The 286805-nt window shown below is 45.7% G+C and overlaps 6 protein-coding genes and 1 long non-coding RNA gene across 16 annotated transcripts in view; 4 read left to right on the forward strand and 3 right to left on the reverse strand.

Annotated features, from left to right (window-relative positions):
• The first annotated feature begins 13349 nt into the window (after positions 1–13349).
• Positions 13350–51872, forward strand: PISD (phosphatidylserine decarboxylase). Of its 2 annotated transcripts, XM_065889791.1 has the most exons (8): positions 13350–13417; positions 19732–19811; positions 23530–23705; positions 49337–49573; positions 49747–49885; positions 50118–50264; positions 50530–50690; positions 51289–51872. In XM_065889791.1, the coding sequence occupies exons 1-8, from the start codon at positions 13353–13355 to the stop codon at positions 51511–51513; spliced, it is 1230 nt and encodes a 409-aa protein (XP_065745863.1). In that variant the 5' UTR covers positions 13350–13352; the 3' UTR covers positions 51514–51872. The 2 variants fall into 2 exon arrangements, with proteins under 2 accessions (XP_065745863.1, XP_065745862.1); XM_065889790.1 differs by lacking the exons at positions 13350–13417; positions 19732–19811 and adding an exon at positions 47719–47884 and having other exon boundaries at positions 51289–51513.
• A 737-nt stretch (positions 51873–52609) lies between these two features.
• On the reverse strand, positions 52610–123641 carry SFI1 (SFI1 centrin binding protein). Of its 5 annotated transcripts, XM_065889376.1 has the most exons (32): positions 123544–123641; positions 115058–115228; positions 113287–113358; positions 105362–105472; positions 100636–100730; positions 97137–97254; positions 96013–96115; positions 87169–87325; positions 85294–85455; positions 83468–83538; positions 82349–82441; positions 80547–80644; positions 79033–79099; positions 75647–75777; positions 64876–64957; positions 64380–64558; positions 63612–63687; positions 63013–63108; positions 62525–62601; positions 61591–61693; positions 60275–60371; positions 57655–57815; positions 57143–57217; positions 56512–56586; positions 56244–56420; positions 55908–56170; positions 55206–55286; positions 54867–55080; positions 53594–53726; positions 53389–53488; positions 52800–52911; positions 52610–52714 (listed from the first exon to the last, which is right to left on the reverse strand). In XM_065889376.1, exons 1-32 carry the CDS (start codon positions 123639–123641, stop codon positions 52610–52612), a joined length of 3753 nt encoding a protein of 1250 aa, XP_065745448.1. The 5 variants fall into 5 exon arrangements, with proteins under 5 accessions (XP_065745448.1, XP_065745449.1, XP_065745452.1 ...); XM_065889377.1 differs by lacking the exon at positions 82349–82441; XM_065889380.1 differs by lacking the exons at positions 113287–113358; positions 115058–115228 and having other exon boundaries at positions 61627–61693.
• Positions 123642–137167: 13526 nt separating this feature from the next.
• On the forward strand, positions 137168–178308 carry EIF4ENIF1 (eukaryotic translation initiation factor 4E nuclear import factor 1). 2 transcript variants are annotated; one of them, XM_065889817.1, is made up of 18 exons: positions 137168–137260; positions 149534–149607; positions 151862–151989; positions 155105–155391; positions 155647–155845; positions 159384–159559; positions 164859–164994; positions 165202–165381; positions 166019–166251; positions 169368–169439; positions 169879–170062; positions 170998–171077; positions 171417–171556; positions 174076–174160; positions 175429–175561; positions 176723–177067; positions 177320–177484; positions 178070–178308. In XM_065889817.1, the coding sequence occupies exons 1-18, from the start codon at positions 137168–137170 to the stop codon at positions 178306–178308; spliced, it is 2949 nt and encodes a 982-aa protein (XP_065745889.1). The 2 variants fall into 2 exon arrangements, with proteins under 2 accessions (XP_065745889.1, XP_065745890.1); XM_065889818.1 differs by lacking the exons at positions 155105–155391; positions 155647–155845 and having other exon boundaries at positions 166019–166215; positions 171414–171556.
• Positions 178309–183277: 4969 nt separating this feature from the next.
• On the reverse strand, positions 183278–203686 carry DRG1 (developmentally regulated GTP binding protein 1). Its single transcript, XM_065889805.1, has 9 exons — positions 203502–203686; positions 202600–202723; positions 201097–201272; positions 195310–195379; positions 192577–192746; positions 190121–190251; positions 188538–188705; positions 188150–188272; positions 183278–183591 (listed from the first exon to the last, which is right to left on the reverse strand). Exons 1-9 carry the CDS (start codon positions 203541–203543, stop codon positions 183492–183494), a joined length of 1104 nt encoding a protein of 367 aa, XP_065745877.1. The 5' UTR covers positions 203544–203686; the 3' UTR covers positions 183278–183491.
• A 30912-nt stretch (positions 203687–234598) lies between these two features.
• Positions 234599–252724, forward strand: PATZ1 (POZ/BTB and AT hook containing zinc finger 1). Of its 4 annotated transcripts, none has more exons than XM_065889806.1 (5): positions 234599–235869; positions 237251–237314; positions 243709–243880; positions 249668–249805; positions 251234–252724. In XM_065889806.1, exons 1-5 carry the CDS (start codon positions 234599–234601, stop codon positions 251650–251652), a joined length of 2064 nt encoding a protein of 687 aa, XP_065745878.1. In that variant the 3' UTR covers positions 251653–252724. The 4 variants fall into 4 exon arrangements, with proteins under 4 accessions (XP_065745878.1, XP_065745880.1, XP_065745879.1 ...); XM_065889808.1 differs by having other exon boundaries at positions 249733–249805; positions 251234–251267; XM_065889807.1 differs by lacking the exon at positions 249668–249805 and having other exon boundaries at positions 251234–251652.
• Positions 249050–250225, reverse strand: LOC136132816 (uncharacterized). Its single transcript, XR_010656481.1, has 2 exons — positions 249433–250225; positions 249050–249401 (listed from the first exon to the last, which is right to left on the reverse strand). It is a non-coding gene; the product is annotated as an uncharacterized lncRNA (long non-coding RNA).
• A 24883-nt stretch (positions 252725–277607) lies between the features above and the next one.
• The window catches only part of PIK3IP1 (phosphoinositide-3-kinase interacting protein 1), a 9261-nt gene continuing 63 nt past the window's right edge, over positions 277608–286805 (forward strand). The window contains exons 1-6 of the mRNA XM_065890105.1: positions 277608–277686; positions 278631–278747; positions 278838–278957; positions 279858–280058; positions 280159–280237; positions 286664–286805. The exon at positions 286664–286805 is cut by the window's right edge and continues 63 nt beyond it. Coding sequence (XP_065746177.1) covers positions 277614–277686; positions 278631–278747; positions 278838–278957; positions 279858–280058; positions 280159–280237; positions 286664–286805 — 732 coding nt within the window. The 5' untranslated portion in view covers positions 277608–277613. The remainder of the gene's footprint in view (positions 277687–278630; positions 278748–278837; positions 278958–279857; positions 280059–280158; positions 280238–286663) is intronic.

A 286805-nucleotide genomic window follows, 5' to 3' on the forward strand; every position in this document is an offset into this window, starting at 1 on the left:
AGGACCAGAAGCGAGCTGTGTGAGGCCACAAGCCCGGAGGTTTCATTCCTTTCCCACTTAAGGCCTGTGTGCCCTTGCCTTGCTTCCCCTCCTCCCCTTCCCTTGTGTTTTATCTTTTCTCTCTCTCTCTCTCTCTCTCTCTCTCTCTCAAAACAAGAGTGCAGAGAATTAACATTCCTTGGCTGGTGAGTGGGATGCTAAGCCCAGCCTCAGGACACTGGTCACCTCTCCCATCCTCCCAGGAGCCACTGCCGTGGAGCAGCGCCAATGGGAACTGTCAAAGCTCCAGAGACATTTTCGAGTCAGTCTGTGAGAGGAGTGAGTGGTGCCGTCCTGGATCATGTCTCCTGGGTCCCTTTGGTTTCCCTATCTGTCAGGGGATGGGAGGATGGGGTGGGGGTGGGGGTTTCTATGTGCCTTTCCTTTGCAGGTTGACAGTCTGTGCCACACTGGAGCAGAAAAACTGACAGTGCGAGAAAAACGAAGTGCCACGTCTGTCTTGTAGGTCCAATGCCTCAGACAGAGCATTTAGTAAGTGAAATACACACCTGGTGATCCATGGAGGCTTCTAAGGCCACAGCCACGTAGCATTAGAGGGGAGCCTGGCTTCCGCACCAGCTCTGAACAGTGCAAACCAGATGCTGCCATCGTGCATTCGCTTTGCCCAGACTGTGTAGACACGACCTGTGTTTCCCCTCGGTACCTCTCCCTTCCTGGGACAGGGTCCTTAGACACAAATGCTTCTCTCTGTCTTTTTGCTTAAGGGAGTGAGATGAGTTTGTGCCCTTGTACAAACGTTTTTAGGAATCTCCTGCTGCACAGCTTGCAAACTCCCAGCAAATCTACAGAGCCCTGTTTGCCAGCTCCATTGCCAGTGTAGATGGGTCTGCAACGTGGCAAGCGTGGCAGACTGAAGTTGACGTGGGTGCAGTTGTGGCATCACCAACATTACGGAGATACAATTTCAAGTTTGCCCGTTGCAGGAGTGGCACTTGTCAGGGCCAGGAGCAATTATTTGGAACATTGGCATTTGGAATGGGGGCTTGGAGGAAGTGGAGACCTGGGTTCCTTCCTTGTCCTGGGAACATAGGAAAAAGCTCCGCTGAGGCCAACCCTCTCCTTGTAATTCTTGGCGTGCATTTGGCCAAGGCCCTTCCTCATTCCAAAGTTAAGAAGGGGCCCCCACTGCAAACTTGAAATTGCTTACCTGGGCCACATCGGGTTCTCGCCGTGCTCAGCCATATCTGTCTTAACATCCATTTTTACCATTGGCCTAGCCAGCTGCAGTGCTGTCTATGGTCCTCAGAGCCAGCCACCTGCCCATAGCTACAGGAGGTCTGGTTCTGGGGTGGGACTTGGTACAGTTTCTGAGTATGGGGACTTACCACCCAAAGACACTTAGTGTTTTTAATATGGGAAAGAGAGGAGAAATCTCAGGTCCAATCAGGGTTCTGCACGTCAGCTTTTCACTGAAACTTTCAACTATAGTGTTTTCCATCTGTCAGTTTATAGCTATATTTGCCCCCCCACCTTCCCCCTCCTCTTTTCTTTTGGTTTCATTTCTCTATTAATTTAAATGTACCTCATCACCTGTTCAAGCAGATTATATCCACTTTTTTTTACTGACCTTATTCTAAGAGCTACAGCTGAGGGAGGTACAGTGGAGAGACATACAGCGTTTGCCTTACTCGGAGCCTGAAGAGCTCAGAAACTCATGCTGTGAATCCTGAAACAGCGCTCCTCCAAGAGCTGTGAAAAACATGACGCTTTGTCACAATTTTGCCTGAAAGGGTCTTTTGCGCGAGTGCCAGAGCCAACCTGAGGTAGATTCCAGGTCCCACCCTCTGGGCATGATCCTACCCCTGTGGCTGGTTCCCTGTCTGCCAGGCTAAGGGCTGCACAGAGTGCAGGACTGGGGCTGCCGGTCCAAGGCTTGGTGCGGCCTGATGGAATGCAGAGCCAGTGCTCCGTCTCCAGGCTGGGATTTCATCTCATAATCAATGTACATCAAGATCCGCGAAAGACGAACTTATAGACGGTGATACTTTCCTCCCATTCCCTGGGGGCAGAGTATGCAGTTGGTGCTTTCTTTAATTCCCTTGTTTTTTGTTTCTGTAAGCTTCCCCCACCCCGGTATCATGGAAAGGACTTCTGAAACACCACATCGTGGGTGGCTGTATCCAAAGTCTTTAAGTAGTTGGCCAGAGGTGCGGAGTATCCTTTCCTGGATTCATGAGAGGGAAGGGCTCCTTGCCACGACTGAACTTCCTGTATAAAAAGCTGGCCGGGAAGAAGGCTTAATTTACTGAAATCAAAGTTTAGTACTATTATCTAGCCACAAATTGATCAGCAAAGGCTATTTATTTTTATTGTGAAGTGAGGGCCCCCACATAGCCTGTCATCTAGCACAGCACTCTCTCAGATTGGATGCTTGTTCATTGTGTATCTCCACGAGCCCCTCTCTGGTGCTGAATCGGATTTTAATTCTTGGCAAGAGGCCTCAGCATCATCTCCTTGGGCTGGTCTAGGCCAGTAAATAGCTGCCTGAAGTGTTTGTATATTATCATGGTCAATAGTTCAGTGAAATTTGTACATTTTTGGTAACATTGGCATACATGATGCCCTTGCAGTTCCTTTTCTGTTTGGTAGTTTGTGACTCTAAAATTCCCACTGTTATGTGTGTTAATTTATGAAAATAAAAAGGAATTTTTTTTGGAAAACCTTTCAGATAACTCTCAAGGCTGTTATTTTATTCTTACGGCTTCATAATAAGTTAAAATTCTACCTGTAATATCATGAGGTTGCTGTTGTTGGTTTTTAATAAAACATTCCAAAGTTATATATATCCCACAAGCATTTTCTCTTCCAAAGTGGTCACCATTTTCTGAGGACGGTGCTGTGCTCAGAACATGTGTAGAGCTCCACCTCTGTGTGGCCTTCCAAGACTGTCGTGGAGCTTTTAAAATTTACTCAGGTGGCAGATCATCTCTTGTGAGGGACTTGGGTATTTGGAAATGCCAAGACTCACTCAAATGAGTCACACCCAATTAAGTTGGGTAGGGATGCCGAGCCAGTATTCTAGGTGTGATTTTTGAATAGTGTTTATTTTCTCACATGGCTGAGAAATGAAAAAGCAATAAGAAATTCAGGTCAATGGGGCTTCCCTGGTGGCGCAGTGGTTAAGAATCCACCTGCCAATGCAGGGGACACGGGTTCGAGCCCTGGTCCGGGAAGATCCCACATGCCGTGGAGCAACTGGGCCCGTGTGCCACAACTACTGAACCTGCGCTCTAGAGCCCGTGAGCCACAGCTACTGAAGCCCACACTCCTAGAGCCTGTGCTCCACAACAAGAGAAGCCACCGCAGTGAGAAGCCCGCGCACTGAAACAGTAGCCCCTGCTCACCGCAACTAGAGAAAGCCTGTGTTCAGCAACAGACCCAACGCAGCCAAAAATAAATAAGAAAAATTCAGGTCAAAATGTCAAATATTAACAACATATCTGGAATAAGAGCTTAGCTTGCTAAGGAGGCTACTTGGGAGAGTATAGATATGGTGGAGTACATACTTTTTTTTTTTTTTTTTTTTTGCGGTACGCGGGCCTCTCACTGTTGTGGCCTCTTCCGTTGTGGAGCACAGGCTCCGGACGCACAGGCTCAGCGGCCATGGCTCACGGGCCCAGCCACTCTGCGGCATGTGGGATCTTCCTGGACCAGGGCACGAACACGTGTCCCCTGCATCGGCAGGCGGACTCTCAACCACTGCGCCACCAGGGAAGCCCCATTCGTTTACTTTTTAAAAGGTCTTAAAAAAAATAAAAAGGTCTTGCCTTTTAGCTCATATCCTTCCCAGCTGTACATGAGGTTAGGTTGTGAGTCCTCTGATTCTCAACTCTTTGTTTAACCAGTGGAAACTGGTGAAAGAATGACTGAAAATAAGGCTGTTTAACACCATGCCTACGTGTTCCAGAAAGAAGCGAGATTCCTGAGGATGTTCTTCCTCTGTCCAGAGGGGAAAGCAGTGCCCAATGTGCCTTCCTGGCCTTCTTCCAATTCTTGGATTTCTACAGTCAAGACCTCTCTCTGTCCTCCTGCCTGGCGGCTGTGTTTCTGTTACTTAGGTTTCACAATTACCTGGAGAAGAATCCTCTCTGCAATTTTTCTTGCTTTAGAAGGAAGAGGCCAGTGATCACCTATGGCCCTGTCATTCCTTTAGCACCCCCATCACAGAATCTTAGCCTTGGTAGGGCCTCCTGAGAGTAAGAGGTCCAAACCGATGGGAGAATCCTCCACTATGTCCTGCCCTCTTCACATGATGGAGACCTCATTTCTTCAGTTCCTTCTGTGACTTCTCTTGAGAAGTGTTCTAGAAAACTCCCAATACTTCAGGCAACTTTCAGGGTCACCGGTGAGTCTTTCTAACATCCTTCTCAAACTTACAGCGTCTTCTCCCTCCTTGCTGTCAGCTGGTGCTTCTGCTTCCGCGTTTTTCTGAGGTGGAAGCCGTTTGTATAGGACTTCCATGCGGACCCGTTTTGCAGTTCTTTGGCCAGCGCCGGCATGGTCCTCCCTATGATATGTTCACCCAGCGCTCTCTGTGCCCGGAGGGCTCTTCTCCCACACGGCCACATGGTTCCCGCAGGCACTGTTCAGATCTCTGCCTTCCCAGATCACTCTTCCTAAAAGTGTATCTCCCCCCACCCCACATCCTCCTCCTGATGCTTTTTCTTTTTCCTTTTTTTTCAGGCCGCCCCTGCAGCCTCCGGGATCTTAGTTCCCCGACCAGGGGTCAAACCCGTGCGCCCTGCATTGGGAGCATGGAGTCTTAACCAATGGACCACCAGGGAACTCCCCGACGCTTTATTTTTGAGGCTCCCCTCTGGTCCCTCCTGTGACCCCTCAGGCACCTAAAACAGTGCCTGGTATAAATCGTAGGGGCTCGGTAAACACTTGATGGGTGAATGAATGGCCGCCTTCATTAACAGACCCTGTTGCTTGACAGAACGGCCGAGGTCCTCTTCCTCCAGCCGATTCTGAGTATTTGAAGACCTCGTAATTCCCCTCCCTTCAATTACTCTTCAAAGGACCAGTCGCAGGTGAACCGGGAGCTTTTCTGGTGCAGCCACACCCACTGCTGACCTCGCGCCGTCTGATTGGCTGTAGCTCACAGGCGGGGCGGGGCCAGTCGAGGAGTTACCACCTCCTGTGAGATCTACCTGGAAGGTAGGTTCACGCGGCCCAACCTGGAGCCTGCATCCCTGCCTCTGGGCACGGGCATGCTGGGATGCTGAGGGTGGAGGCTCATGTGGATAAGAATCGGCTTGAGAATCTTTCTACCTTTTGCATTTTCATTTCAGATTTTGGGAGAGGGTAAAACGGTCTGGAAGAATACAAACGCGGCGGCAAATAACCCAGGTGCTGCAGCAGCCGATGAGTTTTTCCCCTACTGCTGCCAGCCTAAGTGATCTTTGTAAAATACAACTTCGCACTTGTCAGAACCACTCACCTAAAATCCTTCTGCGGGTTCCCCTCGCCCCCACATAAGGATAGTAACACGGCGTTTGTTGAGCTCTGACCAAGTGCCAAGCATTCTGTGTTTATTACCTTCTTGAATCCTCACAACAACTTGATGAGGTAGATGTTTTTAATCCCCACTTTGTAGATGAGGAAACTGAGGCTTAAAGACATTAGGCCGCGCCTGTGTGGTAAGTGTTAGAGCCCAGGTCTATTCCTGCCCCCAGGATCTGCTCTTGCAAACCAGACACCTCCCCCAGACACCTGCCTCTCCAGCTCGGCTTCCCACAGGCGCTCCACACTCTGAATTTCCTCTAGTTCCTCAAATCCTCCATGCTGTCTCTTGCTTCGAAGCTTTTGCACAAAAGCTGTACCATCAGCTGCAAATATTCTTTCTCCCACCCCTTCACTTGACTGCCTCCATGTCTTCAGATCTCTGGAGGTTTCCCCCACCTGTTCCTTCTCCCGCTCCCTTCCCTGTCAGGCAGGCTTCTTAGCTGCTCCCTCAGCCCACACCCCCCCACCCTCTGAACTGCCTGCTCTAACTTCTGCACCCCACACCACCCTGTGAGCTTCCGGAGAAGCCCCACCAGCTACATTTATCTGCGTACAGGTCACGCACCACAGTTAGGTCTACAACACAGCTTTGGAACAACTTTCACAATGTTCTCTAAGAGGCCGGGTGCTGGAGGTGAGGCCCCCCCCCCCCGTGAACCCGCCGCCTTCCTTACAGTCTCCTTTTCCTATCTGCAGCTCCTTATGGGTGTGTTTGTTTCCATTGCTGCTTCTTCCTTTTCTCCCAACTTCTCTCCCTCCCTCTCTCTTTGTCCAATACCTCTCCCTTCTCCTCATTAGACACAATCAAGAACTGATTTATTATTTTAAAAATTTATAGAACAGAATCCCAAATCAGGCACATATTGCCTTAAAATCATAGAACTTTATAGCTGGAAAGAGGCCTTAAAGCTTTGATATATAAATAATTTACATACACACAGACACATATATGTATATATTCTTAAAATTTAAGAGGGTTGGAACACGTCCATGTGTATACATATATATGCATATATATATACACACGTCCACGCTTATATATATACTTAAAATGTAAGAGGTTGTATCTTGATGTCTTTTAATTTGTTTTGTTGTTGTTCACTGTTGAAAAGTGTTGATGACCTTCCCCTGCAGAATTGTGCTAGGGATTTCTATAGGAAGTTTCTGTGCCCACAACCTATGTGGAGCCTCAGATATGAGATGAGGTGCTGAAAGTCATGACCTCCACTCCTCTGGACTGGCTGGGTACTTGCTTGTCCCTTTACCACCTCTGAACTCGTCAGCAAGCCTTCCCTGGCCTTTTCCACAAAGATTTCTAGTTCTCCAAAGCCGTCTGTGTCTTTCTCCACCAGGACAGTTAACCTAATCCAGGTTCCTCTGATTCAAATCTGAATTCTTGGTAGTAACTGAAGGTCAAAGAGCATAAATCATCCTATGGAGATACTTTTCCCTTTTGGTAAACTATATCCAAACCCTATCCTTTATGTTTTTTTGTGAGGCTGTGGCCGGCCCCTATCTCTGATGCCAGGACAGAGGCCCCCCAGGGAGGGTGCTCTAGACCACAGTTGAGCCAGCTTTCTCTATGAAGGGTCAGATAGTAAATATTTCAGGCTTTGCAAGCCATATGATCTTTCTTGCAGCTACTCAGCTCTGTGGTTGTAGCAGGAAATCAGTTGTAGGTGATATATGAACAAATGAGTGTGGCTGTGTTCCAATAAAACTTTATTTACAAAACAGGCAGTGGCACCTGGTTTGCCAACCTTCACTCTGGAGGATAAGCATCTCTACTTGTACTCAGGAAACTCCTTCCCCTAGGATTTTACCAGGGGACTCGCCAATCTAATGCGTTTCTACATGAGATGACTTAAAGGAAAAATGAGATGAAACAAAATCTGTCAGCACATGAAATCCATATACTTACCCTGACCAAAGAAGACCATTGTCAACACAGAAGTAGCTGGAAGCCTCTAGTCCAGTGCATGTCAAAGGGCTGCTGGGAGGTAGCCAGGGGAGTCTGGAGCAGAGGGTTCCATCTGACCATGGCAAATTCCCTGGAATCTATCTCAAGCAGCTGCACTGTTTCCTCCTCCTTTTAATACAACTAGGACCTGGTGTGACAGTAGGTGGGCTGGAAAGAAAAGGGTCATGTCCCTCACTGTACATCGAGCCTGGGCTTTAAAATGATCATTCCAGAAATGGTCTCTGGAAAACAAAAGTAGAAAACTGTTTTTTCAAAACTTGCTTGGCTGCAGTACAAGTCAGAGAGAAAATGGAAAAGTTTTCATGGAACAAACTAATAAAAAAAAAAAAAGGAAAAAAAAAGTAAATCAGTAGTTTTTGGTTTTGGTTTTCCCAGATATTTTCTTTTTCTTGTGTATAATTTACCCACTGGAGAATGCACAGAACTAACATTTATTATTTGATGAGGTCTGACAAATGTATACCCATGTAACCACCACCCAGATATTTCCATTGCCCCAGAAAGTTCCCTCAGGCACCTTCCAGTTAATCACCCTGCCTTGAGGAAGGCAACTATTCAGAATTCTATCCCTCTAATATTATAGTTTTGCCCGCTCTTAAATTTCATAGCACTGCAACCAGACAATGTTACTCTATGGATGTCTGACTTATTTTGCTCAATGTAATGTTTTTGAGATTCATCCTCCTTGTTGCAAGTCCTGTGAGTTTGTTCATTTTGTTGCACAGTCACATTCCATTGTATGAACACACCATGATTCGTTCATCCATAGTCTCGCCCGCTGATGGACATTTGTGTTGTTTCCAGTTTGGGCATCTTACGAATACAGCTGCTATGGACATCCTCATGAAAACAAAATCTAATAGAATGAAGTATAACAATGTCATCACAAAAGGCTGGAAGAGAATAGATGGAATTTAAATGTTCTAAGGTGCTTGCTTTGACCAGGAATGAATACAAGTATAGGCAAACCTCAGAGATATTGGGCATTGGGTTCCAGACCACCACAATAAAGCTAATATTGCAATAAAGTGAGTTGCACATGTTTTTTTGTTTCCCAGTGCATATAAAGTTATGTTTATGCTATACGTTAGTCTATTAAGTGTGCAATATCATTACATCTAAAAATATACACACCTTAATTAAAATTTTATTGCTAAAAAATGCTAACCATCATCTGAGTCCTCAGCGAGTCATAATCTTTTTGCAATAGTCACGTCACAGGACACTGATCACAGATCACCATAACAAATATAATAATAATGAAAAAGTTAGAAACAGTGTGAGAATTACCAGAATATGACACAGAGGCACAAAGTGAGCAAATGCTTTTGGGAAAATGGTGCCAGTAGATTTGCTAGACAGAGGGTTGCCACAAACCTTCAATTTGTGAAAAACCACAATATCTGTGAAGCACAATAAAGCAAAGTGCAATAAAATGAGTATGCCAGTACTAATTTACATACCATATTTTTGGTTGTAAACAGTCAAAGATGGAGAGATTTATCAGGTCCATGGATTGGGAGGCTCAATATTGTTAAAATGTCAGTTCTCCTCAAATTGATCTCTCGTTTCAACACAGTCCCAATCAAAATCCCACCAGGCATTTTGCTAAAATTGACCAACTGATTCTAAATTTTTTATGGAAATGCAAAGGACTTATAAAAGCCAAAATAATCTTGAAAGAGAAGAACAAAGTTGAAGAATCCATGCTACCTGATTTCAAGACTTATAAGTAAAGCAACCATAATTAAGATAGATCAGTGGAACAAATGGAAATCTTTGGAACCCAGAAATAGACCCATGCATGGATGTTCAGTTGATTTTGACAAAGACACCATGCAATTCAATGGGGAAAGGAAAGTCTTTTCAGCAATAGTAGTGGAATAACTGGATAAGTGTATGGTGAAATGAACCTAACTTCATACACCTGAATCAGTTTGAGATGAAAGTAACAGTCCAATTCTCTCTCATAATGTAGATACAAAAATCCTAAACAGAATATTAGCAAATTCAATCCAGTGATAGATAAAAAGGATAATACACAATAACCAGCAATGTCAGGTTGATTTAACAAACGAAAATCAATCAGTGGACAACTGGATAGCCACAGGCAAAAGATGAAGTTGGATCTTTACCTCACACCATATACAAAACTTTTTTAAACTTTAAAACTCTTAGATGAAAACGTGGTATAATCTTCATGACCTTGGATTTGGCAAAGGATTCTTAGATATGACACCAAAAGCACAATCAACAAAGGAAAAAATAAATGAGATTTCATCAAAATTAAAAACTTTTTTTGCTTCAAAGGACACCATCAAGAAATGAAAAGACAACCTAAAGGATGGGAGAAAATACTTGCAAATCATATATATGATAAGGGAATTGTATCTAGAATATATAAAGAACACAACTCAATAATTAAAAGATAAATAACCCAATTTAAAAACAGGCAATGTGGGCTTCCCTGGTGGCGCAGTGGTTGAGAGTCCGCCTGCCGATGCAGGGGACACGGGTTCATGCCCCGGTCCGGGAAGATCCCACGTGCCGCGGAGCAGCTGGGCCCGTGAGCCATGCATGGCTGCTGAGCCTGCGCGTCCGGAGCCTGTGCTCTGCAATGGGAGAGGCCACAACAGTGAGAGGCCTGCATACCGCAAAAAAAAAAAACAAAAAAAACCAAAAAAAAAACCAGGCAATGAATCTGAATAGATATTTCTACAAGGAAGATATGCAAATGACCAATAAGCACATGAAAAATTTCTCAACAGCATTAGTTATCAGAGAAATACAAATCAAAACCACAATGAAACAGCACTTCATACCCATTAGATTGGATATAATGATAATAGTAATTTTGAAAAGAGAGAAAATAACAAGTGTTGGTGAGGATGTGGAGAAATTGGAACCTTCATACACTACTGGTGGGAATGTAAAATGGGGCAGCCACTTTGGAAGACCATCTGTCAGCTCCTCAAACAATTAAACTATACAACCCAGCAATTCCACTCCTAGGTATACACAGAAGAGAAATGAAATTATATGTCTATACAATAAACTGTATATGAATGTTTATAGCAGCATTTTTCATAATTGCTAAAAGGCGGAAATGACTCAAATGTCCATAGCTATGACTGGATAAAGGAATGTGGTCTATCCATATAATGGAATACTATTCAATCATGAAAAGGAATGAAGTACTGATACATGTTACAACATGGACAAACCCTGAAAATATTATGCTAAGGGAAAGAAGCCAGTTACAGAAGTCCACATATTATATGATTCCATTCATATGAAAATGCAGAATAGGGAAATCTATAGGGACAGAAAGATTATTCTGATTTCTCCACATCCTCATCAACACTTGTTATTAACTGCTTTGTGTGTGTGTGTGTGTTGAAATATAATAAAATTTACCATTTTAACCTTTTAATTCATTTTTAACTTAATGTATAATTCAGTGTCATTCAGTACATTCACATGTTAAACAACCATCACACTATCCATTTCCAGAACTTAATCATCATCTCAAACAGAGACTCTGAACCCATCCCCCTTCCCTGTCCTCTCAGCCTCTGGTAACCTTTATTCTAATTTTTGTGTTTATCAATATGCCTATTCTAAGCACTTCATATAAGTGGAATTAAACAATATGTGTCCTTTTGTGTCTGGCTAATTTTACTTACCATAATGTTTTCAAAGTTTATTCCTGTTGTAGCATGTAACAGTACTTCATGCATGCTTTTATAGCTGAATAATATTCTATTATATGGATATATCACATTTTATTTATTCATCTATTGAACCACTTTCTGGCTATTGTGAATAATGTTGCTATGAACATTGGTGTATAAGTCTCTATTTGAGTCCCCGCTTTCATTCTTTTAGATTATACCTAGGTGCTGGATCATATGATAATTCTATGTTTAACTTTTTGAGGAACGACCGAATTGTTTTGCACAGCCATTTTACATTGTTACCAGCAATGCAAAAGTGCTCCAATTTTTCCACATCTTTGCCAACACTTGTCACTTGTTTTTTTCCTTTTTCTTTTTTGATAATAGCCATCCTAATGGGTGTGAAGTTGATATCTCATTGTGCTTTTGATGTGCATTTCCCTAATGATTAGTGATGTTGAGCATCTTTTATTGGTCATTTGTATATTATTTTTTGAGAAATGTCTGTTCAAGTCCTTTGCCTATTTTTGAATTCGGTTATTTTTTTTGTTGAATTTTAGGAATTATTTATATATTCTGGATACCAGACCCTTATCAGATATATTGTTTGTGACTATTTTCTGCCATTCTCAGGGTTGTCTTTTCACTTTGTTGACAGTGTCCTTTGATGCACAAAACTTTTTAACTTTGATGAAATACAATTTATCTTATTTTGTTGTTGCCTGTGCTTTTGGCGTAATATCCAAGAAATCATTGCTGAATTCAATGTCATGAAAATTTCCCTTATGTTTTAAGAGTTTTATAGTTGTAGTTCTTAGCTTTAGGTCTTTGATCCATTTTGAGTTAATTTTTGTATATGGTGTAGAGTAAGGGTCCACTTCATTCTTTTGCATGTGAATATCCAGTTTCCCCAAATGCATTTCATTTTGAAATAATCTCCCCCTCCCATTTTTTTCTTCCCCCTGGTTTTGAGTTACTACTCTCAATTGAATAGTAAAACCAATTCTATACTTTTTTTTTTCCCTCCTCTTCAGACTTTTGAAAACCATAGAGGGAAGTGTCTCCTCTCCAATAGGAAATCTGCTCCCTGTTAGGCTCCCTGTAGGGCCCGGTTATGCCCTAGTTGAGCTTAAATAACCATGTAGAAATAATTGCAGGTACCAGGCAACATACCCCTCCTCCTGTGTCAAACGCCTGGTGAAGACAAGTGCTATTAGCAGCTTAGGGGAGAAAAAACAGGAGCTGTATTCCTTCAGTTTGGGGACCCGTACTCAGCCAGATTCTAGGCAAAGGGCTTAAAAGGAAGGATGTTAGATCATGGGTTTTAGAATCAGAGATGTATGTTCAAATTCTAGCTTTTCTCCTTTATAGCTGTGTGCCCTTGAGCATTCTAATGGTTAACTTTCCTGAGCTCTGTTTTCTCTATCTTTAAAATGAGAATAATTCTCAGGGCTGGCTGGCGGTCTCTAGTCTCTGCCCACTAAAAAAAAAAAAAAAAAAAGCTTATACTACTGAAAAGTCTATTTTCCCTTAAATCTGAAGATCAGGAATCTTTGCAGGAGCACGCGCTATCACACCTGGCACCTCGTTCGACGACTAATTGCACTTCTAGGTGATCCAAGACCTCTGGTCTCTGGACTCCCAGATAGTACAGGGATGGGAGGTAAGAATGAGACACGATGCATGCTAAGTCATCAGCACAGAGCCTGGCACTTAGGAAGCGCTAAGTCAATGGTAGCTGAGTTGTGGACGCTCTCAGTTTCCCCATCCGTAAAATGAACGATTTAGCTCAGGTGATCCATTCTCGGACCTTGAGTAAATCAGATTTTCCAGGCAGATGCGGAAACGCACGTCAGAAGGAAATAGGAGAACTGGCAACGCTGTGCCCAGGTCCAGGTTTAGCACTGTAAGCACCGCCACCGGCTGCACCTATCCGACCTAGACCATTAGCTGCCGGAAGTGTCAGGCGGAGGGTACCCGGAGCAGCCGGGGGAGGAGCTTAGACAGCTCTGCCCTCACACACTCCGCGTTCTTCATTGGCGCTGTGAGTTCGAGGCTCGTGACGTCACGCGCGTGCGACCAGCGTGTAAAAGGGGGGCGTGTCCCGCCGAGAAGCTGGGGACAAGATGGCGGCGTCCGTGGGGCTGAGTTGTTTGAGGTTGCTGCGCGGGGTCGCGCCGTGGCGGAGCAGGTACAGCTGCTTGGGGACCTGCCGGGGGGTGGCCCGGGCCAAACTGGGGTCTGGAGAGAAGAATCGTTTCTCTGTTGCGGGCTCGCCCTGAGCAGAGCTCGAGTGGAGACGTAGGCACTCACCTTAACCTGGAGCTCTCGAGCAGGTGCGACTGCCGCCGGGTAGGGCGTTCCGCGTCTATCCTAAGCGCTCTCTCCTTGCCCTTTTCACAAGGGACAAAAAACAAAGATATAAACAAAAAGACCCAACCAGTGAAATAGGCTGTGTGCCCGCCACTTACAGCCGAGGCAGGGCTGGACGCCTCTTTCTCAGGGATTCGTGTTGCTGGGAGGGGTGGCGTGATGTGGGAAGAGCACTGGACTGGGAGTCGGGCGGCTTTCACATCGGATTTTTGGTCTTTGAAGCGAGAGGGTTGGACTCGGTTATCTCAAAATCGTCCATGATGGAAATGGGGTCTTAGTTACTCTGGTGACTCCCAACTCTTAGGTTGTTAGAGGGATCATCTAAATCAGGCTCTTTTTGGAGTTAGCAAAATTGAGGCCATGAGAGAGGAAGGGACTTGCTCAGTTTCACCCGGCCAGTTAGTAGCAGAGCCGGGACCCCTACCCGGATACCTCTCTCTCTTTCAGGCAAGGACCTTTCCCTCAGGCTGCCCACCGTGAGGACATTCATTATTCGAAATAGCTTATGTAAGAACCAGCTTGGGAACATTTGGACTCTCAGAAAATGGATTAAAATGTTGGTAGCTATGACTCAGTCTGCTGTTCCGTGTCATTTCAAAGAGCTAAGGTTTGAGAGACACACGGTACTTTTGTGTTTCAGGCAACCTTCATTTTGTCAGCGTTGACCAAAGCTTGCGCTGTAATTTTGGGAAGTAAGGACACTGGTTTCGGACTGAAAGGGAACAGAAACTGTCATTGCCCTGAACAGGAAGCTTCACTCTATTATTAACTAAGAAATGGTGTAACTTTCTCAGGAGGGGGCTCTGCAATGTGATGGTAACTGTTAGGACTTGGACAGGAGAGTCTGTGGTTTTAATATTGTTACCAGGTGTGCTGTTTATGAGTCAGTAGTGAAATCATCTAAAATGTGTCATAAGTTGGAAAGACTAAAAAATGATCCTCCTAAAATTTTTTCTTTTTTTTTTTTTTTTTTTTGTTTAACGATGGTGAGGAGGATGTACTTCACTCATTATCATTTAAAAAGGGAAAGGGAAAAAGAGTCATGACTTTAGTACCAGTGTAGGTAGATAAGACTGGATTTAGGTGCAATTTAAGGAGGGTGAGGATTTGGGTACAATAAGAATTCAGTTTTCAAAGGTATTACATATCCAGATGGGAACTATAGATGCAAAAAAACCCCAAAAGAGAACATTTCCATGATTTTTAAGTAAAGCAGTGTCTGTGAGACATATGTTTGAAAACCTCATATTGCAGGGAAGTTTTTCAGTACCTGGGTGATAGGTGACAGGTGAGAGAACCAAAAGAAGGCAATTATGGGTGATAATTTAGGGCCATGTTTCCCAAATTTGTTTGATGAAAAAATGGGGTGGGTGTTTATCAGAAAAAGAGAGTCCCAGGTATATCCCCCAATACTGCCAAATTCAGGTTCAGTAGATATAGGTTGGGGCTCTGGCAGCTGTGTTCTTTACACGTGTCCTGGATGATTCTTAGGTTCAGGCAAGTATGGACATAGTGCCCAAGGAGTGGTTGCTTGTGCAAGACTTTCCTTCAGGAATACTTATGACATTCTTACCACTGCCAACTGCAGTGCCAGGGATCGGGAGGGGGAGGGAGAGCAGGGGAAGAGAGAGGAATTAAAAGATATAGGCCTCATGTTTAAAGAACTTCACAGTTTAGTAGCAGAGCAAGAAAACATTACTAAATAATATGAGATAGAACGTGGAATGAGGCCTTCAAGAGGCCTGCCAGTTCATTTTCAGAACTTTCACAGCTCTAAAAAGCAGGAGAGACACAAGGACTATAGTTAGTGTTACCACCAGGGGTGATGTTAAAAATAATTTAAAACTATGACAGTGTGGACACAAACCATTCAGAGTGGTCACAGACAGTTAATATGGCCATCCCAGTGTGTGCCAGCTGAATATCAACTCTGTTACTTTTAATAATAGTAATATGTAACTAGGTGCCAGGGCCTGGGCTTAAGGTTTTATGTGATTGTCTCATTTATTCCTAATGAGGTAGGTCCTGTTTTTACAGGTGGAGAAACTGAGGCTTAAGATTAGTTAAGAAATGCCTTAAGGTCATACAGCTAATTAGTAAGTGGCAGGATGGAGATTTGAGCCCCACAATCAGACTTGAGTGCTTAATCCTGGGCTTTAATTGCCCTCTTGCAGGAGGCCCACGTGAGTTCACCATGTAGAAGGTACATGTGATTGAACCTAGCCAGCCATTCATTTCTCTGAAGCTTAATCTCACTGCTGAGATTGAGGTCCAGGGGGAAGACAGACAAACCCCTGCATTTGAGGGGTACAGACAGTAAACAAATGAGTGAATATATATAAAATCTGTTCATTTCGGGTAGTGAGAAGTGTTACGAAGAAAAATAAAGGCAGGTAATTAAGGGGTTAGAGAACGCTCCAGAGGGACAACTTTTGGGCTTGTGGTGAGGAGAAACCAACCAGGAGGAAGCATTTGAGCAGAGAACTGAATGAGGAGGGACTGAGCCAGCTGGAGGAGTATGCCCAGCAGAGCAAACAGCAAATGCAGAGGCATGAGTGTGCAAGGAATCGGGGCAGGTGAGTGAGGAGAAGGGAAGCAGCAGGAGGTCTGAGGGTTCAGTGAGGACCACTTACATAGGGTCTCATCTTATTTTCTGTTTTGAAAAGGTCACTCTGGCTGTTCTGTGGTGAATGGGACACAGAAGCCAAGCAGGGAGAACAGGCTAGTGCAGTCCTTCAGTGACAGATCTGGTGGCTCAGGCCAGAGTGAGAGTGGTGTCAGAGAAGTAGGCAGATATGGGCATATTTTGAAGGTAGAGGCTTCATGCCTTGTCACTGGATTGAATGTGGATAGTGAGAAAGAAAGGACTTACAAAAGGAGTCCCTAGGGTTTTGACTTGTGAAGTTGGGTGAATGGTGGTGCCTTTTTTCTGAGATGGTATATTAATTATAGCAGTGTTGCTGTGGTAACAGGTAAACTCCAGCATCTCAGTGATTTAACACAGTAAAAGTGTTGGTCTCAATCATGTAAAGTCCCAGTGGGTGCTCCTGATCTGCAGGACAGCAGTGATTTGAGGACCCATCTCCTGACATCTTTAACACATGGCTTCCAAAGGTCTGCATGTTTGCATCAAACAGGCTGAAACGGGACAGCTTGGGAAGCCTGAATGGTTCTTACAGTGGTTAGAACTCAGTTATGTGGCCACACCCTATTGCAAGGGAGGCTGGGAAATGTAGTCTGTTGGGTAGAGGAAGTGGATTTAATAACCATCTGGCTAGTCTCTGCCACAGATGGACAGCTCTGGGGGTGGAGCAGGTTGAACTGGAGTGAGGGAGTGTCAAGAATTCTGTTCTGGACAAACTCAGTTTGAGGTGATTCAGAGTGGGGATATTGGGTAGCCAGGTGGAAATATGGTCCAGAGGTCTTTGAAGGAGCAGTGAGGGAGTCCTCAGTATCTGGCTATTTAAAGCTGCGGGACTGGGTGAACATGTCTCAGGGAGAGCACAGACAGAGATGAGGTCTGAACCCTGGGCACGGCAGCTGTTTGAAGTTAGGGAGAGACTGGAGAGGTAGGAAGATCAGGGTCCCAAAGGCTAAATGTGTTTCAAGAAGGAGAGAGTGAATGAAGTCAAAAGATACAACTTATAAAATACCTAAGTCCTGGGGATGTAATGTGCAGCATGGTGACTACCGTTAACAATACTGTATTGTATATTTAAAAGTTGCTAAGAGAGTAGATCTTTTTCATCACAAGAAAAAAGTTTTTGTAAATATGTATGGTGAGGGATGTTAACTAGACTTATTGTGATCCTTTCACAATATATACAAATAGGGAATAATGTTGTACATCTGAAACTAATACAATGTTACATGTCAATTATACATCAGTGGGGAAAAAAAAAGGAGGAAGGGCTCACCAGTGGCAGATGCTGCTGAGAAGTCACATAACACGAGGTCCAAGAAATATGTGTTGGGGTTGACAATGTGGAAGTTGGTGACCTTGACAAGAGATGACGTGGTGGGAACAAAAGCCTGGTTGAGTGGGATGAAGACGGGGGGGGGGGGGGGGGGGGGGGGGGGTAGGAAGTGATGACAGGGAACATTGCTCTTTTAAAGAGCCTGCAGTGGGGTGGACAGTGTTTCTGTAAGATTGGAGAAAGTACAACATTTATATGAGGATAGGAATGATCCAGGAATGAAAGACAAGCTGATGCAACTGGGGCGTTTGCCAGGCACTTGTTCCAGGAGCTGGGGCTACAGCAGTGGACAAGAGACTAAGACTCTGTTCTCAGGAAGATCTGTATGCAAACCAGCCACCTGAGTGCCGTGCATTGGGTTACAGTGGATAAATGATTATCTCCCACTTGTACTTCCCCCAGCCCACACCCCGTTCCCCACAAAAAAAGCCTTTTTCAACAGTCTGCAAACGTTCTTTCAGTTAGGGGGTTCAGCAGCAATTCTGGAACACACAATATAGCAGTGTGCACAACACAACAATACAGCCTTTAGTCAGATTTTACACTTCTTGTTCTTATTCCATTTGGAAAGCAGGGTTTTAGGCGCTTAGCTTTTGCAGTGGGAGTGCCCAGTCTAAGAGGTGAGCATTGTTCACTGCTGAAAGAACATTCAGGTACTGCAACACACCCTCCTTTGTGTTAATAACTGTCCATCCACCTGGCCTCTGAGGGGGTGGTGATTGTCATGGTCCCAGGCTTGTTCTCCATACAGACCTTGCTTGCCTGTAGGAGAATCAGAGTGGTCATGTTACCACCATGCTGTGAGAGTGTTGTTAAGTCAAGGAAATTTCATGTGAAAAAACGAAGTTGTTTAAATCTGATAAAATCTACAGGATGTCTGTGTGAGACATAACTACTGACTATCCATGAATGTCAATATCATTGTATGAAAGTCATAAATGCAGTTCTGTTCTCCACAAAAATAGCAGTTTAGACATTCATAGAGTAAATTTCTGCTTCTCTCATAAAGGGCTTCAAGGGAAAAAAAAAACACTGACAAGGACATAGTTTCTTTACTTTAGATTTCAGGCCAATATTTGGGGGAACTTAAGTGCTATCTGAATTGAAGGTGGGGTGTTTGCTTTTTGATTAAGGAGAGAGCCAGTTCACTAAAAATTCATTCATGCTTTCCTTGCTGGTCAAGTCACTTATTGCCACTGGGTATATGTCCAGTTTCCCTGGGTGAAGAGGAAACAAAGAAGAGAAAGAATCGGAAATAATATTTTCTTAGAGCTTGAAGCCATGAAAGTAGTCATTTTTTTCTCAGAATGCCTGAAAACCCTATTCACTCTTTGAAAGTAGCTTTTGTGGCAAAGTAGCCACAAATATTAATTTAAAAATTCCAAACCAGTTGAGCCTTCCAAACTCAAAGTAGATTAGAATAGTTCAGCCTGGTTTGTGTCATTTCTTTTCCAGGGCAAACATTTAAAGTTTAAAATTTTAGGGAATTCACTGGTGGTCCAGTGGTTAGTAGGACTCCACACTTCCCGCTGCAGGTGCCATGGGTTCGATCCTGCAAGCTGCGGCGCAGCCAAAAAAAAAAAAAAAAAAAAAAAAAAACAGTTTAAAATTTCAACCACTTTATTAGGTTCTTTAATGAGTAGGGGTTAGAGGCTACAAGGCTGTGTATAGCTCTTTGTTTGTGGTGAAGAAACGTATGGCTTTGTGTAAGTGCCGGGTTTACTTCTTATTGTGCTCTTATACTTAATTAAGAAAAGAGCAGCTTTGTGTGTGAAAAAATTTTAGACTTACAGAGAAGTTATAAAAATAGTACAGAGTATTCCCAAATACATTGTCCTCTGATTCCCCAAATACCAACTATATTTGCTTTATCATTCTCTCTCCCTTCCTCTCCCTTTTTTTCTCTTTGTGAGTGTGTGTTTGTATATATTTTTTTCTGAAACACTTGATGCCCCTTTACCTTTAAATATTTGAGCCCTTTTTGTATAAGGACGTTTTCTTACGAAAACCACAGTACGATGGTCAAAGCCAGGAAATTAACACAGACACAATACTGTTATTGAATCTATAGACTATATTCAAATTTTAGAAGTTGATCCACTAATTTATTTTTAATTAAAAAAATATTTAATGCTTCATTTTTGCTTGATTGTAGGCGCCATCACTGTGAAGACATTGCCCTGAGCCATTTCCTTCAGTCCTTAAGGAAGCTGCCTCTCAGAACCTTTTCCACAAGTAAGTAGCAATTAGAACCAATGCTGGCCTCTCTGCTTCAGTTTGTCAGTAAATTGGGGTAAACACAGCAGGTATTTCATAGGGTTGTTGTTAGAATCAGATGGAATTGTGCCTGCAAAGTGCTTAGAGTACCTGGCATGTAGGTACCACTGAAGCATTAGCTGCTGTTATCTGATTGTTTTTACTGGCTGTGTAGTATTCCGTCGCATGACTGTACTGTTTGGTGTTGGACATTTAAGTTGCTCCTAGTCTTTTCCTATTACAGACAGTTCTGTACTAACATATTTTTGTGCATCCTCAGGATAAATTTGTAGACTTAGAATTACTGGATCAAAAGGTTTATGTATTTTATAATTTGGTATTTAAGCCAAATTACTCTTCAGAGAAGGTTGTCCCAGTTTACACTCCTCTGAGCAGGATGTGCTCATGAGTACATCAGTTCCCCACACCCTCATCAGCACTGGATTATGAACTTTTTGGATCTTGTAAGCAGCTATTTGAACCTGTACAAAAATGTATATTGTCTTTGTTAACTAAAAATCCTTTTTATTCTATCATACTGGAGGCTATTTTTGACTGTCCAGTACTCATACCTTGGGAATAAAATGAGATGGTTAATGAGAATAAAAACAAAAGGCTTATTAAGGTAGTTAATAGGGGCACATCTGGGTGTTACTTATTTAATTAGGACTTGCAGGCTGGAACACATAGGAATCACTTGAAGGGTTCAGGGGAAGCCTCAGAAATCAAGCCAGAATCTTGGATCTGCAGAAAAGCTGTGCTTTTTTAAAGTGACAAATGCAGCAGAGAGGCGGTCAGGAGTGGAGGGCACCCTCTGCTTACTACTTCCTGTTGGAGGAGTAAAGTAAGCCTGTGGAAGGTAAGAGAAAGACCTATAGTTGAAGAAAGGTCCAGTGTAGCAGAAGCATGCAGGAGAGTGTGACCAGTCAGCCTAGGGTGCTGGTTCAGTGCAGGTAGGGAGTGTACAACAGTTCTCTCATCACCAAATATTTCAGAAAGAGGAAAAAAAAAATGTTTCTTGCTTTTTGACAAGATTTTCTGGTCAGAGGTAGAATATTTAGTTGTTAAGTAGTAAGGGTTCATTAGGAGTAATCAGAAAATGGAGGAGATTAATGACATCTATACTTGTTCATTTAAAAAAAAGAAACAGGGCTTCCCTGGTGGCACAGTGGTTGAGAGTCCGCCTGCCAATGCAGGGGACACGGGTTCGTGCCCTGGTCCGGGAAGATCCCACATGCCGCGGAGTGGCTGGGCCCGTGAGCCCTGGCTGCTGAGCCTGCGCGTCCGGAGCCTGTGCTCCGCAACGGGAGAGGCCACAACAGTGAGAGGCCCGTGTACTGCAAAAAAAAATTAAAAAATAAAAAATAAAAAAATAAAAATAAAAAAAGAAACAGCAGGAAATTCCCTGACGGTCCAGTGGTCAGGACTCCACGCTCTCACTGCTGAGGACCCAGGTTCAATCCCTGGTTGGGGAACTAAAATCCCACAAGCCTCTTGGCACGGCCAAAAAAAAGAAAGAAAAAGAAACAGCAACAACCAAAAGGTGGTGGAGGGACAGGGACAAATGGGCAGGATGATTTCCTTCCATTGGAAGCCAAGGACAGGATGAAGGTTTTGTGCAGGCTACTGAGAAGTCAGCTCTTGAGATTTTGTTTTAACAATAACTTTATTGAGATACAGTTTTCATACCGTAAAGTTCACCCTTTTAAGTACGCAATTCAGTGGGTTTTTTTTATACTTACAGAGTTGTACAACCATTAGCACTACCTAATTTTAGAATATTTTCATTCCCTCCTCACCCCCCCACAGTAGTAGCACTTGATCCATTAAACTGTCACTCCCCATTTCTCCCTACTCCTAGTCCCTGGCACCCACTAACCTACTTTATGTCTCTCTAGTATGTTTCCTATACCAGACACTTCATATAAGTGGAATCATACAATATGCAGCCTTTTGTGGCTGACTTCTTTTACATAATGTATTCAAGGTTCATGTGTAGTATGTGTCAATACTTCATTCCTTTTTTCCTTTTTTATTAATATTCCATTGTATTGATATACCACTTTTTTATTCGTCAGTTGATAGACATTTAGGTTATTTTCACTTTTTGGCTATTATGAATAATGCTGCTGTGGAGCATGCATGACAAATTTTTGTGTAGATGTATGTTTCACTTCCCTAAGAGCTGAATTGCTAGGTCATGTGGTAATTTTATGTTTAACATTTTGAAGAACTGAAGCCCCATTTTACAATCCCATCAGCAGTGTATGCGTGTTCCAGTTTCTCCACATCCTTACCAACAATTATCTGTCTTTTTGATAAAACCATCCTAGTGGGTGTGAAGTTGTATCTCACCGTGGTTTTGATTTGCATTTCCCTGATTACTAATGATGTATTGGTTTGCTAGGGCTACTGGAACAGAGTACCACAAACTGAGTGGCTTAAACGGTAGAAATTTATTCTCCCATAGTTCTGGAGACTAGAGGTCCAAGATCAAGGTGTCATAGGGCTGCTTCCTTCTGAGGGGTGTGAGGGAGAGCCTCTTGTCTAGCTTCTGAAGGATTGCTGGCAATATTTGGCTTTTTTGGCTTGTATTATAGAAGCATCACCCCGATCCCTGCCTTCGTCTTCAGATAGCATTCTCCCTGTGTGTGTGTCTGTCTCCAAATTTTCTCTTTTTATTTTTTAATTTATTTTTTAAAAATTTATTTACTTGTTTTCTGGCTGCATCGGGTCTTAGTTGCAGCATGCAGGATCCTTCATTGCGGCGCATGGGCTCTTCGCTTTGTTGCTGTGCGTGCACAGGCTCCTCTCTAGTTGTGGCGCGCGGGCTCAGTAGTTGTGATGCGTGGGCTTAGTTGCCCTGTGGCATGTGGGATCTTAGTTCCCCAACCAGGGATCAAACTGGTGTCCCCTGCATTGTAAGACAGATTCTTATCCACTGGACTACCAGGGAAGTCCCAAAATTTTCTCTTTTTATAAGCACACTAGTCATATTGGATTAGGGCCCACTGTGCTGACCTTATTTTAACTTGATTACCTCTGTAGAGGCCTTTTATCTAAGTAAGGTCACATTCTGAGGTGCTAAGGGTTAGGACTTAAGCATATGAATTTTAGGGGGACATAATTCAACCATAACAGATGTTGAGCATCTTTACATGTGCTTACTGGCCACTCATATATCTTCTTTGGAGAAATATCTATTCAAATTCTTAGTACGTTTTAAAATTGGACTATTTATCTTTTATCGTTGAACTGTAAGAGCTTACGAGATTTTGCATTTGGGAGAATACTACTGTCCAGTCAGAACTGGGCCTGGATCGTAAAAGTAAAATCAGAGAGCCTGCGTGAGAAATGGTACCTGTCCCAGTCCTGGCCCTGTTGGTATCCAGCGGGGCAACCTGGATTCATTTCTTGACCTCTTTGCAATTCAATGCTTTCATCTTAAATTCTGTAATTATGGTGGCATTTGGGGTGCACTGTAGTGTCACAGGAAAGAAGTTTGTACCTTACTAGATAGAATTTGGAGGCAGCAGCGTCTTTGCAGTGACCCAGGGCTGCACCTCCCTGTCAGATCCCTTCCGGGTCCAGTCAGCTTTGCTGAGGGCTTTTCCCAGCCCTCCTGTTGGTGCTGTGTTTGCGTGACTCATACCCGTCCCTTTTCCCAGGCTCAAAATTTTCCTGCTTTTTGTTACAGATGCCAGAAAAGTCCACACTGCCCCTGCCCGAACCTTGTCCCTGCTGCGCCCCCTGCTCTTTTTGGTCGTGACGGGTGGCGGGTATGCAGGTTACCGGCAGTATGAGAAGTACCAGGAGCGAGAATGGGAGAAGCTGGGCTTGGAGATCCCGCGCAAACTTGCTGGTCACTGGGAGGTAGGAACAGGATGGAACCACCTTGGGTTCTCATGGAGCACAACTGCCTGTCACTTTGTAAATTGCTCCAAAGTTAAACTGTTTGAAAAAGTGAAATGTGCTTTCTTGGAGCTCACATCTCCAGTGGTTTTGGGGCTATTACAGAAGTTATACCTTGGGCATCATGTCCGGCTTCCCTCTGTCTCCAGATCCACCCCTGGTCTCCCCAAGGCCTCAGAGTGGAAATTTCCTGCTGTTGAAATATTCAGAGCTTGTGCCTTATACTCAGGCTGGCATCCTGACAGTTCATGCCTTCACAAGTCTGAGGATGAGCTGGAAGGGTTGGACTTTTGTGATGTGGATAAGTTCTCACCAGAGACCAGACTGAAATCATCAAATTCCTTTATCATTACTGCTCAAAATGCTCTCCTCGCAATTGGGCCATACAGTTGGGGCGGGCTTTGGTGTCGTTGTACCTTGTGTGATACGTAATGAACTGTCTTACTCATCTGTGCTTCCTGAGGCCCAGGATATCTGACTCAGAGCAGACATTCAGTAAATACTGAAATTGAATATAAAGGTGTAAGTTTAAAAATTGCTTTCTTTTTACCCATAATTTAACAAGTGAAATATCTGAAATATCAGTAGACCCTGATAGCTTGGGCAACAGAGGGGGTGAAAGCAGAGACGATGGTATTTGGGACGATGCATTTGGATTTCCCCACGAGCTGCGCCATATCAGTAATCCAGCTCAGCTGCCCCCAGAAGCCAGGGTCCCAGTCCTGAAGGCAGGTTCTAACCATGCTCCTAGTAGCTGTGTGGACTTGGACATGTCACTTTCCGAGTTTTCTGTTTTTTGGTTATATATTACAGAGTCCTTTTTTACAGAATTGTATAGTATGTGAGTCATACTTTTTAAGTATGCTGGACACTGTTTCCCATAACATTGGTTGTTTCCTCTGTAAACATATCCTTCTCCTTCAAACTAGTAAAGTACTTGTTAAGACTGATTCACGACCCCACTCCAGTGTTAAACCCACGCTGGCTTCGCTCTGACCCCAGGCATCTGTCAGGCTGGCCCACCTGGTGACATGCCCACCTGCTTTCAGGAAATTCCCACTCATTTCAAAGGTATCCCAAGAGAATCTACATTTGGAAGAAATTTGCTACTTCCTCATTCATAAAAGACTAATGTCAGTAGTTTTCCATAGCATCCACTGTTTGTATAATTGGGATTACTGCCATATATGAGTCAATACCTGAAAAACGATTATTTGTAAAGAGGACAGAGTTGATTAGCTTCTAAGTTCTAGGCTCTGGACAGTGACAGGACACAGGAGCAGAGTGGCCTAGTACAGTGAGAGGTCTGAAGCCCCTGTTGGTAAAGAACTGGGCTTAAGTTAGGTCCTGTTCTTTCGGTGGAATAAGATGGCTCCTGGGTTTGCAAGTTGGGGAACATTTCATTTATGAAGGGGAAATGGTCTGGGCTCAGAGTAGATGCTGTAAGATTTCAGGAGAGGCAGCAGGTTTGGGGGGAGGGCGGGGGGAAGTTCTTGAATGGGCAGATGGGGGCTGGATCTTAGTCCCACCCCCGGCTCTACCTAACCACTGACACCTCCTATGAAAAATGACAGAGTACCCCAGTCTGGCTGATCCTCAGAATTGTTTGGGGAGCTTTAATGATATGGACTCTTTGGTCTCAGCTTGCTCTAGAGATTTAGAAACTTTGGGCAAGGCTCAAGATCTTTGTTCTTACAAGGCCCTGCGGGTGATTCTCATGACAAGTCAGATTTAGGAATCATGGGCAGATGAGCTGTAAGGGTCCCTTCAGGGCTCCATTAGTATGTGGCAGGTGAAAATTTCTGGTGGTGATTTTGCTGGAATATAATCCCTTCCTATCCCTGAAGTCAAGTCTGGCATCTCCAGAGCTAAGAAAGAAGACAGATTGGAAGTTACTGCTGAGATGGCCTCTGGGGTCAGTGGCACAGTTGAGGTGACTGGGTGATTTTTTCTTACCGAATAGTGTTTTCTGGGTTTCCAGGAGACAGACATGGGCTGTATAGCCATCCCCACACACGAAGCCTTCCTATTAGCCCCTCTTGGTCAGAGTGCCAGCAGGAAGCCTTTGTCCTTTCCTAGCTTGTGAATTTCTCTTGTTGCAGAGAACCCTTTGGTCTTCCCTCTGTATCAAAACTCTCAAGAGCATGGTTGTAGTACCTTACGTTGAACAGCACCTCGCAGTTTTTCTGAACCCTTTTAGTTACAACAGCTCACTGAGGTAGGAAGGGCAGGTGTTAGAGCCATTTTACAAATGGAAAGACTAGTTGGTGGCAGGATAGGTTCCAGAACAGAGGTCTGTCGATGCCAAATGCCGTACTCTTGGAACAATAAATACCGTGTTGCTCATAGAAGGTGCTCTTAGTATAGGAGCTCGACGGTGGAAGTGAGAGATGGAGGGAGGGCTTGCTGTGTATTTGAGGTACCTCCATTCTCTGGGGCTGACTGTTTAAAATGGGAGGTGAATTTGAGTGGCCTGACTTGAACAGTTGTTGTCTGCGATAATGTGATGAGCATTCACATTATCCACTGCCCCCCCGCCCAGCCCCCAGCACAGCACTCCTGAAGAATTCATGCTCACATCTTTCCTTCATGTAAATAGAATTTCCTCTTTTTGGTAACAGTTTAGAGGAAACCATAACTCCAAAATCTATGCTGCCTCACTCCCTGCAGGCTGTCCTCTGGGCTGAGGTGGGTGCAGCGCTCACATAGGAGCAGTAAGGAGGGAGGGATAGGGTGTCAGGAGACTTGAGATCTGGGCACCAGCAGCTGCGAGGCCTTGGGTGAGTTGTGTCACCTTGGGGCTTCTGTTTTTACACATTTAAGAAAATGTTTCTAAGATTTTTGCCTGATCTAAGATTCATGTTGTTTTTATGGTAGAAAAGAAGAAAAAAAAAGTTCATGCAGGGACTTCCCTGGTGGCAAAGTGGTTAAGAATCCGCCTGCCAATGCAGGGGACACGGGTTTGAGCCCTGGTCCGGGAAAATCCCACATGCCGCGGAGCAACTAAGCCCGTGCGCCACAGCTACTGAGCCTGCACTCTAGAGCCCGCAAGCCACAACTACTGAGCCCGCGTGCCACAACTACTGAAGCCTGTGCGCCTAGAGCCTGTGCTCTACAACAAGAGAAGCCACTGCAATGAGAAGCCCGTGCTCCGCAGCAAGAGAAGCCACCACAATGAGAAGCCTGCGCACCGCGACGAAGAGTAGCCCCTGCTCGCCACAACTAGAGAAAGCTTGCGTGCTGCAAAGAAGACCCAATGCAGCAATCAATCAATCAATAAATTTATAAAATTAAAAAAAAAAGTTCATGCAATCTGCTGACTAGAAATGAAACCTATGTGTTTGCTGCTGTGGGATTAAAGGGAATTCTGTAACTAGCAACAAAGTAACCTGTTAAGGAGAGTGGAGTCTCTGGAAGCTTTCAGGAGCATCCAGGTTCTAGTAGCTCCACTCTTTCTCTCTCTATATATATGGCATCACTTTCCCCAATGTGGAAATAGCTTTGTCCTTTATCTACTTATAAAGATGTGTTCATCTACAAAAAATAAGGAAGTGTTGCAAAATATGAAGATGAAAAGAGTTGATGACCTGTAATCCTACAACCCACAGGAAACCAGTTAACATTTTGGTGAACATCACCCTTCTAAGCTTTTGGCTCTGTTCAGGAGTATGTATTGTTAAATTAATTTTTATTTTTAATAAGATAGTTTAAAAATTTAAAATATGATCATGTGAAAATTCAAATAGTAAAGAAGGGATTACATAAAAATGAGCCTTCCACTCTCCACCCCGTCTGCTAATCCCATTCCTGCTCTCCAGAAGCAAGCAAGAGTTCTTCATGTTTTTTTTTTAATTTATTTGTTTATTTTATTTTTGGCTGCGTTGTGTTTTCATTGCTGTGGGCGGTCTTTCTCTAGTTGCAGCAAGCGGGGGCTACTCTTCGTTGTGGTGTGCAGACTTCTCATTGCGGTGGCTTCTCTTGTTGCAGAGCATGGGCTCTAGGCATGTGGGCTTCAGTAGTTACAGCACACAGGCTCGGTAGTTGTGGTTCACGGGCTCTAGAGCGCAGGCTCAGTAGTTGGGGCACATGGGCTTAGTTGCTCCGCAGCATGTGGGATCTTCCCAGACCAGGGCTCGAACGCGTGTCCCCTGCATTGGCAGGCGGATTCTTTTTTTTTTTTTTTTTAACATCTTTATTGGGGTATAATTGCTTTACAATGGTGTGTTAGTTTCTGCTTTATAACAAAGTGAATCAGCTATACATATACATATGCTCCCATGTGTCTTCCCTCTTGCGTCTCCCTCCCTCCCACTCTCCCCATCCCACCCCTCCAGGCTGTCCCAAAGCCCCGAGCTAATATCCCTGTGCCTTGCGGCTGCTTCCCCCTAGCTATCTACCTTACTACATTTGTTAGTGTGTATATGTCCATGACTCTCTCTCGCCCTGTCAAAACTCACCCTTCCCCCTCCCCATATCCTCAAGTCCGTTCTCCAGTAGGTCTGCGCCTCTATTCCTGTCTTATCCCTAGGTTCTTCATGACATTTTTTTCCCTTAAATTCCATATATATGTGTTAGCATACGGTATTTGTCTTTTTCTTTCTGACTTACTTCACTCTGTATGACAGACTCTAGGTCTATCCATCTCATTACAAAGAACTCAATTTCATTTCTTTTTAAGGCTGAGTAATATTCCATTGTGTATATGTGCCACATCTTCTTTATCCATTCGTCCGATGATGGGCGCTTAGGTTCTTTCCATCTCCGGGCTATTGTAAATAGAGCTGCAATGAACATTTTGGTACATGACTCTTTTTGAATTTTGGTTTTCTCAGGGTATATGCCCAGTAGTGGGATTGCTGGGTCATATGGTAATTCTATTTGTAGTTTTTTAAGGAACCTCCATACTGTTCTCCATAGTGGCTGAACCAATTCACATTCCCACCAGCAGTGCAAGAGTGTCCCCTTTTCTCCACACCCTCTCCAGCATTTATTGTTTCTAGATTTTTTGATGATGGCCATTCTGACTGGTGTGAGATGATATCTCATTGTAGTTTTGATTTGCATTTCTCTAATGATTAATGATGTTGAGCATTCTTTCATGTGTTTGTTGGCATTCTGTATATCTTCTTTGGAGAAATGTCTGTTTAGGTCTTCTGCCCATTTTTGGATGGGGTTTTGTTTTTTTGTTATTGAGCTGCATGAGCTGCTTGTAAATTTTGGAGATTAATCCTTTGTCAGTTGCTTCATTTGCAAATGTTTTCTCCCATTCTGAGGGTTGTCTTTTGGTCTTGATTATGGTTTCCTTTGCTGTGCAAAAGCTTTGAAGTTTCATTAGGTCCCATTTGTTTATTTTTGTTTTTATTTCCATTACTCTAGGAGGTGGGTCAGAAAGGATCTTGCTGTGATTTATGTCATAGAGTGTTCTTCCTATGTTTTCCTCTAAGAGTTTGATAGTTTCTGGCCTTACATTTAGGTCTTTAATCCATTTTGAGCTTATTTTTGTGTATGGTGTTAGGGAGTGATCTAATCTCATACTTTTACATGTACCTGTCCAGTTTTCCCAGCACCATTTATTGAAGAGGCTGTCCTTTCTCCACTGTACATTCCTGCCTCCTTTATCAAAGATAAGGTGTCCATATATGCGTGGGTTTATCTCTGGGCTTTCTATCCTGTTCCACTGATCTATCTTTCTGTTTTTGTGCCAGTACCATACTGTTTTGATTACTGTTGCTTTGTAGTATAGTCTGAAGTCAGGGAGCCTGATTCCTCCAGCTCCTTTTTTCGTTCTCAAGATTGCTTTGGCTATTCGGGGTCTTTTGTGTTTCCATACAAATTGTGAAATTTTTTGTTCTAGTTCTGTGAAAAATGCCAGTGGTAGTTTGATAGAGATTGCATTGAATCTGTAGATTGCTTTGGGTAGTAGAGTCATTTTCTCAATGTTGATTCTTCCCATCCAAGAACATGGTATATCTCTCCATCTATTTGTATCATCTTTAATTTCTTTCATCAGTGTCTTATAATTTTCTGGCAGGCGGATTCTTAACCACTGCGCCACCAGGGAAGACCCAAGCAAGAATTTTTAACATTTCTTGTGTATCTTCCAGAAAGTCTCTTCATACTTACATATTTATTGAAAGTTGATTTAATTTTTTTCCAATTTCATTGAGAAACAGTTGATATATATCACTGTATATATGTTTAAGGTGTACAGCATGATAGCTTGATACATTGTGAAATGATTATCACAGTAGGTTCAGCTAATATCCATCATCTCATATAGATACAATAAAAAGAAAATGAAGAAAAGAAAAAAGGAAAAAAAAAGTTTCTCCTTGTGATGAGAACTCTTAGGACTAACTCTCTTAATTTTCCTGTATGTTAATACAGCAGTGGTAACTATAGTCATCATATTGTACATTACATCCCTAGTACTTATTTCTCTTATATCTGGAAGTTTGTACCTTTTGGCCACCTTCCTCTGATTCCCCGCTCCCCCTCCTCCTCAGTCTGATCTGTTTTTCTGAGTTTGGTGGGATTTTTTGTTCTTTTTTGTTTTGTTCCACATATAAGTGAGATCATATGGTATTTGTCTTTTTCTGTCTGAGTCATTCCACTTAGCATAATGCCTTTAAGGTCCATCCATGTTGTCGCAAATGGTAGAATTTCCTTATTTTTTTATGGCTGAATAATACTCCATTGTAAATATATACACCATAACTTCTTTATTCATTCATCACTTGATGGACACTTAAGTTGTTTCCATGTCTTGGCTACTGTAAATAATGCTACTGTGGTGATTTAATTTCTTTTTTTTAAAAAAAATTATTTATTTTTTGCTGCATTGGGTCTTTGTTGCTGAGCGTGGGCTTTCTCTAGTTGCAGAGAGCAGGGACTACTCTTTGTTCTGGTGTGCCGGCTTCTCATTGTGGTGACTTCTCTTGTTGCAGAACACAGGCTTTAGGCACGGGCTTCAGTAGTTGTGGCTCGCGGAGTCTAGAGCACAGACTCAGTAGCTGTGGCGCACAGGATTAGTTGCTCTGCGGCATGTGGGATCTTCCCTGACCAGGGCTCAAACCCATGTCCCCTGCATTGGCAGGTGGATTCTTAACCGTTGTGCCACCAGGGAAGCCCTGATTCAATTTCTAAGTCGACTTTACTGAGGTATTGTTTACATGCAATAAAACCCTTTTTAAGCATATAATTCATTGGTTTTAATAAATATATAGACTTGTGTAATCACGACCACACTGGAGATATAAAATATGTATCCCTTTGCAGTCAGTATCCACCCATGGTTCCAGGCAATCACTGATCTGCTTCCTATCACTATAGATGAGATTTTTCTTTTAAGAAATTTTATTTAAATGGAATGTACTCTGTTTTGTGTGGTTTATTTCGCTGACCATAATGTTGAAATTCATTCCTCTTTATTGCTGAATAGTACTTCATTGGATGGATATGCCACAGTTTTTTTTTTTAATTTTACTTATTTTTGGTTGTGTTGGGTGTTCGTTGATGTGCACGGGCTTTCTCTAGTTGCGTGAGCGGGGGCTTCTCTTCGTTGTGGTGCGCGGGCTTCTCGTTGCAGTGTTTTCTCTTCTTGTGGAGCACGGGCTGTAGGCACGTGGGCTTCAGTAGTTATGGCATGAGGGCTCAGTAGTTGTGGCTCTCGGGCTCTAGAGCGCAGGCTCAGTAGTTGTGGTGCACGGGCTTAGTTGTTCTGCAGCATGTGGGATCTTCCCGGACCAGGGCTCGAACCCGTGTCCCCTGCGTTGGCAGGAGGATTTTTAACCACTGTGCCACCAAGGAAGCCCCACATATTATTTTTAACCCTTCATCTGTTGGTGGACATTTGGGTTGTTTGCATCTTTTGACTATTATGTATAAAGTCTATATGAATATTTGTGTTTAAGTCTTTGTGTAGACATTTGTTTTCATTTCTTTTGTGTAAATACCTAAAAGTTCAATTACTATTCATAGGTAACTGTGTATTTATAAGAAACCACCAAACTGTTTTGAAAGTATTAATAGTTGTTTTACCATTTTGTATTCCCATTAGCAATATATGAAAATTTCTGCAATCTTATTAAATTCACTTATTCAGGTAGCTTTTTGTAGAAATTTTCATTGAAGACATTCTGGTTTTCATTTTGGAAGTTTCAAGTTGTTCTTTTTTATGTCTTCCATTTCTCTCATTAAGATCATATTTTCCCATAAATCTTTGAGCATATTGTGCTTGTTTATTTAGCTGTCTCAAAGTCCTTTTCTCCTTTTCATCATCTTCTGTCATTTTGGGGTCTATTTCTTTTTCTTTTTTTTCAAAAAATAAATTTATTTATTTATTTTTGGCTGCATTGGGTCTTCATTGCTGTGCGCGGGCTTTCTCTAGTTGCGGTGAGTGGGGGCTACTCTTCGTTGCAATGCGTGGGCTTCTCATTGCGGTGGCTTCTTTTGTTGGGGAGCAAAGGCTCTAGGTGCGCAGGCTTCAGTAGTTGTGGCGCACGGGCTCAGTAGTTGTGGCTCGTGTGCTCTAGAGCTTAGGCTCAGTAGCTGTGGCGTACGGGCTTAGTTGCTCCACGGCATGTGGGATCTTCCCGGACCAGTGATGGAACCCATGTTCCCTGCATTGTATTTTTGGCTGCGTTGGGTCTTCATTGCTGCACGTGGACTTTCTCTAGTTGCGGCAGCAGGGGTACTCTTTTGTTGTGGTGCGCAGGCTTCTTGTTGAGGTGGCTTCTCTTGTTGCAGAGCACGGGCTCTAGGTGCACGGGCTTCATTAGTTGTGGCACATGGGCTCAGCAGTTGTGGCTCATGAGCTCTAGAACACAGGCTCAGTAGTTGTGGCATATGGTCTTAGTTGCTCTGCGGCATGTGGGATCTTCCCGGACCAGGGCTCGAACCCGTGTTGCCTGCATTGGCAGGCAGATTCTTAACCACTACGCCACCAGTGAAGCCCCATCATACTGTTTTGCAACCATTACCACTATCCGTTCCTAGAACTTTTTCATCATCTCAAACAGAAGCTTTGTACCTTTTAAATAATATTCCCTAGTCTACCTCCTACCCAACCCCCTTAAGAACTGTTCTACTCTGTCTCTGGGAAGACTGTTCTAGGTACTTCATATTAGTGGAATCATACATTTGTCTCTTGGTGTCTGGCTTATTATTTCACTTACCAGATTTTCAAGATTCATCCATGTTTATAGCATGTTTCAGAGTTTCTTTCCTTTTTAAGGCCGAATAGTATTCCATTTTATGGATGGAACATGTTTTGTTTATCATCTATTGATAGACAGTGGTTTGTTTCCACTTTGGCTGTTGGAATAGTGCTTCTGTGAGCATTGGTGTACAAGTATCTGCTTGAGTCTTTGCTTTCAGTTCTTTTGGGTGTATAACTAGGAGTGGAGTTTCTGGATCATATGGTCAATCTATGTTTAACTTTTTGAGGAACTGCCAAACTTTTCCACAGTGGCTGTACCATTTTATATTCCAATTCGCATTGTATGAGGATTCCACTTTCTCCACATCCTCACCAACACCTTTTTAAAAAAAATTTTTTGAATTTTATTTATTTTTTTATATAGCAGGTTCTTATTAGTCATCAATTTTATACACATCAGTGTATACATGTCAATCCCAATCGCCCAATTCATCACACCACCATCCCCACCCCCACCCCCACCCCACCGCTTTCCCCCGTTGGTGTCCATATGTTTGTTCTCTACATCTGTGTCTCAACTTTTGCTCTGCAAACCGGTTCATCTGTACCATTTTTCTAGGTTCCACATACATGCATTAATATACGATATTTGTTTTTCTCTTTCTGACTTACTTCACTCTGTACGACAGTCTCTAGATCCATCCACATCTCAACAAATGACCCAATTTCATTCCTTTTTATGGCTGAGTAATATTCCATTGTATGTATGTACCACATCTTCTTTATCCATTCGTCTGTCAATGGGCATTTAGGTTGCTTTCATGACCTAGCTGTTGTAAATAGTGTTGCAATGAACATTGGGGTGCATGTGTCTTTTTGAATTATGGTTTTCTCTGGGTATATGCCCAAGAGTGGGATTGCTGGGTCATATGGTAATTCTATTTTTAGTTTTTTAAGGAACCTCCATACTGTTCTCCATAGTGGCTGTATCAATTTACATTCCCACCAACAGTGCAAGAGGGTTCCCTTTTCTCCACACCCTCTCCAGCATTTGTTGTTTGTAGATTTTCTGATGATGCCCATTCTAACTTGTGTGAAGTGATACCTTATTGTAATTTTTTTTTTTTTTTTTTTTGCGATATGCGGGCCTCTCACTGTTGTGGCCTCTCCCGTTGCGGAGCACAGGCTCCGGACGCACAGGCTCAGCGGCCATGGCTCACGGGCCCAGCCGCTCCACGGCATGTGGGATCCTCCTGGACCAGGGCACGAACCCGTGTCCCCTGCATTGGCAGGCGGACTCCCAACCACTGCGCCACCAGGGAAGCCCCTCATTGTAATTTTTGATTTTCATTTCTCTGATAATTAGTGATGTTGAGCAGGTTTTCATGTGCTTCTTGGCCATCTGTATATCTTCTTTGGAGAAATGTCTATTTAGGTCTTCTGCCCATTTTGGGGTTGGGTTGTTTGTTTTTTTAATATTGAGCTGCATGAGCTGTTTATATATTTTGGAGATTAATCCTTTGTCCGTTGATTCGTTTGCAAATATTTCTCCCATTCTGAGGGTTGTCTTTTCGTCTTGTTTATAGTTTCCTTTGCTGTGCAAAAGCTTTTAAGTTTCATTAGGTCCCACTTGTTTATTTTTGTTTTTATTTCCATTACTCTAGGAGGTGGATCAAAAAAGATCTTGCTGTGATTTATGTCAGAGTGTTCTTCCTATGTTTTCCTCTAAGAGTTTTATAGTGTCTGGTCTTACATTTAGGTCTCTAATCCACCTTTTAATTTTTTTATAATAGCCATCCTAATGGGTGTGAAATTGTATCTCATTGAGGTTTGGATTTTCATTTCCTAATGACTAGTGATGTTGAGCATCCTTTCACTTGCTTATTGGCTATTTATATATCTTTGGAGAAACGTCTATTCAAGCCCTTTGTCCATTTAAAAATATATATATATATTTATTTATTTATTTATGGCTGCGTTGGGTCTTCGTTGCTGCACGCGGGCTTTCTCTAGTTGTGGCACGCGGGGGCTATTCTTTGTTGTGGTGCGCGAGCTTCTCATACAGTGGCTTCTCTTGCTGCAGAGCATGGGCTCAAGAGCGCAGGTTCAGTAGTTGTGGTGCATGGGCTTTGTTGCTCTGTGGTACGTGAGATCTTCCCAGACCAGGGCTTGAACCCATGTCCCCTGTATTGGCAGGTGGATTCTTAACCACTGCACCACCAGGGAAGTCCCCCTTTGTCCATTTTTGAATTGTGTGGTTTTTCGTTGCTGAGTTGCAGGAGTTCTTTATTTTTCTGGATACTAGACCCTTATCTGGTATATGTATTTGCAAACATTTTTCTCCTATTCTGTGGCTTATCTTTTTTTTTTTTTTTTTTTTGCGGTACGCGGGCCTCTCACTGCTGCGGCCTTGCGGAGCACAGGCTCCAGACGCGCAGGCTCAGCGGCCATGGCTCATGGGCCCAGCCGCTCCGCGGCATGTGGGATCTTCCCGGACTGGGGCAGGAACCCGCGTCCCCTGCATCGGCAGGCGGACTCCCAACCACTGCGCCACCAGGGAAACCCTATGGCTTATCTTTTTACTCTCTTGATCATATCTTTTGATGAGGTCCAATTTATCTATTTATACTTTTATTTCCTGTGTTTCTGGTGTCATATCTAAGAAATCATTTCTGAATCCAGTGTCATGAAGATTTTCTCCTGTTTTCCTCTAAGAATTTTATAGTTTTAAGTCTTATGTTTAGGTCTTTGATCCATTTTGAGTTGTTTTTTTATATCGTGTAAGGTTAAGTATCTGACTTCATTCATGGGGATGTGCAGTTTTCCCAGCACATTCCCATTGAATGGTCTTGGCCCCCTTCTGGAAGTCAGTCTCATTCTCTTGTAAATGACAGAGGTGATGTAACGCTCTGACAGAATGTTGGAGAACTGGGAGGACAGTCATGATTCCCATCCCTTCTCACCTGACGACTTGTTGCATAATCACGGGCTTTATTTTTCACTTGATGTCTGTCTGTTTTTTTAAATGGATATACAGTTGACCCTTGAACAATGCGGGTGTTAGCGGCACTGACTCCCCTCCCCCCAGCGACTGAAAATACGCATATAACTTTACAGGCCACTCTCGGTATGCGTGGCTTCACATCCTCCAATTACGTAGTACTGTAGTACGTATTGAAAAAAGTCTGCTTATAAGTGGACCTGCGCATTCAAACCTGTGTTGTTCAGGGATCAACTACTCCTGTTTTGTATCTTGCCTTTTTTACCTTATACATATTGCTACATATGATGATTTTGCAAGACTTCATGTAACTACATACGTTAAGTGGCTCTGCTACCATAGTGGATTCTGGTGCCCTGGTGGTTTTTACCATCGTGATTAACGTTGTAGAGCACATCTTTGCACGTAGGCCTTTTCCTCAGGCTGAATGCCTCAGTGTAGAATTGCTGTCTGAAGGGGTCTGGGCACCTGCACGATTTTTGCTACATGTTTGTCGTCTAAAACTATTGTACCCGTTTGTAATAGGCATTGCTGGGTATATGAACCACACTGGGTGTTACTGAAACAGTTGTCATAGATGAACACCATTCCTCTCTTCTTGAATTTGCTGCTTCATTCAACAGATCTTTGAGCTCCTTCCATATGCCAGGCCCTGTTGAGATGCTGGGGATCCACTGGTAGAGCTAGAGCTCCCGTCCTCAGAGAGCTTCCCTTATTAGGGGCTGAGATAGCTGAGAAACAGATGGACACATGGACATGTCTAGTGGTTGAAAGGCCGTGGAGAGAACATAGGTAAAGGGCACAGTGTCTCAGGCTGGGGCAGAGCTGGGCTGGGACCTAGGCAGTCAGGGAAGGAAGGAAGGCCGCGCTTAGTGCCATGTGGGCTGAGGGGGCATCTGAGGGGCCGGGAGAGTGGTCCAGGTAGAGGCTTGAGATGGATAGAGAACACTTGTCTCTGTTTAGGGAGAACAAAGAGCCCCTGTGGCTGGAGGCACAGAAGGCAGGAAGGTAGGAGGGCAGGAGGACCCGTGGCGCCAGCTCAGCCTGTCCTCTGAGTGAGTGCTGAGTAATCTGGGTTCTGATCCAGTCGTCCTGGCTGCTATGGAGACAGATTAGGGGACCTGTTGGGAGGCTCTGACAGGATCCCAGCAAGAGAAGGTGGTGGCCTGGATCAGAGTGGGGAGCAGTGGAGTTGGGGTAGGGGGAGGCACTCGATTCTGGTATTTTTTTTATTGATGTATAGTTGATGTAAGTTACAGGTGTGCAATATAGAGATTCATAATTTTTAAAGGTTAAACTCCTTTTAAGGTTATTATAAACCAGTGGCTGTATTCCCTATGTTGTACAGTATATTCTTGCAACTTATTTAATTCATTAATTTATTTATTTTTGGCTGCGTTCGGTCTTCGTTGCTGTGTGCGGGCTTTCTCTAGTTGCGGCGAGCGGGGACTACTCTTCATTGCCCTGCGCGGGCTTCTCATTCTTCTCATTGCGGTGGCTTCTCTTGTGGCGGAGCATGGTCTCTAGGCATGTGGGCTTCAGTAGTTGTGGCACGCAGGCTTAGTAGTTGTGGCTCTTGGGCTCTAGAGTGCAGGTTCAGTAGTTGTGGCACACAGGCTTAGTTGCTCCGTGGCATGTGGGATCTTCCCGGACCGGGGCTCGAACCCGTGTCTCCTGCATTGGGCAGGCAGATTCATAACCATTGCGCCACCAGGGAAGTCCTTGTAACTTATTTTATACCTAATAGTTTGTACCTCTTACTCTCCTATCCCAATATTCCTCCCCACCCCCACCCCCCTGCCACTGGTAACCACTAGTTCTCTATATCTGTGAGTTTGCTGCTTTTTTGTTATATTCACTAGTTTTCTGTATTTTTTAGATTCCACATTCGATTCTGGGTATGTTTTGAGGGGAGAATGGACAGGATGCACTAATGGATTGCATGCGGGGGGAGAGAGAAATTGAAAATGACTCGTGAGTTTTGACTTGTGTGGATGGAGGGGTAGAGTAGCTCTTTACTGAGAGCAGTGGAGGAAATAGGGAACATCAAGAATCATACCTTAATACAGGGCTTCCCTGGTGGCGCAGTGGTTGAGAGTCCGCCTGCCGATGCAGGGGACATGGGTTCATGCCCCAGTCCGGGAAGATCCCACATGCCGCGGAGCGGCTGGGCCCGTGAGCCATGGCCGCTGAGCCTGCGCGTCCGGAGCCTGTGCTCCGCAAGGGGAGAGGCCACAACGGTGAGAGGCCCGCGTACCGCAAAAAAAAAAAAAAAAAAAAAAAAAAGAATCATACCTTAATACAGTTTGTAATTTGCTTTTCTTTAAATGTGAGTCCACTTCAACATTTTCATGTGTTTATTCTCTGTCTATACTGGCTCAGAGTATTTGTAAGTTTAACGTTTAGTCTGAATAGCACGGAACAAGGAATCCACCACATTCCTCTGGCTCTGGTCAGACCAGGAGAACGCCCTGCCCTTAGAACTGGAGCCTCGAGCAGGCCGAGTGCCGCGTATGAAGGAGGGGACGCTTCCACGAGTTTCTTTTCAGGAACTCATGGTGTCCTTCCTGAAAAAGGTCAGGGTTTGGGGTCAAAGAGCCCGGCTACCTTATTTGGGCTACCTGGGCCTGGCGTTTGGCCTCAGTGGGGAGGGTGGTCGCCACCAGGCCTCTCTGGAGAACTGGCTTCAAGGGAGCAACACTGACCGGAGCTGGAAGGCCACCGCCTGTGCCCGAGCATCGCAGTCTGCGTTTGTGCGGCAGCTGTGATGTCAGATATGCTGTCCTTTTTGTCCCTATAAGTCAAAGGGGGGAACAGACCTTCATAAGTGCTTCTTACCAAGAGGGGTGGAAGGTGTGTAGCGTCTGTAAGCCCAGGTCACCAGGTGACCTGGATGGCAGGTGTGTATGGGGGGAGTGCCCAGGTGTGCCGCCCCCCTCCCGCCGGGGTTTCCTGTTCCATGAAGGGTGGCATCTGGTGGCAGATTTCTCTTGGTCTCTGGTGCTTCTGAGGAGTCCTTTTTGCCTTCACGGGTCTTGAGGACAGAGGTGCAGGCGGTGGGGAAGCTGGCCTGATAGAAAGGGGGGCCCTTTGGGGAAGAAGCCATCCATGTGTCCCTCCTCCTGCAAACCAAGGAGCTGACTCTGCAGAGATGGGGCCCTAGGCTGCAGAGTGGGCTGTGGTCATCGGAGGGCTGCTGCCTGGACAGGAGGGAGGGGTTCAGCTCGGAACTGCCCCACCCGCCTCATGAAGCAGCAGTGGTGGGCATGATGCCGCCTCAGGGCCAGAGAGGCGCTGTGTGCTGAGTGTGGTCTTGAGTTTTTCTCCCTAGTAGTAGAATTTAGAGGTTTTTCTGTGGCTTAAAGCAAAGTCTTCCAGTATTTTATTGTGAACACTTTTGAACAGAGTAGAAAAGTTGAGAGAATTGTTACCCACACACACTGCTTGAGTGACCAGTTATTAATGTTTCCTCGTATCTGCTTTGTCTCTGTGCATATGTACAGACTCTCCTCTGAGCCACTGAAAGTACATAGCAGACATTATGAAACTTCACCCCTAAACACTTCAGTCCACATCTGAGCACATCTGGTTTGTTGTCATCTCGTCTGGCCATGGGGTGCGTTAGCACTGCTTCCTTGTTTCTGCCCTCAGTTTAGTATTTTTAAAATGTGAGGTGTGACGTTCCAGTTCTGAAAAGGAATAAAGCCAGATCAGCCTGTCAGGTCTCCCACGTCGCTCACCGCTACCCCGTCGATCTGCACTTGGCATTTCCTTCGCTCCACGAGTCCATGACCCTGGACAGTGTAGAACATGTTTTGCATGTTTTTAAACTTCCTGTAATTGTTATAGCTTTATTGTTCCCCCCTGTGAACAGGCTGCTGTTAAATGAGAATGACGTAGGTGTAAATAAATACCTGGTCCTATGCTGGCAGGGGGTGGAGATTCAGTAAGTACTATTTTATCTCTTACCTAATAGGTGTTGAGAAGACAGTTCTGGATGTTAAAATGGGCAGACAGTCAAGTTGGTGGGAAGTAGACCCTGCTGCCTGCCCAGCTCTGACCTCAGAGAATCCTGGCCTCATTCCAGGGCAGGAGGACATCTCAAGGCCTCAGGGACCTCCTTCGTGGTATGTGCCAGGAGCTGTGGCAGCCACTCCAGCCTTTCCTCTCCCTTGCCTCCCCCAGCCCAAGGGGGTGCTCTGTGCCTGCACCACTAAGGGGAAAGGGAATGGACAAGGCTGGGCTCCTGCCTGGAGGGAGCTTTCTGCTGGGCTTCCTTACCCTGCTGCACCCTCCTCGCTACCTGGGTGGCAGAGAAGTCATCTGGGCTGGTGGGATTGCTAGGAAACATTTGAGAACATGAAGGGAGAATTTGGCAGGGCTGTGAGAAGCCTTCAGATGAAGGAATCACCTGAGGGTAGTCCGTGCTTGTCTGGGCTCCTGCCCAGGCTTCTGTGAGGCTGATAACCTGCCCCTGGCTCCTCGTGCCAGCCTTGGGACACCGACTATCACCTCTCTTCTTCGAGGGGCCTCCATCGGCCCCCAGGGAATGAGAATTAACAGAGAGCACCTGCCACCCCTGCCCCGCCACTCCCTTCTGTCCCCTGGCACAGCAGGGCACGGAGTTCACTCTGCAAGGAACGGGGGACTGGCAGTGGGTTGCCTGAGGAGGTTGGCCTGTCCACGGGTGCTGCGGCCAAGTGGCCTGGGGACTGCAGAGCCTCGCAGTGGCACTAGGTGGCACTCCCGCCCAGGGGAGTCCAAAGAAGGTGGGAGGACTAGAAATTAAGGACCAAGTGTGGGTGGCCGGAAGGGACCTCATTTGGGCTGGGAGAGTAAACCTTCCAAGGGGTTTTTTTCTTACTTCCAGAAATCATGTTGAGTATTGTCTGGAATATTGTCCAGAAGGCATTTCCCTCCTGAGATATACGTGGTGGAGGGCAGGTTAGAAGACTGGGCGGGCTAATCTCAGGGCAGACCTGTGGGCTGGTTTATGAGTTTCCTAGACACCAGTCAGCCTGAGAGGCTTTGAATGATTACAGAGGAGTTCTGGTCCATGTGGAACGGCCTAGCATCAGTGCTCCACAGGCCGCTCAGCGAATAAGAATCTGGGCTTTTGATCCAGACTTGTTTTTCCCCCTTAGGTCTAACTTCGGTCCTGCTGGATGCACTGCAGGCTTTGGGGAAGTCAGGACGGTCTTCCTGGATTTCTGGTTCTGGAATTTAGTGTTGCTAAGATTGTGTATCCCATCTTCCTGTGCTTTAACTCCTTTTTATTCCATCTCAAGTGGTGGTTGGTTGGAGCTCTGAGGTGAGCAGGGGTCTAAAGTCTCGCTGGGGCTCCGAGAATGCTGTGAGCCCAGGCTAGGAGGCTGAGGTGGGCTGTGCACCTCCCTGCCTCCCAGTTCCTACTGGCGTCCCAAGGATCCCTCCAGCTTGTTATGGAGCACTTGGTTGGGCTGGATCCAGATGAGGGGGCAGGTGTGTGGGGCTGTGTCTGCATGTTGCTGTGTCCTCTTCCAGGCTGCCTTGGCTGAGCTGCCCATCTCTTCACAAGCCCTGTCAGCTCTCTTCCTGGTCTAAATGTTGCTTTAGAAACTAAATTCCCAGTGGTCAAAAGAAGCTGGGGTTGTTCAGCTAATCAGGCTCCTGAATTCCACATGCTTTTTGTGGTTGAGTAGTGGTGGTGGTCCCCGCTGGACCCCCCCTCCCCTAAAAAGTATTAAGCTGGTTCATTCCATCCCACGTTGACTGCTTTCAGTGGGCATGGGGGTAGGGTGCTGACCCTGCAGTGGGGTACCATCTAGTGGGGTAGAAAGATAAGGTGAGAATCACCCCACAGGTCTTGATCCCCGCTAGGAAGCCTACGTGCTAGGCGGGGGTGGACCTTGCCCACTGGGTCTTGTTTGCTGGTCTGCACCGGGGGATTTTGTGTGTCAGGGTATGTCTGCCTGGAGGAGAGGGGGTGGGGTGAGGAGCAGCCTTTGTCTTCAGGGTCGGGTGTATGAAGGAGCGAGGGCTTTGAGGGCTTTGAGGGCTAGAAAAGGTGTCTGGAGGTGGCTTTGTGTTCAGTCTAGAGAAGCCGGCCCTCGGGTGAGGTCCGCAGCACGTGGAGGCCCTGGCGGCCCGGAGGGGTGTGTGGGAGGCGCTCACGGCCCAGGGAGCCCAGCCCCGCCCTCAGGAGGCACCCGCGAAGTCCTGTGGCCATCGGCCGGTCGCCTGTTCCCGCCGCTCCCCTGGCCCCGCCCCTTCCCTTAAAGGAACCCCAGGCTGGGGGGCGGGGCGCGGCTGACTAGCGAGCCTGGTGTCCGGTCTCCTGCCGCTGCCCCTGACTGGGTGGAGCCGAGCACCCGCACGCAGTCAGGCTTCCGAAGAGCGAGGAGCGGCGCCTCCCTGCGAGTTCAGCCGGAGCTCGGCGCCGCGGAAGCCAGCGGAGCGGACCACCTGCTGGTGAGTGAGCGGCCGCGGCCGAGCCGCCCCGCGCAAGCGGAAGGCCTGCTCGCGTAGCTGGGAGGCCGGTCGCCCCTCACCGCTTGGGGCCTGAGGGAGCCCACCCCCCAACCCCGATCGAGTGTGGCTTCCCTGGCCCCGCACGGTGGGTCACGGGGCCGGGCAGGATGAGCTCACTTCCTTCGCGTCGTGTAGCATCTCCTTGCCTCCCGGCCCGGAAAAGGGAAATGTGGGCGTTGCGGGCGGCTCGATGTCCTCCTGCGCCCATTTCCTCAGTTCTGCCCGAAGGGTCTGGGACGGGCGCCAGAGGGGGAGGGGAGCAGCAGTGTTCCTCGGTGGGACCCGGACATGCTGCAGTTGTCACCATGTACCAGCCAAGGGGCAGGAGGAGGTGACACCCCGCCCTTCCCAGGACCCCGTTCCCCGCTAGTGCCAAGGATTGCCCCAGAGAAGGTTCCTTTCCTTCAGGGGATTTAAGAAAGAGTCCTGCCGAGTCCTGTCCCCATCTCTACCGCCCTTGAAAGAGGTGCCTCTGGACTCTTCTCTCTGCTTCCTCTTCTCTCGCCCAAGGCTTCCCCAAGATGGCTCACCCATTTCACCTGGGAGAATCCATTTTCCTGGTTCCCTACTTCTGACATTTTGTCAGCTTCTAGCCTTGGAACTCAGGGGAGGAATGGTTGGTGGCCCCACCTGGACACAGCTACCCAGCTGGGAGTGTGCACAGCAAGTCAGGCTGGGGACACATGTTTTGGGGGGCACTGGGGGTTTCTGCTGAGGCTTCAGGCCAGGTAACTGGCACCCGGTGAGCTTTCCACTCAGGGAGCAGGAGCACGTCCTTGGGCTCTCGGGCTGGACACGTGCAGGGTTGCAAGGCCTTCGTCTAGGGCGGTGAGGGGTGGGTGGGGATGTTGCAGCACCTCTGGGGTGTGAACCCCCAGAACAGCATGTCCTGGCAAAGGTGAGCTCCCCCCAGCATGGTCCTGTTGAGCCATCCCTTCCTACTCACGTCATCGCTGCCCCTGTGTTTGGGCTCCTCTGTCAGAACTGCCTCCTCTGCCCTGTTCCTTCCATCTTCCCAGTGGTAGCAAACTTCTGTCCTCCCAGAGCGTGGGTTTGGAAAGGGAGGGGAGGCATTGGGAGCCAGGTCTGGGGGGTGAGGCTGCACTAAGCTCTTGGATGGAAGAGAGGCGTGGGGTTTCTAAGCAGAGTTGTTATTGGCCTTGGTCACAGCTTTGATCTGAGACTCAGGATGGGTGAGCGGAGGAAGGACCCCTCCCATTTCCAGATGAGGAAACTGAGACTCAGAGAGCACGTGTGACTTGCAAGGCCTTTCCCAGCTCTCAGGGCGAGAGTGGGGGGAGGGCATCCAGGATCACAGTAACCAGATTGTCCTTGCCCCCCACCAAAGCCTCTGTGTTCTCATGTTCCATATGGCCATGTAATGACTTTAAAGTCCTACTGGTCATAGCCCCAAACTCACCTCCACAGAGTGTCCTTGAGACTCTCAGGAGAGAGGGAAGGGGTCTGTTCTTCTCTACTTCAGGGCGCTCTCCTTGCAGGCTCCTCCTTCAGGCCTGAACTCCCCAAGTTGCTCTCAGGGAACCAGAAAGGGAGAAAGCTCTAGCTTGGCCTCCAAAGGCCACTGTAGGCGCAGAGGGCAAGTGGGGCTCTGAGATGGGGATGCTGGGAGCACTGTTGGTTGAGGAAGTGGCTCTGCTCCTGGGAAGTGAGAAGGGGTGACCACTAGGGAACCCCTTCCCTCCGTCCTGCGGCTCTGAGCTAGTCAGAGGGTGTTGGCCTGTTTCCTGGTGGACAGCTGAATTCATGTCAGCTTGCTGGGGGCCTTTTGGGGAACACTGGTGATTTAAAAGAAACCTGACCCTGGTCTCAGTGTCCCATTTTAGAAGAGGAAGTAGAGTAGTGACGGAGACAGGACTGAGGCTTGAAGACCTCCTGCCCAACTTCTCAGGGCAGTTCCTGGAGTCTCTCCAGGATAGCAGCTCCTTGGGCTGGTCCCCCAGAGTCCCCTCCACTGCCCTGGTGGGCTGTGTGGCCCGGTCATGCCCCTGGACTGGAGGCCTTGGGGGAGAATGCAATGCAAAGGCACACACGGGGGATCTGCTTTGAGGTCCTGAGGTCTTGGGCCAAGCTGGGTTTGTCTGTGGCTTCCTGAATGTACCTTTCTGACAACATCCTGCAGCGGTCAAGGTCCCACTGTGGAAAACTGGCAGGAGGAGGCCTGGCTCCCATCCCCGCCCACAAGGCGTCGCCAGCCCCCACTGTGAATCCTGGGTGTGCGAGCAGCCCAAGCTTTCTAGAGTTTCTAGAGTCGGGGAGAGAGCCTTGTCCTGGAGCCTAGCTTCAGGCGCAAACCTGACTGCCCATCACCCCGCTGGGCCTGTTTCCTGGGGAGCCACCAGGAGGCGAGTTTGGGGCCCCGAGGCTGGGAGGGTGGGGCAGGGCTGTGCTCGGCAGGTGGGTGGGGCTGTGCTCGGCAGGTGGGCTGTAGGAAGGGAGATAGTGGGACCTCAGCTCGAGCCTGGCCAGGCAAAAGCCAGAGTGTCCATGGGGCCTTGGGCAGGAGGCGGCCTGTGCGGGCACCCTCCTGCCATTCAACGGCCATTCAGCGAGGCGGGTAGCCTGGGGAGATGAGCTTGCCGAGGGGTCCTGGTCTGAGGTGGGGTGGGCCTTGGCAGGGGTGGAAATCCATGCTAACGTCCAAACCTTAGTCAGCCTCATCCAGCCCCACGGCCACTCACACCTAGAGATCTGGCAGGTGTCAGGCTGGCGGTTTTCACCTCCTTGGCTGAGGTGGGTTTGCCCAGGACCTCAGAAGTTCAGCCTGTGAGGGTCGAGCTATGTCCGAGTTGGGGCTTCCTGTTCGGTCTTGACGCGGGGGCCTGGGCCGGGTCAGTTCTCTGCCTTCGGAGCAGCCCTGGGACCCCGCATGTCTTCATCTAAAGACGACGTGGGGCGCGTGGGTTGGGGGCTGCGCTGGGCAGGGCTGTGACTCCCAGGCTGCAGAATGTTTGCTCTCCCCCTGCCTGTGATCTGCAGAGGCTGGGCGTCCTCTCAGGGAGCTGGGCGGTCGCGGACCAAAGTGCTGTTCCTCCCGAGAGAGATGGGAAGGCGGGGTGGCCGGTTTCCCTGAGGTCGCCCTGGTGCCCCTCTTCAGAGGAGGCAGGTATGGGGGACCCTGAGACGGGGGCTGGGGACGACGACGAGGACAGAGCCGGAGCAGGCCAGATGCTGGGGTCTCACCGCCGCGCCTCTCCCGCCTTCCTGCGCCCTCATCCCTCAGATGCTACTTTGTCATCTGAAAGGAAAATGGGTCAGGTCCCAGCGAGGGAGGGGCCGCCGGGGCCGCAGACAGGCCGACGCTGGGCGCCCGCCTGGAGCGCGGGGCTCAGATTCCCGCTTGTGCTCCTGGGTTCAGAGGCGCCGGGTCCCCTCCCTGCTGGGAGCAGGCAGGCAGCCAGGCCAGGGACAGAACGGGCCGAGGGCGGGGCCAGTGCGCAGGCCGAGCAGGTGTGTGATCGGTGCCTGTCTCTGCAACAGCCCTGATCCGTTGGACTGGACCTAGCCAGGGAGCGGTCCCCCAGCCGCAGCCGCCGGGGCGAGGAGCGGTGACAGCGCAGGAGCTCGGGGGGGAAGGGAGGAACGAGGAGAGACAAAGGGAGCGAGCCTGGCACTGCCTCCCTGCGCCGCCCACCATGTGTCAGTCAGAGGCACGGCGAGGACCGGAGCTCCGCCCGGCAAAATGGTGAGATGCTGCGGGTCACGGCTGCGTCCTAACCTGGCCTCGCCCTGCCTTGACCTCCGAAAGGTCAGAGTTCACGTCCAGCGGCCCTGTGGTGGAGGTGGAGGTGGTGGCGGCGGCAGGGGGCCGGGGTACCAGCCCCCGCGGCTGGAGGGGCCCGGCCTGGGGGACCTGAGTCGGAGAGCCCGTTTCAGGTACTGGGGGGCCAGCAGGCTGGTGGGCCAGTGTCTGCGCTGTGCCCCCACCCCGCTGCAGCGCAGCTCCTCCGAGATTGGTCCCTGTACTTCTGCAGAGAGCAAGGTGGATGGGGGGAGCCCAGGGGAGAGCAGTGATGTGTCAGGCTTTGCTTGGCCCCTACCCACTTGCCAGACCTTTTTAAAGCTGGAGGGGGTGGGATGGGAGAGACAGTGGACACAGGGGGTCTGGTGAGCAGTGGAGAAGCAGCGCCTCCCAGGGCCACCATTGAGCTGCAGGGCCTGGCCTTCGGCTCAGTTCTCCATTTTTTTCTGCTTTTCATATCAGCTGAGGTGCCTCTTTGTTCCTTGGTTTGTTGAGCAATTGGGGGCAGAGGACAGAGCTGCTCTGAGAGCACACAGGCACAGATGGAGCCTTATTCTCCAGTTGAACGCAGTGTTTCTGTAGATGAGGAAACCAAAGCCCCGGGACATTCTCAGAGTGGGTAGCAGTGTGGTCTTGTGATGGCCACACTGGGGCCTCAGGAGCACTTTCTAGGTCCTAGGCATGTGGCAAGGTGACTTGGGCCTCAGTGTCATGCCTCAGGAGGGCCAGGGTTCCGGTGGAAAGGCTCATCCCAGAGTCTGGCTCCCTCGAGGCTGAGCCTGGCTTAATGCGCTGAATTTGAGCTGGTGGGGTCTGGGGAAGGCCCACCTACCTTTATCGGAAGGAGGAGGGGCCTGGGTCAGGTGTATGTGGCCCCAGCAGACCTGGAAGGTGGCCTGAGGGTTGGCGGGGAGCTTATCCCCACCAACCTCTGGATCGTTTTGGAGAACCTGACCTGATACAGAAAGAGCACGGGGATGGATGGAGCAGTAGCGTGAGTGCGTGCGTGTGTGTGTGTCTCTGTGTGTGTGTGTGTGTGTACACGCGCACTAGTGCTTGTGCATGTTTGTGTGTTCCTTCGTGATCTTGTCAGGCCCCTCAAATGAGGAAATAAGATGCTTGGAGCCATGAAGAGATTTTCCCAGACCCTGCGCTGCCAGGGGCTAAGGGGGATCAGACTAGCTCTCCTTGGAGTCTGTGTGGGCAGAGCTGGCCCCAGGCCGGTAGGGGGCCGCAAGGCAGGTTCTGCACCATCTTCTTGGTGCACTCAGCCCCAAGGTCCTCTCCGGGGTCCCTGCCAGGTTCAGAAGCTACTCCATCTGAGAGGCGCCTCACCCTGTGTGTCTCAGCTGACAGGCAGGTGGGGAGACTGGGAAGTGAGTCTGCCGACCAGAGGCAGCCAAGCCCCCACCTCAGAGTGGGGTTGGGATGAAGGAGTTTGGCCGGTGCTGCCCGACTCCATCGAGAGGCGAACCTGCTGAGGGTGAGGTGGGGCCCCCAGTCCTCCACTGACCCTGGCTGTGTGCGGACATGTGCCCTGCAGGTTGTACTTCCCCCAGCTGGCCCTGAGGCGAAGGCTGGGACAGCTGAGCTGCATGTCCAAACCCGCCCTGAAACTGCGCTCCTGGCCCCTGACGGTCCTCTACTACCTCCTGCCCCTTGGCGCCCTCAGGCCACTCAGCCGGGTGGGATGGAGACCTGTGAGCAGGGTAAGTGTGCAGGGGCTGCTGGCCTGGCCTCCCCCCAGGCAGGCCTGAGGTTGGGGCCCAGGAGACCGAGGAGGAGAAGACATTTGTCAGATCAGAGGTGGTGCTGTGGGGCCTGAGCGCTCCAACAGGGTCACATTGGAAGGCGAGCCTGTGGAGAGGGTGGGCTACAGACAGGTGACTGTAATGGCCCACCGTCCACTGCCTGCTGTCTCTGCCTGCATTTCTGCCATGTGGGGACTCTGCTTCTGGAAAGAACCCACATTGGGCATTCAGAAAATGGTGCCTGAAAAGAGCTTAGGGGTGATTTTGAGAAGAATCCAAATTAATTTCTGGACGCCAGAGGGTGGTTCAGGGAGGCTGGAGCCTGTGTGGGCCCCTTTGGGTGAGGATGCCTTTGAGGACCCAGGAGCCCCAGGCAGGGCTGCGTGAGGGAACGGCCTGGCTGCGCCTGGCTCTCAGGCAAGCTGGCCCCAAGGAAGAAACCCTGCTCCCAGGCCCTTGGACAGCGCAGGTGGGCGTTGCCAGGGCTTGAAAGCTCAGGGGCACCTCTGGGCATTAGGCCTGGGGTCATAGGGCAGCCCTGGGCTGCCCCCGCAGATGGGCGTCAGCTGGGAGTGCTGGGAGCCGCTAACTTATTGCCTCTTTAAAGGTGTTTAAAGTTGGAGTGGCATTGCTTTTATGCTTTGGGGACTTGGTGTCTTGGTTGTGTTCAGCAAGCAGCAGCCACCAATTAGAAGCACGTCCCACTATGGCAGAGGCACTTGAGGTTTAAGAGGCTGCCCCTTCTGGGTCATCTGGCCCTGAGTTTGGCAGGAGGGTCTGACTGAGAGGCCGAGTCCCCTCTGCCTCCTGGAGGAGCACCAGGTGGGGACAGCTGTGTGGACAGGTGGGCTCAGCGGGCATGTCCAGGCCCTCGGAGCGCAGGTGTCAGTGGTCAACCCATCTGCATGAGAGTCCCCAACCTCAGGGTGGGGGGCGATGAGCACATGCGCTTTGGGCTGTGGACTTGCCCACGCACCAGAGGCCTCTGCTTTCTGTGCTGGTCTGGGACTCGGGCAGTAGTGCCCGCGCCACAGCCTGTGTGACTGTGTCAGATCTGTTTGCCCCTCCCCACCTCAAGAAGTGAGGCTGTGTTGGCCAGTCTCCCCGGGGACTGGGGAGGGAGTCGGGTAGCTGCTGTGGGAAGTCTGCAGGAAATGGCTGACAGCTGAGCTGTAAGTCACTGTGTCACAGGCCTGGCCAGTACTGTGTGTGAGAGATGAGAGATTTGGAAGCTCAGTCTGGTTCCTGGTGAGAGACAACCATGTCACAAAGCCCTCGTGGGGACAAGCTGCTCAGGCCTCGGGAGGTGGCCCCCATGGGGAGGGGAGAGGGTACCGGCTGATGGGGAGGAGGGGGTTGGGGGGTGAGCACACGGTGTGGCTGACTCACCCACCTGCCCGCGGCCTGCAGGTGGCCCTGTACAAGTCTGTGCCGACGCGCTTGCTATCGCGGGCTTGGGGCCGCCTCAACCAAGTGGAGCTGCCGCACTGGTTGCGCAGGCCCGTCTACAGCCTGTACATCTGGACTTTCGGGGTTAACATGAAGGAGGCCGCCGTGGAGGACCTGCACCACTACCGCAACCTCAGCGAGTTCTTCCGGCGCAAGCTGAAGCCACAGGCCCGGCCAGTGTGCGGCCTGCACAGCGTGGTGAGGCCCCAACCCCACCTTCTACTCCTGCCTCCGTACAGGCAGCTCTTGGCTGTGCCTTTAGGAAGAGGTGGCCTGGTGGGCACTCCTCCCAGGCCAAACCCCAAGAAGGAGGTGGCCCTGCCCTCTGCCCCCTCCCCTCCCCCACAGCGAGCCTCTCCTGGCCCTTCCAGATCAGTCCATCGGATGGGAAGATCCTCAACTTCGGGCAGGTGAAGAACTGCGAGGTGGAGCAGGTGAAGGGGGTCACCTACTCACTGGAGTCGTTCCTGGGCCCTCGAATCCCCACAGAGGACCTGCCCTTCCCACCAGGTGGGTTCCGGCCTGGTGGTGGCCAGGCAGCTGTGCTGTGGTGTGGCTGCGCTGGATGTCAGAGGGTAGAGGGTGGGGATGGGAGTGGGTCCGGGAGGGAGGCCTGTGGACCAGTAGTTACTCTGCCCGCAGCTTCAGGCCTCCCTGGAGCCAGTGTCCAGGCTGCACGCAGGCTCCGTGTTGGGTAGCATCAAGTGCTTGTCTGAGCACCTGGTTCGTGTCTGCCCCACAGCCACCTCCTGTGGCTCCTTCAGGAGCCAGCTGGTCACCCGAGAAGGGAACGAGCTCTACCACTGCGTCATCTACCTGGCCCCCGGGGACTACCACTGCTTCCATTCCCCCACTGACTGGACTGTCTCCCACCGGCGCCACTTCCCAGGTAGGCCTGGGCCAGCACATGGGTGGGACCTGCCCCTGGGGGACTCAGAGAGGTCCTCAGCTTCTTGGTATCAGGAGACGCAGGCTCCAAAGCTGTGAGGTGACTGCTGGGCATGGGTGGCAGGGGCAGGCTGGGAGCCAGCCTGCTCTGCATTTGGAATGACATGGGGGTACAGTGGGTCTTGGGCCCTCCCAGAGTAGACACACTGGGCTCTAGGAGGCTTGTCCTCCCGATGGGCAGGGAGTGGCAGTGTCTGTCCCCACAGGCTCCCTGATGTCCGTGAACCCCGGCATGGCCCGCTGGATCAAAGAGCTCTTCTGCCACAATGAGCGGGTAGTCCTGACTGGGGACTGGAAACACGGCTTCTTCTCACTGACGGCTGTTGGGGCCACCAACGTGGGCTCCATCCGCATCTACTTTGACCAGGTAAGCAGAGCCCAGACCCTGCCGAAGCCCAAGGGCTAGGCCACTTGCACCGTCTCCTGTGCAGCCAGATCCATCTGGACTGTAAGTTCTAGGAGGGCACATCCCCCACCAGGCCTGGCTGTGCAGAGCAGCTGCCCTGAGGAGGGGCTGGGCCCTGAGCTCCTGCTCTACTTATCCCCCACCCACCCCTGTCTCGAGGTGGCTGGTGAGGGAGGGAATTAACTTCCCTTCCTGGCACTTTGCTGCTGCAGAAACACAAGGGGAACTTGGGTGGGGTGGGGTGGGGCATGCTGATGGAGGCCAAGTGTGTGAGGGGTGCCGTAGTACCCATGCCTGCGGGGCTTCCCCTCTTGGTGTCAGTTTGCCCCTCAGCCCCCCGGGTGCTGGTGTTGTGGCACCGTTCGTACTAGTGAACAGTTGGGGGTCTGAATCCTCCATTTCCCTCCAGTTCAGAGCTGGTCAGGGGCTACCAGGTTAGGCCTAGTCCATGGCCTGAGCTGCTGTCCAGACCTCCCTTTTTGAGCAGGGTGGGGGACAGGTTCAGGACGGCAGCAGAGGTGTGTTCAAGGTCCACGTGCTCTGCCTCCATCTCCCACAGGACCTGCACACAAACAGCCCACGGTACAGCAAGGGCTCCTACAATGACTTCAGCTTCGTGACGCACATGAACAAGGAGGGCATCCCCATGCGCAAGGGCGAGCACCTGGGCGAGTTCAACCTGGGCTCCACCATTGTGCTCATCTTCGAGGCCCCCAAGGACTTCAACTTCAAGCTGAAAGCGGGACAGAAAATCCGATTCGGGGAGGCTCTGGGCTCTCTCTAGAGCCTCTTGCATGGCTACAGCTGCTGAGGGGTCTTTTCCACAGAAATGTGAGGTTTCAAGGGGGACCTCTGAGGCTGTCTAGGGAGGGGACCATCGGGTCTGACCAGGCAGGACCTGGGTGACTTCTGTCCCTGCTGTCCAGGGTGCAGACAAGGTTGTCAGAGCCCCTCTCATGTCCTAGACCTACATCTTCCCCCTACCCACCTGAAGAGAAAGTGCAGGCCAGGACGATTGATTCCCTCTTGGAGATTTTCTAACGTTTTGTATAAACTGGAGATTCTACATCTCCTGGCTGAGCATTCAGTTGTTCTGATTTCCGTTTTAAGATAAGTGGTAGTTAAAGTACCTTCTTGCTGCTCCTCCTATCACTGCTTTTTGGCCTCCCTTGCATGGGGCGAGGTGCCTCCTGGCACTGACTGTGGGTCCCAGACCAGGGCCTTTAATGCAACTGCTCCCAACCTGCTTGTTGGGAAAAGCTGTCTTCTCTCTTTGCACTTATGGCTGAATGCATCACCTCCGACTCTGCCATCAACTTCCGAGGGTGCTCACTAATGGTTCGGGGCGTTGCAGGCCCCAGTGAGTGACCTTCTGGAGCTGGCAGGTCCTCTTTCCAGTAGGCAGGACCCATAACCAAACCCCTCAGTGGTGTCCAAAGCAAAAGGGGCAGGCAGCTAGCTGGTGGTGGCCCAGCTGGGGCCAGGGGAGAGCTTCGGTCCCCTCCCTGTATCCAGACCTACAGAAAAGTTGCTGCTATTGATCAGGGGCTTATGTTGGAGGCAAAGGAACCTTGGTGGTGTATTTGATGTGTGGGGGAGGGGAGAATGTCAGTGCCTAGAAAACCCGTCCCCAGGCAACAGGTACGCAGTCCTTGGGGAGCCACTGATTGTGGGGACAGGGCCAGATTTCATGTTTCCTGGGGATGCTGTGAATTTCTCCTGCAGGAGAAGCCATTTGAACTTTTTCAACTGTATCAGTAGCACAGTATTTTTGTATGAAAAGTGGGAGACTTCTGAACAGTAATTCATTTAATTGCAACATTTTGAAATAAAAAAACTCGCTGCAGTTTTGCATTCTGTTCCTGGACGTGGGGTGGTGACTAGCACAGAGCCTGCCGCAGGGCATGGATGCGGGCGATACAGGTGCGGATGGGCTGGCGCTGGGCCTGCAACTTGGAGGCCAGCTGCTGGATCTGCGCTTCCACCTGGGGAGGTTGAGAGGGCAGGCTGAGAGGAAGCCCCGCCTGGGAGCCATCCCGGGAGGCGTCCCGGGGCTGCCCAAGGTCTCACCTCCTGCAATTCTTCCTGAACCTGCTGCTCTGCTTCCTGGTCCTCGGGCCTGGGCTCCTCCTGGCTCAGCTCCAGCCACTGCCGCAGGCTGCTTGCTTGCCGTTGGCAGGACCTGAGGGAGTAACACACCTGCTGCCTGGCTTGGCCCCAGGCAGAGGCCCAGCACACTTCTGGTGTGGGTGGAGGGAGAAGGGCTCCTGTTCCACCATCAGGCAGAAACGCCCTCTGTCCTCTTCCCTGTGCAGAGCTGGCCGTGTGGGACCTGCCCGCTTCCCTCTGATTAAGGTTGCTGCTCACACTGAGGGTCCCAGGCCTGGCCGTGGGGTACGTGGGCTGTGGACCCAGACAAAGCAGGGCAGGGCAGTTCACTGCATCATCCCATGTCAGTCACGCTCGCCCGGTAGACCACCGGCTTCCACAAGACACAGGTGTAAAGTTTTGCTCAGCTTTTCCTGAAGGTAAGGCCAACCTGGGCCTTCCTGAGCAGGACGGAAGGGGAGAGGTGCCGCCTGCATGCAGGGGCCATCACTGGGCAGACAGCTCCCCCTGTTCCCCATGGATGGGTGCCACGCGGGTTTCTGGGTCTCACCTGAGGTTCTGCTTCGTGGTCTGGTAGTCCTGCAGTTGCTGCTGGATGCCCTCAAGCTCGGCCTCCAGGTCCATGTGGCCAGTGGTAATAGGAGAATAAGCTTGATCTTGACCATCCTCCCGTCTGGGCCCGGGCTGAACCCAGGGATTCCAGGTGCCGGGAGTGACCTGAGCACTTGAGGCACTGACAGGCCCCAGGTACACACCTGCAGTGTCAGAGCCAGGCCCAGGCCTGATGCCTGTGAAGTCCCCAGGAAGGAGCAGTCGGGGGTTGGGGACACTGGCCAGGGATGAAGGGGCCTGGGACTTAAGCCCAGGTATCGTCGGCTGGGCTGATGCCTGTAAAGGAAGAATGAACACTGAGCAGGGAAGGAGAAAGGAGGGGAGCTGGGGCTCCCCACACCTGCACCTGCTGCGGCCAGCTCACCTGGTCCTGCCCCTTAATTCAGCACCAGACACCAATAGAGAGTCCCACGACCACCCAAGCAGCTGTTTCCAGCCTTACTGACCTTTCACACCCACTCCTGCAGGGACCGTGCATTTCAGTGGCAACTGTTCGTGTCCAACCACAGCTACAACCCTCCTCCCTTCCCTCTTGGTGACAATGTCCTCTGGTGGGAATGGACACTCTCCCATCCCCCACCCTCTCCCCACCCCTACTTAGGTCGCAGCTCTTCAGGCACCAGTGCCTTGGGGGGCCCAAGCCCAATGCACACTCGTGCTTCCTCACCTCCTTGCCCGAACTCCTTGACTCCTACGTCACAGGCCCCAGAGTCTCGGCCCCACTCCTCCCCATGACCCCATCAGTTCTTTACCTTCAACCTGTGCTGTGAGTAGTTAACTTTTGATCTCCAGCCCTGACCTTGTTCCTGAAGGCCAGGCTGAATCTGTTGCGTTACCTCAAATCTGACAGGTTCAAGACACACTTGTGATGCTTCAGCTGCTGGGTTCCCACCCTCCGTCTTCCCTCTCACAGTAAAGAATGCATCACTCCCTGAGCTTTTCAGGCCGGAAACCCAGGAGCCATCCGCAATTCCTTCTTTCCCTCTTATCAGACTCATCAGAGCAAGCCCTACCTAGTCTGCCTCCCACGACATCCACAGCCACCCGCCCAGTCCCAGCCACCAGCACCCTTTGCTGGACCCGAGCACAGCCGCCAACCGTCCTCCACAACTTCCTGTTCTTAAAGTCCAGACTTATCACCAGGGCCTGTATGACCCTCCATGATCCACAGTCTCTTCATTCGTCTGCATGCTGGGGTTTCTTCTGTCTCCACCACCATGTAAGTGTCACGAGCAGGGATGGGCCTTGGGGGCTGTTCCCTGCTGTGCCCCTAGGATGCTGGCCCCTGCACAGGCCTCCCTGCATCTTCCTGAAGCAATGAGTACTGCTGTGGCTACAGCACCAAGCGCACAAAGGAGAGCACTGGCACGAAGACCAGATCAAAGAACAGGACCCCAGGTAACCAGGGGGACTTACCCAGGTGTGTGCTTCCGCCCCACGCATCATGAAGGAAGAAGGGGGCAACAGCTCCGGGCCTGTACTCGCTGTGGGCGGTGGCTTCAGGCCAGGGGTGCTTGGCAGGGGGCTGCTTGGGTCCAGTGCTGTCTGGGCTTTTGCCAGGAAGGGTGTTGTCAGCGCAAGGCCTGTTGGCTGGACCTCGCCTAGGCCATGCTCCCACAGTGCCTCAGGCCTGAGCAGAGGGAAGACAGGAGCTGGTCAGGCGTGGTACCCTCCCGAGGAGGACAGAAGGGGGGCCACCGGCCCTGAAGTCCCCAGAATCACACCACCTACCCCTGCGCCCCGAGGGTGCCACACCCCAGGGGCGTCTGGCTCTCAATGGGCTCCAGCAGGAAGCTTGGGCGTCGCGGTTGCTTTCTTGCCCAGCGGGCAGCATTCCTGGGAAGAAACACAGGCTGTTCCTCCAGGCTGCCCAGGGGCTGCTTGGAGCCTGAGACTTCTGTGAGGCGGGGTAATCCAGTCCGACCCCTTCCATCTTACAGGGAGACTGAAGAGAGAAGGAAAGGCTCCGCCCCAGGCACCCTACTGAACTTCTAGTAATTCCAGTGAGCCTGCTGGCGACGGGTGCTCCACCCATGCTGTCTCACTTGACCCAGGCAACCAGGCTGGAGCAGGCTCAGAGATGGGGCCCTTGTCAGCTACAGCAGCAGAGCATGTGGGGATGGGGCGGGGCCAGGTCACAAAAAAGTGGGGTTTCCAAGAGGGTACCTGTTTCCTGGCTGTCACGGGAGATGTGGGGAGACTACCAGGTCTTGCGGGGGAGGGGGGCTGCCCAACGGCCCATTCCTTTGCTAAGGAACCGTACATTCTCTCCCACGCTCGGGAGGAACAGAGGCTATGGTCCCTTTGGTTAGGGACGAAGAATGGGGGCGCAGGATCCTGTACAGAGGGTTCCGAGTGGCTCGGCCATGACCCTCGGGGCCCAGTGTCATTCCTGTACCATCCAAGCTTTGCCGCAGGTGGAAGCAAGGAGGAAGAGGTGAGGGAAGGGCTACTCACAGCTCCAGGAGTTGGGTGTCCCCAGCGGCCGACGGCAGGCTGTCCAGAGCTCCCCGAAGCCCACGAGGAGCTGTTGTCCTCTTGGTCTCCAGGGAGGCATTGCCAGCCCCAGCAGCAAGGTGGCTGGGAAGGGGACCCTCAAACGTCACTCTCCTGCTGCACACAGTGGACGTAGGGGGCTGAGGCTCCCTGCCCAGGCCCAGCGCCTTCTGCTTCCAGAGCGTGGCACAGCGACGGACCACGCGGTGGAGACTGTGGGCCGCCTGCAACCAGCCTCTGGTCAGGTCGTGCTGTGCCTACCCGCTCCCCACAGAAGGGTGGGGGACCCCGGCCCACCTGCACCTGCTGCTGGGCGTGCAGCTGCTGCCGGAAGGCCTTCATGCCCGCTGCAAAGCACAGGAGGCGCGTGACGCCCTCCCGGAGGAGCTGCTGGTGGTAGGCCTGCACTGCCCGCTCCTGCCGCGCCTTCTTTCTCCTCATCTCCAGCACGAAGCCCAGCCATGCAGCCCACACCTCCAGGGAGAGGAGGAGGTGAGGCCCAGCCCTCCTGCTCAGGCTCCCTCCACCGGGGCACGGTCCGCTCCTAGGACAGGGAGCCCATTACCTTCGCCTGTAGTGAGAAGGCCCAGAACCACAGGGCCCGCGCCGTGTCCTGCTGCTCCCGCCTCCTGTTCGCCAGCTACGGGCCAGAAAGGAAATGTCTCCTTAGGGAGGCCACCCTGACCCCATGGCCCCGGTCACTCTCCGACCCTCTCTAGTCAGGCCTGCCCTGAGGTGGGGAGGGGGGGTGTCAAGGAAGCTCTTTTGGGAAGAACAAAGGCCAGGAGCTCTGGGGTTGGGAGCAGTGAGGCAGTGCGCCGGGCTCCAGTGAGAAAAGCTAGGACTGCCTGCACTGCGGGCCCGAGGGTGAGAGGGACCTGGCCCATGAAGGGCCACTAAGCAGGACGCAGCCCCACTGGGTGTTTTATCAAGGCCTTGGCAAAGACCTAAAATGCATTTCCTATTCATTTCTGGATATTACCCTGACAAGTTTTCAACATGACACTGTAGAAACATGGCCCTGAAGTGACTTGGCTTTAAACAGATTCCAAGTGAAGGAAGCTGGTGGTGCCAGGAGGTGGCTGGGGGTGGGGGAACCCTGGGAAGAGGGTGATATGAGAAATGATGAGCTAGAGGTGGGCTCAGGAGGCAGCAGGAGGAGGGGGAGTGAGAAGGGGCTTCTCCACGGCTCCCACCTGCTGTCTCCACTGGTGGAAGCAGGTCCGGCTGAGTGTCTGGGCCAGGAGTCGGGCAGCCTGTCTCTGCAGAAGCTGGGGAGAGAGTGCACACAGGGGGCTGTGTGCCCGGTGCAGCCAGGTGCCCACACCCGGAGCCCCTGTGGGCGGTGCAGGCTCCAGGCCCAAGTGAACCATCCTCCCACCACCAGGAGTCATCCTGGTTGAAGCCAAGGGCCTCCTGCCCCAGACAGGGGTGCCCAGATGCCTCAGTAGGTCACCCAGCTCTGACAGGCATGGTTCACACTGAACCAAGTTCTTTGCTGAGCCATCTTCCACCCAGAAGGCCGGCTTCCCCAGCCTTCACTGAACACCCAGAAGGGCAGCCTTGCGCCCGCAGGACTCCAACCACCCAGCATCCACAACAGAAGCAGTAAGTGCTTCTGGAAAGACCTTTCCTCCTCGCGATGCGGTCTCCTGGCCCAGACAGCCCCGCTGCACAGGGGAACTCGGAGGGTTGCCATCTGCCTCACCCTCTTCCTGATGCAGCTCAGATGGTGCACCTTCCACCGGGCCATGGCCTGCAGCAGCAGCTGCCGGCGGTAAAGCTGCATGACCCTCTCCATCTGGACCCTCTGCTGGGCTGTGCTCCAGCTGCGGTCCCTCCAGCGCCGAAACCAGATCCTGAGACAGCCTAAGGCGGGTCGGAGTCAGTTTGCTCTTTTGGAGGAAGTATCAATATATGGACGACTATGCAGTGGTGAAAGTTTAGAGGGTGGAGAAGGCTGTGTGGGGACAGAACTAGGGTGTCAGCCCACACTCGGTGAGACACCACGTGTGGACGGTAGCCACCCTGGGAGGAGAGCTCCGGCCACCCACCTTCAGTGACTATGCACTCCCTGACTGGAAGCAGATATGCTGCTTACCACTGGGCCCTCCAAGGGCCCCCCGCCCCCAGCCATAACCCTGTGCACAGCGACCACAGGTGTGCCAGGGCCCCAGCGGAACTGCCCACAAGATGCTGCTAGGCACATGAACGAGAAGACCCTGGGTCTGAGGGAGTGGGAGGCAGTGGCCCCATTTTCCAGAGAGGAAAACGAGGCTCAGAGGCCCAGGCAGCCTGAGACAGGCTGGGGAGAAGCAAGGTGCCTGCTGGCCGTGTCCTGCCCGGGCTCCACAGGCAGGCAGGGGCCACACCCTGCATTGCGTCTGTGTCACCAGATTCTCTCTTGAGGGAGCAAGCACTCTCTTCTGATTTTTTTCCTCTTCTTCAGCCCCAAGAGGAGTTTCTTTTAGAGAAAACAGAAGAGAGCTGACCCCAAGGCACAGAGGCCAAGATGGGGTTGTCCTCCAGGACCTGCCGGAGGTGGGCAGGGAAAGCCACGTTCACAAGCTTGGAGGCGTTAGCACTAAGTGCTGAAATTTCCCAGGTCCTGCTTTATGCGGGGATATCTTAGCCTCACTGGACCCTCATGATCAACTCCAGAGGCAGGTACTATCATCCCCATCCACAGACGGAGACACCAAGGCTGAGAGGAGGCCGTGCCCGAGGTCGTATAGCCAGCAGGCGGCCCTGCCTGCACCTCTCAAGCACCGATCAGCGTGAGTGTCCACGACTCTGTCCTCCTGCACCACCTAGCCCAGCCCTGGACCGCTAAGGTGTGCCTGAGACTCAGAGGCCTTAATTAAGCCAAGACATGGTCCCACAGGTACTGACTGCACATCTGTGTGCTGACAACACAGTGTCTTCTCACATGGTCTCCCCGGTCCTCTGTACCAGCCCTAATGGACACAGCGAGCCCAGGGCCAGCCACGTGCTGCCACCCCGTCTAAGGAAAGCTGCCGCCTGCAGGCCAGCGGAGGGAAGAAGCTTTAGATGTGTCCTGTGCCTGTCACCTCCCCACAGTGGCCGCCTGACCCAAACTGGAAGGCCCACGCAGTGCCGGTGCCAAAACTCTGGTCCAAGCAGAGGCCAGGGACGGGCTGAGCCCCTCGGCATCTTTCCTGGGAATGACTAGAAACATAGCCCTGGTTTCTGGGGCAAGGGGCAGCCTGAGGACACAGAGAAGCATGCTGAGGGCGGACCAGGTGTGGGATTCTGGACCCCAGGATTCCATTCAGGGGGAAGCAGGATCTGTGTTCATCAACACAAGAAAATAGTCAGAACCAAACCTAAGTGGATTGTCCTGGAACAAATGCTATTAAGCCAATTTAACAACTTGGTCCGTTTTCTCTCTGGTCTGATTTAAACCATTTCCATTTGTTTTCTCATTTATTCTAATAGGAGCTGCCTCTTTAGAGCATCAGACTCCCCGCAGCAGAGCCAAGGGCCTCTGTTTCCACGCGTCTCTTGAACAGAGGCTCCATGTGGACCGTTTCCCAGGCTGTTTGTACGGCAGGTCACGGGACTACCTGGTGCCAATCAGGCAAGTCCCTGCTCCCTAAACGGGCAAGGAAGCGGACTCTGACACGACGGGGCTGACTTGAAAAGCAGCCACCGCCTTCCCATGAAAGCGCCCCACCCCAGCAACCCCCAAGTCCCCCGTTCCAGCTCCGTGTCTGCATTTCTCTGTAGGTCTCAAGCCTTGGCCTTTCATTTTAATATAAATTGGTTGGCAATCAGTTGGGAAGAGAAAGTGAAGATGTACTGGACTGAATAGTTACTCCCTACCAAGTTCACGTCCATCCTGGAACCTCAGAGCTGATGTTATTTGGGCAGAGGGTCGGTGCAGTGCAGTAACTGACAGCTAAAGTGGGCTGGGGCTGGGCCCTTAATCCCGCATGACTGGTGTCCTTCTAAGGAGAGACACAGATACACAGGGAAGACAGCCATGTGACAACAGGGCCGAGGCTGGAGTGACCTGTCTACAACCTGAGGAACAGCAAGGATTGCCGGGAGCCACCAGAAGTTGGACAAGGCAGGAAAAGGGGCCTCCCCTAGAGCCTTCGGAGGGAGCACAGCCCTGCCGACACCCGAGTTTGGACTCAAGAGAACAATTGTCTGTTGTTTTAAAGTCTGTGGTCCTTGGTTACCTCAGCAACAGGAAGCTAATACACATGAGAAAGAGACAAGAGACTGAGGGGAAGCACCTTGGGAGAATAAAGAAAGCTGTGTCCTTCACAGGCCTCTCCTCAGCTTCTGGGCCCACTTACCCCTATTCAGTGCCACCTGGGCGTCCCTGACAGCCTGGCCCTCCTGCTGTCGGTAGTATATCTGCACTGACACTGCCTCCCGCCACGCGATCAGGACCTATGGGCAGAAGAAGAATAGAGGGGTGATCACGGCATGTCCCGACTCCCCGGGGTCACCCCAGCTCTGCAGGCAGCTCCTCGTGGAATGAGGCCAGGTGTACGGCACTCACACACGTTCCAGAAAGCGCCCGCCGTCCACGCAGATGGCAGGCAACCATGCCCAGCACCCTCGCTGGAAACCTTGTATCTCAGGCGACAGGACCAGAGGAGCTAAACTTCATACCATGTCATGAAGAAGTCAAGTCCTCACGTGGGCTTTCATTCTACTATTTGTTAAATGGAAGCCTTACGTTTCACGCACTTTCACATATGAGGTACATACGAAATCACAGTAGCAGAACACAGTAGCAGAACCAGAACACAGTAGCAGAACACAAATCACACGCCTGCTCCCCTAACAGTCACGAACTCCATCCCCCCACAAAGGCCTCCTCCCTTCTGAGCCATGAAGCCAAGCAGAGTCCTGACCATCCTTCCAGGAGGAGGGGACACACATGCTGGCCTCGGAGCATTCCTGAGAGCAGACTGCACCCTGACCATGTGTAATTAACACTCATCTGTGGAGGCTCCAAAGCTGTCAGCGCCAGTCCCGGCCTGCCAGTGCGGGGCTCCCAGCTAAGTGCTTTCTTCTAAAACACCCCAGAGTCCAGGGACCACCTCTGTCATGTCATTTGAGTCTCTTGTCTAGTGACACGTCTTCTTCTCATAGCCATGTCCCTCCCCCAGCACGTGGGCCCAGGCCACACCAAGTGGCATTTTGGGGGCCACTTCCCAGCGACAATGACCAATGACCTCACATTTCTGGATGCTCTACAGAAAGCCCACACAGTCACGAGTCCCGCGAGGCCGATGAGCAGGATGGGGGAAAGGGGGCAGCCAAGCATCCTATGCTGACACAAGGGACAGAGGTGTGGCGACTTACACGATTTGTCCCCGCGGAAAACTCCACATGTGTGGGAAATACTGGTTCTGGTAAGAGCTGGTTCATACTCACTACATGCCATGCTTTTGTTTTAAAGGATATTGGTCCGTACTTCAGTACAATAAACAAGTGAAGAAACCCACCTGCGGGCACAGCTGTGTGTGCTGGAGAAGGGAGCCATCTCGTTTTCTAGGCTCCTCATTCAGCTCAAACCTCCACAGCCACCCCCCACGCCACCCCCTCACAGGAACACGGCCCCCACCCCCCGGCGACCAGCTGGCTTGCCAGGGCTCACCTTGGAGCACAGGGTCCTTTTGTAGTGAGCTGCTGCTCGAGAGGCTTTCTTTGCTTCGTCCGCTTGGGCCACGGCATTCTCTCTCCAGCGACGTAATGCACCCCTGCGGGTACATGGGGGGACAGGGTGATATGGATGTGAACAGTGCGAGGCTCTTCAGCCTGGTCCTGAATTGAGGTCTCCCTGTGCCCAAGTGTATCTGTCGCGCTGACAGCCACGTTTACGTTGACTCCACACCCTGCACACGGCTGAGCTGCTCTGTGCAGGTGCCATGGGAGCACCACAGGCACTGCAGCCTCGTGCATACACTCACCACGGGGAACACTAAGCCATTTCCAGGTGACGATGACACAGGTGATGCATCCATGATAAGAGAGGTGGAGACGGGGAAAATGGAGGAAGGGCACAGGCAGCCTGGAACAGCATGTGCTGAACAAACACAGAGGCAGGAAAAGAGCGAGCGGAAATGAGGGAGGGAGTAGTTTAGAGATTGGCTCAGCAGGAGCTGCGGGACAGGCTTCGTAGGCAGTGGAGCTGAGAGGTGTAAGTGAGTCCACGGGTGTGAGAGACACAGATGGTCCCAGAGGCTGGGAGAAAGGCCTGGAGAGCCGGGGGTGGGGGGACTGACTGGGAGCTGAGAGGAGGTGAAAAGGCGAATCCTGCAGGTCTGAACTGGGCAAGGAGAGGCGCTCAGACGAGCAAGACACGCAGGAGATGGCGCAGCTGCTTCCCAGAGGCCCTGCTCTGCACACAGTGCGGGTGCAAGACGTGAGGGGCCCAGGAAACGGTGCTTGCTGTGGAAAAGCCAAAGCCACGCTCTGAGCAGCACGAGGCAGCCAGGCCCCATCGCCTGGCCCTCGTCGGGGCCCCAGCCCACCCGGGTCTGCAGTCTGCTCCCTGTTCCTCAGGCTGGGCTGGGGCCATGGAGACTCACCGCAGCAGCCGCCTCTCGTGCCGGCTCTCCCGGGCTGCCACCTCCTGAAGGACGCTCCGCACCCGGCTCTGGTAAACCTGCAGACGACCAGGAGGACTGGAGGCTACCCCAGGCCCACACCACTCCCCACTCTCAGGCAGCCGCAGAGGTACAGGAGCTGTGATGCCCAGAGCGCTCACCACAGAGGGCGGGGAGCGGGCAGGAGCCCACCCAACAACAGGGAGAGGACTTGCTAAGCTCTCACCTGGTGAGTCCAACCACTGGACCCCTGACAAGGAGTCCCCCTGGTAGTAAGGCTGGTACCCTGGGCAAGGATGGGAGAACTTAGCTCTGCAGTGTAAGACCCACGGCCAGGGCACTTGCCCTGAGTCTTGTGGAATTACTACTCTGTTTTGGGAGGGGCAGGAAGAACAAGGAAGGGAAACAAAGCCTCCAGAATCCCCCTCCCTACCAGGCAAGGAGATTTGGAGGAAAGCAGCATCTCCTACCCCCCAGGTCTGCAGCGCCCTGTACAGCAAGGTGTGCTGGCGATGCAGGTCGGCTCGCATCAGCTTCTGCTGCTCGGCACTGTGCAGGGCCAGGCGCTGTGGACACAGGGGACAGCTGGCTGCTGTGGGCCCAGGGCCAAGGAGGGCTCGGACGTGCCTCCGTTTCACACTTCGTTTGGGGGAGCTTGGGTAAGGTGCTTACTAACCTCCGAGCCCCAGCACCTGCCTCTATAAACGTGCTCCTCTTAGGGGTTTGTGAGGCTCACAGGGAGCAAGTGCCTGGCTGCGGGTAAACGCTGACCGATTTCAGCTTTAACATTTTTCATCCTGAAGGGGATGCCTGTGACCAGTTAGATCAGGAACTTTAAATTCAGAGCGTTACGGAAGAACAGCCTGGCAGCTAACAGAACACGGAACTGTGAGCCAATCATCTCATGAAACCAGGTTAGCACTGCACCTGCACCCTGGCCTCCTCCCCACGCTCGGAAGCAGGTGGTTTCCGAGGGACCGTGGAGGAGACCGTATGTTCGCCCTGAGCGTGACACATGGCTCCACCTGCCCATAACCCCACGCGGGCCGCACTTGTGCCAAAGCCTCACCTCCCTCCACCTGCTCCAGGCCCAACACAGGAGCTGTGCCGCGTGGAACCGTGCAGCCCGTGCCCTGCCCGTCCTCCTGTGGGGAGACAGTCAGTGCTCAACCCAGGTCCTCCAAGGGCCCTCTCGAGGGGCACCCCTTCTCAGCCCCTGGCCCCTGCTCAGTGGTTCTTCAACATGGACGGGAACCAAGACCCTTTCAGAAGAGCTGCCGAAGGATTTAGGTTCTCCACCCAGAAAAGCACACACGAAACCAAATTTTTGTGGACAACTTCACAGAGCTCTGTATTCGTGTGGTAATAGGTAACTGAAGAGGAGGTTAAATGTGGCCAGAGTTTGAAAGGTGAGAGACCCTCAGAGCATGAAGTAGATCTAGAGAGGAACCAAGGCAGGATGACGCCTGCAGGGAACACAGGGGCACCTGCCCTGGCCCCTAACCACATGGCAAGGTAAAAACTGCCACGACCTGCCCCTGGGCATGGTTGCTTCGAATGGGCCCCAATCAGTGAGCAGGATGTAGCTGATGGACAGGACCTAAGATCCACAGGCACATCTGACCAGCCGAGTTCCTGAGTCCAAGAGATCCATGTGGTGCCCCAGGAGCCTTTCCCTACAGGCCTGGTCTTGCTTAGACTGTTTCAAGTTGAATTTCCAGAACTTAAGACCAGAGTCTACGCTAACACGACCCCTCAGACTGATGCTCAGTGCTGCTACTACAGTCAAAGCTGCCCTGACCTGGGAAGGGCTTCAAAGGCAGAAGCGGCCACTCACTCTGTTCTGAGCCCTCGGGCACTCTCTCTCCAGACACAGAAAGCCTTCCTGAGCCACCTGAGGCGGTGGTGGGCACAGGCCACTGCTTGTCGCTGCCACTCCAGGCGATGTGCTACTGCCTGCTGGCACCACGTGGACCAGGACCTCCGCAGAAACTGCCGCTCTGCGTGGAGTACGGCCTGCGGCAGGGAGAGATCAGAATGGGTCAAGTAGGAGGCAATACAGAAGCCAGGGAGTCTGCAGGCCACAAAGGATGACCAAGGCAGAAGAACTGGATGTGCAGGAGCTGCTCTGGCCTAGAAGCCATCTGTAAACTCCACTGACAAAGGAAACAGATGCCCAGACCCTGCCCCTGCCTCATGAGTCCTGGTCACAGGCAGGTCGCCCTTCAGGGTGGGTCTGGGTCTGGATAGTGTCCTAGGAGGGGAGGCAGTGAGTGCAAAGGCTTGAAGCAGGTCCTCCCGGTCCCAGTACCTCCTAGGGGAGAACCACTTACCATTCTCTCTGCCAAGCGGTGTTCTCGATGGTGAGATACCTTCTGACACCAAAGTGCAAACAACTGCTTCTCTAACATCACCCTAAAAGAACCCAAATGAATAAGAGTAAACAACTCCAAAAGAATGAGAAGTTCCAAATAATTGGATTTTTTCTTTTATAAGCTTCCATTAAGAGCGAAATAAGCCTAGGTGGGGAGGAAGGAAAGCATACAATAGACAAAAACCCCACAAATGACCCAACACATTCCACATTATTTCTGGCCTCACCCAGACGGTACAAAAAAGACTCAGACTTTGAGACCCTATTTCTTCATCCACCCCACGTTGAATTACCAATGGTGCTCAATGCTCACAGTGAAAGTCCTTCCAGTCCATGCTGAGCAGTCAGGCTGCTGCTATACAAATTCTTGGGGGAAGTAGTTAAAAAAACAGATGCCAGGGCTTTCCTGGTGGCGCAGTGGTTGAGAGTCTGCCTGCCGATGCAGGGGACACGGGTTCGTGCCCCGGTCCGGGAGGATCCCACATGCCGCAGAGCGGCTGGGCCCATGAGCCATGGCCACTGGGCCTGTGCGTCCGGAGCCTGTGCTCTGCAACGGGAGAGGCCCCAACGGTGAGAGGCCCGCGTACCGCAAAAAAAACAAAACAAAACAAAACAAAAAAAACAGATACCAGACCCCCAAAGCTGAGCTGGGCCCTAGGAAATGGAATTTTAAACAAGTATTCCAGGTGAGGTGAAGAGAGAGACAGGTTTGTCACCTTTGCCTACTTGCACACCATAATGACATCAAAACCTGCAAAAGCAGCACTGGGATTACTGGTCAACAGACTGCAGGGAATGTGTCTCGGCAAAGCCATCAGGACTGACACTGTGGGACAGAAGAAGACGGCTCCCCTGGCATTTAACCCATCAGACACACCACTCAAAACACTGCCAACCACGACACAGCAACTGGTCCTAGGCCTGCCCTCCAGCCATGTGTATTACAAAATGGGACAAGCTATATGAAGCACCTGCTTCCAGGCACTGGGCAACAGGCAATGCAGACGTGATACTTAAGAGATGGGAAACATGCAAGGTTAGCCCCTTGGCTGCCCAGGCCCTCTCCTGGGGGCAGTTTCTGGGCACTGGGGGCAGGGGAGGGAGTCCAATGAGAGCACGACAGTCTCACTGAGCTGAGGCAGAGACTGGAGTTCGAGACCAGAGAGGAGGAACTGGGTGGACATGTGTGGCCTTCCCAGGCCTGGGCGGTAGTGACCCTACCCCACCCCCAGGCATGCTCATGGACACCTTGTGCTCTCCACAGATGAGGCTGCACGAGCAGACTCCACGAGCCCTAGCAGAGCAGCTGCTGCAGAGCTAAGAGATGAATGGAAATACCAGAGGTTGGACAGGGCTGGGAGAGGGAGTTCTGGCCTAGTCAGAGTGAAGAGACCTCGCCGGGAACCTCAGACTCAGAAAGGCTAGGCCCTAAGAATAAAAGTCATGCCCTAACCCTGAATACAAAGTCAAAAAAGACCCACACAAAGAAAGAATAAAACCACACTGGACAGGATCAACAGGAACCACCAGAATAAACATGAACCATCACCTGCCAGAACAAAATGCAACACATTGAAAAGAAGCTGAAAACAATGACCCAAATGTTGGAATTGGCAAACACTTAAAAAGAGCTATTATATGTAAGTTTTGTATTTTAATGAAAAGATGAACAAAATTAGTTACCAGACAGGGACTCTCATAAGAGAAACAAACTACAAAAAAAGAACTAAATGGTTTGGTGGTTCCTCAAGAAGTTAAACACAGAATTACCATATTGATCCAGTAATTCCACTCCTAGGTATATAGCCAAAGGATTAAAAGCAGGGACTCAAACAGGTGCTCACAGCAGCATTATTCACAATAGCCAAAAGGTGGAAACAACCTATCTATCAACCTGACCTATCAACACATGGATGGAAAAACAAATTGTGGTATGTCCATACAATGGAATATTATTAAGCCATAAAAAGGAATGAAATTCTTACATGTGCTACAATACGGATAAACCTTGAAAACGTCATGCTAAGTGGACTAAGTCAGGCACAAAATGACAAATATTTTATGGTTCCACTTACATGAGGTACATAGAATAGGCATTGCAGAGACAGAAAGTAGGTTAGAGGTTACCTGGACTGGGAGTAGATGAGAGTGAAAAGCTACTGTTTAATGGGTACAGAGTTTCTGTTTAGGATGATGAAAAAGTTCTAAAAGTGGATAGTGGTGATGACTGTATAATACTGTGAATGTACTTAATGCCACTGAATTGTGTACTTGAAAATGGTTAAAATGGTAAGTTTAAAAAAAATTATCTTAATGATTCAGTTTATTTCAGTGGAATATTAGAACTGAAAATAGATGCATATGTATATATACATGTTTTAATTTAAAAGTAAATGGAAAATAAAGCCAAACAAATTGAAGAGGAAAGATTTAAGGAGACTAATCAACTAAGCATCTTGAAAACGTAACTTCCCTTTGAAATAAGAAATATTATATCCTTTTGGCAAGTCTTTCCTTTCAGTATAATAATAGCTACTAAGACATATAACTTTTTAATTTTAGGTCCAAGAGGCATTCACGGATTAAGATTAAAAGATAAATTCTTTCCCATTCCTCTCTTCTCCACATTTTCCTTCCATTTTCTCAGCTTTTATTTTACTGTCTGCTGTGATGCTATGTGGATAACTCATTTTTTAAAAAATAATTTATTTATTTTTGGCTGCATTAGGTCTCTGTTGTGCACACAGGCTTTCTCTAGTTGCAGCGAACGGGGGCTACTCTTTGTTGCGGTGCATGGGCTTCAGTAGTTGTGGCTTGCGGGCTCTAGAGCGCAGGCTCAGTAGTTGTGGTGCACGGGCTTAGTTGCTCCGCATGTGGGATCTTCCCAGACCAGGGCTCGAACCCGTGTCCCCTGCATTGGCAGGCAGATTCTTAACCACTGAGCCAAGAAGGAAGTCCCCCACAACTCATTTTTGACTGAAATACTTCCAACTATCAAACGATACAGTAGACAGAAACACCAACTGACAAGACAATTAATTACCTTTACAGAAATCTTGCCACTTTATACTGAAATATTTAAAATCATGTTCTTCACACCAAAATGAAACTAATTTTATATTTTTAAAAAATTAATAATTACAATTCCTCTTTGGTTGTTTCTTTTGTGATTGTAATAAATACATAAAATACTGAGCAAACTTCATCTTTTAAAATATAAAATGGTAAGTTTTATGTTACATGTTTTACCACAATTTTAAAAATAAAAGGAAGCAAATGAAAATCCTAGAACTGATAAGTACCGTATCTGAAGTAGAAAAGTCAATGGATGGGCTACAAATTAGAAACTGCATAAGAAAGACCACTGAACTTGAAGACAGATCAAGAGAAAAGTATCCAATCCAAACACCAGAGAGAAAAAGGGAAGAAAAATATTGAACAGAGCCTCGGTGACCTGTGGGACAATATTAAGTGATCTAACACTCAAATTATGAGTCTCAGAAGGAGAGGAGAGCAGATATAGGGTAGATAAATTACTTGAAGAAATAAAAGACTTCCCAAATTTGGTTGGAGTGGGGGTGGGGTGACACCTCTGATCCAAGCAGCTCAGTGAACCCCAAGCAGGACAAACATAAGAAGACTACACCTAAATACATCACACCCTAAATGCTGAAAACCAAAGATTGGTAAGAACATCTTAAAAGGAAAGGAAGAGAGACAGGTTACATTCAGGGATACAATACAAATGACACGTGACTTTTCATCAGAAATAATGGAGGTGAGAAGACAACAGAACACTGTCTTAAAAACACTTGGACTGATTCACTTTGTTATAAACCAGAAACTAACACACCATTGTAAAGCAATTATACTCCAATAAAGATGTTAAAAAAAAAAAACACTTGCAAGTGAGGGGATGGAGAAAACAACTCATTGTTCCGTAGCCAGGGAAAAGTCCTTTAAATATGAGACAGTGAAATGAGCATAAAACAAAAGCTGAGATGGTTCATCTCCAGCTAACCTGTACTCTATAAAAATGTCAAAGGAGGGCTTCCCTGGTGGCACAGTGGTTCAGAGTCTGCCTGCCAATGCAGGGGACACGGGTTCATGCCCCAGTCCGGGAAGATCCCACGTGCTGCAGAGCAGCTGGGCCCGTAAGCCATGGCCGCTGAGCCTGTGCGTCCAGAGCCTGTGCTCCTCAACGGGAGAAGCCACAACAGTGAAAGGCCCGCATACCGCAAAAAAAAAAAAAAAAAAAAAAAATAGTGTTGAGAAAACTGGACAACCACATGTAAAAGAATAAAACTAGACCACTATTTTACAGCACACACAAAAATTAACTCAAAATGTATTAAACACTTGAATGTATGACCTGAAACCATAAAAATCCTAGAAGAAAATACAGGCAGTACAACCTCTGACATTGGTCTTAGCAATATCTTTCTGGATACACCTCATTCAGGCAAAAGAAACAAAAGCAAAAATAAACAAATGGACTACGTCAAACTAAAAATCTAGGTAGAAAGAACAAAATAGAGCTTACATCAATTAAAGAAAAATAAACAAGAAAATTAGCAAAAGTTGGCTTTTTAAAAGAACAAATTCTTAGCAAGACTGATGAAGAAAAAAAGAGAAACACAAATTAGCAAAATCAGGAATGAAAGTGGTGGTATCATTCCAGATTCTACAGACAATAAAGGGCACCTTTTTAAATTAAAAAAAAAAAAGAAAAGAAAAAACAGAAACTCTAGGCCCAGATAATTTCACTAGGAAATTCCATCAAAAATTTAAAGAAATAATACCAACCTTAAAAAGCCTTTCAGAAAATAAAGGCAAAACATTACAAGAGAACTATAGACCAATATCCCTTGTGAAAGTATATGTAAAAAAATTTAACAAAACATTAACAGACCAAAATCAATATGTAAAACGGATAATACATCACGACCAAGTTGGGTTTGTCTCAGGAATACAAGGTTGATTTAACATTTGAAAACCAGGAAAACTATATGATCATCTCAGTAAATGTGGAAAGAGCATTTGGCAAAATTTATCCACCATTCATAATAAAAACAGTCAGAAAACTAAGAATAGAAGGGAACATTCTCAGTCTAATAAAGGGCATCTATAAAAAGCTAATGCCTCAACAGTGAAATACTAACTGCTTTTGTTTTCCCCCTAAGATTGGGAAAAAGACAAGTATGTACCCTCTTATCACTTCTATTCAATACCTTATTGGAGATCTTAGCCAGTGCAATAAGAGGGAAAAAAAAGCATACAGACTGAGAAGTATAATTAAGTTGCCTTTGTTTACACATGACATGATTATTTATGCAGAAACCCTATGCAATTTTAAAAGGAAGAAAGGATGAACTAAAACTAGTAAGTGAATTTAGAAATTTAGAATGGTCATGGAACTCAAGGTATCGACTGTACTTCTATATATTAGGACAAACAATTAGAAAATGAATTTTAAAAGTAATTCCATTTACAACAGCATCAAAAAAATTAGATATTTAGGAATAAATTTAACAAAATGTATACATAACTTCAATGCAAAGTTACAAAACACTGCTGACAAAAATTAAAGAAAACCTATATAAATGGAGGATGTACCAAGTTCTTTTTATGGGAAGTCTCAATATGGTTAAGATATCGAATCTCGGGCTTCCCTGGTGGCGCAGTGGTTGAGAGTCCGCCTGCCAATGCAGGGGACACGGGTTCCTACCCCGGTCCGGGAAGATCCTACATGCCGCGGAGCAGCTGGGCCCGTGAGCCATGGCCGCTGAGCCTGCGCGTCCGGAGCCTGTGCTCCACAACGGGAGAGGCCACGACAGTGAGAGGCCCGTGTACCACAAAAAAAACAAAAAAAAAAACCAAAAAAAAAAACGATATCGAATCTCCCCTAAATTAATCTATACAGATTCAGTGTTATTCCAAACAAAATCCCAGGAAGAATAAACTGATTTCAAAACCTGCTATAAAGATACAGTAATCAAAATAGTATCTTAATGGCATAAGAATAAACACAATAAACACATAGATAAATGAAACAGAAAAGAAAGTCCAGAAATAGATACAAACATATATGGCCGGGCTTCCCTGGCGGCGCAGTGGTTGAGAGTCTGCCTGCCGATGCAGAGGACACGGGTTCGTGCCCTGGTCCGGGAAGATCCCACGTGCCGTGGAGCGGCTGGGCCCGTGAGCCATGGCCGTTGAGCCTGCGTGTCCGGAGCCTGTGCTCCGCAACGGGAGAGGCCACAACAGTGAGAGGCCCACACACCACACAAAAAAAAACATATACGGCCAATTGATTTTCAACAAAGGTGCCAAGGCAATTTAATGGGGGAATGCAAATCTTCTCAAGAAATGGTGCTGGACTGCATGTTGCAACTAAGAGCCCACAAGCTGCAACTAAGAAGTCCTCATGCCGCAACTAAGAAGTCCACGTGCCGCAACTAAGAAGTACGCATGCCACAACAAAGATCCTGTGTGCCACAGCTAAGACCTGGCGCAGCATGCATACATGAATGAATAATTAAATAAATATTAAAAAAAAAAAGAAATGGTGCTGGAAAAAACTGAAGAACAGAAAAAAAAAAAATCCTTGACTCCTACCTCATACCACATACAGAAAAAATGTCAAGATGATCACAGACCTAAATGTAAATGCTAAAACTAGAAAGCTTCTGGAGAAAATGTAGGAAGATATCTTTTGAGATCTTGGAGTAGGCAAATTATTTTAGAGAGAACCCCCAAATCACTGATTATAAAAGAAAAAAACTGAGGAAATGGACTGTATTAAAATTTTTTTTTAACCACCACAATATAATTTTTCTACTTTTAATTTTTATTATTATTATTTTTAATTTCTTTTTTTTGGCCGCACTGTGCAGCATGTGGGATCTTAGTTCCCTGACCAGGGATTGAACCCGGGCCCCCTGCACTGGAAGCACAGAGTCTTAACCACTGGACCACCAGGAAAGTTCCCCTGGACTATATCGAAATTAAACACTTCCACTCATCAAAAAAACATATATATATATTAATTCATTTCAGTACATATATAACCACCTACTTAGCTCTCAAGTAAAAAGAAAATACTGTTAAAAAATGGAAAAGCAAGCCACACACTGGAAGAAAATATTTTTAATACCTAGTCCAATAAAAGAAATAATACGAACCAGAATATATTTTTTAAAAACTTCTACAAATCAATAAGAATTTTAAAAAGACATATGACCCAATTTTTTAAAAAGCGAGGAAAAAGACTTGAACAGACACTTCACAAAAGATATAAAATGGTCAATAAGCACATGATAAAGGCTGAAAGAGTCAAAACCTGTCTGGTATTCAAAGAATGAAAATCAGCTCAGATTGAAAAGAAAGAACAGCTCTACCATTCATCAGTCACACAGAAAGCCAACTGCAAAGAAACACTGTTTCTCTCAACGTCATGCAAGATGCCACAAGGACCCCTCTTTGGATGGTTATTGCTTCCTCACCAGTGATGCCCCAGACAAGCTCTGCTATGTCCATTCACTCCTGAGGATACTCATGACAGCTCTCCCTAGTGAGTCCCTCCTCAACTTGCCTCAGAAACAGCAATAAATCCAAAACAGATCCCTGTTTCTCTTAGAGTCTCCTCAGTTCCTTCAGTGGGAGCCCAAATATTACAAATTCCCTTCCCTCAGGTACAGCAGCAATCCAGAGTTCCTCTGGAATTCCCTCCTTCCTGGCAATCAATCTGACTTGGTCAAATTACAGAGGCTTCTGTTCCTGGCTCATTAGGCTTTAAAGAAATGCTGGACAATCATTAGTCGTCAGGAAAATGAGACAGCACTCCACACCCACCGTAACGGCTAAGTTAAAAAGACTGTCAAAAACAAAGTTGGTGAGGATGTGGAGCAAGCAGAATTCTCAGATTTGCTGGTGGGAGCATAAAATGATGCAACCACCTGTAAGATTAAGCATAAACCCACCCCTGATCCAGAAGTCTACTTCTTGGTATCTACGCAAGAGAAATGAAAACATATTCCACTAAAACAAACGTTCACGGCAGTCTTACGCATAATGGCCTCAAACTGGAAACAACTCCTCTGTTAAAATGGATCAAAATACTGTCTTAGATTCATACAATAGAATACTACTCGGCAAATAAAAAACAGCTACAGATACATGCTACAACCTGGCACAATCTCAAAAACATTACGCTGAACTTTAAAAGACTTGCAGGCACAATAGAGTACGTACTGCATGATCTCACTGTACAAAGTTCAAAAACATGCAAAATTAACCTAGAATGTCAGAAATCAGAACAGTGGTTATTTATGCAGGATAGGAACTGGCTGGAAAAGGGCTTGAAGGAGCTTTCTGGGGTGATGGAAATGTTCCGTATCTTGACTGGGGTGTTGATTATCCAGAGATGTAATTTGTAAAAACTCATCAATCTCTTTACTTAACATCTGTACCTTTCACTGTATGTAAATTTTAGCTCAATTTAAAAAAAAAAAAGGCAAACCAGTCTTGTCTCATTCTCAGTATAATATTTCACTGGCAGGTTAATAAACTACCATTTTTATTCATAATTCGAGATTCCACCATAAATTCCATCCGTATTCCTAAAATATTTTTTTAACTACCCTAAGAATTATGGAAAGATAGAACATACACATTTATTTAGAACTTTGATTTGCTAAACTCCAAACCAAACCTATGTATATTAACTTACCCTAAGAGTCACAAATCAATTCTAGGGGTCAGGGGACAGTTAATATTTTATGCTGGGCACTCTGCTTGTATTTTACATGGATTATCCCACTTAGTTTTCATGACAACCCTGTGAGATAAGGACTATTATCAAATCATCTCCATTTTAAACTTGAGGAAACTGGGGCTCAGAGAGACTGAGTGACTTGTCCAGGGTCACAGAGCTGGCAAGCATGGAGCAAGGGTCGGAATTCGGGCAGGGCTGTCGGCTTCTAGGCCAGGTTCTCAATCACTCTGCCTTCCTGTGAACCAGGATGGGGGGAACCTGAAAAACTAACTTTTCTAAAAAGATCTCACTAAACCTGAAAAAAATAACGCCTAGATCCTCTTCACCATCCTTCAAGCCTCTGTGCTACTTCCTTCCTCTGATTCACCTTCCACGCTTTTGTCTCAAGTGATGGTTCTAAACTCACCCATGCCTGCCCCCCAGCAAAAGCCCTTTTAGGAGCTCCTCTTGGCTGCTTTGAAGGTACCCTCAATTTCTGGTCCCCACAACATGCCAAAATACAAAAAAGCAATAGAACCAAACATGACTCATTTGTAAAGAAAACAAAGGGGTGTGTATGTGTGTGTTTTCGTAGTGAAGCCATTTTTTGAATGAATCTTACACTAGACCTCAACACAGGAACTAAGGAAAGGCGCAGCTGCTCTCTGCAGGGGAGGGGGCAGAGGTAAGTGCTAGACCACGTCAGCCACTTTTCCTTGTGGCCACCCCCTTGAAACATCTTGAACTTTGTGTAAGGAGCCCGGGGTTCTGGCTGATCCTCTCAAACCAGCATTCAGAGTCCTCCAAAGCCAAGTTCACTGCAACTTCTCCCAACGCATGTCCCTCCCCCTTGTTTCACTGTCCTAAGTTGATGCACACTGTCCTCAGGGCAAACTCCCAAACTGTCAACGTACTAGTTCCATGCACCTGCTCAAACACCTGTCCATCATCTACCTGTAGGAGCAGGCAGCCCCTCAGTCTGACCCTCCTCATCCCGTCAGCCATCCTCACCCCCAGCTCACAGAGAGCCTCCCCAGGGCACTTCCCTCAGCACCAGCTCTGAGCTCTGGAAGAACTTGTGCTGACACCATTGAGGACACATGGGTCTATTCTCTTGGACTGTTCTTCAATTGTCCCTTGTATATCAGTCTCTCCTCCTCACCAAGATTTAAAGTTCCTACCCAGTCATCAGAAAGATATTCCTCTTGATCCAGTAGCAAGTACTTGGACTTTGGAATCAGGGAGACTGAATGTAAACCCTAGCTCTGCCACTTAATGGTTGTTTCATGGGTGAGTCATTTATCACTTTGAACCTGTTCTCTCAGGACTGCTGTGAGAAGGAAATTATTAGTGAAGATGATGATGTCACAGGCAAATGAGCTTCTATATTTTCCTTTTTCCCATCACACCGCACCCACCACAGTGGCCAACAGTTAGTCATTAATAATCTCTTCATGACATTCCACCAATAGGTAGCACGGACCTGGCTCTGGGCCAGTTTGCCCCTGTGAGAGCTAAAAGGATGGAGCTCTGCTCCTTGCCTGTTCTAATTTTGTTGACAACGATAATTTCAAGACTTCAAAAAGCCAGGTCTAGCCGAACACAGGAACCAAGCGTTTCAGGGAAATCATGCTCAAGAAAGCCTGCCAAGGCGATGCAAGGTCCAACCACACTCTGATCCAGAAAGCTAATGGGCAGCTTTAACGCGGCTCACGGCAGCTTGTAACGAGGGAACGGGCATAAAACCAGGGCTGTTCTGAAAGCACTTGCTACACAGATAGACACAAGTTTTCCCAGAGAAACACTGACTGTCTTTTTCTGCTAGATGAGCTCAAAGAGCCCACATTATTGAAAATCAAGGAAGAACCAGGGTGTAGGGGACTGGCAGGCTAAGAAACAAAGCAAATGGCTATGTGGGTGGCAGAACTGGACCTGAGACACCTGGCCCAGGGCAGACAGGAGCCGCATGGTGTACCTGTGAAAGCGTGCTGCTCTGGCATAGAGGACTCTCTCCTGCTGGTGCCACTGCCAGAGCCTTCTCCATGCCTGGAAGGCCCCAGGGAGGGCTCGCCGCTGAAAGTGACTGTCTGCTCTGGCCTGCAACAGCTAAAGTAAAACAATGAATGACCTTTATTTGTACTTTACATTAAAAAGAAAAAGACGTTTCAGGGTCACACTCTCGAGGAAGGGATGCTTCCTACACAAACATTTTTTAAAATGAAAATCATTATTTCTAATCTTTGCCAACATGACAGGTGAAAAATGAAATATGATAGGTGAAAATGCTTCCCTTTAAAAGTGAGTTAAGCATCTCTTTATACATTTGTCTATGTATGTGTGTGTATAGATATATATTTATCTAAACTTTTTTCCTATGGCCTAAGTGTTCATCCTCATTGCCCATTTTACTGATTGTCAGAATTTTAACTCTGATATATATGGGCTTTTTCAACCTTAAATTTATTAGTCCTTTGTCTCATTGTTATCAATTTTGTTCCTACCCTGTAAAATATCTTTTGATTTTGTTTATAATGTTTATTTGTAGTACAGATTCTTTAAATTTGTATGTAATTATAAATTTCACTGATACATTAGTAAGACAGACAACTGACATAAGACTATATATGCCTCCATGATCCAAAATTTGGGAGGAAAAGCATATACACGTGTGGCGGCTTTTAAAACAGGACTGCAAATTCTTTCATCCTCCTTCCCTTGAATCTGGGTGGACAGTGACTACTTTGACCAGTAGAGTATAGCGAAAGTGACACTAAGTGACTTCCTAGGCTAGGTCTTAAATGCCCACACAGCTTTTGTCTTGTTCACTGGAAAACTCACTTTTGTTGCCCTGAGCTGCGACACAGGAAGTCTGGCTACCCAGGGGCCACCATGCTGTAAGGAAGCCCAAGCCTCTTGGAGAAGTCATATGCAGGCACTCTGGTTAATAGTCCCAGTAGAGCCCCATCTTCAAGTCATTCCAGCCCAGGAACCAGACTTGTAAGTGAAGAAACTTCTAGATGACTCTAACCCCCTGCCGCTAGATCTTCCCAGTGGAGGTCCCAGTAATCACAGAGCAGAGACCAGCCATTCTTGCTATGTCCTGTCTCAATTTTTGACCCACAAAATCCTTAAGCATAATAAAATGGTAGTTGTTTTAAGCCACTGAGCTTGGGGTGAGTTTTTACAGAGCAACAGAAAACTAAACAGCATTCCTATGTGTGTGTTTGTGAATACATGGGTACACACATTCCTACCCACACAGAGGAAAAAAATACCAGGTTTACTCATCAAATGTCATCTTAAGAGGCAAGATTATGGGTGTTTTAATTTTTTCTTCTTTATGTCTTCTTATACTTCCCAAATTTTCTGTGATGTCTACATACTGCTTATGGGCATTTTCAAATGTAAACAAGAGTAGAAGCAATAGTATAATGAATCCCCTCAAACTTATTGCCCAGCTTCAACAATTAACAAACATTCTTGCCATTCTTTATATATTACTTTTTAAATAGAAAGAAACCCATAATAAATAATATTTTTATCTTTTCCTAAAATAGAAGGAACTGATGAGCTCCTTGGATATCTAAACCAAGAGATAACATTCAGATTGTTAGCTAAAGATTTTTTAAAAAACAACAGCTGAAAAAAAAACAAAACAACAGCTGAGCAGGGCTCTTACTATTTTTCAGACCTTCCACTGTGCAGGCCGTGCTGGAGCCCTGTAAGAGATAAGGACTCTGACCCTCGACCTTCTACCAGTGCTGGGCGCCAGGGTCGAGGAGATCCCTTTTTTCAGGGAGAAACTAAATGAGACCCTTTGCTTCTTTTCCACCTTGAATAAACATAACCTTTCAACTCTGGGGCTCATTTTCTTTTTCAAAAAGGGCTCTTTCTTCACATTCTGTTGTGCTTGCATTCAATGAGCTTAAGAGACCCAGTGGCAATGTCCTTTCCGAAACAGCCACATAATCCAAAGGGACGTGAAAGAATGTACCAATTCTAAACATCTTCTAGGTGTGGAAGGCAAAGGTGACACAAAAACAAACCATACCCTGGGTTAGCCCCATCGAAACACCAAGAACTGAGGTGATCCTTGGGGAAAACTCTGAAGCAATCACCGGCAGCTCATCTGTTTGTTCACTCGTGTGTTCATTCACTCATCCCAATACTAGTCAGCAGCTACCCTTTGTCAACAGTTCAGGAGAAGAATGAGGCAGGACAGGCTGTACCCTCAAGGAGGCCCCAGCCTGGCAGGGAGGGAGGCCAGCCAACAACATGCTATAAGAAAGCTGCACAAGGGGTGGAGCAGGGGGAAGACGTGACACCTGAGCTAAAAGGGCAGCAGGCAGATTGGGAAGCAGGAGCTAGCAGAGAATATTCAGGGAAGGACCGGCAGCTTGACTGAGTGCAGCTGTGAAGGGGCAGAGCGGTAACAGGAATAGGGAGAGAAGTAGATAGAACCAGCTCCCAAAGGAGTCTGTATGCCTCCCATAACTGAGGAACCAGCCAAACTCTTTAGATTCACTGTTAGACTCGAACAGCAGATAGAGGAGGGGGTGGAGAGGACAGCACAAAAATAACCAGGAGGAGCTTCGTTTGTGTCCTCCCGTTTCACCGCAGGGATGGCCAAACAGAGGCCTGCCTGCGTAGTCTACCTCCCACTGCAAGGCCTGTGCAGACATCATCAGTTGAACACACACTCCCCTGAGCCTGAACGTGGCCTGGAAAATCCTTCTCGGTTCAGCGCTCCAGACGGCTACCTACTATCATTAGAGCCACCCTGGGGCTAAACTACAAGCCCCCCGAGAGCAGGAACTTTGTCTGCTTTGCATCACAGCTGTATCCTCAGTTCTTGGCCTGGCATCTAAGGCATAGCAGCTGCTCAGTAAGTCTTTCTTAAATGGAACTGAATCCGTCTTTTTCTACCTGCCTTCATTAATCACTCAGCCTGACCCCCACCTCCTCCCACCACTGTGGGCACCTGTGTCTCACATCGTTTAGCTCTGGGATATGGCACTCAGGCTCTGCACCTTCCCCAACATCTCCTGAAGGTCTCAGGAGGGGCTAGCTGAGTAATATAATCAACAATTTGGGTCAAGATGTGAATGGAATGGCTGATAACGCTCACCACCTTCAGAGAGCAGCTGCATTTTCAAAGCAGATGAAGGGACAGGAGTTATGCAGACTTTCTGACATCCCTGGGGGGGTCTGGGGCAGATACCTTTGAGCTTTTCACAGTACCCTCTCTTCCAAATCAGAACACCAGACCTCTTGGTACAGGTCTTTCCCGAGAATCTTTCCAAAGCAAACGCATTCAAGAATGTAAGCCAACAGAGCTCCCTGCTCTGAGGAACTCCATACCTGCTGGGATCGCCTCTTCTGAGTATACTGTAACCACAATTTGAAACACTTGCGTAGCAATGTTATTCTGAAATGAAACACATAACACCAAGGTAACTGCCCTCCCACTTTCAGGTTTCAGGTTTTCAGAATTTTGTTTTGATTTTAAGGAAGGTAAATCTGGGCATAGGTACATCTTGAGCGGTAAAGGCACCCCAGGGGTTTCATTCTAAGGGAAATAAGAACCTGTTTTCTGTCATGAAATCTGCCAACCCCCCACCCCGACTTTGGACTGTGGCTTGCCCCCAAAATTTGACAACTTTCTTGTAAAGGTAATTAGACCACCAAGCACAGTGTCTCTGGAACTCAGGTAATATGTATGAAATCCCCCAAATATTCTGAATTTTCTGATTTTACGGCCAAACTCTGGGGCCTGTTTAGGACCACCTGGGTCTGTGACATGCTTTCACACAGTGATACTGAGAGTGAGAACCACATTCAGCTTTGTAAACCAGGATTTAGAATAATGATACATCCTGACAACTCCAAACTGACTCAGTTAAATATTGTGATTCTCACTGACTCATTAAAAAGTGCCCCAAAATCATACCTATAACTATGCAAAATAAGTTAATTATACTCTTGGGAGAGGGTTTATCGAACATTTCTTTTCTTTCTTTCTTTCTTTTTTTTAATTTTATTTTTGGCTGCATTGTGTCCCCGTTGCTATGTGCGGGCTTTCTCTAGTTACTGCGAGCAGGGGCCTCTCTTCATTGTGGTGCTCTGGCTTCTCATTGCGGTGGCTTCTCTTGTTGTGGAGCTCAGGCTCTAGGCGCATGGGCTTCAGTAGCTGTGGCCCGCGGGATCAGTAGCTGTGGCTCGCGGGCTCTAGACCGCAGGCTCAGCAGTTGTGGCTCACAGGCCCATGCTCTGAGGCATGTGGGATCTTCCCAGACCAGGGCCTGAACTCGTGACCCCTGCATTGGCAGGCAGATTCCCAACCACTGCGCCACCAGGGAAGCACTATCGAACATTTCTTGCAGCAAGAAAGTGAATAGTGGTTCCCTCTGAATAGTAAGACTAATGGGTCAAAGGAAGGGGTCCAGGCATTATTTTTAACTTTCTACTTCTTTCCTATACATTCTGAGTTTTTCTTGTGGACATGTGGTGCTTTTATTTATTTTAACTGAATGATTAACTCTAAAAAATTGAGGACACACTCTACACCCTCCAAGACCAAGCCACAAACACCCACTTGCCTGGGCCGTCTCTGTAACACTATCAATGCCTACATTCCAAGATGGAACGTCACTAACACCTGAAAACTGAGGCAGTGGCAGCCGAGCACCAGCACAAACATCCTCATTCTACCTCCCATCCCATCAACCAAAAGGAAAAGGCAAGCTCAAGAACAATGGTTTACAGCAGGGCCTTTCTCAATCTGCCACAGTAACACTGAGGGTGATGATGACTCCTGGAGACCAGCCAGTCAGTCACAACGGGCCCCTGGGGAGCCTGAAGGCCACAGTCCCTACCTGTAGTGGTCCCAGGCAGCACACAGGAAGGGGAGCTGCTCACTTTCCTCCCTCTGTTCAATCTGAGACTGCCAGAGGTTCCAGAACCTGTGCAGTAGCTGCAGCAAAACAGGAAGGAAACAGAAGTTGATTAAGGCAAAAGGTAAAATGATCTCTCTTGACCCATTAGTTAGCAAATCTGTAACTCCAGAAGACTGTAAGCTCCCCCAAAGCAGTAATTACCTCAATTTGGAGCACCCAACATATAAAAGATTTGCAAAATAATTATGGCCAAGCAATATGGAATTATTCTGGGCCAACATAAAAGGCAAAAAGCTGGATCTACCAAATCTATGTAAATCAGAATGAAGAAGGTATTCCTAATCTGGGCCTCATGGAAGACAAAGCCATTTTAGAAGTTAAAACTGATCTTATCACCTACTACTGCCTATAAAGTAGTCTTGCCAAAAAGTGTTTAACTTCAATCTAATCAAGCCCTTAGATCTAACTTCTAGTTTATAAGAGCTACACAGGAAAAAGGAAAATCAAATGACGTCAGAATGAAACAGAAAATTGGAGAATATGGAATTCCTTTTCAAAAGGAATTGAAAAGGAATTGGCATTCCTTGGCATTCCTTTTCAAAAGGTTAATGTTATTAAGAAAGATAGTGTACGTTATGCTAAGTGAAATAAGCCAATCACAAAAGGGCAAATACTGTAAATATGAGGTACCTAGAACAGTCAAATTCAAAGAGACAGAAAGGAGAATGGTGGTTGCCAGGGGCTGGGGGAGGAGAAGGAGAATGGGAGTTATTGTTTAATTCACAGAGTTTCAGTTTTGCAAGATGAAAGAGGTTCTGGACATGGATAATGGTGATGGTTGCACAATAATGTGAATGTACTTAACGCCACTGAACTGTACACTTAAAAACGGTTAAGATGATAAATTCTGTGTATTTTACAATTAAAAACTAAACATGAAAAAAAAAACTAAACATGTTAAACAAAAGAAGTGGGGGTGGGGGGACTGTTATTGATTAAGAGTCTTAAGAGACATAACCAAATGTAGAGTGAGCCATCAATCCTTAATTGAATCCTGGTTTTAATAAAACAGCTATAAAGACATTTTGGGGGCAACTGGGGAAATTTGAATATGGGTTGGGTATTAGTTAATATTAGAGCATTACTGTTCATTTTGTTAGGGATGATAATGATACTGTGGTTATGCAGGAAAATGTTCTTACTTTTGGGCAATACATACTGAAATGTTTAGGTGTAAAAGTGTCATAATGTCTGTAATTTACTTTGAAATGATTTGGGGAAAAAAAGCAAATATTAACAATTGTTGAATTTAGATGGTAAAATAGAGGTTTATTACACTATTCTTTATATTTTTCTGTATGCTTGAACATTTTCACAATTAGAATGCCCCTTTCTCCTACACTCAGAAACACAATCTACAGGTGGAGATAGAATGTTTGTTGCCCTCAGGTAAATTTAACCACTAAAGACAACAGACTCACAGTGCAAACATAACCAAAGCCTCCTGGAATGCAAGACTTAAAGTGTATTCCCTAGGTCAAGGTTGGAATCCACAGTCCCTGACCTCTGATTCAACTATCAATTTTTTTAGCAAACAGATAAAAAAATGGGATTAAACAAGAGAAGAATAAGAGTTTCTCTAGCCTCTGGCATAGATTACTAAAGAAAATGGACACTAAGGATTTGGCGTCTAAAGGTCTGAACAAACCTCTAAGCACAAAGGTTAAAAGAAAAAGAGAATGGCCATCAGAAGAGGTGCCTTGATACAGAAGAGGACTCACCGTGACATCATGTTGCTGGTGAGCAAGATTCTTTCTTATTCGTTGGAGATGGGCATGGGCCACATTGTCTTTTAGGGCTCTAAAGCAAAAATGCTGTGAAAAGAAGAATGGACACAAATCAGTGGTGTGTCTGTAACAATAAGAGCAATGCCCAAGAGGGTGGCAAGAAGCTCAGTAGTAGCTGTTCACAGCTGCTCCCGTGTCCCAGAGAGTGTTTCTGTTCTGAGATTCAATTGAGAGCCTGATACAAGCCAGCCTGCACAGTAGACACTTAATAAATAGCTGTGGGACCACTCCCTGCAGTCCACAGATACTGCACAGGAACAAACACACCCGCACCTCTGACCAGGAGAGGTCCCTGTGACCCAGATGGAAACACCAGACAAAGGTCAAAACATCAACTCTGCCTCTCAGAAAAGAGACAGACTTCCAGCCTATGGTGGGTTTTTTGTTTTTTTTTTTTTTGCCATGTGGGGTCAATGTGTATGCTTACACAATTATAAATGCAGTTTTGTAAGAGTAAAATAGAAGGGAGAGAAGGAATTTTGAGAGAAGGTGACTGGCGGTGGGGGTGGGGGTGGGGTAGAGGCAGGGCATGCTGGCCTGGCTCCAGCTCTGTCAAAAATGCCTCATGTGTGACTAAACAAAGCACATTCCCCCACAGCCTGGCTTCAGTTTTCTGAGACAGAAGTGAAGCAACTAGGGCTTTTCATATCGTGCTCTGTGGACCCCCAGAGGCTCCTGCAAGTGTTCGGATGCCACCTCATGTGGTGAGGGTGGGGAAGAGCAGCCGGTAGAACAGACACTACTCCCCAGACCTAGCTTTGTCCACAGCATCTCTACTTTGATTGATTTCGAAGACTAGGTTTCCACCACTTAAAAAGGGGGTCTGCCATGTAGAACACCCCAGGACTAGATCACTTCTAAGGCTCCTTTGCAGCCCCAAAACCCTCTGATCCCTCACCATCACCATCTCTGATCCAAAATGAAAATAGGGACATGACAATGAAGGGAGGCTTCATGATGGAAGCCATCCACACAACCAGATGCACTTAAGGAGCATGACGTGGGCCAGGTCCCCCAGGAATGGCTGCCTGAGCGAGGCTGTAGCGCCCTTACCAGCAAGCCTCGCCTGTAGTGCTCTTCTGCCACCTTCTGCCGCACAGCTGTCTCTGCGCACATCAGCACGTCTACCAGAGTTAAGGCTTCTTGTCTCAACAAGGTCCCACCCAGCCCAGAGTGATCCTAGTGACCCATCTGAAGGGTCCCGGCTGCAGGAGATGATGGGCATGCCAGGTGGGCTGGTGTCCGCCTCTGTCTCCCCCTGACAACCCAGGGAAGAAAGAACTAAGGGGAACCACGTGAGTTACTTATCTGCCTTTCTCCCCTCTCATGCCCATTTCATGAGAGGCAAAAATAGTTAAGATAAACTGCCACCAGTTTGAGTAAACATTTCAAAATCTAAGCAGAACCTGCTCCAAGTTCTCCTGCATTGTTTTGGCATCACAAGCCAGTCAGAAGTTTGTGCTAAAAACCTTGGAGTTATTTTAAAACCTTTTCTCCTCCCACCCCTTCCATCTTCTCAACTGCCAAGTCCATCTGCTGCCCCCCTAGGTCTCCCCGGTTCTGTCCCCACCCCCAGCACCGTGCAGTACACTTGACTTGGTCCCCTTGTGCCAGCTTTGCTGCTACCATCGAGCTTTAGCCTTTCTAAAGTACAGATCTGCTGCATCACTACTCTTCTCAAAAACCTGCAGAGGATCCCCAGCACCACTGGGATTAAGCCCAAATTCCTGACCACCGCACACAAGGGCCCTACAATCCGGTCCCCAGCCTGCATCTACCTGCCCTCCATACCCCACAACTCACTGCAGATCCCAGTCATCACCCCTGGCTGCTCTTCCTCACCTACACCTGCGTAAATGCCACTCCTTACACCTGAACCACCCTTCCCAACCTCCCTGTTGGGAGAACGTGTCATCCCCCAAGGCTTAAATTCAGCTCAAACATCACCTCCTCGGCTACATCTCCACAGTAGCCCTAGCAGGACTTGATACAAACTTTTATGATAGCACTTATCACGCCACATTACAAAGACTGGTTTTCATGTCTACTTTCTCCACTAGACAATGAGCTACTGTTAGTCTCTAAGTTTCCCTGTATTCCAGAATTTAGGCAGGAGTTTAAAACAAAGCAAGAGTTCAGTGAACAAATAAAAGTGTGGGTGAACACCCAAGGCGGTCCAAATCCCACACCTGGCACGTATTGCAGCAGGGGCAGTGATTAAGAAGGTGCACTGGAGTCAAAAGCCTGGCTCTGCCAATGAGTTTGAAAATCACTTAGCACCCCCCAACCTGTTTCCTCATCTGTAAAATGGAGATGGTGAGACCTACTCCACAGGGTTGCTATGAGGATTAATGAGATAATGCAAAATGTCTGCACACAGTAAACAGCTCAATGAATGGAAGCTAGGATCATAATGACAGGGCCACCAAGGACAGATGGCTTTCTGAAAAAGCAATGAAATGAAACAAATCTGAAACAGAAATGAAATGAAGCAGAAATGGCTGTGGCTATTTCTACCATCTAATGGGTAGAAAAAAGCAATGAAATGATAACAAAATCAGGGCAGTGGCAATGCCTCTGAGGGGGAGGAAAGGGAATGTAGTCAGGGAGGAGCAGACTGGGGTGTTAGCAATGTTCTAATTTTTTGAGTTGTGCTCATTTTACCATTATTCTTTAGACTATAAATGTTTGTTATATGCACTCTTTTGTATGAATATTCCCAAAATGAAACAAAATATTTTAAAAAGAAGTCAACAGAGATCCGAACTGTCTTAAACTGCTGGGTAACTACTTCCTATGTATCTCCTGACTTGTCTTATAGGCTGGTGAGCTCTTGCTGTTCTTGCTGTACAGACAGGGCTGGGTGGTGCAAAGGATACAGTGTTTCCAGTGAATAAAGGCCCTCCGCAGCATCATCCTCCTGGCCAGCCCCTCTACCCGCTCGTGATGGATGTACAAGCTCTCCCTCCGCTTCCAGGCCCACCGCCAATCACAGAAGTGTGTCTGGAGCACAATGACACAGTGGAATCCCTCAGCCATCTCTGCAACAGAGAAAATAGCATAAGTGCTGCCCCCTCAAGGTTGGGCGATGAGCTGGAAGCACCTTTAAGACAGGATGAAACCCACTACTGGCAGGCATCAGGGCTTCAAGGCTGCTTGAAGAACGTTAGAATAAAAGGTGTTTTCTTGTTTTTTTTTGGCCGTGCCATGCAGCATGTGGGATCTTAGTTCCCCCACCAGGGATCAAACCCATGCCCCCTGCACCGGAAGCGTGAGTCTTAACCACTGGACTGCCAGAGAAGTCCCAGAATAAAAGGTTTTTAAACACGGGAGGAATCCCTTAGCTATCAGTATATCTCTTCTCTCCCAGGAAAGAGAAAAGGGTTCTATCAAAGGGCTGAGGCTCCTAGTTAGCTACTGAGGAGCAGTAATGGTGACTGTTGCTTTCAAAGAAGACTCCATTTCACTTTTGCCTCTTTATCAGTGTTTCCCGGATGGGATTTCAGGGTCTGAGTCAATGACACACAACTTGGTCAACATGCTGTCAAAGGCTTTTGTGAGCTTTCAGCCAGGCTGCTACAGGCTGCCAGCTCCATCTCCTTTTAAGACTAATTAACAACTGGCCTGATGAGCATAAGTCCAGCAAGTGGAAGGGAACTGGTCCTGGAATGAGAATGCCGTAACTGGAGGCATGTTAGTCGGCAGCTCATCATTAAATAGCTTCATGCCTTCAACTTCCAGGCTTGGGCAACCAGACAGGTGGTCCCCCGTCACTATTTTCACACGGACACATTCCCTCTCCCAAGAGACAGTGTAGGCAGCCTAGGAGGTCCCACAGGGAGGCCTAGGGTAAGCAGGAGAGCCTAACCCTGCGGCCAGCACAGTGTTCAACTCACTTCTCTGTGGGCTCAAGAAACTGAAGTACAAAAAGTACCTACGATCATGACCTATTTATCATTACTTCTGACCTCTCTTGGGGAAACAAAACCATCAGAATAGTGTTCAGAAGCTCAACATCATAAATCACATGCATCTGCATAACTGAGGACAAACAACCCAAATATCTATTAATACAAGAATGGCTAGGGACTTCCCTGGCGATCCAGTGGTTAGGATTCTGCGCTTCCACTGCATGGGGCATGGGTTCGATCCCTGGTCGGGGAACTAAGATCCTGCAAGATGCACAGTGAGGCCAAAAAAAAAAAAAAAAAAAATTGCTAAGTAGATTAAGATAAGCCCCTCTCCTGTAAAATACAATCATTTAAAAACTAACATTTATTAAGAACACTTAAAGACACAGGAAAGTATTGATTAGTTGTGTGAAAAAAAAAAAGCAAGATACAGCCTAGATGGGAGAGGAGTCTAGGGGAGAATGGATGCATACATGTTTATGTATCGCTGAGTCTCTTTGCTGTGCACCTGAAACTATCACAACATTATTAATCGGATATACTCCAATATAAAATAAAAAGTTAAAAAAAAGATACAAAACTGTATGTATCACACTAATCACAGTATTTATAGCATAACTAAAATCCTATTGAATTAAATATTGATTAAAAACAGCAGGAAATATATTAACTGTGAATTGAGGACGATTTATCTTCCTCCTCAATCTCCTTTTTGAAAATCTGTGGTGTAACACGGTTATATCTCCCCTTAATAAGTTACCACCCTATTGGCGGTAACAGGCAACAGGAGAGTGGGCACTCTGACCAACCCTCTGTCCCTGGAGCCCAGGACTTCCTGCTTACCTTTCCGCTGCCTCTTCTCTCTGCGCACCTGCAGGTATTCCAGCCAGGCCCTCAGGGCTCTCCACTGTTGCCAGTGCTGATGGTGTTTCACTGCGGAGACCATCTTCTGCCTCTCCCTCCAGACATGCAGAAGCTGTTCCTGCCACTGTGACCAAGCCTGAAAACCAGAGAAAAGACAACAGTCAATGGAGGCAGGAAAACAGAGGTGAAGTACTGGTGAGGGAAAAGAGAAACACACACACTGGAAAGGCTAAAATTAGATACACACACAGGAAAGGCTAAAAAGGAGGGGAAATTCCCAAGGAGAATCGTAAGTGATGGGAGTCTGGGGTGAAAAGATCTTTAAGAAGGGCATTCTCTGCTTCCAAAAAGTAATTTTTTTTTTGGATTAAGAAGGGGAAAAAAAAAGGACTAATAAAATCAATGCATATACAAGAAGCAGGGACAATCCAAGGGGTGATATAATTAATTCAGACTGGGGATAGGAGAGGAGGGTCTGCCTTTTCTTTCAAAGTGGGAGGAAGCCTACGGTCAAGAGGCCCTTTCTCAGGGACATTAGTCTCCAAGACGTGGACCTACAGAAACTGAGGGTCTACAGAAGGATTCCCTTAAGATTATCCATAAATGCACACCCTTGGGAAAGCCTTCGTGCACTCAACAAAACGCATGCCCTACTTTGAAGGTGACTGTCATAGATGACTTGATACCTTCTCTTATACCTCTTTTTTGGTTTTTTTTTTTTTTGCGGTATGCGGGCCTCTCACTGCTGTGGCCTCTCCCGTTGCGGAGCACAGGCTCCTGACGCGCAGGCTCAGCAGCCATGGCTCACGGGCCCAGCTGCTCCGTGGCATGTGGGATCTTCCCAGACCGGGGCATGAACCCGTGTCCCCTGCATCGGCAGGCGAACTCTCAACCACTGCGCCACCAGGGAAGCACCCCGCCATACCTTTTTAAACCTATAACACCTCTTCCCCTTTCCTTCCTCTCAGCTGAATACCATTTTTCCTATTTCACCAAGAAAATAAAAGCAATCAAAAGACAATTTTCTCAAGCTCCCACACGTCCCCCACCTGCCAACAGGCTCTGCCTTCTCTCCTGTTGCTCTGGATAAATTGTCCACTCTCCCATCACAGGTTACCCCTGCCATGCATACAGCCCATCTTCTCAAGTTTATCACTCTGGCAATTCCCCCCACTCCCTTCTGCATCATCAGTTTCCACTCTCTACTAGATTTTTAAAATCAGCATTCGAGTGTGTTGTTATTTCTCCCTTAGGGGATGTGACAACCAAAAGCAATGGGTGACCTTTGATTGTACCCTGCACCTGACACTAAAAGAGCAAAAATATACAGCTGCAATACGAACTGTATTCTAGACATTACTATATCAACATTACATTTCTTAGATATGACAGTGATATTGTGGTTATATAGAAGAACATCCTTATTTTTAGGAGATATGAGCTTAAGTATTTAGGGTAAACTTTATGTCTGCAACTTTAAAGCAACTCAGAAAATGTAAAAAATATACTGATACACTTGAGAGAAAGCAAATGTGGAAAGATGTTAAGGATGGGTTAAACTAGTGAAGAGAACCCAGAATCCACCTTTTCTGTGATTTGGTATTTGTCAAAATTAAAAAGTTGGGGATGAAAGATTATTGTCACACAAATACTTCCTGAAGGGAATAAATCAGTGATCCTCAAACCAACCACCGAACACCCCTCTCTAGACCACTATGCCACCCAGCTAACACCCAAGTGCTTTCCTTTCCAAACTCTTCAAAAGGGCTCTCTTCTCTACCTTTCTCATTTCTCGTCTAAGCTGGTTTTCTTGAATCCTCTCCCCATCAGCTTCACTGAAACTGCTCTTATCAAGGGCATCAATGACCTCCACGTGGCTCAATCTGAAGGCCAAATCTCAGTCCTCACCTGCCCTGGCCTGCCAGAAGCATGTGACACAGCTCATCACACCCGTCTCCACCCGGCTTCCAGTATACCTTGGCCTCTCCTCTGTTCCTGCCGCTGATTCCCATCACTTCACCGGACAGGCTCAGTTCCACTGGCTATACCCATTCCCTTTGTGCTTTCACCTAGTCTCATGGCTCTAAATGTCATCTGCATGCTGAGGACTCCCAACTTTACATCTCAGGTCTGGACTCATCCTCAAGACTCCACACATATATCCAGCTGCCTCCCTGACACCCCCTCGTGGACATTTGGAAGGCCCATCAGGCTGAAGATACGGAGTTCAGAATGGAGCTCCTCCTAATCTTTCCCTACAAATCTGCCTCTCCCTCCAACACCCCCATTTCAGTAAATAGCAACTCCATTGTTCCAATTACTTAGGCCAAAAACCTGGGAGTCCTCTTAGACTTTTTCTCTAACACTTCACATCTTAACTATCCACTAGCAAATCCTGTCGGCAATACCTTCAAAACATACGCAGAATCCAAAACCATCTTCCTATCATCCTTGTCCAGAATCTCTCCTGGAACTTTGTAATCGCTTCCTAACTGTCCTCCCTGCTTTTATCCTTGATTTTCTGAGGTCTGTTCTTAACACAACAGCCAGAATTGTACTTTCTCATTTGTTGTGGTTATGTCACTTAAATCTCTCCATCTTATATGACAATTTCCCTCCCTGCCTTTTTTCTCTTCACGCTACCAATTTGTTAGAGAAACCAGGTCATGTACGCTATAAACTGTCCCATGTTTTAGATTTGTCCGATTGTCTGCTCCAGATGTCTCTAACTTGTCCCTCTGATCCCTGTATTTCCCATGAACTGATAGATTCATGTTTGGCTTGGTGGGAGTCATGTTCAAATTTTAGGCAAGAACATGTCTCAAGTGCTGCTGGGTACTTCCTGTTACATCACATTGTGGTTGGCTGCCACAGTTTTAGCAATGCCAAGACTGTTCCAGTGGCTTCAGATGGCATTAATCTGATTCCTCCCTTATATTTCCCTGTTGTCTTTCCTCTGGGTGATTGCTGCCTAGATCCATTTTCTCACTGGGGTGGCAATTTTATAATTCTAATACTCCTGCGTTTATTAACTGAAATTCTATAAAGAAGCCTTACTCTCTCATTAACCCTCTCGTTTTTCAAAGATTAGTTTGTATAGGAAAGGCAGGATAAATGATTGACTTTGACCTTCATTAATTTCCAAAGAGTTGAATTAATGCTCTAACAACCCAAAATTGTGACCAATGAGTTTTTTCTCATTATGAATGCAGGAATTTTTACATATTTGATGTTTTCAATCCACGGCAGTCATTATTCTTTTTGATGCTCAAATTGTTCTATCTTAAGCCTATGGGAGTCCTTCTGACACAACCCCATTAACCTCTGTTAATTTCCTCATACTCCTGCACACTATCTCCTAGGCTTATGATGTCTATTTCCTGCTCTATAACTGGAATCAGCCATTTCTCCAAAAAGCCTCAGTTCCCTTTAGTGGGAAACAGAAGAGACCACAACTTGGGCACTGGGGATGCTAGAAGCAGTGCCAGTAACAAAGCATTTAAGTCTTTTCAGTAAATAGAGTTAGAAATTCACTATTTTAGGGGAAAAAAACCATGTGTCCATACTGATATTGACATTTCCAATTTCAGATAACAGGGCTTTTAATTTCTGATTTTGTACCTGTAATCTTTCCTTTTACACTGAAAATCATGCTTCCTAATGACACAGCCATAGTTATTTGCTTTATCTTACAATGTAGCTGTAACAGATTCAACCCAACAATCCAAACCTGTTACTTACAATAAGACCACTGAATGCAATTTTAGATCTCTTAGTAGTTCTCTGTGTCCTTAGAACACATCCCACTCGGGATGAACAGCCAAAATATTGTATTTTAAAGTAATTCTTTTCTCTTTGTAGTCATTGCTACAAACTTGGTATATTTGTTTCAGCGTGTTCTAAAATCCTAGGGATTGGTTCTTTTCCTTTTTGATTAATTTTTTGTTTTTAATTATATCAAATACTTACATGGTTCCAAAGTTAAACCTATGTGACAAGGTAAATTCACAGAAGTACTTTGTTCCCTCCCTTCCCCCATAGGTAACCACTTTTCCTTAGTTTTTGGTTTATTTTTCCATTGTTTCTTCTTGAAAACAGAACACACACACACACACACTCTCCCTTTCTCTCATATCGCTCTCTCCCTTCCTTCCTCAAGAGGCAGCACATGATGAACCAGAGGGAGCCTGTTAAGAGGTGGGGTGTGACCACATCACTCCTCCTCTCAAAGCCAGTAGCTTCCCCCTCCCCTGGAAAAAGAGCCAAAGCCTTTATGGGCACAGCCTGCAGAGCCTTACTATTACACCTGCCTCCTTGTCACCTCATGGCCTAATCTTTCCTACTCTCCCTCTCACGCCCATCAATATATCACAAGCTACATCAAGCTCAAGGGTGGGGTGACTCAATATTACAAACATGACAATTTTCTCCAATCTAATGTAAAAAGTCAGTGTACTATAATAAAAAATCCTAGTAGGCTTTGTTGTGGAACTTGACGAGTTGATCCTAAAATTAATAAGAGTAAAGAACAACTGCCAAGACAATTTTTAAAAAGAACAAGAATAAAGAAGATCTCTTTCCACATATGAAAACTTAAGAGCTATACAGTAAGATCAGTAAGATCAGTATACAGTAATGAACAGTTAGCATTTACTGAGGATTTCCATACTCAAAGCATTGCTCTAAGCATATTACATGTATCACTACACTTAATCCTCAACGATCCTATGAGGTAGGTACCATTATTATTTACTTACAGATAAGAAATATAAGGTGGGGTGGTGGTGGGATGAATTGGGAGACTGGGATTGACATATATATACTAATATGTATAACCTGCTGTATAAAAAAATAAAATTAAAAAATAAAATGCAATAAAACCCAAAATGCAATATTAAAAAAAAAAAGAAGTCTAAGGTACAGGGAGATTAGGTAACTCATTAAAAAAGGCACAAAGCTAATAGGTAATGGCAGCAGAATTTCCACCTGGGCAGTCTGGCTAGAGAACCTTTGTTCTTTCCTACCTGCTTCATTAAATCATAATCAAAACAGTGTGTACTGGCTCAGAGATAGACAAATAGACCAATGGAATACAGAGCCCAGAATAGACCCATGAACAAATGGGACCCTGCTCTATAATGGAGGTGGACTAATAGTCAGTATAAAAAAGATAAAGGATGAACTAACCAGTAAACAGTGCTGCAGAAATTATCCATAAGGAAAATGACAAACTAAGACCCTGTTACACACAATTTATAAAATTAAACCCAAGATGGATTAAAGACCAAACCATAAGATACAAGAATTAGGTACACTGAAAATAATAACACTTGTATGAAAAAAACCCCACCATAAACAAAGCAAAAAAACAACCTATGGACTAGAAGAAAATACTTGCAATGTACCTAATAGTCAAAAGATTAGTAAGCAGAATGTATGACAATGTCCACAGAGCAGAAAAAGCCAAATAACCCAACAGAAAAAAAGGAGTGAGGGATAGTAACAAGCTGAAAAACAGAAACTCAAATGGCAAACAAGCGTCTGAAAAGATGCTGGGCTTCATTAGGAATCAGCGAAATGTAAATTAAAGCAACAAGGAATTACCACTTCAGACCTATCAAACTGGTGAAAATAACCAAGCCTGACAATGCAAAGCGCTGATGAGGCCAAAAGAAATGGGAACCGAAATTTTAGCACATAAACTGGCACAGCACTGGAGCAAATAGGTGATGCTTGATAAGGATGACGAGATGATACCCAAAGAAGTTTCACTTCCAGGAACAAGAGAAACTCAGACTCTTGCACAGGGATCTGTGTTTAAGAGTGCTGTCTGCCATGTTGTTTGTAATTGTAAAAAACATAATCAGAAGGAATCAACAGTTCAGCAGCACTGAGCAGGTAAACTGAGCCTTATTCAGTACAAAGGCATATTATAGGTAGTTAACAGATCTCTATGTATCAACATGATAAACCTCAAAAATACACTGTTGCGTTAAAAAAAAGCAAGCTGCAAAGTAAATGTACAGTATGACACTATTCATAAGTTTCCTAACAACACAAAGTCAGAACACTTATTCTTTTTAAAAAATTATTTCTTTATTTATGGCTGTGTTGGGTCTTCGTTTCTGTGCGAGGGCTTTCTCCAGTTGTGGCAAGCGGGGGCCACTCTTCATCGCGGTGCGTGGGCCTCTCACTATCGTGGCCTCTCCTGCTGCGGAGCACAGGCTCCAGACGCGCAGGCTCAGTAGTTGTGGCTCACGGGCCTAGCTGCTCCGCGGCATGTGGGATCCTCCCAGACCAGGGCTCGAACCTGTGTCCCCTGCATTGGCAGGCAGACTCCCAACCACTACACCACCAGGGAAGCCCAGAACACTTATTCTTTATGTATATGTATGCACACATTTTTACAAGTGCAAAAGAACACAAGAAAACGGGGACTTCAGTATCAGGGTACAGGTTATTGCTAAGGAGAAAAGGTGGCAGAAGGAAGGAAGTGGGGGGCTTGAACTGTGAATTTAATTACATTAAATTCTGGGGCAAGTATGGAAAATGCTAACACCTTTTAAACCTGTATGTTGGGAACTTGGATATCTTAATATTTTTAATAAACGTTTTATATTTAATGTTTTTATTTTTGAAGTACATAATTTAATTTTTTAAAATTTCACATATCTCATGACGTCTGCCCTGCTTAGTTCAGAGACGCTGTGAGGATTAAGAGAATGACTTAAATTTAAGTTCTTGGTAAATCATATGGTACTTATCAGACACAAGGATTTTATCTATAATCTGCACTATAAAATTTGCCTTAGAGTCTCATATAGTGTGGTCCATATCAGTGTTATCTTGATTGCTCACATTTTTCATTGGATTTGATTCTGAATGACTCTCAGCTGTCTTCTAAGTTAAATCCAACCTCAAACGACGAAAACCTGCTATCACTAAAAATATTCATTCAAATCTGTTGTTGCAAGCTTTGAAGGCAACAGTAAAAAAGGAATTCTAAAAGTGTTCTGAGCAACAGCAGCACCAGCAGAACGAGTTTATAGGCTCTCAAAGTGACTATCTGAAAGGGACGATAGCTGAAGTCCATCAGCGACAGAAAACCATCCTCAATATGTTCCTATGCTTCTGGCATTTTCAGATTCATAGTTCCCTCTCCCTCCTGAGAGCACAAGTCTACTGAGGACAAGGCAGCATGATAGTTAAAAGAACAGCTCTGCACTTTTCAGGCTGCCTCAGTTCAAATACTGGCTCTGACCTTTGCTAGGTGCATGACCCTCATTTGAGTTATTTAACCTATAATAATACAGGATTTAAATAGTAATTTTGAAAATTGAGATAACACATATAAAGCACTTAGTCCAGCACCTAGGACAGTAAGACCACAATAAATACTATTACTGCTCCTGCTGTTCTTGTTACCGTTACTATCACTGGCAAGAACTATGTCTATTTCCTTGCTGCTGCTTCAGAAGACCTTATGAGTTCAGAGGTCAGCAAATTTTTTTCTTAAAGGGTCAAATAATACTTTTTTTAGGCTTTGCAGGCCACATGGTCTCTGTTGCAACTACTCAACTTTACCGTTGTAGCCTGAAAGCAGCTTAGACAATACATAAATGAACAGGTGTAACTGTGTCCCAATAAAACTTTATTTACAACAACAATCAGCTGGCCAAATCTGATCCATGGGCAAGTTTGCTGACCCCAATCTATGCTGTCTGCATATGATCTCCATATACTGCATATTCTTCCATGGATGATACAAAATGTTGTCAGATTAAAAAGCTATTACTCCTACAGGGACTTCCCTGGTGGTGCAGTGGTTAAGAATCCGCCTGCCAATGCAGGGGACACAGGTTCAAGCCCTGGTCCGGGAAGATCCCACATGCCATGGAGCAACTAAGCACATGTGCCACAGCTACCGAGCCTGAGCTCTAGAGCCCACGAGCCACAACTACTGAGCCCATGTGCCACACTACTGAAGCCTGCATGCCTACAGCCTGTGCTCTGCAACAAGAGAAGCCACCACAATGAGAAGCCCGCTTACTGCAACGAAGAGTAGCCCCTGCTCGCTGCAACTAGAGAAAGCCTGTGCACAAAAACAAAGACCCAATGCAGCCAAAAATAAATCAATAAATAAATGGAAAAAAGAAGTTATTACTCCTACAATATAGTAACACGCACTTCTTTTTCTCCTCCTCCCTGTTCTATTCTCTATGACTGACTTGGCCTATAAGTACCCAGGAGACACTAAAAAGTGACTGAAGTTCAGAAAGCTTATCAAAGGTCATAAAAAAGCTTCACCACAGCATACGTTTGGTACAGATGTTAAGCCTTTATAACTGACCAAAAGCTAGTGGCTTTTCCAAAAGGAGCTCTAAGAAATAAGCAAAATTATATGAAAAAGCCAGGTTTTCTTTTCAGTCTTAGTTTCTTTTCTGCCCTCGTTTTCTAATTTGCTGTAGGAAAAGAGTAATGAGGAAATAAAGAATATACTGCTGTTTCTTTAAACATATTTATAATTAATTCATAAATCCCGTTCCGGCTCCACAATTAACAGGAGCTCTCTAAAGATCACTGGAAATCACATCTAGCATATTCCTTCCAGCGGCCTCTGTCTTTTGAAGAGTCCAGCCTTCCAAGTTGCCTCGCACCCCACTTCCATCCCTTGAGCTGCAGGGAGGGCCCAGCAGAGAGGCAGCAGCATGACGGTCAGCTTTCTGTTTGGGAGTCCGACCCCACCTGCCCAAGCTCCCATTGTGGGTATGGTGCCTGATGACGTGGACAGAGGACACCAAAGCCCGAGTCTGCTGGACTCACCTGCAGCTGGAGGCTCCGGGCCCTGTGCTTCACAGCTGAGGCATGGAGGGCACGGCCCAGGTGAACCTGTCCCAGTTGCCGTCTCCACGTGCTCCACCACACCCTGTCAGAGAGCAAATCAAAGATGGGACCAGTCAGAGCAAGGCCAGCCAGAAAAGAGAAGGGCAGTGAGGGCTGGGCCTCAGACCCTGAGCTCAAGTCCCTCTCCCTAAACAGCCAAGAAACAGTCCTAGAGCTGCCAGTTAAGGGTTGGAAACGGATGGTTCCTAAGGTCAGATCCAGCCTTAGACACTACAGACACGCTGGAACTGAGCTTTTAAGACACTGCCATTTGGGACACCAGAGGACCACTGGGAACAATGCACAGTGCAATCAGTCCCATTATAAAGCAGCTCATTGCTACACACACCTGGCTTTCAGAGTGGACTAACTCACCCTCCAATGTGTGGACAATGCTGCTGAGATGCAGTACAAGGCAGCAGTTAAGAGCATGAGCTTTGGCATCAGAGAGATGGGTGGGTGAGCCCTAGTTCTGCTAATTACAACTTATACAGTAAGTCTCAGAAAGGTTGAGTAACTTGCCTGAGCTCATATATCTTAATCTGTGCAATAACAGTATTTCATAGTTTATGGTAAGGATTAAATGAGACACTTTACATTAAAAAATTAACACACACAGAAACTTAACACGGGGTTTTCTAGTAAGTACTCAATTAGTGTTACTTACGATTTGGTGAAAACCTGATCTCAATGTTGAACAAGTTATCAATAAATATTTATTAGGTATCAATTATGTTCAAAACATTGTTTTTGGGTTTTTAAAAAAATATTTATTTGGCTGATTGGGTCTTAGTTGTGGCGCGCGAGCTTCTGTCTAGTTGTGGCGCGCAGGCTCCAGAGCATGTGGTTTTAGTTGCCCCGCGGAATGTGGGATCTTAGTTCCCCAACCAGGGATCAAACCCACGTCCCCTGCATTGGAAGACAGATTCTTAACCACTGGACTACCAGGGAAATCCCCAAAACATTGTTTTAAGGTGGGTTTTTATGCTGGTTTTCCAGTAGCATAAAGCAAAGCTGAGGTAAAGTGAACGCTGCTCATCTGTAGGGCAATGGAGCACACTCACCACAAAGTACTCCGCTGTCTAAACTCCAGGGCAGTGGTCTGCATCCGAATTTTGGTCCTACGAAAAACCACGTAGATCAACCAGGACTTCCAGGCCTGTCGCATCTTTTGTTTTGCATCTAGATGGCACCAAAGAGATTTTCAAAATGGGGCTGGGGGAGATGGATCACTCTGGGTTAAGACAAAAGTTCAAAAGCTCTGACACCCCTCCTTTGAATATCTAAATTCCTCCAGTCTTCTAGTGCCCTCTGCTGGAAAACTTGTGAAGCTCTACAAAATTAATAAGGATGCAGGATGTGAAGAATGGTTATATAAGTGATAACATTTACAAAACTTTTAAAGGAAAATCAGTGTACTGCACTGTTCAGAAATCTTTTATTTTAAAAGTCCTTTTTTTAAAAGTTATATTCTGCAATATTTACACATGAAATAACAGAGGAAGCAGAGAAGTGAATGTGGATATGGATATATGTGAGTCGATAATTATTGGAAGCTGGATGATGGGTACACGGAAGTTCATTATTCTACCTTTCCATTTTGTAGATATTTTTAAATTTCCATAATATAAAGTTAAAGAAGTCATGTTATAAAATTTGCTGTTTGAAACAATAATTGTAAAGTAGAATAAGCAAGACAAAAGGAAAGGATACTATCTGTATCTGTTTGAGAAACAGAATAAGAAGGACCAGTAATGATCCTGGAGGAAAGAGAATTTACTAAATATGGGAGACACAAAAGTCCATAGGTCTCCTTTTGTGGTAAATTCCATTTTCATTATGAAAGTCATCACTGACGACATAAGTTTCTTTTCTTTTTAGAACACAAAGGAGAAAATAAAATTATGTAAAACATTTTGAGGACATTCTCCAAAATGTGGTCAGGATGACTAGAGCTATACTTTATATTTCATAGTTGTTGACAAGTCAAGTCAAAATATGAAAAAGAATTTAACATGCAGCTTCTCTGGGCCCACCTCAGACCCCATGAATCAGCACATCTCGGGCAACAAGGACTAGTATGGTGCTGTAGCTTAGAGTTTAGGCTCCTGAGTAAGATAAGCTGGGCCTGAGTACTGACCTTGTCACTGAGCTAAGTAACCTCACACCAGTTCCTCATCTGCAAAATGGTGCTTCCCTTCAAGGTATGTTTGCAAAGAGTAAACGAGATTATCTATAAAAAGAAGAAAATGAATCCAAGGAGATAAAAGAAGAGGTACTTATAATATTCTGGGGAGAGAGATGAGGCTTAATCTCAGGCATTGGCAAAGAAAAGATGAGTGCAAGGGACACCTCAGGGAGGCATGTTTTAAGAGAAGATAACTAAATGCTGTTACGACGAAGCCATTCGTAAGTAAGGTTTCTTGCTTAGCTAGGAAAAGTAGGAAGAGCAGGTCTAAACGGGGAGCAGTGGACAAGCTGTACTGGGGACTTGCTGAGTTTGAGGTGCCTATAGGGCATTCATGTGAAATGGCTATGAGAAACAGCAGGCTGCATTATCATTTTGAAAGTTAGTGCCTTTTTCCCCTTAGGCTCCCCACATGGGTTTCTGGGTTCAACTCGAGGAATCAGACACTGACCAGAGCTAAACTGTCCACAAGATCACTAAGGGACAACCTGGACAAAGAAGACCAGAAGTAAGCACTGCAATGTGACACATGGCAGCAAGACAGACAACAGTCCCAAGTGCTGCGAGAGAAACAGAGCCGCAACACTGCACCAGCAGGGCAGGAACAGCCAGTTCACACAAATCATGCTTAAGTGAGTGGTAGGTGCCCAAACCACGCCATATAGAGAAAACCATAGGGATATGATCACACAGGAGTTCCTGCTCAGAGATCACACATCCTAGAAAACAGGAAAGGGAATCGAACAAGTCTTCCCTTTGACTTGGAGTTATTCTCTCTCAGAGACAATGTACTCATCCTTCACAACAGCTTCTGAGCTTAATGGGGAGAAACTCAAAAGCTTTTCCACTAATCAAGTATAAGGCAAGGAAGACCCCTCTCACTCCCTTTCAACATCATATTAGAAGTTCTAGCTAATGCAACTAGACAAAAGCAATAAAAGGTATACAGATTGGGAAGGAAGAAATAAAACTGTCTTTGTTTGCAAATGACATGACTGTCTATGTAAAGAAGCCAAAAAGAATTGACAAAAAACTCCTGGAACTAATAAGCAATTCATAGCAAGGCTGCAGGATGCAAGGTTAATATACAAAAGTCAACTGATTTCCTATATACCAGCAATGAACAAGTGGAATTTGAAATTAAAAATACACCACCATTCACAGTAGCACTCAAAAAAATGAAATATTTAGGTATAAATCTAACAAAACATATGTGAAATCTGTGTGAGGAAACTACAAAACTGTGATGAAAGACATAAAAGAAGAACTAAATAAATGGGGAGAGTCCATGTTCAGGATAGGAAGACTCAATATTGTCAAGATGTCAGTTCTTTCCAACCTGATTTATAGAGTCAATGCAACCCCAACCAAAATCCCAGCAAGTTATCCTGTGGATATCACAAAATGATTATAACATTTATATGGAGGCAAAAGACCTGGAATACCCAACACAATATTAAAGAAAGAGGCTGGAGGACTGACACGACCTGAGTTGAAGAATTACTATAAAGCTACAGTAACCAAAACAGTGTGATATTGACAAAAGAAGTGACAGATAGATCAGTGGAACACAGCAGAGAGCCTGGCAACAGACCCACATAAATATAGTCAACTTATCTTTGACAAAGGAGCAAAGGAATACAATGGAGCAAAGATAGTCTTTTTAACAAATGGTATAGGAACAACTGGACATCCACATGCAAAAAAGACACAGACCTTACACCCTTCATAAAAATTAACTCAAAATGGATCACAGACCTAAATGTAAAACACAAAACTATAAAACTTCTAGATGATAAAGTAAGAGAAAACCTAGATGACCCTGGATATGATGATGACTTTTTAGATACAACACCAAAGGCACCATCCATGAAAGAAAAGATTGATAAGCTGGACTTCATTAAAATTAAAAACTTCTGCTCTGCAGAAGACAATGTCAAGAGAATGAGAAGACAAGCCACAGAGTGGAAGAAAATATTTGCAAAAGACACATCTGACAAAGGATTATTACCCAAAATATACAAAGAACTCTTAAAACTCAACAAGAAAACAAACGATCCAATTAAAAATGGGCAAAAGAACTTAATCGACACCTCACCAAAGAAAATACACCCTAATGTAAACTATGGACTTTGAGTGATTATGATGTGTCAGTATAAGTTCACCAGCTGTAACAAATGTACCACACTGATGCGGGATGCTGATAATGGGAGAGGCTATGTATGTGTTGGGGAGTGGGTGTATGGGCAATTACTACCTTCCCCTCAACTTTGCTGTGAACCTAAAACTGCTCTTAAAAAATAAAATCTTAATAAAGGAAAAACAAGACAAATAAACGGAGGGATTTTCTTTAGACGTGTACTTCCTTTTCTCACCATGATCCTCGGCTCTCAGGTACCTGTTCCTCATCTCCCGCTGCTGATGCACGTAGGTCTTCCAGGTTTGGAACATCAGGTTATACAAGTAATATCTGAGGAGCCAAAAAAGCAAATAGCGTTTCTTTAAAACAAAACAACTCCTAATCCGACATACCCAGTCCGTTCTGTACTTAGGAGAAATTAACAGGAACACTTCTGACACAAAAAAGCCAATCTATATCCTAAGCTAAAATTGGAGTGTCGTTCTCCACACCTTATATTATTACCAAGGAAGAAAGGTGTGAATTATCCTAGAATAACTTCACCTTCAGCACCCACAAAGCTGTGGCATTTGGAATGACAGTCATATCTCAATCATCCACACCATGTAAAACATAACCTCTCCTTTGCACTAAAACACAGTCAATGTTCTCCTTTGTCTTTTCTGTCTCAATACATACATTATATACATTAAGTCTGTCAGTCCCAGGGTTTCCCTGGTGGCGCAATGGTTAAGAATCCACCTGCCAATGCAGGGAACACAAGTTCGAGCCCTGGTCCAGGAAGATCCCACATGCCACAGAGCAACTAAGCCTGTGCGCCACAACTACTGAGCCTGTGCTCCAGAGCCCGCAAGCCACAACTACTGAAGCCCACGCTCTGCAACAAGAGAATCCACTGCAATGAGAAGCCTGCACCGCAAGGAAGAGTAGCCCCTCCTCGCTGCAACTAGAGAAAGCCGCGCATAGCAAAGAACCAAAAAGCACCCCAAAAAAAAAAAAAGACTGTCAGTCCCTCCATATCTTCACTATCCCATTTCCTAAAACTTGATTTCATACTCTGTCAGCTTCTTAGAACGATTCAGCGATGTCTGTATTTATGGATATCTGAAATATCCATAAATCAGAAACCCTGCCCCAAAGAGCTTAAAGACATGATTATAATGAGTGAATACCATTTGAAAAAGACACAATGTATAAGACATACTAAGTTTTTACTTTAAAAAAGGTATAGGGCTTCCCTGGTAGCACAGTGGTTGAGAGTCCGCCTGCTGATGCAGGGGACACGGTGTCATGCCCCAGTCCGGGAAGATCCCACATGCCGCGGAGCGGCTAGGCCCATGAGCCATGGCCGCTGAGCCTGCGCGTCCGGAGCCTGTGCTCCGCAACGGGAGAGGCCACAACAGTGAGAGGCCCGTGTACCGCAAAATAAGATGTATAAAAATATGTATGTGATGTAATTCCCAATTTTTACTTTTTCTTCCACTTATCTTTGGGAATACAAATGTCAAAGATTAAGAGTTTCTTCTCTCTACTGCTAAAAAAATAAATTTTTAAAGTTTTTTCTGTTTTCTTAATGTTCTATATTGGGCATATATTTTCTCCCAATCAATACAAATTAAAACAACTTTATTATTTTAAAACACAGAATTAGAAATTGTACAGAAGTGAGAGTCAGTGAGAAAAACATATTCAAATCATTAGCATGATCATTACATAATGATTACTTGAATTAGAGGGGTATCTCTGTGTATATGTGCTCACATGAACACAGTATTGTGTGCTTGGGCTTAATTTAGGACTTTGATCTTGCTTACTCTAAAAAGAATTTGAAAAAATACAGAAAATAATCCAAAACTCTTCTCGTTGCAAGGATGGTCCAACCTCCACAAACTCAATCAATGTGATACCTCACATAACAGAATGAAAGAAAAGAATCGTATGATGATCAGTATCTCAATATAATAAAGGCCACATATGATAAGCCCACAGGTAACATCATGCTCAATGGAGAAAGGCTGAAAGCTTTTTCTCTAAAATCAGGAACAGGACAAAGGTGCCCACTCTCACCACTCCTACTTAACATAGTACTGGGAGTCCTAGCCAGAGCAATTGGGCAAAAAAAAAAAAAAAAAAGAAAAAGAAAAAGAAAGAAAAGGCATTGGAATTGGAAAGGAAGAAGTAAAACTGTCTTTATTTGCAGACACCATGATTTTACATACAGAAACTCCTAGAGATTCAACCAAAAATTGTTAGATCTAATCAATGAACTCAGTAAAATCATAGGATATAAAATTAACGTAAAAAGCTAAGTAGCAATTCTATACAGTAACAACAAATTATCTGAAAAAGCAATAAATCAATCTCATTTACAATAGCATCAAAAATAACAAAATGCTTAGGAATAAATTTAACCAAGGAGGTGAAAGGTCTCTACTCTGAGAACTACAAGACATTAATGAAAGAAATCAAAGAAGACAAATAAATGGAAAGGTATTCCATGTTCATGAACTGGAAAAATACTGTTAAAATGTTAGTACTACCAAAAGCCAACTATAGACTCAATGCAATCCCTATCAAGATTCCAATGGCATGTTTACAAAAGTAGAAAAAACAATCCTAAAATTTATGTGGAACCACAAAAGACCCCAAACAGTCAAAGCAATCCAGAGAAAGAACAAAGCAGGAGGCATCACACTTCCTGTTTTCAAGCTATAGTATATTATGGCACTGGAATAAAAACAGACAAAGAGACTAATGGAATAGAGTTGAGAGCCCCAAAATTAACCCAAGTATATACCGTCACCTAATATTTGGCAAGGGAGCCAAGAATATTCAATGGAAAAAAGACAGTCTCTTCAATAAATGGTGCTGGGAAAACTGGATATTCACATGTAAAACAATGAAACTAGATTCATATCTAACACCACTCATTAACTAGAAATGGATTAAAGACTTAAATGCAAGACCTGAAACCATGAAATTCCTAGAAGAAAATATAGGAAAAAAGCTCCTTCACATAAGTCTTAGCAATGATTTTTTTGGATATGACACCTAAAGCACAAGCAACAAAATAAAAAATAAACAAGTGGGACTACAGCAAACCAAAAGACTTATGCACAGCAAAAGACGCAGCCAACAAAGTGACAATGACAACCTACAAAATGGGAAAAAAATATTTGCAACCCATATAACTGATAAGGAATTAATATCCAAAATATATGAAGAACTCATATTACCCAATAGCAAAAAAAACCAAATAATCCAATTTAGAAGTGGGCAAAGGACCTAAACAGACATTTTTCCAAAGGAGATATACAAATGGCCAACAGGTACATGAAAAGATGCTCAACACTACTAGTCATTAGGAAAATATAAATCAAAATCACAATGAGATCAAAATCACCGCACACCTGTTAAAATGGCCATCGTCAAAAAGACAAAATAGAATTATAATGTGCACCTAAATTTATATAATGTTATAAACCAATTTTACCTCAATTAAAAAAAGGAAAAGTAGGAAATTAGGTCTCCAAAAAATAAGACATAAAAAAGAAAAAAAAAAGACAAGAGAGAACAAACGCTGGTGAGGATATGGAGAAAAGGGAACCTTGTGGACTGTTGGTAGGATTGTAAAATTGGTATAGCCACCAAGGAAAACAGTATGCAGGATCTTTAAAAAATTAAAAATAGAACTACCAGACAATCCAGCAATCCCACTTCTGGGAATATATCCAAAGGAAACAAAAACACTAACTTGAAAAGATATCTGCACCACCATGTTCACAGCAGCACTATTTACAATAGCCACGACAGGGAAACAACCTAAGTGTCCAAAGGTGGATGAATGGGTAAAGTTGTGGTATCTATATACAATGGAATTTACTCAGTCATTAAAAAATGAGGAAACCCCATAAAAACATATACATTAAAAAAAAAGAGGGGGCTTCCCTGGTGGCGCAGTGGTTGAGAGTCCGCCTGCCGATGCAGGGGACACGAGTTCGTGCCCGGGTTTGGAAGGATCCCACATGCCGCGGAGTGGCTGGGCCCGTGAGCCATGGCCGCTGAGCCTGTGCGTCCAAAGCCTGTGCTCCAGAACGGGAGAGGCCACAACAGTGAGAGGCCCACGTACCGCAAAAAAAAAAAAAGAGGAAACCCTGCCATTTGCGACAACATGGATGGGCCTTGAGGGCATTAGGCTAAGTGAAATATATCAGACAGAGAAAGACAAATACTATATGATCTTACTTATATGTGGAATCTTAAAAAAAAAAAAAAAAAAAACTCAGAAAAAGATCAGATTTGTGGTTACCAGAGGCCGGGTGGGTTGGGGGAGGCAGTCAAAAGGTACAAACTTCCAGTTATGAGACAAAGAGGTTCTAGGGATGTAATGTACAACATGATGACTATAGTTACCACTGCTGTATGATATATATGAAAGTTGTTAAGACAGTAAATCCTAGAAGTTCTCATTACAAGGAGAAAATTTTTTTCTTTTTTTTCCCCTTTTCTTTTTTTTTTGCGGTACGCGGGCCCCTCACCGTTGCGGCCTCTCCCGCTGCGGAGCACAGGCTCCGGATGCGCAGGCTCAGCAGCCGTGGCTCACGGGCCCAGCCACTCCGCGGCATGTGGGATCCTCCCGGACCGGGGCACAAACCCGTGTCCCCTGCATCGGCAGGCGGACTCCCAACCACTGTGCCACCAGGGAAGCCCTCCCCTTTTCTTTTTACTGTATCTATATGAGATGATAAACATTAGCTAAACTTATTGTGGTAATCATTTCATAATATGTAAGTCAAACCTTTATTCTGTACACCTGAAACTCACAGTAATTAATATATGTCAATTATATCTCAATAAAACCAGAAAAAAAATTTCTATCCTTCTGACCAGAAACATGCCAACAAGTAATTATTTGATAACGTGTATCAGTAAAATTAAAGTAATGTAACATGAAATCCTACCTATAGTGACAGTCAGCTCGAACACGGAGTTTCCACTCTCGATGGGAAACCCACCACTCTTCTTTCCATTCTTCAAAGACCTTCTGCAGAATTCTTTGCTCATAGTAAAACCTAGGGCAATGAAAAAAAAAACCAGAGACATAACTGACAATGTTGGAGCTGATATCTATTCCCAAATCACCGTTTCATATGGCCATTGTTTTCTCATAGAAAAGTGTGGTTCATTATTTGATAACACCAAAATAGATTAAAAATAGACATATTCAACTTTTTCAGATCAAAACATTAGAACTACTTAAACTAGAAATGAGGCTAAAAAATTTTATACTCTAGATCTTACCAATTAAAGAGGTGAAAGTAAAAAAAATCTGATTTTTCAAATACCATAAGTGAGTTGAGAATTAACATTCTCAATTTTTTTCATTCACCAGACTAAAAAATATATTTGATTAGTAAAAGATAGTAGCTACACTTCTCATTTACATACCCAGGAGATTAAAAGTTATAAAATAAGCAAATGCCTAATGGTATTCCTAGGACTTAACAGAATATATTAGTTTAACTGAAATCTGACTAGGGGAGTTATAACAAGAGCAAAAGAGAAGAGAGAATAAGAAGGGAAAAAGCTATTAAGAAAGAAAGCAGCAGGGCAGTGAGACTGTGCTGATGCTAACAGGCATGGTCAAGAAGACTGGTAACTCAGGAACTCTGGCCTGTCAGTCACTCCAAATTTCTTTTCATGGTTCTGTAGGTTATTAACATGTCCTTCATCCTCACCCACTCACAGGTTTTAAAAAACTGGCTGGCAAAAATATACATAGAGAAATTCGCCTCCCAATGTTTATTGCAGCACTATTTACAACAGCCAAGACATGGGACTTCCTGGTGGTCCAGCGGGTAGGGCTCCATGCTCCCAATGCAGGGGGCCTAGGTTTGATCCCTGGTTGGGGAATTAGATTCCACATGCTGCAACTAAAAGCCTGCACGCCGCAACAAAGATCCAGCATGCCGCAACTAAGACCCTTCGCAGCCTCAATAAATATTTTAAAAAACAAAAAAAGCAATAGCCAAGACATGGAAGTAACCTAAATGTCCAATGACAGATGAAGGGATTAAGAAGGTGTGGTACATAAATATACAATGGAATATAACTCAGCCATAAAAAAGAATGAAATAATGCCATTTGTAGCAACATGGATGGACCTGGAGATTACCATACTAAGTGAAGTAAGTCAGACAGAGAAAGACAAATAGCATATGATATCACTCATACGCAGAATCTAAAAAAAAAAAAAAAAAAAAGATACAAATGAACTTATCTATAAACAGAAACAGGCTCACAGACTCAGAGAATGAATTTATGGTTACCAGGGGGGAAGGCTGGGGGAGAAGAACAAACTGGGAATTTGGGATTGACTGCTATATTTAAAATAGATAACCAGGGCTCCCCTGGTGGCGCAGTGGTTGAGAGTCCATCTGCTAATGCAGGGGACATGGGTTCGTGCCCCGGTCCAGGAAGATCCCACATGCCGTGGAGCGGCTAGGCCTGTGAGCCATGGCCGCTGAGCCTGTGCGTCCGGAGCCTGGGCTCCGCAACGGGAAAGACCACAACAGTGAGAGGCCCGCATACTGCAGAAAACAAAAAAACAAACAAACAAGAGATGCCAACAAATTTTTGATGACAGAAAGCAGGCAGGCGAGTGGCAACTGAATCAACAGGTGAAAGAAGGCGGAGAACTAAGTGTCGGTGGGAGGAGAGTCAAGAGGCAAGGGGCTGGTGGCATGAACCCCAGAAAGGCATGGGAACAAGAGGTATCAGGAAGCGGGGAGCCCTGGGTGGAAATGAAAACACAGGATTGTTTGGAAGCCTGTGCGTAAGAATCAGTTAGGCCCTTGGATCCCATCATTCACCCGGGCAGAGACTCAGGCTTATCTCTGGAGAGGCTGAACCTGAGGGGCACTGGACTCTCCAACACCAGGCACAGCTCGGGAGACAGTCCTAAACCAAGAGTCTACATACCGAACAGTGAGACCCACATTCCCTCTCCTCTGCTTGCCACCAAGCTTATAACCACCGCCCCCGGCCTCCGCCCCAATCTACCCCAGAAGGAGTTTGGAGGACTCCTCTCCTCTGGGGAAAACTGATCAACCTAAGGGAAAAGGACTTCAGATACTGACAGATGGAGATCCCCCAATGAAACTATCTGGTCTCTGCCTCAAAAGCCTAAAGGGAAACCCTCAGCTTACAAGTCCCTATGCATACATTGAATGGGTATATAAGCTTCTAATATTAACTCTTAAATATGAGCAGACAATAAAAGGATCTCTTGACATTTGAGGAAAGACTACAACATGAGACAGTGAACAAAAGCACACAGAAAAAAGGAGCTTAGAAGAAACAGAGCAGTCAAAAACCTTAGAAATAAATCATTACATTAACCTCAAAAAAATTATGAGCCTCCAGGATGTTATTTTTTTTAAAAAAGGACTATTCAGAGAACAAAAAAGAGCTCTTGGAAATTAAAACTATGATGGCAGAAATGAAAAAGAAAAGATCCAAAGATAGGTAAAACAAAAAGGTGACTAGCCTATAGGCCACAGTAAGGACTCTGGCTTTTACTGTAAGCAGGATGGGAAGCTGCCCGAGGTCTGAGCCGAAGAGTGACATGACTGGATTACTCAGACTGCCTGTGTGAAGAGACTGACTAAGGACAAGGCTCGGAGCAGGAGACGAGTGAGGAGGCTCCTGGAGTCATTCAGGGGAGACATGATGGCCTGGACCAGCGTGGTAGCAACTGGAGGTACTGAGAAGAGCTTGGAGTCTGAATCTATTTTGAAGGTTGAATCAACGTAATTTTGGCATTTGGCATTGCAATCGGAGAGTGAGGGAATAAGATACCAAGGATGACTCCTAGGTTTCTGACCCGAGTCCCTGGAAAGATGGGAGCTTCCTTTACTGGAGAGAGGAACACTCAGCAGGGAGGTCGGTGGGGAATGTCTAGACTTTGGTTATGAGCATACTGAGTTGTGACGTCTATTGGGCGCAGAGTGGAATGTCACGTGTGTAGCAGTCCAGGAAGAGGTCTGGTCTGGGTGTGTACCTTTGGGAATCATGGGATGAGGTTGACATGGTTGGGAGGTAGACAGAGAGGCAGTGCAAGGACTGGGGGTGGGATACTTAGATAAGGAGGAACCAACCAAAGAGAGTTAGAGGGGACAAAGAGGTGGAAGGGAAACAGAGAGGATGGTAACCTTGATGCTGGGAGAAGAAAGGGCTCCTTGAAGAAGGGAATGATGGGCTGTCTAATGCTTCTTGGTAAGTCATGTGAGAGGAAATTTAAGAGTTCACCACTGATTTTAGCAAATGTAGTGACCTTACAAAAGCAAAAGCAATTTTGGTGGCATGATGGAATCAAAAGCCTCGTAGGATGGACTTGAGACTACAAAAAGAGGTGCTGGAGAGGTTGGGGATGGCCAGGAAATGTAGAGGGAAGCAAAGAGATGGAGAGCTAGCTGCAGAAGGAAGTAGCATCAAAGAGACTTTTTTTCTTTCAGGATAGGAAAATAATAGCATTGTATGCTGGTACAAATGATCCAGTAAAGAGGGAAAAATTGATACAGAAGAGACAGAAAAAAAACTGCTAGTGTGATGGCCTGGAGTAGGCACAAGGGGAATGCAACACAAAAGGATTTTGCCACAGATGCCACAGTTGGGAAAGCAGGTCATATGGCAATAGATGCTGGCGGTCAGTAGACTAAGTGATGGTCTCTTCTGTTACTTCTATTTTCTCAAGAAAATAGGAAGCAAAGCCTTAACCAAGAATGACGAAAAATACTGATAAATTAAATACTATATATGGACGTGACTGTTTTATCTACTTCCCAAATTAGCCAAGTAATTTTGTTCAGATCTTCTCTTCAGAAAAAGAGGTGATACTTCCTAAATTTTAAGACTGCCTTACATATGGACACATACTGTATGTATTATTTTTGCCCTATTAATTCAGTGGTCATTTTGGTTCCATTTATTAATGATAAAACAACTCCAGTTTATAGAAGTTAAAACATTCTCTAAGCACATAAAGGTATTATTCTGAAGTTTCTGGTATGATATCATTCCCCTCTAACATTCCTAAAAGTGAGAAATAAATAATTCAGTATGGAAAAAGACCAAAAAGAAAAAAAAAAAGCAAAGATCAATATGTCCAACTTTACCCAAAGTAACAAATAACCCACTTGATTTAAAAAGGGATTACAAGTTGAAACTGACCACCCCATCACAAATTTCAAAGTCAATGAAAACATAGTATCAATTACAATTCTGGTAGATACTTAGAGAAAAAATATTCTCACTCTCTCATTTTACAATTTGAGAAACTGAGGCCTAGAGCCATAACTTAACCCCAGATCAAACCATTATCTAGGGTCTAGGTAAGAACCAAAATTCAGGTCTCCTAAAATCCAGTCCAGTATTCTTTCCTGCCACCATTCAAGAGCAAAGAAAGGAAAAAGAGTACAATGTGAATGCTCTAACACAGTGAGGCAGACATCAGTCGTTGATACCCGACACCCACCGTCAAGCCTCTGCTTCCTCACCAGCATCCACTAGGAAGGCTGGAAAGGTTTCTCTCCCAGCCTCTTCAGAAGCTAAAGATGGCCAGTGACATAGCTCTGGCCAATGAGGCAGAAGCAGCTGAGGGTTTCTAGGAAAGTTTTGCCTTCTTGATAGAGACAGGTCCAGCTGACACCACCCTTCCTCCCCCTTCCTGTGTAAAGCTAGAACAGTCATCTTGCAACTATACAGTGTCATCTCTAAGGACAAAGGGCCAGTATACTAAGGATGATAAACTGGAAAGGATCTAAAAGCCTGAGTCTCTGATGATATCACTAAACAGCTGAACCAATACCAACCTCCAAACTGTGAGAAAAAGCAAATCCCGATTTGTTTAAGCCATCGTCAGAATTTCTCTTACTTTGAATCGAATGCATTTCTAACATAATCAGCGTTTCCCGAGTACTTGGAATATAAATAGATATTATTTGAAAAGAGGTTTCCAGTTAAATATGAGTCAAATATGAGTTTAACAAAATCAAGCAGGAAAAGGATTTGGGGAAGAGAGTGAAGGTAGCAACATAGTTTTTCAGTCTCTGAATCCCTACAAAGCACACAGAGCAACCATGTAGCAAAACCAAAAACTCATGTATCTATTACAACAAAACTAGGTGACAAGGTATTCCTACAACTCCAAAATGCAAGCAGGTGAGGACAAATCACCCAGAGTCAAAAGACCACCATGGTATTAACATTTGTACAGAAGAAAGGAGCAGCGATGAAGGTGGTATCTGAGGAACCTGAGAACAGGAGAACCTGAATCAGCTAATAAGTAGTCACTAGAAAGTGCAGAGGCCCAACTTGAGACCAGAAGCTGAAACTGAGAGGAGTTTTGTTCTCTCCAAAACCAGGGCTCATGTAAGAGCTGAAGCTGCTGGAGCAGTATGGCTCCAACAGTCTCAAAACCGACCTGACCTCAAAAACAGACAGGGCTTCATACTGAGGAGGAACTGCTGGGAGCAGAATAGAAACTGAGCAGGAGAAGGACAAGGAGACAGGAGGACAAGGAGGACAAGGACAAGAAGGACAAGCAGGATCAGACCAAGCGTGGTAGGGGAACAAGCCAGGATACCCCATAGAGCAAGCCTCCACATCTGTGAACACCACGACAGAGACAGAAGAGGGAGCTCTGTGAAATTAGGAAAGCTTAACTAAACCTCACTTCACTCTAAAAGTTCAGAAAAATTAATATCATATAAAAGTGAGCAACAGAAAAGTAAATGAAGTAAAATCCTATACAAAGTTACCGTAGGGCTTCCCTGGTGGCGCAGTGGTTGAGAGTCCGCCCACCGATGCAGGGGACGCGGGTTCATGCCGCGGAGCAGCTGGGCCCGTGAGCCACGGCCGCTGAGCCTGTGCGTCCGGAGCCTGTGCTCCGCAGCGGGAGAGGCCACAGCAGTGAGAGGCCCACGTACCACAAAAAAAAAGAAAAGGAGTAGAATAACAGGCCCATGGACAAAAAAATTATGCCAGAAAGATGTGCCCACAAAACAGGAAAATAAAAACAAAACCCAAGAAAACCCTGTAACCTATCTCAAAATGAACTAAGACTTTAAGAAAATAAACCCACACCCAGGCATACCATATTAAATCTTTGAATAATAGGTCTTCAAAAGAGCAACAATTAGATCAACAGCTTACAAATGGAAGTCACAGGACAATGGAATATCTTCAAAATGCTGGTGGAAAAAACTGGCAATGTAGACTAATATACCCAGTGAAATATCTTTCAAAACTGAAAGCGAAATAAAAACAATTTTAGACAAAATCTGAGAGGATTCCCCACAAGCAGACCTACTGTAAAGGAAATGTTCAGGAACATTTAAATGATAGAAAATCATCACAGATGGAAACCTGGAGATACAGGAAGAGACAAAGAAGAACAAAAAGTGTAAACACATGAATAAATATAAATGAATACTGGCTGTGTAAAATGAGCGTAATAATGTTCTGGAGATTTTAAAATATAAACTGAATTAAGGGAATTCCCTGGCAGTCCAGTGGTTAAGATTCGGCGCTTTCACTGCTGTGGCCTGGATTCGATCTCTGGTTGGGGAACTAAGATCCTATAAGCTGCATGGCCCAGCCAAAAAAAAAATTTTTAATTTAATTAAAAAAAACAAAAAATTAAAATACCCTACGATAAGGGCATATAAGTGGGGACAGCGACAGGAGAGTTAAAGTGTTTGAAGGACCCTGCCTTGTTTGGGAAGAGGGCAAAAAGAAACAATTAACATTAGACCCCAGTAAGTTAAACAAACATATTACATTTGTTATGGCAGTCAGTAAAAGAAGGATAGAAGAGTATATAATTTCTAAGCTAACAGGGAGGAAGATAAATAAAATACTCAATTGAGTAAAAAAAAGAAAAACAAGAGTCCCGATAATGGCAAACTATGTTACTCCGATCAGTTCTCCCACTGAGAACAAGAAAAGACAAAAAAAAAATTATTGAAGGCACGAAGAGCTACCAAGGCAGTAAAGAAGGGCAGGGCCAAGGTCCAGGGAAAGAAGGAAAAGCAGAGGTATACTATGCCTCATCCCTGCAGCTGCGATGGGCTGTGGCCACATTGGGAGCCTCACTGGTAAAGACACACGAAAAATATGGGAAGAGCAAGGCCCTCCACAAGGTATACCAAGAAAAAATTTCAGAGAACACACACAGGACAAATCTGCTTGAGAAAACTTGAATCAAGAGACCTTGATGTTCCAGATCAGGAAAGCCATACTGTCAGAAAAATGAAACAGTAAAGGGTATAGTAAGTGGAGAAGTGAAGGGTGAGAACCCATAACATTTCAGTTTTTAAAAAACACTTACACTTTCAATGGCTGTCAGTTCTCTGAAACATTCCCTACACTGCCCCTTCTTTCTCTCCATCCCTCTGGCTTCCTGCACAGTGTCCCTGACCCCTTGTGATCCACTTAGGGCGCTGCAGCTAAAGCAATGTTAACCAAAACCCACAGCAGCAGGTGGCAGCCTAGAAAAAGTGAAGCTACCGGGCAGAGGGACTTTCACTTGACTCAGTTTCACTCTTCTTGCCAATGCCAACTTTTTCCCCAGGTTCTGCCCTAGACCAAGTCAATCTGCCAGTCTCGCCAGGAACCTGAAAGAGCTCATTTACTTCTCCTGGGCAAACATTCATTCAAACTAATATGTGTTAAAGTTACCATTATATGATATACCTCCTGGAGGCTGGGGAGGAGCAGGGAAGGAATGCAACACATGCCATAGTAAAGGTTATATATGGGCTTAATACAAAACAAAATCCTAGAATGAACTCAACAGAAGTCCAGTGTTCTGAACTAATACTACCTGGCTTTAGAGGGAAATACTCTTCCAAAAGTCATTCGAATCCACAAATACAAGAACCTTCTGGCCATGCATCTGAAAGAAATGACATACACATTTTAAAACTCCATTTAGTTTATATCATCAATTTTCTGGAAAGGAGACGGAAACTTTAAGGTCCCAGGAAGTGGGATACTAGTATGAGTCAAAAGGTGAATCATATATAGATAATATTGCATCAAACAGAGCACAGGATGGGACAGATTTGTAAAGCTAGCATCAAGCAGATTAGTTTTTAAAAATACTTTCAGGGCTTCCCTGGTGGCGCAGTGGTTGAGAGCCCACCTGCCGATGCAGGGGACACGGGTTCGTGCCCCGGTCCGGGAAGATCCCACTTGCCGCGGAGCAGCTGGGCCCATAAGCCACAGCCGCTGGGCCTGTGAGTCCAGAGCCTGTGCTCCACAACGGGAGAGGCCACAACAGCGAGAGGCCCACGTACCGCAAAAAAAGAAAAAAAAAAAAACTTTCAATATAAAGTATTTTGTTGATGAAGATTTCAGAGATGAGGAAAAGGAAGTACATGCTAGTGCTTTTGCTCGTATTATTCTTCCTGCCTAAAACACCTGGCAAATGCCCACTTACCCACCAAGGCTCATCATCAATGCTCACTCCTACATGAAGCCTTCCTGGACCTTCCCCAACCAAACAGAGCAAGTAGCTTGGTACTCTCAGACCCCAGCTCCAACCCCTAGTGTAACATTATGACACCAAATCCCAGGAAGCGGCTTGCAGGGTGCCTGTTGTTCCCTCTGCACTGTGAGCCCCTGAGAGCAGGGACCATGGCTCACAGTATCCCCAGCTAGCACAGTGCCTGGGAACACACAGAAAAAGTTGGCTTGTCTTGGCCAGTTGATCTCCAGGTTCAGCTTGGAATGCTCTTCCTCCTGCCCTTTACCTGGCTTTCTTACATTATCCTTCAGGACTTGGCTAAACTCCACCTCTTCCAGGAAGTCACTGCTGGCTACGCTGGCATGGCTGTTCTTGCCAGGTGGCCTATGGCACCACATCCTCCCTTCTCACAGCACTTACCACACTTTGCTGTTGTGGCTTGTTTAACAGTCTGCCAAGCCTACCTGATTTTACGCTTTCATGAGGTCCTGGACCAGGAATGTCTTATTCACCTTGTACGCTCAGCATCTAGCATAACACCTGGCTGGGTAGGCACCTGATAAATTTTTGTTGAATGAGTAAAAGGATACCTTTCAAAGACCTAATCAAGAGTAGCAGGGCTTCCCTGGTGGTGCAGTGGTTGAGAGTCCGCCTGCCGATGCAGGGGACACGAGTTCATGCCCCGGTCCAGGAAGATCCCACATGCCGCGGAGCGGCTAGGCCCATGAGCCATGGTCGCTGAGCCTGTGCGTCCGGAGCCTGTGCTCCGCAATGAGAGGCCACAACAGTGAGAGGCCCGCGTACCGCAAAAAAAAAAAAAAAAAAAAAAAAAAAGGAGTAGCAGAAAATGATCATTTTCTTGGACTATGCTTAGACTTCTGGAAGACTCTTTATAGCTTATACATTGTGGGGCACAACTGGAGACCATGAATGAAAACACTCAATGACAGATTTTACATCAGCAGATTCCTAAATATTTTGAACATTCTGCCATGAAGAACAAACAGTCAGCAAGGTCTCCAATTAACTGAGATAAGAGAGTAAGTATCATCCCCTCATTTTAACCAACAAGGGAGAACAATGGAAAAGTCACTGAGACAGGGGAGGGGACCCCTTGCAAGCTCACCTGATGCGCAGTTCTCTTAGCCTGCCCCTTCGGGACCAGGCATATGAGGGATGATACTGTACAGGGTGCCTGGCCCTAGGTATCTCACTCCAGATCCCAGAAAAGGCAGACTTCTTTTTGGACATTATCTTTGGAGAATAAGGTTTCTTAACTGCACCGTCCCTTGAAGACCTTAAATTTGAGGAGTAAGGGAGAAAGGAGAGAATCAAATTATCTCTGCATGTGATGCAAATACTTTTTAACATACAAGTGAAATTAAACAGATAAGCTCATTGAGACGGAATGATAATAACTCCCCTTCAAGGACAATAAGCAGCCCAATCTCTGACAGAAATACCCACCCTATCTGGAGGTGGGTACTGCTGGCTCAGCTCTAAGCAGGAGCTATAGAGCTGGAGGGTACCTTGGAGCCATTAGTCCTAACACACTCTTTTTTAATGTGTCATTTAATGGGAATCATTTACAAATTGGAAACAGATTCCTTTACGTAAAAAACTAGGAATGATTTTCAGATTGTGACAACTGTAACAATACACAACTACACACTTTTACTAAACACTAAACTTATGACTTTTAATCCCATTCCAGAAACATTAAGAGATCATCTTATTGGTATGAACTCAAGATTTTTAAAATATGTATGTCAGAGATCTGCCTGCAGGAAATACCTAGAGGCAACAACATCCCATCAGCAATAAGCAAACCGATGGCTCAAATATTGTTTCTAAAATACCACTGCCAACTAGTATTCCAAGTAATGGGCCCTAGGAAAGCCGTCTGTAAAAAAAATAAAATAAAACAAAACCAAATAAAATAAAATACCATTGCCAACTAAGAGGAAGCAGCAGTCCTTGGAAATATAGCTGACTTTCAGGTCTGAGACAAGGAAAATACAAGGTGAGCCTGGAATATCTTAATGGGTCAAAAAGTAAAGAAATGATCAAAGAATGACAGGGGCGTGTGAAAAGGACACAGGAGCCAGCTTGAAAGGGCTCCCACTGGCCAAATCTGGGACAATTTCAGCAGTAATAGATTAAAACCCACCAAATAAAATACGAATCCACAAAATACTGATATAAGTAAATAAATACATGAGGGAGAATGGAAATCTCTACTTGCAGTAGAATGCAATTAATAAACTTTTAAGAACCATCACAGTAGCAACTGATTCAGACAAGAATCATCAACGGATGTAAAAACAAGTGGGTGCTAGTTTGATGAGAAACAGGCTATTAATGTAATTTCAAAATATCTTGGCCACAAGATACTTATTCATTTCTTTATAGTGGAGAAACCTGGCAGACATCATCTTAACCAAGTGATAAAAGTGAACATCGGGCTTCCCTGGTGGTGCAGTGGTTAAGAATCCGCCTGCTAGTGCAGGGGACATGGGTTCGAGCTCTGGTCCGGGAAGATCCCACATGCTGCTGAGCCACTAAGCCCGTGTGCCACAACTACCGAGCCTGCACTCTAGAGCCTGCGAGCCACAACTACTGAGGCCACGTGCCACAACTACTGAAGCCCACGTGCCTAGAGCCCATGCTCCGCAACAAGAGAGGCCACCACAGTGAGAAGCCTGCGCACCACAAAGAAGAGTAGCCCCGGGATTCCCTGGTGGCTCAGGGGTTAAGAATCCGCCTGCCAATGAAGGGGACACAGGTTTGAGCCCTGGTCCGGGAAGACCCCACATGCTGCGGAGCAACTAAGCCTGTGCGCCACAACTACTGAGCCTGCGAGCCACAACTACTGAAGCCCGTGTGCCTAAAGTCCATGCTCCGCAACAAGAGAAGCCACCGCAATGAGAAGCCGGCATACCACAACAAAGGGTAGGCCCCGCTCGCCGCAATTAGAGAAAGCCCGCACACAGCAACGAAGACCCAACACAGCCAAAAATAAAAATAAAAAAAAAAAAAAAAAAAAAGAGCAGCCCCTGCTCGCCACAACTAGAGAAAGCCCACGCACAGCAACGAAGACCCAACACAGCCAAAAATAAATTAAAAAAAAAAAAGTTAACATCAATGGTAATAGGACCAAATATCCTGGTACTGATGCACTGAGAACACAGCATCACTTCTGCAAAATTCCTGCCAAAAATGTACAACCTGAGTTCAATCATGAAGAAACACTGAACAAACCCAAACTGAGAAATATGCATAAAAGGTAAGTGATCTGAACTCTTCAAAAATGCTTAGGTCAGGGAAGATAAGGAAATACTGAGAAATATTTCCAAATTAAAGGGGACTAAAAGTATAAAATGAACAAAAAGGAAAGTTTTTCTTACATTTCGTTGTTTTCTTTTTGCTGTAAATAACATTTTTGGGACAACTGGCTTCAACTTACTCTCAAGTGGTCCAGGGGAGGGGGGAAATATAGATATAGTTGATTCTCGTTATTTGCGATAAGTTCTATAAAGTCCATAAACACTGAGTTAGTGAATATACTGAAGCATTGTCCCTAAGGGAAAATACATGGTTAGGTTCCTGCCAGCCCTCAAAAACATTCTCATCAACTAATCAATACAGAACCTTGTGGGCTTCCTTGGTGGCGCAGTGGTTGAGAGTCCGCCTGCCGATGCAGGGGACACGGGTTCATGCCCTGGTCCGGGAAGATCCCACATGCCGCAGAGCGGCTGGACCCGTGAGCCATGGCCACTGAGCCTGCGCGTCCGGAGCCTGTGCTCCACAACGGGAGAGGCCACAACAGTGAGAGGCCCGTGTACTGAAAAAAACAAAACAAAAAAACCAAAACAGAACCTTGTTTTATGTGTACTTCTGTTTAAAGACACCTTATTTAATACATATAGTGAATCATTAAATTGAACTCACAGCCAAGAGCCCTGTAACTCATGCCTGAACAAAGCTCACCTAACATACACTTTCTTCATAAGGTACATCACAGCGTTCCTGCACTTAAGAACACTAGACAGAACTTCAGCACTACGCTTGGGGGCCACTTTAAACAGCAAAACTGTCAACAAAAAGCACAAAACTGTGAAAACATGGCACTACACAGACTGGGTAAAAGGACCTTTGCTTAAATTATGAGCTGAAACAAAAAGGCAGAACACTGCCTTGTTTGACCTCAGCTGGGAGCATGTGCATCAGTGAGTAAAATGTTTTGCCCCTCTGCACATGTCCACAAATGAAATGAAAATGCTGAGAGACAGACAGAGAGAGAGAGAGAAAAACAAACTGGCAGACAGACGAATGTGGTAAAATGTTAAGAACAAGAGAATCTGGGAGAAGAAAGGTTCTTTGTCCTATTCTTGCAACTTTTCTCTAAATTTGAAATTATTTCAAAATAAAACTAGCAAAAATTTTAAAAATAAGACTTTCATCCCACTCATTTTAAAATAAAAATGAAAGAGGCTCTAAAAAGTTAAGAGCCTATGAAATAGCAAATTGAGGGAAGGTGTGCTGGGACAGTGCCCTCTTGAAGCCCTGTTACATAATCAAATAGGTAGTCAGACTGGGAAGCCCATGCCTAAAAGTCATCCCTGCCCACTGCTCTCTCCTTTCATCAGACTCTGAGCTCCTCCTCACCAGCTACTGAATCAGGCAGCAGATGAACTGTTTACAGCTCTGGAAATTTAGAGACCATAAAGATACCAACAGGTGGCCCCAGAATTCTAAGTTATTTTAACACCTAAAGGAAGAGATCACAAACTGAAACCACAGATTTGTCTATGTACATATGTGCCTGGTCCCCATCGGAAAACCTCATGATGATAGGGACCATTTTTATCTGCTAATATATACTGAGCCCCTAATATATTGCCAGGCACTCATAGTAGGTAGGCATATAAAATTTGTTAAATTGGTCTTCCCTGGTGGCACAGTGGTTAAGAATCTGCCTGCCAATGCAGGGGACACGGGTTAGAGCCCTGGTTCGGGAAGATCCCACATGCCGCGGAGCAACTAAGCCCGTGTGCCACAACTACTGAGCCTGCGCTCGAGAGCCCGTGAGCCATAACTACTAAGCCCGCGTGCCACAACTACTGAAGCCTGCATGCCTAGAGCCCGTGCTCCACAACAAGAGAAGCCACCACAATGAGACGCCCGCGAACCGCAACAAAGAGTAGCCCCCACTCGCTGCAACTAGAGAAAGTCCGTGTGCAGCAATGAGGACCCAACGCAGCCAAAAATAAATAAAAATATATAAATATTTTAAAAATTGTTAAATTATGGAACAGAGGAAAGGCAGAATGATGGAAAGAAATATGAAACAGAAGGCACTTCAAAAACAATATCGGAATCCAAAAATCATGAAGAATGGGGGAGGAGAATAAAAACTAGGAATATAATTTTTTTTTAATGTCAACGGGAGGACTGATTAGCCAAGAAATACAGAAAAATGGAAGTGAGGAGAAAGACAGAATTTGAAAATGCTCATCCAAAAGTGACAAGGGGGAAAGACGGTAACTCTAATTTGAGGGACTTCCCTTGGTGGTCCAGTGGGTAAGACTCCACGCTCCCGATGCAGGGGGCCCAGGTTTGATCCCTGGTCAGAAAACTAGATCCTGCATGCATGCTTCAACTAAGAGTTCGCAAGCCGCAACTAAGATCCCACGTGCCGTGTCCCAGCACAGCCAAAATAAATAAATTAAAAAAACTAATTCGAAAAGATACATGTACCCCAATGTTCACAGCAGCACTATTTACAATAGTGAAGACATGGAAGCTACCTAAATGTCCATCGACAGATGAATGGATAGACAAGATGTGTATATTCCATATACACAATGGAATATTACTCAGCCATAAAAAAGAATGAAATAATGCCATCTGCAGCAACATGGATGGACCTACAGATTATCACACGAAGTGAAGTAAGTCAGACAAAGACAAATTTTCATGTAATACACATATATGGAACTTAAAAAATGATACAAATGAACTTACAAAACAGAGACAGACTCACAGATATAGAAAACTTACAGTTACCAAGTGAAAGGGGGGGAGGGATAAATTAGGAGCTTGAGATTAACAGATACACACTACTATATATAAAATAAACAAGGACCTGCTGTATAGCACAGGGAACTACATTCAATGTCTTGTAATATCCTACAATGGAAAAGAATCTGAAATAGATATATATATATGTATGACTGAATCATTTTGCTGTACACCTGAAACTAACACAACATTGTAAATCAACTATACTTCAATTTTTGAAAAATTAAGAAAAATTAGAAAAACAAAAAAGTGCCAAGGGGAAGGCATGCACTGACCAATTCATTTAACTGTTTACTTGGCAGGTGTATCCTGTAATGTTTGTTTATTCAATCAGTATCAAGGACCTACTATACGCCCAGCAACACAGCAAGGCCAGGGGCTACGAAGACAAATATGTATTCAATGTGTTTCTCATGTCTTACAATGAGAAAATAAGACATTGATAGCTTACAGCAAGCATAGGACACTGACACACACCCAATATCTATAGAAGACAGTTTCTCAAGAGCTTATGGTGTATTGAGATGACAATGAGAATACCAATCGTTAAATGCTAAGAAAAAGGTAAATTTAGGGTGTTATGGGAATATACACACTGGGTGGGAATAGGGTAGTCAGAAGAGGCTTCCTGGAGATCATATTAGAGTTGAGTTTGGAAATATGAGTAGAAATTAGCTGGGAGTAGGGAACTGGAAAGAGTTGGGTGGGAATACTTGGCACATGCAGTGTAGAAGGAAAGTTCACGGAGAGTCAAGGAACTCCAAGGAGTCCTATAGGACTCACAACAGGGGATCTCAGATTGCTTTACAGCAGAATACCTAGGGAATTCATTCCCTTCTCAAGGCTCCCCAACCTAAAGCCGCAGAGTATTTGAGGAAACAGAGCTTCATTTTAAGGCCATGGTTAATTTGCTTCAGAAGACGAAGTAAGGCAGGCCTGACGAGTACTCTGTGGATCATTGGTAAACACTGTCAGGGTGTTGATTCAGCTTTCAAGGATGGACCTCTCTTCTGTGGGATCAGCAGGGGTAGGAACTCAGCAGCTGTGCTGGGAGCTCCATGTCCCACTTGATTAGAGCAGCAGGAGAAATTTGACTCACGCTGGATGAACCAGATTAATTCTCCCAGGACTGAATTTTGAGCCGAGACACAGTCTGAACAGGAGGTGGGGGGTGAAGCACAAAGATGGCACTGCTCAGGAGGAAGGGTCTAAACACTGCTGAATAAGTCTCTTCAGCTACCTGGCTTCCACCTTGTCCAAGACCTAGTCGATTCTATAAAAAACTTCTGTATGTTAGTTAGGATCCCACGTTTCAAGCAATAGGAACCCAACTCAGATTAGCTGCTGTTAGTATAACAACAGGAGCCCTTCAGCAAAATTGATAACCTTTTAGCTAAAACCAAGAAAAGAGAGAAAAGACACAGATCACCAAAAGTAGGAATGAAAGAAAGGACATTATCATTGACCCTTCATAAATTAAAAGAATTATAAAGGAATACTATGAACTTTATGCCAACAAATTAGACAACTTAGAGAAAATGAACACATTCTCAGAAAAACACAAATCACAAAAACTGACTAGAGAATAGAAACTCTGAATAGATCTATAAAAAGAAATTGAATTAGTAACTAAAAATTTTCCTAAAAACAAAAGTCCAGATCCTGATAGCTTCACTGATGAGTTCTATCAGACATTTAAAAAATAAATGATGGGGACTTCCCTGGTGGCGCAGTGGTTAAGAATCTGTGGGAGGGAGGGAGACGCAAGAGGGAAGAGATATGGGAACATATGTATATGTATAACTAACTGATTCACTTTGTTATAAAGCAGAAACTAACACACCACTGTGAAGCAATTATACCCCAATAAAGATGTTTTAAAAATTAATTAATTAATTAAATGATACCAGTACTCTATAAACTCTTCCAGAAACAAAAAGTGGTCAGAACACTTGTAGAATCATTCTTTTAGGCCAGTATCACACCCGGATGCCAAAAGCAGACAAAGATATGACACACACACAAAATATAGACCAATATCCCTTGTGGCTATAAACACAGAAATGATCAAAAAATATTAGCAAACCAAATCCAACATACAAAAACCATATAACAAATACTATGACCAAGCTGGATTTATCCTAGGAATAGAAAGCTAGTTTAACATCTGAAAATCGATTAATGTAATACACCTAATAGAAAAAAGGACAAAAACCATATGATCATTTCAATAGATGCCAAATAAATATTTGACAAAACCCAACACCAGCCATGATAAAAACTCTCAAGGGTCCCAAAAGAAAACAGATGACATACTAAACACAGGATAATTTGAGGATGGCATATTAACAAAGGTATGGGTGTAGACGAACCACTAGGGAAAGTGCAGGAACCTCAAGCTGGTGAAAGCGAAGGCAGTACCACCTCTAGGCCCAAAGGGATAAAAGAGAATAATCACTAGAATCCAGGAGAGTCATACAAAGTCTGCTACCTTATGAGGTACTGTGGGTTTCAGCAGAGGGACACAGCCAACCCAAGGCATCTTGCAAGGAGGGAGCCAAGGGGATAAATAGTCTGGCCTCACTCTCCTCTCTCCCTCCTCACTATCTCCTGCCAGAGCACCTCTTTGCCCAAATCCAATGGGAAGCACTGGATACACGAGTGGAGATTAGATCTGGATGGTTATATTGAAGACAGCCAGCACAAAGAGGTAATTCCCTAGCTCATGTACTTCAGAAGAATTCTGAACCAGAGCCTCAAGGACTAGAACCGGTGTCTCAAATTGTTAGCTCTTCCTGCTTCTCTCAGTGTGCTGACCTGCATAACTCCTACAGTATAGGGTCCCCTATTGCCTATGCAGGGTGGAGACTGAAACAGCTGCCACAGCAACCCATTAGGTAGGTTTCTCTCTCTCTCTCTTTAATGCCTGTCTCGGCCTTAGAGGAGAACTTCTGATTGGCCCCATGCAGTCACATGCACATCCCTGAACCAATCCCTCTTAGGGGGCGGGATACTCATGAAGGGCCAGCTGCAAGTCACAGGCCCGCCACTGTGAGTCTAAGGTTTGTTAGTAAACTGCAGTCTCCTTCTTGTAAACTCCCTCCTTTTTCCTAGGCGAGCCATACCTGGAAGTCTCCTATTTGGAATCAAAAGAACCTTAAAGCAGGCTGAAAGCAATCATAATCAAAAGTAGGAGAAAGATATACTAGCTAGCCTCGATGTTATAACTTCTCGGGAAAATCATCCTTATTTCAGCTCAAAGTCAAAATTTCAATGACAGATATCTCCACACACTCAAAATGGATTTTGACTGTAACATAAAGTATGAAATGTGCATTATACGCTATACTCTAGATGAGAAACCCAAAATACCAACAAAAAACTGTTACCCAAAATTCCTATCTCACTACCCATGATTTAGGAAAAAACTACTTTTAAAAAATTTATTATTTTCACACACAAAATATTTACAGGCTTTTATATGGGCCATAGTTTCAGTTATCTTTTTTGTCAAGTCCCATCACTCACCTGGAATCAACCTTCTTCTCCATTCTCCGTTTAATCCCTTTTTGATGAAAATTCAACCAGTGGCTTGATACACACTTCTCAGTGAGCAGATTCTTCATGAATCAAAAAGTCTTTTATCTTCCTCTTCTAACTATAAGAAAAAGTAGAATGAGAGTAATTTACCTGAAGCCTCTAAGGAGCCACATTCCTCAACAGCTACACATCAGCTTCTAGTCTCCTGCACCTCCTTCTTAATTCAACAATAGATGAACATGGGAAGTCAATGATTTTTTTTTTTTCTGGGCCTCACTGAGTGGTTTGCAGGATCTTGGTTCCCCGACCAGAGATCGAACCCTTGCCCTCATCAGTGGAAGCGTGTGAGTCCTATCCACTGGACCTCCAAGGAATTCCTGGGAAGTTGCTGATTAAAAACAAAAATTTTCATTGCATTTTTAAAAGTTATTTTCTAAGAAACAAAACTGAGAGGAGAGTGAGCCATACTAAAAAGGTTATGACTGATTCATCCATCCTGTTCAGGTGATGCTCCAAGACCTTCAACTTCCCTTCATAAGAACACCAGTAGAGGCCAAGATTTCCTATTCCGCCCCACTCCAAGATTAACATTTATGGTTGTCAATGTTATCTATAAGAATCTTCAGGGCTTCCCTGGTGGCGCAGTGGTTGAGAGTCCGCCTGCCAATGCAGGGGACATGGGTTCGTGCCCCGGTCCGGGAAGATCCCACATGCCGCGGAGTGGCTGGGCCCGTGAGCCATGGCCGCTGAGCGTTCACGTCCAGAGCCTGTGCTCCGCAACGGGAGAGGCCAAAACAGTGAGAGGCCCGCGTACCACAAAAAAAAAAAAAAAAAAAAAGAATCTTCAGGCAGTTTTTGATCAGTGTACAGTTTTCATTTTCATTTAGTGATAAAGTCTACCAATAATATTCATTATGAACTTAATAAATAACATAGTTTTTATTTATTTCTTAGTACAAAGAATAGCAATGTTGTAGGTTGAATTGTGCCCCCCAGAAAGATATACTGAAGTTCTAACCCCTAGTATCTATGAATGTGACCTTGTTTGGAAACAGCCTTTGCAGATGTAATTATATGTAAGTTAGGATGAGGTCTTACTGGAATAGGGTGGACCCTTAATCCAATAATGATTGGTGTTTTTATAAAAAGAGGAGATGAGACAGAGGGACAGATACACACAGAGAGGAGAATGCCATGTGAAGACACAGACACACAAGGAGAACAGCATATTAGGATGAAAGCTGAAACTGGAGTAATGGGTCTACAAGCCAAGGAACACCAAGGACTGTTGGCAACACCAGAAGCTAGATAAAGGCACAGAACAGATCCTTCCCCAGAGCATTCAGAAAGAGGATGGCCCTGCCTACATCTTGATTCCAGATTTCCAGCCTCCAGAACTATCAGACAATAAATTTGTTGTTTTAAGTCTCCCAGTTTGTGGGTTTTGTTACGGCAGCCTTTGGAAACTAACATTAAGTAGTAAAACAAAGGAGGAAAATTTAAGTATGTGGTGGAGGAAAGCTAACAAACACGTCCCGTGTTGAGTAACTGTGATGCATTCATGAGACATTAATTCTAAAAGAATGAAATTACCCTTTATAATCAGGTCACATATATCAATGACAATCAGACAAGAAATCAGCCAGAAAAGAGAGTTTATCCATACAAAATGAATAGTCCTTATTGAGCTCAAACCTATGTCCTAGTCTTTCCGGTACTACATTCCAAGTAAGAAAAGTCACAATTAGTGACTATTTCTGTAAATAAATTAAACTGAAAGATGATTCAAATAGAGATTTTTTTGGTGTGAAATACTGCTATAATAAATGGGTCACTGCCTTAGGTTTAATAATGATGCTATGGAATGTTTTCTGCAGTCAAAGACTCCTTTGACACTCTGTGCCAACATTCTAATTACTTTACATATCTGCCTTCCCTATTAGGATATAAATTCCAGGGACTTCCCTGTTGGCACAGTGGTTAAGAATCCGCCTGCCAATGCAGGGGACATGGGTTCGAGCCCTGGTCTGGGAAGATATCACATGCTGCAGAGCAACTAAGTCCATGAGCCACAACTACCGAGCCTGTGCCCTAGAGCCCGCGAGCCACAACTACTGAGCCCACATGCCACAACTACTGAAGCCCACGCGCCTAGAGCCCATGCCCCACAACAGACAAGCCACTGCAATGAGAAGCCCGTGCACCACAACATAGTCCCTGCTCGCTGCAACTAGAGAAACCCCATGCGCAGCAACAAAGACCCAACGCAAACAAAAATTTTTTTAAAAATTTTTAATAAAGAATATAAATTCCATGAAAACAGGAGCCATATCTGATCTCCTCATTACTGTATTTTCAGGACCTAAAACACTGTCTGGAAACTAACAGGTGAGATACATAAATACTGGAAAGATCAGGACATAAGTTTGATCTCAGTAAGGATTTGTATGAATATGAACTTATGTCTAAGTTGGAATATACATAATGATAACCAAATATAAAAGACAGCCCAAGAAAAACAAAAATCATTAGGTGTGGACTCCAAGATAAACCTACAGACTGACCTCCTAAGATGACAGTAAAGGATAAAAGGGTATAAACCATAAGGTCCATGAGATGGGAGAAGAGATCACAGGAAATGAAAGATTTCCACAAATTTTTGCAACAACTAGGAAGAAAATTAACTGGCCTAACAGATTTGAAGAAGCGAAAACCTACAGAGTGGGATACCAAAGAGAAGCAGGCCAATAGAATTCCCGAAGCGCTCAGAACTAGAAGGAACAAGGAAAGGCGCTCAGAACTGAAGCCACAGGCCACAAATGAGGGGACTGAATGTAAGTCTATTTGGTGAGCATTTGGGGCCCCTAGTCTCTTCCCCAACCCTGCTAGGTAGGGTATCCAGCTCCCTCCCCCCAGCCTCCATTCAGAATTCTGGCAGCTACACTTCTTGGCTCCCAATCAGAAGACTGGAAGAGTCTTCTCAAAAGTAGATAAGACTTAACAGACTTTGAAATAAAGACATCTGTGCCCCACCTCCATCAATGAAAAGGCAGGCTTGCCCCTAGAGAAAAGCACACAAAAACTGACAAGCAGGCTCAGACACTGGAAGCTTCCGATTAACTTCTCAGTTGCTGATACTCAAGTATGAACGGACAGTCAAGAAGCACAAGACATTTGGAAATGACCTCCAACAAAAAAGAATGAAACCAAAATATGGGATTTCCCTGGTGGTCCACTGGTTAAGATGCTCCGCTTCAAATGCAGGGGGAATGGGTTTGATCCCTGGTTGGGGAACTAAGATCCCGCATGCCACGCAGTGCAGCCAAAAATTTTTTTAAAAAAAGAAAAAAAAAGAAAGAATGAAACCAAAACAAAGTAATCCTGAGGAAGCGCCACTACTTGTGATGTATTCCTGCCAAAAACTTGAAACTAAATATCATCAAGCGTCATCTAGAACTAAGTACCATCTTACAAAAAATACAAGGGACAAATAAAAATGACTTTAAAATCAGCAAAATCAATGATGTAGGAAACTTTACAGGACAAACGACTCAGTTCTTTCAATAAACTGCTAAGGAAAGATAGGAAAACTTATACATTAAAAGAGACTTAAGATGCTTATTGGGACTTCCCTGGTGGCGCAGTGGTTAAGAATCTGCCTGCCAATGCAGGGAACACGGGTTCAATCCCTGGTCCAAGAAGATCCCACATGCCGCGGAGCAACTAAGCCTGCGAGCCACAACTACTGAGCCTGCGCTCTAGAGCCCGTGAGCCACAACTACTGAGCCCGCGTGCCTAAAGACCATGCTCCACAACAAGAGAAGCCACCTCTTGCTGCAACAACAGAAAAGCCCATGTGCAGCAATGAAGACCCAATGCAGCCAAAAAAATAATAATTTAAAAAAATTAAGAAAATTATAATTAAAAAATTATTTTAAAAAGGATGCTTATCGGGCTTCCCTGGCAGCACAGTGGTTGAGAGTCCGCCTGCCAATGCAGGGGACGCGGGTTCGTGCCCCAGTCCGGGAAGATCCCACATGCCGCGGAGCGGCTGGGCCCGTGAGCCATGGCCACTGAGCCTGCGCGTCCGGAGCCTGTGCATGGACTTTGATTCTGGATCTTGATTTTAACAAACTACAACTGTCAAACAAAAAATATGAAACAATGAGGGAAATTTAAACTTTTTTAAACTTAATGTTTTAATGAGTTATTAAAGAATTATCATTTTTTTTTTGCTGTGATAGTGGTGTTGGTTCTTTTAAAAGGATACTGTGTCTTTTACCGAATATGGATAACAATTTACAGATAAAATATGATAAATTTAAGCACCAAAATAATTAAGGACAGTAATAAATTATAACACATTAAACAAAATGGGAATCCGTGAGTCCAATCTGACAATAAAGGGATGAACAGATAGTTAGATAAATGGGGTAGAAAGGAGGGCTTATCCATACACAAAATGCCCAGAGACAAATGTGGAGGGAGTTGTAGAGTTGGATAACCCCCATCTTATGACAATCATGGAGAAAATGATTTAAAAAAAAAAAAAAAAGCTAAAAAGTGGTAAATGTGAATAAAGGTATATGGGGGTTCTCTGTATTATTTTTGCAACTTCTCTGAAGACTGAGATTATTTCAAAATAAAAAACAAAGCAAAAATAATACAGTGGCAGAGATATAAATGAAAGAAGATAGGTCATGAGTTAATTTTTGAAAATGGGTGATGGGTACATACTATACACGGTTGAAATTCTTCATAATAAAATTTTTTAAAATTCTGGAGTAAACAAAGACAATATGGGAAAGAAAAGAAAAAACCACCAACAACAAAAAAGAAAACCCTATGATTAATATCCTCAGTGAGATAAGAGAACATATTATATACACATAGAATAAAATAAGGATATTATTTAAAAGAAAACAAGAAAGATATAGGAGAATCAAAACATTAGAAGGTGGCTAATATGTCCCAGAAATAGGAAGAGGGGGGAAAATGACAAAAGGAAATAAAGTTAGAAAATCGAAGGCTCAATCCAGGGGATCAGATATATAACTAGCAGGAATTCCAGAGAGATATGAGAGAACGAAAGAGGAAGAAATTATCAAAGAAATAAGAATTGTCTCAAAACTGAAAGATGTAAATCCTCAGATGAGAGGTCCTGAACCAAGGCCAAATGTCAGGGTAGATCAAACACTTTTTCCAACATGCAAGGAGAAAAGGCTTAAGATATGCCTTTATTGAGAAGATACAGGAAAACTGGACATTATCAAAATTAAACATTGGTGGGACTTCCCTGGTGGTCCAGTGGGTAAGACTGCACTCCCAATGCAGGAGGCCCGGGGTTTGATCCCTCGTCGGGGAACTAGATCACGCATGCATGCCACAACTAAGAAGTCCACGTGCCACAACTAAAGATCCGTGTGCCGCAACTAAGACCCAGAGCAGCCAAAATTAAATAAATAAATTTTGTTTTTATTAAACATTCGTGCTTCAAAGGACATCATCAGGAAAGTGAAAAGAAAAAAAAAAGAAAGTGAAAAGATAACTCAATGAATGGGAAAAATATTTGCATATTTGCTAAGGAACTTGTATCTAGATTATATTTTTTAAATTCCTATAACTCAATAATAAAAACAATTAACCAAATTTAAAAATGGACAAAGGATGTGACTAGATATTTCTCCAGAGAAGATATATAATCAGCCAATAAGAACATTGAGATGCTCAACATCATTAGCCATCAGGGAAATAAAAATCAAATCACAATGAGGTACCCATCAGAATGGCCATAATCAAAAAGACAGAAGGATAATAATAAGTATTGGTGAAGATGTAGAGAAACTGAAACCCTCCTACACTGCTGGTAGTAATGTAAAATGGTGCAGCCACTTTGGAAAACAACCTGGTAGTTACTAAAAAGACAAATACAGAGTTACCATTTGATCCAGCAATCCCACTCTTGGTATATATCTAAGAGAACTGAAACCGTATGTCTATACAAAAACTTGTACATGAATATTCGTAGCAGCATTATTCATAATAGCCAAAAAGTAGAAGCCCAAATGCCCACCAACTAAAGGATGGATAAACAAAATATGGTATATCCATACAATGGAATATTACTCAGCCATAGAAAGAAATGCAGTACTGTTACATGCTAAAACATGGATGAGCCTGGAAAACATTATGCTAAGTGAAAGACGCCAATAACAAAGGACCACATATTGTATGATCCCATTTATATGAAATGCTCAGAACAGGAAAATCTATAGAGTCTGTAAGTAAAATGGTGGTTGCCTACAGCTGGGAGGATTGAAGGGAAACAGTGAAGTGACTTAGTAATAGGTAAGGGCTTCTTTTTTGGGTAATTAAAATGTTCTAAAATTGATTAAGGTGATGGTTGGATAACTGGGAATATACTAAAAACAACTGAACACTTTAAATGTGTGAACGGTATGGTATGTGAATTATATCGCAATAAAGCTATTAAAAAAAGAAGAGGAGGAAGAAGTACTAAAAGTAGTAGTATTACAGGAAAATGTGCTCCAAAAACCAAGGAAATAAATCAAGAAGAAAAAAAAAAAAAAACCAGGGATCTGGGAACAGTGAATCTAACACAAAAGAATAGTAAAAAGAAACAAATTCCAGGACAGATGTCAAAGTAAGTCTCTAGATTAGAACTGGGAACAGCGGGCACAGAGCCACCAGAACAGATTAGAGCAGAGGAGGAAAGTCTCCAGGAAAGAAATGGAACTGATGGTTTTGAGAGTATGCAAAAAATTACTGACAGGTCTATGAGAAATACTGAAGCATTCAGAAAAAAACATTAGTGATCTGTGCATGGAACACTAGGAAAATAAGAAAATAAGACAATTATTAATTCTCAGAAAAAATGACGGGATGTAAGAGAAAGGAAGAGTTGCAGTTAGTCTACTCGGTTCAGCAGTGAATATCTGTTATATAATGTAAACACTGACTATTAACAACAAATTACCACATAACCACGTTGGTAAGATGAGGGAAGAAAACCTGTGCATCTCCCATGAATGGTCAACACTTAACGTGTAAACGTAACAAATCAAGAAATATCACCTATAAGGTTATTTACTTCCAATTTACAAATAACATCAGGAGGAACAGAATGGAAATTGGAATTAGAGCCTGGAGACTATTTTCTAATTTAAGGTTTTAATATTAATTTTTAAATACACATGTGAATTCGAAAAATGTAAAAGTATCTTAAAGAAGTTTCTATGGTATTCTGCAGCTCCTAACAATAACTGAGAAATGAATGATCTTACTAAAGAAAAGCAAGAAAATACCCAAATTCATATACTAGGGTCGCAGAATAAGCTTCAACTACTTCTTCCAGGAAGCCTTCCATGACACCTCCAAGTCTCATATTTCCACGGCACTTAGGCGGGTATCATGCCACCTAGAGTGTATAGATTAGATTCAAAATAGCATTCATGGAGCTGGTACTCTGTGCCAGGCACAGTACTAAACAATTTTCATTAATTATCTGCTTTAATACAACCACCCCAACAGGTGGTAACCATCTTTATTTTAAAGAAGAAGTGCCCCAGGTCACCAGCTAAGTAGGAAAGCTGGGGCTGGTACTCAGGGCCCTAACACGATTCAGTCAACGAATAACAAATCTTTACTATAATCCAGAGATTAACAATAAATCTGAACGGCCTCCCATCAAATAAAAACGGAGCACTAATCTCCCGCTGCGGGTGTTTGCCCAATTGGCCCTCGGGGCTCAGGTGTGGCCCCTACGGTCTGAAAACCCTCGCCCGTCGCTCGGCCACGCAGCAGGGATCCAGAAACCCCGAATTCGGATACGCGCACGCTAACAAGCCTTGCACTGACGCGGCACCAGCACCCGCCTGCGGCGCCCCAGACGCGCAGGAGGTCGTCGGGCGAGGAACGTGGGCCCCGCGAGCCGTCCTCCGCGCCTTTTCCACCTCTCCTCCATTCTCGGACCTCAGCCCCATGGGGAGGTAGCCTCACCTGCACTTCTAGAGGAGGAGGAAACGGACGCTCCCACAGGGCAGTCACCGGCCAGGCTCGGAGAGAAGTGCGCTCGTCGCCGGGCTCCGGCCGGAGAGGCCGAGCGCTCCCGCCTCACGCTTCAGAGAAATCCCGGCAGACGTGGTCTAGCCTCCTCAAGCCCGCGCGGCCTACGCCAGCCTCCGCGCTTTCCCGCCCCTTAGGACGCAGATCTTGCGCCGGCCCCGCCCCCGTCTCCACGGCGACGCGGCGTGCGTGAGGGACGCCCAGCCCAAGATCCGGGAGTTAGCCGAGCCTCAGGGCAGCAGGCGACTCACCTCCCCGTGGCCGCTTTGGAGACCCAGCAATGCGAGTTGGCCCCGAGGTGCGTGGATAGACGTGCTGTCAGGGCGGCCCCGCGTAGGGCTCTCTGCCCCCGTGGCCTACTCGCTTCTTTTACAGCTCAGCCTCCCACTGCTACTCTTAGACACGAGGAGTGGGAGCTGTCTTGAAGCGGATTCCCGCGTTACGCTTCGCGTGGCAAGCACCAGGGACGAGGCTCCCGTGTAGAGGCCGGCGCGGACCGAGGCCCTCCTTCCCCCACCTCCCGGCTCCCGCGTGAGCCTCTCTGGCTCTCGATGGTTTCCGGGGAACGCAAGCCGGTCCCCGGGGCCTGGGGCGCGCGCATTCGTAGACTGGGAGGTCGTCAATCTTGACCGCGCGGGTGAGGGCTGCGCTACCGGCGAATTAAGATTATCCCAGGTTGATGGCGTCTCTTAACCATTACTTTTAAAATGTAATTAACAAGCATTGTTAGTAAATAGTCATTAATTTAAAAGATGATCAGAGTGGGCCCAAATTTTAAAAAGTGGGCATGGGTAGGTAGGGCATTTTTTTTTTAAATTAACGAATAGTTGATTTACAATGCTGTTAGTTTCAGGTATACAGAAAAGTGATTCAGTTTTATGTATATATATACACACTATTCTTTTTCAGATTATTTTTCATTGTAAGTTATTAAGGTAGGGCATTTTTATATCCTTTTCTCCTGTGCTTCGTAAAGCATCATTTGAAAGCACTTGATATTTCTGGTGGAGAGCGCAAAACAAAGGCTAGCATTATGCATTTAAATGCCTGAAAGATTTTACGTTAAAAACATGAAGGACAAAAAACTTGTTGGGTGCCTTGGTATTAGAATCACAGGTAATTTGCATTTTTGCTCTTTTTTTTACCTATGTTAATTTTTGTAATTAAAAGTGTTTAAAAGAAGTTCCATTTTAGCGGGACACGGGAACCAAACTTTAATCTGAAGTTATGTGGCAAAGTAGTTTTTAAATAATTTAGTTACTTTCAAACTCCTGATTAACACTGTAACTAATATTTACTGACTGTAATGTTACTCTTATGAGTACTTTATTAAATTACATTTATATAAATTATGACAATCCAGTATGAAAAATCAGTAAGCATGCTTTCTAAATGATTTGCTGATACTTTGTCATGGGCATTTACCACCATCAGCTTTGACTAATTTAGGAAGGAATTAAAGGCATTTGCATTATAATGAAAATAATTAGTCCCATTGGGTAAGATTAGATAACAATATAGAATAACAATAGCTAGTGCAGCAGCGCTTGGTGATGTCAGACTCTTTTAACTACTTTGCATATATAAAATCAAAGATGTAAAGTGCCAGAAAGGGTTTAGGCTCAGCAAATAATTTGCTCTATGGTCTTACAGAAGTCTCTTAATAATTTCTTTGTAGTCGTTGAATACATGATGCCGCAACTGTGAAACTGTTCAAATCCTATTTTCTTGGAAGTAGGGATTACCCTTGGAGAAAGAAAAGCTGAGTAAGAAAAAGCTCATTTAGAAATGTGGAGAGCAGTGGAGGTCTGAGTTGAGGCTGCTCTCAAAATTTTTAGGTTTCTGATTTCTATTTGCTTCTCTGCTGTTCTTGGACTGTTAATTTCCCCAACTGACTGAAAGTTGGGAGTCCCTTTATGCCAAATATTTGAAACAAGAATTTGAACCTAAACCAAGATCTTACAAATATTTAGTAAAGAAGTAGAATCTTTTTTCTCTTACTCTCTCAAAGGGGTTCCTATACTGATATTTGAAAATTCATTTTCATTGCAAAAGGGGGCATTTAGAATTACAAATTATCATTCCTGCCAAAGAGAATAACATTCAAAAGCAACAATGAAACAAGGATTTGCAAGCATCTAGCTTTTACATGACACAGGTGAAAGAAGTTCACAGATGCCCTCCCTTAGTGAATGATTACCTTTATTCCTAGGTAATAATTGTCTTCTCCTTTAATAAGGACAGATTAAGGCTTTGAGAGGTAAGAAGTGAGTTGAGAACATGGTTCTACAAGACATTAAAGAAGAGCCTGGGGGAAGAGTACATCCTCCATAGGATAGACCAGAAGACCCAGGAAATGAGCTTCAGGCCAGGCCTTTATGATAATACCTACAATGCCTTGAGCACATTTCATATATGGCTGGTGGTAATTTAAAAATATGCCCACAAATTCTGTGACACTTCCCATATAAAGGTGTAGTCTAAGTCCTCTTCCCTTGAATATAGGCCAGCCTTAGCGATGCCTATCTAAGGAACAGCATGTGGCATAAGAGACAGTGACTTCGAGGCTAGGCTGTACAACTGTCTGGCCCTCTCCTAATTGGACACTTGCCTGGGAATCTAGCCACCATGTTATGAGGGAGCTCATGTCACAGAGAGACCAGGTTTAAGTGTTCCAGCAGTAGCTCCACTGGTTCCAGCTGACAGCCACCAACCACCACCAAACATGTGAGTGAGCCATTAGATGTTCCTAGCACACAGCCTTCCAGCTGATGTTGAAGGGAGCAGAGACCAGCTGTCCTAGTTAGGACCACCCCAAATTACAGATTTGGTGCAAAATAAATGTTGGGTTAAGCCATTGAGTTTGGGGATAGTTTGTTACACAGCAAAAGATAACCAGAACAGTGGTTTTAATGTTATCTCTTTAAAGCCTGAAAATTAGGTACTACTATCTCTTTTTGCGGTACGCGGGCCCCTCACTGTTGTGGCCTCTCCCGTTGCGGAGCACAAGCTCTGGACGCGCAGGCTCAGCGGCCATGACTCACGGGCCCAGCTGCTCCGCGGCAAGTGGGATCTTCCCGGACTGGGGCACGAACCCGTGTCCTCTGCATCGACAGGCGGACTCTCAACCACTGCGTCACCAGGGAAGCCCTGCTATCTCTCTTTCATAGATGAGTAAACAGGTTCAAAAAAGTGAAGTGACTGGCTCCGGTTTCATACTGAGTGGCAGGGCCAGAATTTAAGAGCTTCAAAAAAATAGGCCTTCTCCACTTCTCCACAGTGGCTTGCAGAGAGAGGATAGTTGTGAGAAACTCATTTTATTCATCATTACAGACGAAAATAAAAAGTTTTCATAATTGTTTTGTCCGTTGCCAATACACAAGAACGGGCACTTAGTGCGCAATCACTGCCCAGTCGGCTGATTTCACAAGTGAAGCTCAAAGAAAGTAGGCCGTAGACTTCGCTATACTTTGGCGAGAAAAATTACATTTCCCTCCACAGCCGTGTATCATTCCACTGTCCCACGGGTCAGAAACCGGCTCACACGTGATCTCCGTCAAACCTTTCCTCCCCGCATGGCAATTACTCTCATTTGTTCACAGAGGAGGAGAATTATATGTGCGTCTCCGTGGCCGTCAGCCGGTCTCAGCACTACATACTAACCGCCTGACATTCGCAGTTTCATCTTTCACCCAAACGCACTTGCACTTCTTCCCGTGCAGGCTATGGGGCGGGAAAGAACACTTCAATGAATTTGTCAGTCGCCCGTAGCTCATTCAAAAGCAACCGTGGCAAGTTTGCTTATTAATGCAGCAACGCGTAATCTCGCTTATTCCTCATACACGTAGAGGCCATTTTAATAAAAGCGAAACTCAGAAGTCAGAACTTTACCCAAGATTACACCACCAGTAAAAAAAAAAGAGCCAAGGTTCGAACCCCAACCGGAAGGCGCACAGCCCTCAAGTTCGCCTAACTCAAGATTCCCGCTGCCGAAGCCCCAGGGTTCTCCGCCGACGCGAACCGTGCAAACGCAGCGGCCGACCCACTGCCCGACCGCGGTCACCCTCCCTGGAGAGCCGCCGGGCGGGGGTCACAGGCTTCAAGCTCGGCCCCGCCCCGAAGCGCACGTGGGAACTGGGCGTCCTCCCCAGGGCTGCCCACGACGACCGCCTGAGCACACCTGAGAGGGTTTCTGCGGCCCCCGGCCAGGCCTCCTCCCCCTGCCGTCATCCCCTCCCGGCCTCCGCCTCCCCGCCGCCGTGCGTACGCAGGGGCCGGCGCCCAGGGAGCGCGCCGCGATGTTTCCTTTTTCCGGCCGGCACCGCCGCGGACACCTCACATCCGGGCGCGCGTCGGCGAAGGCTGCGCTGAGGCCAGGGTGCGTGGAGGGAGATATTAAGGGGGAGTGGGCTGGGGAGGAGGGGCGGAGGGCTGGGCTGCGGTTACGGCGGCTGAAGGGAGACAATCCGAGCGGGTTGGGGGGGCGAGAGCGAAGGCCGCGCAGAGCAGCCCTCGGACCGGCGCGGGCGACGGGCAGGGGAGCGGCGGCCGAGGCACCGAGTAAGGGCTGGGTGGCGGTGGGGGCGCCGGGATTCGGGGCGCCGCGCGCCTGGGCCCGCGGGAAGAGAAGGGGCGCGGGTGCGCTGCGCCCAGGTTCGCGGGCGTGAGCGCGAGCGCCGGGGCGCGCGCGGGGGCCGGAGAGGGGCGCGAGGCCAGCGGGGCGGCCGGCTGGCAGCGGGCGGGCTGGCGGGGCCCGAGCCGCCGGCCCGGATGGCGGCGGGCCTGTACCGGCTCCAGCTCGGAGTGCCTGGGCCAGGGGATTCGGCCTCCCCGCTTCCTCCGGCCCACCTCCCCTCCGTGAGTACTGTCCCCGCCCATTCTCCGAAGGAGGCCGCTGGGTCGGGGCCTGCGCGAGAGGCCGGGGGTTGGGGTCTCGGCCAGGGGAAGCTGAGCTTTAGAGCTGAAGCCTGCGCTCGCCCCTTCCTTGCCAGGGGCTCCCCTGACATGTCCACAGGTGCGGCTGGCCTAGTGAGGGGCGCTCTGGCCCCGTCCCCAGTCCTTGGCCTCCGGTAACAAGGGGCAGCTGGCGCCGTCCATTGGCAAGTGACAGGCACTTTACCACTGCCCGACTTCCCGGATCCCCAGCTCCAGCCAGTCTCCTACCTGCCCCCACTCCGAGAAACTTCCACACTACTGCCTGAACGGCCCTCACGGGTGGCGGCGACTAATGTTGGTTTCTTTTTGTATTAAAACTGCTTAAAGGGTGGACCCTGATTTGGGCATGTTGCACCTTATCCTGTGATGCTTAGTTCTTTGATAGAAGAGGTATCTAAGTACCAGTGTTTCTGTTTCCAAGTGGGTTCTGGTTTATAGCGTAATTGTTGGGTGAGGGTTTTCTAAAGGTAGTCAGTCTAAGAGATATGAATTTCCGTTTCTTAAACAGTCAGGACTTCTGAAAATTTATTGTTCTCAGTGACAGCTTTGTGCTGATTTCTTCCAGGTGCAAAGAACTGTAGACCAAGGAGCCATGGATAGAAGTGTGGGTGAAACAGAAAATGGAGATGCCTTCCTTGACCTGAAGAAGCAACCGATCTCCAAATCCCCGCATCGCTATACAAAAGTAGGCTTTGTGGGCTTCCCTGGTGGCGCAGTGGTTGGGAGTCTGCCTGCCGATGCTGGGGTCGCGGGTTCGTGCCCCGGTCTGGGAGGATCCCACGTGCCGCGGAGTGGCTGGGCCCGTGAGCCATGGCCGCTGAGCCTGCGCGTCCGGAGCCTGTGCTCCGCAGCGGGAGAGGCCACAGCAGTGAGAGGCCCGCGTACCGCAAAAAAAAAAAAAAAAAAAGTAGGCTTTGTTATTAATGAAATAGTGTTTCTTTATAGGTGAGGAGATTAGTAACATTGTGTAGGAATTTTATTAGTATTATTTAAAGTGGTAGTCTCATTCTGACTCACTATGGGAACTAAATATTAACTAGATTTAGTAAAGCATTGCTTTGAACTTTTTTCTGCAGTGTGAATACCCAGAGTTTAAACTAGAATTTGCCCCTAAGTGGCCTTCAGGTGAAGGGAATATTGGCTCGATATTCCCTGTGTGAATTTGTGGATCAGTATACGTTGGCAGACAAATTCTGTAACAGCTGTGTAATTGGTGTGTTATTGACTTACATTCCATAGAGTAGGGATTTCGGCTCTGGGATGCCTCACAGAAATCAGTGTCCTCTGTATTGATGTTTCCTTGAGAGGCGAACTCCCCATAGGAATACTCTGGTGTGCTTGCCTAGGGTAACCAGATTTTTTAATTCTTTTTCTTTTTTTTTTTACTTCCTGTTGTAAAATGCATATGGATTCAACAAAAGTTAAGACTTCAAGCTAAAAACTTGTGGTGATTTAAAACTCCTCCAGATATCTCCTCTTTCAGGGGAGTGGGGGAGGAGGAATCACCTCAATGTTGTATATTTATTGAAGCTATTGTTTCACTGTCCTGTGGGCTACTGAACATTTCTGAAGAGGTTGACCGGAGCAGTGAATTCTTTCCTAGTGCACTGAACTGTGTTGAGCTGGAGTACATAAAATGTGCATGGGACTGTTGACGGGAAGGGTTGTGTCCTAGTTGGGCCCATATCTGTTACTTCCCTGGTGTGAACCCCATCAAGGATTCTAACGTGGTTATCATCCCTGGCTTCCCAGGATACTATTGGTTAGTATTTTAAACTCGGGCTTTGTTTGTGTACTGATGCTACTACTCTTTAACTACTTGATAAACTATCCGATGCTATTGGAGTAATGTTCATTTTTAGCATTAAAAAAAAACTTGAGGAAAAGAGTGTTTTCAGGTGTAAGAGTTTTGGTTAATTGCTGTATTAATACAGTCTGTTTTGGCATGACAGAATGTGAGTTGATAGAAAGCACTTTACTTCTTCATTCAGATTTGGTCTTCCCAAATATAGTTTCTCTCAAACCTGAGAGTGCTTGTATAGTATTTCACAACTTAAATTCATTACCTAAAATGTTGACAGGTGAAATCTGAATGGAGAAAAGCTTATTAAATGAAGGGAAAGTGATTTAAACTGCTCTTATTGATATAAGGTCATGTGAATTCAGGTCTCCCAGCAGTTTTTGAATAAAAGTTCTGACTGGTACTTTATGTGTAGAGTCCAGGCATAGAGGCTTCTGAATCACTGTCACACACTCATCAGAGGGTAGTATGTATATTTCATCTTTAATGTATATGCATCTTTATGCATAAGTCATTTTTAGGAAGATATTATTAGTCTTTCTTAGTGTAGAACTTATATGTGTCTACAGTAAAGACTGAGAAGCTCAATATTGCCCATTTTTGACAATCCAACCTCAGAATTCTGCCATGCTTAGATAAATGTGCCTTAAAGAAATTTTTAGGTTGACAGTTAAGTTTACATTCAATGGTCTTCTCTCCCCAATTTAGTTAGAAATAGTTTTACTTTCCACTTCATTCAAGAGTACTTAGTTAATGGCAATTTTAGGGTCATGTTTAGGCAGTGTTAGGGTATTAGGGTAGTGCTTTCATATATATGTTTCTCAACACTCTGGTAATTTTATGTGGGATTTGAGGCAAACTAAGCCTTTTTCCTTTTGAAGGAAGTTTGAAACAGTCCTATGTTCTGAGCACTATAATAAATGCCTTTTGGTTCCACAACTAGAATAATATTTGAACCATCGTACTCCCTATTTACATATTGGGATCAAACTATTGGAATAAATAAAAAAAAATTTAGTAATGTTTCTGCCACTTCAGGTTCACAAGCTAGAAAGTTTAGAAGCAGTAGAAGGAAACTGTCCTCAGTGATTTTTGTAAGTGATGTCTTTTCTGAAAACTTTTGTAATTGAGGGATTTGTAATTAACTACAGGGTCAAAAAAACACTGGCCAGATGAGAGGGTTTCTTAAGTTTTGACCCTTCTCCACTTAGTAGTGTTCAGTTGTTTTATGGGATAACGTGAATAGTCTGTTCAGAATTCGAGGTTTTTTCCCTATGAAGGTGGAGGAGTTCAGATGTTTGGCGAGTGCTTTTCAAGGTAACAGACCAGAGTTTCCTGTGTGGTAGGACATCCTTTAGTCCAGCTAGCTTCTCAAACCTTAATGTGTCTGGGGATCAGCTGTGAACCTTGGTAAAGTGTGAATTCTGATTGTTAGGGCAAGGGTGGACTTGAAAATGTGGCCTCTTAACCAGCTCCCAGGTGGTGCCCATTCTGCTGGTCCACTGACCATGCTTTGAGTAGCAAGGCTTTAGTCTTCTGTGGAGAACTTGAAATATGGTGTTGATGTTGTCAAGCAACTCAGGTGCATAGTTACTCCCCAGGGTTCAGTTGGTGTCCATTGTGTTTCCATGAATGTCTCAGGAACTCAAGTTAGGGTCACATTGGGAATTTTCAGGCCTACTCCTAAGCCTCAGTGATTATTAATTTGGATGGTTATGAGTAGCTTTATTATATGCACCTGCTATCCTGAGGGTCTTGAGCCCTTAATTTATAAACCCACTCAGGTCCATTTTGCCAGGCCAGATTCCTAAGATCAAAAGCTATGTTTTGGTAGTATTCAAGTGTGCAATTTTTCTAAAGTGAATGTTGAAGGACTTTGGGAGGTTATAGACTGGGGTCTCATATCAAAAGTCATGGATTAAAAATGGTTTAGACAGTGGTTCTCAAAGTGTGGTCCTCAAAACTACCATTTAGTATCATCTGGTAAATTGTTAGAAATACAAAATCTCGGGCCCCATCTCAGAGGTATTGAATCAAACTCAAGGGTTAGGGCCAGCCATCACCGGCTGACTAACAAGTAATGCAGAGAATTCTGACTCAGATTCAAGTGTGAGAACCATTAGTTTAGAAAACAGGAGGTAGTGAGTCTTATTAGTGGAAAAAGTTTGGGACTCATTCAGCTTTTTCTTACCTTCATCAGTGGTCCTTGTTTACCAGTTCTTGAGATGTAGTACCTGCTCTTCTATCAGTGATACCATCTTCTGCTTGAAGTACAAAATAGAAATGCTTTGGCCTGTCCCACTATTCAGATCCATGTTTTTTTCTTCAGGCGAACAGACTGATTTTCTTAGATCACAAAGTATTACGTACTTTGTGCTTTCCCCTTTGCTCCTGTAGCTTGCCACTGACTCCTTGTTGAATGCTGTCACCTGCCAGTTGGACACGGAATAAAAGCGGAGGACACTCAGAATATTCAGCTTGATGCTGACCAATGTTAACCATGCATGTTAAATCTACCAGCTGAAAAATAGGTGTTGGATTATCTGAGTTATACCTGTGTGCTCTTCATTGCCTTGACCAGTTATAAATTGGCACCGTTTTATTTGTCATTGTAGGGATCTTTAAAGGAGGCCACCCTAATTTGTGGCTGATGGGCAGTTGGTCACAGTGGTACAGCCGTGTTTGTGTCTTTGTTTCTTTGTTTTGTTTTGTTTGTTTTGGCCATGCCACACAGTTGCAGGATCTTAGTTCCCTGGCCAGGGATTGAACCCGGGCCCCAGCAGTGAAAGCACCAAGTCCTAGCCACTGGAGCACCAGAGAATTCCCTTTGCTTTAAAATCATTAAGAAAACAAACAAGCAACTGAATTGGACTGATTTGAGTAACCCTCTAGCCTTCTTGGAGAGAATCAGTTGCAAGACTTGAAGTCAAGCCTTTGAGAATACTCTTTGATTTAAATTCTAGGTTGAAATCAGTAGTCCGATGGTCAGTTTTTGCTATACAAAGATCTCATTTGATCTTCATGGGTACTTCATACCTATACTTCATGGGTATCTCATAAACTGAGTTGAATAGTAGGCTCTAACAGGTGGCATTTCAGTGAGGCACTTAGCTATAAACTTATAAGATAGTATAAAAATAGGGGTGCCTGTTTATATGGGGGAAGGCAGAATCGTGGTACCAAAAATCATGATACCATGTTAATGTTTCAGCTGTCCAGAAACCTGACTGGAAGTTCTTAGAGGGGGCTGGCTGGCAACACCATAGATACTGTCTTCTGACTGCTCTTTCCTACCTGTTCCGATTTTAAGTCATCTTGAAAAGTTGGGATTAAGGACCCTTGCCCCCTTGGGTATCCTCTCCTCCTTCCTCATGGTGGGAACTTCTAGCTAGATAATGAGCCAGTAATTTCACAATTGGAACGTCTGACATAGAAATCTGTGGTTCTAGCACCCCTTCCTAAATCTTTGGTTCAGGAAGGGGTGCTGTAAGAGGAGCTGGCCTAGGGGAAGCCTGCCTGAGGAGGTGGCAGTTCGTTCAGGGTCCCAGCAGTCCCACTGGACTGGGACAGACCCAACACTGAGTGACAAAGCTGCTGAGAGGGGTTGGGCACCTTCCCCTGTCCTCTCAAGAGAATCACTGGAGAGGAGAGGATAAGGGGCCACTGAGCCCCACTGCCTGGTTTGGGATCCCCCACTCTTCCACCTACTTAACCTGTGTTGCCTTCAGTCATATTCTCAACTTCTCTGACTCTCATCTTTTTTCCTCTGTAAAATGCAGATAGAATAGTATCTAACCCATAGGATTTTTGTGGGGAATAAATGAGAAAATGAATATTAAGTGCTTAGAAAAGTGGCTGGCACACAATAAGTGTTAAAAACTGCTTATGATCGGGGCTTCCCTGGTGGCGCAGTGGTTGAGAGTCCGCCTGCCGATGCAGGGGACACGGGTTCGTGCCCCGGTCCGGGAAGATCCCACATGCTGCGGAGCGGCTGGGCCCGTGAGCCATGGCTGCTGAGCCTGCGCGTCCCGGAGCCTGTGCTCCGCAACGGGAGAGGCCACAACAGTGAGAGGCCCGCGTACCGCAAAAAAGAAAACTGCTTATGATGTAATAAAGGTAGGGAGAGATACTGAAAGATAGCTTCTTTAGATACCACCTTTAGATCAAGGTGCTTATTTTCTAAATGTCACAGTAACCATCTCCATTTTAATATGAAACCACAAAGCACTATGAAGATGTAATGCTACCACCCTAAAAATGATTTTCATAAGTTTCCTTCTGGTACTTATTTACCTGCTTACTTCATGTTTTACATTGCTTTTATCGGTTGTATAAACGCATTTAAAAGCCAAGGTTTATTTTTATTATGTTGGCCAGATCAACAGAAAAAGCAGGGTTTCCTTTTTTTTTTTTTTCCCCTATTCCCATTTTCTTAGCTTCACATAAATCCTTTCAATAGAAGAAAGTCTTTGCATCAAATCAGCCACCATTAGAGGCTTGGGTGAATCCAGGTGCTGAGTCCTGCTTATCAGCTCTGCAGGATCCAGTTTGCATCCTGACCTGCCTGTAAGAACTGTTCTAAACGGTGCCCCTTTAGCAACAAACCTCATGAATGGGGGATGGTGGAAGGTATCTCAGACACCCTGTGTGTCATTGGTTCTCCATTGCCCTGGCTGTCATCTATGAATGCCATTACCCCATTGTGATCTATTTTTAAAAGCTTTCTAAGCCTTTCAGAAAAGTCATGTGACTCATAGATTGAAATATCAGGTCAGTCAGCAACCATCTGAGAGCCTGATGGGCCAAGCCCAATGTTAGTGGGTATGTGGAGGGTGGGGACTAGAAGAGGAGGTCAAAGGGGGACCCAACCCAAGCGCTGCTCCAGGGACATCTTGCCTTCTTTAGGAAGAGCCAGGCACACATAGGTGAGATACTGGGGCACTTCTACGGCGCTCAGACCACTAACAGTAAAATAAAAATATCCACGGTAATCATAAAAAGTTGGGCTTTTTACTCTTGTGAATTGAATTCAGCTCACGGAGGTAAAGAACATTTCCCCTTTCATCTCCTTCTATAAGTGACTTGTGTGAAACTCTATAATAGATTGTCATCAGAATGCATAGCTGCTTCTGCAGGGGATTTCTGCAGAAAGAAACTGTATAAGGTTTTAACCACTGTTGCTTTGGGCTTATACTCACATCATTTGCTTTCTACTTTAATTCTGATCACTGAAAGTGGGTGTCCATATTAGTAATTCCCAAATAGACTCTTTGGGAAGACTTGACACATTTTCTTTAAGGAAGGCTGCTAAAACTAAGAAAATGTGTTTATACTTCCTTGGGTGTGGGACTCTTAGCCAATTAGCAGCTTGTTCTTGCCTGGTCAGGTTTTAGTAACCTATGCAAAAATTAAGGTCTCTGTTGATAACTCTTCTCTTGTCCAGATGATAATTTTAGTGAACTTGTTCACGATGTAAGTTTCTGTGGATTGTCAGGACTCTACAAAAGGGTAATCTCACATTCCCTCCTGAAATACTCATCGGGAAGGCGCACTCCCAGTTCAAACTGGGCACTTCGAAGTATTTTGCCTTTAGCCAAACTTGAAGGTTTTCTTTGAAAATATCCCAGAGGGATTCCTTTCCAGGAATAGTTGCTGTTAAGGACTCTTGAGATGGCAAGTTCAAGAAGACTTCTTTTCAGAGATTGGAGAGCAGTGGGACCAGGGACCACAGTCATCTGCCTGTGCTAGCCACTAAGCATGGCACACAGGAAGTGTTCTGTGGACAGTTACGAAAGAGCAAACTCTGTGTTGACTTAGCTTATGGTTTCTCTCCTCCGCACTTAACTGGGGGATCCTCTCAAGCTGGGATACCATCTTAAGCAACTTAAGACATTGCTGAAGGTAACAGGTTTAGTTCTCTAAACCCAATGAGGAGGATCTCATTTTTCCCTAAATGTTGGGGTGGACCTTGGGCCACATTTTGAGAAACGTGATTGGTTTAAAGCACTACTTTTTAACCTCTGTGGGGTCCATTGGAGGTCTTTGGATAACCATTGGAGATGAACACTCATTGCAGAAATTGCACAAATGTGTTTTGTGTATGGTTTCCTTGATGCTGTGAAACTGGTTTAAGAAGCCCTGCTCTTAAGAACAGTACCTGTAGTTTGACCTAGATGTTTAAAGTTATTCCTAGGAGCTATTCAATCCAAGAATTGTTTTGTTTCCCCAGTTCTCAGCCTCTTAATAAAGAAAATTGCTCTTCATCCTCTGTAGACAAGTGGTCTGTGTTTTGGACATTGCATTTGGTCAGAGGCATACCGTGGCACAGTCGGTGCTGCTGGCGTGGTTGATGCCTGTGTGCAACTCGCTCACTGTTCCACTTTGTGCTCTTACAGGCCTGTCAAGTTTGTACATTAAGCATTCACACCTAGAATATGCCAAGCGTATAAAGTCAACAAAGAAAACTGGAATAATATGGGAGGGAAAATTAAAACATTTTTACCAACCTGAGCCACTCTTTTGTATCCAAGAGTAGTTGGCATTTATAAATCTGTGATTAGAGCAGTAAGTCTGTAACAAGAGAAATTAAACAAAACATTAACCTCTGGTAACTATACCTCTTAGTTTACTTAAAAAAATTTTTTTTGAGATAGAATTCACATACATAAAATTCACCCCTTTTAAAGTTTACCATTTAGTGTTTTTAGTAAATTCACAAAGTTGTACAACCATCACTACTATCTAATCCAGAATATTTTCATCTTGGCAAACAAACTGTACCCATTAACAATCACCCCCGCCCCTTATCCCCTTCCCCCAGGCCCCGGCAACCATTAACCTACTTTCTGACTCAATGGATTTACCCATTTTGAATGTTCATATAAAGAGAATCTACGGTATGTGGCCTCTTGTGTCTGACTTCTTACACTTAACATAGTGTTTTCAAGGTTCATGTTGTACCATGTATGAGTACTTTATTCTGTTTTGTTGCTAAATATTAATTGTATAGGTTTACCACATTTTGTTTAACCATTTATCATTTGATGGACACATGGGTTGTTTAAGCTTTTTGGCTGTTGTGAATAATGCTGTGAGCATTTGTGTACAAGGTTTTTGTGTGAACATAATTTTTCATTTTTCTTTGATTTATAACTAGGAGTGGGATTGCTGGATCATGTGGTAACTGTGTTTAAGTTTTTGAAGAACTGCCACCATTTTCCACAGCAGCCGCACCATTTTCCATTCCCATCAGCAATGTTAGAGCGTTCCAGTTTCTCTACATCATTGTTAATACTTATTTTCCCTTTTTTTAAAAATAGCCATCCTAGTAGACATTACATGGTATCTCGCTGTGGTTTTGACTTGCATTTGCCTGATGACTAATGATGTTGAACATCTTTCATGTGTTTGTTGGCCATTTGTGTATCTTTGGAGAAAAATCTATTGATCTTTTACCTGTTTTTTAAATTGGGTTATTGTCTTTTTGTTGTTGAGTTGTATGCGTTCTCTCTATATTCTAGACTCTTATCAGATACGTGATTTGTAAATATTTTTTTCTGTCCCGTGGGTTGTCATTTCACTTTCTTGACAGTGTCATAGGAAGCAAAAAAATTTCTAAATTTGAAGTCAAATTTATCTTTTTTCTTTGGTTGCTTAGGCTTTTGTTGTCATAGCTAAATAACATTGCTTAATCCAAGGTCATGAAGGTATATACCTATGTCTTCTTCTGAGAGTTTTATAGTCATAGCTCATATGTTTAAGTCTTTGATACATTTTGAGTTTCTTTTTGTATATAGTATGAGACAGGGGTAAACTTTATTTTTTTGAACAGTCAGATTTACAGAAAAGCTGGGAACATATCTTATATTGGTATGGTACAGTTATTACAATTAACAATGTTGATACATTGTGATTAACTAAAGTCCATACTTTATTCACATTTCCTTAGTTTTAAACCAATGTCCTTTTTCTGTTCCAGGATTCCATCCAGGAGACCATATTTCATTTAGTTGTCATCTCTCCTTAGCCTCCTCATTTCCCTTGTTTGTAAGGCTTTTTTTTACCTTTGTTCAAATATTTTTTGATCCCCGCAAATAGAACATTTTGGTCCATCTACATGTTTTGTGGCTGTGTTAAAATTTTAATCTTTGCAAGTTGACTCCTAAATAAATAGATAAAATTATTAGCGTTTCAGCAAACAGCTGCAGTAGTAACAGAGAACACCTATCACTTGGGCTCCCTATTATCATTTGGAGTTAAAAGTTTCAAACAGAGCCTCATTGTTTAGAAACTTTTTGTATATTGAGAATATACATATTTAAGTATAAAATACATTGCCCTTGGTTTAATAGTATACTAGGGTTCTTAGTTTAATATTTGGATTTGAGGGTGGTGGAGCGAGGGGATATGTAATAATCTTTGGGTTGCTTCTAATAGCAGAAGATTGCTTTGCAGTGTTTTTTCCTGTAGTGTATAAGTATTTCCTATATTGCAAGGTCCTTCCTGTTTTTACTGGAAAATGTTTTAAGCCCTACTGTTCTTAGGATTTCTGTATTGTTGCATCTGCAATCATCATAACTACTATTGGTCCATCTTCCCCACCCCTCACCACCAAATTTGTGTCACCCCTGCCCTTCTGACGCTGTGTTCACCATGCAGATTTCACTGGACTCCAGTCTCTACTGGCAATTTGCAGGTGGTATGTCAGTACTTCGACAGTTTTTTCAGAATTTTGAGTAGCCTTTAGACATTTTCTTATATTTAGAATTCTGTTTATCTCAGACTTCCAACTTTTTCTAGGTATATCTACCCAATTAATAAGACATAATTCATAAATGAATCCTAAATAAATGTAAATAATTGATATTCTGGTTTTAAAACTAAAATGTCATCTTGTTCTAGGGCATTTTGCTATTTCTCACCCAACGGAGAAAACATTTAGGTGCCTCAGGTGTCTGAAGATACTGAGTAACTTCATGGCATGCTTATATGCTGTGATTCCTGTAGGCTGAGAGAGTAACTCTATCCCTCCGTATTTACCGCAAGATGTGGGAAGCAGTGATCAGAGAAGCAGCAAGCATTCTGTTGTGAGGCCTGTGACGGGGGTGTTGGAGAGGCCACAGCACAATGGTATATGCTTTTTTGCAAGGCAGTTGTAGCATTTTACTGGTACTGAGAGTTTGGGAATTGCTGTGTTGTTTTTTTTTTGCGGTACGCGGGCCTCTCACCGTTGCGGCCTCTCCCGTTGCAGAGCACAGGCTCCGGACGCGCAGGCCCAGCAGCCATGGCTCACGGGGCCAGCCGCTCGCGGCATGTGGGATCTTCCCGGACCGGGGCACGAACCCGTGTCCCCTGCATCGGCAGGCGGACTCTCAACCACTGCACCACCAGGGAAGCCCTGGGAATTGCTGTTTTTAACTTTACTATGAAAATGTTTATATAAAAAGGAGGCAGTGGTTTTGTGTATATGCATGTGTATGAGCAGGTGTGTGTGTGTGTGTGTGCACACGTGTGCATATATAACCGCACATATTTCCTAGTTCTGCTGAGAGGGCCTAGAAGCAAATGAGGATACCCAGTTCCCAAATCTTGATTTATTATACTATTCCCCACTTAAAGGAACTTGGATTTCTCAAGAAATGGCTGACTCTGGGGTTAGGACAGGATGAGTACAACATAAGGTAGAAAGTAAGAAAGTGCTTTAAAAAAATGATGGGGCATGTCAAAAGGATGCAGGAGCCAGCTTGAAGAGACTCTCAATTTGAGCACCAAAATAATTAAGGACATTAACAAATTATAGACGATTGGAAAAGCTGGGAATCTGTGAGCCCATGTCAATAATAAATAGGTAAATAAAAGGGGGAGAAGGGAGGGTTTGTATTTACAGTGGAATGCCAAGTGCCTGACTGGTAATTATGGAGGGAGGCCTACAGTTGAAAAATCAATATTGGTTTGGCTCAGAATCACCAGTAGATCTAAATTTATGGGGAAATTTTGATGAAGGCTAGAATATTTGGATGATTTTAAAGTGTCTCCCCACAGATTGCATACTGATTGCAAATGGGAGTGTAGTAACTAAAGAGTAAAACTGGAGAATACCTTGATCAGGTGGTTAACATCAAGTTAACATCACTGATGAGGGGCACATGGGTGACATAGGCATCCAGAGGTGATGCTCTGAGGTGGACATCTCTTAGGTTAGTATTCTGCTCCAGAGATGCTTACCCTCAATCTAATCATGAAGACACATTAGACAAACCTAAAATGAATAATGTTCTCTTTTTTAAAAAAAAAAAGTAGGCTTTATTCTTTAGAAATGCTGATGTCATAAAAGACAAAAGAAGTTGTAGAAATGTTCCAGATTAGAGACCAAAGAGACATGACAACCAATATCTGGTTCTAGACTGGATCCTGTGTTAGATTCTAATAAAAGGTAATATAAAGGACATTATTGGGTCATTTGACAAAATTGGAATCCAGAGGGATAAAGTGTTATTGATAACTAGTTGTATAAAACTGACAGCGCTTCTCAACCAGGTTCTGCAGAAGTGAGCCCTTATGCCCTAAGGCATCCATTGTATGTAATAGATTCTCTTCTCTCCTGTGCATCTAAAGTGATACTGGCCAAGTATAATCCTTGGGAGAATGGAAAAATAGTCACTCAAATTATTTTCTATAGGGCTTAATTCTCTCATGGAGCCACAAAAAAAGGCTGTGAAAGAATATGCTCATTTTTAGGAAACAGGCACTGAAGTATTTAGGGGTAAACGACCATGTACATTAAAAAAAAAATCTATCCGTTTGTAAGTTGGCATCTAATGCATTTAAGACCAGTCAGAATAGCTGAAGGCTTTATGTAAGCCTAAAGCTACCATGCCTTGATCAGCGTTCAGTGTTGTGGGGTGTATTATTGGACAGAAGTATATGAGAGAGTGTGTTTTAGCAATAAACTGATCACTTATGTTATTTGCCAATTCTACTTGAGCTTCTGCTGAGAACCTTGAGCTGACTCTGGTTCTTTCTGGAATAAGTCAGGGTGTAAATAAATAAGAACTGTATGAACTGCTTAAGGTAGACAGTTACTGATAAGAAAAATAAGTTGAAAATATGTGGCCCAAGAAATATTGTTCAAAATCATCATATGATTTCTCTTTCTAGGAGGAGCTCTTGGATATTAAAGAACGCCCTCATTCCAAACAAAGGCCTTCGTGCCTCTCTGAGAAATATGACAGGTATCTGTGGGGGTCAACTTCTTGTTACACCAAACTTAATAAATGGAGTTGTATTGCTTTGCTGGAATTACGAGTGGGGAGATTTCAGGGGTAATGACATTGGGCTTCCACACAAATAAATTGCACGTAAGCTATGAACATGACTAAATAGCATCTCACTGCACTGTCTTCATCGGCTTTGTTATTAATTAGCTGAAATTCAGAGATTTAAGCTGCAAGGAACTCTAAGGACAACTAAACCAATTCTCTTTCAACTAACTGGTGATGAAACTAAAACTAGAAAATGACACATTGGTCAAAGGCACCTTGTCAAAAAGCAGAATTAAGACTTGAACACAGGAGTCCTGACCAGAGTCTTTCCTCTCTACCAGTGGTTTTTTGCACTGTGCTTTGAGGGTCCTTCCAGGGCCTGCCTGGGGCAGGACGATTAGGAGGACTCTGGGCCTTCTATCAGTCCCCCACCCCTCACCCCCAAAAAAGAGAGCCATTCAGATTTTTGGGGGTGGTTTGTTTTGATTTGTTTTTGCCGCACTGTACAGCATGCGGCATCTTAGTCCCCTGACCGTGGATGGAACCTGAGCCCCCTACAGTGGAAGCACAGAGTCTTAACCACTGGACTGCCAGGGAAGTCCCCACATTAGCCCTTTTGCATCTTGGGCTCCTTCATAAGGTAGAAAGCTTTGGTTTGAGAAGGCTATAGCTAAAAATGGTCTGAAAGTCTCTTAGAATAACCCTACATTGCACTTCTTATGGTTATCTTAAGACGTTAAGGTCACTTTTTTTTTTTTTTTTTCCCGGTACGCGGGCCTCTCACTGTCGTGGCCTCTCCTGTCGCGGAGCATAGGCTCTGGACGTGCAGGCCCAGCGGCCATGGCTCACAGGCCCAGCCGCTCCGCGGCATGTGGGATCTTCCCGGACCAGGGCATGAACCCGTGTCCCCTGCATCGGCAGGCGGACTCTCAACCACTGCGCCACCAGGGAAGCCCTAAGGTCACTTCTTAAATATCAAGGTAGATGGTTCATATTGGCCCACATTTTAAAATATATATATAGTGTTTAATTTTTTGATAGACTAGCACATGCTTTTTTTTCTTTCTTTTTTTGTGGTACGCGGGCCTCTCACTGCCGTGGCCCCTCCCGCCGTGGAGCACAGACTCTGTGCTCGCAGGCCCAGCGGCCATGGCCCATGGGCCCAGCTGCTCCGCGGCATGTAGGATCCTCCCGGACCAGGGCAGGAACCCGCATCCCCTGCATCGGCAGGTGGACCCCCAGCCACCACGCCACCAGGGAAGCCCGCACATGCTTTTTTTAATTTTGTACATGGACAGTTCAGAAGGTTGCTAAATCTGGACTCCTAACCACTTTCCCCTGGTGAGGGTGATACTTGAATAATGGCTATTCTAATTGGTTATGAGTTTTGCTAAGTCTCAGATTAGCTGGGGGGTTTTCTTTGTTTTTGTTTCGTTTTTTCTTCATTAAAGCTGTAAAGGTTTTTTATGCCTCAAATTGAATTTTCTTGTTACAGCTGTTTCTTCTTGGCGTAAAATAGTTATCATGGGCACATATTCCCTTTGATTCTGAAGTGGAGACATTGTGCCTAATAATAATAATGAAAATAAGAGAGATGGAGGAAAGAGTTTCTCATCCTAGCAGAGCTAGAGTTAGGTACCAGATCGTTGAGCTCCAAAGCTTCTCCTCTGCACACTGCACCACCTGCCACCCCATCATTAGCGTGGGAGTAATGAAGTCAAACCCAGACTACACACTTTAGGCTCTTAAATAGCTGTCTGTCCTACTTGTGGGAAAAACTGAGACTGTACATAGAAATTCTGGAAAATATACACTAAGCCTTCCAGGAGCTGCTTCCAATAAGAGGATTAAGGGGCTTTTTCCTCCCTTTACTAATCTTCAGTAAACTGAGTAATCAATATTTATGGAGCATTTCTTTGTATAGGACAGGCATAGATACTATAATCCATATGCACCCCAAGGTTTGTGGTCTGGATGTTTCATTTATGCACAGACCACTGCTTTTCAAGTGACTACTGCTATTATGTGAACAACAACAATGTATTGCTGAATTTATTAGTTGTTTTTATTTTCATCTTAAAAGAGAGAACCATTCTGATGGCAACCATGAAGTGTTTTATATTGGAAAGGGGTTTCCATAACCTGTTACCTGAAGTAGTAGAAATTAGACTACATGTGTTATTCATGGTGCAAGTTCTAACTGTTGGTGTCCTTTGACTTGCAGTGATGGTGTCTGGGATCCTGAGAAGTGGCATGCCTCCCTCTACCCAGCTTCAGGACGGAGTTCACCAATGGAAAGTCTGAAGAAAGAGTTAGATACAGATCGGCCTTCCCTGGTGCGCAGGATAGTAGGTGAGCACAGTCTCTGAGAAGTGGGGGCAGCAGTTTTGGAGACAGTGCTCTTTGCTGCTGGCTTCATTCTTAGCTGTGAGAGTTTTATGCATTGGGAGAAAGTATCATTATCAGGAAACTGACCTAACAGTTCATTTTTTTTTTTTTTTAATTTTATTTTTTTAAACAGTTCATTTCTGATTAGCAGAGTAAAATCATAGCCTTCCTATGTAGCAGTGGTGAGTAGACTGTATTAGGCTATGTGCTTTTGAATTAGAAGTACCAGGTCTTTCATTGAAGTGGATAACTGAGTTAGATGTGGGGACCCTAAAGCTGCGCTGGAGAGCTGGTTATGCCCAGTCTCAGGTGAGACTTTTCCTCAGGTAGGTAGTTCTGAGATCAGATCGTTGGGCTCCAAAGCTTCTCCTCTGCACACTGCACCACCTGCCACCCCATCATTAGCATGGGAGTAACGGAATCAAACCCAGACTACACACTTTAGGCTCTTAAATAGCTGTCTGTCCTACTTGTGGGAAAAACAGACTGTACATAGAAATTCTGGAAAATATAGGTAGTCTCAGGTGAGACTTTTCCTCAGGTAGGTAGTTCTGGCAATTCTTAATTCACAATGGAGTATGATTTGAATACCGGGTTTCGATGTGGTTTGCGACTGGAGTAAAGTTTGATCTTCCATACCTTTCCCCCTTTAAACTAGAAAAGTGAAATGGATAGCTGGCAGTATAAAAGCTAGTCAAGGAACTAGTTGCAAGAGGGAACTCTCTGAGATGAGAGGAACACGCATCATAAAACCAACTTGGAACTGAACAAAGAAGATGGGGTGATGACTGTAGCTTGAGCTGTAAGACCCTTCTACACAGATGAAAACTTAGAAGCAACCTAAATGTCCAGCAGTAGAAATGAAGTTGAGTAAACCTTGGTATATCCATATATAGGAGTGTTCAGCTGTAAAAACATGTTGGAGACATGTTCACCAAGTTATACAAAACTGTCTATTTTGTGTCTTATTTTTGGAAGAAAACAGACAGTGCATGGAAAGTCTGGAAAAGTGCATACCAAAACATTTTAGGAAATGTTTCTAGTGAGAGGATTAAAGGAGGTTTTCCTCACTTGGACTTATCTTTAGTTTTCTGATTTTCCTAGGAAGAATTTTTGTGTGTGGTGACATGTTTTTCTTACATCTTTATTGAGGTAAAATTGGCATTCAATAGACTGGTACATAAATGGCACGTAAAGTGTACCATTTGATGTTTTGACATGTGAATACAATGTGAAACCATTACCACAATCAAAGTAATAAGCATTTCCATCACAGCTAAAAGTTCCCTAGCACCCCATGTGTCCCTTCTTACACTCCACCCCCACCCCACAGGCAAGCACTGGTCGGCTTTCTGTCACTATAGATTAGTTTACATTTCCTAAAATTTAATATAAATGGAATTATACAGTACGTGTTCTTTGGGTAGCTTCTTCCACTCAAAATAGTTGTTTTAGATTCATTCATGTTTGGGGGTATATAAAAGTTCGTTCCTTTTTATTGCCTAGTAGTATTCCATTGTGTGAATTTGCCATAGTTTATCGATTTATCTGTTGATAGACATTTGGGTTGTTTCACGTTTCTGACTGTTAACCAAAACTACTCTGATCATTCATGTGCAAGTCTCTCTATAGACATGCTTTCTTTTCTCGGCTGAATATCTAAGAGTCGGATGGCTGGGTTCTATAGTAGATGTATCTTTAATGTTTTGAGAAACTGCCAAGCTGTTTTGCAAAGTGGTTGTACCATTTTACATTTCCACCAGCAGTGTGTGAAAGTTCTACTTGCTTCACATCCTCATCAGCACTTGGAACGGTCAGTCTTTTTTATTTTAGCCAGTCTAATAGGCATGTATCACATTACTGTTTGATTTACATTTCCCTAATGATTAATGTTGAGTATCTCTTCATATACTTATTTGCCATCCATATATCATCTTTGGTGAGGTGGCTCTTCAAACCAGTTGTCCTTTTTAGTTTTTAAGAGTTGTTATATGTATCGGATACAGGTCCTTTATGAGATATATTCGTTTCTTTTTTTGGCCACGCCTTGTGGCTTGCAGGATCTTAGTTCCCCAACCAGGGTTCAAACCGGCGCCCTCGGCAGTGAGAGCTCAGAGCCCTAACCACGGGAAATTCCCTCAGATATATTCTTTGAAATATGTTCTCCCAATCTGTGGCTTGTTTTTGTATTCTCTGAACAGTAACTTACAAAATGCAAAAGTTTTAGATTTTGATCAAATCCAGTTTATCTTTTTTTTTTTTTTTTTTTTTTTGCAGTACGCGGGCCTCTCACTGTTGTGGCCTCTCCCGTTGCGGAGCACAGCCTCCGGACGCGCAGGCTCAGCGGCCATGGCTCACGGGCCCACCAGGGAAGCCCCAGTTTATCATTTTTTAAGATAGATTGTGCTCTTGGTGTCATGCCTAAGAAAACTGTGCTAACCCAGTGTCATAGGTTTCCTCCATATTTTCTTCTAGAAGTTTTATAGCTTTAGGGGTTACATTTAGATCTATGATCCATTTTGAGTTAATTTTTGTATATGGTGGTAGGTATGAATTTAAGTCTTTTCTTTTTGCATGTGGGTATTCAGCTGTTCAATACTTTCAATACTTTAACTTTTTAAGTGGTTACTGTTTCAAATACTGACACCTACTGTAGTTTATTAATTGACAAAACATTTGCTAATAATTACATAGATAAGAATTTAGTCAAGGGACTTACCTGGCGGTCCAGTGATTAACACTCCGTATTTCCACTGGAGGGGGCGCGGGTTCGATCCCTGGTCAGGGAACTAAGATCCTGCATGCTGCACTGCGCAGCAAATTTAGAAAAAAAGTGGGGGGGATTTAGTCAAAACAAAGGGATTATGGAGATTAATCATGGAAAATTATTGACTATAAAGTATATTTATTCCTCCAAAGAGATGAAGGTTTGCTCATCTTTGTTAAATATGTGAGCTCTCTAGCTTTAGTGGTGACTCTTTTCCAGTACCCCCATGGCCACCAGTCATGGACAGGCCACCTAGAGAGAAAGAATGCCCTTGCTGGTTTGCTTAACTTTCTTTTTCCGGCATCTTTCCAGATCCTCGAGAGCGTGTGAAAGAAGATGACTTAGATGTTGTTCTCAGCCCACAGAGACGAAGCTTTGGAGGGGGCTGCCACGTGACAGCTGCTATTAGCTCCCGGCGCTCAGGAAGCCCATTGGAGAAAGACAGCGATGGGCTCCGCCTGCTTGGTGGACGAAGGATTGGCAGTGGGAGGATAATCTCTGCTCGGACCTTTGAGAAGGATCACCGTCTTAGTGATAAGGACCTGCGAGACTTGAGAGACAGAGACCGAGAGAGGGACTACAAGGACAAGCGTTTCAGGGTTTGTCTTCTAGATCCTCTGGCACCTCGTGTGTTCACTTCATTTATACCGGGTTACCCTGAAATGCTGGGTGAACATAGCCTGTTGTTAAGCCAGAGAGAGGAACAGAGAGCTGGGAGTTGGGGAGGGGCTTCAGGTCTATAGCATAGCATCTTATTGTACTACTGAGCGTTATTTAATTCATCAGTCCTTGATTGAGGTAGAAATGCCGTGACTAGAATCCTGTTTTTTATTTTGCATTATGTACTTTTCCAGAGGGAGTTTGTGGATAGTAAGCGTGTCTTTGAGCGTAGAAGAAATGATTCCTACACAGAAGAAGAACCAGAATGGTTCTCAGCTGGACCCACAAGTCAGTCTGAAACCATTGAGCTGACTGGCTTTGATGATAAGATACTGGAAGAAGACCATAAGGGGAGAAAAAGAACAAGGCGACGGACAGCCTCTGTGAAGGAAGGTCAGCAGAAACTTTCAGAGGAAAGCTCACTGTTCTGAAATGAGATGTGCTTATAATTGGCTTAATTGTACACTTAGGAATAGGCACCAGTGTTAAAAGTGGCAAGTTTTTAATGTTGAAGCCTGATTTTGAAACTTCTTCCTGAGTGTGAGTTCAGTGTGTGTAGATTGTACTGTCTCCTCAATTTGTCCTGCCTGCAGTGCTAAACAGAAAAGTCTCCCATTACCCAGTAAGAGCACTGTGTACACCAAAGGGTTCCCCAGAGGTAAGAGCATGTGATAGAAATAATGAGGGGTCTCATTTATTGAGCACGTATGTACTGGACACGTGGTAAGCGTTTTGTCGATATAATCCTACTTCTGACAACCCTGTGAAGCAGATACTATTGCGCCCATCTGACAGATGAGCAAATGGAGATGCAGGCAGCTTATGTGACTTGTCTGTGGACACTGAAGAAGTGAGTAGGGAAGTTCGGAGTTGAACAAGATGCTGTGCTTCAGAGCCCACCTCCTTCACCATGGTGTTAGGCATTCATAGTGTTGTCACTTGGCTTCTCCCAAACTCACTTTTCTCGGGTATCTTCCTTGCTAAACTGAAGAAGCCAGAGCTAATGTGCAAGGGGTACCTGGTGAAGGGTGGGGGCCCACTAGTCGTGTTCAGAGCAGTGACCAAGCTGGTGGTCTTGGGAGGAAGCAGGGAAGAGGCAGCTGGGTAACCTGGGAGACTTCGCTGTTAAATTGCCTTTGAGAGATGCCTTTGTCTCACCCTCAGACTAAAGCAGCACCAGCAAGTGTGGTCTTTTCACCTCATGGTAAAGATCAGGCTTCTGATGAGAAAAAGCCCATCTTTTTCTTAACTGAGATGAAATCTGAATTTCAACCATTCTCGTATCAATATGGGAGGAGCCAAAAGTAGCAAAATACCAAAAAGTAGCAATATATATCAGTGTCACCTCCTCACCTTACAGATGCAAAGAGACAGGACTGGAAAGAGGTGACAACCAAGACCCTGTCCCGTGGGTTTAATGGCAGTGCCTCAAGTATCAATAGAATCTAGGGGTCTGGGCTCTCTCACCCCATTGGTTAATTGCCCTAGCTACTGTGTTTAAGATAAACGGGTACTCTAGTTGCATCTTGGCTGCAAGAACGAAAGGACTGGGAGGGATGATGAGCGCCTTTGAGTCCATTTATGTCTGTGTTCCAGCTTTCCATTGAACTTGGTATGTAGAGTTCTCTGCAGGCATGTAATAGTGCTGGGAGTATAGCCATGGACAAGACAAATGTGTTCCTTGCCTGCATGATTTTAATACAGGTGTGTGTTGAGCACCTACTCTACAGGGCCCAGTGCTAGGTATGGTACAGATGGTGATGAATGAAACAATTTGAATATGTATTTCACTTATAAACAGAAAACAATTATGTAGAAGTAGGAAATGGTTAAAACCCTCCACTGATAGAAAATTTTAATTTGTATTCTCTCTAATGAAAAGTATATGTTCATTCTGGACTTCCTGGCAGTCCAGTGGTTAAGACTCCACGGGGCATGGGTTCGATCACTAGTCGGGGAACTAAGATCCTGCATGCCGTGCAGTGCAGCCAAAAAAAGAAAAAAGAAAGAAAGAAAAGAAAAGTATATGTTCATTCTGAAATGTGATAATAACACTTGCCCTTAGTTATCTTTCCTGGGTCCCTGGCTTTTGAGACTATCATAATAAATGGCCAGTTGTGTTTGTCTGCTAATGCATGTTCCTACCCACTCTCAGTTGTCAGGCCCAGTTTGCTCTCAAGCTGGCATAAAATTACACATGGGGCACTTCTGCTTGCATCTCTGTTAAGAGATGTTCTCATCTCAACACAAAATAAAATAGGAGAAATACTAAAGTTTTTTTGTAAGAGTATGAACTAAGTACAGACTCTCTTCTGGCTGTCATCCTAAAGTAGGTAGACAGGTTCTGGTGGGTTAAATGAGTTAGAGAGAAGCACTGCTCTAGTGGAAAAGGACACAAACTTGGCATTGATTAGGCTATTAAGTTGTTTACCTTTTCTAGGGCTTGGTTTCTTTGTCTGTAAAGTGAGGAAAATACCTCCACCAAAGTAGTCGTTTTAGTTAAATGTCAGTCTTTAAGGAACATCGTTTACCTCTGCTGGTTGGCAGTAAGTGTGTGCTGACCCACTGGAGAGGCTGCCCGTTGCCTTGTCCATGGCTCACAAACGTCCGTCTCGCCAGTTGCCTTAGGCCGTCAGAAGGCCCAGGGTTCTGAGGCGGCAGGCACCTCTGTGGAGGGGCAGTGCTGCCTTACACACACAGCACAGCATGGAAGAGCACTGCTGGCCCACCTAGTGTTGAAGTTTCTGCCACCTGCTAGTATTGAGACCTTGGGTGAGCAAGCCACTTAACCTTTCAGTTGTTGTCCCCTGCCTTGCTGTCTAGCTTTTTGAAGTGTTACTGGAATGAAAGCAGATGATAGCATTTAGCCTCTCTTGGTCTAGAATATCCTGGATGAATAATGAGACTACAGTCCTGTTGGGGCCTTTTGAGAAGGGATGGGTCCAGGCTTTGGCACTTTTTTTTTTCCTAGGAGGACTTCATGTCTGCTGTGATCTTGAAACTATAGGCAGCTTTTACATTGGTGCTTTTGCAGGGAGGAGCTTTAGGAGTTCTGTTCTTCAAATTAAAAAGTTGATTTTCCAGTATCTCAGTGCACTTATTTTAAAAGGAAAAAGTCTGTTTTTATCTGAAGGATTTTGCCTTTTGCCCATCCTCTGGCTAAAACTAAGATGTTAGCTTCCGTCAATGGAAACTTGGTAGCTTCTCTTAGACCTTATCTTCCCATGCTAACAACCAGACATAACTCAGTTTTAAATGAACCAGGCACTGCAGAGTAAGACAAAGCTGATGAGAGCAGCTTTTCTGCCTCAGAAAGCTCAGTCTCACCAGACTGTTGCTATAATATAGTGTGATAAGTACTCTGAGAGATAACACAAACATTATAGAGAAGGCGGTGATTAATTTTTTGGTAGGGTAAAAATGGGTAGGCAGTGCAGACTTTGTAGTGGAGGTGACATTTGAGCTTTGCCTTGAAGGATGAACTACAGTCAGTAGGCAGATGAAACTTGCCCTTGGACTAGGTTTCACATAAATACCGTAGGTTGCTGAGCCCTGACTTAACGTGGTGATGCAGATGCATGGGTGAAAGCAGAGCCAAATTTTCATTCCACTTTTAAGCAGTAAGAGAGGCTCAAAAATTGTCCTTTAAAAAAAAAAATTAGAAAAAAATCCACTACATTATAGAAAACTTGAAGAATGGGCAGAGGAGGGATCATAATCCTTCCTAAATCATGTTGGTGTTCTGACTTTTTTCCTCCTCTAGCTCCCATAGGAAGGGAACTGTTTTACTGTTGCAAGTGCTGCACTGGCACAAGAAGTCTGCTTTTAAAGTCATCTGTGGCTCTTCTGCATGTGTGGTGATGCTGAGGCCACAAAATACGTCTGGAGCGGTTGACATGATCAGACTGTCTTTGTCCGGTTTTGCTTTCAGGCATGGTCGAGTGCAATGGAGGAGTGGCCGAAGAGGATGAGGTGGAGGTCATCCTTGAACAGGAGCCTGCTGCTGATCAGGAAGTGCCGAGGGATGCCGTCTTGCCCGAGCAGTCCCCAGGAGAATTTGACTTTAATGAGTTCTTTAACCTTGATAAGGTGCCATGCTTGGCTTCGGTGAGTGTAGCAGCATGCTTATAAACATGGATGGAGCAACTGTAGGGTTACATTTGACCTGAGTCTTTAAGATACCTCTTTTTTTTTTTTTTAGGATACCTCTTTTTAAAGTTTGTTTTGCTAGACGATTGGGAGTTTTTTGGCTTTTATTCTTTTTTTTTTTTTTTTTTTTTTTTTTTTGCGGTACGCGGGCCTCTCACTGCTGTGGCCTCTCCCGTTGCGGAGCACAGGCTCTGGACGCGCAGGCTCAGCGGCCATGGCTCACGGGCCCAGCCACTCCGCGGCATGTGGGATCTTCCCAGACCGGGCACAAACCCGTGTCCCCTGCATCGGCAGGCGGACTCTGAACCACTGCACCACCAGGGAAGCCCTTGGCTTTTATTCTTAAATATTATTTGAATTTTTTGTTGGCTTCGTTTTGAGAGGCTAAGTGGAAATGACTAAGTGAGAATTCTATACCAGTTAACTTTTTCCAGGTTGTTAGCATTGGATTAAGAATTCTTCAGATGTTTAAGAACATTGTCTGCTTTTATTTTTAAGTTGTTAAGTGTTTGTTATAGAGCCTTATTGTGGAGGTGGATTTTTATTACTGATGATCAGTATCATACTGATGTGCATTCCTTGGGTAAGGCTGGTTAGGTGGTACCTGTGTGATGTGATGGTTCCGAAAACCTTTCATGAAAAGGAATGTGGGATACTATCACTGTTGCTGTTAAACTGTTGAGGTCTAATCTTTCTCGACTTTTAAAGTAGAAACAGTAAGACATCCCAAATCTTCACTTGGTACCTGCCCTTGCTCCTGTCCCCTTTGGCCATTTAGGGATTAGTAATGCCTCATCAGATTTTTGGAGAAAAGGTAAAACTGTGGCCTGTGCCCCCAGAATTGAGATTTTTCTTTGGTGCTGAAAGAGTGCATAGGACTGATGAAATAGAATTTTAAAAACCATTTGACCAAAAGCATCTGTACGTCCCAGATGTTCTTTACAGGACATGAAATACAGCAAGTAAGTTTGACCAGTCCTTTAGAACTAGTGGTTCTAACTTAACTTACTCTACTCCTTAACTGTAACTGCTTCTTGTTTGATCATAGCATGAGTGGACAAAGCTGGGCATGACAGAGAGGCATGCCTTTGTCATTTGCCTGCCCCCAAAAGCCTAAAAGATGGCCACCTGGAATAGGTGAGCAGACACTGCATAGCACTGATAGGTACAGGGCCACAGGTGAGTTCTAGGGCAGTACTTCTCAAATTCTCTATGGTGAAGGCCAGGTTTTATTTCCAATCCATTGAGGACCAGTACCTTAGTATAAAGTACAAATATCACAGCAATGCCCAGTTGCTATAAAAGTTGCTAAGCATTTACTCCGACTCTCAGCCTACCTCATTGTGGACCAGCTTGGCCCAAGACCACACTTTTCTATAGCGCTGTTCAGGAATATGTGGAGGGCGGCTGCAGATCAACCGGCAGCTGCGTGGTTTTGCTCCTTAAGTTCTAGCACAGTTTTAACTGTAAGTCCTCTAGCCAGATACGTCACTTACAGTGAGCTGGCCAGTAGTCCTTTGGCTCACTATGAGCGGAAGGGTTGCATCCAGATATGAGTTTAATTTACTTGATGTAAAACTGAGTGATCCTCTCAAATTCTTAGCTTTTGAGGGGACAGTAATTTTTTATTTTTATACCAGCTGTGTTTAGTGACATTTTTTTTTTTGCATTCTCCTAGAAGACAGATGGAAATCTTATTGTAAAAAGTTTTCACAGCAAAAGGTCAAAATTTAGAGGCCTGTACTTGGCTCCAAATGTGAGTCCCTGTGAAACTTACCTGTGTAACTAGGCAGAGGAAGAATTCAGAACTAAACTTTTAATAATAGGTAACATGCATACAGTGCTGATTGTTTTAGGCTTTGTATCCAGTAAGTCATTTAATCCCCACAAAACTCTTGTAAGTTAGGTTACTACTGTTTCTGTTTTACAGGTGAGGAAGGCAGGCACAGAGAGGTTTAAATAACTTGCCTAAAGTCACATAGCTAGTTAGTAGTGGAAACTGAATTCTAATTTTTGTAGTTTCAGTTAACAGTCTTTACTCCTAATTCCCCCCAACTATACTGCCTATAAAGCATAAAAGGGAGGAATAGGAACTCAGCACCATCTTATCCTTTGGCCCTCACCCTCAACCAAAACTTGGTTAATTCTGAGAAGGTACCTGGCTAGGAAATCTCTCCATGCTTTTCATGGAGGTACTGCTCATTAAGGAGTATATTCTATAATAGATTCACTTAAAAGCAAAGCTGGGATCAGTAAAAAGAGATGCTCTGGTTGTGCTGTATAACCAGCTGGACTCTATTATAATGCTCAGAAAATGACCAGTCAATTGGGAAAAATAAGAAGGGCTATATAAGATTTGAATATCAACTGACAAATGATATAAACTGTTTGAGGTATAGTACCTGGCACTTAGTAGGCCCCACAGATGTTGGGTATTAATTGGCATAAACAGAATTACACCTATATTTTTAAGCTATATTTACTGGCATTGCAATACATTAGAAGTTGACAGCCACGAAAATCTGTACAAAATGAAAATTTAGATCACATGTGCAAATAATTTCAGTTATGTAATTAAAAATAAGCTGATTTTAGATATGCAGCTCTTACTACAGTACCTGATACATAACAGGTACATAGAAGTATTTTATTTTTGTTTTTGTTTTTTTTGCGGTACGCAGGCCTCTCACCGCCGCGGCCTCTCCCGTTGCGGAGCACAGGCTCAGCCGCTCCCTGCCATGTGGGATCCTCCCGAACCAGGGCACGAACCCACATCCCGTGCATTGGCAGGTGGACTCCCAACCACTGCGCCACCAGGGAAGCCCCATAGAAGTATTTTGAATGAAGAAAAACGAAATCAAAACAAATCCTAAACTATGTAGAGTGATGAACAGGAGCATGACATAGAAAAACCTTGGTGAAATAATCAAAAGTGTGCTAAGGTGAAAGTGTGTAGCCTTAAATGCATTCATTACAAATCCAAAGAAAAATCAAACTAGAGTGAAACAAATACAAAAATATGGAAATTTCCATAAAAGTGGAAAGTAATGAAAGAAAAGCATTGATTAGTAAAACTTAGTAATTGTCAAAGAGCAAAAATATTTCACAATATCTGTATCAGAATAATATGAATCCTAGGATATGACTAGTCTAAAAGACCCTTAACAGACCAAACTAACAGTCATATAGATTACCTTAAAAATGCTATTAAAAATGTAGTCTAGAAAGAGCAGCTGAAACATACCAGACTGCAGTTCACAGTCTCCTCTTCTTGACTAGCTTAGGCTGTGGGATGTAGCAGCAGTCAGCTGAGTACCAATGTGCATAAGGGGAGGGAGGGACTGGTATTAGAGTATCCCTGCTGGCTCTATGGTAAAAAATGACTGACTAGATAAACTCTTAAGATTCTTTTTGGGTTCAAAATGCTCTAGCTTCTTGAAATTGGCATTTATAGTAAGTGGTGTGTAAAAGCGACTGTCTCTACTTATATTTTAGCTATAATAAAACTTAGCTTCTCTAACAAAGTTGGTCACTGATCAAAATATGGAAATGACTTTCTTAACACTTACTGTCAAATCTTTAGAAAATGTCCAGATACCTTATATTCACTTCCTTTACTTTTTCATGTTCCTCCTGTGTATCTTCTGGCTTTTTTCCTATACAGTATGATCAGAGGAAATAAAAACAAAGTGCAAAGCTATTTTTACTATTTTTAAAATTTCAAACTCTTTTCAAAATTAAAATATTTTAAAAAGCTGTAGCTTTTACTTTTAAAAATTCCTGTTTATCACCAAGGTGGTTGGGTTTTGGGTACAATTCCCAATTTTTCACAGTGAAACATCACTATAATGCTTCTCCTATAATTTAATGATTGCAAATTAGTGGACTTGAAAGTCAGCATTTGCTGGCACAGCCTGTTTGTTTACAGTCATTTTGTATTCATGTCTGCAGGGTTTGCCAGTACTTGTCAAAGCCAAATCCAATAAAAAAATTGGTCTTTGCCCTAAAAAAAAGAAAAAAGAAAAAGTCAGCATTATTTAAGGTATGAGAGTCTACAAGTGGAATGTGATTGAAACTGTTGAATAATACCTAAGAAAATAGAAGTACCACAAGTAATCAATGTCTCGGTCTTGTGTTCAAGAGAATTATTTGTGGCTTAGATTGGGTATGTGTTATGAGAAAATTCTTCCAGATAAGAATAAAAGAATAAATCTAACCTTCCACTGCTGAACTTTGACTAGAAACTGGGGGTTTTAGACTTCAGATAAAACAAAGTCCCTAACTCTGTCATCTGTGTACCAGTCTTGAGAAAAACCTGTTTTCTGTTTATGCCTTATTGTCAAGGATGTGCCTCATTTGGGGATTGATATTTGCTTTATCTTGTCTTTTCTAAATATTGATAAGAGAACTGCATAAAGGTCATTTTGGATATTTAATTAGATTCATAATAGGGTACAACTGAAAATTTCATTTTCAATGCTTAAATTTAGTTTTTAAGAAGGATTGGTAATAGAAATTGCTGTTATGAAACAGCGTTGAAGAAATTACTTCTGATCATAGTGCATCATTTAATTGCTCTTATTATTAAACCAAAAACTATGGAGGTCAGATTTAAAAGAAAACGAACACCTGAAAACTTTCCATTAAGTTCAAACAGACATTAGAGATCAATTAAAAGTTCATCTTTCACATTCTGACTTGGACTTTGACTAGGAAATATGACTTGGAAATATGATCTTTATGAGCTCTACTTTTTAGCTTTTGGGTTCTGAAATTGTCAGCATTGGATTTCATGATGTTCATTACAACCTTGAGGTTGCTGAAGTCTGAAGCAACGGTTTTCTTTCATCAGCTCTCCATACCTGATGCTTAGTTGAAGGTCACTCATCAGCTTGGCAATGGAATGCTTTACTCTGGTGCTGCTTCTGATTTCAAAACTATACCCTCTTAGAACATTGATGGATTTTCTAATGAGGCAAAGATAGGAAACCAGAACACTTTCTATAGCACAGATATTTTGCTTTATATGCTTAGAGAATACATGGTTGGTTATGCCCAAGTTTGGGTTACTCAGAAATGATCCAGGAGGGGAAGAAAAGTTAAAGATGATCAGAATCCTAAGTTCTGAGGGTGTTTGCCTTCAGGTCAGCAGCATCAAAGGAAGTTTCAAAGTAAGTGACCCTTTCTTAAAATTTGAACCTTCTTGTCCTTTTCACCTAGAAACTATTATCTTAGCTTCTTTTATCTTTCCCTTTAGATGATAGAAGATGTTTTGGGAGAAGGGTCAGTCTCTGCCAGTCGATTTAGTAGGTGGTTCTCTAACCCGAGCCGATCAGGAAGCCGATCCAGCAGTCTTGGGTCAACACCACATGAAGAGCTGGAGAGACTTGCAGGTAAAATTGCTTCAGGTTCTGGTCTTGGATGTAGACTTGAGCTTTCCCTGATATGGTTCATTTTGTCTTCATTAGTCAGGGGTCCATTAAAGGGTTTCTGGATACTGAAAAAACCCTTCAATTGGTGTCCTTTTAATACTGTTGAAGATATGTTTCTGTGCTTTATTGGGACCAATTAATTATGAATATATTTACTTGCAATACTAGGTCTGGAACAAGCCATCCTCTCTCCTGGACAGAACTCGGGGAATTATTTTGCTCCTATACCATTAGAAGACCATGCTGAAAATAAAGTGGATATTCTAGAAATGCTACAGAAAGCCAAAGTGGATTTAAAACCTCTCCTTTCCAGCCTTTCTGCAAATAAAGAAAAGCTTAAAGAGAGCTGTAAGTTTTTATTAGAGTCTGCTTTAGATATTTGAAACATTTGGATGCTCTGTCTTAATGGCAGAATTGGTTCTAACAGACTGCTATCTCATCAAAAGTCAGATAATGGTGGGTTTTGTTTAATGTTCTTCAAAAACACTTTTTATCAAACAGTACCACCTCTTTGAGAATCTGGTAGTCACTGGGTCACAAGCTCCATGGTAAGAACTTTTCTTCTAAGTCCTCCTTACCTGGAGCCTGAGTATAACACTCCCGTGAATGTTGTAGTCCTCCCGAGCATAACTTGGCAGCTCCTCACACCTCTGCCCCAGTCTGCCACGTTCTTGCTTAGGTTATTAAGCCCTCAACATACAACCTTCGTGATACAATAACCATAGTGCAGGTAGCACTCTTTCTCATGTTGGGCCATCTGGGATTCCTGTCCCTGGTAATAAGTCTCCAAAAGACTCATTATAAGAAGTCCTCCTGCAGGATCTCAGTGCCTTCAGTTTGTCTATTTTTGGTGTCAGCCTTTTCTGACCACCTCACTTCAACTGTGAAATAAATTATTTTCACCTTAACCATCATGGTATACAAAGAGAATTCCTACCACATATTCCTTTGCTTCGCTTAACCTGGACTTTTTTCAACCTTTCAGCACATTCAGGGGTTGTGCTTTCAGTGGAAGAGGTAGAAGCAGGGCTCAAGGGCTTGAAGGTGGACCAGCAGGTGAAGAATTCAACTCCCTTTATGGCAGAGCATTTAGAGGAGACCCTGAGTACTGTGACCAGCAATCGACAGCTCAGAAAAGATGGAGATATGACTGCATTCAACAAGCTAGTGAGCACCATGAAGGCAAGTGGGACTTTGCCTTCTCAGCCCAAAGTCAGCGTAAGTATTTGGCAGAAACCCCAACCTTTTCTCCTTTTTCCTCTTTCTGTTCCACTTCCCACCCAATAAATGGCTTTTAAAAAAGGTATTCCGAGTAAGTTGGAAATTCTTTAGTAGTCAGTTGGTCCTTGCTACTTTTGTGTGTTTTTTAATTATTGCTGTACTGTTTGTTACTTGAAAAAGCAGGCTTGTGGTTAATCTGTAGTTACTGTGCATGACAGTACAGCGATTGAAAGATTCAGACATAACTTGCTTATCTTAACTCACTGCTGAAAAAAAAAGGTGTAAACATACCTTTTGGAATGAGCTCCAGAGAAGGTTTTCTGTTTATTCAGCTACTTAAGTTAAAGTAACTTACCATATTTTTAGAGTAAAATCTTTTCACAACTTCTAATTACTCCCAGATACCTGAGATTACTTGCTTTCTTGATTGGGCAGTTGACAGGTATACATATCATTTGTAAAGTATCTAAGATGAATTTTTCAGGACAGTTGCATTCTGTTAATTTACTAATAAAAGCTGTGACTCCAAACTTATAAAACACCTTTAGACATGAAGTTGGGTTACAAGGTGACTGCATGTCAGTAAATGCAGGTGTGTGGGTTACAAGGTGACTGCATGTCAGTAAATGCAGGTGTGTAGCACATACTGGTCTTTGTCATAACACATTTAGAGGGCGTCTCTCAGCCATGGTCTATGTGTTACTGTTGCTAACCCTTGATGATACAGAGTGAAAGGGAAATGGTAAATCTGAATAATAAATAAAAACATAGACATACTCTAGTTGCTATGTTATAGCAAATTTACCAAACTGAGTTTTGCCTCTTGTTTTTCCTGACACCTTCTTGTCTGAGAGCTATAGGTTAACCATGGGAGAAGTAGCTGTTTCGTTGTGCCTTGTACCAGTGGAGGGCAGCTGACTTTTGATGTTTCTTTTCTGACCAGCTGTTAGTGCTAGATCCTAACAGACACCATTGTTCCTGGCCTACCTACCTGACTCTCTGCCTCTGAAAGGAGGCATCTCAGATAGGTATAAGATAGACTTATTTCTGTGTATCTGACCACACCATGCCAGTAATAGGGGAATGTTCCTTGTAAGCTGCTTTAGATAATTTCCATGCAAAGAATTACTAGATATAAATGCTTTCAAATGAGGACCAGATTACAGGACTGCAAACTATCCTGTTCTGCTTTCTTGTTATTAGGTTGGCCAAAAAGTCCATTTGGGGTTTTCTGTGATTTAACGGAAAAACCCAAACAAACTTTTTGGTCAACCCAGTACCTTTATGTCATGGTGATTACGTGCTGACTACAGTGGTAGGGGTCAAATCTTGTAAATAGCCACTTTTAGTGTAAGTAAAGAAATGGGAGCAGGGGAATTCAACAGTTTACCTGATGCTTTTGAACATCTTCTTTCAGATATGATTCTAGGGTTTGATATTAACACAGTTGACCCGGAGTTGTGAGGATTACTGGTATGATGATGTTGGGGTTTCAGTGCTCTGAAATATATCTGGCTTCAGCTGAGGGAATGAGCCTCAAACACACGCATAAAGGAATGGATGATATAATTTAAGGTGCTAGGCAAAGAGTAACACAAACTCAACCTAGAAAAGAAAGCAACAAGAAAATAATGTAATAAGTGCACTGGGCATTATCCCAAAATCTTACTTGATTTGCATATTGTTGTTTAAGTCATGGAGTTCTTCCAAGCTTTTAGTTACTGTGACTGTGTTATGTATACTATTTCTGATCTGCCTCTGTTTTGGTTCAATCATATTGTTTATCCCCAAAATAGGACATGTTGGTTCAGTCTAAACTCTATTTCAAATTAAATTGTAGACACTATCCTCCAAATATGGTAAGCCATGTAGTATAAAGTTGCCTATTTGTTTTTTTAAATAAATTTATTTATTTTATTTATTTACTTTTGGCTGTGTTGGGTCTTCGTTGCTGGGCGCGGGCTTTCTCTAGTTGCGGCAAGCAGGGGCTACTTTCCATTGCGGTGCACGGGCTTCTCATTGCGGTGGCTTCTCTTGTTGTGGAGCACAGGCTCTAGGCGCACAGGCTTCAGTAGTTGTGGCGCGCAGGCTCAGTAGTTGTGACGCACAGGCCTGCTCCACGGCATGTGGGATCTTCCCAGAGCAGGGCTCGAACCTGTGTCCCCTGCCTTGGCAGGCGGATTCTTAACCTCTGCGCCACCAAGGAAGCCCGCCTATTTGTTTCTGTTAAACGGAATTAAATGACTCTTGAGGAGATCTTATTAAAATCATTTACAGTCAGTTCCAATTCCAAAACCAGCAATGAAACACTTGGATATCTTTGGACTATTTGTCACTCCCGAGGACATTGCTGTGGACCTTGGCAGTTCCAGCTTGTGGAAGGGAAACTGAAAGAGAAAGCACTTCAGGCAGAGCTAAATGGACACAAGGATGTCCTGAAGCACCAGAGGTAATACAAGTTCGATGCAAAATATAACTGCTGCTGCATTAAAAGAGCTAAAAGTGGAGGATATGAATTTTGCCCTGTATATGAGACCCATTTGGAGTAGCTTGTTAAAAAATAATAGTTTAAATTTCCTGAAATATGAAACTCTGAAATATAACAATTTTGGCCAAACTCACATGTTGTTACTAGGTTTTTCGTACCATCTATGGTCTATAAATCTTGTTAAAGACAATGGGTAGCAAAGGTTGCCTCAAATTAAAATCTATAGATTATCAAAATTTCCTACTTGTGGCTTCTCAGTAAATAAGTGTTCCCCTGTTTCACCATTTTCTTTTCCCCTTCTTTTGGTCACAGTGTTAGAAATAGTAAAATGGACTTAGGGTTACCACAGAAAAGACCTTGTCTGAGGGTCTCTGAGTGGACTTTGCATGTACATGTGAAAATTCTTTCTGCTCCGAGATCTTTGGGACCTGTGTGATGAGAGAGTGGGACCTGTGTGATGAGAGAGTGGAACAAGTTGATCTGACTTTTCTGTGATATGGACATCATTCTGCTGTTAAGTGCCAACTCCCTGGGGAGTTTTTATGTTTTCTTGTGGTGGTCCCCAATTAATCAATAAGTTTAGTATGTAAGAAGGTTAAAACCAGTTTTCCTTTGATTTTTTTAGCGAACGCTTGAAAGCCATTTGATGTCCCCTGCTGAGATTCCAAGCCAGCCTGTCCCTAAGAACATCTTGCAGGTACTTCACAATCTTATACCGAGGCCTTGGAGTCCTGAACAGTAGTCCTCCAAACTGGTTTTGTGTAGTGGTCCACCTTTGGGCCTTAGAGAATGATCCATGTTGCCCGGCAACGAAGGATACGATGTTGCTGCCTGACATAGTTCTGTGTCGCTTGTTAATCTCAATGTGGGGTGGGTAGGTGGCTAAAAAAGATGATGAAGTAAGCGCTTGGTTTCCAGTTTGCAGGTTTGCAATTTCTATGGAAATTTAAAGTATCTAACTTATATTTGTAGCACTAACTTAAAGGAAATGTTGGTAGCTGAACATTCAGAGAAATTTGTTGAACGTATATGTGCCAAGTCCTTTAGTGCAACAGGAGGGAGATTCATCATTGGCAACCTCTGACTAGGAGGAAGAACTAGGTTTGTTCACAAGGATTTGACTTTTCTGCCTTTAGGAACTTCTGGGTCCACCTGTTCAGAGACCTGCTTCTTCCAATCTTCTGAGTGGCCTTATGGGGAGCTTGGAGCCTACAACATCTTTACTGGGCCAAAGAGCACCCTCTCCTCCCTTGTCACAGGTGTTTCAGACGAGAGCAGCCTCAGCAGACTATCTTCGTCCCAGAATACCATCACCAATTGGTAAATGCTTTTGTGCGTAGATGCCTATCTGTTATCATTTCCCCTCCCCTTCCCCTAGGTTATACCTCTCCCTTAAAACTGGCAAAGTCTTTTTCATGGGTATCCTTGAAGAGTTTAAAAAGAAATGTGTTAATTTGTTATGATTTTTTCAGGGGGTGGTAAGGACACAGATGTGGAAGACAGTGTATTATCCAGCTGCCCTTCTAGATAAATAGGTTCATGTTGAAGTTTTGTACTTTTTCTCTTGAGGGTGATCTAAATTGGATCCAGCTTTTTAGTCATCTTCCTTATTTTGGGAATTCAATCTAGAAAAGTTAATTTGGCTCCGTAGGTTTTTCCTTAATAGAGAAGTCAGAGTAGTGGCTCTCCACCAACCTGGTGAAGTTGTACACGACCAACTGGGAGGTCTTGTGGCTAATTCAGAACATGAATGGAAGAAGCACTTCCAGAAAGCTGTCTTAGCAAAGTGTTGTACACAATCTCAGTGTTCCTGCACCTGCAACCACTTTAGGCTGCTGGCTACTCTGGCCCCTGCCAGTCATACCTTGAGAGGAAGTTTTTGTAATCTTTCCACAATTAGGGAGATATAATGGAAAGAGTATGAACCTCAGAGCACTGGCCTCTGCTTTGGTATCAGCTGATGTGGTTGCAATGGGCCAAATCACTGGCTAGAAAAGCTATTCTCTCCCAGATAGAGGTCTCGGCTCTGAAAGAAACAAAACTGACAGCTTAGCTGGGAAGATAGATACCAGCAGTTTGAGTCATTAAGTGCTCTGATTGAGGTCCACAGAAGAAGAGAGACATCATCAGCCCAGGAAATCAGTACTTCCTGAAAGAGATGGTGTTCAGCGAGGAGCAGCACGCATTGGTGATAATGCCTCTTGGAGGGACAGGTGCTATCTTGACACGCACTGAATCTTTAACCTTCCCAACAGGTTTCACACCAGGACCACAGCAGCTTCTCGGAGATCCATTCCAAGGCATGCGCAAGCCCATGAGCCCTGTCACAGCCCAGGTCTGGCTGAGCTCTTTCTCAAACTTAATCTGTTGCTTGCTTTTTACCCTTACTGTTGCTTGTGGGATAGAGAATTAAATTGCTGCAATGCTTGGAAGTGGTTTTGAATTATAACTCAAGCTCAGTGAAGGCTAGAAAATTGGTGAAATTATGTCATACTTAAATAGCTAAAATTCTGTTCAGTGGATGGCAGCATAGTTTAGTCAGGTTTGCAGTATCTAATTTCTCTCAGCTGCTGCTTAAACATACCTTTCCCAAAAGAGCAAAGAGAGACCTTTGTAGAAAGTGCACTGACTGTCATTCTTCTGCTGACCCCCCTCTGCCACTTCTGTTCAGCAGATGAGCCAGCTAGAATTGCAACAGGCAGCTTTGGAGGGACTGGCCCTGCCACATGACCTTGCAGTGCAGGCAGCAAACTTCTACCAGCCTGGTTTTGGCAAACCACAGGTGGACAGAACCAGAGATGGATTCAGAAACAGGTAAATTATTAATCCTACCCTTGTGGAGATTAGCAAATTAGTTATCCATAGTATAACTTCTGTTTTACACACTGATATATTATACAGTATATGGTGACAGTTCCATCTCCTGAATGTTCAGTAGAGGAAATCGTATGATTGAATTCTAGTGCAGGGGCATAGGCTTTTCATCCTATATAATTTTATTTATATTTTTCATTTAGCGGATTCGTTTTTACAGATGTAGCTAGCATAGCTACTTATTTGCAGTTATGCTTATGAAATGATGAAAAGTAAAACTACACCTAGCTTCCTCCCCCTCAGATTCCTTGTTGAGTATCAAACTGTGCCTTGATTCAGGTTTGTTGGTCAGAACTGTTAACAAATGATTACTGACTTCACTCTCCTCCCATTCTCTCCACTAGTTTCAACAAGTAGTGAAATGAAATGAACCATAAGTTGGGGAGGAAAGGGTAGCAATATTGTTCTTTTTTATTGTAAAATAAAATAAGCAGAAAACTGCATGAAGCAAATGCATGGCTTATTGTAAGGTAAACTCTTGTTAGCTACCCAGAAGCCCTCCTTGTGCCTTATCCCGATAATACCCCTTTTCTCCAGAAGTGACCATTGTCCAGTCTTTAAAAGTAATCACCACCTTCATATTTTTAGTTTTATCACCAAAATGCATCCTTGAACACTGTACTCTTTCCCCATATAGTATTTGGTACTTAAGCCGTATTTGTTTTGATGTGATTATTAAAATTGCTGTCTCAGTGTCTTCCTTTAGCTGGTTTTGTATGTTGAAACTTTCAGAAAACATTGGGACCAGTAAGTACCCCATTCCCTTGCATAAATGTATCTGATCTATAGCCCTCAGCCTAAACAGAGCTCAGGACTGGTCTGCCAAGCCCCTTCACTGGACTTCTCTCTACAACGTAACGATTTGTTGACCTTCAAAGCACTTTTGATATCCACAATTTAATTTGCTCTTGGCAACAACTCTGTGAGGTAGATGGGGTAAAGAACTGCATTTTACAGATACAGAAACTTAGGTTTTTAAAATGTGACGTACTTGAAGCTAGCAGGTAGATAGATCCAAGTCACTGTCAGTGGAGCCTTCAATTTTTAGATCAAATGGCAGGCCTTCCCTGAATACCCTGTACACAGTTGTGTCCCCCAACAGATATGGTTTCTCCTTGCCTTGCTTTATTTTTTTATTGAACCTATCACCTTCTAGCATAGTTTTTTTCTGTCTCCCTGCCCATAGTAACCCCTCTACCTTGCAAACACAAGAATGTAATGAAGCCAGAGATTTTTGTTTTGTTTACTGCTGTATCCCCAGCACCTAGAACAGTGTCTAGCACATAGTAGGTGCTTAAATATGTTTATCAGAAGGAATAAATGATAGGTCGTGCAGAACCACCAGATTGGAGGTTACCTCTTAGTCACCCAGAGTACTACTGTCTCTCTCTCCCCTTGTCGTCATACTCAGAGTCTCAGGGTGGCAGCACTGGCGCTTACCTGGTACAGACTGGAAAGAAGCCATGAGTTTAGGATTCCCATCTGCTTATGAGTCAGAGAACTTCCAGAATCATTGACTGTACTTGGAGCTTTGGCCTTTGCAGAACAAGGTCTGACATGGCTGAAGTGCAGTGAAGCTTTGATTAGCCAGTGAGCTCACATAGTTCATTCTTGTCTCAGCCTGTTTATGTCATCATCAACTGTTTCCTGTTTTCGTCCAAGTTAAGAGAGAATAAGTAGGATGTCTGGGGAGAGAAGGGAAGTCTGCTCTTTTAAACTTTATTTGGGAAGCCTGGGACCAACCCTGTGTGTAGACCAGGAGTAGCGGGGAATGCTTCATGTAACTGGGTCCTAAAATAGCTCAAAGTCTTGGTGCTCTATTTGACTTGAATCAGTGTCTCACAGAGCCTCAGTTCTATGCCAGGCACTGTACTACTCAGTGTTGCTCCCTGCCTTCTGGAGCACAGCCTGCCCTACAGAATAAAGGCCCTCCCTAGCCTACCTCACTGGAATAGTCAGCAAGTAAACTACACACTAGCCCTGGATAACCCTACATTCCCAAGGCCTTCCCGAGTCCCTGTACCTGTTCCTTCTACCTGAATCATTGTTCTCCGTCTGTAGTTTATCATTGGCACACTCAATGCAGCTCCTTCCAAGAGAAGCTTTTGCAAAGTCCCTGCATCGTAGGGGTATCCTCTCATTCCTTCTACCCCTCATTTTCCCATTGTACTTTGTTGGTACCCTAATATTGACATTCCTTGTTTGCCCTAGGTTAGTAAGTATCTCCCCCACTAGATGAGAGTTCTTGCAAGGCCCGGGACCATGTATCATTAAGCTTTTGTCTTTCCTCAGAACTTAGCACATGGTTTTGCATATGTTAGACACTTATGAAATGCTTGGGAAATTGAATTGAAGAAAGGAAATGGGATGCTTCCTAGGCTGGCCTTGAGTTTTATGTGGTTTTAGAACGTGGAGTTTGAGTAGCTTGGGGCTCACGCTGATAACTGGTTTATTCACAGGCAACCGCGAGTGACCAAGTCACCAGCACCTGTGCACGGAGGGAATTCCTCTTCCCCTGCCCCAGCCGCCTCCATCACAAGCATGGTCAGTGACCTTTGCCTTTATGAATGACTCCTAGGCTTCTCCCTGTTTGGTTGTGCCTATGTTGGATCACTGTGTACCCCAAAATGTCCTTGAGTGCCTTCCACAGGAGTCAGTGATTTAATAGACTTTTATGCCTGCCTATTTATTAGGCCCTCCCCTCTCAGGATACAGTCTAACTCAGGATTCTAAGTTCTAGTGAAGCCCATACCTTGGGGAAAGTGTGTTCCAGCAGATAGACAAGTAAGGGCCAGAGCATACAGTGTGGTGTGATATGTTCAAACAAATGAAGAATTGGAGTGGGGAGCAGGGGAGGACAGGGGTAAGGATAGGAGGTGATGTGACTGGGCTTGGAGCATGGGAAGTCCAGAGAAACATGGTGGGAGTTCACGAATTCAGATTCAGGTCTCAATACAAGTTAAGGCTGGGATAGAGAGGTTTGCTTACTTGTGGTGACAAGTCAAGTTTTACAGCCGACTCGTGTAACAGCATTATTTACCTTTTTTAGGTTTCATCCCCCCACAGACCTTTATCACCTAGTCAAAGCTGATAAGGGGAAAAGACTATTGCTCTGTACTTCAGGACCTCAAGTGGGTCTTTGCACTAAGCACCCTGAAGGCAGGATCTAAGAGCTTTTCTGTTCATAATTCATGCCCTGTCTCCTGTCATCAAGGATTTGGGATTGTTTAATGACAAAAGTTGCATGCATAATAAAATCATCAATGTAAAAGTAGGCAATAAAGAGGTGGGAACAAATGACCCCAAATAGTGAGTACTGGTGGCTGAGGATACCTTTAAGAACATAATTATGGATTTTCTGGTAGCCAGGTTAAGATGGGAAACATTACGAGTATAGAGAAATTTAGGTTCTGTGGTTGTCGCTGAAATGTCCTTTCCTAGCTGGGAGGGCTGCTGTTGCAGGGTATACTTCTGGCCATGTTCTTTCCCCCTTCCCAGCTTAATCCTGAAGCAGAGGCTGCCATAGGCAGATCCCCATCACCGCAGACAGGTAGGTTGAAGCTTCTATGCTTCAATTACCTTTATGCTAGAGCTAAATCTACGTTTTGATGAAATTGTGAGCATGGGATGGTGCACTTGGGCCACCACCTATTTGGCCCATCCTGTTGCTTTTCTTCCAGCAGCTAGAGACCAGAACGTTGGAGTTGGCCTCTGCCACGTGTAGCCAGAAGGGGACTCTTCAGCTTCAGTAGTTTGGCCAGCTGATTGGGAAAGGCATTTAAAGAATGTGTTAATACTGTTTTTCTCTGCAGCTTTCTCCTTCCTTCACTCCTACCTCAGTGATTCGCAAGATGTATGAGAGCAAAGAGAAAAGCAAGGAGGAGCCAGCATCTGGAAAAGCAGCTCTTGGTGACAGTAAAGAGGACACTCAGAAGCCCAGTGAAGGTACTGCAGAGCTGTTGAGGATGTACTGCCCAATAAAGTATGTGACAGAGCATCAGCCTGCAAAGCCCTGGGCAAGACCCCTGGTTGCTTTGGACCACAGTTGTGTCTAACAGTGAGAAGGGTTGGACCAGCTCACAGTTACTTAAGCCACTTGAAATTCTGACCAATTTAACAGTGGCAGGCATGAGTGCTGGTATTAGGAAGAACAAGCATTAGTTTAGGATCCTTATTTTGGCTTGAATTATTAGTACATTTATTTGGCAAATTAATAAAAGTTCAACCAGGTTTATTTCTGAAAGGTTCTCTCCAGTCTGTGGAGACTAATCATTTAATAAAATCTGCAGTGAGTGAAGCATATAGGAGGTGTGTGAGCGCCTTTTATAAATATGTAGAAAATGTAAAAGGTTTTTAGGGGTTGCACAGTTGGGATTTTAAGGACATAGTGAAACAGATTCTAATGAGTGAGGTTTACATAGGTCTAGAGTATGGTCTGAGAGCTTTTTGCCTGTGAGAAAGCTTCTGAGAAAAAAAAAAAAAAGAAATCCTGTTGGTCCTACTAAAAGGCAGTTCAGATTCCTTCACCAGACTATAATTACTCTTTAAGCTTTCTGTTGTGATGGATTTGCATAATTTTACTCACTTGATTTTCCCCTTAGACTAAAAAGCATGTTAATCCCAAGCAGCTGACTAGGATAGGACTAGCTCCCACACAGATGCAGACCACAGGCATATGGGCAGACCAGGGTGCCCTGCTGAGTTAGACCACCAGACCTGATATGCCAGGCTTGCTTGCCCTTAGCTATTCCTGGATTGGGAAGGTTATAAGAACAAAGATGTGGGCTTCTTAAAAGTTATCTCATTTACAACTTCAGAGTCTTTGGTTTTTTAGAATGTAGCAAAAATAAACTCTTGCAGCAAGGTGTTGGAAGACTGGAAAACTTGGGGTCTACTCCCAGGTCTGTCCTTAACTACCCATGACCTTGACTAGGCCTGTTCATAAGGCCAAACGATGGTCCCTACAATGCAATCCTCTAAATCTGTTGAGGGGATCAAATAAGGATTGTGAGCTTTCTAAGAAGTGAGTTACTGGATCATTGGGAGGACAATGTGTTTGAGAAAAGTTTGCCAATACCAAAATATTCTCTTTCTGGATCCTTACAGAGAACCTCCTGTCATCCAGCCTCGTGCCCACTGCTGATCGAGACTCTTCTCCCACTACAAATCCCAAACTATCAACCCTACAGCGGTTTTCATGTTCCACCCCACTATCACAGACCAGTCGTTACACCAAAGAACAAGATTATCGACCTAAAGCAACTGGGAGAAAAACACCCACCTTGGCATCCCCAGTTCCAGGAACACCTTTTCTCCGCCCTGTCCACCAAGTCCCCCTTGTCCCCCATGTCCCCATCGTTCGGCCTGCTCACCAGCTTCACCCAGGGTTGGTCCAAAGGATGCTGGCCCAGGGAGTACATCCACAGCATCTTCCAAGTTTGCTCCAAGCTGGTGAGTTTCTGACCTGGCATGATGAGAGTTGCTAGAACTGATGGTTTTCATCCCTAAAAAGATGTTACTGGGTTTTTTCCATTTTAACCAGTGGGTCCAATCTGATCTATCCTTTAGTCGATTAAAAGATTGGAACCTAGCATTGAGCATTCTTCATTCTTAATAAACTTTCTGATTAGCAAAACTGTATAGTCAGGCTTGAAAATTTCCAGGTAGATTATTTCTCACCAGTTTCTTCTTTCTGCCCAATAGGTGTGCTTCCTCCTGGGATGGACCTGACTCATTTACAGGGACTATCTGGCCCAATCCTGGGTCAACCCTTTTACCCTTTACCTGCCACTAGTCACCCTCTCCTAAACCCTCGTCCTGGGACACCTCTGCATCTGGCAATGATGCAACAGCAGCTACAGCGCTCAGGTAAGTTCAGAAATGGGCCAGGTGAGCTGAGGATGGGCTCAGGCTTAAAGTTTTTGAACCAGTTTCCAGTGAAGGGGATAAAATGACACTGACCATTCACCCTAGCAAGACTGGGATAAGGGTGTAATCAGAGAATAGGATGAAGTAAACTGACCTCTGTGGGATTTGGAATTCCTGTGAAGACAGTGGGAGAGCCAGGTGTGCTCTGGCTTTTTTTTTTTTTTCTTTTGTCCCTTTGCCTCTTAGGAGAGGAGGCTGAGAATCCTTCTGACAGATTCAGCATAGGGACTGCCGAGAGTAGATGCTCTCTCACCAGCTTATGTCATTGCTTCTGCTTGTCTTGGGAAGGTAGTGGGCATGTCATCTAGGATGGGCTCTCAATATGGATTGCTTCTGAATAGCTCAGCTTTCTAAGGTACTGTCTTCTGGCATTTTGCAAAGGAATTTCCTAAAGAAGCCTAGAATCAATCACGTGGTAAAGAATTCTGTTTCGAGTTTCATGGATAGGATTTGAGTGAAGCAGGGCCTGCTAGAGAACTACCTCCCCTCCTTGTGCTCTGAATGATAACGTTCTTATCGCCACAGTTCATCCTCCAGGGTCTGGTTCCCAGGCAGCTGCTGTCAGCGTTCAGACGACGCCTCAGAATGTGCCCAGCCGGTCAGGCCTGCCTCATGTGCACTCCCAACTAGAGCACCGCCCCAGCCAGAGGAGCAGCTCCCCCGTGGGCCTTGCCAAATGGTTTGGCTCAGATGTGCTACAGCAGCCCCTGCCCTCCATGCCCGCCAAAGTCATCAGTGTAGATGAACTGGAGTACCGACAGTGAGCAGGGCAGCAGGCTTGTCTAAGCCTGGACCTTTTGGTGGCACCCTGGTCAGGACTCTGCTTCCTCATCTCATGTTGGTTTATGGGCTTTTACTTTGTAGCACTCTGTGCGAAGCTGTTTAAGGGCACCCAGGCACCTGGTGTTGTCTGCATTATGATGGAAGGAACTTATTAACCAATCGAGTGGAGCCTACATGGTGTGAATACAGGATGCAGTGTTGTCAGTCCTGAATACAGGAAACAGTCTTTTTTTGTAAGATATGTGAATGAAGTGTTGGTGTCTTCACCAAAAGGTGGCACCTTAAGGGTTCTGAGGAAATAAATGTATAGACCCTTATGTACAGACCTGTGTATAAACAACTTTTGTACATACATATAGGATAGCTTTTTTGAACTTATACAGCTGTACATAAAAGTAGCTGATATTAGTTAAGCCTGTGTCATCAGTTTGGACTTTTTTTCACTTGTACATTTGGGACTTTTTCTTTTGGTTGATTAAAGTTGCATATGCTAAGTGTGTGAATGAAGTGAATGGCACTGTTGTGTTTATTTCTTCCTGAATCCCTTCCTCTTCACTAGGTTCTTTTAGGGAAATTATCTTAAGTTTTTTCTTTAAAACTTACGGAATTGAACTCTCATTTGGGAGAAGGAAACTATGGCCCTCTTTCTTGAGCCTTAAAGACCCCAATGGGCCAGTTCAGGCTGGGCTGACCTTACAGGTAGTATTGATTGTGGCTAATACCAGATGATGGTGTACAATTTCTAAAATTAAACCCACCTAGTGAAAACTATTTGTTTATTGGGGTAAAAGTCAGCGGTTTGTTGCCTTCCTGTTCTCCAGGTCAAAGTCCCCTATAGGGAAAAATGGGGCCTTAGAGTTCTGATTCAATCCATAATTTTTTTCCATATAAAACTTCCCTCAAGACTCTGGTGCCGGGGCTTCCCTGGTGGCGCAGTGGTTGAGAATCCGCCTGGCGATGCAGGGCACATGGGTTTGTGCCCTGGACCGGGAAGATCCCACGTGCCCCGGAGCAGCTGGGCCCGTGAGCTATGCCCGCTGGGCCTGAGCGTCCTAAGCCTGTGCTCCTTAACGGAAGAGGCCACAGCAGTGAGAGGCCCGTGTACCACAAAAAAAAAAAAAAAAAAAGACTCTGGTGCCTGTGTTAACTGATTTTTTGTGTGTTCTACTTCATTCCTCAACTCACAATTATTTTAATTATTCATCTTAACTACATGCACAACATTGGAGAAAAGGATTCTACTATAATACTCTAACTATGGCCTCAAGTCCCCTTTCCTCACTTAAGGTTTTTTAGTCCCACCAATCTGAGGTGACAAATCTTGAGCTCAAGTTAACTCACCCAGTATCTCGATACTTGTCTATTTAGGGCCAGCAAAGCTACTCTGACTTCATACTAGAGGGTCAAATAATGAGGCCATTCTCTGATTCACAGGTGAAATGAGCAAGATGGGTGGATTTTGAGTACAAGGGTGGAAAAGAGCCTGAGTGTTAAGGGTACAGCCTGAGTGTTAAGGGTGCAGCCTATAAACCTGGAGCTGCCCACCCTGCCCTATATTCTTCCAGGAACACAAGAAAGCAGGTTGCTTTTCAACCAAACCTGGCTCTGTGGACTGAGCATGAGGTCTGTCTCTTCCTAGTACTTCAACTTCATTAGCCCTCCCTCCCTGCAGTAGGATTTGCTGAGTGATTCTTCAACTTCAGAAATAAGCCCTGTTTAGAATTCTCACAAATGCTTTGTTTCTATAAACAAAAGCTGGAAAACAATCTCAAGCAACAGTGGCAGAACACAGACACCTGAATCTAATTCCATCTTTCCTGTGTGTCCTTTCACCTTCCCTTTCATGTTGAACCAATAGTTAATAGGTGTAGAGTGGGGAGGATTGGTTTGAAGCTGCCGGTGAGGGCCTCCTTTTCAGACTTAGAAGCTGGTATGACAGAAATGAACAAATGCAGGCACCAAGCAGAGGGCAAAGCCATTAGCCAATAACTGGTGAGATGGAGCCAGAAGGAAATAAAGGAGTGTTGCTAAGAATAGCACAGCAGAAGCTAAACGGCACAAAAACTATTTTGGTGAATGGAAGAGTAGAGGCAAAAGAGGAAGTTAATGCAGTCTTCAGGAGCTAAAAGCCAGATACAGAGTAAGGGCAATGGAAGAGTAGAGGCAAAAGAGGAAGTTAATGCAGTCTTCAAGAGCTAAAAGCCAGATATAGAGTAAGGGCAGGAGGACTTGATGACATGATGTCTCAGCTAACAAGATATCTCACGTGGAGCAACTTTGGGAAGTCTAGCAGCCATGAAATGAGTTTAGAAGCAATCAAGACTGGAAGGATGTGCAAGGCCTCCTCAAAGTAAAAAGGCAGAGGGCCACAGAGAACCTTGTGGAAGTTAAGGAGGGGGGTCAGGTAGGAAAGAATAGTGCCCCCACCCCCAAGGAAGCAGTTGAGCAGCCAGTACTTGGAAAGTTAGTAGTAATCAAAAGTAGGGGGAAAAAATGGGAAAGTACAGCCAGGCCTTCTTCCAGGAGACAGCTGTTAAGTATCTTATAAGCCAGGCTCTTAAGATGGAAGGGAGGTCAGGTACATTGGCCTGAATGAAAGAGACAAACTCCAGGAATGAAAATAACTTATTGGAGTAAACTGATTCAATAGTTCTATTCCCTTTATCAACAATTGGTTCAAGAATGGGAATGAGATGCAGAGACAAATTGGCTGGGCAGCTTCTAGGAAATGGCTTCCCCAAAAGATAAAGACTCAGCGCTCTTTAGTATACTCTGGATACTGATACAAAGCCTGAGACTGAGTAGACATTCTTTGACAGTGAGGGGAGCCAACTGCCCAGCAAAGCCAACAAACTGCGGTGGACAAGAGTAGCTTGATGGAAAGAATTTGAATCCTCAATGACATACCAGCTACCATAAGCCCATCTGAGCTCCAGAAAACTTATGTGAGAGACCAAGTTTTCTTCCATTTCAGCTGGTTAAGTTAGCGTCTGCTATGAAACACAGCTAAAAGCATTCTAACTAGTTAATGGCACAGGACAGTGAGTCTGCTTAGCTGTGCTATAAAAGATTAGGAAAGAAAAATGGAAATTCACAGGAAATTCAAGCCATGCTATGACAGTCAAACAACTCTAGTCTTGGAGTTCATGAAGAGAAAGCTTTGCGCTATAGGAATAACCCTCCTTGGTGGCCCTACCCCAGGCAGCATTCCTAATACAAGACTGTACCTCTCTCCCAGAACTCCCAAGTCTGAGCCCAAAAGGGAGAGAAAGGAGGGGTAGGGTAATGCTATCCTCAAACACCAGGGGCCACCGATGGGGGAAGGGGAGGGTGTTGAATGATGGAAGCAAGGCCTATTCAAAGCACATCCTGAGGCCTTGGATGAACTTGGGTTTCAGCATCCTTCTCTCCCCAGCATCCTGGCATTTCATTGCCCAATGAAAGTGAGTCTGAGGATTCCCCCAAAACCCATATGCCCTGGCTGGAAAGTAAACCTTGCTGGAAATCCCATAGCTCAGAAAGCCAATGTCTCTCTGAAGAGCCGGGGTAGGTTCTAAATTATGGCCTCTATCATGAATGTACCAGTGATATCAAGGTCTACACCCTGCAAAGTGACTAGGATACCAGGCCTGAGAGGCTTATCTCCTGGCTGTGGGGACAGTGCTAAACCCAGGCTCTAGGAAGACTATGAGAGGGAAATAACTGTCACTAAGGTAATAGGAGTAACAAGTACTGGAAAAGGCTGAGTATGTGGAAAATCCCACATCCGCATTCCTCACAACCTGCTAGAAGCTCTAGCTCACTTCATCTAAAATCAAACTCTGTCTTCCTGTAAATGTTTCCCTTCTCGATTTTCTCAGGGACTACCCTTCTCTATCATCCCTGTAATCCATACTGAAATAATCTTTGACTTCTCTTCCAAAGAACAAGTCAGTCAGTTACCGAGTTTAGATTTCTCCTCTATAAGCTATATGTCCACTCCCTCCCTCTCCCCATATTCTCACTAGTCCAGTCCAGCACACAAAGATTTCTGCCAGTCAATTGTGCATTATCCAGGCAATCCCTTTAAATTCCTTATTTCCAGTCTAAAACCTCTACTTATGCCCTTAGTACCCTCTCAAGTAGTCTTGACCCCACCCCTCCTTATAACCTAACCTCCCACCCCCATACATATGTGTACACACAAACCTGCTCTGATCACACTGGTTGCCTCACTTGCAATGTTCTGCCTCCATGCTTTCACTCGGGTTATGTGGCTGGGGCCAGGGCTGCCATGGGAGTTCAGGAGAAGGGCTGGGCTATGGGAAAGGAGACACTTAGTGGCACCCAGCTGGCAGCATGGTTCAGCTAAACTTTCAGCCCAACACTGATACACAGCTGTGCTCTAACTAAAGGAAAGGAACCAGTGAAAACAAGAGCCAACATTCACCAAGTACTTATATGCCAGATACTGTGCTAGTAAGCATTTTACAAGTACCATCTCTCTTAATACTAAGAATCTCCACTCCAGAAGGTAAGTGTTATTACCATCTCCATGTTACATGAGAAAACTGAAGTTTATAGAGATTGAGTAATTTATGCAGGATTCCACAGTTAATTAGAGGTGGGCCTGCCATTCAAAGGCCTGATGTGCCTGGTCAGAGTATTTTACTCAACCGCCATACTACACCATCTCCCAAAATAGCTAGCGTTGCAGGGAATAATCAGTTAACTTACATCAAGTCCTTCCTTTCTCCAGTATCATCTGGGAAAGACCACCTGAAAGGACCAAAACCCACACTGAGTTGGAAGGGTTTCTCACAACTAACCATCAAGTGAGATGTTGCAGTCACATTTTTACCCATTTCACATACAAGACCAAGCTCCCAAGTACTCCTTCTGCAGCTGCCTCACTACACATACCCATCCTCATTTAGTCCTCCTCAAAACAAATTCTGACAATGACACATGAACTGTACATAGTTTGCTGGCCTACCAGGTCCTTTATGCAGCTCAACATACAAGGTGACACCAAGTTAAGACAAGTGAAGTTCCAATTTGGGTGCCTCCATCTCCCTCCCCTGTATCCTGATCCAGTGGCTGCCAAAGCCAGGAGGGGCTTGGAGTCAGGTGTTTGATCATGGAGAAAGCAGCCATGGCCTGGCAGATGGTGAAGGGGATGGTGTCACTTCTTCACAATCTGAATGACATCCTCGTCCTCCAACGTATGGTCTTTACCCACTTTTTGAGGATTGTGTTTCACAGAGAGACCCCACACCAGAGCGCTGTATGGAAGGAAAAAAAGAACAGTTAGCGTAAATAATCACCTAGCTTCTATCTACCTAGGTGCCACTTTCTGCTCAGATTTAGCATTCCAGCTCTTAAGAGCCAAAGGCCTGCAATATCCAAGGTCCCCTGTCCCCAGTCAAAGCCCAAAGGCTTTAGCTTCCTAAGCAGTGTGGCACACTGGAACCTTCACATAAAAAGTGGCAAAGATTTTCGGAAGTTGTGTGGTTCCTCTTGCTCCAAAGCCAACTTATGAAAGTCAAAGAGAAAAAATACAAATGAGAAGTATGACAAGACTAATTCAAAATTAAAAGGAGAAAGCATATGTTTTTAATAGAGAAAAACCCTGAAATAACTGATTGGAAATTGATTCCTACAAATGCAATGTCAGTTATTTACAGACTGTTAGAGAATACCAGTTTTTATGGGGTCTACTGAAACCATCAGTGGGTACTAATAAGAAATGTAGGACCTCCTTCCTCAGCCAAACTAGGAAAACTCTCCTTCCCTATCAAGAAGCCATAACTGATAGGTCTCCTGATTTCTTAGAATATAGAAAGGTAATTTTTATCCATGGGCTTCCAATACTAACAGTATGATGTGCTACTGATGGAAATGAGTGAACAAGACACTGATACCAGCCTCAGAGACTAAGAACTATGTACCAAGGGGTAGAAAACATTGGCCATGTTATTTTTATATTGTCTTTGCTTTAAAAATCTTTATTCCCCCCAAAAAAATAATCATTAAACAAGATTTCACTTTTTTAAATAAAAACAGATAAACAAATAACAAGAAGAGATACATCACCATTAGTAAAACAAATATATATAAAATCTTTCAAATGTACTAACAAGCAAGATAAATGCAGCGTAACCATTTTACTATCTTAAGTTAGAAAACTAATTTTTAGCAGTCAAATTCAATGCCTGCAATAGAGTCAGTGCCTTGTATTTTGCTGATGGCAAAATGTAAACAGGTTCAGCCCTTTCGGAAAGCAATGCAGCAAAACATATCATAAGCCATATAATCATTAATCCTACTTTTGGATTAAAGAAATAAAAAGGGAAAGGTCTGTGCGTTAAGACTAGAAACTTACATAAAGTAGCAAAAGATAGGAAAACTATGGTTATAAAAATTATATATATAAATCTTATAACACAGAGAAAACATTTATATAGTAAATTATCAAAGAATGTGTGCATGTGGTCAAGGACACAAAGGGAATGCAACAGGGACACGTCATAATTAGTAGGCCTAAAGCTGAATTTTTTTTATTATTAAGACAGTTAAAATGCTACTTGTGCAATAATTTAAAAACAAAAACAGGAAAATAGTGACCAAATAAAATTCTATTTGCCTTCATATGTCTCTTCTCCAAAATATTTTTCTCCCCTTTAATTCCTTGGTTAAGCTACAATTCAGAGGCTTTGAACAGTGTTCTGTTACCATGGAAGGCAGGAACTATCCAGAAATCTATAAATTTTGAAAAAAGAAAATGTCTAACTTCTCCCAAGATTCTCCTTCACTGATTCAAGTATGTGTCAAAATATAATGATTTGAGGGCAGTAGAAGTTAGCACCTGTGTGTGGATAGTTACTTTTGATAAAAGGAATGTGAAGCTTAATAAAGGACTTCACTCTTTCAGTATTCTTAGGGTCAGAAACAAGTATGAATATTTAAAAAACTATTTCTGGACTTCCCCTGCAGTCCAGTGGCTAAGACTCCACGCTTCCACTACAGGGGACATGGGTTCAATATCTGTCAGGGAACTAAGATCCTTCATGCTATGCAGCCAAAAATAAATAAATTAATTAATTAAATAAAAACTATTTCTATGCTTTCCTAATTTTCTACAATTACTTTCTATTTTCTCGTTTTTATTTTATTTTTTTTTGTTATTTTTGTTTTTTTCTCTTGTTTTTAAAACAATTTTTAAAATTTCAGCCTGTAAAGATAAAAAGAATTATTGATAAATACTGTAATTCAGTTAGTTAAAATATTTCTCACAGAATTATAGGTTGCAGGTCTGAACTACTTTTTATATATACTAGAATTAAATAAGTAGATTATAGATAATGACAGCCACGTTTCTCACTGCTGGAGAGAGAAGTTAAAATAAGAAAAAGGAGAAGGCTAAAATGAACCCTGTGGTGTTGAACTGGAATCAGAGGTAACAATAAATAAACTGATGGTTCTTAATATAGATAGATAGGATGGATGGGTAAATTAAATAGATACATACATAAGACAAGAGAGATAAAGAAATACAGATGGACTTGTAAGTACAGGTTAGTATCCTTACATACATTTCCTAACTCTGTCTGCTAAGAGGGCCTTACAAGCAACAACAGCCCACTAACAATGAGGAGGCCTAGCACACAGATCTTGTAAACCCAGGCTTCTTGGATAAGTGACTGATTCCAGGGCTGGTGTAGGAAAAATCACTATGAATCAGGAACATCTAGTAGTGCCGAAAGGTAAGGAAATGTTTAAAAAATAAATAAATAAAAGATGGCAGCCTATCAAAAAGAACATAGGAGCCAATCTGAAGGAGCTCCTAACGGCAAAAGCTGGAACAATTTGAGTGACAAAATAACGACAGGATTGGATTATAACACCATTGAATAAATATCCAAGAGCTCATACTAATAAAAATAAATTATGAATTAATAAACAGGGGAGAAGAGCTAGCTATAACTCACAATAGAATTCCAATAAATAAATGTAAAATGAAAGAGGGAAATAAAGAATTACCATTAAGCAAACAACACAGCAATAAATGTTGCAGACAAGCTCCACCATAGATGTTAAAATCAGCAGGTAAACATCTGAAGAGAAACAGATCTTCATAGTCTCAAAGTACCTCCCCAAGACATTTATCAAACAAGAGAGAACTGTATCTTTACAGTAGAGAAACCCAGCCAACACCAACATAACCAAGTTTTCAAAGTAAATATTACCATCAATAAGATATATCAACATCAGGCTTCCCTAGTGGCGCAGTGGTTAAGAATCTGCCTGCCAAGGCAGGCGACATGGCTTCGAGCCGTGGTCCAGAAAGATCCCACATGCCGTGCAGCAACTAAACCCGTGCACCACAACTACTGAGCCTGCGCTCTAGAGCCCACGAGCCACAACTACGGAAGCCTGCATGCCTAGAGCCTGTGCTCCGCAACGAGAAGCCACCACAATGAGAAGCCCGTGCACTGCAATGAAAAGTAGCCCCCACTCCCCGCAACTAGAGAAAGCCTGCGTGCAGCAACTAAGACCCAACACAGCCAAAAATAAATAAATAAAATAAATTTTAAAATAATAATAATCAGGGCTTCCCTGGTGGTGCAGTGGTTGAGAGTCCACCTGCCAATGCAGGGGCCACGTGTTCATGCCCCAGTCCGGGAAGATCCCACATGCCGCGGAGCGGCTAGGCCCGTGAGCCATGGCCGCTGAGCCTGCACGTCCGGAGCCTGTGCTCCGCAACGGGAGAGGCCACAACAGTGAGAGGCCCACGTACCGCAAAAAAATAAATAAATAAAATAAATAATAATAAGATACATCAACATCATGAATCCAGTGATATGATGCAAACTGAGGACACATCATCATTTTTGTGGTATTCTTACCAAAAATGCATAATCCCACTTCAATCATGAGAGAACATTAGACAAACCCAAAGTGAGGGACATTCTACAAAATAACTGATCAGTACTCTTCAAAAAGGCCAAGATCAAAGACACTGAAAGACTTAAGGAAATATTACTGGCAGACTGGAAGACTAGGGAGAAGTAACAGCTAAAATCCCATGTAGATTCCTGAAACACAAAGAGGATGCTGGTAGCAAAGGTATTAAAATTCAAATAAGGTCTATAGTTTAGTTAATAATATTGTACCAATACTAACCTCTGTTCTTGATGATTGTATTATGCTTATGTGAGCTGATAATGTTAGGGAAAGTAGGGTGAAGGATATAAGGAAACTCTATTACTATTTTTGCAACTATTCTGTAAGTCTAAAATTAGTTCAAAATAAGATGTTAAAAGAAGTATATTTCGGGACTTCCCTGGTAGTCTAGTGGTTAAGACTCACGCTTCCAATGCAGGGGACATGGGTTCAATCCCTGGTCAGGGAACTAAGATCCCACGTGCCACACATTGTGGCAAAAAAAAAAAAAAAAAAAAAAAAATTCCACCTGTATCAGCAGTGAGGAGTATGAGAAAGATCAGGGGGACTTACTCCTGCAAAAGGTTTAGAGAGGCCCTCAGTACCCAGTGAAGCCCAGTACGATGCTGGCAGGAAGAATTAACATTTTGTGTTTGCCAAGAGGAAGACGAATTAAAAAGAGAAAGTCAGAGCACTTTGTACTGTCAGCCCTCCCAACCTGAAAAGGCTTTTAGGGTTCTTCCTGCTCCAAGCTGGCATGGTTTTAAGAAGACCCTGCAAAGTTCTAACCAAGCAAGCATCTCCTGATGCCTAATTTCTATAATACTATCCTAAGAATTATTAGTAGAACCAGTAGCTCACAGGGAAAAGAAGGCACCATGGGCCCACGATACTTACTATTTAAATTCTTTGATAAGATTTTTGTGAATCTTCATGCAGAAATCCTCGACCGTGGTCCTGGAGTAAGGCAGCACCACTGGGGATGTGTAATCTGGCAACTGGCCTTTGGGTTTGGTGTAACTAGAACACAGAGGGAATAGAGGTTGCCTACTTCTTGGAATGTTTCATGTGTGAATGCAAATCAACCCTCCATCACCCCGGAGATCAGACCCAGATAACCTCTATCTTGAGGAAGAAAGTGCCCTCAATATAGCCTCGCAGATGAGAGGAATTAACTTATTTATATCTCCAAAAATAGATTATGTTAATGAGCTCTAGAGGGTATCATTTTAGGACAGTCTGGTTTAAATCCTACAGTAATATTACCCTATCCACTAAGACTTACATCCTCACTAGTTTCAGATAGTCCCAGATCTTTTCCAACAGGTCATCAAAATTCCAGCGGTGATGCGCAGAGATGGGTACACAGTGAGGCACCTTATAGATGATATCCAATTCCTCAATGGAGATCTGATCAATCTTATTTAACACATAGATACAGGGGATATAGACTCTGTAGAAGAAAAACAGTACGTGAGTCTGGAGCTGTGGACAAGACTGTCAGTCTGATTATCAGCACCCTCTCACCCAGGACCCCAAATCAGAGATTCTTAAATGGGGTCATAAGAAAGTCAGCCAAAAAAAAGAAAAAGCTTCCTACCAAAATCAGGTAGAACATCCAAAAAGTGAACTATGGGTTGAGAAGTAACAAAACTCAAGCCGTAGTCCCTAGTCATGCAACTAATTACTGAGAAAGCATCCTGCAGTGGAAAGAACACAAGCTTTGGAGTCACAAAGAATGAATTTATTCCCAGCTCTGTCGCTTTCTATACATGTGTCCCTGGGCAAGTCTCAGAGTCCAGTTCCCAGAGTTCTTTTATGAACTGTAAGAATGTAAATATATTTCTAATAATATAACTTTTAAAGAATAAAAAAAAAATTTTAATACATCTAGCAAAGTCATAATCCTAATGTTCAATCAATAGGGCAGCTAAGGTTACTAATAATTAGGCAAGCCACAACTTCTCAGGCTTCAATTACCTCACTTCCAAAACACGTAACTCAAAGCACTAGCTTTTATTTGTTTTCAAAATGCCAGAAATGGACTTTCGTGGTGGCACGGTGGTTAAGAATCTGTCTGCCAATGCAGGGGACATGGGTTCAAGCCCTGGTCCAGGAAGACCCCACATGCCGTGGAGCAACTAAGCCCAGGTGCCACAACTACTGAGCATGTGCTCTAGAGCTTGCAAGCCACAGCTACTGAGCCTGTGCGCCTAGAGTACATGCTCCACAACAAGAGAAGCCACCGCAATGAGAAGCCCGCGCACCGCAACAGAGTAGCCCCTGCTCGCCGCAACTAGAGAAAGCCTGCGTGCAGCAACGAAGACCCAACGCAGCTATAAATAAATAAATAAATAGTTTATTTTAAAATGCCAGAAATAATTTTAACAGTAGTTTCAATTATAATTTAATTTCAAATACTAGTAATAGTAATGTCTCATGGAATAGGGTTTCAGCTCTGTTCCCTTAGAGAAAATAGACACAGCCAGTCTGCTCTCAGTTCTTCAGAACAGCCTACAAGATTTCTCAGATGAATTAATTCTGTGAGAGCAGATTGAGAACCTACCCTCTTCAACCATCATATGATACAGAGCTTCAACCATCATATGACACAGAGCTTAGGGGATAGCCTAGTTCACAGCAAGTAACTGAAACAAGCAATTAGATTATCATGATCAAATTGCAGAGCAAAGAAGGATGTCAGTAATCAAGACCAACCCTTCATTTTACAGCTAAAGAACGCAAGGCCCACTATTATTTAAGATAACAGCACAACTGGAGTTAGAATCAATGTCTGCCAGATTCATAATCCAATGTTGTTGCCATTACAAGGCTTCAAATTCAAACTCAGGCACATTTAGTCAGCACCTGTTTCCTTCCACCACGTCAATGAGGTCATCTGCTGTGGCATCACTACGCAGAGTCACGTCAGCATTATGGATTTTGTATTCAGCCAGAATGCTCTTCACAGTTTCAGCATCCAGTTCACTCTGAGGGCACTGAATGGGCATAGAAGACAATGACTGGTCAGAGAGCAAAAAAAAACCTCTTAAGAGTATCTACCGATGTACCTGGATAATCCTAGATAAGGTGCAAACTTATTTCTAAAGACCATTATCCTGGATGAGAGTACCTGACTTTTAGTAGGAAATACTCAAAAACTAAAAATCTTTCCAAACTCAAAGGAATGTGCTATGGCATGAATTGTGTCCCCATCCCCACCCAAATTCATATGTTGAAGACCTAATCCCAGTATCTCAGAATGTGACTGGAGATAGGGTCTTTAAAGAGGTAATTAAATTAAAATGAGGTCATATGGGTGGGCCCTAATCCAATGTGACTCACATCCTTATAAGAAAAGGAGATTAGGACACAGACACAGAGGGGAAGGTCATATGAAGACAGAGGAGAAGACAGCCATCTACAAGCCAAGGAGAGAGGTGTCAGAAGAAACCAGTCCTGCTCACACCTTGATGTCAGATATCCAGTCTCCAAAATTAAGAGAATTAAATTTCTGTTGTTCAAGCCACCCAGTCTATATAGTACTTTATTATGGCAGCCTTAGCAAAAATACAGAAAGAATGTTCAAACATTATGACAGGATAATAGAAAAGATCTTTTGAGCAGGACAGCTTAAACCTATGCCAGTCAAATAATCTGGACCTCTAGAATGTTAAATGTTGTAGGAAATTCTCATTCTTCAATTATTTGACTTAGAAGCAGCAATTGACAGAATTGATCGTTCTACCAATCTGCAACACTTTCTTTAATTGGCTTCCAGGATTCTAAACTCTTCCAGTTTTCCTTCTTCTTTGTCTGAGATGTCTTATTTGCTGATTCTTCCCATCTCCCAGCGTCTAATCATTGTGGGGGATGGAGGGAGGTGTCACAAAGCTCAATCCTTGAACCTCTTTTCTATTTATATTTGCTTCCTCAGCTAAGTTATCTCAGCTAAGCTCATGGCTTTAAAATTGATAACCACTAAATGTATAGCTCCAACCCAGATCATTCCTCACATGCCTATTTGACAGTAACACTTGGAGGTCTAATTTGAGTGTCACTGGCATCTCAAACTGAACATCTGATCTTCCCCTCCTCTCCAAACCTATTCTACACAAAGTCCTACTATTTTAGTCATGAGAGTCCATTTTTCTAGCTCAGAACAAAAACTCACCATCACCTCCTTCTCTCACAACCCATATCCAGTCCAGCTGTAATTCCTACCAACTATTTCCAAAATCTTTCCACAATCAACCACTCCACATCTCCTCCACTGTTACAACTCTGGTCTAAGAAGCCATCACTTCTTGACTAGATTATTGCAATAACCTCTTAAATGGGTTCTGTGCTTCTGTACTTAACCCATTTCAGTCTGTTCTCAACAACCAGATTGATTCCATTAAAACCTGAATCAATTTTACTCCACAGACTGGAACTCAACCAAAAGTTACCCATCTCCTGCAAAGTAAAAGCATGTTTGGCCCTATACTATGACTTTGTTTCTTACCACTCTCCTGCCTGCTCACTCTTCTGTTCCTCAAATGTGCAAAGGAACCCTCCACCTCAGGGCCTTGCACTTGGATGTTCCCTCAACATGAAACGCTCTTCCTCAAGATATTCACTTGGTTCACTCCTTCATGTCACCCCAGTGAAGATTTCTCTGATCAACCTACTTAAAACTGCAACCCAGGAGACGCAAGAAGGAAGAGGTATGGGAACATATGTATAACTGATTCACTTTGTTATAAAGCAGAAACTAACACACAATTGTAAAGCAATTATACTCCAATAAAGATGTAAAAAAAAAATAACTGCAACCCTCCCACCAACACTCTCCATCCTCTTTCCCTAGTTTACTTTTGTCCTTAGTTTATCATTATCTAATATACTATAATCACTCATTAATTTTGTTTGCTACTTTCCCCATTAGAATCTAAGGGCCGGAATTTTTGTCTATTTTGCTCCCTCTTCCATTCCCCCTGAAAGCCTAAAACAATGTGTGGCCCATGGTAGGTGCTCTATAAATCTGTGTTGAATGAATGAAAATAGATGATATCAGCAGCCATCTACTTCATGCAAACATAAGACTGGTCTTTAGTCCCATATCACCCCAAATAACCCAAAGGAAGAAATAAAGTCACAAAGGTAAGTAAGTCTGAGACCGACTCTTGTCCTACTCTCTCAGTCATTACAACATCATTGTATTACCTCAATTAGTGCTGGGAGAAGCCAGGCAATTTCCAAATGTCAATGTCTATGTACCACAATCCACTCTCCACCCCAGTTCCTTCAGCAACCTGCCCCATATCACCTTTTCCACTTACAGTGGCCGTGAGATTAATGCCTCCTTTATCCTTCTTCTTAAAGCCAATGTTGGGGGGTTTGCTGTTCAAGCGAATGCCAAAGCCTTCCAGCTCATTTTCTATTATCTTCTTATGTCCCAAGGGTTTCAGGACATCCAAAACAATCAAGATCAAGTTACACGTTCTGGCCACTGAAGAATTGAAAATAAAATTTTTTTCAAAGCTCATTAAAGACTTAACATAATTCAAATACTCCAAAAGGGGGAGGGGGTGGAACATAATTCAAATACTCCAAAAGGGGGAGGGGGTGGTCTAGAGTTCCTACACTTAAGAGACAAAGGATTTTTTTTTTTTTATAAATACACAGACACACATGAAGTTCTTAAGCTTTCCAAAGATTTATGCCAGAAGTCAATCTGCAATGTATTCTTTGTTTTCTATTAGTGTATCTAGAGGATGTGTCAACTTCTAGATACACTAGTAGAAAAATAATTTGGGATGAAGATAATAACCTGAATTCCTGAAAAAGTTCAGAAAGATTTAAAACAGTAAGAATTCTAAAAGAATAAGATTATCCAGTTAGCATATTTTTTGTCGACTTTTTTGAGATATAATTTATAAAAAATAGTGTTAAGCACGTGGCTTGATGACAAATGTATATACCTGTATAACCACCACAGCAACTGAGATTCAGAGGATTTCCATCACCTCCAAAAGCTCCCTTATACCCCTTTGCAATGAATCTTCCTCTCAATTCCCTGTCAACCACTAATCTGCTTTTCTTCTTCTGTTTTTAAAATGTATTTATTTATTTTTGGCTGCGTTGGGTCTTCGTTGCTGCTGAGCACAGGCCTTCTCTCGTTGCAGTATGCAGGCTTCTCACTACAGTGGCTTCTCTTGTTGCAGAGCACGAGCTCTAGGCGCACGGGCTTCAGCAGTTGCAACACGTGGGCTCAGTAGTTGTGGCACACGGGCTTAGTTGCTCTGCAGCATGTGGGATCTTCCCAGAGCAGGGCTCGAACCTGTGTTTCCTGCACTGGCAGGCAGATTCTGAACCACTGTGCCACCAGGGAAGTCCACTGACCTGCTTTTCTGTCACCCTAGATTAAGCTGCATGTTTTAGAATTGCATATAAATAGAATTATACAAAATCTAGTCTTTTGTGCCTGGCTCTTTTAATTTAGCATATTTCTGATAGTCATCCATGAATGACTTCAAACCTATAATTCCATAAATAGCTAAATTAATAATATAAGGGTAGAATAAAAATACTTTCAAACATGAAAAGAAAAACCAGAACAATGTACCTATCATTCACTCTTTTTCAGTAAGTTTCTAAAGAATGTGCTTCAGCAAAACATTAAAATAACCCAAAAAAGGTAAGACGCTGACTCTAAGAAATAGGGGATCCCACACAAGAACACAAAAGAAAATCTCAGGATGACAGCCATGCAAAAAGCCTAGAGCTGCATTATCCAATACAGCATCCACTAGCTGCCTGGGGCTATTCAAATTTAAATTAATTAAAATTCAATAAAATTTAAAATTCAGTTACTCAATTGCACCAGGCACACTTTAAGTGATCAACAGCCACACACCTACAACTACCATATTGGACAGCACAAATTCAAAACATTTCCATTACTGTAGAACATTTCCATTACTGGACAGTGTTGGTCTAGAAAGCAATCAATCCAGATTGAGGCATAAAGACAAAGGGTAAAGGAAGGTAGTGTCAGGGTTGAGGGGAGATAATGAAAGCAGTAAGACTGTATTTGGAACTGTATTCAAGTATCTAGAAAACTACTGATTAATAGGCATTTGATCTATTGGAACATGTGAAAAATATTAACAAACAGAAAAGTAAACAAAATAAAACAAGAACCAATTATTAACTCCATGAAAAACAAACTTCAAAAACAGATCTCAACAGAAAAGAAACCAAGTCATAACACACTACTTATCTCAGTACAACAAAAGTCAGACAGTCATTACATAATAATATATACCACAACTAGTGAGTTAACTAAAAATTATCATACAACTTCTTTGAAAGAATAGAAAAAGAGACATGGAGTATGAGAGCTAATTTCCTACCATAACATGAAACCAACAGATGGTATCTAAAATTAATTAGTCATGAAATAGCAATATAAGCATAACATTTTAAAATATGAAATAGAAGAAACAGTTGAAGACTTGTCAGTACCTGCCAATGGAGAATGACACTAAAGGTGAAAAGAGGTGGGGTAGCAGATTATTGCAATTTATGATTAGCCTTTATTTATTTATTTACTTTTGGCCGTGCCTTGCAGCCTGTGGGATTTTAGTTCCCCGACCAGGGATTGAACCCGGGCCCTCGGCAGTGAGAGTGCAGAGTCCTAACCACTGGACTGCCAGGGAATTCCCCTATGATTATCCTTTTATAGTATTTTACCTCAAATAAAAAGGAAAGAAGAAGAAAAGGCATGGGTGGGAGTCAGGAAACCTGAGTTCTAGCTCTGAATCTGCCACAACAGTGCAACACTGCACCAACGCACTTCACTTCTCCTGTCCTTAGTGTTTCTCTGCAAATGGGGATCTGGACTGATACTCTCTGAGGTCCCTTTAAGTTCCGACATTCTACTCCAGTGAGAAGTCAGGTAAAACTATGCCCTTCATTGTGGTACCAACTCCAAGCCCAACAGTCCCATCTAAAGGAACAGTACCCAGTAAAGGGATGATATCCTGGGATGGTGGCCCTGGAACACTCACCTGCAATGACTTGACGACCTCTACCTTTCCCATCCTTGGCACCCTCAATGATACCTGGGAGATCCAGAAGCTGGAAGATTACGGAGAGAAAAGGAAAAACTGATTATAAATCTGAACAGATCAAATAGAATGATTTATTTCTCAAGTAGTCAAAATTTAGGAGATCCAAATCCAATCTTCCTTATAAGTGAATGTGTAAATCTTACTTTTACTAAGCATCTACTAAATGTCAGCTGCAAGGTTCTTACATACTTTATCTAGTTCAAAATGCCTAGTAAGTCTGTGAATAAGGATATTGGTTGAGATTCATAGAGGTTAAGTGGTTTGCCCAAAGTCACAGTCTTAATAAACAAGATTATAATCCACATTTTGGGGGCCTTAATCCATTATTCTAACTAATATTTTTCAATATTCCCCCACTTTTCAGAAGGCTGATGCTCCATACAAATTCCTTACTATAGATAATAAGTGGATCATGACATTCACAAGCAATAAATCCTGAGACCTTTGTGAATCCTCCAGTTCACAAAAATTTCTGCAGCCATTCTTAATCAGGCAAGCACATAAAAATCACCTATAAAACAATTAAAAATGCAGGGGCTTCTCTGGTGGCGCAGTGGTTGAGACTCCACCTGCCGATGCAGGGGACACGGGTTCGTGCCCCGGTCCGGGAGGATCCCACATGTCGCGAAGCGGCTGGGCCCGTGAGCCATGGCTGCTGAGCCTGCGCGTCCGGAGCCTGTGCTCCGCAACAGGAGAGGCTACAACAGTGAGGCCCGCGTATCGCCAAAAAAAAAAAAAAAAGCAGATATCTGAGCTTCATCCCTGTAAATTCTGATTTGGAAGGGCCAAAGCAGGATTCAGATATTCATCTGTATTTCAGAAGGCTCCATGGGTGACTCTGATAGGTGTCCCCAGTTGAAAATGACCACTCAATTGCCCAGGAAATGCAATAAAGTAAAACTTCACAGAAGTCACAGTGTATGTACTTAATGATGAGAACATCAAAACCAAATCCATAGCACCGATGATTCAAATTCACAAACTATAGTTATAAGCCCTTGAGAGTCTGTTAAGAGCATATGTAAAATCTGAAAATACCAAGGGCCATACTACTGTATGGCCAATACTGAATTACCCATATGAACAGACAGGTATATAGCTGCAGCTTATCAAAACATCATTTAAAACTAGCTTTTGCTGGGGAATTCCCTGGCGGTTCAGTGGTTAAGACTCCGCGCTTTCACTGCCGAGGGCCCAGGTTCGATCCCTGGTCTGGGAACTAAGATCCCACAAGCCTCGCGGCAAGGCAAAAAACAGCAACAACAATAACTAGTCTTTGCTATAAGCATATCTGATATCACAGAAATAAACTTCACATTAAATAAACCACAAGGAAAAAGAACAAACTCAGGAGGTGCTTAGAGAGTTCAACTTTTCCATTCAAGAACCTGGTCAAAATGTCCTTCCTATTCCTCACTACATAATAAATAACATTACCTCCTCTAAAACTGATACAACGCACCAGTTAAATTGAGCTACCCTTTCTCTTTCAAAAAACGTAATTTATGTTCAATACACCTGCCTTGACTTGGAAACTTTAGTTACACTGATTTAAAAGGCTACATGGGGGCTAATGAGCACACCAGATCTTGATTTCTAAACATCTGTCTCCAATAAAAGGAACGCGCACTCCTTCAGAAGTGGCAGATTCCAGGGCTGGGGCAGGGAAAATATAAGATTAGCCTGGAACATCATGTGGTACCAAAAAATAAGGCATTACACACAAAAAGATGGGGGCTTCTGGAAAGAACAAAGGAGCCAACCTGAAGGAGTTCCTAACAGTCACACCTGGAACAATGTGAGTAATAAAATAATGGTAGTACTGGATTATAATCCATGAAATAAATATCCATGAGCCCACAATGACACAAATTCAATAAATAAATGGGAGAGAAGGAATAGCTCCTCCATATAATAGAATTCCAATTAACAAATGTAGTAGGAAAGAGAAAAATAGAGAATCACCATTAAGCAAGAAGCACAGTAATAACTGTTGCATATGAGATCCAGATGAATGCTAAAATGAGTGGGCAAGTTTGTGAAACAGGATTTGTATCTTCTCAAAGTATCTCCCCCAAGATATTTATTAACTACAAAAAGAAAGATAATAGCTTTACAGTAGAGAAACCCCACAGACACCACTTTAACCAACTGATGGGGGTCAATATTACCAATAATATATACTAACATCATGAATCCCTAAGATGCACTGAGAAGGACATACCACCATTTCTGTAGTATGCTTGCCAAAAAAATATAATACCTCAGTATAATCATAAGAAAACATCAGAGAAATCCAAATTGAGGAACAGTCTACAAAATAACTAATCAGCACTCTTTTAAGAGTGTCAGGATCATGAAGGACAGGACTGAGGAACTATTACAGGTGGCAGAATAGGAGAAAGAACCGAACGTAAAATGGGATGATCACAAATAGAATCTTGAAAAAGAACACTGGTCGGGAAACTGGTAAAAATTCGAACAAGTTCTATAGTTTAGTGACTAGTACTGCACCAGAGTTAATCTATTACTGATAATTATTCTATGTTTATGTAAGGTGCTAATATTAGGGGAAGCAGGGTGATATAAGAGAACCTCAAAATAATTATGCTAAGTGAAAGAAACCAGCCAAAAAAGAGTTCATTTATATTTACACATGGTCTTATTTATATAAAACTCTTAACATGTAAACTACAGGATGAAAGGGGCATGAGGAAACTTTGGGGATGATATGCTCACAATCTTGATTGTGGTGATATTTTCACCAGTTTATAGATATGTCAAAACTTATCAAATTGTATACTTCCTGTGCAGTTAACTGTATGTGAATTACATTTCAATAAAGATGTCTGAAAAATCAAAACGTCTATCACCAGTTGTTCCTAAGAAATTAAGTCTAAAGTGTATTTCTTCAGCCCTCCCAAAGATTCTGTAATCTACTTCCACCACTTTGTAAATCCCTGCCTGCTTTAAAAAAAAAAAAAAAAAAGTATTCCATCAGCAAAAGGCTTTATACTGAGACAAGAGAGCAAGAGCCATGGCACCTGAACATGGCGGAGAAATTTATTGAAGCCCCTACAAATGTAAAAGCAAGTTAACTTTAGCTTTTCTTGAGAGGGAAATATTTAAAATTACATTAAACTATTTAAATATTTAAAATTACATTGAACTATTTGAATGTGGCAACTATATTTCATCCAATAAAAACAGTCTATGCTTTACAATTCTGAATTTCAGATTACAACCAACTAAGAGATGAGAAAATAAAAAATATTTCTTCAAATCATGTAACTGTAGGATTTTAAGAATTGGAATGTTAACCTACTTCAAACTCAAATGCCTTCAGAGATTAAAGCAGGTACAAGTCTATATATATACATATATATATATATATATACACACACACATATATACGTATACACATATATATGTATACATATGTACATCCCTGGTTAAGTGGTGGTTCAGCCATTACTTGAACACCTCCAGACACAGTAATTAATTACCTCAAGAGGTACCATTCCATTTTTAGGCACCTTTATTGTTAAAAAGATCTTCTTTCCTAACAACAACAAAGAAAACAGAACTCTCCCTCTTTATAATTCTTATTAGGTGGTTCTAATTTTGTACACCATTCCCCACCAAGTCACAGATAATGAGTCCTCTGCCACAAAACAGCCTTTTAAAAGAACATCTGAGGGCATTTTAATCCAGTTAAACACACCTACTAGTATGCTTACTTAACTTGGTTTCTGGAGAAAGTCAGAAGGAAAAACAGAGGCAGAGGGCACAGACAGAAAAGAAAGTACCATGGAAAAAAGGAAGAAAAAAACCTAAAAAGATCAAGAGACTGAAATAAATGAAGGTTTTGAGGAAAAGACAAGGAAAGAGAGGGGTTAAGTGGCTATTTATTCTGATATACCCAGAAGCCCTGAGAGAGGTGCCATAACATCTCATCAGGAAAGAGGTTACTCTCTGAGCTGCCAAAGACTCTGAAACCAGATGAAATTAAGCAATGGTCCAGATATGCCCAAGTGTCCTCATTCTTGTTACTATATACATTTGGACATGGAGTCCTAGAAAGGTACATGTCCTAACAGTATCTGCATGGGTACCTAACCAGAAAGAAAAAAAGCCACTGAAAATACCACCAGGACACTGGTCCCTCACTACTTCAGATTCTATAATAAAGAAGCATGAATGTACTTCACAACTCACTGTGTAGCTCAGCAAGAGGGAAAACAAATACCTACACCAAGAGTTTCCAAATGATGTGCCAAGGCACTCAGGGCGTTCTAAATTTTCAAAAGAAACAGCAGTTCTTAATATCTGTCAAGCACTGAGGGAACTACTAAATCCAAGAAGCCCACAATTTCACCATTAGATCCTAGTACACTGCTTTCAATCACATCAGATCCGAATCTTTGGGAAGTTGGATTTTTCAGCGATTACTATGGTAAAAAATAAGCACTACACAAAAATCGGTGTCGAAAAGGAAACAAATGTGGCAGTATCCAATCTGATTCCAAAATTTGAGAAGTTATATGGTACCCAGCAGTGCCCATATCCCATTAGTAAATAACTGTAGCTGTAAGGACATAAATAATTGTTTGGATCTAACTATTTAACAAACAGAACCATTAGGTTATTTCTTTTAGCCTGGAGCACCATAAAAAATTACTGGGACCAGAAAACTATCAGGAAATAATTGCTGAGACACTAAGGGTCCTGTGAACTAGAAAGTTTGGGAACCTCTAGTCTAGATTCAAATGCCATGAAATTCAGAACCTTACCTTCTTAGCTGTGGAGCAAAAAAGAATGTGTTCCATTACATTTTACACATTCCTTCTTTCATACCCAAGTGGACTCCTCATTTGGGAGCCCTAAATCTATCATCTATCTGAGAACTTCTCAAGACGACAACTTCATTAAGCCTCACAGATAAGAATTATTTTCTAAAAAGGGTCCGAGTGGGCTTCCCTGGTGGCGCAGTGGTTGAGAGTCCGCCTGCCAATGCAGGGGACATGGTTCGTGCCCTGGTCTGGGAAGATCCTGCATGCCGCGGAGTGGCTAGGCCCGTGAGCCATGGCCGCTGAGCCTGTACATCCGGAGCCTGTGCTCCGCAACGGGAGAGGCCACAACAGTGAGAGGCCCGCGTACCGCAAAAATAAATTAATTAATTAAAAATAAATAAACCAAAAGGGTCCGATCATGGTATTTATTAAAGTGTCTGATGGCTCCTAGCTATGTACAAGATAAAATTCAACTTCTTAAGCAGAAACATAAGATCCTTCATAATTCAGCTCCAACCTACCTTTCCAGATTGTTTCTACTACTCACTGTCCCACAGCTAAGCTCACACCACAGCAGGCTGTTCACTGTTATGGCTGCTTAAAACTGTCCTTTACATTCTTCGGCTGGTGAAATTCTATTTGAACTTCAAAACCCACCCCATTGTCACTTTCTACATGCAGCTTTTTCTGCCTTACCAGACCTTCCCCCACCTCCATCCTCAGGTGGAAAAAGTAGTCCTTCCTTTCTCTGTGTTTTCACAAACGATATCCCACTGTATTATTGTTTTTATGTACTGCTCTATCTCCCCTACTAGACAGTGAGGGCCTGGTAGATCAAAGATCAGGCCTGGCATATACAGAGCTCCAAATAAGTGTTTTTTAAATGAAAGAATTGATTTCTTCCCTTCCTTGGCCTGCAGGCCTGACTCACCTGGATCTTGGCACCTTTGTATCTGATGACACCAGGTACAGTGGTCAGAGTAGTGAACTCATAGGCTGCCACCTCGGAATATACCCCTGCCAGGTTACTGAGCAGTGTTGACTTCCCCACAGATGGAAAACCCACAAACCCAATTCGAGCATCACCTGTCTTGGCAACGTCAAATCCTAAAACATCAACAAATATAAAAAGGAGGAGGAAAGTTATCCCTGGGAGTGTTGAGACTCATGTAATTCCTTTTACATTCTGGTTGCCTATCCCTCTAGAACCTATTTCTCCAAATTTTTACATTTTATCTCTAGGGTAGAGCTTAAGCACACAAAATTCCCCCATAGCAATTCACAATATTTAATGGAGTGGAGTTTTTTTGTTTATTTTATTTTTTATTTTTTTTATTGGAGTATAATTGCTTTACAATGGTGTGTTAGTTTCTGCTTCACAACAAAATGAATCAGTTATATATATACATATGTTCCCATATCTCTTCCCTCTTGTGTCTCCCTCCCTCCCACACTCCCTATCCCACCCCTCCAGGCAGTCACAAAGCACCGAGCTGATCTCCCTGTGCTATGTGGCTGCTTCCCACTAGCTATCTACCTTATGTTTGGTAGTATATATATGTCCATGCCTCTCTCTCGCTTTGTCACAGTTTACCCTTCCCCCTCCCCATATCTTCAAGTCCATTCTCTAGTAAGTCTGTGTCTTTATTCCTGTTTTACCCCTAGGTTCTTCACAACATTTTTTTTTCTTAAATTAAATGGAGTGTTTGATGTAAAAACTTTACACCTCTACATGTTATATACCTTTCTAGTACCCACAGTATTTAGGGCCCAAATATTATATAACCACTGATCAAAAAAATCGGTTTCTTTTCTTTTTTCTTATAAACTCCGGGGACTGTGTCACTGACAGAGTTTTCTTTTCTTACAGTGGGTTGCAAACAAATTCAAAGCCAAATTTGTGGCCCTTCTCTAAGAAGTGTACAGACTTTATGACATTACTTTTCATCCTAACTTTATCTCTCAGCTTCAACTTATTCTTTCTACCTTCACTTCCCTTTGCATTAATTTCCTTTATCTTGTTGACTATTTATTTACATATTTCAGTGAGCCAATGTAAATCTATTTTGGATCAGTACAGGATATACATAAATAAAACCCTAGTTCACTTAGAGAATATTCATTTGCCTTTGAAATCAGTAAAATTGGGAATTCCCTGGCAGTCCAGTGGTTAGGACTCAGTGCTTTCGCTGCCAGGGCCCAGGTTCGATCCCTGCTCAGGAAACTAAGATCCCACAAGTCGCATGGCATGGCCAAAAAAAAAAAAAGAAAAAGAAAGAAATCAGTAGAATAAAATAAATACAATTCAAGAATTTAGGCTTAGGAAACACAAACCGACTTTGATATAAAATTTTAAATTATTTTTAAACCATATGCCTTTATTACTTTAATAAAAATTATACCAAGAAAAAGAAAGTCGAAGCAAAACACAAACCTTCTCCTGGTCCACCACCACCACCACCTTTTGGAGTAATGAGTTCCCTGCGAAGCTTAGCAAGGCGAGCCTTAAGCAGCCCTAGATGGTGTGCTGTGGCCTTGTTCTTTTGCGTCCGAGCCATCTATAAGGGAGGAATCACAGCCCTAAATCAGAAGCAGTTCCTACAAGTTAAAACATCCAGAATGAATGCTCCCCCAGCTCTGAGAGAATGATGTTTTTTATCTAGGTCCCACTAACTTCAATACACCCATTTTAAGTCAGACCTAAAAGAGTAAAAATCCATTCTCTCCATCACGCAGACCATTCCCCGCATTACAGAGCAAACAGCTGAGGCCCAAACAGAAGAAACATGACCAAGGTCATTACAATCAGCATTCACAGATTAGACTAAAACTCAGCTGCCGATTCCTTTTCAACTGCTTGTACCTGGTGTGCCCCCACCGATTTTAAAGAGCTCTGAGCACTTCAGACCATACAGTCACACAACAATCCAGGTGGAATCAACAGCCACCGCAGATGACAATTTACATCCAGATCATATTCCCGGGAGCAATACTCTGGGAAAGGGGGTCATCAAAGTAGAGACTGGGGAAGGGGAGGGCAGTTCGAGGGGCGATAAAGAAAGATACTGAAGTACGCGAGCAGGTCAGGGCAGAAGTGGGGGGATAGGATTCAGTGTTGCTCACATAAAAAGAAGAAAAGACTGAGAGAAACAATGTTCAGACAGGCGCAGAACGCTGGAAGGGGGCACTGACTAAGTTGCACAGGTGTAGAACGCGGGCTCGGGATGAGGGGAGTCGGGGAACGCGGGCCCGGTCCTGAGGAGGCTGAGGGAAGTTCAGGCAGGAGAGACGCTGCCGAAGAGGAACGCTCGGACGAAGTGTTCGAGCGCCCATTACCTCGGCTTCGATCTCCGCGATCTTAGCTAAAGTGCTGCTCATGGTGGTGAGTCGCGGGGGGCGCAGTGGCCTCCACACGGACAGTCTCCCTTCGGACACCCGCCAGCAGACCTTCCACCGCCACCAGGCGCTACAGCAGTGCGCAAGCGCGGTACTTCCTATTTCTCGCGAGAGTTCCGCGCGAGACTTACTGAGAGATATACAGCGTGAAATGGTCTCCTCCTCCTCAGCCAACCGCGCCCCGTCCCGCGAGCCAGCGCGGTGTCATAGAGCCCGCGGGAATGGGGGCCAGAGAGGCCACTCCGGTCCTTACCTCTCTGAGCGCGCCGAGGGTCGCGCGCCGCTCGGCCCCGCCCCGCCGGACTTGCGCCCCGCGTCCTGCTCCGTGCCCAGCCCCCGGCACGTAGTGTGTGATGAGTGACTCTTCGCTTCAGGCCCGCAGCTCTCAGACCCTCTCCCTGAAAAGCGCGCTCGCGGCGTCCACCCGTCTTCTTCGCCGGCACCGACGGGTCCTGGGGCCCCTTTCACGGCTGGGAAGACACGGCGGGGGACTCCTCGGCCTCCAGGGTCGATGTAGAGACCGATTTTCAGCCTGTCTTCTTGGGAAAAGAAAATGCCCCCTTTCCATCACTCAAAACTATTTTTAGGTGTTTGTTTTGTTTACCCCCAACCCCGAGTAGAGTGCGCGGCACATAGTGAGCCCACAATAAATGCATGATTGACTGGATAATTCCCAGAGAACCGGTACTTGAAATACTGAAAAATTCGAAACTATGTGAAGGATAAATAAATAGTGGTACCTCTGTGCTGTGAAATAGTATTTCAGCCGTTAAAACATAGATCTGTGTGGTCTAACTGGAAGGATGTCCAGGACATATTGTTTAAAAAAAAAATGGTAGCAGAACTTCACTAGGTTGTGATCCCATTTATGTTAGTTTTAAAATTAGATGTTTATTTATATAGGTGTACACGTCGGAAAGCGCATTGTTAAATGGTCTGAATAAAAGGATACAATCTCAAACTGTTAACAGTGGGATAAGATGCAAGGAAAGGCAGAGAAAGCCTTTCACTTGTTATTCCACATATTACTGTGTCATTCAATTTTTTTTAAAGATTAACATATCCATGTATTATTTGTGTAATAATTATAATAGAATTTAAAATTTCAAAAGACGCCTCTTCCCCAAGTGTCTTGTGAAGAGGATGCCAGGACGCCCAGGAGCTGTGTGCTGATTTTGAAAGCTGCTTCCTGTGGGATCAATGAATTCTTGTTGATAGATTGATTGATCCATCGGGAGTCCGCAGGCCAGGCTTAACCTGCAGGGCTGGCCTCCACTCAGCCCTGGGAGGGAAGTTTATTTATCTAAAATTGTAAGTAAGACCAATTCCAACTTGCCAGAGACGCAAAAGGAGGTTTATATCCGGCACAAAGGAGGGAATGGGAAAAGGCAAGCTTTTACAGAAGGTCCCAAAGGGCTCAGGAGTTTCTTTCTTTTCTTTAACCTCAGCCTTTTCATAAATAAATTAAGGGGTGATGAGGTAATTAGATCCCACACTGTCAGTAATAGAGGAGGGAAGGAGAGGAGAGGAAGTCCAGCTGGAATGGGATATGATCAAAGATCAGTCTTAAAAAACAGATAAAATCAAATCAGCAGGACTTTACTTAGAGTACTTAAGGAATTAATTGGCTGACAATATCAAGGGTATGATGCTCTGCGAGTTAGGTTCTACTTAGCAAATCTGTCACAGGAAACCTGCAGCTAAGTTAACCACTTCATTGCTCAAAGACACCCCAGGGCCCACCTTAGGGGCCCAAAACTGTCAGGATTGTGCCAAAGGGTAATATTGACCTCCCTCAGGGTACTGGGTGGCCATCTTTTTTTTTTTTTTTTTTTTTTTTTTGTGGTACGCGGGCCTCTCCCTGTTGTGGCCTCTCCCGTTGCGGAACACAGGCTCCGGACGCGCAGGCTCAGCGGCCATGGCTCACGGGCCCAGCCGCTCCGCGGCATGTGGGATTTTCGCGGACCAGGGCGCGAACCCGTGTCCGCTGCATCGGCAGGCAGACTCTCAACCACTGCGCCACCAGGGAAGCCCATAGGTGGCCATCTTATTCATCCAAAAAATATTAACTGAGCTCCTTCTGCTGTTTAGCACCGTACCAGGTCTGAGGACAGAGCAGAGAGTGAATCAGATACTGTCCCTGCACTTAAGAAGTATCTAGGTTGGGAAGCCAAGGCCAGGCCTTTAAGCTCAGCTTCTAAGAGCCAGAGCCAGCCCAGGTCTGCTGGGCACTAACCACAACAGAGGGCCTGTTTGCCATAGGGCTAAACCACTAGCGCCTTGGCATTGTATTTCTTAAAAAAAAAATTAATGAAACAGAGGAAGGACAGACAGAAAAGCTTTGTCTCTTGCCAGGACACTCCAATCATTCTGAAATAACTGGTTCTTCAAATGGGCAGGTGTTCTCTGCACTTGCGTTTTCTGCTCAGTATGCTTTTCTCCCACCCTTTCCTTCTACCACCCACATCTTTTCTGATCCACACCGTCTCTGAGATGCTTTCCTTGGAACTCAAGCTTGGGTAGAGGCCCACCGATGGCTGCCCCAGGTTCTTACCCCATCAGAGCACAATCACCCTGCTTGGTTACTCCTCTGACTTCCCACCAACCCCTGGGCCCACGAGGGAGGAGCAGCATAAATCTCCAACACCAGCATTGGGGCAGCTACAGCAAGCCCTTGAAACATATTTATTAAACAAATGGAAACAAAAACAAGGGGACAGGAAAAAAGAATTTTTAAGAAGAAGCAGGAAAGATTTTTTCTTTCCTAAATGAGCATTTATACCTTATTACAGACAGCATAGTAATTGAGAGCTAAACAACTGTGTCTGGTTGGTGGCAGGAGAAATAACAGGATAATGATACATGAAAAATCCATGTAACCACTTTTTTAAGCTTAGCTTCTAAACAGATCAAAATTCCCAGATACCCTAACAGTAGAGGGTGGGAAGCCCTCCATGAAGGATAGGTATTAATACCAGTAGTGAGTGATGTATGTTTTGCTTTTAGATGGGGGATTCTCAAGAATGTGCACATCTAGGGCATGATGAAGACAATTCTCTACAAACACTTTGTCTCTTAGATGCAAAAAAATGAAAATACACAAAAGTCTTCACTAAGTAAAAGTCTGCCTCTTCTGCCATTCAAGTGGGTGATTCCTTGACCCATATAATAGTCTAGTCATTTCAGTTCAGTACATGTTATGTGCGAGGGACTGTGCTAGGCACTGGGAATACAAAGGTAAGATGCCTTTTAACCCCCAGGAGAGGAGTAAAGGTATGAAGATACCCAAAACTCAGTAATACAAAGCCCAGTGAGTGAGGCAAGTGTCAGAAGAGATATAAACAAGGTACCTTGTGGGGTTCAAAGAAGGAAGTGCCTACATCTGGTTTGGGTCAGAAAACGGCTCCGCACGAGACGTGCCCAGGAAGATGGAGATGAAAAAAAGGGAACATTCCAGGCAGATGAGCAAAGGCAGGGAAGAGGGAAGCACAGCACACATTTGTGGGCTTCACAAGTGCCACTGGGCTGGAGCAAGTGTGTGTTCTAAGGGTGTCCCAAAACAGGAAATCATTCCTAAACATCAACAGACAGCCTGCTCACCTGAGATTGTGAATACGGTCAGCATGGGCAGTCATTTTTTGGGTAAAGAGCAAACAGTACTTTGCTAAAAGATAATTCACTTTCTTTCCTTAACCTTCTCCTGAGAAAATTGTAAAAATATCCCCAAACGTGTATTGTTTGTTCTAAGTATGCTCAGAACTGAATAAATGAACTAATGAGAAATCTTATTAAGAAATGTCAACCTAGTTTAGCAAAATGGATGTAGAATAGAGAAATAAATGTGCCTCCAAAGGCTTACTCATATTTAATTGTGGTATGTTAATAAAGAAATAGACATTCAATTCTGATGTTAGCAAGCAATGGGAAGGTAACAGTGGTAGAATTGAAAAGTATAGGAGGTCTTCTAAAATAACGGGAGGGATAAGGAATATGATTAAGGCAGCAAAAGTAAGGAAAAAGAAAAGAGAAAATAATAAGGTAGATAGTAAATAGCAATAGTAATAGTAATAAATAATAGTAATAGTAAGCATAAAATAGAATGAAAGGAATAACATCCAATATATCTGTTATCATACAATAAAGAGACTGAATTCCCCTTTCAAAAACGGAAATTTGGGGGCTTCCCTGGTGGCGCAGTGGTTGAGAATCTGCCTGCCAATGCAGGGAACATAGGTTCGAGCCCTGGTCTGGGAAGATCCCACATGCCGCAGAGCAACTAGGCCCGTGAGCCACAACTACTGAGCCTGCGCATCTGGAGCCTGTGGCTCCACAACAAGAAAGGCCGCGACAGTGAGAGGCCCGCGCACCGCGATGAAGACTGGCCCCCACTTGCTGCAACTAGAGAAAGCCCTCGCACAGAAACGAAGACCCAACACAGCCAAAAAATAAAATAATTAATTAACTAATTTAAAATAAAACAGAAATTTGGATTTTTAAAAAATCGAGCTGGTTCTTAAATATGAAAAAAACACCTAAACAATTGACAAAGAAATGTTAAAAATAAAAGAATGAAAATAACTGATACATAGATGGTTAAAGATGTGCCAGATAAATGCAAACAAGAAGAAAAAGAGCATTATTCATAATAGGTAAAAAGTAAAAAATAAAAATAAAAATAAAAAAATAAAAAAATAAAAAAATAAAAAAAAAAGTGGAAATAATCCACATATCTATCAACTGATGGTGGATAAATAAAATGTGGTATATCAATAAAATGGAATATTATTAAGTAATAAAAAGGAATGAAGTATTGATGCATGCTACAATATGCAAAACCTTAAAAACATTATATTGAGTGAAAGAAGCCAGTCTCAAAAGACCATATATTATAAGATTTATTTTATATGAAATGTCCAGGACAGGAAAATCTATGGAGACAGAAAGTAGATTAGTGACTGCCTAGGACTTGGGGGTGGGGTGGGAATGGTGAGTCGATGACTGCTAAAGGGAAGGGGGTTCTTTTAGAGGCGATGAAAACGTTATAAACTTGATTGTGGAGATGACTGCACAACACTGTGAATATACTAAAAACCACTGAATTGTATTTTTTAAATTTTCTATATAGTCCAAATAGTAGAGATTATATAGGCTGTTTTCTCTGAACAGAATCCAATTAAACTAAATATCAGCAACAAAAATATGAGGGAAATGTAACCACTTGGAAATTAAAAAACACTCTCCTAAAAAAAATTTAAAAAGTGAAATTTCAGGGGCAAGATAGAGGTATAGTAAGAGATACAAACTACTATGTATAAAATAAGTAAGCAACAAAAATATATTGTACAGCACAGGGAAATAGAGCCATTATTTTGTAATAAATTTAAATAGAGTATTGGGAATTCCGTGGTGGTACAGTGGTTAGGACTTCATGCTTCCACTGCTGGGGGCCTGGGTTCAATCCCTGGTCGGGGAACTAAGATTCTGCAAGCCACACAGCGTGGCCAAAAAATTAAAAAATAAAAATAAATCAAATAAATAAATGGAGTATACTCTATTAAACAATTGAATCACTATGTTGTACACCTGAAACTAATATAATATTGTAACTCAACTATACATAAATAAATAAATAAATAATAAAAAGTGAAATTTCAAATTATCTATAATCTTATGAATAAAACGTTTCATACAAAACCATAGGAATACTGCTAAAGTTGTACTCAGAGGAAATTGTGTAGTCTTAAAGGTTTTAATTATTTTTAAAAAGATAGGGCTTCCCTGGTGGTGCAGTGGTTGAGGGTCCACCTGCCGATACAGGGGACACGGGTTCGTGCCCCGGTCCGGGAAGATCCCACATGCCGCGGAGTGGCTGGGTCCGTGAGCCATGGCCGCTGAGCCTGCGCGTCCGGAGTCTGTGCTCCGCAACGGGAGAGGCCACAGCAGTGAGAGGCCCACGTACCACAAAAAAAAAAAGAAAAAGATAAATGAGTTACATATTCAAAATTTAAAATTAGTACAAGAACCATGTAAAGTAGAAAGAAAATTCTAAAAATAATTAAAATAGAAAATTAATAAAATAACAGTTTGTCAAAACAGTTGAAAGGATTTGAAAGGCCCAATAAAATAGGAAGGAAAAATATCCTGGCAAGCCTGAAACATGGGTAAAGGATAGAAAAAAATAATAAACAGTAACCATGAGTCAGAAAGGACATATAACCACTAATAATAGCAATTAAAATGATTGCAAAAGGCTCTTCTGTATAACTCTATACCAAAGGATTAGAAAATCTAAGGAAATATTGTCATTCCTGGCAAAAAAATAAAATACTACAATTCCCCCAGCAGAGAAAGAAGACCTAAAGAGACTAGTATGTAACTCTAAAAGAGTCTGGAAAAGTAATCAATCATTTTAGAAGGGACCAGATTCAGATGGTCTTACAGCTGAGACGTCTTCAATTTTAAAAAGCAAGAGGAAACTTGGGGGTTATAGATATGTTCATTATCTTCATTTCTTTATTATGGTGATGGTTCCATGGGGATATTCATAAATCAAAACTCATCAGCTGTACACTTTACATAGGTACTGTATGTCAATTATACCTCCAAAAATATGTTTACGAAAAGACAGAGAAAGTAGGACTTCCACTTCCAATGATGAGGAACTAATCCTTTAATTCTAAACAACTGTAAGACTGGACAAAATCAGAGGCGATTTCTTTCAGGCTTTGTAAAACAGGCAACACAGACTGTGATCCTTGAGAAAAGGGAAATAGACAAGATGAGCCCCATGTTTGTCCTGGCTTTCTGCCTGGTGACAATTTCCCAACTGCAGTGGATCCCAAGCAAAGGAGTGGTCTCCCTGAGCTGAAAAGGCAGAAATCAGTATTTGGGGCTGCTGAAGTAGCAGGAATTTGCAGGTCAGGGTACAGGAGCAGCACAACAGTGGGTGGGAGGAGGCAAAAGTCTACATGGGAATTCCTCTTGATTCTTTGGCCAAAGAAGGCGAGGCTGTGGGCTCTGTGTGTACAGAGTGAGACTCTGTGAGGCTCAGCAGAGAGCAACTGCTCAGGGCTGAGAGCTGAACAGAGATACCAAAGTTTGCTCAATACTGGAACATGGAGTTCAAGCCCGGGCATAGTGGACGTGCTGAACATTTGGGGCATTCAGTTGAGACTCCCAAAAGGCCATGCTTTAGGAGTAAGAACTAAGTCCTAGAGTAAAGGCCATGCCCAAGGATCAAAGACAAAACCAAAAGAGACTCTCCCAAACACAACTTAAAACCAAACGTGAAAGGAACAAGAGGCTCCATCAGTAACTTAACTACCTGCCAGACCAAAACTCAAAACCCTTGAAAAGAATGCAGGAAAATCCAGAATGCCTACAATATATCATTCATGTCTTCCATACAATAAAAAATTATTACCTGTGCACAGTTGAAGGAAAGTGAGATACATAGTCTAGAGAAAAAAATCAATAGTAAAAGACCCCAAGAGGACCTAGATGTTGGAATAAGCAGAAAAGGATTTAACACAACTATTATAAACATGTTTGAGGATTTAAAGGAAGAAGTGGACATAATGAGGGAACATCTTAGCAGAGACATGGAAAATATTTTAAAAATGGGATTTATAAAACAGATAAGTACAATATCTGAAATGAAAATTTCACCTTATAAAGTCAACAGAAGATTAAAAAGTGCAGAGAAAACTTTAAACTTGAAGAATTAATAGAAATTATCTAAATTGAAAAACAAAGAGAAGAAAATTGGGGGGAAAAAAAATGAACATAGTCTTAGTGTCCCATGGGACAATATCAAACTGTAACATACCTGTATCAGGAGCCCAGAAGGGAAGGGGAGATAATACGGTAGAAAAACCATGCAAAGAAATAAGGGCCAAAATTTCCCAAATTTGGCAGAAAACATCATCCTACAGATCCAAGGAGCTCAGCAAACCTCAAGTAGGATAAATACAAACACACACCTAGGAATATAATATCCAAAGGGCTGAAAACCATGGATAAAGAGAAAGTCTAAGCAGCAGCCAGAGGAAAAAAGACATATGGGGGAAAACAATACAAATGACAACTCACTTCTCATCAAAAACAGATGCAAGAAGACACCAGAGCAAGGTCTTTAAAGTGCTGAAATAGAGAAAGTGTTCTCTAGAATACACAATAGAATTCTATCCAGTAAAAATATTCTAGGAGTGAATTCCCTGGCTGTCCAGTGGTTAGGACTCCACACTTACACTACCAAGAACCTGGGTTCAATCTCTGGTCAGGGAACTAAGATCTCGCAAGCCAAGTGGTGAGGCCAAAAAAAAAAAATTCTAAGAAAATGAGGGTGAAATAAAGATGTGCTCAGATAAACGAAGGTTGAAGAGAGTTCACTGCCAGCCACAAGAAATGCTCAAGGAAATTCTCCAGATGGGACTCAGATGAGCAAAAAGGAATGAAGAGCACTGGAAATAACAAATATGTAGATCAATATTTTTTAAATTGTCTTAAATTACATATTAATTATGTCTTAGTAAAACTGGAAAATTTTGTCTTTTGCATTTTCTTAAAAAGACAACTATTTAAAGCAAAAACAGTAATATTGTATTGTGAGTTTTGTATATGCTCATGAAATATAAGACTCTCAGCATAAAGGACAATATTGGGGGTGTAAATGGCATTATATTATTGTAAGAGTGTCACGTTTTACATGAAATGTTACAATATTAAATCTTTTTAAAAGGACTATAATCAAAAGTATTCGAAGAAACTTTAGGAAAACATTTATAAAACCTTAGGTAAGCGAAGCCTCCTAAAATAAGACAAACCCAGGGGCCTTAAAGGAAATGACTGGCAAATTTAACTACAAAACAACATATTTTTTTGCATGTCTCCTGGACTGCAGGAGACACTCAAAACAACATCAAATATAAATAACCAACTGGTAAAAAATATTTACAACACATATGAAAGACAAAGGTTTATCATTCTTACTATACAAAAAAAGCCTCTAAAAATTGTGAAAAAAAGATGAACAATCCAACAGAGGAGAGAGCAAAGGATATGAACATGCAATTCCAAGAAAAGAAAACCCAAATAGTAAATATAGGAAAAATTGCTTACCCTGTCTACTGACTAGGGGAATTCCAATTAAAGAAACAATGAGATAACATTTTGTCCCCAGTATATTGATAAAAATAGAGAAATGACATCCAGTGCTAGTGAGAATGTGGAAAAAAGGAACATTCTCATTCCTTGCTACCAGAAAGGTGAATTGTTATAATCCTTTTGGGAAATAAGATGACAGTATTTACTAAAATTTAAAACATACATGCCCTTTGACCCTTTATTCCCACTTTGGGGAATCTATCATATAATTCCTGAATAAGTACAAGAATGTTTATGGCAGTATTGTTTGCAGTTCCCCCCCTCAAAAAACAACAAAAACCTGAAACAATCCAAAGTCCATCAGTAAGAAAACAGTAGAATCCATTCTGTATATGAACAATATAGAATTATACATAGATACTAAAAAGGAATGAGTAAGATCTTTATTTTTTTAAGATCTTTATTTTTTTTAACTAGGTGGGATATACATGGTACTTTTATTTTTAGGTGGAAAATTAATTTATAGAGTAATAGGTAGTTTACCTAATTTTTATGAAAATACAAACAAAAAACCTCAGATAAAGTCCTGCAGATACAAGCTCCCAATGGCCAAAGCTAGAACAATTTGAGCAATAAGATAAATAAAGAAGCATAGGGCTTCCCTGGTGGTGCAGTGGTTAAGAATCCACCTGCCAATGCAGGGGACACGGGTTCAAGCCCTGGCCCAGGATGATACCACATGCCACGGAGCAACTAAGCCCGTGCGCCACAGCTACTGAGCCTGTGCTCTAGAGCCCATGAGCCACAACTACTGAAGTCTGCATGCCTAGAGCCCCTGCTCCACAGCAAGAGAAGCCACTGCAATGAGCAACCCACGCACCACAACGAGTAGTAGGCCCCACTCGCCGCAACTAGAGAAAGCCTGTGTGCAGCAACAAAGACCCAACTCAGCCAAAAATAAATAAATTTATTTATTTATTCAAAAAAAAAAAAGAAAAGAAGCATACAGCCAAAGTATAAATAATAAATATCCATGAGTCCATACTGGTATAAATTATTGGTTAATAAATACATGGGGAGAAGTGACAAATCTGTGCAGAATTCCAAATGATTTATGTAGGTACTCTGTCCACGAGAAGTCCCCACTACTTAGGTGTGGGCTCTACATAGTGACTTCTTTCTAAAGAGTATAGCATATATGGAGGGAGGTGGTAGCTTGACCCTGGAGAACCCTGAAAACACTGTCTCAACCAGGTGATCAAGGTCAACCTCAACAGTGATAAGTCATGTAGATGGTATGTACCCTGGATACGATGTGATGAATGGTGGTCTTCCTCCTCCAAAGCCATAACCTCAGTCTAATTATGAGAAAAACATCAGACAAATCCCAGTAGAGGGACATTCTACAAAATACCTGGCAGATACTTCTCAAAACTGTTAAGGTCATCAAAAACAAGGAAAGTCTGGGAAGCTGTCACAGCCAAGAGGAGCCTAAGGAGACATGACAATTCAATATAATGTGGTGTCCTGGATGGGATCTAGGACATTAGGTAAAAATGAAGGAAATCTTAAACCATGGACGTTAGTTAAGGATAATGTATCAATAATGTTCGTTCATTGTAATAAACCTTACTAATATAAGACATTCATAATAGGGGAAACTGGGTGTGGGGTATATGGGAACTCTCTATACTCTCTCCTCAGATTTTCTGTAAATCTAAAACGGTCCTAAAAGTTAAAGTCTGTTTTTCAAAAATCCTATACATACATGTAGTTATATTTATCCACAGATATGTGTATGGATGTGGAGAAAGAGGTAGAAGGACACACACTGGGCTGCAAAACCTGGTTACATTCATGGGATGGAAAGAGAGGCCAGTGGGAAGAGATGATTAAGATAGTTTCACCTGTGGGGACTTCCCTGGTAGTCCAGTGGTTAAAGCTCCTTGCTCCTAATGCAGAGGGCCCAGGTTCGATCCCTGGTTGGGGAACTAGATCCCGCATGCCGCAGATCCCGAGTGGCACAACTAAGACCTGGCACAGCCAAATAAATAAATATTTTTTTAAAAAGATAGTTTCACCTGTTAAAACAAGTATGTACAGAATATTGCTTCTGAAATTTAAAATTATATATTAAAAATAGTAATAGAAATACCAATGGACTGTAATTGTACACATCTTAAGGAGTCAGTTGAAATGAGGGATTTTGACTCTATGCCTCTATGGATGGTCCCATGTTGCCCTTCTGGGTCAAAAGCGTAAAATCCTATGACTGTCGCCTGACCATTCTCTTTCCCAAATCTATCTCAATAGGAAGACATTACTACATTGAACCTAGACCCATGAAATGGAATGCATCCCTGGAAAAGGTAGGATTCTTCAGTTCTTTGTTTGCTTTTTAATTAATTGATTGATTGATTTTAATTTTTAAAATTATGTTTAAATTATGGTTTTAAAAAATGTCTTCTTGGGAATTCCCTGGTTGTCCAGTGATTAGGACTCGGCCCTTTCACAGCCGGGCCCCGGGTTCAATCCCTGGTCAGGGAACTAAGATCCCACAAGCTGTACGGCAGGGTCAAAAAAAAAAAAGTCTTCTTGTAGACAGTTTGGAATATAGAAAAATGTATAAGGAAAAGAATATCAAACACCTACAGCTCCAGTATCCACTATCATTATTTTTTGATTATTTTTAAATTTCCTTCTAGGGCTTCTTTCAATGCACACATGGAGTAGTTTGATTTTTTCTCATTACAAAAATAATAAATATTCAATACAGAAACAAATCTTCAAAACAGAAAACACGGATATACAAAAAGAAGAAAATGAAAATCACATATAATCCCACCACTTAGCATTTATCCATGTATCCTGCAGACATTTTTCTCTGCATTTACTTTTCTCTAGACAAAATTGGGACTCATTCTTTTTTTTTTTTTTTTTTTTTTTTTTTTTTGCGGTATGCGGGCCTCTCACTGTTGTGGCCTCTCCCGTTGCGGAGCACAGGCTCATGACGCACAGGCTCAGCGGCCATGGCTCATGGGCCCAGCCACTCCGCGGCATGTGGGATCTTCCCAGACCGGGGCAAGAACCCGTGTCCCCTGCATTGGCAGGCGGACTCTCAACCACTGCGCCACCAGGGAAGCCCTCATTCTTTTTTTTTTAATTGGAGTATAGTTGATTTACAATGTTTCACGGTACAACAATGTGTTTCAGTTATACATATATATACATATTCTTTTCCAGATCTTTTTCCATTATAGGTTATTATAAGATATTGAATATAGTTCCCTGTGCTATGTTTTTTACCTATTTTATTTATAGTAGTGTGTATCTGTTAACCCCAAATTCCTAAGTTATCCCTCCCCGCCCTTTCCCCTCTGGTAACCATAAGTTTGTTTTCTATGTCTGTGAGTCTGTTTCTTTTTTTTTTAATAATTAAATAATGATTTTTTAAAATATATAAATTATTTTATTTATTTTGCATTGGGTCTTGCTGCGTGTGGGCTTTCTGTAGTTGCTGCGACCAGGGGCTATTCTTCGTTGTGGTGCGCGGGCTTCTCATTGTGGTGGCTTCTCTTGCTGCGGAGCACAGGTTCTAGGTGGGCAGGCTTCAGTAGTTGTGGCACGTGGGCTCAGTAGTTGTGGCACGTGGGCTCAGTAGTTGTGGCTCAAGGGCTTTAGAGCGCAGGCTCAGTAGTTGTGGCTCATGGGCTTAGTTGCTCTGAGGCATGTGGGATCTTCCCGGACCAGGGTTCGAACCCGTGTTCCCTGCATTGGCAGGCAGATTCTTAACCACTGCACCACCATAGAAGTCCCGGGAATCATTCTTTATATCCAGTTTTGTTTCCCCTGTTTCTTTGAACTCAATATATATCATGAGCACCTTTTCTCTTCATTAACAATCGTGGTTCATCAGAATCCCTGTGGGGAAATACTCCTGGAGCTCACCTCTCCTTCAAACAGGTGTTTTCCGAGCACCTGCTCTGTGCTACAACCAACATATTGTCTGGCCTGGAAGAGCTGACACTCTGGTGGTGGAGGCAGGAAAAAACCCAAACACACGAATCAATATATAATCACAATTTGAAGAAGTGTTATGACAGAAATACAGAGGGTATAGTGATAGAAACAATATTGAGGGTGGGATTTGTTGGGGTGGTCAGGGGAGGCCTCTGTAAGGAGGTGGTGTTTAAGCTGAGACCTGAGACCGAGAGAAAGCTGGGGTGGGCTTTGGTGCTGGCAGAAAATAATCTTATAGGTGTATCTGGAACCTCGTGAGGTCCTGCCCAAACTAGCAGCATCACTGGAGCCAGAACACGACTCCTAGCTCCCCATCCAAAGCTCTCTGCACTTGACTGCTGTGGCCAGTGTGGGCTCCACTGTGCTGAGGTGGGGAACAGCCACACTGGCATCACGGATGTGCGACCTATATAGCCCCATGGGGCCCTCCCCCATAAGGGCCTCGCCCTTGGAGTTTAATGCTCTGCTGTCACTGTCTTGAAATTCTTAAAAATTTATCTTTGAACTGGTGTTTTGTAAGTGAAGGCCCATGGACAGTGAGCAGAGGAGAGAAGTACAGCATGGGTTTGCTTATGTATAAGGATGTATACTGATATGTTGAGAATTGTCCCAGCATTCTCGATGCCCGGTGAGCACAGATTCCAGTGGACCCACGCTGCATGGGAATTCAGCGAGACTCAAGGCAAGCACAAGGTAAAAGGGTTACTCTGAGAATAAGTGGGGACATAGCCCTGAGAGGCCACGCCTTCCATTTGAGTTGGGACTTGCTTGACTGCAGAAAGAAGGCGCCAATGTTCTAAGAAAGATGAATGACCAAAGAACCCTATCATATTCTCTCTTACTCATGTGCCTTGGGGTTAGCCAACTATTTATGCTGAAGATGACAGCAGAAGGAAAAGAAAAGACAGAGCAACCCAGAGTTCCTTTTCCTTCCAGTCTTCCCTGACTCATCAGTAAGCTGTGGCTGGAACGTGCATGTCTCAAGAAGTGAAATAAAAACAGTTGAGTATATTCTGTGCAACACTTCCACTACTGTGGCAAGCACAAAATACAAACGCGTGGACAAGTTACAAAATGCAAACTGTGTAATATAGTGATTCCACACGTGAGTTAAACTCTCATAGATGTTTGCATTTAAAACTGGCATTGAGGGACTTCCCTGGTGGCACAGTGGTTAAGAATCTGCCTGCCAAAGCAGGGGACATGGGTTCGAGCTCTGGTCCTGGAAGATCCCACATGCCGCGGAGCAACTAAGCCTGTGCACCGCAACTACTGAGCCTGCGCTCTAGAGCCTGTGAGCCACTACTGCTGAGCCCGCATGCCACAACTACTGAAGCCTGTGCACCTAAAACTCTGCAACAAGAGAAGCCACCTCAATGAGAAGCCCATGCACCGCAATGAAGAGTAACCCCCACTCGCCACAACTAGAGAAAGCCCGCGTGCAACAACGAAGACCCAGTGCAGCTAAAAAAAATAAATAAATTTATATTAAAAAATAAAATAAAATAAAACTAGCATTGCACAATGTGAACACAAATGGTAAAATTCGTGCTGATAATTTACAATTTTATTTTTTCTTTCCTTAGAACAACATTAAATAGCAAATGAAAAACACCATGACAAGTTGAGATAATAGAGAGACCACAGAAGAAAGGAGAAAGCCTTACATGCTATTACTTTCAACAGCACTTTTCTTCCTGTTTTTTGTACGAGGGGCCCTGAATTTTCATTTTGCACGGGCTCCTGCAGATTAGCGAGCTTGCCCTGGGGGCAGCCTAGAGAAAAACCCTGGGATCTCGGCTTCTGAGTGAGGCACATGAGATAAAAGAAGAGAAAAAAAACCTGGCTGAGACAGCAGCACAGTTTATTTAGCTTTAATTCAAAATGATATTAGCAGCAACATGTACCTACATATGTTAAAAGCTGATGCTCAACTTTTTTTTTTTTTGATGTGGACCATTTTTTAAAAAGTCTTTATTGAATTTGTTACAACATTGCTTCTGTTTTTTTTTGTTTTTTTTTTTTATGTTTTGGTTTTTTGGCCACAAGCCATGTGGGATCTTAGCTCCCCGACCAGGGATCGAACCCATACACCCTGCATTGGAAGGCGAAGTCTCAACCACTGGACTGCCAGAAAAGTCCCATCAATTTTTTTTTTTAATTTGTCTTTGTCCATTCTACTCGGAATCTTTAAAATTTGTTTTAAAAATCATAAGATTTACGTAAGCTCTCCGTAGTTAATTCAGAAACTATCTAAGGAAGCAATATGTGCAAATTTCCTTTTGCTGCTCACTGAAATCCCTGGCTCCACCCAGAACTTGTGGCAGTGAGTCCCTTGTTCTGCGCCCTTTTCTCTGAGGCTCAGAGAGGGGAGATGAGCCACCCACAGTGCCCAGCTCATAAATGGAAGGATCTGGACTGGTATCCACATGGGTCTGCATCCTGCATTGAGTGTGTTCCCCTCATGCCTTCAGCAGAACCATTAGTAACACGAGGAGCCAAGGCAGACACTGGAGAGGATCACGAGTGTGTCTGGCCCAGATTCTGCTCTATAATGACAGGCCTCCGCGGCTGCCTGGGAAATCCTAACCGGATATTAATTTCACCACCATCAATGGCCTTCATAATATTTTTGTTTTAAAAAATTATGATTCCAAGTAAGAAGATCAAGTACATTATTAGTTCCTGTGATCTCAACTCTCAGATGAATTCATGCAGTTTAGTGCCTCCTAATGCAGTCAGGTGGAAGTTGCAAAGCAGGCTGTGTCGGACATAACAGATTTCTAAATGAACTTGATTAATATAAACACAGTGTTGGGGGCAAGGGCAGGCTCTACTGAGTGGAGATGATATCTGATTGTCTTTGGATGGTCAGGGCCCAGTAGAGTGTCTAGCTCGAGGTAAATACTCAATATGTTGGCCAGACTGAATTAGTCAGTGTGCACAAAGGTTTCTCATCCTTATGTCCTTAAAAGGAAAAGATGCCCCAGTTTTTCTGGTGTTTCAATGCAACATAGCAAAGCTAGCCCCTCATTTGTGAAGATGCTTTCAAGCTTAGCAGCTTAGCAGCTATGACACGATGTAATTGCACCAGGAAGACCCCTCATCTTGTAAGGTATCTGACCAGTTCATAACAATCCACATTTTCTGAGACCTGCCCTCTCCCCACAGTGGGGAGCCATTTGTTAGGACAGGGCCCCTTCCTTTCTCCTGGCCACAGGGCATGGTACCAGGGTGAATAAGATACCTGAATTGGGCTCATCCAATTCTCTTTCCAAGGGACTAAGCATTGGGGTTCAGCAGTTCTGCTTGGTTTCTAGTGTGACTGGGATGAGGAAAATAACAAAATTTGGGATCCATACTGTAGCCCTCTTGTGCCATGTGCCTGTATAGATAGAGAAAACCAATCTGTAGAGGGCAAGATTGCTTGGGAGAAAGAAGAGATGAGGGCTGGCTCCAGGCAGCCATGTTTGCACCATGTGATCTTGCCTTTGACCACAGCTGACTGGACCCACGTGGCAGCAGATCCAAGTCTGGCCAGTGAGACCTTCCCCCAGGAATTTCTCCATGGCTGGAACTACACATGTGGCATTTGGAAACTAGGGAGCAGACATGTTCTAGACCAAAGAAACAGAGAATCTGGTCTGCACGCAGCCTGGGAAAAGCATGTCTGTGACAAATGATGGCGAGAAAGGCCTTCGTTGGTCCCCAGAGTGCTCTTCTCCCTCCTTCTGGGCCCGCTGGCATTCCTGCTTGTGGGTTCCAGGAGACACAGTGGGGTCTTTCAAGTGAATTCCTTTTTTTTTTTTATAAATATATTTATTTTATTTTTGGCTGCATTGGGTCTTCGTTGCTGCACATGGGTTTTCTCTAGTTACAGCAAGTGGAGGCTGCTCTTCGTTGCACTGCATGGGCTTCTCACTGTGGTGGCTTCTCTTGTTGAAGAGCATGGGCTCTAGGCGTGTGGGCTTCAGTAGTTGTGGTGCGTGGGTTTCAGTAGTTGTGGCACATGGGCTCAGTAGTTGTGGCTCGCGGGCTTAGTAGTTCCGTGGCATGTGGGATCTTCCCCGACCAGGGCTTGAACCCATGTCCCCTGCACTGGCAGGTGGATTCTTAACCAATGCGCCACGAGGGAAGCCCCGTGAAGTCCTTTTTTATTTAAGGAGCTTGAGTTGACTTTGTTACCTGCAACCAAAAGAGTTCTAACTGATTCTCAGGACTCCCATGCCTTGTGCTAGGCCTCCTGAAGCACCCATTACTTTTGGATTCGGTGAGATGTGACAGTGCCCTTCTGGTAAATTCATATTCTCGTCACTTAAGCTAGTTTGAATACGTCTTTGCTGTTTGTCTCCAAAAGAGCTTCCACTTCCAGAGTCCCTTCCACTTCATTTTAAATGCTGCATAGTATTTCATCCCAGAGAGAAATCTTAATTTTCACAACCATTCCCCCTTCATTGCAAGACCCCATACTGGGAACTGTGGTAGTTGAATGATAGTAGAATTCATAGATACTAGAATAGGGTTTCCCTGGTGGCGCAGTGGTTAAGAATCTGCCTGCCAAGGCAGGGGACATGGGTTCGAGCCCTGGTCCCCGAAGATCCCACATGCCACAGAGCAACTAAATCCTTGCGCGACAACTACTGAGCCTGTGCTCTAGACCCTGCGAGCCACATGCCTAGAGCCCGTCCATGCTCTGCAACAAGAGAAGCCACCACAATGAGAAGCCTGCGCACCGCAACAAAGAGTAGCCCCCGCTCTCCACAACTAGAGAAAGCCTGCAGGCAGCAACAAACACCCAACATGGACCAAAAAAAAAAAAAAAAAAGATACTGGAATAAAGGCTAGAGATCAAGAAAGACTTCATTCTTAACATATACACACTACTATGTATAAAATAGATAACAAGGACTTACTGTACAGCACAGTGAACTACACTCAATATCTTGTAATAATCTATAATGGAAAAGACTCTGAAAAAAGAATATATGCATACCGAACATATACTGAATCACTTTGCTGTACACTTGAAACTAACACAACATTGTAAATTAACTACACTTCAATTAAAAAAGAAAGACAGATGGGGACTTCCCTGGCGGTCCAGTGGTTAAGACTTCGCCTTCCAATTCAAGGGGTACGGGTTCAATCCCTGGTTGGGGAGCTAAGATCCCACATGCCTTGCAGCCAAAACACCAAATATAAAACAGAAGCAATGTTGTAGCAAATTCAATAAAGACTTTAAAAATGGTCCACATCAAAAAAAAAAAGAAAGGAAAAAAGATTTCATTCCATATGAACTTTGAATGTATTGCCTATGCAAATGAATAGATGCATGAAAGTCTTCACAATGGAGCTGTAATCTGTGTTGACTGTTGAACAACAAGCAGGATGTTTTTCTAGAAGAGAAAAATGTAAGGAAAGGGGAATTCCTAATAGAGGGACAGCAAAAGCAAAGGTGTAGAGGCAAGAAACAGAAGTGGATTATGGAACAGATTTTTTATCTAGAAAAAGGAGCTGGCATCTCTAAATTCGAACCTGCATTAGACTAACAGTCCCAAATGTTAAGGTATACTGGTCATCCAAATAAAGTCCAACTTTTAAAAAAATTAAAATAAAAAAGAAAAGGAGTTGGCAAGTGACAAAGTCAAGATTTAAACCCAGGCCTGTCTGGCTCCTACGTGCTCACGAGTGACCACTGTCCCTTTTGCAGGGATCTGGGTCCCTTTGGATTTGGGGCAGATTGCTTCCCACTTGGGGTCTGTTAAAGGAGGATTGAAGTAGATGATACCTAAGGCTCAGTCTAGGCTTACATCCTGTGAATCTAAGTTCCAACTGACCACATTTTGTTTGCCGGCCACCCTGGATCTGGTGGATCAGATGAGCCTTTCAAGGATAGGAGATTTTGCAGGGTTTCTAGGAATTTCTAAGAAAGCTCTAAGTTTCTCAGAGGCAACCAGGGACTTGTTTCGAGGCCCAGGCTCCATCTCAGAATGCTTTTGAGATGGGAGTACAGCCTGCAGGCTCAAAGCACTTGACCTCCTGGCCCAAGAACATATATTACATCCCACTGGGGGAGAAATGCCCACCAGGGAATTCCAAGAGCCATTTCCAGGCACATCCAATGGCAAACTGTGAGTAACAGGATTCCTCTGAAAGGACCCACTCCAGGGATGATAAACTGGGGACTGAGGGCCCACTCGGGCCCTCTGGCCTGTTTCAGCAGCACCGTGTTCACTAAAAACTTTGGACTACTTGACACACATTTAAAAATGGGAGATTTCCAGATTTCTAGATTCTCATGAAAAATGGAAAGACCTGACAACACTGGGCCCTTATTCCCACGACCCGCTGGACCCTGGTTGCCCCTGTGTGGTGGCGCCTGCCTCACCCTGGAGTTCCCACTCGCCTCACACACCTCACCAAGTCAGCCTGGCCCCTGGAGGCACGTGAGTTTGAGACCCTTGATCTAGGTCAACTCTCTGGTTTTATAGGTGAAGAAACGGAATCCTTGAGAGGGGAAGGGATTTAACTAAGGTCACAGAGACTGGAGACTCCAGCTAGTTTCCAAGCTCTGACTTCCAATCCTGTGTTTCTTTCAGAGCGCAAGCCAGGAACGAGAAAACCAGCAATCCCTGTGCCTGTCGTGAAGGTTGAGGGTCTGCTGTATGCCAGGTGCCTCTCGCAGAATGAAGTAGCAGTTCCCGCCAGGCCACTGTCCCCAGTCTCAAGTAACCCCCCACCCCCACCCCCATCCCAACAGGTTTGGGAATCCCTGCTATTTTCTCACTCAGAAAGGTCCAGCTGTCAGAAGAGAAATACCCTGGGCCCTTCCTTCTTTACCGCTCAGCATTTGGCCATGGCTCCCTGTAGGAAGCCTGCCCTGGCACTCCGAGGCTGAGATCCATCATGCGTGCTATGAGTTTTAATTCTTGTGCTTCCCTCATCAGGGCATTTAACACTGAATTGCAGGTAACAACAACAACAACAAAGACATCAACAAAATAGATACCATTTGATTAGACATTTACAGTGTGCCTAACAATTCTCTCACTCATCTCTGTAAGAACCCCCTAGGCTCTGGGAAGTAAAGTAAATTGACCCCAAATCTCACAGCTGGAAGGGGATTCAGGCCTCCTTGCCTGACAAGAAGCTGATGCTCTTCCTATTTTCTGTACCTCAGTTGCTAGAAAGGGGTTTTCAGAATCAAGGGAGACCTGAAGCCCTGAGGTTGTGGGTTTACCCCATCACCTCAACTTTCCAGGTTCTGCACATGAATCTTACAATGTCAGGCTGCACAGATGGGGAGCTTGGGAGTCGCCCTAGGAGGGAACCGCAAGGGGCTTGGCAGGGGTTTTGTAAATGTGAACGGCGGATTGCAAGCTTCTGCATGTGTCCCGTCCACCACCACCCCCCGCCCCCAACCCCTCACCCCAGCTCAGGACTGAGGTGAGTCACCACTAACCAGTTTGGATTGACACCCCAAATTTCTGAGCCAGAGTGGAGGTAAGGCTCATTTAGCTAAACTCTGGTAATTTACATGATAATTCTTATTTCAAAATCTAAGTTCTAGGGGACTGCCCTCGTGGTCCAGTGGGTAGGACTCCAGGCTCCCAATGCAGGAGGCCTGGGTTCGATCCCTGGTCAGGGAGCTAGATCCTGCATGCATGCTTCAACTAAGAGTTCACATGCTGCAACAAAGATCCCACGTGCTGCAACTAAGTCCTGGTGCAGCCTAAATAAATAAATAATTTAAAATATAAGTTTTGGACTTCTGAATAAATTTCTGTTGTTGTAAGCCCCCTGCCCAAATTCTATTTATATCCCACCCCTCCCCCCCAATAAAAAACACCTTGTGAAAGCACATTGGCCCAACAAACTGTCTCCCTCTATTTCCAGCCTCACGTATAAAATCAGTTGATCATTTAAAAACTTCTGCTATGTTTGATGTGCAAAGATGTTCATCTGAGTGCTGACTCTAACAGCAAAGAAAAAGAACACAACCTAAATTTCCAACATGGAAACTGATTAAAGAGTCAAGGTACTATACAACCACGCAGTAGGAAACTCTGCAGGGAGTGAAGATATGTACTTATTTTATTTTTTAATGTTTATGTAATGACTCGAAAAGTACTCATGATATTATGGATTCCTCATTGCTTTTCAAGTTACAAAAGTAATCCCTTTTCACTATAAAAATAAAATAAAACACTCCAGAAACGTTTAAGGTAAGAGGTGAAGCTGCCCCACAAACATACCTACCTCCAGCCCCAGTGGTAACATGCAGTGTATTCAGGATATACCGGTACTTTAAGAATCAGAATAAAATTGTATATATTCATTAGTATCACGTTTTTTAAAAACCTATGCATTGGAATAGAAAAAAAGCGTATTTATACATCCATGTTCATAGCAGCATTATTCACAATAGCTAAATGTGGAAGTAACCCATGTGTCCGTCAGTGGATAAATAGATAAGTAAAATATGGTCTATCCATACAACGGAATATGAGTCAGCCTCAAAAAGGAAGGAAATTCTGACATACGCTACAACATGGATGAACCCTAAGGACACTATGCTAAGTGAAAGAAGCCACTCACAAAAAGACAAATACAGTATGATTCCACTTATATGAGGCACTTAGAGGAGTCAAAATCATAGAGACAGACAGTAGATTGGTGGTCGCCAGGGGCTGGGAAGAGGAGGGAATGGGGAGTTATTGTTTAATGAGTACAGAGTTTCAGCTTTACAAGATGAAAAGAGCTACAGAGATGGATGGCAGTGATGGTGGCACAACATTATGAACGTATTTAAAACCACTGAACCGTACACTTAAAAATGGTTAGGATGGCAAATTTCATGTTATGTGTATTTTACCAAGATAAGAAAAAAATGGAGGAAAAAAGGCTAGACAAAAATACAACATTTTAGTACTTTTGTTTGGGTGATGGGGCTGTGGGTAATTTGTTTTTCTTTTTCTTTCTGCTTTTCTTCGTTTTCCAAATAATCCTTTTTGGGAAAAATGAACAATAAAAATAAAAATGATAGATTGAATCTTTTCTCTTTCTTCATCTTACTTCACCCAAGAATCAGTACTAGTTCAAGATTCCGTTTGTGTAGAATTTGGCTGCATCCAAGCCAGGTTGACCACCACCATGGCAAGCCATAATAATGAGTTACCTTTTTTGAGCCAGCTTGTTGGTAAGGAAACTGAGGCTCAGAGGATGTCAGTGATGTGGGAAAAGCCCGAGATAGAGACCCAGCATGGCGATCCATGGGAAGTCACCCTGTGGTCTCTCCATTGAGGTCAGTTCAGTTCAACAAACATGTTTTGTTTTGAGCACCGAGGGTGCGCCAGGATCTGTGTCCTGTGCCAAGGGCTGGGGAACGGGAGTGACCCAGGGACCATCCTGCCTTATAGTCTGGTTGTGCTGACACAGAGTGCTCAAAAGGAGCTGGTGGTTGGGCCACATGTTACGGTGGAATCTCCAGCTAAAAGCTTAACTCAACCCAAGCACCATCACCTTTGTTCATGCAACCAACTGATGATTTCCAGTTTTCATGATTAGAAACAGTGCTCCAGTGAACATTCTTGAACCTACATCTTTTTTTTAAATAAATTTATTTATTTTATTTTATTATTTATTTTTGGCCGCATTGGGTCTTTGTTGCTGCGCGTGGGCTTTCTCTAGTTGCTGTGAGCAGGGGCTACTCTTCCTTGCAGTGTGTGGACTTCTCTTGTTGTGGAGCACGGGCTTCAATAGCTGTGGTGCACTGGCTTAGTTTCTCCGTGGCATGTGGGATCTTCCTGGACCAGGGCTCGAACCCGTGTCCCCTGCATTGGCAGGCGGATTCTTAACCACCGCGCCACCAGGGAAGCCTATTCCTGAACGTACATCTTAGAGCGCAGCTGTGCTTATTTCATCATTTCATTCCAACAAATGAAATTGCTGGATCAAAGGGTAAGTGTATTTCCTACACTTTTAAAACATATTGCCCTTGACTGCTTTCCAGAAAGTTGCACTAATGTACCCTCTCAGCAGCAGGGTATAAGGGTCCTCTTGGGCCCTTGCAGCCATAATGGCAGTTAGCAAAATATTTGCTAATTTGATAGCCAAAAATGATTTTTTTCATAGATTCATTCAAGTATTTATGAGTCACATGCACTGTGCTGGTCAGTGGAGATACTGTGGGGACAAGATAGGAGGAGTCTCTGCCATGGGAGCCTCTGTCTAGTGGGAAAGAAGACAATTTAAGGAGTAACTATTACCTTGAGAAGTAGTGGTGTCAGAGGTGTTGTGAAAAGGGGAAAGGAGCAGCTTTGGGCACTACTGGAAACGTAGGAGGAGTTAACTACTTATGGTGTCTGGGGAAGCCACATTTAAACAGAGACCAATCAGTACACTGGAAATAGTATTTGGTTTTTATAGGCCATTTGCATTTCCTCTTTTTGTGCGTTGCTTCCTTGTGTCCTTTGCACATTTTTTCCTTTAGGGTTTTCTTAAAAAAAATTTTTTTTAAATTAAAGTAAGATTCACATAACATAAAATTCAACATTTTTGGACTTCCCTAGTGGTGCAGTGGTTAAGAATCCTCCCACCAATGCATGGGACACGGGTTCAAGCCCTGGTCTGGGAAAATCCCACATGCCACGGAGGAACTAAGCCCATGTGCCACAATTACTGAAGCCCGCGCGCCTAGAGCCTGTGCTCTGCAACAGATGAGCCACTGCAATGAGAAGCCCCCACACCGCAACGAAGTGTAGCCCCCCACTCGCCGTGACTAGAGAAAGCCTGCGCGCAGCAACGAAGACCCAACGCAGCCAAAAATAAATAAACTTATTTTTTTTTAATGGTTCCTTTAAAAAAAAAACACCATTTTAAAAAAACTTTTTATTTTATATTGGACTATAGCCAATTAACAACGTTGTGATAGTTTCAGGTGCACAGCAAAGGGACTCAGCCATACATATCCATGTATCCATTCTCCCTCAAACTCCCCTCCCATCCAGGCTGCCACATGACATTGAGCAGAGTTCCCTGTGCTATACAGTAGGTCCGTGTTGGTTATCCATTTTAAATACAGCAGTGTGTACATGTCGACCCCAAACTCCCTATCTCTTTCCCCCACCCTTCCCCAAACTCACCGTTTTAACAGACATAATTCAGTGGCATTTACTACATTCACAATATCGTGCAGTGTGGAGTTCTTTTTTTACTTATTTATTTTGAAAAATTTCAAGTTCACAAAATGTTTAAAAAGCAATAAAACAGGGACTTCCCTGGTGGTGCTGTGGTTAAGAATCCACCTGCCAGTGCAGGGGACATGGGTTTGATACCTGGTCCAGGAAGATCCCACATGCCGCGGAGCAACTAAACCCATGCACAACTACTGAGCCTGCGCGCCACAACTACTGAAGCCCACGTGCCTAGAGCCCGCTCCGTGACAAGAGAAGCCACCAAAATGAAAAGCCCGCATGTTGCGACGAAGAGTAGCCCCGCTCACCACAACTAAAGAAAGTCCGTGCGCAGCAATGAAGACCCAATGCAGCCAAAAAAAGATAAGCAGTAAAACAAATACCCTAATTTGGGGGATGTTTACTTTTTAATTGCACTTTAAGAACTCTTTCCATGTTAAGGATATTAACTCCTTCTCTGGCTTCTGGAGCCAATTTTCTTTGGTTGGCCACTTGTCTTTCACGTATGTGTGTGTGCACGCGTGTGCACGTGTGACAGTTTATCATCTGCCATGTTTCTCGTCCCCATGTCACCATAACTCTCCTTCAGTTAATTAGGAACAAAACAGAAAATCCTCATAGATTTGCATATAGAAAAAATAAAACAATTACATAGAAAGTTTTTTTGCTTTTTTTTGTTCCCGATTAAGTGAAAGAAAGTCCTGCTGGTGACAAAGAGGCAGGAAATAAGCCTGATGATAAACCACGGCCCATAGGGTCCCTGTCAGGCCCTGGAGACCACAGCACAGAGGGGTCAAGATAAGCCGGGTGGGGGTGGGGAGGCAGGAATTCCTGGGCCTCTTTTCAGGCTCCTCAGTGAAGCTCAAAAAGCTAGGCCTCCAGAACAGGCAGATGATTTGCACACTTCCCAGTCACAAAGGAAACCCAATAGTCAAGAAAGAAAAGAGGCCCAGGGTTCGGTGTTAAGAGACTGGCTGTTAGACTCAGGGAGGGCTGTACTCGACTTGGACCCCACCCTCCACCAGTGCAGGCTTGGACGAACCACCTAACTTTCCAGTTACCTTACCTATAAAAACAGGGCAGTAAGCCTATCCTCAGAGGAGGGCTGGGGGCACTAAACTTCTGGCACAGTTCACCCAAAGCTACACTGTCTGTCTGGCTCCAAACCCTGAGCTCCGCTCCTGCACGAGGTGCCATGATGGCTCAATGAATGACCTTCCTACTGTTATTAGGAAGCCAGACGCAGCCCAGCACTGAAGAGTCAGCCAAGGAAGCGCACTGGCGTCACAGGCCTTCTGAGCAAGCCTGATAAAGGTGAGAAGGGTGCTTTCTTCTTGTCTGGCAGAAACGAGGGTGCCCCTCCATCACCCCCTCTTGTTGGGTCCCTGGCTCATGGCCAATCACTCAACCAAAGCCTGGCAGTCTGGGTTCATGGGGAAGGCCCCAGGAGCGGCCGGGGTCTAGGTGCCACTTTGTCTTATGCACACTCGGCCATCCCTGTCCCTTCCTCATCTGGCAGTTCCCCAGTGCCCTTATCAGTAAGATGAGAACCCCAGAGTAGGTACCTCACAGGGGAGTTTCAAGAATCACAGAGGGTAAACCAAGTAATGCTCTCAGTACCACACCTGACAGTTAGTGTTCAATAAATGTTCACTGTTATTGTTAACTCCCTGTTCCAAAACAGGAACACCGAAACATGTTGGGAAGAAAATATATTGTTATGAGGCAAGATTATAAAGCAGTATATAAAACAGGACCCAATTATTTAAAACAAAAAAAAATTATACATATGTAGAAGGGGAAAAAGACCAGAAGGATATGTTGGCAGCACTTAACTCTTGGTGATGAAATTATAAGGAATCTTTTTTTTCTTTGTGTTTTCATGTATTGTCTACATTTTCCTGCAATGCACATATCACTTTTGCAATCGGGGGGAAAAAAATAAGCATTGTGAGAGATGAGAGGAGCTATCACTTGGATCTGGGCTTGTGGAGAGGATACCCCAGAGGAAGTGGGGTTTGAGCAGGGTTTGGAAGGATGGGAGAATTTGAAGAATGGGGGAGGAGAGCCAGGCGAAGCCTTTTTCATGTCCTTGTTTTTTTTTGTCTGTCTCCTCCCCTAGGCTGTGGGCTCCTTGAGGGCACAGTCCATGGTCTAATTTGTTCACTGCTGTATCCCTAGCATCTAAAACAAATTTTAAAAAATCCGAAGAACTGGTGCTTAGTAGGTGCTCAATAAATACGGATCTAGTGAGCAAGTAACCTTGAAGCTCCACTTAGCTTGGGAGACAAGGATGCTCTCAGTTCGCTGTCCAGCTGGTGCACTGCCAAAACGGAGGTGCGTGGTTTCCATGGCAACAGAAGAGGGCCTGCCAGGCCAGCAGCAGGAGGCAGACGGAGGGATTGTGAGCTCTGCATCTTGTCAAGGTGCGGCCTGGAAATTGGGAACATGGCGGTGGGCTCTTTCAACAGATGTTGAGGGAAGAGAAGGAGCTTCAAAATACAGTTAACTTAGTTGTTCACTGGACAGGTTTGTCAAATCAGTGAATGCTCAGGTAAGTAGTTCAGGCCTTTGAAGGAGGTTGGGAGGCTCTTAGTGGGTGGAAGGCTAGGGACTCCGGAAAGTTTGGTTCTAGTCTGAACCTTGCTGTGTGACCTTGGACAAGTTACTCAATCTCTCTGGGCTTCAGCATGTTTATTCATAAAATGGGAGGTTTGATCAGCTCTAAAATTGCTCATAAAAAGACGTGTGTGGTAGTAATATAAAATGGTGCAGCCACTGTGGAAAACAGTTAAACAAAGAATTATCACAGATTATCATATGATACCAATTCCACTAGTAGGTATATACCCAAGAGAACTGAAAACAGATACTTAAACAAATACTTGTACTCAAATGTTCATAGTGGTACTATTCACAATAACCATAAGACCATCAACGGATGAATAGATAAAGGAAAGGTAGTATATCCATATTGTGGAATTCAGCCATAACAAGGAATAACAGTGCTACAACGTGGATGAACCTCGAAAACATTATGCTAAGTGAAAAGAGCCAGACTCAAAAGATCAAATATTGTATGATTCCATTTATATTAAATATCTAGAACAGGTAAATCCACAGAAACAGAATGCAGATTGGTGGTTGCCAGGGGCTGGAGGAAGTGGGGATTGGGGACAGAATTTTCTTTTAGAAACGGAAATGTCTTCGAACTTGACAGAGGTCTTGTTTGCACAATATTGGGAATGTAGTAAGTGCTGCTGAATTATACACTTTAAAATGGTTAATTTTATGTTATGTGAATTTCACCCCAATTCAAAAAAAAAGAAAGAGAAAGAGCCTAAGATATAGGCAAGACTGAAGGTTCAGTTATAGATGAAATTGGGAGATCATCACAGGCCTCCTACACAATTACACCGCCAACGTGACATGCAGGAAAAAGCTCCCAGTTGCGGTCAGGACTGGGATCTGGATCTGTGTCTGGCCACTTCCTCATGGTGGGATCCTAGGCCAATCACTCAAGCTCCCTGAGCCTCAGGCTTCCCTCTCTGCAAAATGGGGCTGGTGCATCTTCCCTGTTTTCCTCAGAGCACTGTGGATCAGTGATCTGAGAGCACTCTGTGAACCCACGTTCACAGCATGACCCCTCTGGGAGGAACATCTCAGCACCCTCTTTTCTAAGCTCGGCAGACTGAGAACCAATTCCTCGTTCATGTGGAGACACTGAGGGGGTTCAGAAGCCACTGGCAAGGAAGGGGCACACCCGGGTTAACCGGTTGGATTTCTGGCTCCACCACTATCTGTGTGGCCTTGGGCAAGCCATTCATTTTCCTGTTTCTTCATTGGTAGAATGGGAATATATTTACCTTGGAGAGAGTCTGTGTGTATACTGTAGGCCCTCAATAATCAGATCCCTCTTTCTTTCTTTCTTTCTTTTTTTTTTTTTTTTTTTGCGGTACGCGGGCCTCTCACTGCTGTGGCCTCTCCTGTTGCGGAGCACAGGCTCTGGACACGCAGGCTCAGCGGCCATGGCTCACGGGCCCAGCCGCTCCGCGGCATGTGGGATCTTCCCGGACTGGGGCACGAACCCGTGTCCCCTGTATCGGCAGGAGGACTCTCAACCACTGCGCCACCAGGGAAGCCCCAGATCCCTCTTTCTTTGTGGCTGCTCTCAAACACAAAAATTGCCGGTCCCCCGAATCCACCAAAGAATCTGAGCTGTGGGTCAGAGAGGTTAGGGCACTGGCCCGAGGTGGCACAGCTAGTTTGGGCTTAGAACACAGATCGCCTGGCTCCGGGTCCGGGGAACTTCCCTCAGCCCTCTAAGCTTCATCATTTATTTTCTCCAACAGGCATTTGGCAACTACTACGACCTAGGAAGGGCGGAGTTGTGTAAGGAGAGACACCCAGCCCAGAATTATGTGCTGTGCAGACCTCACCACTTCAAGAGACAGGTGTTGCTGTCTCCGGTTTACATATTAGGAAACTGTGTTTAACTAAGGCTCAGAGAGGCCAAGTGACCGTCACCAAAACACTCAACCAGAGAGCACAGGTGTCGAATTCGAACTCTGGTCCTCCCGCGGCGCCACCCCCGGAACCCGTGGGCACGCGTGGCTCTGCGCAAGCTGGGCGCGCGGCGGTGGGAATCCCGAGCGGAGCTGGAAGCCTGGCCCGTTCATTTGCATGCTAATACCCAGAATGCTTTTCCCCCGCACACCGCTTTTCTTAATGGAAGCGCTCAGTTTGGAACCGTGGAAAGTTTGGAACACATACTTCGCTCCCTCTTTGCAACTGTGGGAACTTCCCGCCCGCACACGCGGTGCCTGCAGCCCAGGGCTCCAAGTTGGGCTGCCTGGCAGCGGCCGCCAGCTTTTCCCAAGCAGATGAACCTCTGTGTCCAACCCGCGCGCGGCAGCATCTCCCGGACGGCCGGGACAAAGCGGCCAGGCCCGCCGGCGGGGCTCACGGCCCGAGCGCTCGGCGACTCGCTGGGCTGCGGGCGCCGGGGATGCTCCCGACCTCAGGAGGCCAAAGGGTGCTCCCTGGAGGGTCCAGTACCCCCATTTCCCTGGGGTGCGCGGGGACCCCTGCCCCTTCCCATCGCCCTTGCCTCTATGTTGTCGCCTCCCGGAGCTGGTTACTTTCCGCTCCCTGGGGCACAAAGCTTGGCGTGTGGCGGTTTGGGGGAGAGGGTGGACGATGGCCTCGTATCCCCAGCTCTCCCGGGCGCGCAGCCCCTTCGGTTCAGTCAGTGCGCGGGGTCCAGAAGCAGCTCCGAAGGTTCGGCCTGCCCCCAGCCAGGACCCCGAGCCCTCTCTGGGGTTGGTAGCGGGGAAGCGCTTGCAGACGACTTCTGGGGATTTCGGGCATCGAAGGGGGGCTCCGAAGGGTAACCAACGCCCGCTCGACTTACGGGTGCACATCGCTGGCTGGGGGGCCCACATCTGCGCCCCTCGGTCTCCCCCCAGCCCCCGCCCCGTCCGCTCTCCGCCACTCTTGGCGGGGAGGGAGGGGCAGTGGGAGCTGGTTTGCTGGCTAGGCGCTTCGTTTGCATTGGTCCGGGGGGGCTGAGACTGCAGCCCCCGGCCCCGCGGGCGGGGTGGCGAGGCGGGGGCCGGACGGGGGCTCAGTCTGCGCTAGCATTGGCGGAGCAGGGGACTGGGGAGGGGGGGCAGGAAGCGGGGGGGAGCGGAGCTGCGGGGGGGGGTGTATAAATAGGGAAGGGGGGACGTGCATCCTCGGCTGGGTGAGGGGGGGGGAGCTCGGGACAAAGAAAGTGGAAAGTTTGCAGCGCTGGGCGGTCCGGGCCAGGGATTCGGGTGCGCACGTGCAGGGCCGGGGGCGCCGGGGGCCCCCCAAGCCGAGCTCGTCGTTTCTTTTTTTTTTCTGCAAGCGGAGGGGGGGTGTTGTTGGTATCGCCCCCTCCTTCTCCTCCCCCCAGGGGTGAAAGTGCAAGAGGAAGTGCAGCCGCTGCCATCTTTCCTCCGCTCCGAACACACGGAGCCCAGGGCCGCAGCGCCGCCGCTCCGCCGCCGCCTTCGCTTGGCCCGGGAAAGGGCCCGCCCTGCCGCTGCCGCCGCCCGCCCGCTCCAGCCTTCGCTACCGACTCCGCCCGCCAAGCTCCGGGACCCGGCCCGCGCTGCCGCCCCGGTGCGCGCCCCGCCGCCGCCTTAGCCTTAGCCTTTTGTTTCCTCCGCTCCGGCGCCCCCGCCCCGGCTCGCGCTTTGCAGGGGACGCAGCGCGCGCCCCCAGCGGGCCCGGGTAAAACCGCGGCGCGCGCGCCTGCGCGACAAACCCCTCCTCCTCTTCCCTGCGCGCGCGCGCGCGCGCGCGCGCCCCCCTTGGCTGCGCGCCGGCGCCGCCTGGCGGGCGGGAGGGGAGGTGGCAGGCGCGTTTGCGGGAGGGGCGCACCTCTGTGCTCGCGTACCCCCCAGAGGTAGACCGAGAAGGGGAGGCGGGCGGGCGGAGAGGAGAGAGGAGTGCACGATCCAGCAGGGGTGGGGGCAGCTATGTGGGAGGTGGTGTGCCCTGCCGTCTAGACAGTCCGATCCGGGCAGGGGGTGTGTGCGCTCCGCGCACCTGCGAGACTACAGAGCCCCGGGCCGGCACGTGTGGGGAGTGTAGACACGTTCGTTGCACCCCGCTTCTTGCTGCCTAGGGGAAGGGAGTGGGGCTGGCAAGTGACGCGGCCCGGTTTGTGGGGAGGGGGCGGCGGCCATGGAGCGAGTGAACGACGCTTCCTGCGGCCCGTCGGGCTGCTACACCTACCAGGTGAGCAGACACAGCACGGAGATGCTGCACAACCTGAACCAGCAGCGCAAAAACGGCGGGCGCTTCTGCGACGTGCTCCTGCGGGTGGGCGACGAGAGCTTCCCAGCGCACCGCGCGGTGCTGGCTGCCTGCAGCGAGTACTTTGAGTCGGTGTTCAGCGCCCAGTTGGGCGACGGCGGAGCTGCGGACGGGGGTCCCGCTGACGTGGGGGGCGCAGCGGCGGCCCCGGGCGGCGGGACTGGGGGCAGCCGGGAGCTGGAGATGCACACCATCAGCTCCAAGGTGTTCGGGGACATCCTGGACTTCGCCTACACTTCCCGCATTGTGGTTCGCCTGGAGAGCTTCCCCGAGCTTATGACGGCCGCCAAGTTTCTGCTGATGAGGTCGGTCATTGAGATCTGCCAGGAAGTCATCAAACAGTCCAATGTGCAGATCCTGGTGCCCCCTGCCCGGGCTGACATCATGCTGTTTCGTCCCCCTGGGACCTCGGACTTGGGTTTCCCTTTGGACATGACCAATGGGGCAGCCTTGGCAGCCAACAGCAATGGCATCGCAGGCAGCATGCAGCCTGAGGAGGAGGCAGCTCGGGCGGCTGGTGCAGCCATTGCGAGCCAAGCCTCCCTGCCTGTGTTACCTGGGGTGGACCGCTTGCCCATGGTGGCCGGACCCCTGTCCCCCCAACTGCTGACTTCCCCATTCCCCAATGTGGCATCCAGTGCCCCTCCCCTGACTGGCAAGCGAGGCCGGGGCCGCCCAAGGAAGGCCAACCTGCTGGACTCAATGTTCGGGTCCCCAGGGGGCCTGAGGGAGGCAGGCATCCTTCCGTGTGGCCTGTGTGGGAAGGTGTTCACTGATGCCAACCGGCTCCGGCAGCACGAGGCCCAGCATGGTGTCACCAGCCTCCAGCTGGGCTACATCGACCTTCCTCCTCCGAGGCTGGGTGAGAATGGGCTACCCATCTCTGAGGACCCCGACGGCCCCCGAAAGAGGAGCCGGACCAGGAAGCAGGTGGCCTGCGAGATCTGTGGCAAGATCTTTCGTGACGTGTACCATCTCAATCGGCACAAGCTGTCCCACTCGGGGGAGAAGCCCTATTCCTGCCCCGTGTGTGGGCTGCGGTTCAAGAGGAAAGATCGCATGTCCTACCATGTGCGGTCCCACGATGGGTCCGTGGGCAAGCCCTACATCTGCCAGAGCTGTGGGAAAGGCTTCTCCAGGTGAGGAATGGTGCCCATCCCCCATGACTTGTCCTATTCCTAACTCATGGTATAGCTCCTCTCCAAGAGCTGGGGGTGTGAGACTTGCAGGGGGCTCACTTGACCTTGCAGGGCCATGTCAGGTTTGGGGAGAGTGTTTTAACGGCCCTGATTTTGAGATGATGTGGCCAAGAACTGCTTTCTCTTCCCTCAGGGAAGTTCTCTGGCACTAGGCGTGCCCTACCATCTCTCTTCCTTGGGGCCTGTGGGAAGGGGCCGGATTCCTCAGGCCGCAGCCACCGGGCCTCACCATTCTTCTCCCTGGGCTCCCTTTGTGTTTCCGGCACCAGACGAGGGGCCCCCTCTGGGGGCGGGAGGCCAGGCTCCTCCAGCGACTTTCCCCGCTTGAATGGCCGCCGGGGGAGGGACTGAAACAAGTGCATCTGGGACTCCTTACGCTCCCATGCCTCCATGTCCCCCCGCACAGCACTGGCAATCCTGGGTCAGTAGACTCCGGCCTTGCCTCTCACAGCCCCGGGATCACGGGGCACAGAGCTGGGCACCCAGAGTCTCTTCTGAACAGCGAAGCCTTTGATCTGCTCTGACCTGGTGGCTCCAGAGCCCACCTGAACCCACAGATCCCCTTTATGTTCACTGGACAGAGAGGAAGGAGGGCAGGATGTCATTTTAGATTGACTTTTTAGTGAGCCTGATAAGGAACTGAAGACTTGTCTGCAAGCAGAGGGTTGTTTTTCCTCTTAAGAGAATATTCAGAATAAAAGGCTCGTTTTAACTTGCCTGGGTACTGAGGGCCTTGTGTGTATGAACGTAGGGATGGAGAACTCCCTCAGAGGGGCCCCAAACAGGAACCAGTCTTACCGGTCAGGCAGCCCCTGCCCACCTGCTCTGTCGGGCATCTGGTTTACCAGCCCAGCTGGGGGCTTAAGGCTTCATCCCTTGGCCTCTGGGGACTGAATTCCATCCGGGTGGCATTCATTGGCTGCTGTGGTGGGAGAGGCTGGGGGAGGGGAGTGCTGAGTTTCTAAGGGGCTTTAGTCTGGACAATGAATCACACATACCCCCTCCCGGAAAGGCTGCAGCAAGGCAGCCCAGTCTCATTCTAAAGCCCCCTCCTTGGGTCCTAGAAATCATTGAGTTTCTGGTGGGGGGAGGCGGGTAGGCAAGGTCAGAGACAAATGCTCACTCCCCTTCCCCCTCTAGAGAAATCCAGGGCAGAGAGGCCTGGGCCTCAGGAGCCAGAGCTGGGTGGTGACTTTTCTTTGTCATGCTGGGGTGGGGTGAGGGAGTCCTCTCCAGCCTTGTCAGGGCAGGGGTCTGACCAAGTTTGTAGCCCCCTCTCTTAAGGTCTTGTTTTAAAGTCTCTTTTGGTTCTCTTTTCTAGGCCTGATCACTTGAACGGACATATCAAGCAGGTGCACACTTCTGAGCGGCCTCACAAGTGTCAGGTAGGGGCTGGGCCGGGGCAGAGATGGGCTGAAAGAGAATGCCGCTGTCCTCACAGCTACGGCCGTGAGCCAGCTGCTGTGCGTGCTGGGCTGGCTGACTGACCACCGCTGTGCACACCTCCCCCTCTGTCCCCCCACCGTCTGTCTGCTCTTCTCCTTTGTTCTCCCCCAGCCCCCTCCCTCCCACCGCTGATGTCCCCTCCTTCCTGGTCGCTGGGTCCTGGTTCCCAACCCGTCTCTGTCTTTGCTCTGTTGCTTGGCTTTCCTCTCCTGGCGTTTGCCAGCTCCTTGGATGGTGGGCCACATTGGACAAGTGTCGTCCTGGGGGCACTGGCACCCCACTGGGTCCGGCTTCCGGTTCCCAGCAGTTTGCAGGGGCCACCGTGGGGTGGGAATGGCTTCTTAAGGGCTCCTGGTGGTCCAGCCAACAACTCTTCCCCTTGTATGCCCAGCAGCCTGACCTGAGTTGGAGCTCCTTCTGGGTCCCCTCAGCTCAGAGCACCAGGCTGCAGGGGTGGGGGTGAAGGAGGCAGGGAGTGGTGCGATCACTGGCACCTGCTTAACCCATCCTGAGCCACGTGTGCACACAGCCAAGGGCTTCTGAGAACTGGAAAGCGAGGTGGTTTCCTGTCCTTGAGAGCTCTTTGTGTAGCAGTAGGTAGGGGAGGCTGGGCAAGATTCTCACCCTTGGTTTGTCTGCTTGAACAATATCTGGGGGCTCTGTGATGCCCAGAAAATTGAGCTTCCTCTCCTGGCCACTGAGCATTCCTGTGTGGGTGGAAAACACACTTCTATCTTCTCCTTGGTCGTACCCCCTTTCCTGGGCCAAGTTCCTACCATCTGAGTGGGAAACAGAGTTGTGGGGTGTTTACTGCAACGTCTGATGGGGTGACCTGCTTCTCTTTATCCTGTTGGTGGCAAGGAGGAGGGTCTGGGGAGACCGATAATAGGGAGGGATGGACGGATGTGCTGTAGGTGGGGCAGAGAGCCCCCAGGGGCCAGGTGCGGTGGTGTTCCCAGACGGCCAGGAGACCAGGGGTGGGCCTGCTGGGATGCGCCTGTGCCTCGCTGCCTCCTCTCCCTCTGTCTCTCATCACGGAGCACATTCTGACTCTCCCAGGTAGTGTGCTGAGCAGCCCAGCAGAGTAGGAGGAGCCCAGAGGGCAGTGGGGGCATGCCCGGTGGCCTGGGGGGGTAACCTGCACTCTCTGCCCTTTTTCCAGGTGTGGGTTGGGAGCAGCAGCGGCCTGCCGCCCCTGGAATCTCTTCCTAGCGACCTGCCATCATGGGACTTTGCCCAGCCTGCTTTGTGGAGGTCGTCCCATTCGGTTCCTGACACCGCCTTTTCCCTTTCTCTAAAAAAATCCTTCCCAGCCCTCGAAAACCTGGGCCCAGCACCCTCCAGCAACGCTCTCTTCTGCCCAGCCCCGCCGGGCTATCTGAGGCAGGGTTGGACTGCCCCAGAGGGCAGCCGGGCCTTTACCCAGTGGCCTGTGGGCTAGCCGGGGCCTCCCGAGAGGGTTTTCTGTGGAGGGGAACGGCAGTGGCAGTAGTCTGAGCCCCCTGCTTTTGGGAGAGGCCAGCAGAGTGGTCCCTGCCCACCATGCCCAGCTCCTCCCTGGGTGACTTGGACTCTTTCCCAGCTCAAGGACCCCAAATAGGGGTAGCAAAGGGCTCCTTCCTGGGTCCTCCCCATGGTCTCCACGTTTCTTTCTGGGCTCTCTTGCCTTGTTTTCCCTCTTTAGCAGATGGTACCCCTGGGTGTCTGACCTTGCCTGGAGGTTGATGCTTTCCTAGGAACTAAGCCACTGGCTTACATGCTTCCCCTCCCCTGGCATCACCTCCCCTAAGGGGTTTCTAGAATGGGGCCTGGCCACCCCTCCCCCCACCCTGGGAGTGAACCCTCCTCCAGAGGAGAGGAGACTCCGGTGCAACTCCAACTGGGCCAACCGTGCTGCCCTCGTCCTTCCCGCTCACACAGGTCCGCTTTCATTTCTGGCTTGTGAATTAGACGTTTGTGGTTTTGAGGTTTATTAGCAGGTCTGCTCAGGAACTAGATTAACCAGTAGCTTTACATTGGGTCATCCCAATATATGGCTTTGGGTGCTGATAAAGCAGATGTAGACCTCCGTCGGATCCCAGTGGTGTGCCCTTCAGTCCCCGTGGGCTCTGCGGGGATAATAGGAGTGATGATAAAAGTTTTCATTCTAACGTTTGAGGCTTTGTGTGTTTTGTCCTTGGTCTGTGTCATAACACTGACATCACTGTCCCTTGGTGTATGAGCCTGCTCCTGCCCTGCCCCTCCGACACACACTCTCACAAGCCTGCTGGCCCTGCCTCCAGCCCCACAGCCAGAACTCCCCTAACAGTGACCTGGCAGGTGCAGGTGAAGACGTGCTGCCTCTCCGGCTCTGAGCTGGCTGGCCAGGTGTGCCTGGGCTTTGTTAAACAGCAGGGGCATCTGTTTTGCATGGTGTGTCTGCTGAAAGTATCAGAGGTGAAGAGACAGCTCTCTGGGAGTTGGTTCCTTTAGCCCCTGGCAGAGCTGGGCATGGGCCATACCTCTCGGTCCCTCCTGATGCCACAGAGGAGACAGTAGGGGCCAGTTACAGAGACGGGTGCCACAGCTTGAGGGGAAAGGCCCTCCGAACGTGGGCGCATGGGGGCTCAGGCTTGGCAGTGACACGCAAGTCTCCTTGGGGTTTGGCCTCAGTGTGCTTAAATGGCCCAGATGTCCCAATGCTTCTCGATCTGTGAGTGCTGTGGGCTGGGACATTGACCTCAGATGGAGTTCAGCCTGAAGCCGAGAGGCTAGAACAGCTCAGACCTCTCCCATTGCTCCCAGTGGCCCCACTTCTTGGGGGCTGGTTGGGGGGTTTGGGCTGGAGGGATAACTCATTAGGAATTGAAGTGGGAATAAGGGAGCTAACACCCTTGAGAAGAAGGGGTCCAGCAAGGCCCATGGTGCTAAGCCCACATGCATTGCCCTCAGGCTTTTCCAAGGCTATGGAAAAGACTACTTAAGATACCCCCTGAGGCTGCCAGGCTCAAAGGTCACCAAGAGTAGGTGTGCACCGGTGCCCCTGGTACCAATGAGGCCCCATTCCTGAGCTGTTCAACCCTTGGGAAGAAAAGCATTCGGAAGTCTGGGACGGGGAGAAACTGGCAGGGAGGGAAGGGAGCCTGGCTGGGGCTCAGTGTTGAGTGGTGATGAACCTCTCTGGGGGCTGGGCCAGGACCTGGCAGGTGTGCCTCCAGCAATAGCAGGCTGCCTGTGTGCAGGGCTGGGGGTGAGGCGGCCGTTCCCAGCACCACCGGCGATCAATTGGGGTGGTGATCTTGTCAGGGTCCCTCTGCCTTCTTCCTGCCTCCAGGACAGGAAGTGTTTTTCTCTTGAGTGGCCCCAGCATGGAGGTTCCGGGCACCCCCTTCTTTGAGATCCATCTCTCTCCTCAGCCTTTCTCTCCTTTCTCTCCTGGGTTAAGTGACCAGGCCTTTTATGTTTGGTGTTGTCTGAACTTCTGGCAGGCCTAGACTCGGACTTGGGCGCTTTCACAGTTCCTCCAGAAGGCCTTGGGTACTCCAGCCACAAAGGGTCAATCCTGGCACAGAGAAGCCAACCACCATTTCAGCTTGGCTTTGTAACACAGTGATAGTTTTTGTTGCGTTTGTGTTTCGTTTTGTTTTGTTTTCCCAGCAGCAGATTTACATTCCTAAATATGTTTGCTCAGACTAAAGTTTGCTTTCATTCCTTGAGAGATAATCAATGGAGGACAGGGTGGGAGAACTCAGCCTGGTCTGCAGCTTTAATTTTGCTTAGCTAATCCCCCAAATGGATAATCCACTTGTGGATAATTGAAGTCTGGCTGTCCATTATCTTTCGTTAGCAAAGTATGACAGGCAGTGCTTTAAGGGACACATCCCAAAAGAAAGTTGGCAAGAGAAACAAGGCATCTCTTTCACATCCCTCTAGTGGCACCCTCTCCCAGGGGCCACAGAAGGTGGGATCCTGAATGTGTGCTTTCAGCTGCATTTTCTTAACACCTGGTCCATGGTTGGCTCCTTTGAGTTCTGCGGTGTAGACCACACTGCCTCTCGCCATTGTGGCGGTGGTCCTCAAGTCGCTGTCCGGCCAAGCCGGCTCTCGTCCCCAGATAAATCGACAGGTGCACCCCTATCTCCCGCAGGTGTTCACGGCACCCCTTACTCTGGTTTACAGTCTGGTGGGGCTGGGGAAAGATTCAGTTTTCCACCCACTGTGGCCTACGATTGGGTCACAAGGTCCCTGCTGGGGGGCCCACCTGTGGCCATGAGACCAAGCACCCATGGTGCTTTCTGAGTCACCTAAGTGCTCAAGTTTCCCTGCACAGAACCTGTCACCTCTATCAGGACAGCCCTGGCTACCAAGTACACTGATAAAAACTATCCACACCTTTTACCAGAAGCTACCTCTGCTGAGGCTGGAGGTGGTAAGAACACATGCTCAGGGGCTGTTTCTCAGTCCAGCTGCCCCGAGTCCTCTCAGGACCTCTGTCTGCCCGGCTGTAAATCGGGGAGGAGGGGAATACCCCAGGGTGGCCAGGAGGATCGGTAGGGCACTGGCCCGGCAGTGGCAGGGTGTTGCTTTCTCTAGTAGCTGAGCCCTGTGCTTTGTGCAAATTACTCTCTAAACTTAGCTCCCTCATTTGTCAGATGAATAAACTCAATATATAAAACATGAAAGCAGTACACTTGACCCTTGAACAACACGGAGGTTAGGGGCGTCGACCCTCCGAGCAGTCAAAAATACACATATAACTTAGTGTCGGCCCTCTGTGTCTGTGATTCTTCCACATCCGCAGTTCCACATCTGCGGGTTCAGCAAACTGTAGATGGTGTACCACCTATTGTAGTATTTACTCTTGAAAAAGATTCGCATATAAGTGAACTCGTTCAGTTCAAACCCTGGAAAACTGTTCAAGGGTCAACTGTATTTTGTTAGCATAAATTGTTCTATTCAAATGCGTAACATTTATTCAAAAGATAACGACTAAGAAGAGCTCAGCTGGTCCTGATGCAGACATTTGGGGTTGGGGTAGCAACCACGGTGTCTTCTACCTCCACAGCATCGAATGCATTTGTTTCTTGCTCTGATTGTACAGTAAAGCAATAGATAGACGTTGTACATGGTGACAGTGTTCGGATGCTTACCTTAAGGTCTCAGGATCTCAGGATCTGTTTCTGTTCAGTGGAGCCGCAGGAACAGCCCCATTCTAGCCAGTTAACGGGGTGGCGGGTCTTCAGTGGGTTAACGTTTGGTCTGTGATGCAATTAAAGGTGAATGTTGCTTTCTCTTGTGGCTCTAAAATGGTAAACACAGGTACAGAGAAAAGAAATGAGTCAACCTTGACTAGAACTCCTGAGACATGTCCGTGGATCCAAAATAGTGAAGGTCACCAGATTCAACTCTCCTGAGGGCTTTCCCGACATTCCATGACCTCCAAGGCTGGGCAGCCATGCAGGCCTGGGCTGGGGGAGAGGTGTTGGGGGTAGACCCAGGGCTGAGACCGAGTCAGGGGACCCAGGGCTGCCTTCCCAGGGTGTGGTACTGACTGCAGCTCCTGGCCGGTGGGGTGAGAGCACGGCCTGCATCGAGGGCCACCATGAGGATGCACTGCATGCGACGAAGGCCTCTGAAGGTGAAGTCTGGGGCCTGCCTGGCACAGTGGGGGGCACTGGTCAGGGCAGGGTGGTACCATCCTTGTTGGCACCAGCACTGGGGTTCCACAGATGCCCCCGGAGCCTCCGGCCCTCACTCTCTGCTAATTTTCACATTCGCAAAATTGACACTGTCACTTTATGGGCTGCTTTCTCAATACAAATGCACACGGATATTATGAAGAGTAATCTCTGTGTTCTGTCCTGCCTTTCCTTTCCATTTCCCTGTGGCCACGATTTTAATGTCGCTTTTGAATAAAGTGAGTAAATTGGATTCTTTGTATAAAGCAACCAGGGGAAACCCAGGGTGGAGAAGGTGAAGACTGTTCCGTTTATATGCCAATAGCTCTTCTGTAAATTCACTTACAGCCAGTGCAACAAACATCAGTTCTTAAATGTTTAAGAATGAAAAGCCCCTAGCTCTTTTGTTTTGCAGAACTCAGCCTGCCATGTAATGTGCATGTTGGGAGCCAGTGGGAACCAGTCATCCTAGCTCAGGGGTCCTGTGGGGAAGACCATGGGGAGTAGGAGCGGCTTACTTGGCATCTGGGGAGGAAGCCTGGCCGCGTTCTGAAGTTCTCTTTATACAGCGAGTCCCTGTGTTGGCCGGAAATGGCTTTGTGCCACAGTGTGCTCAGTAGGGAGTCGGGTGTGGACGCCAGCTTTTACCTCACCCCGTTTTCCTTTCTGCCCTCAGACCTGCAATGCTTCTTTTGCCACCCGAGACCGTCTGCGCTCCCACCTGGCCTGTCACGAAGACAAGGTGCCCTGCCAGGTATGCGGGAAGTACTTGAGGGCAGCGTACATGGCAGACCACCTGAAGAAGCACAGCGAGGGGCCCAGCAACTTCTGCAGTATCTGTAACCGAGGTAATCTCCCTGCTACTTCCTTATGTCCAGGGGATGGGCCTGAGCCCATGTGGGAGGCCGGGGGGTGTCTGACCACCCTGCCTCAGGCTCCACTCTGCACGGCCAGCCCTCCCTCCCTTCCCACTGAGCGATAAACACCTTATCCCCCAGCCAGCTGTTTGTCACCCTTTCCTTTCCAAGAAACCTGGGGTGCTTGGAACAGGAGTTGCCAGGAGCTCAGCAAGTGAGAACAGCAGAGAGTGTTGTTCCCAGGCTTGGGCCCATGACACACCTGCTGCCCAGGGGGCAGGATGGATGCGCTGAACTACTGAGGTTGGTGGGAGTCATTAGGCCCCAAGAGGTGGGAGAATGAGGGGTCCTGCTCAAGAGCTTTGCTGGCTGATCCACTGGCACGTGAAAGTCAGCAGCCAGGTAAGGACGTCGAGTCTGGAGATGGACAAGGGCCGAAACTTTCTAGCACAAATGGTCGGAAGAGCCCAGGCCCAGGTAGATTGTGGCCTTGACGAGAGCGGAAAGTGGCAGGTGCTCTGAGCAGGGTAGCATGCTTGCGGCTGAGCTTGGCCTAGGTGGCATCTGTGGCCCTGGTGTTGTGTTGGATGAAGTCTGGCCTGTCCCTGAGCTTCTGCCAGGGCTCGTTGGCTGCTAGAAGGGCTGAGGTTCATGTTTGGCAAGCAGCGTCAGTGGAGGAGGCCGCGCCTTATCTGCTGAAGGAGTTGGGCAGCTGTCTGGTGAGCGTGAGGATGCTTCTGCATGGTGCGCTTGCTTTGGCCAGGTGGGGATGTGGCTGGAGAGTCCTATCTCCTGGGACACTCTTGTCGCAACACTTCTGGAAGTCTTGAGTGTGGCTTAGTGGATTGAGCACTAAGCCAGGAGGCAGGGGACCCAGGGTTTAGCTGGCCCCTCCCACCTCACCCTCCTGTGTGACCTTGAACTTTCCCTTCCCCTCTCGAAGGCTCAGTCTCTTCACCTCTAAACGGGGTTGAGAACATCCCTCTTGCCCACCTCACAGGGTTGCTGTGAGGATCCCAGGAGACAAGGTAGGTGAAAGATCTCTGAACCCTGCAAGCAGCAGCACACTTGGGAGGCCCTCCTTACACTTTGTAACTGTCAGGAAAGACACAGCTTGCTGACACTCTGATTTGGACCAGGTGCAACCCTCCTGCAGTCCTTGGCTGGAAACTTTGCGTCCTGTGCTATCTCCACATGCCCTGAGGTTGCTGGTGGAGGGAGCCTGCTGAGTGGCTGGGTGTTCTCTTGGTGCCCTGAGCTGGGTTCCTCCCGGGTACTGCACACCTGGGGTTTGCCTTGAAGGCCATTCGATGTCAACGTTTGTACCACCAGGAAACCTGCTGTGGAAGCAGGGAGGTGGTCAGAAAAGCTGCTTAAGCATCTGTCCTATTTTCTGATATGTCAATAGAGCCCTTTCTGGCAGGAGCTTCCTCCGGGGAGCTAGCAGTGGGGCTGTGTGTGGAAAGAGCTATCAGGCTGTGGCTGCCCAGCTCTAGGAAGAGATGGTTCCTTGTCTTGCTTCATCCCGTGGCTTCCTGACCGCGCCCCCAACTAACTCGAGACCTGCTGCGACGGTGCTGTCAGTGGGCGTACTGTCGGGGTTTCAGGGTTGAAGTTCTCAGCCTGAGAGTTGGGGTCAGAGACCAGAGGTGGTAAACCAGTTAGGGCGGAGGAGGACGCCAATGAGGAAACAGAGATAAAGCCTGGATTACAAAGTGGCAGGGAGCTGAGTCGGGGACCCAGGGCCACAGCCCCTGTGGGCCCCGCTCAGGAGGAAAGAAAAGCTGCGAGCAGCCGGGAATAGCAGGGAAAGTCGACCCAGTTAGGAGACAGCTGACGTGGCAAAGCCCACAACTATTGTACGTCAGGATTTGTTTTCCCTGGGCTGGTAAAGAGAACTTGGGCAGCAGCCATAGGCCACGTGGCCGGGGTGGGGGTGCCTGGAGAGTAGAACCAGAGCCCACCTTTCCTCAGAAAAGCCAACGCTAGATCTGGGTCGTAAGCAAAACAGCTTTGGGGGAATTCCCTGGCATCCCAGTGGTTAGGACTCTGCGCTCTTGCTGCCTAGGGCCTGGGTTCAGTCCCTGCTCAGGGAAATAGGATCCTACAAGCCGCGTGGCATGGCCAAAAAAAAAAAAAAACCCAAAAGCTAAAACAGAAAAACCCAGCTTTGGGTCCCAGAGTTGGAGCAGGAAGTCCCATTCCTCCAAGAAGACAGAAGAGGGCTCTAGTCTAAACCACCCTGGATCCTCAGAAGGAAGAGAAAACAATTTTGGTCTTCATCAGAAGAGAAGGAGCAGGATTCTACCTCTGGACTCATTTCTTCGGCAGAAATGGGAAAAGACGCCTCCCTTCCCCTCCAAAAAAGAAGAGGAAGGGGAAGGCAGTTTTTCCAGGGAGAGGATAGGCCGCCAAAGACACTGAGACACTGGAATCAGAATGCAGGGAGCTCTGGGCTGTCCTTTCAAGGCTGTGACTACAGGAGGAGCTGCAGGAATAAATGGATGTTCTCTCTACAAGGGTTCAAGCAAAGGCTAACGTTCAGCCAGCCAGTTAGCGGGTGAGGCAGGAGAAGATGAATTTCCAGGTGCCCTGAGATCCTCCAGTCCCAGCAATTCTTAAGCAATCAGCTTAACCACCCATCCATCTGCCTACTTTCAGCCATACAAACAACTCTTGCCTATGAAGAACGGGAGAGAGGAGATGCAGCCGGTGGTCCAGCCCCACACTGGAGACAGATGACCTTGTCTTTGTCCTGGAGACATATCAGGACGTAGACCATCCCATCTGCAGAGAAGATAACTTGTAGTGGGAGGAGTATGATGGCTACAAAAGCCTGTTTCCCACGTTCAAGTTGAGGAAATCAGTTGAGTTGAACAGTGGGAAGGACCTGGTAGATTGCCACGATTTCCCTTCTTTTTAAGTTTCTGTAGCAGGGTCTTTGTGTAGATGTGTATGTACTGGTGTGAGGGAGGGAGCGGGAAAGCGTATTGGAAATCTGTCTTTGACCGAGACAACACTTGCACTCAAATATCTGCCTAAAGGGTAGAGAAAGCCTTCTCTCCAGCCAGAGGCAAGCGCCAGTGGTAGACGCAGACAGCCTGCCGTCCCCTGGACTGAGCTGACCCAAGCCTACTTGGTGCCCCACCTCCAGCACGGCTCAGTTGGGCACAGCCCCACCAAGGTGTGGACAAGAAGAAAGCCGTCCCTGACCCCTGCACAGATGTGGAAGGTGCCAAGGAGGGTTTGCTTCCAGAGTGCGAATTACAGCACAGCAGGCAAGAAAATGCAATGGAGGAGCAGTAGCCTCGTGGTAGCATATTCTCCGATTCTGGAGCGTGAGAGAGGGTGGCCTGTCGGTGGTGGTGGAGTCACGTGTGTGCTCAGTGTCCCCATCACTCTGATGCTTGTAGAAAGCTTCCTCTTTGGTTCTTGGTTAGTCAGTCAGTGGTGAACAGGCAGGTGAGTTTAGAATTCCGGCCAAATGTGTCTGGCTTCAGAGATACGTTCACAGAAACTCGGCTTCTGTTTTACCCCAAAACTTGGCTGCTGAGCTGCTCTGTGTTTAAATTCTGGGCTTTAGGTGGCAACTGTGGATCCACGCCTACCACCCGCCATGTGGTTTTGCTATAGATAGTAAGTAGTCTGCAGCTGGGGCAGCGTCAAGGGGACCCTGCCACGTGGTCCCCAGACCATTTTTCGGGAGAACACAGTGAGTTTTCATTGAGCATCTGCTGTGTTCCCCAGCACAGCTCTTCCCACAAGGAGTAAACATGATAGTTCCTGGTGCTCCTTCCCTCCTTTCCCATCCCTCTTGATTGCAGTGGCCCTGCCCTGATGCACCTGTGGAGAGAGCTTCAAACCACTTCAGAGGGCCCCGCAAGGGATTAAAAAACAAAGAAAAAAATTCCCTTCTAAAGTGGTATCATCTCATCAGTTGGAAAGTCCTGATATTTCTGTTGGTTGCCAGGGCTGCAGCGCCATCCATGGGGCAGGGCTGAGATCCTCTGTCCTGTGAGTCTCATCTGCTCCTTCCTGACCACAGCCTCCCTCCGAGGAGTGTTTATATGGGACCCTTGTAAGTCAGTCTGTCCCCTGCTTGGCCCCAGGCAGACCACTCGGTCACAGAGCGGGACATCGTGCTCTACCAGGCAGGGCAGGACAGCAGCATCTGGTCCAGGAGGGTCTTCTTTGTCAGGAAAGGAAGGAAGATTCACCCAGCCCCCCATTTCCCTCCAGAACCACCAGCTGCTACCATCGGGGGGATGTTTGTTGAATAAGATTCCCACAGGTCAGCCTGTCTACCAGCAGCTTTCATTCTAATCCACCAACATGGCAGAGAAATACAGGAATGTAAATGGTGATAATGGAGCCTACTGCAAAAGTTGAAGGGATGTTTCTAGGGCCAGGACCAAGACACAGAGACCATTAGAGAGTCTGCCCAGTGGTGAAGGACCACATGGTGGCACGTGGTCCTGGGGTTAGAGTCCAGGCTCTGCCATTTAGCAGCTGTACATGTGGCTGCAAAGCACAGAGCGATGCATGCGGTGCGCTGGGCCTGCACACCTCTGTCACTCCCTGAAGGTGACCTTTATTGTAGTTCCAGTAGCATTTGAAAACCGAGGCCAATTCAGACTTTTTTCAAACAAGTCTTGTGCAGACATTACACAGCACTCTCCAGCCTCTGGCCCATTAGTAGTGGATCCCACTGCTACCCCATGACTGTAATTTAACGAGGGAATGAAAGTACCCGAGGATGTGTCAGCTGCATCTGGAGTGGACTAAAGGGACACCATCTAGGCATAGCGCCCCAAGTGGGCCTTCTGCCGAAAAGTTTTGGTTCCTGCCGAAGGCACTTTTGGATCCTTGACTGAGGGAGGATTTGATGTCCCAGCTCCTTCCTGCGGAAACCCAAGTGGAAATCCTTTGACTGGCCCACCTGGTTCCATCTCTTCCCAGCCTGAGGCATCTCGAGGCTCAAACTGACTGGAGCATCTGAGTGGGTCTGGAGCAGATCCCAGAAGGTTGGATTGCCCCTCCCCCAAAATAAAGACAAGGATTGTGCCTATTTCTTCTTCCTTAAGTGAACCTGTTGGATCCTCCAAAACTGAACCAAGAAGACCACTGTGAATAAGAGATGACTGCACACCCCCTTTAACATAACTTCCTATTTTCATTGTTCTTCAAAAGGTCTAAACAGTTACTAAACCCAGTTATTCTGAAGGTGAGAAAGTTTGCAAAATAGAGCATGTCTTAACAGGTAGAAGAAGGGGGACTCCTGGAGGCATTTCTTTGAAATTTCATCTTGCCTCCATCTGGCTTCTTGCGCAGATGGTTTGCCTTCACACGTGTTCAGCCGTGTTCTGCCGGCTGGAGTCCCGTGGCTGCCCTGGAGCCCCATGTACTTTCCCGACAGCATTTCTAGCCGTGGTCCCTGCAGCTGGTCTGGGACTGTGGACCATCCGTTCAGACCACTTGTTACTGAGGTGCAAAGCGAGCCGAGGTAGTTGGCCTCTGGCCCTGGCCAGAGTGGGATCTCAGGCCATCCCTCCAGGCAGCCTCCACAGCCTTGCAGAGCGGGCTCTGCAGAGAAGCCAACTCAAGGACAGTGCCACCCTCCCTCCTGAGCCAGGTGGCTCCTGTGGTTGCAGCGCCTTTGAGCCAAGGAGGGGCCCCTTCTAGGAGTGCTAGCCAGTGCGGCCAGAGGAGAGGCGTGGGGGAAGCAGAGAGGTGTCTGTGTGCCGGCTGCGGGATCTCATCTCCTTTTGTCTTGTTTAGGTTTCTCCTCTGCCTCCTACTTAAAGGTCCATGTTAAAACCCACCACGGTGTTCCCCTTCCCCAGGTCTCCAGGCACCAGGAGCCCATCCCGAATGGGGGAGCAGCGTTCCACTGCGCCAGGACCTATGGCAACAAAGGCAAGCGACCCCTTGCTCTGCACTTTGCTTCTCTGCGCAGGCTGTGTTGTGGGGGCGCTGGGCCGGGCGTGGGGAGGCGTGAAGGCTGCCGGCTTGCTGGCCGCCTCAAGGAGGCTCGAGATCTGAGTGGCAGTGGCCTCCAGGACAAAAGTCACAGTGGGGAATCTCACTCCAGGGCGGTGAGTGAGGCTTTAGGGCCCTGCCGAGATCCAGCCCCCGCCTCCTCTTCCCCAGCACCCTCCTCGCTCCTGGCCAGCCCCCACGTCCAGAGCCCTGCAGGGACGCCCCGGGCCCAGGGCAGGAAGAGGAGCCCTGCATGATGAGCCTCTGGGCCTGTCCATTGCCTGTGGCCCTTTAAGGATGGCGTGGAGCTGTGGCTGAATGCTTTCTTCTCCTTTGACCCTGTGGGCAGAGGGAGCCAAGGTCTGGCTTCCCCCTCGGTAGGGGTGGTTGGTTGCTGTGACCAGCCCTTTCCGGAGAGCCTCTGGCCGCGTTTGTGAGATGCATGGTGCCGACTCCGAGTTGGTTTGCGTAGAGCTCCCTAGGCCCCACCTCCACTTGTTGATTCGGGTTGTTCTGTGGTTTTTCAAGTCGTCGTTGCCTTGGGGATGACGCCAGGGGCTTGGCAGATGGCAGAGATGGCATGCTCCACGCTCCCATCACAGACTTCCCTTCCCGGCATGGCGCTCTGAACCCAGGCAGGAAGGAGCTCATTGTGGAGGCTTCACGTGTGGGCCGGGCAAGGCAGATCAGTGAGGGCTGTCTCGAGGACCACCTTGTTCTGGGCCCTGCGTAGGGACAGCTGGCCGATTGAGTTGTTTAGTTCCTTCTAAGCTGTGTGCTTTGGCAACTTGGCCTGGAAGGCTTCTGGCAGGCAGAGGCAGTGAGGGCAGGGCTTGTGTTTGCAGCGTTGGGAAAAGGACTGGCTTTGACTCAGCCGTCGATAGGGTCTGCCTGGGTTGAGGAGCCCACGGCTCTGGTTCTGGCTTGCTAGGGTGCAGCCAGTCTGGTGCAGAGGTGAGGCCACTGACGTACCTGCTCAGCATCATCACAACAGCTGTTTTACCCTCAGAGGCACCCAAGAGAGCACCTAGGAGCTGGGGGTCTTGGGTTGTCCTGGGTGGAGACAGAGGAGGTCCCCTCTCCATACCCTTCCTTGAAGCAGGCCGAGATGGTGGTGAGCAGTACACGTGCGCCTGCATGAAGAGTCCGCGGCGAGGGAGGCTGGCAGCCCCAGGCCCTGCTGTCTCACCCCTGTAGGCACACCAGGCTCCCTGACTGACCAGCTGAACCTCTGTGGGTTCTGCTGGGCGGTGGCTGGCCATCGGCTGCCCTCCACGAGCCTGTGAGCTGGCCCCTGGCGACCCCTCCGAGGGGGCATCCCCATAGCCTGGCCTCACCGCTCCTCTGTGTTCTGTTTCCTCCTAGAAGGCCAGAAATGCTCACATCAGGATCCGATTGAGAGCTCCGACTCTTACGGTGACCTCTCGGATGCCAGCGACCTGAAGACGCCCGAGAAACAGAGCACCAATGGATCCTTCTCCTGTGACATGGCGGTCCCCAAAAACAAAATGGAGTCTGACGGGGAGAAGAAGTACCCCTGCCCCGAGTGCGGGAGCTTCTTCCGCTCCAAGTCCTACTTGAACAAACACATCCAGAAGGTGCATGTCCGGGCCCTCGGGGGCCCTCTGGGGGACCTGGGCCCTGCCCTTGGCTCGCCTTTCTCTCCCCAGCAGAACATGTCTCTCCTTGAGTCCTTTGGGTTTCAGATTGTTCAGTCGGCGTTTGCATCATCTCTGGTAGATCCTGAGGTCGACCAGCAGCCCATGGGGCCTGAGGGCAAGTGAGGCAGATGCTGTGTCCCCGCAGAAACGGCCACCGGGGACCACTGAGAAATGCTGTGAATGCGGAGGGAAGTGGTGTCTTTGGGTTCTGTAGCTGAGAGATTTTTATTCGTTTTTAACTCCCCCTCCAGCCCTGTCACCCACCCCTAACCCCCAATGGTCTTTAGAAATAGATTCTCATCTGATACTCGGCAGAAATATCTGTGAGACCCGGTATGGGATGAGGGCAGAAAACACTACACAGGCCTCCAAGGCAACACCAGGGCTGGTTTCTCTAACAGGCGGAAGCTGGAGCTCCTGGTGCTCAGGCTTAGTGACCCCAATTCCACACCTGCACCTGACAGCATTCTGGGACCTCGGTGATTTTGGTCTCCTGCCCGTTCTCTAATCCCTCATTCCCCCTTCTCATCTCCCTCAAAAGATACCACAGTAGGGTCTCCGCCCACTTACACAATGCTGATGCCCAACTGTTTTTAAGGAAGCTGGAAGCCTACAGCATCCCGTGGACCATGGGGTGAGTGTCCTCTGAGAGCCCCCTGAGCTTGACCTTTGACCCGGAGGGCCCCAGACCTTTCTGAGCCCTGCTTGAAGGCTAGCATTTTGCCACTAGGACAAGCTTAGCAATCGAGGACACTCCTACCCCAAATTTCAGTTCTTAGGTGATTTTAACCATTCAACTTGCTGTTGGGTTTTAATTCTCTAATTATTATTATTATTGTTATTATTTTTTAGGACCAGTTGTAGTGAATTGCTACTGAAAGCTATCCCAGGTGATACAGAGCTCTTTGTAAACCGCAGTCACACGTTAGGGTTTAGGATTAAACTTTGTTTAGATGTACCATAATTAACTTGGCTAGTTGATTGTTTGGAGTCTATGGAAGAAATAGTTTTATGCAAAATTTAAAAAATGCCAGTCTGGTCAGGGAGGGAGGGGGTTTCAGTGCTGTTGGAAGGCAGGAGAGCTGGCAGGTGGGGACATCATACACCTCGGTTGTATCACACGTGAGCAAGCCAAGGTTGACCCTGTGATGTGAGTTGATCTGATCAGACTGTATTAAAAATGTTAGTACGTTACTCTGCCTGCTCCCCTGAGTCTGGTTTTTTTCTCTGGGACCCAGAGGGTGGGCAGTCTGTGCCCCTGCACCTGGGTGGGGTGGGATCCCAGGAGACCTCTCTTCCTCTTCACTGCACCAGTCCCACTGGGATTGACAGGTGGGTGCTTCCCCTGCAGACTCAGCTGCCACCATCCACCCACCCGCTCTCTCCTGGTCTTCACTGCTCTGTGCCCCAGACCCTGGGGTACAGTGGTGCATGGGACACCCTTGTGGAGCTTAAAGGGAGAGAGGGAACCAGTAAGGAGATTTAACCACAGAGTTCAGATAGGGAGACATCCAAGGAGAGAAACGGGCAAGGGAGGGATAGTGATGGCGGGAGAGCAGGTAGGTGGTCCAGGCTGGTGAGAGGTGGGGGTGGGACTCTGGAGGGAGACCTGGAGCCAGAGAGGACCAAAGAAGCTAGGACCTAAGGGGGGATGTGGGCAGGGAGAAAACTCTCAGGGCGGCTCTAAGAAGCTCAGCAACTTGAGTCCCCCCTAACCCTGTGCTACCCAGAGGTTAAGTAAAAGGCTGCTGTACCCTTAGTGTGAATGTATGAGGAGAAAGGGAAAGAGAACAGCAAACAGACAAGAAGTGAGCACAATGGAGAACTAATGGGAGCAAGAGTCAGAGCACGAGGGCACAGGCAGACTGTTGGCAGCCTGGGTGTCGAGGGAAATCCCGAACTAACAGAAATAGCATTTAAGCTCCAAACAGGTAGAAAAGAAAAGAGTGACAAAGGGGAGAAAAATAAACAGACTGGGAGGAGCAAACAAAGCACAAAATGATTTAGACCCACATTAATACTAGTAATAACATTGTTCTGGCTTAAAGGCAAAGACTGAGCTGGATGTCTTTTTTTTAATTGAAATATAGTTGACATACATTATGTCAGTTTCAGGTGTACTGCATAATTTGAGCTTTGCCTACATTAAGAAACCATCACCAGGGCTTCCCTGGTGGTACAGTGGTTAAGAATCCGCCTGCCAATGCAGGGGACGTGGGTTCGAGCCCTGGTCCAGGAAGATCCCACATGCCACGGAGCAACTAAGCCCATGCACCACAACTACTGAGCCTGCGTTCTAGAACCCGCAAGCCACAACTGCTGAGCCCACGCACCACAGCTACTGAAGCCCATGCGCCTACAGCCCGTGCTCCGCAACGAGAGAAGCCACCACAATAAGAAGCCCGTACACCGCAACGAAGAGCAGCCCCCACTCACTGCAACTAGAGAAATCCGTATGCAGCAACGAAGACCCAACACAGCCAAAAATAAATAAATAAATAAAAAATTTAAAAATCTTAAAAAAAAAAAACCAACTATCACTAGCATAAGTCTAATAACCACCTGTCCCCATAAAAAGTTACCACATTACTGACCATATTTCTTGAGCTGTATATTACATCCCTGTGGCTTGTTTTATAACTGGAGGTTTCTACCTCTTAATCCCCTTCAGCTATTTTGCCCCCGCCTTCCACACTTCCCCCAGCTGGATTTTTTTTTCTTTTAAACCCTAAGCATCTACATGAAATCTTGGGTAAGTTGCTGGGCTCTGTGGAGCATGCAGGATGGAGGCTTTGGGCCCTTTGGGGTGAGTGTCAGAGGAAAGGGCAGGCCCAGAAGGCTGAGGCCCCGTGGACGGGCAGCCTTGTGACCACCACAGAATCTGCCAGCTGGGGACACCCAGCGGGCATTAAAGCAGAGAACCAGGCCTTGAACCAAGGTCTTCACTGGAGACTTCTCGGTCCTGCCCCCACAAAAGCACTGGTCACGTCTGTGGACAGGCAGGCGCCTATCCACAGTATCTGTCACCTGGCAGGAGTGGGACGACAGAGCAAGCACTACTCACTGAGGCCTGGGCAGCAAGCAGAGGCCCCTGGCCCCTTGCCTGGCATCTCCTCAGGCTCCTCAGGCTGTGGCGAGAAAAGCTGTGCAGAACGTGGTGCATAATGGCGGGGCGGCTCCTCTTGTCCTGGTCAAAGGTGAAGGCCCTAAGTTCTGGCTGTCCAGCCCTACCATCTGCCCACCCCCAACCCTGGGCGAATTTCTGAGCCTCGGTTTCCTCACCAGGAAAACAGGCTGTGAAGACTAAGGAGGCCTGAGCTAAGCTCTGTGCCTAATTCTCAGCACAGCCTGTGAGGTGGGTTCCATTACTCCCCCTCCTGCAGATGAGCAAATAGGCTGAGAGGTGGAAGCATCCCTGCCCTGCCCCCACCCTCACCCTACCCCAGCCCTACCCCACCCGGCTCCCACCCCCATCTACCAGTTTGAATCCTGGTAGAGCCAGGATTCAAACTCAGGTCTGTCCTCTGACTCCAGAACCTCTGTTCCCAAGCTCCAGTAACAGTGTCTCTATACACAAGAAAATGCCCACTACTGTGGCTGGCACAGAGCAGGCTCTCTACTCTCCTAGTGCCCCAGGACAGGGGCCAGCACAGGGCAGCAGAAAAAAGCCACAGAGGAAGTCAGGGTCAGTGCCAGAGGGAGTGCCCAGAGAGCTGAGTGAGTGAACACACTCTTCATCCTGAGACTGACCCTCTGGGCTCCAGAGCCACCCTAGGCCCCCACTGAATGAAGGTGTTCCTGGCACCACCAGCAGCCTGGTCGACTTGCTCTGGGCAGACCTGTCACACCAGGAAGCCTGTCCAGCCACTGCCCCATGGCCTGGGCCAAGGCAGGAGCACTGGCCTCACCTCCCCAGGGCAGTGATTATCCACAGGGAGGCCCCGTGGCACCAAGGGACCCCGGCACATATGGTTACAAAGAAACATGACCGCTGACAGCCCGGAGTGGGCGGGGCCTGTGAGCCTGTGGCCAGTCTCAAGAGGTGCTTCTGAGATACTTTTACAGCTGTGGCAACTCTCCAAGCCTTGGCCTCCCCTCTGTGAAGTGGGGACGACCACACAGACTTGCAAGGTTGTAACAAGGCTGAATCACACACATCCGGTGCATCCTCTGGACGTGCGTGAGAGAACCCCGGCCCCTTCCCTGGCCCCCTGTTTCTAGTCTCTGCCTTTCTCTCTCCAGAGCCTTGTGGGGGTCCCCAAAACAAACTCTCCACAGCAGCTTGCCTCCTCTGGATTTCCCTGCTCCAATCCCACACTTTCTACGAGGGATGCCCCAAGCACAAGCCCCCGATTGTGCTCTTGTTTTTCAAATATCAGGCCTTTATTTGGGCCAAGCTGCAGCCACGTCCTGCGCTTAACAACAATAAGCAAAATCGCAGTGGTGCTAAGCGCCAGGCACCCGTCTAAACACTTCACACTTATAAATCTGGTTACCCTCCAACCTCCCAAAGAGGTACGTGCTGTTATTACAATTAAGCAACTTGCCCCAAACACATGGCTTTGAGTGGTACAGTAAGGATCTGAACCCAGGCCCAGAGCTGCATCTTCATTGCGACCCTGCACTGGGGCATGTCCTTGCCTCTCGGCTCCACACTCAGACCCTCCCCTTCTCAGCAAGTCCCACTGGCCCCCAGCCCCGAGCCTTTACCCTGGAACACCCTCCACCTGGAAGGCTCTTCCTTCACAGCCCTGTGCATCTGAGTCTTACCGTTTCCATGGCCTTCTTTGCCTCTGCCCTCCTCCGACCTTCCACGGCGCTGCACCTGCTCCTTCCCCGGGCGGTCACCAGGGGCCCTGTCTCATGGTGGTCTCCAGAGATGGCCAGCGGGTGCAGATCCCAGCACCACCTCTTTCTAACCGGGTGTGCTCTGGCAGGTGCAGCTCTTATTTTCGCAGCTGCTGTGAGGATTACACAGGCTGGTACCTGTAAAGCAAATTAGGAAACACTCAGAAAGCTCCCTTTTAGTTTGCCCGCATTATTATCTCCTCCACCAGACCACACCCGCACAAAAAGGCACAAGAGCAGGGACAGGCAAACTTCTGTAAAGAGCTAGAGGGTGAACATCATCAGCTTTGTGAGCCGTGTGGCCACTGTCACAGCTGTTCCACTCTGCTGTACAGGAGTAGCCAGGCACAGACACAGCTCGGTTCCAACAAACCTTCATTGATGGACACTGAAATTTGAATGTCATATACTTTTTAGGTGTTACAAAATATTCTTCCTTTGAGTTTTCTCCCAACCATTTAAAAATATAAAGCTCATTGGCTGTACAAAACCAGGTGCAGGCTGGCTCCTGTACAGCCCGAATCTGCCAACCACCACTCAAGATCAGCTTCTCTTTCTGCTACTCTGGGCGGGCCTCTCTCTCCTGGCTTCAGAGCTCAGATTTCCCCCAGATTCGGGTCCCAGCCTATGGGACATAAGCTCACGGTTTATGTGAGTAAAATGGCTCCGACACCCAGAGCTTGTGATTTCTTGGTCTGCTGATCAATCCATTGATCCCTGCAGAGTGCAATGCCACGTCCCCCAAACAAGGTCGTTCTAAGGAACTACAGAGCCCACACAAAGGAGAGCCTAGTGCACCCAGAACAAGAACTGCCTGCCCAGTTTTCTGGTCATTTTGTTTTCATTCATGTCTCTTTTGGGTTCAGGGGCAGAGGAGGCAGGACAGAGGGAAGAGGGTAGGTGGGGAGCTGGCAGATGTGGGAGTGGGAGAAGTGGGGAATGAGGTCAGTGACTGAGTCCTGTTCTTGTCTGCCCTCGTTCTTCCTGGCTTTCCCCGAAGGTTTGTGCTCAGAGGCACCAGGGGTGAAGTGAGAGCTGCCAGTTTTGGCAGTGAGCTCAGAATTTCAGTTCTCTTGAGGGCCTTGCAGGAGGAAATTCCACAGGCGTGCCCTCGCTTATGTTGAGTGGTGAGGCCAGACTCGCCCTAAAGTTATCCTCAGAGCCCCGCCAGTTCCCACCAGTTCCCGTAACCATGCCAGCTGCCCAGCACCTGGCAGCAGGCCTCCAGGACTCCAGTCTTTACACACCCCACCTCTGCCCTTCTCTTTGTGGCCACCGGCCTGACCCTTCTGGGATCTCCCGAGGTGCCTGTTGGACCCTGAGGCTCAATGGGGAGAGCGAGGGGGGCAGAATGTCTATCTGGACCTGCATCTCTCGCTAAACCGTGTGAAAGGAAACGCCAAACATTCATCTAAGAGATGAATCTGTCCTAAGAAAACAAGACTCTTTTGAAGACAAGGCAGTGTGGAGGTAGGCACCTCTGAATAAAGCTCTTTGTATCGTTGTGGATGCCACAACAGGAAAATCACTGACTTTTGCTTCAGGGAAAGCCTGTGGCCTGCACTCAGCCTGGTGCCCCACCCAGGGCCAGTCCACACTGGGCAGAGGCCAAGGCCTGTGGCTCTGAGGATGGACCTGCAAGACTGTCCTCACCTCTCCCTTCTTAAAGGGCATTCGTTCTCTTCTGATTCTCTCCTCTTCCGAATCAGAATCTGTGCCCTGAGCCTGCTGGATGTCCTGGTGTCCACATTGAGAAACACAAACTCCACACGTGGCAGGGCCTGTGTTTATTTTTTTTTAAGCTTTTCTCTGGATGATGATAAACTATTTGCTTTTTCATGTCCTTTCCTCCACCTGTAAAGTCCTTAACTCCTGTCTCCCTGAAGAACTCTTATTCATCTTATGCAGCTCAAGTGGCCCCTTGTCTACAAAGTTTTCCCCGCCCCCTCCAAGAGGAGGCAACTTTCATCCTCACATCATTGCTTTGTACCACGAACTGTGCTGGGGCCTCATGTACATCAAGAACTCTGTGGAGTAGGTACTGTTTAATCTCACTGAGGCCCAGAGAGGCCAAGTAATTGCCCATGTCACACAGCTGTGCAGTAGCAGAATTAAGACCCGAATCCTGAACTGTCTGACTGTGGGTCCCAGGGCCCCATCACTGTGTGCCATCTCCTCTGTGCCAGCTCCCTGTTCTGCACATATTACTTTTACATCACGCTTTATGGATCTATCTCCCCATATGAGGCCAGGTTTCGCGGCAAACGGGGTTCGTGCAAAGATAATTCGTCTCTGTATTCCCAAAACCTAGAATAATGCTTGGCACTTAGCAGCTGCTGATTTATTTGACAGATGTTCTGAGTGGGCGACTGTGCCAGGAAGGACTGAATTCCTGCTCTCAAGGAGCTTAAACACACAAAGCAGGACAGGACATGGGACATACACATAAACAAATGTCTGAACCACAAGAGAGAACATGATATGAGAGGGGAGGGAAAGTAAATGCTATGATGGTTTGGAGAAGGTCTGAGAAGGTGGTGGCATTAGAGCAGGACACTGGAGCATGATTAGGACTCGGAGATGTAGGCATGGGTGTGGGGGAAACTGGGGGGGGGGGTGGTGCTCAGAGAAGGGAAGAGGTGGGCAAGCTTGCTCTTGAAGTCCAAATACCAGCTGACAAAGTGACAAATGCCTTCATGTCATCAAGGGAGAAAAGGGCCATTTCAGACTGTGTAGGAGCTGCTAGAAAAAGCCAGCCAGCAAACAGACAGTGAAGAAGAGCTGGTCGCGGCAGACCATGCTCCAATGTCTGAACAAAGACATTTTCCTAAGATGACTACTGCAGCCAGCTTTTTTTATTTTAATTAATTAATTGATTTTATTTTTGGCTGCGCTGGGTCTTTGTAGCTGCGTGCGGGCTTTCTCTAGTTGTGGCGAGCAGGGGCTACTCTTCATTGCGGTGCATGGGCTCTAGGCACATGGGCTTCAGTAGCTGTGGCTTGCAGGTTCTAGAACGCAGGCTCAGTAGTTGTGGTGCATGGGCTTAGTTGCTCCGTGGCATGTGGGATCTTCCTGGACCAGAACTCAAACCCATGTCCCCTGCACTGGCAGGTGGATTCTTAACCACCGCACCACCAGGGAAGTCCCTGCAGCCAGCTTTAAATAACAAATCTTCTCTCATTAAAATAGTAACTCCCCCCCATTTATTCAGCACACGGTTTTTCTGATTCTCGTGACTGTGACTGGGGCAGTCGTCCCCATTTCACAGATAAGAAAATCGAGGTTCATATATCTAGCCCAGAATAAAAAGCCTGAGATTTAGAGTCAGCAGATCTTGGCTCCGGGGCTCACTCTTACTTTCTTGTACTGATAGCAGAAGTTTTTTGGAAAATAATTTGTTAGAATTTATCAAGAGTCTAAAAATGTTCATATCCTTTAAACCAGTAATTCTACTTGTAGGAAGCTATCTAACAAAGTGATACTAAAGAGCTTAAGACACAAAGATGTACGTAAAATGTGAAAGCAGCCTAAATAGCTGGTTAATATACAGCCACTTAAAAATGATTACAACAATGTTCAGTATCATAGAGGGAAATGTTTATATTAAAAGTGGTTATGAGAAAAGAGCAGGTTATGAGAAAATAAAATTGCCTAGGTGGTAAGATCTGAACAATGTTAAAAAGATGCATGGAAAAAGAGTGGAAGAAAATGCACTTGCAACTGGTTTATTGGGGTATCTCATCCTGTATAAATGTGAATCCTTTTTTATATCTTTCAATAGCTGCCCTTAGTAACACCATGTCTAAGCCCTTTTTCTCACTGGGTAGCTTAATGACGGACACCATAGATTCTCAACTACTTTCAGAAATTAGAATAGTCTCCTTCTGGTTTTTCAGATTCATTTAAAATGTTTACACAAATAAAAATACTCACTTAAAAATGTCCAGGTCAAGCTCTCCTTCAAAGCTCTTGGCCTCCACTCCCAGGGAAGCTAGATGTGGCCATGGCCCTCGTGGCCTGAGTGGAGGGTGGCGGAAGGCGGTCTGTCCTCTGCCACATCCTCCCTGCTCCTGTCTGAGGCGGGGCTGTGGACAGGGGCCGGGAGGCCATGGGGAAGTTGCCATCTCTCTGTTGGTTGGCTGCTGCTCTTCAAGACTGACTGGCTGTTGTCTCTCTCTGTGTGGCAGCATCCAAAAATTGGCTCTCTTGTGCAGAACACTTCTGAATCTCGGCTTTCTTACCTGCAAAATGGAAAGAAAATGCACTCCCTTATGTGGGTGACGTGAAAACAGAGTAAGATAACATGACTGGGAACACTGTCAACTGTAAAGCACAATGTAAATGTCATTAGCTATTATTATTCCTTTGAGGAGCCTATTCTTTGAAACATCTACTGTTATTTGAAGTGGATACCTTTACTCGCAGAACATAAATACAGAACTGATGAATTTTCTCTCAGACCTACTGTTCTCCAGTCCCCTCACCTCAGTAAAGGGTAGCACGTACTCCTGGGGATGCAGGCCAGGCCTCTGCAGGCAGCCCGGGCTCTCTCCTCCTCTCACACTCAACATTCATTCCACCTGCAGGCCCTGCTGGCTGTCCATTCAACCGTATCTGCAAGTCAAGCGCTCCTTCACTTCTGCTACTACCCCATCCAGGCCACCTCACCTCTCTCTGTCCTCCAGTTGGTCCCCCTTCCCCACCTTTGCCTCCCCGTGATCAGTCTCAGCAGCCAGAGTGAGTCTTTTTAGACATCAGTTGGTTCATGTTACTCTGGGCTCCATCTGACGGCTTTCTCTCTGACGGCTTTCCATCTCACTCAGAGCGAATCCAAATCCCTCACCGAAGTGTACAAGGCCCCTCATGACCTGGCCCCTGGTTCTCTCTCTGACCCTCCCTCCCTCACCCAGCTCCAGACACAATGGTCTCCTTGCTGTTCCTCTCACAAGCAAGCACGTGCCTGCCTCGGGGCCTCTGCACTTACTGTCCCCTGCCTGGAATATTTTTTCTCCAGGTAGTCACAGGGCTTGCTGCCTCACTTCAGCAGGGCTGTTCTCCCTGACCACCAAATTTAAAACGACGTACTCCTACCTTATCCCTTTCCCCTGATTCTTCTTCCTTCTTAGTACCTAGCACCCCTGACATACTATATACATATATAAGTGTATGGTCTGCCTTCCCCCATTAGAATGCAGTACACTGTCCACCGCTCCATCCCCACCACCCTGCACAGAAATTAATTCCTTCCAAACAGTTCATTATAAGGACTGCTTCATAGTTATACCTGCCCAAGTCCAATGGCAATTTTCATGCCCTGGGGTTCTTCTGGATTGGGTTCCCTTCCTTGTGTATTGGGGAAACGCTATACCCTGAAAGGGAACAAAAGCCTATTTTCCATGTTCAGCTCAGCGTGCAATTACCCTGGCACTTGCGGCTTGGGGGTGGAGAGAAGAAGAGGGGCTCTGCCCTTAGCATCTGACCATCTTCAACCCTCTTCCAGACACCTGCAGCTGGCTGGAGTCAGGCGAGATGCATTCTGCCACAGCCCACTTTCTGGGAAGTTGTGCCGTGGAAAAGACAAATACATGTAAATAACCAAGAAATGTGATGGAAGGGGTGGACAGATGTGGGGAATTTATTATATTTACAGATAGTGGAGGGAGGAGCCCACACAGAAACATGCACCCAGAGTTCCACAGAGTCATTACTTGTCTTTAGAGCTAGGAGGTGGGGTCATGTATCCCACGTGGGACCATGAACTCTGGGGATGCTCTCACCTACGTTCACCACCCTCCTGGCCTCAATTTTCATGGAGGCTGAGATAAAACTCTGTAGCCCCTCTGCTTGCCTGGTGACCATGTCTGACCCCAGGCTGCTTTGTCTTAAGGGGAGAAGGAGCCCATCTCTATTGTCAGTATAGGCCCCAATCCCCACACAACGACCAGCTCATTTATGGGCCCATGTGGTCTTCCAGTGCTGAGGCCTCAACCCTGCCCTCCTGACTTTGTGGGCAGTGGCCCACCTTCCCTGTCCCTTACCCAGAAAGCTGCCCTTCCCAGAACGGTTCTCAAGCTGCTCTTCTCCTACTGAGACCTGCCTGGACTAGCCCGGGCACTTCACAACAATGTTCTACTTTCCCTTGGCAGAACTTGGCTCTGGCTCCAGTCTTACGCCACCAGAGGCACCTGTATGCAGCTGCCCAGGAGTGGCCAGCAGGGGGAGCCAGGAAAATCCAGACTCTGCAGCTGGACAGAAGCAGTGGCGAGGCTCAGGTAAGTTCCTCCTCATTTAAGATACACAGAACCAAGTGCACTGTTAAAACAGCTGAGTGTGAGGTTCAGGTGAGTGGAAAGCCAAACAGAATACATCCAGTCAGTCATCAACAACTCATTATTAAGCACCTTCTACCTGCCAGCCTAGACCCTCATATAGAGAAATTCTTAGCCTCCAACGTAAGGGTTGATGACCTGGGAGAGCTGATGAGAGGAGGTCCAGGCACTGGGAACACAGGGAAGAGGCATGACAGGTTCCCAGGACACCGGGAGTGGGAGGCACAAAAGAACAGAGTTTGAGGCCAAAAAATTCCTGTGATTCTGCCAGTACAACAACACTGCCAGAGAGAGAACGACAGGCCCAATGAAGCTGCTAAAACCAATCTAAATGAGAGCTCACATTCTAACATCTGAGGGAAACCACTTCAAGAATAAGTAGAAACTGAAAACTTGATCAATATACTAATTTTGGTTCAAAATAATTCAGTGGGGAGAGGGAGCAAAAGGGGGTAGAGATGAAACACGATTGGCCATGTATTGATAATTCCACAAGCTGGGTGACAGGTACCTGGTAATTCATTACATTATCCTCTCGACTTTTGCAACTGTTTGAAAATTCCCATAGGAAAAGTTTATATATACCAACAAGTTGGTCAATAACCGCTAGAGCCAAGTTTCACAGAAGATACCCTATTTGTTATGGGAGAAAACTGGGCATCTCTGCTCATCCAAAATGCCTAAAGAGCTCAGGACACCCTGAAGCTGTGAACTTTCTCTCCTGCCCCTCCTCTCACAGGTCTGCTGCCAGAACCAATGATCTTGATCTGTTAAAGAGCAGCACAATGCGTGCAAGTCATTTCACTGGGTCTCCTTACCTGGTTATTCACAAAAGCAGGGAAGAAGAAACTCAAGACCTCCCCTGGGGAGACTACTGAAATGTAAATTCTATCTTCTGTTGCCCAATAGGAAAGGAGTGTTTGGTTAGGATGACGAGAGGAGAATCCATGGGAGTGAGGGATGAATTCTGTTCCTAGTAGCACTGTGTGGTCACTGGGCAACCTGAACAAGTCCCATTCTCTCTGGGAGCTCCTCCTTTCTAAAGACAGGGACATATTGCATATGGAAACAGCACTTGTAGGTGCTTGTTTTGGTAGCACGAGAGAAGTTCAAAAGATAGTTTTTTCCCATGTGTCTCCTCAGCAGTATGACATCTCAGGGATAGTAATTTACAAAAAAGTATACAGCAGATCCTAAGGCTGGTGCCACTCCTGACCTCTGGAGAGCTCTGGTTCAAGAAAGAGGTCAGAAATTCAATTCACAACTGGCAGGAAGTACTGGGTCTGGGCTGAGGCAGGTGGGAGTGGTCCTCCAAGTTTCTGTGAGCATGAATTAAAAAACTCAGCCAGCATTCCCTGACATCCAGCGGGTGAGGCTTGATAGCTAATGAGTCTGGGTCCAGAAAAAACAGTGCAAACAAGGCCATCTAAAAGAGTAAAAACCAACCCAGAAAACAGGGTGACATAAGAGTTTGACAAAAGCAAGCACAGCACAGTAAGGCAATAAAACAAACACTTCATAATTATTTTAAATGACAAGGGTACTAATTATATAAATGATCCACACAGAAGTACATGCTCCAAAAAAAAAAAAATGAAAATACAAAATACTAATCACAATACACAAATGTACTACATATCAGAAGCACATCTAGGGTAATAAAAGTAGAGCATTCACAAAGTTATATTAATAAAAATAATATGGTGCTGGCATAATGATAAACATATATATCACTGGAACAGAATTGAGAGTCCAGAAATAAATTCATACATCTATGGTCATTTGATTTTTGACAGGGATACCAAGACCATTCAGTGGAGAAAGAATAGTCTTTCAACAAATGGTGCTGGGACAGCTAGATATACACATGCAAAATATAACACCAAAAAATAAAATCCCCACAAAATATAACACCAAAAGCACAAGCAACCAAAGAAAAAACAGATTAACTAGACTTCATCAAAATCAAAAACTTTCGTGCATCAAAGGACTATCAAGAATGTGAAAACACAACTCACAGATGGGAAGAAAATATCTCATATATCTGATAAAAGTCTATTATCCAGAATATATAAAGAACTGTCACAATACAGACAAACAAACCAATTAAAAAATGGGCAAAGGACTGCAATAAACGTTTCTCCAAAGAAGGTAAACAAATGGCCAAAAAGCACATGAAAAGATGTTCAACATCTTTTCATTAGTCATTAGGAAAATGCAAATCAAAACCACAATGAGATACCACTTTTCCCCACTAGAATGGCAATAATTTTAAAAAGGGGAGGGGGGATAACAAGTGTTAGCAAGGATGTGGAGAAGTTGGAACTCGTGTTGCTGGTGGGATGCAGAGGTGCAGCCACTGTGGAAACAGTCTGATAGGTTCCTCAAATGGTTAAACTCAGAGTTACCCACAATTCCACTCCCAGGTATACACTCCCAAAGAACTTAAAACAGGTATCAGACAAAAACCTGCACATGAATGTTCATAGCAGCATTATCCATAACAGCCAAAAGGTGGAAACGACCCAAATGTCCACCAACTGATGAATGGATAAACAGAATGTGGTATAACCATGCAAAATGAGGTTATTCAGCCGTAAAAAGGAATGAAACACTGGTACACTCTACAACATAGATGAATCTCGAAAACATTATGCCTAGTAAAAGAAGCCGGAAACAAAAGGTCAAACTTAGTGTGATTGATATGAAATGCCCAGAATAGGCAAATCCATAGAGACAGAAAGTAGAGCAGGGGTTGCCGGAGGATGAGGACCAGGGAGGATGGGGGGTGGGGTGGGTGACTGCCAGCAGGTAGTAGGCTTCTTTTTGGAGTGATGAAGATGTTCTGGAATTAGAGAGAGGTGTACAACCTTGTGAACACACTAAAAACTGCCGAATTGTACACTGTAAAATGGTGAATTTTATGGTACCTAAATTATAGTTCAATTAAAAAAGTAGAGCATTTTTTTATTGTTAAATTTACTTAATTTCATTATTAAGTTTTGTTTTTAAATGTGTCTGTCTTGGGGCTTCCCAGGTGGCGCAGTGGTTGAGAGTCCGCCTGCCGATGCAGGGGACACGAGTTCGTGCCCCGGTCCCGGAAGATCCCACATGCTGCGGAGCGGCTGCGCACGTGAGCCAGGGCCGCTGAGCCTGCGCGTCCGGAACACCTGTGCTCTGCAACGGGAGAGGCCACAACAGTGAGAGGCCCACGTACCGCAAAAAAAAAAAAAAAAAAAATGTGTCTGTCTTGATGGCGCAGTACATACTGACATCTGAAGGCTTGTGTGCCCCGCTCTGCAATGTATTCACCACCATCAGTTCCTACCTCATCCTCAGTCTCCAGCTGCAAACCGATCCTCTAGCCGTTACCTGAACACAGACTGCCAAGCTCTTCCAGGCTCCAGCACCTGTACTCATGCTATTCCTTCTGCCTGGAAACTTGTTCCCTCTGTCCACCTCATTCAATCCCATCTTGTCTTTCTTTTTTTTAAAAGAAAAAAAAATTTTTTTTTTTTTTTTTGGCCGCACTGAGCAGCTTGCGGGATCCTAGTTCCCTGACCAGGGATAGAACCCGAGCCCCTGGCAGTGACAGTGCCAAGTCCTAACCACTGGACTGCCAGGGAACTCCCCCATCTTGTCTTTCAATACCAAACACAAACATTACTGGCACCTTGAAGCTCCTCTGACTTCGCCCTGCCCCAGCTCGGAAGATGTTCCTTTCTCCGTACATTCCTCTACAGTGGCATTTCTTATATTATATTGTAATGGTTTGGTCCCATGTTAGTCCTCTTCTCCACCCCAGACTAGGACCCCAAGGAGGCACAAATTTCCTCTTCCATCTTGAGCACCAGTGTAGTGTACCATCCCTATCTTACAGATGAGTAGACAGGTTCAGAAAGGTTGAGTAACTTCCCCAAGATCATTAGACTTGTTAAAGGATGGAGTTGAGGAGCTGAGATCAGAACTGGACCATCTCAGATCCAGGGTTCTCCCTATCAGCACAGTGAGGTGGTTATTAGCAAAGGCTATGGGATCAGACTGCCTGGGTACATAGCCTGGCTCTTCCACTTATCTTTGTGGCTTTAGGCAAGTTACCTAACCTCTTTATGATTGTTTCTTCATTTATAAAACGAGGATAATAGTCCTACACACAGGACTTTTATGAAGAATAGATGAAATAGTATATATAAAAGCACTTAGAACACTATTTGGCACATACTAAAGTGCTCAATAATGTAAGTTATGACGTTTATTACTGTCCCACATCGACCTACTGTTTGGTAAACACTGGATGGCTGTGCATCATTCTATGCAGGGATTTCTGGGTTATCCATCCCACTGCCAAGTCAGGAATCCAGAGAGGGGATGTTAAAGCTCCAACAAGTAAATATACTACAGTGATAATACTTTGATCTTTTTAAGGCTCTTTGGGTTGACCATGGCCACAAAATAGAGAGGAAACCAAGTATTTTCTACCCCCTTTCTAGATAATTTGGATTTTCTTAAGCCACCCAGCATAACCAGAGAAAAATCAGAGGCTCGGCTGGGCTTCAGCTTCTAATCCAAGATGGCGGCAGTAACAACAATAATATTAATGATAATAGCTCTTAATACATATGAAGCATTCTTCTAAATGCTTTACATATATTAACAACGTCACATTTATTGGAGCAGATTTTCCTACTATAGCCAAGAGAAAAGAAAGTCAGAGTAAACAGCAGAGTAAAATGGCTGATGGCAGAGCCACTTTGGGAATGGGAAGATTTCTCATAAATCTGATGACTTGTGAAGGTGACAAAAGGCCTCTCAGTGTTGAAAAGGACAAGCTCCTAGAAAGTGGAAATGCCCCTCCACTGCCTGGGCAGCAACAGCCTGGCTGCAACTGGGTGGAATTTCTACTTCTAATATCAGGACAATAAGGAAGCTGCTGCCAATACTGCATAAAACTCAAGAACATTAAGCGGTGATGGCTGAGTTCCAGCTGAGCCATTAAGGTAAATGTAGAAGAAAGTGCCAGGTAGAAATATCACTGGAAACTCACAGAACACATTGAGTGTTTGAAGCTGGTACTTAACCTCCTATTGTTGAAGTCAGGGTCTTGCCATGATGGGGCCAAACCGAGTCCACTTACGACTCCCCCTAACACGCACGTTTCTGTTATCTGGGCTTCACAGTAGTAAGATGTTCATTCCCCTCATTCTTGCGTTTCCTCCCAGCCATAGTCACTCTACGATCGTGTTTGGGATTTTTTCTTCTTCTTGGTTCATTTTACTGTAAGAGTCTGAAGATTATATATCACAACTTTTTTTTAAAAAATATTTCTGGACATAAAAATTCTTTAAAGGATATTTCTTAAGAGGAGATGGGATAGAGTTACCTGTGGGAAAAGGTGGGTGAAGAGAACAGTGTGTATGATGGTGTAGAATGGGAGAGGGAAAGGAGGGAACTGAGGGTAAAAGGAAGAGCAGCCCCTGACACAGAAGCTGCTCGACAACTGTTTGCTGACTGAGAGAATGAACAGCAACAGTGGAGTGAAATACCAGGATTCAAATTGTTCCACCTCTTGAATTTTTTTTTTTTTTTTTTTTTTTTTGCGGTACGCGGGCCTCTCACCGCTGTGGCCTCTGGTTGCGGAGCACAGGCTCCGGACGCGCAGGCTCAGCGGCATGGCTCACGGGCCCAGCCACTCTGCGGCATGTGGGATCTTCCCGGACCGGGGCACGAACCCGTGTCTCCTGCATCGGCAGGCGGACTCTCAACCACTGTGCCACCAGGGAAGCCCTGAATTTTTTTTTAAATGTAGTATCTTCATTTTGTCTTTTTAAAAAAATATGTATTTATTTATTTGGCTGCATCGGGGCTTATTAGATCACTCCCTAACACCATACACAAAAATAAGCTCAAAATGGATTAAAGACCTAAATGTAAGGCCAGAAACTATCAAACTCTTAGAGGAAAACATAAGCAGAACACTCTATGACATAAATCACAGCAAGATCCTTTTTGACCCACCTTCTAGAGAAATTGAAATAAAAACAAAAATAAACAAATGGGACCTAATGAAACTTCAAAGCTTCCGCACAGCAAAGGAAACCATAAACAAGACCAAAAGACAACCGTCAGAATGGGAGAAAATATTTGCAAATGAAGCAACTGACAAAGGATTAATCTCCAAAATTTACAACCAGCTCATGCAGCTCAATAACACAAGAACAAACAACCCAATCCAAAAATGGGCAGAAGATCTAAACAGACATTTCTCCATAGAAGATACACAGATTGCCAACAAACACATGAAAGAATGCTCAACATCATTAATCATTAGAGAAATGCAAATCAAAACTACAATGAGATATCATCTCACACCAGTCAGAATGGCCATCACCAAAAAATCTAGAAACAATAAATGCTGGAGAGGGTGTGGAGAAAAGGGAACACTCTTGCACTGCTGGTGGGAATGTAAATGGATACAGCCACTATGGAGAACAGTATGGAGGTTCCTTAAAAAACTACAAATAGAACTACCATATGACCCAGCAATCCCACTACTGGGCATATACCCTGAGAAAACCATAATTCAGAAAGAGTCATGTACCAAAATGTTCATTGCAGCTCTATTTACAATAGCCAGGAGATGGAAACAACCTAAGTGTCCATCATTGGATAAATGGATAAAGAAGATGTGGCACATATATACAATGGAATATTACTCTGCCATAAAAAGAAACGAAATTGAGCTATTTGTAATGAGGTGGATGGACCTAGAGTCTGTCATACAGAGTGAAGTAAGTCAGAAAGAGAAAGACAAATACCGTATGCTAACACATATATATGGAATTTAAGAAAAAAAAATTGTCATGAAGAACCTAGGGGTAAGACAGGAATAAAGACACAGACCTACTAGAGAATGGACTTGAGGATATGGGGAGGGGGAAGTGTAAGCTGTGACAAAGTGAGAGAGTGGCATGGACATATATACACTACCAAACGTAAAATAGATAGCTAGTGGGAAGCAGCCGCATAGCACAGGGAGATCAGCTTGGTGCTTTGTGACCACCTAGAGGGGTGGGATAGGGAAGGTGGGAGGGAGGGAGACGCAAGAGGGAAGAGATATGGGAACATATGTATATGTATAACCGATTCACTTTGTTATAAAGCAGAAACTAGCACACCATTGTAAAGCAATTATACTCCAATAAAGATGTAAAAAAAAAAAAAAATTTATTTATTTGGCTGCACCGGGGCTTAACTGCGGCATTCATGATCTTTAGTTGCAGCATGCGGGATCCAGTTCCCTGACCAGAAAGCAAACCTGGGCCCTCTGCATTGGGAGCGTGGAGTCTTAGCCACTGGACCACCAGGGAAGTGCCCCACCTTTTGAATTTTGATATTTTCCCAGCTACCTTGTTATTCCCACATCCAGGATAGATTTAACAGATAAACACCTGATTTACATATTGTAATGCTAACTACAATCACATATAAATTAAAAGTAATTCATGGCAAACACCACGATCAGGGCTTGGCACATCTGAAATACACAGATGAATGTTTTTACATTTTGAAGACACAGCAAAGATTACGGCAAAAGCGCTGCCTCCCTAAAGTCCGCCCACAGAGCCCATCACTCCATATGACTGCCTAGACTATGCTTAGCAACTGGCCAAGGTCAATGGCTCCAGCTCCAAACCCAGGCCTTTCCTTCCCCGCTCCCTCTCCCTGACAGTTTACAGCTCCTGGGCTCCACCTCTGACCTCTCCTGTTTACGGCGAATGCTCTTGATAAGCTCTGAAGTCTGGATTTGAGGCCTGGTTCCTTACCTCCAGCACCTGGCCTCATGGAGTTCACACACCCTCACCATGCTCATGAATTCTAAGGCTGCACCCAAAGCTCCTTTGTGCCTTCTTGCCAGCCTGCCTTTGTTCTAGTAGCTTCCTAACTCATCCCCCCTCACCTGGGTCCTACTCAGGTTTTCCTGTCTAGTTGGCCAACACGGGTCCCATGTCAAACTGCTTGCTGGGCACTTCCACACGCACCCCTTGCCCCCATGTCAAATTCAAAACCACAGAGGCCAGGCCCATGACACATCCCTAAATCAGCTCCCCTTCTAAACCTCCTTGGCACGGCTACTGACACAATGGATGCACCACCACTTGGAAACCCACCTGACAGTTCACTGGGTCCAGTGTCTGCCTTGCCCATGACCCTTCCAGCCACCCCAGGTCCTCCTCACTCAACTTCCTGAAGGAGCTGTCTGTTCTCACATCTCCCTTCATCATCTCCTTTTCCTTCCATAATCCATTAATTTAGCCCCAGCCCCCAAGCTCCCAAATCCTTCCTGACAAAGTCACCAATGGCCTTCTTGCTGCTACAACCAATGTATTCTTCTTCTTCTTCTTTTTTTAAAAATTTACTTATTCATTTATTTATTTGGCTGCGCCTGGCCTTAGATGTGGCACGCAGGATCTTCGGTGCGGCATGGGGGAATATTTAGTTGTGGCATGTGAACTCTTAGTTGCAGCATGTGGGATCTAGTTCCCTGACCAGGGATCGAACCGGGGCCCCCTGCATTGGGAGCATGGAGTCTTAGCCACTGGACCACCAGGGAAGTCCCCAGTGTATTCTTTTTAGCTCTTCTCTTACTTGACCCTTCTGGCAGCGTTTAGCAATGTGGGCCCCTCCCTCCTTCCTGAAACAGCTTCCCGAACCCACACTCTCCTGGTTGCCAGTTACGCACCTTTGGCCACATTTTCTCAGCCTTCCCCCAGCCTGCTTTTCTTCCGGCTCCTGATCTCAGCGAGTGGCACCACCACCTGACGAGCTCCCACACCAAAGCCAGCCTCCTTAGGTCTTCCTGCTTGTTCCCGACACCCCCTCGGTCACAGAGTCCTGCTCATTCTTCTTCTTCGGTGCATTGCCTCTCCTCAGCCTCACTGCCTACATTTACGGAGCACAGACTATGAGCTGGACAGGTGTGTTCTAAGTGTTTTAATCCTCACAACAAGCCTCTAAGGTAAATTTTATTATCATCTCCAATTTCAGATTAGGAAACAAGGACACAGGGTGGTTAAGTAACTTGCATGAGGTCACACAGCTACTAAGTGGCAGAGCAGGATTCAAACCCAGGTGACCTGACCTAATTCTGGATCCAGGCCCACTGTTCTCTCACCTAGATCACTGCAGCTGTCTCCTTGCGGTCTTCTGGCTCTGACTTGGCTTCCTCTAATCCTCCACACTGTGGCCTGACTCAACTCACTAAGACAACAGTCTGACTCTTTACTAGATCTGCATGGCCTTCAGGATAAGTCCACATTCAGGGACCTCCGTAACCTGGTCAGCAAGTGTTTCCCTCTTTGGCTTCATGCGTTTGTTTCTTGGCCTCACTTTAATCACCACCCTGAAAGCTCCACTAGCCACGGTGACAACCTCCACTGCCAGCCTTCTGCACATCGTCTGACCTGCCAAGAACACTAACTCCGGACTTCCCTGGTGGTGCAGTGGTTAAGAATCCACCTGCCAAGGCAGGGAACACGGGTTTGATCCCGGGTCCGGGAAGATCCCACATGATGAGGAGCAACTAAGCCCGTGCGCCACAACTACTACTGAGCCAGTGCTCTAAAGCCCACGTGCTGCAACTACTGAAGCCCGTGTACCTCGAGCCCGTGCTCTGCAACAAGAAAAGCCACTGCAATGAGAAGCCCGCGCACCGCAACAAAGAGTAGCCCCTGCTCGCCACAACTAGAAAAAGCCTGAGTGCAGCAACGAAGACCCAACGCAGCCAAAAAAAAAAAAGGACACTTAACTCTTTGCCCTTCAGATTTTACTTTTTCTGATAATCCTTTTCTGACCTCCTGAAACTAGGCCATATGCCCCTCCTGCGAGCCCCTGTAGCCCCCAATGGTAATCCCTACTGTAGCATTGATTTCTCTGCGTTGTTTTTCCTGTCCACTGGTACCTGCTCTATCACAAGACTGTGAACTTCTCAAGAACAAGGACCTGGTTAGGGTCACTGTTGTATCCTCAGTACTCGGCTTAGTGCCTGCCTGTGCACAGCATTTAATAAATAATCAGTGAATCAATAAACCTTTATTGTTTGTGTCATACTCTTTAACACCTACTTATAAATGCCCTATATTGCTTTTATTTTCATATGTGTTAGCCTGATCTTTATAACCAGATTGCAAGTTTCTGGAAGATAGCAAATGTGCTCAGTACTTCTAAGTCAGAGGTTACTGACACAAAAACTGACACATTATTAAAAACTAACAATTATTCAGGGCTCAATGAATGTCAACAATCCAAAGATGTAGGTACTATTTTTCTCTCTCTCTCCCTCCGTATGAGGAAACTGAGTCAGGGAGTTTAGTAGCTTCCCTAAGATGACACAGCTAGTAAGCGACAGAGCTGGGATTTGAATCCTGACATTTGTGCCTGTATTCTCAATCCCTATAATCAGAGGCTGAGGAAACCTGGAATTACAGATGTTAAGTAATTTACCCAAGGTCATACTGTAGTGCTGGGACTGGGACCCAGGTCTTCCCAAAGCCTGCACTCTTAATTACACTGCTTCTTTTGCTTAAATAAACGTGCTAAAGCTCATACTGGGTGTTGATAAATTTTGAAAGCTGCAGATCCAGTTTACTGAGATTGGAGAATATTAAATTCCCTTCCAAAAGAAGCATAATTGTAGCTTACCGAGTTAATTTACCTTACACATCGCCAGCCTAGTCTTCTTACCAGCCAATTAAGTTTATGGTCTCTGCTTCTCTCCCTTCAATGCTGAAGGCTGTTTTCCTCAATGTGAAAGCCTTGTTTTCTAAGACTGGCCTCTAACTCAAAATCAGCCCTCATTCAGGAATTTACTCTTCCCTTTATTTCCCAAAACCAGTGATGTGATTGATGTTCCCAAGTTCCCTGCTCTTGTGGCCCCTCATCTCCCCAACGTGGAATGTCTTGTTTCTGAAAGTAGCCTGTGATCCACAAACCTTCTTGGCTGTTTTATTGCTTACCCTTAAAAAATTACTATTCTCTGTCAGCTTAGACTCTTTTCCTCACATACTCTGCTTTTTCCCTTTATTGCAAACATTCATTAAACACTTAACTACGTACTAATATGGACATAATCTAACTCACTGAAGACCATACTTTGGAAACGGCCTTGAAGTTTAGATCTTTTGACTGGACTATGATTTCCTTAACAAACTTCATAAAACCATCTCCTGCTCAGTTTGCAATTGTACACCCAAATATCTCTCAGCAAGATCTCAGTGGCCACTTCCACAGCACATAATATGGAGAGAATATCGGGAGTCAACTCATTAGATCTTACCACGAAGAATTTTTTTACCGACACCTTGGCCCTTTTGCTGACAAAAGGATTCTTAAGCCTTTTAACAGCGTTATGGCTTCCTTAGAGCTCTTCTACGTTCAAAATGAACTGTCCAGGGCTTCCCTGGTGGCGCAGCGGTTGGGAGTCCGCCTGCCGATGCGGGGGACGCGGGTTCGTGCCCCGGTCTGGGAAGATCTCATATGCTGCGGAGCGGCTAGGCCCGTGAGCCATGGCCGCCGAGCCTGCGTATCCGGAGCCTGTGCTCCGCAACAGGAGAGGCCACAGCAGTGAGAGGCCCTCGTACAGCAAAAAAAAAAAAATTAACTGTACAGCTTTGTCTCTCTGGATTAAGCACTGATTTAATATGAAACCAACAGTTAAACATCTCTGAAATAGTAAAATATGATTATATTTCACAACGTTGTCTTCAGGATATGAACAATCCAAAGTGACTATTTGGGTAGTGCTGTATCACATTATTATTGTAGTAATATTTTCAGAAGAAATCTGAAGTTTAGAATAACTATAGGCCATAAAATATGGACATATTGCACTAACACATGAAGCAGAGTTCAAATTTGTATTCTAAGAAAAAGACCAAAACATCACCAATGATGATGACAGGCACATCTCTGAACTTGATCTGATTTCCTTGAGGAAGGAAGGTACTGAACCGGTTGTAACAGAATATGCCTTTGAAGGATTGAGCAACAAGTCCGTCATTCTCGAAAAAAATCAAATCATCCTGATAAATGTCTTAGTTATAAGGGAGAAAAAGCAGAGATGACTAAGCTGATAAAAATCTCCTCTGGCCTGTCTTATATCTCTTCCAGGCAGTGCTGTTCCTCAAAAGACACACGGCACAAAATATGGTTTTGTTGTTATATCAAAGTGTGTAAGTTAGGGAAGATAGCAGTTTTTTAAACAGAAAATTAGATGATAACAGCAACAGGTAAAGAAGCTTTGGGCTTCTGAGGAGGAAGTCCTGGCACCCCTACATAGGCACAGTATATAAACTGAAAACGGTACAAGTGCTGGTCTGAGTACAGCCTGTCTCTATTGTAATCAGAAGGAAGAGTATTACAATCCAGCAGAAGTAGCCATTCAAAGTCTAAAGAGGAGCATTTCATCAGACAATAATTGAGCACTCACTGCATACAAAGGCAACAGATTAGGTGCTGAGGGATCCAAAAGAACCCCCAGCTTCTCTGAAATTAGAACTATATTCTCATTTTCTCAAGCCAATGTATTTTATGTAATGAAACAAAATATGCATCATAGATCTCTTGCAGTGGTGTAAGAGTATTCAGGACCTGCAAGGAAAACTGTGCAAAGAACCTTCTCCTTCAGTCTTTTCCCTGTAGAAATATCCTACTGGTTCCCTGAAAATAGTGTAAGCTTTCTTTAGCAAGTGAAATACCACCCTGTTACTCTCTCCCTCTTACCCTGTTTCACTTTTTTTCATAACACTTAAGACCCCTTGACATTTTATAGATTTGTCATCTGTCTTTCTCAACTAGAATGTAAGCTTCATGAAGGCAGAGATTTCAAAATATTTTGTTCGCAGATATATTCTCAGTATCTCAGTATCCAGAACTATATCTAGGGCTTCCCTGGTGGTGCAGTGGTTAAGAATCCGCTTGCCAGTGCAGGGGACATGGGTTCGAGTCCTGGTCCGGGAAGATCCCACATGCTGCGGAGCAACTAAGCCCGTGCGCCACAACTACTGAGCCTGCGCTCTAGAGCCTGCGCTCTAGAGCCTGCGAGCCACAACTACTGAGGCTGAATGCTACAACTACTGAAGCCCGCGTGCCTAGAGCCCGTGCTCCGCAACGAGAAGCCACCACAATGAGAAGGCCGCGTACCACAACAGAGTAGCCCCCACTCGCCACAACTAGAGAAAGCCCACACGCAGCAACGAAGACCCAATGCAGCCAAAAATAAATAAATAAAATAAATTAAAAGAAAAAAACTATATCTAGCATGTAGTTGTAGGAGGTTCTTAAAATTTTTGTAAAATTAATAAAAGCATTAAAAAGACACCTGAATATTATGTTAGAATTATTAAGTTATAAAATTTTGGCGTATCTGTGTATATATGTGTGGGTGTGAGAGTAAATTTACAGACTCCATATGGTGTGATTCCCAGTGGACACCAAGCCAGGAGTCAGAGGATCACAAGCTTGTGTGGGGAGTTGGGAGAGTGATTGCAAAAACAAAGCAACATGTCTTATTTAATGGATGGAAGGAATCAAACATTGTCAGCAAACATCTCCAAAGAGTAAACTAAATGTATCGTTCTGTCCTTTCCATGTCTGAAATCTGAGTGTAGTGAATCCAAATTCACTTCAGATTAGTTGGTTTGACATTAGCTTTCTTCCTTGAGAAAACTTTTGACATTTATGTAGTAAAGTTTTCTTCTTTTCCCTCCTCCCTAAATTACTGCCTGCAAGATGCAAGCCCTCAGATCAAACAGTCTCCCATTTCTATTTTGAGATTTGCTTGAGTCACAAGGTAATCTTGGCAAATCACTCTGCTCTATCTCTTAGTTTACTGAGGCTGCCTGGGAACTGGAGCTGTCAGCCAAACAGGAAGAGAGCTGTGTTGCCTAACTCCAGAAGTTCTCAGTCCTATGGATGTGGTGAGGTTTAATGATGGATATAAACGGCTGCAGATGGAATTCCCACAGGGTGGGGGTGGCGGGGGGGGAAGGCAAACATTTTACTTCCTCTATAGGAACTCAGGGCTGGTAGAAAGGCCAGACTATTAAATATAGCTGAGCAGATATCTCAATGTGTCTGCAAGACATGTGTTTCCAACTAAAGAGACCCCTTCTGTATTCCTACTTATTCCTACTATATATGACACCCCAAACCCCAAATATAAGCAAAGGTATGTGACTGATCTGACCCTGGCAAAGTTACACTGTTTAAAAAAAAAAAAGAGTCAGTGTTTATAAACATGTATAAACTACAAAGGCCCTTTTTCTTTTTCAAGAATGGGTATAAAGAGCTGCTTCCACCTGGATGCTCTGATTCGTGCCCCATCCACGGTCTCAAGTTCCTCCTGGTTGTGTAGCTAGCATGTTCTCCCTAAGTGGTTCTGCCTTAGTCACTGTGATTCTAAACTCCCTGCCCCCACCCCCACCCCCAGTGATGCCTCTTGACAAAATTATTCTTTCTGTACTCACACAGATGGAAACAGAAGAGATGAAAGGCCCCGGGGATGCAGACAGTGCAGGTCTCAAGCTGAACCACTGCTAAGCACAACCTGAACTTTTCTGCCTCTCTTCGCTTGGCTGAGTTCCTCTCCTGACTCAGGGTAGAGTGATGAGCCTGGCATTGGAGGCTTAGGACCCAGGGGGCGCCTTTCAGCCGAGAGAAAAAAAAAACAAAACAAAAACCATCTCGCTGCAGCAAGCTGGCTGGGAAGCTCCCAGTTCTAAAGAGAGGCTGTTTACCAGAAGAGCATAACAAGTCTGACTGCAAGGCTGGGAACGGGAGGCAGAGCCGCCGCCAAGGGGACCCCGGTCGGACCCTGGTTGGTCAGTGATCTTTAGGACGAAGGAGGTGAGGATGCTGTTGGCCTGGCTGCAAACAATCCTCGTCGTCAGCAACATGCTCCTGGCAAAAGCCTATGGATCTGGAGGTGAGATTACTATCTTTCCTTTCTGCAGCAACTTAATGAAGCAGAAAGGGTAGAGCTCCCTATTTCCCAAGCAGGAAGGAAGATGACAGGAAACGAAGCTTTTAGCAGGTTCCTGTTGTCCCATGAAAGCCTTTTTTTTTCCCCCTTTCTCCTTTCCCTGCCAGGAGCTTGCAGCTCCATCTTTGCCATTAAGAACAAAGGCAAGTAGCCACTTTCTCTTTCCTTTTCCTTGCCTGTGGCTCATGAGTGGATGGAACTTGGGGGTTCATCTCCCCTACTCCTAAGTACTGTTCTTTTCAGGGGCTTTGCACGGTGTCACCAGAGCGCAGGCCCTCCTCCCTTAGCCCCTTCCTGCGGCTCTCCTGCTGAGGCGAGTGGGAGTTTGGAGTCACATCCAGGCAGCGATGAGGCTGGTTCCCTCTGTCTGAAGCTCTCTTTTCCGTGACTGAATCAAGGTTTTTGTAGAATTCTCTTGGGAGGGAGTGTTGCCTGTGGAAGTGTGGCCACATCCGCACAGAAGGGAACACAAGAGTTTATGTAACACGGAATGACAACACAGGGATGGATTTCGGGTCCGGCTGCCCACCGACCGAAAACTCCCATCGTCTCCAGAGAGAGACCTGAACCCAGGGCTCCCCAGCACCCTCCTGCAAACTGGCCCCAAGTTCCAGAGCAACAACCCCTTGGGTTGTGCAGTGCTTTCCGGCTTACGAAAGAGAAAGAAAAGAAAAAAAGCTAATACTGAGCGTTGGGGGCCGGGCACCGGGCACCGGGCACCGGCTGGGGGCTCTTCACGCGCTCTCCCTCCCTTCTCTTTCCGGCCTCACAACCCTGCGAGGCAGACGGGGTTTTCCACGTGAGGGCAGCGTCTCCCAGCTGGGGTGGGCCCGGGCTCCCCTGCCCGCCACTCAGTGTCCTGGCCGGGGGACTCCTCTTCCTCACAGGCTGCTTCTGGGACAACGGCCACCTGTACCGGGCTGACCAGCCGTCTCCCGCACCGGGCCTCCTCTGTCTCAACTGGCTGGACGCGCAGAGCGGCCCGGTATCTGCCCCCGAGTCGGGTGAGTGCCTGTCCCGGGAGGCGGGCCTCGGGCGGGCGGGCGGCAGCTGCGTCCCGGCCCCGGCCCATGGCGCCTTCTTTCCCCTCCCAGGCGCCGGCAACCACAGCTACTGCCGGAACCCGGACCAGGACCCACGTGGGCCCTGGTGCTACGTCAGCGGCGAGGCCGGGGCTCCCGAGAAGCGGCCTTGCAAGGACCTGCGCTGCCCAGGTACCCGCCCGGGACCCCGCGCCCAGTGGGGGCCAGAGAGCCGGCAGTGCACGTGCGGCCGCGCGACGCCGGCCGGCCCCGCTCCGCCCCGCCCCGCCCCGCGCCGTCCGATTGGCCAGGGCTGTCTCCAGGCCGCGGGGCCCGAAGCCCATTGGTCAGCGCCGCCGCCTGGAATGAGCTCATCCTCCGCGAGCGCCTAGTAAACAACCGTGGGCCGCGAGGCCCGGCCCCTCGGCCGAGCTCCCTGACCCATGGGGGAGCCGCAGAGTCGCGCGTCCACGCCCTTAGTGAGACCTTGGGCGTTTACGGACCTCTTGTGGAGCGTCTGCTGTGTGCTAGGCACTCAGCTTACAGCACCCCCGCCATCCCTAAGAACCAGTTTGGGGGATCTGAGCCTCAAAGAGAAGTTCAGCGATTTACCAAAGGCAGTGGCAGGGTCCAGGTTTGAATCCAAGTTTCTTAGACTCCATAGTGCATACTTGTGGCTCCCGGCGCAGCAAAACGATTCTCTAGGATTAAATGGGATACGTAAACATATAACATAGGGATATGTAAACATATAACATAGGGATTGGCATAAAGCTTGGGCTCAACAAACCTGAGCTGCTCAGAGGAGTCATGGATTGTTTCCTGGCATAGAGGGGGGACCCCTGGAGGAGGTGACAGCTGAGCTGGACCTTGGAAGATGGCAAGGATTTGAGCATATGAAGACGTGGGAGGCAGGAGAGGCCCTTTCTCATAGCCTTCCCCTCACCTTGGCCTCGTCCCAGCTATGGTGCAGCCCTTAGGCCTGGTCTTGCCCCTAGGTCTTGAAATAAGTGCGTTCTAAGGTGGGCCCCCTTGTCTCCCCCCAAACTCAAGGCACTTTCTGATGAGAGCTGTTTCCCACTTCACCTCCAGAGACCACTTTCCAGGGCCTGCCAACCTCTACAACAGAAACCGAGGAGGTGTCTGAAGTGCCAGGAGGAGATGAGGTGCAGGTGTTTGCTCCTGCCAACACCCTGCCTGCCCAGAGCGAGGCCGCTGCCGTGCAGCCAGTGATTGGGATCAGCCAGCGGGTGCGGGTGAACTCCAAGGAGAAAAAGGACCTGGGAACCCTGGGTATGACTGCCCACCCCTGTCCTTGTGGGATTTATTGAGAAATATTTGCTGATTATCTGGAGTGGAGATAATGGTATACCTTGTGTCCTGTCCTTGGCAGGCTACGTGCTGGGCATTACCATGATGGTGATCATCATTGGCATTGGAGCTGGCATCGTCCTCGGTTACACCTACAAGAGGTCAGTAGCTTCTCTTCTGGGCTCTCTGAGAGAGGAGAGGAAGGTCCACAAAGTCAAAGCAGACTCCTTTGTGGCATTCTTACCCATAAAGGAAGTGAGGTGTTGGAAGAGGAAAACCAGCTCAAGATGTAGAGACTTGGTTCTAGTCTTTACCAGGTGACCTTGGACAAACCCTTTCCTTTGGTGCCTTTACTCCTCACCCCAAAGCCTCCTGAGGTAGGGGTTCTTGTTCCCCATTTTACAAGTGAGGAAGCCTTCATCAGAAAGGTGAAGTAAGCTTGCTCAAGGTTATACTGCCTGGGAGTGGCTGGATTCAAACCCAGCTCTTTTGACACCACATTCCCTGCTGTCTAATCCAGCATGCCTGGTGTGGAAGTGAGTGGCCCTGCAGAAATCAGGCTGGGCTCTCATTGCAGGGACCCTGAGATTGAATTCTTTCTGTGAGTTATAAAATTCTGCTACTAGAAAAAGTTCCCAGCCACTGCTTTTGCAGTTGGGGCTTGAATGTCCTGAGCCATAAGCAGTGGGATCTCCTTTAGGACAGGAGGAAGGAAGTGAGTAAGAGGATAGGGAGTCTGTAAGCTACTCTACACCACATATGAGAAAGCCAGAGAGGCTACCTGGGAAACTCAGGGACATGACCTGTGGCTGGGACGGCAGAAGGAGGAATGCTTATTTTGAGAGGTCCCCTGAGATGCCATGTGGAAAAGGGTCTCAAAGCCAGTGACGGATGCATGATGATAAGCCAGAGTTATGCCCATTTATACAGCACTGGCTAACTCTGGGAAAATTATTTGCAAAATCTTGGGCAAAATCAGGGGATTTGACTTCTAGTCCAGAGTATGTGTGATGTTTCTTTTCTATGGTCTGGGAAGGCTTCCTATAAGGGAAGTGATGTGGTGGCCTGCATTTTCCAGTGGTGAAGACCACGTCTGAGCCCACAGCCCCAGTGGGTCACCCAGCATTAAATAAACTGAGGTGTCCTTAGGGCAATGTAGTCAGCCTCCTCATTTTACAGATGGAAAAGGGGAGGTGTTGGGTAAGAATAATAACAACAATAGCAGCAGTAGCGAACATTTACCAGAGGCCAGGCACTGCTTCAAATAATACGCACACTTTAACTCAATCCTCGCAATCACCCCTTATGAGGTAAATGCTGTTATTATCCCCAGTTTACAGATTAGGAAACTGAGGCAAGAGAGGATATGTACCTTGCTTGAGGTCACACACCTAGCATTTGGTGGAGTTAAGTCTTAGCCCTGCCACTAACTAGCGATCTGTGTGACTCTGGGCAAGTTGCTTCTGTTTGCTACTCCAGGGCACTGCTGTAGCTGAGGCATGCGACTGCCTGGCACATAGTAAGTGGTCAGTAAACCATAGCTATTTTTCTTTTCTGTAAAATGTGGGTACTGCACTAGCACTTTCTGGGCCCCAATGCTTCTCTGATGGTCTGTGATTCAGGAAGCACAGGTTCAGAGAGGGGAGGTATTGACCTGAGAGTGTCTCCTGACTCCCAGTGCAAGGTTGCTGCCCTCAGTGGGATGGTTGACGTGGCAGGTCCAGGGGCACCTGCTTGTCATTTCACAGAGTCAGAGGAAATGATGGGGAGACCCTGGTTATAGTTCGTAGTCAGACCCAAACTGTTGGCTGAGTCTAGCTGTTGAAATATTTCCTCCTTCTTCAGCCACTGGATAGCAGTTGGCTCTCCTCCAATCCTGTGACAGTGTCCAGGCCTCCAGGTGCGTGAACTGACTGCTAAACGTCCTTAATTGCAAGCTCAGTTCTTAGGCCCAATGAGGAAGCCAAGCCTTTTTCTTCTAGATTTGTTCCTTCAGGCTGTCACAGGATTGCCCCAAGGCCTTGTGTTTACTTTCCTGTAAACTCAGGGCGAGGCACCAAGTCACCAGACTCCCCGTCACTAACCATCGGACCACCCCTTCCCTCGGCAAAAGTGCTCTGAGCACAGACTGTATAACAGGAAACCGCATGTGGGCTGGAGGCAAGCTCTCAGCCCCCATCTCTCCCCAGAGTCAGAAAACAGTGTTCTGGAAAGCGCTGTTGAGCGCAGGTCCTGCTGCTTCCCTGCGCCTCCGTTTCTTGTTTCTTGTCTGTTCAGTGGGGCTGTATCCCCACTCCACACACACACATACCCACCCCAGATTACCATTAAGTATTACGTGTAAACAGTAGAACACCAATCAGGTTAAATAACCACTAGCTGCCAGCATTTATTGCACGCTTTCTTAATAAGCGAGGCCCCACTGAATGCCCTTCCCTGATGATCACGCCCAAGCCTCAGAACCACACTAGAAGGACCACTTTTACACCGTTTTACAGTGAGGAGCTGAGAGCCAGGGAAGTTAAGTGCTGTGTCTAAGCTACACAGCCAATAAGGTGTGTCTAAGGACTGCCAGTATCTCCCAAAAGTCCAGCGAGGCCCAGGAACTTCATACCAATTTACATTGGATTGCATAGGACAGTAGGAAAAATTGGAACTTTCAAAATAAAATAGCTGGGTTTAAAAGTTAGAAGAACCAGGATCTAGTTCTGGAACACCCAGTTCTGGGTGTGACAGTGGACAAGTCATTTACCTTCTCTGATTTCCTCATATGTAAAATAGGGGCAGGAGGTTAGTGATGATACTCCCAGCTCTAACGTTGCCTAAAAAAAGACGATATTACCTGGTGGTGGCTGCAGGCAGTACTGAGTTCAAATCCCAAATCCACCATTTGCTTGAATAAATGATTAAACCTATGTGCATCTGCCTTCCCATCTCTGAAACAGAGATCCTAATAGATGCCACATAGGTTTGTTGTGAGGGTGAAATTAGTGTAGTTTGGGCAGACAGTTGGTGTTCCTAACCTTAGCTGCCTTGAGGAACTTGTCCTGAGCAGCAGTGTGGCACAGCACTGCTTCTGACTGAGAAGGGAGCAGTGGCTCAGAGTTACATAATAATTTGAAGGAACCCGTGTTACCTGAAGGAGGTCTCGGGTGCTTCCAATCACCCCCCCAAAGAGGATGTCAGACACAGGCAGCAGCTCCGTCCACACCTGCTCTCTCTGGCCAGCCCAGCTCCCGGTCCTGGCCCCAGAGCAGTCAGGATAGAATTACTGCAGGCCATGAGCCCCCCTATCCCCCTGCCCACAAAGGCCAGGGAGAGAGCTTTCCCCTGGCCGGGAGGGGCAGGCAGGTACCAGGCTTCCTCTCAAGGGAGGCAGGGCAGCAAGTGGGGGCGGTGAGGGCTCAGCCTGGCGGATCTTTGTCCTGGTTGTATGGGCCACGAGGTTCAGGTGGCCAGTCTGCAGCTCCCTGCCCCTGCCACTGCCCCTGCAGCGTCTGTGCTCTGGCTCTGGAGGGAGTATTTATTTTCTGATACAAAGGCAAGGGAAAAACTGTAAGTCAACACCACTCTGCCTGCTTAAGAGAGGAGCTGAGTCAGTGAATAAGTCTTTTGTTCTTTCTTGGCTGCCAGACAACAGCCTGGCTGCCCCCCCTACCCCCAAAAGGTGGTGAGAAGGGGCTGAACTGCCTGATGGTCAGTGCAGCAGGCCTGCTGGCCTCTCTCAGACCTCAGAAGGGGCTGGGGGCAGCCTCCACACCTCCAGGACTCACAGGCACCATTAACAGGAGGCACGTGGGGTTGGGTGTGTTTTGAGGCTTCTAAATGGAAGAGACTGTCATCCAGATGAGTCCCAGCACCTGCTTCCTTCAGTACCCTTGGCTGCTCTTTCAGCCCGGCTCTGCCCCATTAATCCAAATTGATTTTTCCCCGCTAAAGCAGCAGTACCCAACTGTTTTGGCACCAGGGACCGGATTCATGGAAGACAGTTTTTCCATGGACGGGGGTGGAGGGGGGGGCCATGGTTCAGGCGGTAATGCGAGCGATGGGGAGCGGCAGATGAAGCTTCGGCTCATTTGCCCGCCGCTCACCTCCTGCTGTGTGGCCCAGTTCCTAACAGGCCACAGACCGATACCAGTCCACGGCCTGGGGGTTGGGGACCCCACCCCTGCCCTAAAGACTTGTGTATGATGCAGCCTGACCATTATCAACGGCTCGGCTGACCACAGCTGGATGCTTGATAAAGGAGGTAGCTGAGGAAAGCAGGGCTTTGGAGTCAGACTCCAAAGCCTCACTTTCTTCTATAAAATGTGGGTGATATTTGCAGTCTTGCAAAGTTGGGTGGAAAGTGAACAAAGATGGTACATGTATAAAGTGTGTGGCATCCAGTAGGTGCATAGGTAGCTCTTCTCATGTTGGATGATGGGAAGGCCATTTCCGGGCACCTTAGTGGGTCCTCAGGAAGCATGAGTTCCTGCTTTCCCTCTTCCTCCAGCCCCGTAGATTTTGAAATTCAGGCCTGGCCCAAGACTCCTGGCAGATACTCTCCTTCTTTTGTAAATGGCCTTTTGGTCTTCTGCTGGCTTGGGGGCTCCCTTAATAAAATTAAACCGAGACCTTCCAAGTTTCTCCCTACATGGGCAGACTTGAAGAATCTAGCATTTTGTTTTATTACAGAGGTAGGTGTTTTCTTCGATGCGGCGGCAGCTGTAACCAATGGGCAGTGCCCAGGGGCAAAGTGAATCTCAGGCTGTGAGTGGGGATGCACTTGGTCCAGACAGCCCTGTCCTCATGGCCCTCCATGGCCCCTCTGGGTGCTCTGGGAGGTCCTCTGCTGTGGGGGTTGGTGGTGTCCAGTACAGAGCCTGATGAGGATGGGTAGGAGCTGCAGGCTTACACATTCAGAAACTCGGCCACCCAGGGTGAGTCAGGGAGATGAGCTTACAGGTTTGCCTTCTGTGACCTTACAGTGAGAAATAGGGAGTCAGGGCACATGTCATGTGTGGGATCTCACAGAATGTTAGGGTCCGTGTAGGTTAACAAGTCCAACTCCCTGTTTTACAGATGATGAAATGAAGGCCCCAAGAGAAGGGGAGTGGCTGAGGTCACACAAATAATACTCACCTTGGCTGGTCAGTAGGAGAGTTCCCTTGGGAACCCAGATTAAGATAACGTTGCTTGGTGAGTCAAGTCGTTTTCAGGGCAAATCATAACAGCCTCCTATGAGTTTTACAGCAGTTCCACTGTTTTTGAAATGCTTTTCCATCCATTATCTTATTTGGAGGCAGATATTATCCCCATTTCACAGATGAAGAAACCAAGGCTCCCCGAGGCCAAGTGTCACACAGCCAAGGCTGGGCTGCTCCAAGTACAGACAACTGGTTTATTTAAAGACAGTTGTGAGGTACCTGTGCCAGCTTTTCCCTGTCCAGCCCCTGCTGTTTTCTGTGTTACTCTCCAGTCTCTGGACACTTTTGTCATCGCACCTCACGTGGTGATGGCTGTGTAATCCATCTGATCTCGGCCGTCTCCCCAGGGAGTCTGAAGCAGGCCTGTGTTGCTGCACCAAGCCATCCATTGGCTACTTGTTTCAAGGCCTTTTTGGGGTGGGCTCCTTCCAGAAAGATTTCCTCTGACAGCTGAGCCCACGTATCTAGTTGCTGTGTCAGACGATGCTGACCTGCGTGCTGGGGGCTGGTTCTGGTGTGCAGTGTGCTAGGCACACACCAAGCCCTTTGGCTTGCAGTGGGGGTGGCCTGGTCCCATGGGGTGGGCAGAACATGTGCAGCTGGAAGACGGTGTGTGAGTCTCTGCCCCACTGTTTCTTTGAGGGTGGCCCTGATCAGGTCAGAACTTCTGTTGAGCATCAGCCTGAGTCTGACAGACTTGGGTTTGAGCCCACCATGTCATTCGGAGAGTTCAGTTTCTCTGGACTTATTTCCTCATCTATAAAATGAATGATAAGACCCAATTGTTAGGGTTCTGAATGAAGTGAGATAACGCTCGTAAAGCTCTTAGCATGGAGCGAGCACTTCATGTGAGTGAAATGGGCAATATCAGGGCCTGATTGTGTCACTGAGCACCATGAGAATTGGAAAGCGTGTGAAAACTCAGGGTCCCATGGTCATTGTCTCCCATTGACCTGAGCAGCCCTCAGAGTCCTTTTTGGCCCCTGCATGGTCCCTGTTTCTAGCCAGGGCTCACAGCTTCTGGAAATTTTGGATAAGATGTCACAGAACAGGATGGTAAGGTCAGTTTTCTGGACAATTTTATAGGTGAGGGCTGAAAATTCTCTGGGTCTTGTGGCACCTTGGGCTGAAAAAGCAAAACTCCACCTTGCTTTAAGAGTCTCTTTCCTACACAGTATCTTCATTGAGCCCCACTGCAGCTGTGTGAGGTTCATGCAGATGAGGTTTAGGGGCTCCTTGCTGAGTTAAGGCAGTCTGGCAGAACAGAAATCTAGGCCATGAGCCACTGACTGGCTGTGACCATGGCCAGCCCCTGCCCCTGCTGGGCCTCAAGATGCCACCTTAGGAGCAGAGCCATGCAGGAGGCACAGCCTGAACGCTTCCCTCTTCTCCTGCCAGGGGCAAGGACCTGAAAGAGCAGCATGAGCGAAAGGTGTGTGAGAGGGAGATGCAACGAATCACCCTGCCCTTGTCTGCCTTCACCAACCCCAACTGTGAGATCGTGGATGAGAAGACCATTGTGGTCCACGCCAGCCAGACT

The sequence above is a fragment of the Phocoena phocoena genome, chromosome 13, assembly GCF_963924675.1.
Source record: "Phocoena phocoena chromosome 13, mPhoPho1.1, whole genome shotgun sequence".
Taxonomy (NCBI): Eukaryota; Metazoa; Chordata; class Mammalia; order Artiodactyla; family Phocoenidae; genus Phocoena; species Phocoena phocoena.

Coding starts and splice junctions, on each gene's coding strand:
- SFI1 (XM_065889376.1), bottom strand. CDS start 123,641: ATGAAGAATCTGCTCACTGAGAAGTGTGTATCAAGCCACTGGTTGAAT. Junction 96,116..97,136: donor AGACAGCGGAGTACTTTGTG/GTGAGTGTGCTC, acceptor GCTCTCTGACAG/GGTGTGGTGGAGCACGTGGA. Junction 83,539..85,293: donor CTTTATTCACTGGAAACACT/GTATCCTTTGCA, acceptor TAACTCTGGTAG/ACGTGCTGATGTGCGCAGAG.
- DRG1 (XM_065889805.1), bottom strand. CDS start 203,543: ATGAGCAGCACTTTAGCTAAGATCGCGGAGATCGAAGCCGAG. Junction 201,273..202,599: donor TGGTGGTGGACCAGGAGAAG/GTTTGTGTTTTG, acceptor TTGATGTTTTAG/GATTTGACGTTGCCAAGACA. Junction 188,706..190,120: donor GACGTGGTGGAAGGAAACAG/GTGCTGACTAAA, acceptor TTTCTTCTACAG/AGTCTATATCCCCTGTATCT.
- PATZ1 (XM_065889806.1), top strand. CDS start 234,599: ATGGAGCGAGTGAACGACGCTTCCTGCGGCCCGTCGGGCTGCTACACC. Junction 235,870..237,250: donor TGTGGGAAAGGCTTCTCCAG/GTGAGGAATGGT, acceptor TCTCTTTTCTAG/GCCTGATCACTTGAACGGAC. Junction 249,806..251,233: donor CAGGACCTATGGCAACAAAG/GCAAGCGACCCC, acceptor GTTTCCTCCTAG/AAGGCCAGAAATGCTCACAT.
- PISD (XM_065889791.1), top strand. CDS start 13,353: ATGGCGGCGTCCGTGGGGCTGAGTTGTTTGAGGTTGCTGCGCGGGGTC. Junction 19,812..23,529: donor TCTCAGAACCTTTTCCACAA/GTAAGTAGCAAT, acceptor TTTTTGTTACAG/ATGCCAGAAAAGTCCACACT. Junction 23,706..49,336: donor AACTTGCTGGTCACTGGGAG/GTAGGAACAGGA, acceptor CGCGGCCTGCAG/GTGGCCCTGTACAAGTCTGT.
- EIF4ENIF1 (XM_065889817.1), top strand. CDS start 137,168: ATGGATAGAAGTGTGGGTGAAACAGAAAATGGAGATGCCTTCCTTGAC. Junction 149,608..151,861: donor CTCTCTGAGAAATATGACAG/GTATCTGTGGGG, acceptor TTTGACTTGCAG/TGATGGTGTCTGGGATCCTG. Junction 174,161..175,428: donor CCGCCTCCATCACAAGCATG/GTCAGTGACCTT, acceptor TTTTCTCTGCAG/CTTTCTCCTTCCTTCACTCC.